The sequence below is a fragment of the Urtica dioica genome, chromosome 1, assembly GCF_054948205.1.
Source record: "Urtica dioica subsp. dioica isolate 48M chromosome 1, U.dioica_male_clone48M_v1_H2, whole genome shotgun sequence".
Taxonomy (NCBI): domain Eukaryota; kingdom Viridiplantae; phylum Streptophyta; class Magnoliopsida; order Rosales; family Urticaceae; genus Urtica; species Urtica dioica.
The window spans coordinates 2,301,659-2,573,037 of NC_142756.1; the positions used below are offsets into that span (position 1 = coordinate 2,301,659).

General features: G+C 35.6%; 38 protein-coding genes across 55 annotated transcripts; 26 read left to right on the forward strand and 12 right to left on the reverse strand.

Annotated features, from left to right (window-relative positions):
* The first annotated feature begins 5,329 nt into the window (after positions 1-5,329).
* On the forward strand, positions 5,330-7,871 carry LOC149406258 (protein LOW PHOTOSYNTHETIC EFFICIENCY 1, chloroplastic-like). Its single transcript, XM_089623215.1, has one exon. It carries the CDS (start codon positions 5,620-5,622, stop codon positions 7,630-7,632), a length of 2,013 nt encoding a protein of 670 aa, XP_089479341.1. The 5' UTR covers positions 5,330-5,619; the 3' UTR covers positions 7,633-7,871.
* A 2,572-nt stretch (positions 7,872-10,443) lies between these two features.
* LOC149406259 (putative membrane protein At3g27390) lies at positions 10,444-14,967 on the forward strand. The gene is made up of 11 exons (XM_089623319.1): positions 10,444-10,704; positions 10,822-10,999; positions 11,359-11,467; positions 11,562-11,757; positions 12,116-12,252; positions 12,355-12,643; positions 12,833-12,939; positions 13,042-13,168; positions 13,254-13,449; positions 13,902-14,142; positions 14,436-14,967. Exons 2-11 carry the CDS (start codon positions 10,906-10,908, stop codon positions 14,692-14,694), a joined length of 1,755 nt encoding a protein of 584 aa, XP_089479445.1. The 5' UTR covers positions 10,444-10,704; positions 10,822-10,905; the 3' UTR covers positions 14,695-14,967.
* Positions 14,968-15,308: 341 nt separating this feature from the next.
* Positions 15,309-15,963, forward strand: LOC149406260 (early nodulin-like protein 6). Its single transcript, XM_089610891.1, has 3 exons — positions 15,309-15,315; positions 15,436-15,576; positions 15,653-15,963. The coding sequence occupies exons 1-3, from the start codon at positions 15,309-15,311 to the stop codon at positions 15,961-15,963; spliced, it is 459 nt and encodes a 152-aa protein (XP_089467017.1).
* Positions 15,964-16,115: 152 nt separating this feature from the next.
* LOC149406261 (protein NOI4-like) lies at positions 16,116-17,163 on the reverse strand. The gene is made up of 3 exons (XM_089623714.1): positions 17,061-17,163; positions 16,478-16,684; positions 16,116-16,370 (listed from the first exon to the last, which is right to left on the reverse strand). Exons 1-3 carry the CDS (start codon positions 17,067-17,069, stop codon positions 16,347-16,349), a joined length of 240 nt encoding a protein of 79 aa, XP_089479840.1. The 5' UTR covers positions 17,070-17,163; the 3' UTR covers positions 16,116-16,346.
* An 820-nt stretch (positions 17,164-17,983) lies between these two features.
* On the forward strand, positions 17,984-20,178 carry LOC149406262 (succinate dehydrogenase [ubiquinone] iron-sulfur subunit 1, mitochondrial-like). Its single transcript, XM_089623605.1, has 2 exons — positions 17,984-18,693; positions 19,795-20,178. The coding sequence occupies exons 1-2, from the start codon at positions 18,032-18,034 to the stop codon at positions 19,967-19,969; spliced, it is 837 nt and encodes a 278-aa protein (XP_089479731.1). The 5' UTR covers positions 17,984-18,031; the 3' UTR covers positions 19,970-20,178.
* Positions 20,179-21,242: 1,064 nt separating this feature from the next.
* Positions 21,243-23,223, reverse strand: LOC149406263 (ATP12 protein-like protein). Its single transcript, XM_089623505.1, has 4 exons — positions 22,741-23,223; positions 22,206-22,386; positions 21,662-21,939; positions 21,243-21,546 (listed from the first exon to the last, which is right to left on the reverse strand). The coding sequence occupies exons 1-4, from the start codon at positions 23,155-23,157 to the stop codon at positions 21,439-21,441; spliced, it is 984 nt and encodes a 327-aa protein (XP_089479631.1). The 5' UTR covers positions 23,158-23,223; the 3' UTR covers positions 21,243-21,438.
* Positions 23,224-28,494: 5,271 nt separating this feature from the next.
* On the reverse strand, positions 28,495-32,099 carry LOC149406264 (aquaporin NIP2-3-like). The gene is made up of 5 exons (XM_089625809.1): positions 31,929-32,099; positions 31,487-31,711; positions 29,795-29,989; positions 29,568-29,629; positions 28,495-28,860 (listed from the first exon to the last, which is right to left on the reverse strand). The coding sequence occupies exons 1-5, from the start codon at positions 32,049-32,051 to the stop codon at positions 28,605-28,607; spliced, it is 861 nt and encodes a 286-aa protein (XP_089481935.1). The 5' UTR covers positions 32,052-32,099; the 3' UTR covers positions 28,495-28,604.
* A 13,611-nt stretch (positions 32,100-45,710) lies between these two features.
* Positions 45,711-47,576, forward strand: LOC149406265 (cystinosin homolog). The gene is made up of 8 exons (XM_089623990.1): positions 45,711-46,004; positions 46,075-46,207; positions 46,293-46,382; positions 46,479-46,603; positions 46,698-46,740; positions 46,846-46,963; positions 47,065-47,114; positions 47,246-47,576. The coding sequence occupies exons 1-8, from the start codon at positions 45,886-45,888 to the stop codon at positions 47,381-47,383; spliced, it is 816 nt and encodes a 271-aa protein (XP_089480116.1). The 5' UTR covers positions 45,711-45,885; the 3' UTR covers positions 47,384-47,576.
* Positions 47,577-47,861: 285 nt separating this feature from the next.
* LOC149406266 (cystinosin homolog) lies at positions 47,862-50,030 on the forward strand. Of its 2 annotated transcripts, none has more exons than XM_089623819.1 (8): positions 47,862-48,260; positions 48,358-48,490; positions 48,586-48,675; positions 48,774-48,898; positions 48,997-49,048; positions 49,153-49,270; positions 49,358-49,407; positions 49,558-50,030. In XM_089623819.1, exons 1-8 carry the CDS (start codon positions 48,142-48,144, stop codon positions 49,690-49,692), a joined length of 822 nt encoding a protein of 273 aa, XP_089479945.1. In that variant the 5' UTR covers positions 47,862-48,141; the 3' UTR covers positions 49,693-50,030. The 2 variants fall into 2 exon arrangements, with proteins under 2 accessions (XP_089479945.1, XP_089480016.1); XM_089623890.1 differs by having other exon boundaries at positions 47,872-48,260; positions 49,006-49,048.
* Positions 50,031-50,509: 479 nt separating this feature from the next.
* On the forward strand, positions 50,510-51,418 carry LOC149406267 (uncharacterized). The gene has a single exon (XM_089627397.1). It carries the CDS (start codon positions 50,676-50,678, stop codon positions 51,189-51,191), a length of 516 nt encoding a protein of 171 aa, XP_089483523.1. The 5' UTR covers positions 50,510-50,675; the 3' UTR covers positions 51,192-51,418.
* Positions 51,419-52,231: 813 nt separating this feature from the next.
* On the forward strand, positions 52,232-54,237 carry LOC149406268 (flavonoid-6-hydroxylase-like). Its single transcript, XM_089624084.1, has 2 exons — positions 52,232-53,287; positions 53,543-54,237. The coding sequence occupies exons 1-2, from the start codon at positions 52,343-52,345 to the stop codon at positions 54,167-54,169; spliced, it is 1,572 nt and encodes a 523-aa protein (XP_089480210.1). The 5' UTR covers positions 52,232-52,342; the 3' UTR covers positions 54,170-54,237.
* Positions 54,238-55,090: 853 nt separating this feature from the next.
* Positions 55,091-55,450, forward strand: LOC149406269 (uncharacterized). The gene has a single exon (XM_089611005.1). It carries the CDS (start codon positions 55,091-55,093, stop codon positions 55,448-55,450), a length of 360 nt encoding a protein of 119 aa, XP_089467131.1.
* A 5,872-nt stretch (positions 55,451-61,322) lies between these two features.
* LOC149406270 (uncharacterized) lies at positions 61,323-62,119 on the forward strand. Its single transcript, XM_089626706.1, has one exon. It carries the CDS (start codon positions 61,380-61,382, stop codon positions 61,968-61,970), a length of 591 nt encoding a protein of 196 aa, XP_089482832.1. The 5' UTR covers positions 61,323-61,379; the 3' UTR covers positions 61,971-62,119.
* A 2,106-nt stretch (positions 62,120-64,225) lies between these two features.
* On the reverse strand, positions 64,226-66,958 carry LOC149406271 (uncharacterized). 2 transcript variants are annotated; one of them, XM_089624240.1, is made up of 8 exons: positions 66,606-66,958; positions 66,094-66,498; positions 65,652-66,014; positions 65,495-65,553; positions 65,345-65,425; positions 65,060-65,135; positions 64,793-64,969; positions 64,226-64,699 (listed from the first exon to the last, which is right to left on the reverse strand). In XM_089624240.1, the coding sequence occupies exons 1-8, from the start codon at positions 66,705-66,707 to the stop codon at positions 64,448-64,450; spliced, it is 1,515 nt and encodes a 504-aa protein (XP_089480366.1). In that variant the 5' UTR covers positions 66,708-66,958; the 3' UTR covers positions 64,226-64,447. The 2 variants fall into 2 exon arrangements, with proteins under 2 accessions (XP_089480366.1, XP_089480310.1); XM_089624184.1 differs by having other exon boundaries at positions 64,230-64,699; positions 65,060-65,162; positions 66,606-66,955.
* A 3,316-nt stretch (positions 66,959-70,274) lies between these two features.
* LOC149406272 (peptidyl serine alpha-galactosyltransferase) lies at positions 70,275-75,209 on the reverse strand. The gene is made up of 8 exons (XM_089626245.1): positions 74,640-75,209; positions 74,227-74,397; positions 73,774-74,017; positions 73,484-73,684; positions 72,715-73,175; positions 71,794-71,958; positions 71,466-71,709; positions 70,275-71,114 (listed from the first exon to the last, which is right to left on the reverse strand). The coding sequence occupies exons 1-8, from the start codon at positions 74,957-74,959 to the stop codon at positions 70,473-70,475; spliced, it is 2,448 nt and encodes an 815-aa protein (XP_089482371.1). The 5' UTR covers positions 74,960-75,209; the 3' UTR covers positions 70,275-70,472.
* A 2,718-nt stretch (positions 75,210-77,927) lies between these two features.
* On the forward strand, positions 77,928-80,076 carry LOC149406273 (uncharacterized). Its single transcript, XM_089626307.1, has 9 exons — positions 77,928-78,098; positions 78,400-78,431; positions 78,537-78,618; positions 78,694-78,903; positions 78,999-79,118; positions 79,193-79,250; positions 79,359-79,432; positions 79,720-79,808; positions 79,912-80,076. The coding sequence occupies exons 1-9, from the start codon at positions 78,018-78,020 to the stop codon at positions 79,979-79,981; spliced, it is 816 nt and encodes a 271-aa protein (XP_089482433.1). The 5' UTR covers positions 77,928-78,017; the 3' UTR covers positions 79,982-80,076.
* Positions 80,077-85,271: 5,195 nt separating this feature from the next.
* On the reverse strand, positions 85,272-86,472 carry LOC149406274 (transcription repressor MYB4-like). Its single transcript, XM_089625355.1, has 3 exons — positions 86,249-86,472; positions 86,037-86,166; positions 85,272-85,909 (listed from the first exon to the last, which is right to left on the reverse strand). The coding sequence occupies exons 1-3, from the start codon at positions 86,379-86,381 to the stop codon at positions 85,342-85,344; spliced, it is 831 nt and encodes a 276-aa protein (XP_089481481.1). The 5' UTR covers positions 86,382-86,472; the 3' UTR covers positions 85,272-85,341.
* Positions 86,473-94,419: 7,947 nt separating this feature from the next.
* LOC149406275 (uncharacterized) lies at positions 94,420-96,871 on the forward strand. 2 transcript variants are annotated; one of them, XM_089625842.1, is made up of 7 exons: positions 94,421-94,740; positions 95,212-95,285; positions 95,392-95,475; positions 95,584-95,717; positions 95,818-95,867; positions 95,956-96,030; positions 96,120-96,871. In XM_089625842.1, the coding sequence occupies exons 1-7, from the start codon at positions 94,526-94,528 to the stop codon at positions 96,649-96,651; spliced, it is 1,164 nt and encodes a 387-aa protein (XP_089481968.1). In that variant the 5' UTR covers positions 94,421-94,525; the 3' UTR covers positions 96,652-96,871. The 2 variants fall into 2 exon arrangements, with proteins under 2 accessions (XP_089481976.1, XP_089481968.1); XM_089625850.1 differs by lacking the exon at positions 95,392-95,475 and having other exon boundaries at positions 94,420-94,740.
* Positions 96,872-97,839: 968 nt separating this feature from the next.
* LOC149406276 (uncharacterized) lies at positions 97,840-100,567 on the forward strand. The gene is made up of 5 exons (XM_089611025.1): positions 97,840-97,945; positions 98,025-98,158; positions 98,260-98,309; positions 98,463-98,537; positions 100,021-100,567. Exons 1-5 carry the CDS (start codon positions 97,840-97,842, stop codon positions 100,565-100,567), a joined length of 912 nt encoding a protein of 303 aa, XP_089467151.1.
* Positions 100,568-102,493: 1,926 nt separating this feature from the next.
* Positions 102,494-109,685, reverse strand: LOC149406277 (phosphatidylinositol deacylase). Of its 2 annotated transcripts, none has more exons than XM_089626404.1 (19): positions 109,524-109,685; positions 108,642-109,006; positions 108,285-108,533; positions 107,907-108,097; positions 107,646-107,814; positions 107,210-107,347; positions 106,970-107,132; positions 106,483-106,628; positions 106,150-106,326; positions 105,934-106,044; positions 105,714-105,833; positions 105,465-105,615; positions 105,163-105,326; positions 104,952-105,038; positions 104,393-104,721; positions 104,222-104,303; positions 103,912-104,051; positions 103,492-103,747; positions 102,494-103,158 (listed from the first exon to the last, which is right to left on the reverse strand). In XM_089626404.1, exons 2-19 carry the CDS (start codon positions 108,930-108,932, stop codon positions 102,841-102,843), a joined length of 3,282 nt encoding a protein of 1,093 aa, XP_089482530.1. In that variant the 5' UTR covers positions 108,933-109,006; positions 109,524-109,685; the 3' UTR covers positions 102,494-102,840. The 2 variants fall into 2 exon arrangements, with proteins under 2 accessions (XP_089482530.1, XP_089482493.1); XM_089626367.1 differs by having other exon boundaries at positions 103,492-103,771.
* A 2,295-nt stretch (positions 109,686-111,980) lies between these two features.
* On the reverse strand, positions 111,981-115,186 carry LOC149406278 (alpha/beta-Hydrolases superfamily protein). 2 transcript variants are annotated; one of them, XR_016301357.1, is made up of 3 exons: positions 113,853-115,186; positions 112,302-112,893; positions 111,981-112,189 (listed from the first exon to the last, which is right to left on the reverse strand). XR_016301357.1 is itself a non-coding variant. In XM_089626466.1 (2 exons), exons 1-2 carry the CDS (start codon positions 114,731-114,733, stop codon positions 112,356-112,358), a joined length of 1,419 nt encoding a protein of 472 aa, XP_089482592.1. In that variant the 5' UTR covers positions 114,734-115,184; the 3' UTR covers positions 111,981-112,355. The 2 variants fall into 2 exon arrangements, 1 of the variants encoding a protein (XP_089482592.1); XM_089626466.1 differs by having other exon boundaries at positions 111,981-112,893; positions 113,853-115,184.
* Positions 115,187-116,568: 1,382 nt separating this feature from the next.
* Positions 116,569-122,372, reverse strand: LOC149406279 (serine/threonine protein phosphatase 2A 57 kDa regulatory subunit B' theta isoform-like). 3 transcript variants are annotated; one of them, XM_089626702.1, is made up of 5 exons: positions 122,093-122,372; positions 120,734-121,530; positions 119,592-120,209; positions 117,795-118,195; positions 116,569-117,042 (listed from the first exon to the last, which is right to left on the reverse strand). In XM_089626702.1, exons 2-4 carry the CDS (start codon positions 121,334-121,336, stop codon positions 117,827-117,829), a joined length of 1,590 nt encoding a protein of 529 aa, XP_089482828.1. In that variant the 5' UTR covers positions 121,337-121,530; positions 122,093-122,372; the 3' UTR covers positions 116,569-117,042; positions 117,795-117,826. The 3 variants fall into 3 exon arrangements, with proteins under 3 accessions (XP_089482828.1, XP_089482684.1, XP_089482753.1); XM_089626558.1 differs by having other exon boundaries at positions 116,569-117,087; positions 122,093-122,370; XM_089626627.1 differs by lacking the exon at positions 116,569-117,042 and adding an exon at positions 117,213-117,663.
* Positions 122,373-123,928: 1,556 nt separating this feature from the next.
* AUG6 (HAUS augmin-like complex subunit) lies at positions 123,929-129,544 on the reverse strand. Of its 2 annotated transcripts, XM_089626874.1 has the most exons (14): positions 129,162-129,544; positions 129,029-129,085; positions 128,848-128,942; positions 128,415-128,565; positions 127,862-127,987; positions 127,596-127,752; positions 127,074-127,134; positions 126,697-126,994; positions 126,160-126,285; positions 125,710-125,868; positions 125,559-125,615; positions 125,369-125,474; positions 124,794-125,267; positions 123,929-124,458 (listed from the first exon to the last, which is right to left on the reverse strand). In XM_089626874.1, exons 1-14 carry the CDS (start codon positions 129,375-129,377, stop codon positions 124,418-124,420), a joined length of 2,124 nt encoding a protein of 707 aa, XP_089483000.1. In that variant the 5' UTR covers positions 129,378-129,544; the 3' UTR covers positions 123,929-124,417. The 2 variants fall into 2 exon arrangements, with proteins under 2 accessions (XP_089483000.1, XP_089482929.1); XM_089626803.1 differs by having other exon boundaries at positions 125,369-125,615.
* Positions 129,545-133,083: 3,539 nt separating this feature from the next.
* PUX1 (plant UBX domain-containing protein 1) lies at positions 133,084-135,663 on the forward strand. Its single transcript, XM_089626984.1, has 7 exons — positions 133,084-133,255; positions 133,702-133,807; positions 133,977-134,039; positions 134,191-134,258; positions 134,343-134,472; positions 134,550-134,654; positions 135,200-135,663. The coding sequence occupies exons 1-7, from the start codon at positions 133,172-133,174 to the stop codon at positions 135,394-135,396; spliced, it is 753 nt and encodes a 250-aa protein (XP_089483110.1). The 5' UTR covers positions 133,084-133,171; the 3' UTR covers positions 135,397-135,663.
* A 9,561-nt stretch (positions 135,664-145,224) lies between these two features.
* On the forward strand, positions 145,225-149,895 carry LOC149406282 (glucose-6-phosphate 1-dehydrogenase 6, cytoplasmic-like). 2 transcript variants are annotated; one of them, XM_089627164.1, is made up of 16 exons: positions 145,225-145,433; positions 145,859-146,050; positions 146,165-146,250; positions 146,377-146,443; positions 146,536-146,722; positions 146,992-147,149; positions 147,225-147,293; positions 147,402-147,460; positions 147,696-147,732; positions 147,905-147,976; positions 148,074-148,221; positions 148,316-148,411; positions 148,644-148,714; positions 148,894-149,009; positions 149,314-149,359; positions 149,507-149,895. In XM_089627164.1, exons 2-16 carry the CDS (start codon positions 145,877-145,879, stop codon positions 149,672-149,674), a joined length of 1,554 nt encoding a protein of 517 aa, XP_089483290.1. In that variant the 5' UTR covers positions 145,225-145,433; positions 145,859-145,876; the 3' UTR covers positions 149,675-149,895. The 2 variants fall into 2 exon arrangements, with proteins under 2 accessions (XP_089483290.1, XP_089483218.1); XM_089627092.1 differs by having other exon boundaries at positions 145,226-145,433; positions 145,849-146,050.
* Positions 149,896-150,905: 1,010 nt separating this feature from the next.
* Positions 150,906-154,256, forward strand: NBP35 (nucleotide binding protein 35). The gene is made up of 5 exons (XM_089627269.1): positions 150,906-151,042; positions 151,346-151,403; positions 151,490-151,591; positions 152,613-152,842; positions 153,295-154,256. Exons 2-5 carry the CDS (start codon positions 151,367-151,369, stop codon positions 153,994-153,996), a joined length of 1,071 nt encoding a protein of 356 aa, XP_089483395.1. The 5' UTR covers positions 150,906-151,042; positions 151,346-151,366; the 3' UTR covers positions 153,997-154,256.
* Positions 154,257-154,873: 617 nt separating this feature from the next.
* On the forward strand, positions 154,874-158,393 carry LOC149406284 (trihelix transcription factor GT-4-like). The gene is made up of 5 exons (XM_089627384.1): positions 154,874-155,508; positions 156,014-156,052; positions 156,169-156,297; positions 157,039-157,266; positions 157,999-158,393. Exons 1-5 carry the CDS (start codon positions 154,932-154,934, stop codon positions 158,217-158,219), a joined length of 1,194 nt encoding a protein of 397 aa, XP_089483510.1. The 5' UTR covers positions 154,874-154,931; the 3' UTR covers positions 158,220-158,393.
* A 1,468-nt stretch (positions 158,394-159,861) lies between these two features.
* Positions 159,862-162,951, forward strand: LOC149406285 (prohibitin-3, mitochondrial). Its single transcript, XM_089627481.1, has 3 exons — positions 159,862-160,254; positions 160,701-161,254; positions 162,636-162,951. Exons 1-2 carry the CDS (start codon positions 159,962-159,964, stop codon positions 161,245-161,247), a joined length of 840 nt encoding a protein of 279 aa, XP_089483607.1. The 5' UTR covers positions 159,862-159,961; the 3' UTR covers positions 161,248-161,254; positions 162,636-162,951.
* Positions 162,952-174,357: 11,406 nt separating this feature from the next.
* On the forward strand, positions 174,358-175,266 carry LOC149406286 (uncharacterized). The gene is made up of 2 exons (XM_089611304.1): positions 174,358-174,610; positions 174,707-175,266. The coding sequence occupies exons 1-2, from the start codon at positions 174,358-174,360 to the stop codon at positions 175,264-175,266; spliced, it is 813 nt and encodes a 270-aa protein (XP_089467430.1).
* Positions 175,267-179,009: 3,743 nt separating this feature from the next.
* LOC149406287 (protein ANTAGONIST OF LIKE HETEROCHROMATIN PROTEIN 1-like) lies at positions 179,010-180,156 on the forward strand. The gene is given in 2 exon segments (XM_089611351.1): positions 179,010-180,119; positions 180,121-180,156. Coding segments are annotated over 2 exon segments (1,146 nt in total).
* Positions 180,157-186,609: 6,453 nt separating this feature from the next.
* LOC149406288 (uncharacterized) lies at positions 186,610-188,180 on the reverse strand. The gene is made up of 4 exons (XM_089611443.1): positions 188,093-188,180; positions 187,895-187,992; positions 187,606-187,827; positions 186,610-187,026 (listed from the first exon to the last, which is right to left on the reverse strand). The coding sequence occupies exons 1-4, from the start codon at positions 188,178-188,180 to the stop codon at positions 186,610-186,612; spliced, it is 825 nt and encodes a 274-aa protein (XP_089467569.1).
* Positions 188,181-191,060: 2,880 nt separating this feature from the next.
* On the forward strand, positions 191,061-193,591 carry LOC149406289 (DNA repair protein UVH3-like). 7 transcript variants are annotated; one of them, XM_089607192.1, is made up of 6 exons: positions 191,061-191,537; positions 191,611-191,857; positions 192,238-192,417; positions 192,534-192,639; positions 192,765-192,828; positions 192,911-193,591. In XM_089607192.1, the coding sequence occupies exons 1-3, from the start codon at positions 191,450-191,452 to the stop codon at positions 192,248-192,250; spliced, it is 348 nt and encodes a 115-aa protein (XP_089463318.1). In that variant the 5' UTR covers positions 191,061-191,449; the 3' UTR covers positions 192,251-192,417; positions 192,534-192,639; positions 192,765-192,828; positions 192,911-193,591. The 7 variants fall into 7 exon arrangements, with proteins under 7 accessions (XP_089463318.1, XP_089463303.1, XP_089463271.1 ...); XM_089607177.1 differs by having other exon boundaries at positions 192,917-193,591; XM_089607145.1 differs by having other exon boundaries at positions 192,773-192,828.
* Positions 193,592-201,912: 8,321 nt separating this feature from the next.
* Positions 201,913-205,727, forward strand: LOC149406290 (Ankyrin repeat family protein). 3 transcript variants are annotated; one of them, XM_089627624.1, is made up of 6 exons: positions 201,913-202,044; positions 202,152-202,224; positions 202,360-202,426; positions 202,556-203,281; positions 203,867-204,483; positions 204,926-205,727. In XM_089627624.1, the coding sequence occupies exons 4-6, from the start codon at positions 202,565-202,567 to the stop codon at positions 205,425-205,427; spliced, it is 1,836 nt and encodes a 611-aa protein (XP_089483750.1). In that variant the 5' UTR covers positions 201,913-202,044; positions 202,152-202,224; positions 202,360-202,426; positions 202,556-202,564; the 3' UTR covers positions 205,428-205,727. The 3 variants fall into 3 exon arrangements, with proteins under 3 accessions (XP_089483750.1, XP_089483795.1, XP_089483719.1); XM_089627669.1 differs by lacking the exon at positions 201,913-202,044 and having other exon boundaries at positions 202,078-202,224; positions 202,360-202,446; XM_089627593.1 differs by lacking the exon at positions 201,913-202,044 and having other exon boundaries at positions 202,078-202,224.
* A 16,693-nt stretch (positions 205,728-222,420) lies between these two features.
* Positions 222,421-226,206, forward strand: LOC149406291 (lysine histidine transporter 1-like). Its single transcript, XM_089625364.1, has 8 exons — positions 222,421-222,613; positions 223,012-223,169; positions 223,630-224,013; positions 224,629-225,022; positions 225,344-225,449; positions 225,544-225,635; positions 225,721-225,789; positions 225,882-226,206. The coding sequence occupies exons 1-8, from the start codon at positions 222,563-222,565 to the stop codon at positions 225,978-225,980; spliced, it is 1,353 nt and encodes a 450-aa protein (XP_089481490.1). The 5' UTR covers positions 222,421-222,562; the 3' UTR covers positions 225,981-226,206.
* A 2,642-nt stretch (positions 226,207-228,848) lies between these two features.
* Positions 228,849-234,090, forward strand: LOC149406292 (lysine histidine transporter 1-like). Its single transcript, XM_089627725.1, has 8 exons — positions 228,849-229,054; positions 230,825-230,982; positions 231,755-232,138; positions 232,443-232,836; positions 233,160-233,265; positions 233,360-233,451; positions 233,560-233,628; positions 233,718-234,090. Exons 1-8 carry the CDS (start codon positions 229,004-229,006, stop codon positions 233,814-233,816), a joined length of 1,353 nt encoding a protein of 450 aa, XP_089483851.1. The 5' UTR covers positions 228,849-229,003; the 3' UTR covers positions 233,817-234,090.
* Positions 234,091-243,671: 9,581 nt separating this feature from the next.
* LOC149406293 (lysine histidine transporter 1-like) lies at positions 243,672-250,981 on the forward strand. The gene is made up of 8 exons (XM_089627786.1): positions 243,672-243,863; positions 247,223-247,380; positions 248,248-248,631; positions 249,418-249,802; positions 250,059-250,164; positions 250,255-250,346; positions 250,446-250,514; positions 250,611-250,981. The coding sequence occupies exons 1-8, from the start codon at positions 243,810-243,812 to the stop codon at positions 250,707-250,709; spliced, it is 1,347 nt and encodes a 448-aa protein (XP_089483912.1). The 5' UTR covers positions 243,672-243,809; the 3' UTR covers positions 250,710-250,981.
* Positions 250,982-252,219: 1,238 nt separating this feature from the next.
* On the forward strand, positions 252,220-260,220 carry LOC149406294 (lysine histidine transporter 1-like). Its single transcript, XM_089611579.1, has 8 exons — positions 252,220-252,284; positions 256,803-256,960; positions 257,513-257,896; positions 258,658-259,054; positions 259,568-259,673; positions 259,765-259,856; positions 259,966-260,034; positions 260,122-260,220. Exons 1-8 carry the CDS (start codon positions 252,249-252,251, stop codon positions 260,218-260,220), a joined length of 1,341 nt encoding a protein of 446 aa, XP_089467705.1. The 5' UTR covers positions 252,220-252,248.
* A 1,979-nt stretch (positions 260,221-262,199) lies between these two features.
* Positions 262,200-263,130, reverse strand: LOC149406295 (DNA-binding storekeeper). The gene has a single exon (XM_089625737.1). It carries the CDS (start codon positions 263,026-263,028, stop codon positions 262,276-262,278), a length of 753 nt encoding a protein of 250 aa, XP_089481863.1. The 5' UTR covers positions 263,029-263,130; the 3' UTR covers positions 262,200-262,275.
* Between the last annotated feature and the right edge of the window lie 8,249 nt (positions 263,131-271,379).

Genomic DNA, 271,379 nt, shown 5'->3' on the forward strand with positions numbered 1-271,379 from the left:
ATATATATATATATATATATATATGAATGAAGTGTTGAGCTGAGCCAACATGAGCGTGTGTGGGTGGACAAAAATGTTGGAAATGCATGGCTATGAACCATTTAATTATTTTGTCGCCGCATATCGCATATGCTTTGATATGCAATCCTAGTATGGGCCAAACACCACTGCTTCTAATAATTCACATAATATATGTCTCTTTGCGTGCTTTCCAAATCACATATATGAATGTGTGTGTGTATATATGTGTGTGTGTGTGTGTGTGTGTGAGAGAAATATCATGATTCATAAATAGAGGGATACTTAATAATGTACTGCAATAACATGCAGCTTTTTTTTTCTTTCTTTTATTTGTTTTGTTTTTTCCAATCAATGAATTGCAATTATATTGGCAGGTTATTTTTTTTACCTGTGATGATATAAATTATTGATTCTTATTTTTTATTGACCAGTAAAATAAATAAAATCTCAAAGTAATTGGGACGCGCGTATTTTATATTTATGGTAAAATACCAAGTTCATTTTAAAAACTCGTCTCCAAATATATTTCAAGTTATTTCAATGATAATATTGAGTAGAATTTTGGATATAAGCGCTGATCAATTATCAATAGATACTTGAGTTAATGTCCTTCATTTTTCTTAAACTAAATAAAAATCTTATTTTTCTATTCACTAAATCTATAGAAATAAAAAATGTAACTCATTTTCAGGGACCCTTATTTTAACTACTATTTTTAATAAATAGAATTGTGAAGTTCTCAACAAGTGAAGCTTATTTCGCATGCATATAGTATATTTTAATTAACATTGGTTAATTAAAAATAAACTACGTACGTTGGTAATTAAATATTAATAATATAAAAAATTGGATTTTTTATATACAAATTGTCATTCCATTAATTACTGATAAACTACAAAATCAACAACATTTACAAGAGGGACATTCATAAGACCAACAAACGGCCGATTGAAAATTAAAAGCCTCGCGAACGAGTGTGTGGACTGATTTTTTCCCGTTGCGGAGAGTAAAATAGCAAGGATCATCGTCTAATTCAACTAGCAACATTCGAATGTCTATTATGATGATGATGTTGTTGGACCGTCTACGAATTGCCAAAAACTCGACAATAAAAAAGCTTACATGTTATGTTGGACACCAAATTTGGGTACGTACATCTCACCAAAAATGGTTATGGATCCAAATCCTATCCCGATTCATCTGCGCAATCGAAGCATCTACGTTAAGCTAGCTATCGGTGACTATTCTCTTTTAAGAAGAATCATCAAATAGACTTTTATTAAGTTAGCCCTAAACATTATGGGTAAAAAATGGTTTTGGGATAATTTTACACCTATATTTACAAAGCTATCCTAAAAATAAAGTATATCACATATACTTAACACTAAATCTAAAAAATTTGTCTAAATTAGGTAGTGCAAAATTTTCTGAATTCTTAACTCACAGAAAAAAGAAAGGGAAAAAAAAGGCTATTGTGACATAAGAAACCATCACTAACAAATAAGTAATATATGTATATCGTACAATATTTTGAGAAAGAAAATCAAGATATATCTAATCGAGAGTTTAAATACTATGTGGATCAAGTATAATAATAATGACCGACGGAGATATAATTCAAGTACACGTGAAGGCATATAGGATGTTTTTTGAAATTCTATAAGCAGAAGTATTATAGAAGAAAAGGGTAATAATGCAAACACAAGATTGATTCTCTCACATATCCCACAAGATTTGCTTCTTGTTGGTACTTGGCTTTGCTCAAACTATAAGATATAGCCACAGATATTATGCGTCAATATCTAAATAATTGCATATATATGGTCCAGCTTCTTGTCTCGAAATCTGTTTCCCATCATTATTATTACCTTAATTTTGTGACTATACTAGTTCTAACAACGCGCGTTGCGCGAGTTAGAAAAATTATGATTGTTTTTAAACAAAATGTGGAAAAAAAAATAAGGAAAATAAAATAAGGTGAAGATTTTTAATCGTATTAAATTAAATTTAGCAAAATCGTTGTCAATGGTTTTTTTTTAAAATAATAAAAGGTAGGGAAAAAAACTCTTTCATGATTCAAAGTTTTTCAAAATACTACATATTTTTTTACCTGTCAGATTTCTTAAAAGTATTATGAGAAAAAAAAAATTTAGTTAAATAACAGGTGAAGTTAAATTTTGATAAAATAAATAAAAAAGATATAGAGAAATAGCAATTTAAAAAGTTTCTTATATGTATATTAATATAAAATCTACGTATAATATTAATACGACATAGTTTTTCAAATAATATATATATATATATATATATATATATATATATATATAAACATATACATAATGTATGTTATTAATATAGTATAATATAGTATTAGTAATTATGATTATAATATACAAAAAAAATTATACAAAATATATAGGATAAGTGTCAAAAGGGAAAAAAAATCAAAAGCCAAGGGTCGGAAAAATTAAAATAAAATAAATAAAGGACAAAAAAAAAAAATCCAAAAAAAGATATAGAGAAATAGCAATTTAAAAAGTTTCTTATATGTATATTAATATAAAATCTACGTATAATATTAATACGACATAGTTTTTCAAATAATATATATATATATATATATATATATAAACATATACATAATGTATGTTATTAATATAGTATAATATAGTATTAGTAATTATGATTATAATATACAAAAAAAAATTATACAAAATATATAGGATAAGTGTCAAAAGGAAAAAAAATCAAAAGCCAAGGGTTGGAAAAATTAAAATAAAATAAATAAAGGACAAAAAAAAAAAAAAATCCAAAGGCCAAGGGGCGAAAAGAAAAAAAAAAAAAATCCAAAAGCCAAGGAAAAAAAAAAAAAAAAAAAAACCGCCACGTGTCACCACCAGGCGCGCCACGTGGCGGCTCCAGGATGCAAAGTTGCTCCTTATTAACTATGTTATGGATTAGCAGATTACTATTACAGATATAGTATAGGAAAAAAAACTCTGCGTATAAAGTATGATCTATGAAATTGTTGTGTACCTAATGATGATTGTAATCAGCAACTTGCTTTTGAATTATCACCGTTGTGACCATTGGAGATATTGGACCATCATTGACCATATATTGCAAACTAATATCAGAATTTTCATACTACAAAGTTATATTTAGATTAAAACTCAACAAGCTTAAATTTAATAATACCAAACTTCAGTAATTTGGCGTATTGTATAGTAGAAATTTAAAAAAAAATGGAATATTTAGTCAACATTCAGTACAATATTACAAAAAATTAAAATTTAAGATTGAACATGGATTAATATTGTTTTCTAGGGGAATTATAATAATGTTTATTAGACCTCTAAACATGAATGTCGACTCTGCTATTCCAAACTACTTATCGATCTATCCAAAAAAAAAAAATATTTTTTCTAGTAACCAAGTATTTAGAAAATGATGCATTTTTTATGTTTATGTTGGATCTTTTTCATTGGTGCGACAGTAAGCAGTAGATCTATATTAATATACTCATCATATAGTCAATAAGCTATGAATCTTTGACATAATAATAAAATTTGGTGAATCATTTTTTAGGATTTCAAGAAATTAATAATTTTTTTTCAAATTTCAATGATCGCATTTGGGTTTCTGAAAATCAACGCCATTCTTCTGTTACTTAAATCTGGTGAGGCACGCGTGCAGTATCAAAACCTGCATCGCTATTTATTTAATACATACATTATCGATCCATGTGATGTATACATATATCATATTCAAATTATATATGCTTTGAAAATTGCATGCATAGAATAAATATGCACATAAGTTTGGAGTCTTGGACGTGATTTGCACGCCGATCTGAACGGTTATTATTTTTTTTTTCTTTTTACACAAATCCTCTGAACATCCTTTATGTGCTTTTGAATCTATTCTAATCCTTAATTTAGCTCACGCCGTACGGTTTGAACTTTGTAATTGAAAATTGGAATAGTTTTTTTTTAATGTTACACACTCGAAGGAGAAGAAAAGAACCTCAAACACAATTTATTGACTATTTTGTGATGATTCCATTACAAACTTTGAGTTTACCCTTATAAAGATGAACAACACGATTAACTGGTAACGATGGAGGAAAATTAACATCGCTCGAAGTTACCACAGTTGCCAGTGTGTCATGGAGCTACAAACCCCCACCGACGTATAGTCAAGTTCTATAATGTTTCATTGAATTATCTCACATTCTCTTTCCGGTATCTCTTTCCGGTATCTCGAGGCTCGTTTTTTAAAAAAGTCATTAATGAAACGCACCTATGGTACGAGCTCTATTCGAGCCTTCCGATTTTTTTTTTATTCTATCAATTTTTTATACCGGCTAGCCGTGGGATTTTTTATTTTTATTTTTGAATTCTCAATGTAATTAGTTAAAAATTAGAAGAAGAGAATTATTTTTATGTTTATAAATTTATAGGAGATGAGTTCGAGTTACAGCGAAAGCAATTCGCTAAAAAAAAAAAATAAGACTAAACGTAAATCGAGTGTTTGGTTTAGAATAAATTACATAATTGCTTCATGAATTACTGCACTTTTATTTAGATCTTTCATCAAACTCTTTAATTGTTTTATTTTTCAACAATCATCATTCCGTCTAATTTATCTTCGGGCTGTTCATATTTTTCGCACGTGAAGCTCACACGTAGCATCTTTGGTGATGATATGCTCTAACTCTCTTATCGCAAGAGTATTGTATAAAGTGTTATTCATTAGGATTGCCAACACTTGTTTGGCTAGTGAATCTTCATTCATACAATACTCGATCAATGTTCTCGATAACGCTACTCTGCGTAAGTCGCACGGTCAAGTGTTCAATCTCTAACAAAGACAATAGTTTATATAGAGATTAAAAATTGGTAGTGTAGGTAATTTTTTTGTGAGAACATGACCTTAGGCTTAAATGTTTGATCCAAATAAGATATTGAAATTATACGAGCTATCTTATTTTTAGAAAGAAATGAAAATATCTTAATTTTACAGTTTTTCTTTATTTCTTATAGTTTTATTTAAATTTTTTATTTCAGTTTTATTTTAATTTTTATTAGGTGTTTATAGTTTCATATAAATAGTGAAAAAAAAAATCATCTGGAATAAAAAAAAACATGAGATATTTATAGGATATTCGAAAACGTATATTCATGGAATTACCATCTTCTAATAGGATATTGTTAGAAATTCTCCAGGCCAACTAACTGGTTGGCCCATTAGAATAAGAGCCACTATTTTCAATAATTTAATTTTCACGAATTTATCCCACACCTCTCGTTGCGAAATTTCCTTTGAATGGCTGTGAAATATCCACAGCATCGCAAGTCATATCTGCCACCAAGCGGAACCCAAAACCCAACTCCCCAATGAACAAAATGTTTCCAAGCTCAGGTATGCGAAATCAATCTCTTCCATTCTAACGGATAAGATCAAAGTTACACTCTTTTTCCGTTTCTTCGAGTGTTCAATTACCATGGGAGAGAAAAGGTATCAAATACAGAGAAGCTGTTATATGTTAATGTTGTAGATTCTCTAGAGAGAGAGAGAGAGAGAGAGAGAGTAAAGATGCAAGCTTTAAAGAGTGACTTGTGGATTGAACCCCAATTAGGCTCTGAAACGAGCTCTTGTCTTCACGGTAGAAATTCTATGTTCTTACGGCTTGCCAGTAGTAATTCAAGAGCTGTATGGTACGGAAATCTCGTTGGTGGTGCAAAATTTGATCTTGGATTCGGGTTTTCATCCGGGTTCTCTAGGCTCAAAGTCGCTCACTTTTGGAATCGGAGAAGCTCTCTCGGCGCATCGGCTTCAACGGCTTTGGCCTCGGAGAGACAAGCGACCGGGAACGAAGCTCAACTAGAAGGGTCCGAGAGAGAAGAAGAAGAAGAGCTCGAAGAGAGGCCGGGGAAGAACGACGGTTGGGTCAACGTCCGCGAGCTAGCTTCGAGCTTAAGGCACGCCGTGACCGCCGACCAAGTGGACGAGATTCTCGGCGGGAAGGGCGATTTGCCTCTCAGAGTGTACTCTACCGTGATCCGTGGTTTGGGAAAAGAAAAGTTGCTCGGCCCCGCTTTTGCTCTCTTCGAGTGGATCAAGAGAAGGAAAGAAGACGGCCTCGGCCCGAACCTGTTCATCTACAACAGTCTCTTGGGAGCGATCAAGCAATCCGGCGAGTTCGGGCTCGCGGAGAGAGTCTTGGACGAGATGTCCCGAGACGGGATCGCTCCGAACATCGTGACTTACAACACGAAGATGGCGATTCTCTTGGGCCGAGGAATGTCCGACGAGGCTCTCGAGGTTCTCGGGGAGATACGGGAAAAGGGTCTAGTCCCTTCACCGGCGTCCTATTCCACGGCCATGTTGGCTTACCGGAGAACGGAAGACCCGAACGGAGCCCTAAAATTCTTGGCCGACGTCAGAGACAAGTACCGAAACGGAGAGATGAGCGAAGACCGCCGAGATCTGGAGACCGAGCTCGCCAAGCTCGAGGGTTTCGCCGTACGAATCTGCTACCAAGCGATGCGAAACTGGCTCGCGAGCGAGGATAACTTGAGCACCAAGGTACTGAAGCTCCTGACTTCCATGGACACCGCGGGGGTTCCCCCGGGTCGTAGCGAACACGAGAAGCTAATATGGGCTTGCACGCAGGAAGACCACGCCGTCGTGGCAAAAGAGCTCTACGACCGCATCAGAGAGCGAGGGTCCGCGATAAGCCTCTCCGCGTGCAACCACGCGATGTGGGTGATGGGTCGAGCCAAGAGATGGTGGACCGCGCTCGAAATCTACGAAGACTTGTTGGAAAAGGGACCGAAGCCGAACCAAATGTCCGACGAGATCATCGTTGCCCACTTCAACGTCCTTCTCGGGTCGGCCCGGAAGAGAGGGATATGGAAATGGGCGGTCCGGCTTCTGAACAAGATGGAAGAGAAAGGGCTCAAACCCGGGAGCCGAGAATGGGACGCGGCCCTCGTGGCGTGCTCTAAAGCCTCCGAGCCCGCCGTGGCCGTCGAGATCTTCGAGAGGATGATCGAGCGAGGGCAAAAGCCGACCCGGCTCTCGTACACCTCTCTGCTCAGCGCTCTCGAGAAGGGAAAGCTCTACGACGAGGCTCGGACGGTCTACGAGCACATGGTCAAAGTGGGGCTAGGACCGGACTTGTACGCGTCGACCATCATGGCCTCGGCTTTCGCGGCCCAAGGGAAGCCCGTTTTGGTGGACGCGATCCTCCGCGACATGGCCCGCGGCGGGGTCGAGCCCGGGGTGGTGACGTGGAACGCCGTGGTGGCGGGGTTCGCGAAAAGCGGGGCCGCCTCGGCCGCGTTCGAGTGGTTTCGGAAGATGGAGTGCGAGGACGGGGTCGAGCCGAACGGGGTGACTTACGGGACGCTCGTCGAGGCATTGGCTAAGGACTCGAAGCCGAGGATGGCTTACGAGATCTACGTGCGGGCCCACAAGGAAGGGCTCGAGCCCGGCCCGAGGGCTTACGATGCCTTAGTCGAGTCTGCGAGGGCCAATAAAGCCTCGCTCGACCTCACTCTCCTGGGGCCTCGCCCGCCGGATAATAAAAATCGGAAGACTTAGCGCTGAGTTTCACGGATTCGGTATCTTTGTATATTATAGCTTTTTGTTCATAGGAGAGAGCTTTTTTTTTTTTTTTTAGGTTTGCCACTTCTAGTACTGAAGGTGCTACTTATTCATACTCAAAGAGACACTCTTTTGAGTTCAAAGTTTAAACTCAAGTGCTATATTTTTAAGGATGTTCTTGTGCCTTTAAAAATTTGTCTTTCTGAGAATAGCAATTTCAAACTTGTAAGTTACATTTAGTTTTTTTTTTTTTTTTTTTTTTTTTTTTTTTTTAAACTTGTAAATTGCCTTCATTTTTCAAAGTTGAAATATAGCCTTGTAACTCCAAATCATGAGCAAATTTTTAACGATATCAGAACGGTGGTATTGAAGAAGGGATTTTGGCCAACCTTAATCCTGTAGTTTCAGTTAAGGTTAAGCGGTGTACATATTTTTAGGATATAATATGGTACCATATATTAGCTTAGTGGTCTCCAAATCATAATAATCTATTACTATAAAATAAGAGCAGTGGTATACGGATTATTAGAATATGACAGCTCAGAATACATAGAGCAAAAGATAAACAAACAAAAAAAGACAGAGAGAGAAATATATATATATATAAGATAGATATGCGTAATCATGCGTAATCTTATTGCAAAATTAAGTAGACAAACCAGTTGTCACTATGATTAATTAATTTGGTGTACTTTCTTAAAACTCGTGAATAAGTGAATTTCTTCTAATATATTAAAATTATTTATGTTTTTATCAAGAAGTCACGATGCATTATTAGGATCATGAGAGAAACTACTTCATTTTAGTTTCCTTTTGGCGAACTTGGCAATATTGCTGCAAATAATGACGGGCCTAGAAATTGATATTGAGCTCAGGGAATTCTTGAAACATCTTTTAGACAACAAAAAAAAAAAAAATTAAATTTTTGTCTTTCATCAATAAAGCCTATATAAGTCCAATTCTATAATCCTTATAAAAAATAATTAATAATAAACTGAAGTCCAATTCTATAAAATTAGATTGACGCGCAACGAGCAGATATTTATGAGATTTGTCACCAACTAATCCACTTCAAACCTTCAAGCATTCAAACATGGGAATTTCAATGGTATAGCAAAATCGTCATCTGCAAGGAGAGTATTTGTTGGAGGATCTCAAATCTCAAACATCATAATAATTATGGGACCTAGTCCCATCAGTATGCAAGTGGATGAATTATGACTCACTCTCGAATTCAACATTTTTTTTTTGGGAGTTGGGTGAATTGTGTTATTTAAATTTAATAAATATTTAGGGATATAAATCACAAAAACATAAACATTTGTATTTTAGCTAACATTTTGTAATTTTTTTTGTTAATAGCAATAAATATTTCGTAAATAGTAAAAATATGATATAACCAACGTTATTTACACATATTTACTAAAAATTTAATCTTCATAAATAGATCTACGTGGCTATTGTCATAATAATTATTATTCATAATATTACTTTATTAAAAAAAAAGTGATATGACATTGTCACTTTAACAATAAAGCAATTATGGTTGCATTGAAATTGCTCTAATTATTCTAAAGATTTAGATTTTGAAGTTTGAGTAGCGGGATTTTAAAGCATCGAGTGGACTTTGAAATAAAAAGAGAGAATATAGTCGAATCTTTCAATTTTGGGCTGTTTTGAAATATTGGAGTTCGAGTAGTACAATGTTTAGGACTCTTCTAATAATGTGACTCAAAGTAGTTGTAAATTGTGATAGTCCTAATGATAAAAAAAATAAATTGCTGAAACAAAGTTGAAACAAAGACAGCTTGAAACGTAATAGCGATGTTACGTCATGACACACGACTCATGAGATTAGTAGAGACCATTTCTCTGTTTTGCCTTTTTAAGGTTTGCCTCTATATTCGATTTCCATTCATCACACCACTTAAAATTAATATATCATATCAAACATCTTTTCATGATTAGAAGTAGATTAACCTTTAATTGCTATATTTTGTTTTCCAAAATTACCTCTATATATACTATATAAAGGAGAAAATGACGACAAAACTATCTAAAAAATTTATCTTGATATACTTAAATATTCAATTTTTGTTTCGACGAGTAAAATACCCAATGTTGAAGTTTGGTATCACCGTTACTACATTCGGTGTTATGAATGGACGGAAATCCACGTGTCAACATCGTGTGCATGTTTGCTATTTGAAATGAGCGTTTAATATAAAAAAAAAAAACAATTGTGTCATATAATTTAAAAAAAAAAAAAATAATTGTTTGCTATTTTAAAGAGATTTTAAATCTCAATTTAAACCCTAAATTCATAAATCAAATCGCGAAGTCGAGTCTTCGTCTGATATTTGAACCCCAATTCGAGTCTTCACACAACAAATTCATTTCTTCAACTAAGACTTCATCTTTATTTGAGCAACGGTGATACCAAATTTTAACACTGAGTATTTTACCGGTCGAAAAAAAAAAAAAAAATTTAAGTGTATGAAGAGATTTGCCGGTATTTTCTCTATATACGATATATATCATTTCACTGAAAAAAACGCCGAGCCGGCCGTGGGTGATTTCAAGCAAGATTCACAAAGTATATGCGTAATTTGTTTTCAATGAATATATATATATATATATATATATATATATATATATATATATATTTTTTTTTTTTTCTTTTCACGGAATCAATTATTTTCCTTTTTCCCGTAAACCAGCGGTTAGATTCTTTCAAAATGTCAGAATGAAAGTACACGTGGCACGTGGTTATTGACTACCTGTAAGTGGACAAAAATCGAAATCCCTTACTTTCTTTTTCCTTCCACTGACCTCACAAACAATTGAAAATAAAGAAAAAAAGAACAGTTGAGCGAAGAAGGAAGAAGGAGAACCCACGTTTGCTTTGCTTTTAGTTAAAGCAAAAACAAAGAAATACAGAGCCTTGATTGTGAGGCCTCAAGTCTCAATCATGCCTATTTGTTCCGATAATAACTGTCCTCATTCGCAACAACCGTTTCGTTAATTTTCACGAACAACCCATCTGATGTTTTTTTTTTCTTCTCAAAGGTAAGAACTTGGCAATTTCTAGCTTCTGGGTCTTCGATGTAAGGGAAAATTTCGAAGCTTTGGGGTGTAATTTTTTTTTTCCCTTTATAGAATTTTAATTTGTGTTTTTTTTTTCAGGCGAAAAAGTGTTGGAAGGAAGTGAGTGGGAAATGGGTTTTGAAGTGATGTTTTGGAGATTAGATATTTGAGTTCAAAGCGATAATGGAACCTCCGAAAGGATTTTTGGCTACCCTGTGGAACTTCATTTGCTTTTTGCCTTACTTCATTGGCCTTTTGATTCTAGGCAGCCTTAAAGGTCTTTTTTTTTTTTTTTTTTTTTTTTTTTTTTGCTGCATTGATCTATCTTAAATAACTCATGCATGTATAATATTCTACATTTAGTTCATATCTTGAATTAGAATTCACAGTTTTTGGGTGAAGAAACTTAAGATTCTATAATATCCCAGTTTGGACATAAATGCAGTTTTTAACACTTATGAACGTATTGGGGATATTTCCAATATTTTATTCATTTATAGGTATAAATTATAATTGGCACTCAAAATACTTGGAAGTTGGAAGGTTATTTGTGAACCATGGCTTTGTCACAAAAAGAGCTAAACCTTGATTTTAGATTAAAAAAAATTTAGGGGGGAATTGTTATGACTGTTTCAGGTATAATATTATGCCCGGTGATATGTTTAATCATGGCGACCGGGAATTCGGCTATCATTCTTGCTCTTTGGCTCCCACACTGTGGAATTACCTTTTACAGCGTACTGAGGTATTTTTCATTTTAGCCTCACCATTAATATTGAAAGAAGGAACGAAAGAGGAGACTTGTCATAAAAGAAAATTTGTGTTTCGTTAACGTGCAGAGCTAAAAGCTTGGGCCCGGTACTGAAGATCGTTCTGTGCATATCTGTTTTGCCAATTCTCGTGATCTTGTGGCCCGTGGTCGGAATCCTCGGAAGCATCGTTGGCGGAGCGGCTTATGGCTATCTCTCACCCGTACTCGCAACTTTCAAGGCGGTCGAAGAAGGGCGATCGGAGAAATTGTATCATTGCTTTTACGTAAGCTTATTTTTGTTCGATTTCGACTGGCTTGATAGGGTTATCCTGGAAAAAATAGTAATACCTTTGTTTATACATAAACAGAACTAGAGTATAGAGTAGAGGAAGAAATTTGTTTTTTTTGTTATAGTAGGTCTCTCAAGAACCCAATTATCTTGTATTTTTTCGCATCTCGTCTCTGCTCCATTGTTATTAGGAGCTTCTGATCATAGATATTATGAGTCTAGAGCAGAAGAAGAAATTCCTTTTGTCGTCACTAATCTGTAAAATACCCTAATATCTTGTATTATCGCATTTATGATCTCTTCCCAAGAGCTTTTGATCAAACTTTTTTGTTTCCCGATATGATATTATGCAGGATGGGACGGTAAGCACTTTCACACGATGCCTGACAGTGGTGAGGGATTTCAGTGACGTTTTTGTCCATTCGTACTTCTCGATCATGAAAGAATTGCGAACGCAGGGGATTCCGAATGGGAAATACTACGAGATCAGGTTTCACCATCTCTCTATCACTCTCTTTCTAATAGATCAATTTTATATTCTAATTAGTTGTTATTTTTCTCATCCTTTTATACTATGTGTGTGTGCTTGTAGATTGCTTTATCTTCCAGGGGCAATTATAATATCTGTGATCGGATTCTTGGTGGATTTTCCGATGATCTCGATCATAGCGTTGTTCAAAAGCGTTTACATGCTCTTCAAAGGGTGGCACCGAATGTTCCACGACCTCATCGGCCGCGAAGGACCGTTCTTGGAGACGATCTGTGTTCCTTTCGCAGGACTCGCTATCCTCCTCTGGCCTTTGGCTGTGGTCGGGGCCGTTCTCGCCTCCATCGTGGCCAGTATCTTCATCGGCGCTTTCGCCGGAGTGGTCGTTTATCAGGTCTATCCTCGTCACCATTTCTTTTCCCCGAATCGTATATTTTCTCTGACCTCTCTCATCATGGGCCGGTCCAATCATTTTTGGACTAGTTCAGTATCATGAGCTCCACGAGTAATTCATAGCTTATGTCGCTTGCCAATTCCCTTTATATTTTATATATGTATATAAATATGCGTGTTTGTGTCACAGGAGTCGTCGTTTTGGTCGGGTCTGTGCTATATCGTCGCGTCTCTTGCCATATACGACGAATACAGCAACGATATTCTCGACATGCCTGAAGGATCGTGTTTCCCGAGGTATATTAATTGAGGACCGTGCATGAAATTTTCAAATCCGGATCAGGTCTTATACGATTTCGTATCTAACGGGTTTGATTTTGTATACAAATCCGTCAAAAGGCCCAACTATCGAAAGAAGGATCAACTGCCTTGCTCCGGTACTTCATCGAAGCCCGACTCTGTACGAAACCCTCCCTCGCGAACGTCTTCGTTCAGTAACCCCATGGTTGATCTGAAGCCGCTTGAGGTGGCTATATATCTATTCGCTTTTATGTTTAATTTTCCGAAGGTTGTCTATTTTCTAATTTGTGTGTGTGGGTGTGTGGATATAGCTTCTCGATAGCTTGTTCATGGAGTGTCAAAGGAACGGAGAAATCTTAGTCTCCGAGGGACTAATAAGGGTTCAAGACATCGAAGACGCGAAATCGAGTAATGGAAGCAGAGTCATAGGTGTTGGTCTACCGGCTTATTGCCTTGTTCAGACGCTCTTGCGCTCGGCCAAAGCCGATTCGGCCGGCATATTGTTAAGTAAGTCGAAATTACGCTCTTCGACATCGACACTAATGAAGTCTTTGCGATGGGATAGGACTTTAGGCAATGGAATAATCGATGAGCTGTTGGGTCATTGAGAGTTATTTGTCTATAGGTGGGAAACAATTATCTAGAGATGAATTAATTATGTTTTGCTCAAGTTTTAAACTCACGATGGCCGACTCGAATCACACGATGCCAATTGAAATTTTTTCATCGATTTAGGGGATTTTGAAAAACGAAACAAAATAACCAATGTTGGCACTCCGATAATCTTTTGAAAAAGCAAAATTTCGCTGATTGATCAACGTCACTTTGCGATTTTTAATACCCTAGTTTTATGCAATCGTTTATCTTGTATTCCGTGTCGTATATTCAATAGAATATTTTAAGGTTCTTATCATTTTGTTAGGTTGTTTGTCAGATTTATTATTAGTTCCTTTTTTCAGGTGACAACAAGGAGATAACTAGCACGAACCGGCCGAAAGATGTTTTCTTTGACTGGTTTCTAAACCCGTTGTTGATCATCAAGGATCAGATAAAAGCCGATAATCTCTCCGAACAAGAAGAGAGTTACTTGGGGAAACTAGTCCTTTTGAACGGCGATCCCTCGAGGCTCAAAGCCACCAATCTCGGTCCGCCACCGGATACTGAGCGTCGGCGCGCCGAATTAGACGCCTTAGCTAGAAGGTGACCAATTTGATACAAAAAAAATAAAAATAATGACTTTTATTTTATTCCGCTGAATTATTTTTTTTCTTGTCCAATGGGAAACCCAAAAAATATAATTTAATAAATATATGGGAGACCAATGTTTAGCGGGAATTTTTTTATCAATTACCCTAACTGTCAATTTCAATTAAAATTAACCGAAAATTTCTTTTGAAATTGTCTAATGAAAAAAAGAAAATATCGATATTATTGGTGCGTTTTACAATCCAATTTTTTTTTTTTTTTTTTTTTTTTTTTTTTTTGTGTGACAGGTTGCAGGGGATCACGAAATCGATATCGAGGTACCCGACTTATCGGAGGCGATTCGAGAGCCTGGTTAAATCGATATCGAATGAGCTGGGCAGTCATAAGCGGCAGCCGATACAGAGATCGAAGAGCGCGTTTGCGAGGATGTTCAGCCAAAAGTCTTTCAATGGCAGCAACAACAAGACCAGCAGCCACGGCCGTGATCGTGATCGTGAACAGGACTCTCAACTGGTCTCGAGAGACGTCGATATCGAAGGAGTTTAAAAAAAAAAAAAAAAAAAAAAAGTGAAAAGACTTGCTTGATTGATTAATTGCTTCTGATTTATTTTTTCTTGACCCGTATCCAAATTTTGTAACTAGTCACCAAGCTTGTCGTTAACATATTTTGATACATTAGTACTTTTGGGCAAATGTATTCCCTTGCATCAATGTACAAATCCTTGTAACCCTCATTTGAATTCATACCTTCAAAGCAAAAGTTAAAAATGTATGTGAACAGTTTTAGGCTTATATAGTTTTAGCAATCTTTTGTTTTAATTTTCTTTTCACCTATATGCACTTAATTATTTGTTATATGACACAGTGAAACAAAACTCGATTTTGTGTAGCGGGATTTGATAAAATCGTCGTGGTGACCCATAATTCACTTTAAGCTTGTAGTACTATATTCAACGTATAGTAAGAACACACAACGTGCACAATATGCCCGTTATTTACGAAACTGCCCTCGGTCGTCGAACTTGACCAAAATATCAAGACGTTTTTAAAGTAACTACCCACTAACACCTCCACATAACCCACACAAAAGTAGTTTATAAACTAACCACTACGCTTTCACAACTATACGTATATAATAATAACACACGTTATAAACTCACATGCACGGTAATTAATACTTGAGACTTGAGAGAAGAAAGAGTGGGGTTGATCAAGAGATCGAGACAATGATGAATAATAGATCACAAACCGTTCTCTTCTTCTTTGCCTTAATATGTGTTTTATCAGCACTTGAAACCCCAACACAAGTCCATGCATTTGAGTACCAAGTGGGAGGACCAAAAGGCTGGTCGGTCCCACAGAAAAACGACACCGAACTCTACAGCGTTTGGGCTTCCAAAAACCGCTTCCTAATTGGCGACACACTTCGTAACTATACTTTCATTTTTTATTTTCTTACATTACTTGGGTGTCACGTAAACAGTTCATCCTACTTTTTTTACAGGGTTTGAGTACAGCAGAGACTCGGTGTTGGAAGTGAGCGAAGAGGATTACGAGAAGTGCAATTCAAGCCACCCAAAGCTGTTCTCGAACACAGGCGACACTGTGGTCAAGCTTGACCGCCACGTCACTTTCTACTTCATCAGCGGCGTCTCCGGTCACTGCCAGCGTGGACAACACGTCACCGTCAAGGTCGTTAACGTTTCTCCCCCATCCAAAGCCTCCAAATCACCCGCCCCAACCGTTTCCCCGTTTTCTGTCGTTTCTGCTTTTTACATGTCGTTTATTTTCTCAGTTGTCGTTTTTGAAATCTAGATTGTTTTAGACGTTGTTGCTTTTTTTTTTTTTTTTTTTTTAGGAGCGCTATTAATATTATTTGTTGCTCCAAAGCTTTATGATGTTATGTTTGCTAGAGAATAGTTAATATAGATATGTCTGATACATAGATGAAATTTTCATGCGCTTGACATCCTATGTAATATCCATACAATAAACTTACATAAACAGATTAAAAAAAATGGAACATGATCGAGAAGGCCGTTAAAAATTTATGAGCAATAGTTGAACTGTTCACAGTGGGGAAAGATAAAAAAAAAAAAAAGAAAACCACAAAACAAAATAAGCATACAATATTAAAGCCGTCAATGGCTTAATTGATTGTACCCACGTTCTCTGACAATCACTTTCATGGAAGCAATTCAGAAACAGCAAAACCATTTCTTCTGCATCACAAAAAATAATAATATTTATATATTAAAAAACATTAATATAAAAAAAGTAGTAAATTAAGAAGGATGCTATATGTAATATATGGTATATAATTAATTACCATTGAAGGGTACTCGTAGTTGATCTCTTCTGGCTTTTTAGGTGAATTGTTGTCATACTGCTTTTTCTGTGAGGCACTACTATTATTATGAGTAACATTTGATTTTTTGTCATCTCTAGCTTTTGTAAATATTACTGTAAATCCCTCGGCCGATGCCGGATTGTTCACGTCCCACTCTCCGAATTTTGGCAATGGCACACCTTTTTCCTGCTAAAAAAAATGTTTTATTTTTTATTTTTTTGTATAATTTTTACACAAACCCTTCATGATCACTTTTATCATCTTATGCTGTCATATAATCTGGATCACTATTAAATAGCTAGGACATCGTTAACTGAGCATTCATGTATATAACTGAGTTCTTATATGGGGATAAAAAGAATCAATAGTAATGCAACCTATAATATATAAATGGTGATGGTGAGGATTAAGAACCTAAAAACCAATATTTGGAAGACGAAGGTAATGTACATATGAATATTGACATAAAATATACATGTGTGTACATAAATGATAAAATGGAATGAAAGATGTGCTGAGAGAAATTATATAAACGTTGAAAGAGGAAGAGGTTGATTCTTACCGATGCCATTAGAAAACTTCGCAGGGCTTCTTAGTAGGAAAAAATGGAGATAAGAGAGAGAGAGAGAGAGAGAGAGAGAGAGAGAGAGAGAGAGAGAGAGAGAGAGAGAGAATGGGAATGAGCGAGTTTTAAGGCACGTCCATTGAGAATAATGGTGGCTATAAACAATTGGTGATGTGCATTGAACCTGTATTTTCATTAGGTAGTCTAGAGCTAATTGAATTACTAAATTAATATATAAAAATCATTTGCTATCATTTCATTGGAAGATGAATGTTCCCTAGCATTTTTTTTTTTTTTTTTTTGAAGGATGTTCCCTAGCATTTCAATCATGCACGATTACGCTATGTCTTGAACTACCACGCCAACGTGTGAAAACGACAATTATTAAACAAAACGACAACAATATAATGAGCCTTGAAATCAGAGAAAAATGGAATTAATTGCCTCTTTCACGTTTTCTCCTACTAAAGGCCCACCTGTATTAGCCCATTAGCGCGCTAATGAACAACATTTTCCTTACCTTATAGCGGCAAATATTTTGGATAATGTTTTGTATTTTTTTTTGTTTAAATGTGAGAATATCTTCAAGTCAAAACGACGTGAACATGGGAATAGTAACTTCTGGAACTGTTGTTTTCAAAGCCCAAAATTCTGGCCCACAAAAAGCCACTTCTCCCTTCAAGAACTCTAGGCTGTATGGCCGCCACGCGCAACAAATCGAAGATTTAAGAAACTAATCGACGTATCAACATTTTTTCCCGAATTAAAACCCACAGCAACGGCTCACAATACGCCACGTCACCGAATACCAACCCACCGGACAAAAAAAGCCCACCTTTATTCAGATTTACCAGACTGTCCTTCATCCTCATCCTTAAAACCCGTACCCTATATAAACCTATTTTCGTCTTTCTCTGACCAAATAATTTACTTTCTCCTCTCTCTCTTTCCCTCACGTCTCATCGGCTATGGCGACCGGGATTCTCAGACGATTGGCATCTAGGGTTTCGTCGACGACCGCGAATCCGGCGAGGCTAATTCCCGTCCGATTCGCCGCCGCGGAGTCCTCGACGGAGCAGAAACCTAGCCAGAAGCTGAAGACCTTCTCGATCTACCGATGGAGCCCCGAGAGTCCGTCGAAGCCGGAGCTCAAGGAGTACGAGATCGATCTCAAGGAGTGCGGTCCGATGGTCCTCGACGCGCTGATCAAGATCAAGAACGAGATGGACCCGACCCTGACGTTCCGGCGATCGTGCCGGGAAGGAATCTGCGGTTCCTGCGCGATGAACATCGACGGCTGTAATGGCCTGGCTTGCCTGACGAAGATTCCGGACGAATCTTCGGCGGCGACGATGATCACGCCTCTGCCGCATATGTACGTGATCAAGGACCTCGTGGTGGACATGACGAACTTCTACAATCAGTACAAGAGCATCGAGCCGTGGCTGAAGAGGAAGACTCCGGCGGAGGAGGAGCAAGGGAAGGAGATTCTGCAGAGCAAGAAGGACAGAGCGAAGCTTGATGGGATGTACGAGTGCATACTCTGCGCCTGCTGCAGCACATCCTGCCCTAGCTACTGGTGGAACCCTGAGTCCTATCTCGGTCCCGCGGCTCTGCTTCACGCTAATCGGTAATCTATTTTTGAATTCAGAGACTTTGCTCTCAATTGCTTTTCTTTTGCGTATGTTACTTGTGCTCTAGGTAGTAAATGGATCGGGATTTTAAAAAAAAAAAAAAAAAAAACTTAGTTTGTGTTCTAAAGATGTGTTTTTTTTAAGGAGAAGAGAATTTAGAGAAGTTCCATCTTTATTGGAATTGTACGGTAGTGGAACGTGTTGTTTCGAGATAAGATCTGATTTCTAGCCTTGTGTTTTGGGTATTGCCTTGGTATTCTCTGGTTGTGTTTCCATGATTGATGAGCTGGTGTTTTTTTTTTTTGTGTGTGTGTGTGTGGTTTAAGAATGTATGTGCTTGCATTGGTTCTATAGTTTGTCTTACCTCATAATTCAGGTGTGCTTGAAGTTGGATGGTACACTGTCTTTATATTCTGTGATTTAGAACAGGAAGCAGCCATGAATATACAAGATTAGAACAGTCTTTCTAAGCTTATTATATGGTAGCAGCGGTGCAGAAGAAAACTGACCATTCTTTTTAGTACGGAACTATTGCATTTGCGAGGGAACAGTGAAATAAGGTTCTTATATGTGTGATACATGAGGAATAGGTTCATCAAGGCATTTTGTGCCAATTGTACAATGTATAGAAGTTGTAGAAGTAGTTAGGGTTTATTGTTTTTTCCTCTTTGCTTTTCTTTGACTTGGTCCTCTAGTTGTGGTTAAAGACAATCTTTTCCAAGACGAATTTTGATACAATGTATACACGTTGTAGAAGTTAGGGTTTATTGTTTTTTCCTCTTTGCTTTTGTTTGACTTGGGCCTCTAGTTGTGATTGAAGGCAATCTTTTCAAAGACCAATTTTGATACTTTCGTACGGGATTTGGTAAAATAAAACCTATACATTGTGCCTCAATAAATGTGTGAAATATTGTTTCATTTCTGGGTTATGGACCAGAAATTATTATCATGATCCCCTTAAAAGCTTTTGAGACTACGCTTCTCAACTTGGCATCACATGCTCGAAATAGTAATCTCGTCTTTTTTAGCATGATGTTTCTGTGTTGATGGATAACTGAATGCTTATTAATACATTTGTGGCTTAATTTCCATTGCAGGTGGATTATGGACAGCCGTGACGAATATACAAAGGAACGATTGGAATCCATTAACGACGAGTACAAGCTCTACCGTTGCCATACCATATTGAATTGTGCTAAAGCTTGCCCTAAGGGATTGAACCCTGGAATGCAGATTCAAAACATCAAGAAGCTGGAGTCAAAAGCAGCTTAAAAGCCATTATATTTCGAGTTGCAATGTCTGATAAATTCTATATTTATCGGTTTATTAGCCGGGATTATTTTTTTCGGGGGGAAGATTCTGTGTCTGAGCTATATAATAATTCCCAGCAGTGATTGTTAATCTATCTTTTTTTTCTCCACAACTGTAATGAATCTTGATATCATTGTTGCTAAATAAGTTTCACTTTCAGTACAAACCAACATAGGTCTTTCATTGCCCTTACAATGTGTGTGTGGTATATATATATATATATATATATATATATATATATATACAGCACAAAGTTATCTACATTTGTGATATTATATCTCTGTTCATGAAATCCTCGCCTGCCTAGAAAAAATATGATCATCAGAAACATCGCGTCATTCATTGAAAAAAAGAATTAGATACTGTCATGGATTAGCTATGATTGTTCATTATAATCATTCATAAGTAGTCGCATGATTAAAGAGTGATCTTTAGATAAATACGCCCATGACAAAAGTTAGATTTGTTATAGAAAAGTTCGATCATATTTCATCTCCAACCTCAGAACTACTATCCAAAGCCTATAAATCTCCTCAGTAATCATGAACAAATATAACTTGATAGCCAAAGATTAAAAAAAAAGCATGAACTTTGCATTGGCTATGGCAATGGCTATTTCAACTTTGCTGGCTCTCACTTCTGTTGTTCCTCATAATGTTCAAGCGAGCAGTCGCGTCAGGATTTCCTTTGAACCGTTTCGTTATGTCACCATAGCAGGTTTTTAACGACGGGAAAAAAGTAATCAATTCTATCTTAGTCATAAAAAAGTGACAACATTGCTAAATAAGTTCCATGTACTTTCTTTTTATACAGGGTGCAACAACTACTGCGATTTTAGCTGTTGTAACTGCGACATTGAGAAACAACCACCGCTTTGCGTTCAATGCTGCGAAGAACCTTGACTCAGTTCGAGTTTTCTCGGTTATCTTTACTCTCAGGCTCACTGAACATATCATCTTTTTACAATTAAAATATATATATATATATATATATATATATATATATATATATATATACACATCGCTTTTTTTTTTGGAGTTAGCAGCTAAGCGTTTTCTTTCCATGGCTTTCGAGTAAAACCCATTGGAATTCGATAGTCTTTGCTCGCCCTTAAACCCTAGTCTATGTCATCTTATTTTCTTTCCAGGGAAAGCAGTGCTTCTATCAAATATACTTTATTAATTAGAATTTTGATACAGTAGTAAAAATGGAAATAGTCAAAAGGAAACAAACATTGCCCAGTGAGACTCTCTCTTGATTACTGGCACAAAAACAATACATCTCAGCCAACGAATTCGATCATCGGTTCGCTTATTGGATCAGATCAACATCCATGCAAAACTTTGCATCTTCACTGATCTTCATCTAAATACTAGCTCTTGGAGCGTTTAATTTAAAATGAGAAAAAGAACACTACAAACGCTGATATTCTAAATCTTTCGAGACAGAGCAAGGAATACAACAGCAGAAGATATTTGTACTTTGAGATCAGCAATATCCACATCATGACCACCTTCAACAAGACCCCAACGCTCCACCTGAAATATGTTTACAAAAATTAGAAAAAACAATGTTTACACAAAGAACAATCCATTGTTGAGTAAGGATTAGATACACGGAAAAAAACAAAAAAACAAAAGAAACAAAAAAAACCTGTAAATCCTCTTCAAGTCTAATCAAGTCGATTGCCTCCTGTATCTGCAATTTCCCTCGAAACAGTGCGATCGCAATTAAGAGAGAATGGGCAGACGCAGTAATAGCATCGATCGCTGCTAATTCATTGTTATCTGTTTTCTTAAGAAGTTCTTCGACGGCTTTCGTGAGACCTTCCTCTTGCTTTCCACCGAAATAACTCGAGTGCACGACAGTTTTATACCCGAATTCCGACTCAACCCATCTCAGTAAAGGATCGATCTTCTCCACTTGCTTCTCTACAAATTAAGACAGACATACCAGTTATATAACTACATCAAGATGCTATCTGCGCACAGGCCATGCTTGAAACCCGAATTTCATGATGGAAAAAAAAAGTATAAAAAAGCGAGGGATGATCAAAATAATGAAATCCTTGGTATTTATAAACTTCCATTTTCGGCAGAAAATCTTTTTTTTTTTTTCACTCAGATTATCAGGATCCAGACACAATTAAGCTTCATTCTTAACACACAAATCCACAAATAGATAAACAATTATATACCATGGAGGGGAAGACCGGTCAACTGCTCGTCCTCTTTGGGAGTGCGACAAAAGACGAGATCTTGATGGAACTTGCTGATCAAGTTATCTATGATTTTTTGCCTAGTGAGAGGGACTCTCTCCAGACTAGTACAAGCTAACTTCATGAGTGGCATTGTGAAGGGTCTTATCCCATCTGTTAGCTAAGCCAGAAAGAAGCAAAAAAAAAAAAAAAAAAGAACATCACAAAACCATCACTCAACATTTGAAAATCGAGTGCATAACGAATTGAAATTTATATTCCATGAAAAAATTGTATGAAAGATGAAAATTCGCAGACTGGGAGATTCTGGTTATCTCAAGAATACTATAACTTTGATATTCCCTTCACCATTTTCATTTTTCACAGTAAATTCGGGTTACAAACATAATCTTAATAAATCTAATCACATACAGATTCTCAGTCTCAGAAAATCTGTAGAGAGATTCAATTCTGAATGCTAATGAATCACTGACTAAATTAAAGCAACAGCCAAAAAGAGAAGTGATGGTCAGACCTGATATTCCCACTCGGCGGCGATGGCTTTGGCGAGAAGCAGATTCGGAAGCTTGAGAGGTCTCTTCGTCGGAGTCTTCAGCGTCCGATAATCAAGCATAACGCACCATCCATTCCCGTCCTCGGACGCTCTCGTCGTTACCTTTTTGTAGAACCTCTTTCCGACGATCGAGCCAGACATGAACGACGTCGGCATCGTCACCGACGCGCCCCGAGCCTTGACCATAATGGATTCGTCGTTTTTCTCCTCCGATTTTCCGTCCGACGAGAACGAAAAGGACGACGAAGAATCGTCGGAAGGCTGAGTCTCCGCCGCGGCGGAGGCGGAGCTGAATCTCCGAGGCCACGGGGAGAGAGATTTAAGGAGACCGAGGTTTTTTGTTAGGGTTAGGGTTTTGTTTGCAATCGAGTTTGCCATTTCTTTTTTTCTTTCGATCGGAGTGATCGGAGTTCTCTCGGTGTCTGAGAGAGGAGTTTCACTGTTATTTTTGTTAGGGCTTTTCGGCGAGCGAAGCCAATTATTTGGGCTCAACAAGACATAAGCCCAAAACAAGCTTTCCCAATCGCATACCTATGTAAAACTTTTGGGGAAAATGACAAAATTATCAAAATGGGCATAAAATTTCTTAGATATCTCAAAGTTTGAGATCATTTCTGGAAAATATGTAACGAGCTAAATCAGGACAAAATACCTTTTAGATTATACTTAATACCTCACGAATTCATTGTTCGCGAATATGAAAAGTAACGAGCTTTTTAGGCCAAAACGACAGCTTGAAGTAAGGATACGATAAAAAAAAAAATACACAAGAGAACGAGGGGTTCCTTCTAATTATAAGAATGAGAAGGGACTTATCATAAGAATTTCTTTTGAAAATTAAGAAATATTTCCAGAAATCCAATCTTCGTTTTCCCTGTTTGAAATTGAATTTTGTTGTCCGAGTTTTGGGTATTCGTCCGACGAATCAACAACACTTGGAGGAACTTTGATTGGGCATTCGTGCGCCGAATCAACGATTGAAGTTGTCACTTATTTCTCTAGATTCTGCTGCATCAGTTGGTATCAGAGTCAAAAACGATCGCGAATCATGCAGATTTTCGTTGGATTTGTTGATGGCGACTCGATGTCACAGGTGTTTGAGGTTGATTGTGAAGAAGAAGAAGAGTTCTTTTTTGAGCCGCTGGGTGATGCAATTTACGATGAAAGTGATGGAGATGAGGAAGTAATTCCCGAGCCATTGAATAATCCAATATTCTATGGGAGAGACGTAGAACAAGAAAAAAAAGGCATGAAGATAGCTCTCGCTCCAACGAACAATCCAGCCGATTGCGAGCTCTTGAAGACTTCATTAATGTGTCATTTTTGTTTAAGGTAGAATTTCGATCTCCGGAGTTCGTCAAGAAAATCCTCCTCCTTTCACACCACCTGAAGATGCATCGAATTCGGGGACGAATTCTATCAAGCCCGAGGAGACTAATGCAGCTCAAAAGAGTCTGGAAAGTTGAGATCGCAGAAACGGACAAAAGAGGAGTGTTTTCTGAGTGAAAACATCATAGTAAACAAGACCCACATAGTGGGGTCTCAGGATTTAAGCCTAATTCGGACGTTTAGGTTTTCAAAATGACGTTGTGTGTTTTGTCCGTTTTGTTTCATTATTAGTTTTTTTTTTAATTTCGTTTATTAATGTTTGTTAAGAGTCTTTATTAATGTTAAACTATCCAGTTTTAGGGATGTGAATGGTCACAAGATGCATCTATAAATCTGGGTGACTTGTTTTGTAAAAAAAAAGGAGATTATGAATGAAAAAAAAAATTAAAACCTTTGTGTTTTTATCCCCAAATTTGTATGTTCTTGTGATGACCCAATTTGATGCCCGAAACCTAGTATTCGTGAGCGAATCAATAGGTGGAGGAAGGTTCTTCGATTGGGTATTCGTGCGTCGAATCAACAATTGTAATCCATTTATCTCATACACAAAATTCCGCTACATCATTTGCCCTGCATCACACGGTATCCACATAGAATTGGACATGAATATCATCATAAAATATTACGAGGGACGACCCCTAGCAGCATCCAAAGACGTGAGTTGTTGAGGTGAACTTCTAGCTAGTCGATTTTTTCTTCATAAAACAAAAGCGGTCGGTGTGGTCAGTCGTTTTCAAGAATATTAAAGTTTTTACGATTTGCAAAGAATTTCATGTCAAAGCCCAAATGAGGCCTATAAGAAAGCCCGATCCCGAGCCCATAAAGGCAAAGAGTCCGTCCTGAACGGGTCCATGAAGAAAGGCGAAAATAATGGAGAAAAAGAGCACACGTGCTCTCTGTCGAGCTGTGCCGCGCCGCGCCAACGCGAAAATAGGTGCGCACGAGGCCTCTCGCACGCGCTTCATTTGTCTCTGCCAAATCCGAATTTTTTGGACTCTTTTAAGCCATTCAACCACTATAAATACCCATCTACTCATAGGGAAAAAAGTACACAATTCATTCTAAACACTATCACTCGATTTTAAAGTCGTGAAACGCTGTCGAGGACCCTCCGCACTTTCTTTCACGATAATCAAGCTTGATTCTCTCAAATATTTCAAAGAATAATGTCTCTCACATCACTCATAGCGATCAGACTAATGTTGTGCGTCAGAGCACGTGCCAAAGACATCACATCTGCCTCTTTCTAGCTTATTCTCTTCTTCTTCTTCTTCTTCTTATTCTCATATCTCCGCAATGAACGAAGCACGTTCTTGGACTAGAAGAACGACACTCGAGACTTTCGAGTTCCGCACACCCGATTCGAACGCGATCACTTGGTCTGACCTTGTGTCGACCCGCTCAAAATCTTCAACGTTGTTAAATTTTCAGCGACAACAGTCGGCATCCAAATATTTTATGGTAATGAGTGCTTCAAGTTACTGGTGATGTCAATTTTCCGTTTTGCACTCCAATGGAAGTTGTGCTATCGTATGCATTTGGGTATTTGATTGTAGTCTTACTCCTCGAAAACTAAGTCTTTGATTTCTTTATCAGCGCTTTTGATCTCTTAAGGGCTCATACTTATTAGGAATTTTTTTCGTTTCCCTAGGCATATTTGTACTTCCAAGATCGTTTCACTCTTCATTTATTTAGTATATGTTATGTCGTTATTTTCACATGGTATAAATAACACCCGGATAGCAAAAATTGACATATCAAGCTCATACACAAAGCGTCAAGCGCCAAGCGCCAAGTGCCAAGCGACAAGCGCCAAACGCCAAACGATAAGCAAAAAGCGCCAAGCGCCAAGCGACAAGCGCCAAGCGCCAAGCAACAAGCGCCAAAATCCTATAAATACCCCATCTCTCTCTTTCTCAAGGTAAGTCCTTCAAAACTCAGAAAAGTCATTCTCGACTCATAAATTCTCTCTGAACTTGAAAAGTTCTCTCTTAACTTGAAAAACTACGCCTCTCTCTCACTAAAGAAACATTTCCTCTCTCTACCCTCTAGAGACGAGATGAGACCCCCCACCTCTGCTAATGTTGAGCGTCGGAGCGCGCGTCGGGGGAAAACCCTCCGCGCCCCCTAGTTCATGTTTATTGATTATCAGGTTGAAGAACACGAAGAACGTGAAGAACACGAAGGCCAACTATTGACGAAGTGACGAGGAGCCGAAAACCACTTTCCGGCGAGGCAAGGACGACGAGAATAGAAGAACTTCACCACACCTAACCTACGTGCGATCATAGGGTCCGACCCTAGATCGAACTACGGACGGTTCTGAATGCTAATCCAAAAAACGCGATTAACATTTTGGCGCTAGAATGAGGGGTTCCCGAGAACAACCACGGGCTCTCCACCAGCAGACTCTTTTCCTCCGCGGAAAATATTTCAATACGACGAAGATTGACCCCGGATAGCTAAGGTGGGATCGGCCTCGAGTGGCATAATGACTCCGACCCGATATGGCTTGGACTAGTCCTAAGAAGGGCGAAGCCCCGACCTCAAGGGGTACGAGCGAGCCTAGCCCAAAAAGGCACCGACCTTGGCCGTAAGTGGTTGAGTCATCATGCTACTCGGAGTTCATTTCACTTAAACTCCCGGTGGTTTGAAAAAGATTCGATCCTAAGAGAGACCCTAACAAAATCTACATTGAGGAGTGCAGTGCCCCGTACCGCTAGTGGCTCGAGTCGGTCTCGAGCAAAGCCCGCCTTACGAGGCATGGTCTCCCAAAACCATGATCTTTCGAGATCGAGCACAGCCACGAAAGAAACTTACTCAGCCATAAGAAGTTTGGGTTGTTGCACTACTCAACATAGGTTTTTCTTGGGTCCCTCAGCCTTACGAGGCCACGTCCCACGGGACTCAATCCTACGGGATCAGCCTTACGAGGTCACGTCTTACGAGACGCAGCCCCACGGGGTCAACCTTACGAGGCCACGTCCCACGGGACTCAATCCTACAGGATCAAGCCTTACGAGGCCACGTCCCACGGGACTCAATCCTATAGGATCAAGCCTTACGAGGCCACGTCCCATGGGACGCAATCCTACGGGATCAACCCCACGGGGTTAGCCTTACGAGGCCACGTCCCACGGGACTTAATCCTACGGGATCAACCCCACTGGGTTAGCTTTACGAGGCCACGTCCCACAGGACGCAATCCTACGGGATCAACCCAATGGGGTTAGCCTTACGAGGTCACGTCCCACGGGACTTAAATTTTGTAAAGTCGCGCCCCACGAGGCGTACCGCTACAAGATACGTATCTAAATCACAAATGGAAAACAAAACGGTCTAAAGACATCAACGACGAAGCTCTCGGGGAATTCAAATTAAATTTCTCCCTCGACAAGTCGCCCAAGAAACTGGGGGGTTAATGTTATGTCGTTATTTTCACATGGTATAAATAACACCCGGATAGCAAAAATTGACATATCAAGCTCATACACAAAGCGTCAAGCGCCAAGCGCCAAGTGCCAAGCGACAAGCGCCAAGCGCCAAACGACGAGCGCCAAACGATAAGCAACAAGAGCCAAGCGCCAAGCGCCAAGCGCCAAGCGCCAAGCAACAAGCGCCAAAATCCTATAAATACCCCATCTCTCTCTTTCTCAAGGTAAGTCCTTCAAAACTCAGAAAAGTCATTCTCGACTCATAAATTCTCTCTGAACTTGAAAAGTTCTCTCTTAACTTGAAAAACTACGTCTCTCTCTCACTAAAGAAACATTTCCTCTCTCTACCCTCTAGAGACGAGATGAGACCCCCCACCTCTGCTAATGTTGAGCGTCGGAGCGCGCGTCGGGGGAAAACCCTCCGCGCCCCCTAGTTCATGTTTATTGATTATCAGGTTGAAGAACACGAAGGCCAACTATTGACGAAGTGACGAGGAGCCGAAAACCACTTTCCGGCGAGGCAAGGACGACGAGAATAGAAGAACTTCACCACACCTAACCTACGTGCGGTCATAGGGTCCGACTCTAGATCGAACTACGAACGGTTCTGAATGCTTATCCAAAAAACGCGATTAACAGTATATAAATCTCTTGTGTGTAGTCTTGACACTAGGGTGTCTCGCGAAATTACTTTTACAATTTCCTTGCTTGGCCTTCGAGATTTTGCTTTTCTTTCGATTCCTAGAGTTTCTTTAATTGTTAGTCGCTTCATATGTTCTTGCATGGATTATATGCATTGCTGTTGAGTTTCGATATACTTTGGCCAACTCAATCTTGATAAATAAGAAGAAAAACAAAAGTATATATATACTAATTAATTAAAAGTTTACTTATTTCACGGCTCATGATAATACAAGCTCATTTATTTTACGTTATATAAAGCGCCTAATCAAACTCCAACAACATTACATCAATAAAAACTTTAACTGATAATTAATATGATTAGACATTAGAGGTGGCCGGGTCTTTAGGATCAATGCGGTCAACGTCGTTGCTGAGCATGCGGCGAAATTTAACCGAAAGAGACTCAGAGATTATGGGCTTGCGTTCACTTAGCTGAATGACTTTATAAAGCCAAGACCCTAACAATGTCCCTGTGACCGGTCCCAGAAAATACACCCAAAGCCCTTTGTATCGTGCGCTGGCCAGTGCCGGTCCAAGCGTTCTCGCCGGGTTCATCGATCCACCGGATACCGGTCTACATGGAAAGTTTAAACCCTTTATTGAATTGTTAAAAACAATTTACTTTTCCCTATGTTTTATTTGGTTCTTAGAAAAGAAAATGTTTTGTTTAATATAAGATATACAGGAAGAGTATAGATAAATATTATTTATAAAGAGCAATATTTTTATAATTGTGATCGCTTTAAATCATTTAAAAAAAAAAAGGTTTTCAAACTTTGAGCAATTATTTAGTATTATTTTCTTTGTAAAATTAAATAGAGCCCAAAACAGTTTACAAATACAAACACTAAGAAAAATGATTGTTTACGATATGTAAAACACTATCTATGCGATAAAAAAAAATAAAAAAAATACACACGTTATTGTTGTGATTAATTTAAAAAAAAAAAAAAAATTGCACAAAATATACCGGGTCCAAACATTGAGCACAAGCCTATTACTTGGCGATCTAATATAATTATATTGATACAAGGCCCGTTCAAATTAAAAAAGAAAAAAAAATTATAATTATATTGATACATGATTGTTGTTTACAAGCTGGTATATATACCTTGCTCTTGCTAGCTGTTTAGTTTTAATTTAGGATCATTTAAATATATTTACTCTAGTAATACTTGTGACACTAATTGAGTGCTCTAATTTTCTTTTTTATATATATATATATATATATATATATATATATATATATATATATATATATATATATATATATATATTCACCCGGCTACGATAGATGTTATGCAGACTGACGAACCAACAGCTAAACCTGCCAGCTCTCCGACCTGATAAAATATCAAAATAGTTTCAACGCAATGTATATATATATATATATATATATATATATATATATATATATATATATATATATATATTAATATATATATATATATGTAAAAGATAATTATAATAGTAATTTATACGATATTGTAAATATGGAAAATACTAACAGCTTTGGAATCAGTGGCAACAGCAGAGGTGACAAACATCATGGTAAAAGTGACGACAATCTCCATAACCAAAGCTTGGCTATCTGTCCCTGAAGGTGTTGTGGTTCCGATTTGGGTAATTGGGTCCAACAGTTCTCTCAGTGTGAACGCAGCTGAAATAGCTCCTGTGAGTTGGGCTATGATGTAAAATGGGACCTAAACAGAAAAGGACAACAGTGAGTTTATATAGAAAATTATTATAGATTTTTCAAACTTTTTTTTTTTTTTTTTTTTTTTTTTTTTTTTTTTTTTTACGTTAAACAATTAATCAGTTAGTTTTCAGTGTGACAGCTAGGGTTCTAATTAATCAGACCAATGATAATCACATAAGTGATTATTATTGCTAGCCATACCCATATAGGTATATGCATGCATGTACTTGCACAGTTGCACTGAAGATATTAACATACACATAGAAAGAAAAAAGAGAATTACGCACGGTATTAGATAGAAATTCAAATTAAAATATCTAGCTAGTACGAAGTTTCTACAGCCTTATTCTAGATATAATAGCTTCATTTATACTAGATTTTGTCGTTTTTAATAGGAAAATTCCACTCCTTTACTATAAAGTCCAATTTTTTAATTATATATTTGTATTATGTGAAATAAATAGCAGTCAGCTGATTAAACTTTCCATATTTTCTATAAAGCGCACAAACATGCACTATGACCCCAACAAATATGTTGAAAATAAATTATTATTATAATATTATAATGAGGAGCTTCTACCATGTGGCATAACAATTTGTATTATTCAGTTTTGGTTACAAAATAGATGATCACGAAATTTAACAACAAGAGGTTAGCTACACCTACACTAGACTATTTCTTCCTTTCAGGTTAAGATCATCTCCAACCCCAAAATTCGAAAATATAGTTTTTTTTCTTCTTACACTCCAAAATACAATTTTTATTACAGCAAACAGTCAATACTCAATTTTCAACACCAAAAAAATATTTTTCATAACTCTATTATTTTAATAATTTAAATATCTATCTATTTATTACATTACGACTTATATTTATTTAGTTTGTATACTTTGCATCCAATAATACTATATTTAAAAAATAAAATAAATACACATTATATATATATATATTACATTTAATTATTTGGTTCAAAATTTTAAAAATAACATCATACAAGAATACTATTTTTTTTAATCTATATGTGTATACCATGTTATTTATTTTCTAGATTGTTTGCAATTAAAATTAATATTTGTAATGACTTTTTTAGTGTAACTATTTTTTTTATCACATATTGAGATTAATTATCTATATCAAATTAGAATAAACTAAAATAATTTCATATGTAATTTTGTAATAAATAAAAACAATTACAAACAAAATATAATTATAAAAAGTACTGTGGTTGATTTATAATTGAATAAACTAATTTTTTTAAGTGGAATAAATATTTAAACTCCATATTTGAAGTTTCACTATTCCCCTACTCCATGAAGTTGGATTGGGGGCAAATTCAACTTCATTTTGTCACATCACACTCCACTATGGAGTGAGTTCAAGTTCAAGATGTTCTAATATTATTAGATAAAATTTATTTGCATATTTGTACGTAATATTCCATGGAATTTTAAAGAGACATGGAAATTAGGTCAAATAATATATATAGTATTAGTATAGTACCTGTTTCCATGGAAACCCAAGAAAGGAGGCGAAACCAAGGGTGACAGCGGGGTTCATGTGGGCCCCGGAGATGTGGCCGACGGAATAGATCATGACCGTCACGATCAGACCGCCGGCCAGCGACGCTCCCAGCTGCGATATACGCCGTTGATCGCTTTCGCTGATCGCAGCCGCGGCACAAGTCACAAACACCAGCAAAAATGTCGCCATAGTCTCCGCCAGAACCTGCATTCATAATGTATATATAATTATTTATAAATAAAATTAGAGATTTTTCCCAGGGTGTAATATGAAAATCATATAAGTTTGAGAAAAAATAATAAAAATAAAAAATGAAAATTTTAAAAGTATATACGCCTCTCTCTCTCTCAGTGACTCTCTCCATATATATATATATATATATATATATATGTATGTATGTATGTGTGTGTGTGATTATTACCTTTCTAAAAAGACCAGGTTGGTAATAGTCATTGTAGAGTGCCAAAACACGGGACTGAATTCGGGGTTTTGGATTCAGAACCTCTACAAAGTCGTTCATGTTGCTACCTTCAATTCTTTCCATTATAGAAAAGATTGTTGATTAAGAGAGAGCTAGAGTGAAGTTTTTTTTTTTTTTTTTTTTTTTGCTTACATATCTTTTGTATGAGGATATATTTGGAACGTATTCATTGGCTTAAATAGAGACTTATAACTGGACTGTTAACTATAGATTGTCAACTTTTGAGACTAAGGAATATAATTTCCATGCCATTTTGTCGCGTGGTCTGAATGATTCAAAAGCATAATTAGGATAACAAATAATTAATAAATTAAACGGAGACTTTGAGACTATTTACTCTTTTTTTTGTGTCCAGTCTGCGCATGAAGAAACCAAACCAAGGCCAAGGGCGGTAATCAATATATATATATATATATATATATATATATATATAACAAAATGATGGTGACTAGGGGTGACTCAGATGATTAAATAGCTAAACGTGACATCCTCTTCAGCTTGTTTAATCTTTAATACAGTTGAGTTTATACCTTCAGTTGGACATAAGGTTTTTTTAAGTAACTTGCTGGTTGATGATCATGGTTCAATTCAATCATTGTTTTTAATCCATCTATTTAATGATATATATATATATATATATATATATATATATATATTATATTTCTGTGTCAATTCAAATGTGATGACACTGTTTTAAGAATAAACACATATGACATCATTATACAAATGAAATGAGTTTGACTTTTTAGGCCTCAACCTTAAATGATTATCAAATGACATCGCAAAAATTTCATTCCATATATTTATGATAGGAAATCTGTTTTTTAGTAACTTATCGGTTGGTTAGTTTATAACAAAAAGAAAACTTGTCGGTTTGGTGATTGTTACGAATCAATTATTTTATCCCACTTCTAAATATGTAAATAGTTTTCGTCTCAAAGGAATTGTGATGGCATACATTAGTTTTTTTTTTTTTTTAATAAATAAAGGAATTGTGATGCCATTGTTGAGTGTTGATTTACAAAAAATAATTTTTCAACAATTGTTCCATAAAAATATTTTATTTATGAGAGAAGTACATATGTCCGACTTGGTAAAAATTATAATCTAAACAATGTTCTTAAAATACTTAATCATCCGATAGATAACTTTTTTTAGAGTTGTTAATAATAGGTAAGACTTCCAACCACTTCATTATCTTTGTGAATGTGCATCCCATTTTTAATATGTTAGCTTTCATTTAAAAAAAAAAAAAAGAAAAAAAAAAAGGAGGTTTCCTAGTTCGTGACTTGATTAGACTCATGGTCTTACATTTTTTTTTACTGGTAATTGTCTACTTCGTCCTTGAACGGACAATTCGAATAGTGGCCAAATTTTGGCTGGTCTTTAAAATTGTCAAAAATAGGACTAAATTAAGGCAAATTTTCATTTTCCTATTTTTTTCAAAAATTTACCAAACTAGGATCGGTCAAACAAAAGTCAAATGAGAGATACACAAAAATCTACCTATTATACTATCATACTAATTACCAACCTATAATCTTCCCCAATAAAATCTCTTATTTTTTCTCTATCTTTCTATTTTCCCGCTCATCCCATCGAAAAAACGAATTTTTTTTTATTAGTCCTAGTTTGGAAAATTTTTGAAAAAAATAGGAAAATGGAAATGTCCCTTAATTTAGTCCTAATTAAGAAAATGTCCCTTAATTACGAGCTTTTCCGATATTCTTATTATTCGGTAGATTTTACTCTTTACCAATGAGCCACGAGTTTTTCTTAACATCGTCGCTCATACATTATACAAAAGTAGCCCTGTAACTTACTAGTGTACTCTCATTTGTATATGTTGGTAAGATAATTTCTGGATGTACTAAAAAAACAAAAACAAAAAACAAAAATTTAACCCGACAAGATGTATTTAGAAATGACAATAGGTACGGATAAGGTCGTATATATGTATTCCGTCATTGGTAGCCGCATCACATTTTACTCGTTATCTGTACTCGGTTTTAAAATGGGGTGGGTAACAAGTATATCCGCCATGTAAAAGGGTAAAAAAATACTGCACACGTTACTCATTTACCCGCTTAACAAAATCAGGTATCGAGTCAAATAAACATGTTTAACAAACAACCAACAATGTCTTACTATCATCCAAACACAAAAATACCAAAGTGGTACTACAATTAAATAAAAATTGAAATTCAAACTATACAAATTACAAACAATGTATGTAATCATGCTTTGATTTATGGTAATAGCTAAGAACCAGACTTTTAAAACAAACATGATGCTTCTAATTAGAAGCAGAAATTGACTTTTTAAAATAGAGTTAAAAATTAAAATTTTCAATTATAGAAGTGACATGTCGCTTCTAAATTTTTTGAACCACTTTAATTGAGTCAATTTTTCCCTATTTAACTTCTAGAGGCGATACATTGTTTTTAAAAATGTTAGATTCTAATAAACTCTATTCTTTGCTTCTTCATTCAAATTCGAACAAACAAGAAAAACGAGAACAAAAGAGAAATTACTTTAACATTGTCGTAGTTGGTAATGACGAGCTTAACGGTGAATATGAATTTAAAGTTAATTTTTTTTGTTGTGTTAGAAAACAGTGAACATGAGTGTTTAGTGTTGTGAAAATCTTCGAAGTTGTAGACGTCTAGATTTGAATCACGCATGAGATGCGCTTTCCTTATAGTATCTCTTACACCTCGAAAATGTCTTAAAATTAAAAACAAAAATACTACAGGATACGATTAGTCTGAATTCGGACTGCACAAAGATGCAGTGAAATCCGAACGCAGGCAAGAAAGATTTTTTTGGAAAAAGTGTTTCAGAGAGGGAGAGAGATAGGTTTAAAAACCAAGTGATGATTTCCAAAAATCCAGCGTGGTTTTTCTAGGAATTCATATCTTTTTGTGAATGATAACGACGAACAGTCGTACTTGTTCGTTTGAACGACAATTATAGTAAAAAACGACAAAACCGTTGGCCAAACGACTGCTCGTTTCCAAAACAACACAATTGCTCGTTCAAACAGACACTAAAAAATAACCACCATGCCAGAGGACGCGACCATTGACCATAAAGCAACCGCCACGGCAAGAATCTCCGCGAGAGAGCCCGCGAACCGTGCCATTTCACCACGATGCCTACGTGATGTCGTGCTGAAGTGCCTAAGTGTGCTTACAAAGAGCCACTAAAGCTTCTATGCTCAAGCCCGATAGAGACGCCGATGTCGCGCTCGCGCGAGATAGTGATAAGTGGCACACTCAACGATTGTCAAATAACAAATGTTTTTCCAACACTTAGCTTTTATCATAAGTATAATATATTTATTTGTTAAAGTTGGTGAGGTTATTTTTGAAAAAAAAAATACCATACCATTTACATACTTAAATAAATGGTGATTTTTTTTCAATTAAAATGGATGAATAGCCCATAATCGTGATCGTTTGTCAAGAAGAGAGAACTTGTAGCCAAACAGAGTTTGAGAGAGAGAGAGAGAGAGATAGAAAGAGTTGTCTGTGACTAACTTTCTTTGACTGAATGATTGAACTGTTAGTTACACGATATATATATATATAAACTCTAACTAACTATAATTGCTCTTATCATAACCGTTGATGTACAACAGACTTTCATCCAACGACTGTGGTGATATAAGTCTAATACACCCCCTCAAATTAAACATGGGTGACCATGTTAAGTTTGGAAAGACAAGAAAGTAAACTGGGGTATTGTTAGAGGCTTAGCGAACAAGTAAGCGACTTGTTCATGGTTGACATGTACATCTAACTTCGAATTCCTTTTTGGCCACTATCTCGAGAATAAAATGAGCATCCATTTCTATATGCTTCGTTCGAGCATGGAAAATAGGATTGGACGCCAATGAAGCTGCAGCCCGGGACGGAACCAATCTAGGTCCAGAAGGGCTAAAGCCCCCCCATCCCCCACCCCTTTCAATTTTGTTTTTTACACTTTTGTCTCGTTTTTTTTTTAAATTACATTTTTTTACCCTAAAAATTCACAAACTAGCCCCCCTGAAACTTTTTATTCCAAATTAGCCCCCCTTAAAATTCGCTTCTAGCTTTGTCCCTAGCTGCACCCATATTATCGCACCATATGACTTGTACCATCTATGAGACGGACAATAGCCAAGAAAGACACAGAAAGAGGATTTGAACCTGAGTTATGTTGATTATAATGTCCGTGTAAAGGAAAACAGGCCGAGCCAAAGACATTTAGAAAAGTGTATTCAGGAGATTTGTGAAAGAGTAACTCAAAGGGTGATTTATAGTTGATAGTGGGTGAAGGCACTCTGTTTATTATGTATACAAATGTGAAAAAATAGTCTTGATCACCAGTACTAGTAAGGCCGTTGTGCTTGAGAAAGTAAGGTTATACCCAATTCGATGATGTGTAAGTGTTTTCTTGCGGCTTTACCATGCTATTGATGTGTGTGTGGGCAGAGATGTCTAAAAATGATAACTAGTTTGTGAACGATGGACACAAATGGTCTGTATTGACCACCCCAATCTGTTTGGATTTTTTTTTATTTTTGTATTGAACAGTATCTCAATGTAAATGAAAAAACGTGTGCAAGAAGTAACAGTTTGATATTTGGTTTTGAGAGGCAAAATCCAGGTAAAGCGAGTAAAATCATCAACAAAGTGAATGTTGTATTAAGTAGCATACAAGTGGAGGTGTTTGAAATCATCAAGAGATCCTCATCTGGCGAGCTGGGCGAGCTAAGGAGTCGAGCTGCGAGCTAAGTCGAGCTGGGCTGAGCGAGCTTCGAGCTAAGCGGAGTAAACTGCGAGCTGCGAGCTAAGTCGAGCTGCGAACTGCGAGCTGGGTTGGTGCTTACGTGACTCAAGTAGCTCGGATTCTGAAGACCGTTAGAGCGAGAGTTTGTTTGAAGAACACGTCAGCGTAGCAGGGGTCTTTAAATACGGGCTTGTTGTGATCTTTGTACATAGAACACATTCACAAACTATCTGAGTATACATCTGAGAGAAAAGACTGAGAGAAAACATCGAGTGAGAGAGAACTGGGTTGAGATCAGTTTTGGAGGTTTCAGTTTGTATTCCGGTTTGTATTGTTCATCATCGTTGATAGTGGAACTACCCCAAGGCTGGACGTAGGTCATTTAAGACCGAACCAGGATAAAATCCGGTGTGCTCCTACTTTATCTTTTACGTTCTTGTACATTGTGTTTGTATTGATCTGTTTCTTGCATCACAAGGCACTTCAGTCTCGAAGGCTTGTGTGTTTAACAGGGTCGAAAACATAACAATTGGTATCAGAGCCTACACAATCTCTGCAAGAACTTCAAGATGGGTCTCACGAAGGTTGAGATCGAAAGATTCGATGGCAAAGGCGACTTCAGCCTGTGGCGCATACGTATGAGGGCAATTCTCGTTCAAATGAAGATCGCAAAGGCACTGGAGGGAGAAAAGGGATTCCCGGAGACAATGTCAGCGACTGAGAAGAAGAATGAGACTCTCGAATTAGCGTATAGCACCCTAATTCTTCACCTCGGAGATAAGGTTATGAGGGAAGTCTCGAAGGAAAAAACTGCGGCTGGGATTTGGTCGAAATTGGAATCCCTCTATATGACCAAATCGCTATCCAATCGAATTCACCTCAAAGGCAGACTGTTTGGTTTCAAAATCGCAGAAGACAAACCAATCAGCGACAGTCTCGATGAATTCAATCGGATCGTCATCGATCTGGAAAACATTGATGTGAAGATCGACGACGAAGATCAGGCAGTTATGATCTTGAATGCGCTCCCAAAGAATTACTCAAATTTCGTTGAAGCAATGAAATACGCCAGGGAATCGCTAACCCTAGAAGAGGTTCAAGCTGCGCTGAAATCGAAAGAATTAGACTCAAAGTCTGAGAAGAAACCTGTTGACGAAGGGCTCAACATCAGAGGCAAACCAAGGAAGAATTCGAAGTCGAACTCGAAGAATCAATCCAAGAACAAATCATCAGAGGGAAAGGATCAAAAGAATGGCGAAGAAAAGGAATTTCCGTACAAGTGTTATCATTGCCACAAAGAAGGACATATGAAGAAAGACTGTCCTGATAAAGACAAAACCTTCAGCAAGCCAAAGAAGCAAGCTAATGCCACAGTTGCTGAGAATGGCTATGATTCTGCTGAAGCCCTCAACATTTCTCATCAAGATTCGTCATAATCTTGGGTCCTTGATAGCGGTTGTACCTATCACATGTCGCCAAACAAGAGCTGGTTTGAAGACCTCAAGATTGAGCATGGAGGATCAGTTCTACTTGGCAACAACAAGGCATGCAAGGTGATTGGTACAGGTAACATACGTATCAAAATGTTCGACGGTATTGAAAGAGTTCTTGATAATGTGAGATTTATCCCTGAATTAAAAAGGAATCTAATTTCCCTTGGTACTTTAGATGAACAAGGTTACAATTTTCATTCTGAAAATGGAAGCTTGTTTGTATCTAAGGATTCTGTTAAGGTTATGAAAGGCACTAGGATAAATGGCCTTTATTTTCTGGTTGGATCTACTGTGGTTGGTTCTGTAAATGCTGTTGACAGGGAAAACAATTCAAGATTGTGGCATCTAAGGCTTGGCCATGTCAGTGAAAAAGGCATGAATGTCATGGAGAAACAGGGATGTTTTGGCCAAGGCAAGCTGGGAAAGTTGGAGTTATGTGAGGACTGCATATATGGAAAAGCCTCAAGAGCCAGTTTCAACAAGGCTGTGCACAGAACTGAAGCAATTTTGGACTATATACACTCAGACCTCTGGGGACCAGCAAAGGTAACATCACATGGTGGTAACAGGTATTACATGTCTCTCATTGATGACTATTCTAGGCGTGTATGGGTTTATCTGTTGAAACACAAGAGTGATGCTTTTGAAACCTTTAAAGATTGGAAAATCATGGTTGAAAACCAAACTGGTAAACAAATCAAGAGGCTGAGAACAGACAATGGTCTTGAATATTGTGCTGATGTTTTCAATGAGTTTTGTAGAAAAACAGGTATTCAAAGACATCACACAGTTGTGCACACACCTCAGCAAAATGGTTTAGCTGAGAGGTTCAACAGGACAATAATGGAAAGAGTAAGGTGTATGCTTAATCATGCTAGGTTGCCTCACTCTTTCTGGGCTGAAGCTGTCAAAACAGCATGCTATCTCATTAACAGATGTCCTTCCACAGCCATAGACCTAAAGACTCCAATGCATATGTGGTCTGATCACAAAACTGATTACTCAAAACTCAAGGTTTTTGGTTGTACAGCTTATGTTCCTATCAAGCAGGGAAAGCTAGAGCCAAGAGCCCTCAAATGCATCTTCATTGGATATCCAGATGGTGTCAAGGGCTATAAACTCTGGTGTTTAGAACCAGGTCACAAAAGATGCATGATTAGCAGGGATGTCACTTTCAATGAAAGTGATTTCCAAAACAGGAAACCAGATGACAAAATCTGGCCTCTATCTGAAAATGAGGCCCCTGAAACCACACAAGTCCAGGTGGAGCTTGGTGAAACTTCAACAGGACAAGCACCACAAGAGGATACTGAACCAGGTAGAGTGGTTGAAGACACTGAGGAACCTGCAGATGCTTGCTCCCCACGTCAAGGAGTAGAGGCCCAGACACAGGGTTCTGAAAACATTTCTGACTACAACCTTGTCAGAGATAGAAACAGGAGAGTTCCTAAACCTACTCAACGTTTTGGATATGATCTCACTGCCTATGCCTTTATGACAGGATCAACTCTCTTGGAAGAAGAACCAAGGACCTACACAGAAGCGTGCAAGTCAAGTCACTGCAAACAGTGGAAATCTGCTATGCTTGAAGAAATTGACTATCTGAAGGAAAACAAGACATGGTCTATCGTTGACAAGCCTGAAGGACACAAGATCATTGGATCCAGGTGGATATTCAAGCTAAAGGATGGAATTCCATGAGTTGAAGAGCCAAGGTTCAAAGCCAGACTTGTGGCAAAAGGGTACTCTCAGACTGAGGGGATAAATTACAATGAAATCTATTCTCCTGTGGTCAAACACAGATCTATCAGGACCATACTAGCTCTGTGTGCACATTTTGATTGGGAATTAGATCAAATGGACGTCAAGACAGCTTTCTTGTATGGAGACCTGGAAGAACAGATTTTTATGCAGCAACCTGGGGGTTTTGAGGTCGGCTCAAAAGGTGAAAAGGTGTGCCTGCTGCACAAGTCCCTATATGGTCTGAAACAGTCACCAAGGCAATGGTATTTAAAATTTGATGAGTTCATGATCAGTCATGGCTATCAAAGAAGTGAGTATGACTGGTGTGTTTATTTCAAGGATCTGAAAAATTCTGATTTCATTTATCTGCTCCTCTATGTAGATGACATGTTACTTGTGTGCAAGGAAAAATCTGATTTGAACAGGTTAAAGGCACAACTCAATCAGAGGTTCAAGATGAAGGACTTGGGATCAGCTAAGAAGATCCTTGGCATTGAGATAATTAGAGACAGAAGGAACAAGAAATTGTGCCTCTATCAGCAAAGCTATCTTGGAAAAGTCTTAGACAGATATGAGATGTCTTTATCAAAGACTATGACAACACCTATACCTCAACACTACAAGCTGTCAAGTGCTCAAAGTCATCAGTCACAAGAAGAAATCTTGGACATGGCCAGGATTCCATATGCAAGTGCAGTAGGTAGTCTCATGTTTGCCATGATATGTTCTAGACCTGATCTTACCTATGCTATTAGTCTTGTGAGCAGGTTTATGTCTAATCCGGGCAAGGAACACTGGAATGCTGTCAAATGGGTTCTGAGATACCTGAAGGGTACTCTTAAACATGGAGTTATGTATGGTTGTTGTGATACTAACAAAGTGCAGGTGGAAGGATTTGTTGACTCTGATTATGCAGGAAGCATTGACACAAGGAAGTCATTAACTGGATATGTGTTCACAGTGTGTGGTGGAGCTGTAAGTTGGAAATCAACTCTTCAGTCAGTTGTGGCTCTATCCACTACTGAAGCTGAATACATGGCAATCACTGAAGCTGTAAAGGAAGCCTTATGGATGAAGGGAATCTTATCAGAACTAGGTTTCAAGCAGCATCAAGTGATCATTCACAGTGACAGTCAAAGTGCTCTTCACTTGGCTAAACATCAAGTGTTTCATGAGCGGTCAAAACACATTGATGTGAAGCTGCATTTTGTCAGAGACATTGTGAGCAAGGGAGAAGTGAAGATCGAGAAGGTGTCTACTGAAGACAACCCAGCTGACATGATGACAAAGCCATTACCAAGCAACAAATTCAGTCATTGCTTGAGGCTGGTCAACATTGGAAGCTGTGGTTTTGAGAAGTAGATCAAGACGGGGTTTTTTCCACTAAATGATGAGAGATGATGTTCAATCAGGTGGAGAATTGTTGTATTAAGTAGCATACAAGTTGAGGTGTTTGAAATCATCAAGAGATCCTCATCTGGTGAGCTGGGCGAGCTAAGGAGTCGAGCTGCGAGCTAAGTCGAGCTGGGCTGAGCGAGCTTCGAGCTAAGCGGAGTGAACTGCGAGCTGCGAGCTAAGTCGAGCTGCGAACTGCGAGCTGGGTTGGTGCTTGCGTGACTCAAGTAGCTCGGATTCTGAAGACCGTTAGAGCGAGAGTTTGTTTGAAGAACACGTCAGCGTAGCAGGGGTCTTTAAATACGGGCTTGTTGTGATCTTTGTACATAGAACACATTCACAAACTATCTGAGTATACATCTGAGAGAAAAGACTGAGAGAAAACATCGAGTGAGAGAGAACTGAGTTGAGATCAGTTTTGGAGGTTTCAGTTTGTATTTCGGTTTGTATTGTTCATCATCGTTGATAGTGGAACTACCCCAAGGCTGGACGTAGGTCATTTAAGACCGAACCAGGATAAAATCCGGTGTGCTCCTACTTTATCTTTTACGTTCTTATACATTGTGTTTGTATTGATCTGTTTCTTGCATCACAAGGCACTTCAGTCTCGAAGGCTTGTGTGTTTAACAGGGTCGAAAACGTAACAGTGAATATAATACTTGTAATCATCAAGATAGACTTCAGGGGAGGGGCCCCAAAGATTATAACGAATTAATTCAAAAGGAGTTGTTGTGTGCAATTAAACTGAATTGAAGTTGAACTGATGTAATATCTCAATTGTTACAATCATTACAAAAGGAAAGTTTTGACACAGAATTTTGATATATTTCCTTCATTGATTTTAAATTTTGAATTGCCAATATATAAAATAGGGAGAGATGTACCATTGCCAACAACGAGCTTGTTTTTTCCTTTGTAGTCAGAGTTGATGTTGATGATGTTGTGCTCTGAGATCACGTGAGTGTTGCTCCACTGTCAAGATAGTCTTGAGCTTGACATATATCATCTTCATTTGTTGCAGTTGTATAAGTCTGAGCACCTTGTTTTTGAGATGATTTATGAGAGGTGTTTTGACTCTGGAGTTGTGCCTTGGAAGCTGAGATCAAAACGGGGGAAACATTTGATTGCGAAGTGACCAACTCTATCACAGAGTTGACACACCAACCTTGAGTTGTTGCTGTTGTACCACCTGATCTTCCTCCACGGTCGTGACCGCATCGTCCTCCATTGTTGTTGTTCCTTCCACCACCACCAAGATAGATTAGGTAAGTGAATTGATCGTGTATGTTGTATTGATGTTGTTGAGAGCTTCAATTCGCATTTCTTGAGATCGTAAAGCGAATTGAACTTCAGGCAAATTGAGTTCATTAGGTCTACTAGTCATGTTGACTACAGCTGACTCGAACTCGGATCCAAGGCCACCAAAGATGTATAAGATGAGATCATCATCCTAGATCACCGATCTAGAGTAAATTAGATTGTCTGTTATGCCTTTCATCTTTAGTATGTACTCATCGATTCTCAGATTACTTTTCTTCGTCGTTTGAAGCAAGAGATGTAGTTGAAGAACTCTCGCCTTCGACGTGGTTTGAAAGATATGGCCAAGTGTGGACTACACATCAGCAAATCGGAGGCAACGATTGACATGCCCACATACTCTCTGAAATTGAGGCTAAATGTAAAGAAAAAAAAAGAAATTGATCATGACGGAGCCAAAGAACATACTCAGGATTCGGTGCAACGCCATCAGATCCAGCGAATAGATGAAATTGAGCCGGAACTAGTTCAGTTCCGAAGAGAAAACCTTTGAGTCTATGTGCGCTAGCTGTAGAGAGAACTTGAGAGAGCTCCATAACTGGAAATTGTGATGATTGAGGCAGAGAGTCAGCGGATTGACGTGTGGAACGTAATTCTAATAAGTCGCTATGTTCGGAGCTTGTGAATAACCAGCTTGAATTGACGGAGACGCCACTAGAACTCGATGAAAAGAAACAGGGCTCTGATACCATGTCAAGAAGAGAGAATTTGGAGCTAAACAGAGTGTGGACGAAAGAGAGATCGAGAGAGAACAAGAAAGAAATAGTTGATTGTTACTAACTTTTTTTGACCGAATGATTGAACGGTTAGTTATACGGTATATAAATAAACTCTAACTGTAGCTGCTCTTATCAAAACCGTTGATGTACAAAAGACTTTCGTCCCAAGAGTGTGGTGCTATAAGTCTAATATTGTTTAAAGTAAATCAAACAAAATATTCAACTCCATTCTATATCCTTCCGACCTGATTCTATTAATGCAAACATGTCCTAAGTTGATACTTCCTTTTTTCTTTCTTTCTTGTTTTGGCTTACTTTGCTTTGAAATAATCATTACATATTTTTTTTATCCAAAATGAACGTAGACTCAAACCAGCCTTTAATCATGTAATAAGATGAAATTAAAGCAGGAAATACACGTGGCACAATAAAAAAAAACGCGTAGTTAAATTAGTAAGGCAACTCCAACCCATTTTTTGTATTTGATGTTAATTCAATACAACTTTTGTGTTGATTTAGCACCAAATTTTTTTCCAACTCCAACCATAACACCAAATTTCACACTAAAAATACTATTCACCATTATTATATTATTAAAATAAAACAATCTCTTTATTAATAAATATTTCAATAAATAATTATAATGGTGATATTTTTTAATTAAGTGATTAAAATAATTTAGTACTTACCAATATTTAACAAAAATTAAGATAAAAAAAAAAATAACATTACTAAAAATATTACATTTAAATAATTCAACATAAAAACATACATTTAAAAGATAGATTACATCGTACTGATTATCAGAATTAGTATATTCATTCCACAAGTGCTCAATTAATGCATTTCGAAGTTCAACATGAGCGTCTTTGTTCTTGATTTGTCGGTGTCGACCTAAGAATTGTTGAAATCGAGCATCTTCATCGCCTGCCATCTCGACTTCAGCATTTGGAACTTCGGCTCGTTCTTCAATGGTTGGATTAACATCGCGTTCATCTTCTATTATCATATTATGTAAAATAATACAAGAAGTCATGGTATCATGTAACACATTCTTACTCCAAAAGCGGGATGGTCCGGCCACAATTGCAAATCTTGACTTCAATACTCCAAATGCACGCTCCACATCCTTTCTACATGCTTCTTGCTTCATTGCAAATAACTTTTTTTTTACCACGTGGATCGTGAATAGTTTGAACAAGGGTCGACCATTTTGGGTATATGCCATCAGCTAGATAATAACCCATGTTATATTCTTTTCCATTAATGACATAATTGGCCGGTGGAGCCAGGGCCGGCTAGACACGTTTGGAGGCCTAAAGCGAATTTCAAAATATATGATAATTTTAACCCAAAAAAATTGAAGCATGTACAATTTGAATTTTATATATGATGATAATGATAATGATTTTATTAAATAATAATATAAGTCTAAAACAATTTTTTTGTTTATGATAATAATAATGATTCTATTAAACAATAATAGAAACAGTTAGCAACTTTTTTTCCCTATACAATAAAGAATCAATTTTTTTTTATGAAGAATTGATGTTCAGATGTGGACTTGTGCATGATAGCTTCTTTTTACTAGTTGAGTATGTAAATTTGGCAGCGTGCTAATTATTATTGTATTATTATCATTATTATATTACTATTAATTGTGTAAAAACAAATTAAAGTGAGTAAAAAAAATGGGCCTTTTTTGATCAGTGGGCCTAAAGCCTTGCTTTAGGTCCCTAAAGCAAGAACCGGGCCTGGGTGGAGCAGTACCCTCAGCAATATTAGCAAAAAGATGAGATGCCTCTAGCACATTAATATCATTATTAGATCATGGTAGACCGAAGTATGCATGTCATATCCAAAGATCATAATCAGCTACAGCTTTTAGAATAATCGCAGGAGATCCACTACGTCCAGCATATTGACCTCCCCAAGATGTTGGACAGTTTTTCCACTTCCAATGCATACAATCTAAACTATCCAACATACCTGAAAATCCTCGACGCTCATTAATGTGGGGAAGTCTTGCAACGTCAATTTATGAGTTTTGGTGTTTTATAAATAATTATAGGGTTAATATATACATATAGATATAATTAATGTTTAATGTGTTATTAAAAGGATTTGTTTAAAAAAAAAAAAAAAAGTTTTACCGTGTGATATAGTGCCACTGCAAATAAATATAGCGTGGCACTGTATCGCACACTATATTTGGTGATATAATTACAGTATGGTTGGAGCATATCACACGGCATATATAGTGGGATGCCGTGTCATAGGAGAAGCCTTCGGTTGGAGCATATCACACGGTATATGGTTGGAACAGATTTTGGTTCGACGGCCCACCTTCGGTTGTGTCAACGTAATCAAAGGGATTTTATTTCCAGGTTTTAGTGGTGATAAAGGAATCTGAAGAGAAATTTTGATTCCTCGTCGAGATTTCTATCGGAAACAATGGCGTCGTGGAATTCAACTCCTCTGGAGATCACTTACGAAGTTTTCGGATGGATCGCTTTCTTCTCCTGGTCAATCAGTTTCTATCCACAAGTCATTTTGAATTTCCGCCGCAAAAGGTACTCAAACTATCTCTCTATCTCTCTCTATTTCTCTCTTGCTCTCTCTCACACTGGATTCGAATCGCAGTGTCGTTGGTCTGAACTTCGATTTCGTGGTCCTGAATTTGACAAAGCACTCGTCTTATCTGATATACAACGCGACTCTCTACTTTAGCTCCGATGTCCGAAAACAGTATTTGGAGAAGTACGGCCTCGAACAGGTTGATGAATCGTACACCTATAATAAAGTCAGATTTTTTTTTTTTTCTTAGAATTTTCGAAATTCACTATGTTGTTGTTGCGCAGATGATACCAGTGGCAGCAAATGATGTAGCGTTTTCGATTCATGCTGTGCTATTCACAGCAATAACACTGTTCCAAATTGCAATCTATGAGGTAAGATTATCTGTTCTGTGATTTTATTTCAATTTGAAACAGAGATGAATGAATGTTCGAATGCTAAACTTTGAGTATTGGATTCAAATAATGCAGAGAGGGACTCAGACGGTATCAAAGATTAGTATCGCGATTGTCTCGGCAGTGTGGTTGATCGCCGGAGTTTGTATCTTTATTGCTTTGCCGAATCACTCGTGGCTTTGGTTGATCTCAGTGTTCAAGTGAGCTTAAAATCATGACTGAAATTTTCAAATGCTTGTTTGTGCCTTTTCTGTTTTCTCTTTTGGGGGTAATAAATTTGTCGTAACATTGCAGCTCAATCCAAGTCTCCATGACAATCGTCAAGTATATTCCTCAGGTTACGGATTCTTATTTTACTTAAGTTGATTTGATAGCTGTGATTATCGATCTCGATGTGCTATTTTTCTCAAAATGCGGTTTCCTTTTCGTTGTTGAAATTCAGGCATTCATGAACTTCAACCGAAAGAGCACTGATGGGTTTAGTATAGGCAATATATTGCTTGATTTTTCGGGAGGGGTTGCAAATTATGCTCAGATGGCTGTTCAGTCTATAGATCAAAGTATGCCTTTCTTTCAATTGCTAAATCCTTTCATTTCTCACACGGATGCAAAAAAAATAAAAATAAAAATTATGTTCTGAAAATTTTCATCTCTTCTGCAGATTCTTGGGTGAACTTCTATGGAAATATAGGAAAGACTCTTCTATCATTGGTAAGAAATGTTATTCACTTGATTTTCGGAAAGCATTTCTCATTTATTTTCCCGCCTTGTCATATTAGATAATTAGTAGTATTGTGTTAATTATTTTCCTTTTCGCTATTGATTATAATGTTCTTACGCAGATTACTATTTTCTTCGACCTGCTTTTCATGTGCCAACATTATGTGTTGTACCCTTCTTGGAGAACGCTGATTTCTGGAAAGAAAACCGAGCCACTCATGGATTCGTCTCACCAAAAAGAGTCCGAAAACAATGTGTGAGGCTCTTCGTCGTCACAAAACAACTTCTATTACCAGCAACATTGTCTATAGTATGTTAGGAATTTGTATAATAGCTATTTCTTTCGGAGCTATTGAAAATTCAATACAGTTTATAGTCTTGGATCAATATGTTTTTCGTTCGTAGAAAGCTTGATTGGTTCTATTCATCATAAAAGCAAAGCTTCAAATTGAATGGATTTTTTGTTGTTGTTGTTGTTGTTGTTGTTGTTGTGTGTATGTGTGTGTGTGTTTTTGTAAATTTCTCGTTCTTTTCAGAATAGCTTATTGATGTAAAATAAACATAGATATTCAGCTTATTGATGTAAAATAAACATAGATTGCGATTTTATATTCTTGATTTTTTACTCAGCAATATAAAAAACTTTATCTACAAATGATTATTTTCCTTTTCTTTCCTAGAAATTTATATTTGGTTACTTGCTTGGAAACAATCATACATATTTATTTTTATCCAAAACGAACGTAGACACGAACCCGACTTTAGTTCACAATCTTGTAATCGTATAAAAAACAAGAAAAACGATTGGTTCATAATCTTTCTAAAAGGTGGCCAAAGACGGAAATACACGTGGCCCAATCAGCAACGTGTATTCAAATTAGTGGGCCCAAAGAAATACATAATGGTGCGTTTGGACTTTTGACGGCGTTATCAAAGGGACTCCGTTACCACTTATTCAGTGGTGATAAAGAAACCAGAACGGAATCTTTACTCTCCGTCGAGATCTCCATCGGAATCAATGGCGTCGTGGAATTCAGCTCCACTGGAGATCACGTACGAAGTCTTCGGATGGATCGCTTTCTTCTCCTGGTCAATCAGTTTCTATCCACAAGTCATTTTGAATTTCCGTCGCAAAAGGTACTCAAACTCTCTCTCTCTCTCTCTCTCTCTCTCTCTCTCTCTATATATATATATGTAATCTCTCGCTCTCTCTCACAGACGATTCGAATTGCAGTGTCGTCGGTCTGAACTTCGATTTCGTGTTCCTGAATTTGACGAAGCACTCGTCTTATCTGATATACAACGCGACTCTCTACTTTAGTTCCGATGTCCGAAAACAGTATTTGGAGAAGTACGGCCTCGAACAGGTAAATGAATCGTACACCTATAAATTCCTTCGAAATTTTCAATTTTTTCTTCAAGAATTTTCGTGTTCCTGAAACAGTATCTTGTTGTTGCGCAGATGATACCAGTGGCAGCAAACGATGTAGCCTTTTCAATTCATGCTGTGCTATTGACAGCAATAGCACTGTTCCAAATTACAATATATGAAGTAAGATTATCTGTTCTTTGATTCTACTCTAATCAGAAGCTGTGAGATTAGAGAATGTTCGAATGATCAGCTTTGAGTCTTGGGTTCAAATAATGCAGAGAGGGACTCAGACGGTATCAAAGATTAGTGTCGTAATTGTCTCGGCAGTGTGGTTGATCGGTGGAGTCTGTTTCTTTGTTGCTGTGCCAAATCACTCGTGGCTTTGGTTGATCTCAGTGTTCAAGTGAGAGACTTACTGCTTTGAAATCATTACTGTGAAAACTTCAAATGCTTGTTTCTACATTTTCTCTTTTCTATTTTGTGGGTTATTAAATTTTCATGACACCGCAGCTCAATCCAAGTGTCCATGACAGTCATCAAGTATATTCCTCAGGTTACAAATGCTTATTTATTTGAGTTTATTTGATGGCTTTGATTATTGATCTCAATGTGCTATGTTCTCAAATTGCGGTTTTATTTTCGTATGTTGAAATACAGGCAGTCATGAACTTCAACCGAAAGAGCACTGATGGGTTCAGTATAGGCCATGTTTTGCTCGATTTTGGGGGAGGCGTCTCGAGTTACGCTCAGATGATTGTTCAGTCTATAGATCAAAGTATGTCTTTTCTTTTTAAAACAAATCCTTTCATTTCTCACCGATACAAAAATTTGTTGGCTCTGAATATATTTACCTCTTTTGCAGAGTCTTTGGTGAACTTATATGGAAACATTGGGAAGACTCTTCTGTCGTTGGTAAGGGTTATTCACTTGATTTTGAAAACAATATTCTCGTATATATTCCTGCCCTTGTCATATAAAAGAATTATAATGGGTGTGTTTTATATCTTGATTAGTTTCATTTTGGAGCGCTTCTTATTCATTAATTATAATGTGCTTGCGCAGATAACTATTTTCTTCGATGTGCTTTTCATGTTTCAACATTATGTGCTGTACCCTTCTTGGAGAACGCTGATTCCTGGCAAGAAAACCGAGCCACTCATAGACTCTTCTCACCGAACAGAGTCCGGAAATGTGTGAGGCTTTTCCTTGTCCCAATACAACTTGTATTACATGTTAATATGTTAGGAATTAGGATACTAGAAATTTCTTTTGAAAGCATTGAAAGTTAAATAAGGTTTAGAGTCTTAGAATCGTATGTTGCTCTTTTGTAACTACTCATGAGAAAACTTGATTGATTCTATTCTTCAAGCAAGCTTCACATTGAAGTGGGAAAAAAAAGTTGCTGTATTTGTATTGTTTTTTCTATTTCAGAATAGCCTTTTTCTATAAACACATGATAATGAAAAAGAATTGTATACTACAAGTACAATTTATTTTGTAATAATATATATTGATATAATATTGTATCTCTAGACTAATCATTTGAGAAGAAAAAAAAAAGTATATCACTGTCTGAACCTTTATTTGCTCTAACCAGTGATCAAAATACCTCTGCAATTTGGCCAAAAATCGTTGCAATTCGCCGCCGACCTCGACCCGGTGTAATTGGTCATTTTTGCTTCCTCCTGGCGAAGTCGGAAAACTGAAATTCAATTCAATTATTATTATTATGATTATAATCTCAAATAAATAATTTTTTTTTTGACAAAAACTAATTTTAAAACTTTCGACTAAAATTTCTAAATTTCTAAATTGATGTTATAAAATTTCTAGTCTACAGCCCTCTCGACTGTCGGTAATTACGTAAAATGAAACTATACAGGCCAATCATCACCAACAAGCATTCTAGTCTGTGCCATAAACCAACTAAGAGTGAACCGTTATCTTTCTTGATGATCACGAAACCTGCTCTCCCATAGACGCGTATGGTATACCACACACTTATAATGTATCTTATACGTTGACCATTTCCATACCCTCTGGCCAGTTGACTTCTAAAATATAAGCTTGATCAGCACGTTTCTTGCTCTCCAAGGTATAATTCTTCCTATAAAACAACGCTTTCGAAAACCACATTAATCAAACATCTTCTCTCAGCCCTTAATTGAGATTTGACCAAAATGAAGAGAGAAGGTTATCAACACGGAATGGTCCGAACCCACCAGATCTTACCGAACCCCCTTAATCCGAGGCCCGAGACCCGACAAGTGTACAAATTCGACTCGCCCGCCACGGCCGGGTCGTTCACCCGCGTCCCCACCAAGCCCACCAACCACTCCAAGTTCACCGGAAAGTGTGGTCAGGTCCGTTGCAACGCCTGTCACTTGAGCCCGGCCCACAAGGCCAAGCCCAAGACCAAAGGCCACCAAAAGGCCGTGTCCACCGACGTGACCTCCAACCACCGGTTGCTGACGTGGCGGGTCGTGGATCCCCGACCCGGGGTTGTCCTATCCGGGCATTCGGCTTCGGGGATCTTGGATCAACTAGCTTTTGATCATCATGAACTTTATGATGACGATGATGAATATGATGAAGAATATCCAACGGTTGATATTGCTAGAAATGATGAAGATGGAGAAGAACAACAAATAAGCTCCGTTGATGTGGAAGAATATGAAAGTTGGTGTCTGGTGTGAGCTAATTTATCTGTTTTGTTCCTTTTTTTGGCTAATTGCTAAAAAGAGGAAAATCTATGTTTGGTTTTATGTCAATTTCTTTATAAAAAATAACATTAAAGAATCATGTTCTTTGATAAATTGTACATTTTTCTTCTGAGTCCTGTCATTTTTTTTTGTGAATAAATATTGGAGACACACTGTGTGTATTTGATAATATCAACACGAATGGTAGTGACGGTGTTTGTTGTGGAAGTCTAATTAGAGCATTGAATACCTTTTTCTTAAAGTACCCAAATTTAATTTTTTTTTCTCGTATCTTTATTTTGAAAATTCACAAATTAATCCCCTCCGAAAAAAAAAATTCACTTTAGTCTCTCTTAAGTTTAGACTCTAGCTCCTTCCTTGCCAATAACGGTGGTGATTCCGAGGTCACGCTAACTTGCACTAGTTGGCTGAGAAGACGAGCTGAATAGGAGTTGAGCTATGAAGACGATATATATAATAATGTTTCTAAAATGTGCTCAGATTTCTTTTTCATCCCTCCCTTTTTTGGCATAAAATAATATATTTCTGTTAGCGAATGATTAAATCCTCGCTGTCAAAAGTCAAATGTTTCATGCACTATTTTATTCTAAGTTCATACGGGCCATACTATTTATGACTCATATATATATACTATTAGTCACTCACATCACACATGTATCCCAGGCATATCGGAGGTCAAATTCAAGAGCCATGGAATATCTTCAACATTTGATTTTCTTAGCCCTAAAATACTAGCTCACAGTATGTTACCGTTACTATTGCTATTTGTTGAGTATCTCAATATGATAGACATGATGGTTTAAAACTGAGCCTCTATATGATCATTTCTCTCAAGACAAACCATACCATGTATACGTCATACTATACATCAGCAAGACGATCATAGTTTACCATATACTTATAAAGCTAGCCAAACATGCATGTTTCTAATATGTCCTCAATTTTCTTTTCTCTTCCTCCCATTTATGGCATATAAAACAATATATTCCTCAAATGATTTAAGTCCGAGCTGTCAAAAGTCAACTGTTTCATTCACTATTTTTATTCTAAGTTCATACCAGCAATTTCACCAATACTATATAGATACATATATACGAGTCACACACATCTCAAATTCAAAAGCCATGATGGAGTATCTTCAACATTTTCTTAGCCCTAAAATACTCGCTCTCGCTGTATTACCGTTACTATTGCTGTTTCTGTACCGCCACGTCCTGTCGAAACCGAAACCCGAAAAGACGACGGCGCCGGAAGCCGCCGGAGCTCTGCCGATCATCGGCCACCTCCACCACCTGGCGGGCCCACAACCGGCCCATAAGACGCTGGGCCTGATGGCCGAGAAACACGGCCCGATCTTCGGCATCCGAATCGGAGTCCACCGAGCCCTGATCGTGAGCAGCTCCGAGATCGCCAGAGAGTGCTTCACCGTGAACGACAAAGCCTTCGCCGACCGGCCGAGATTCGTGGCCTCGGAGACGATGACCTACGACTTCGCGTTCTTCGGCTTCGGTCCGTACGGTCCGTACTGGCGCCAGATCAGGAAGCTCGCCACGCTGGAGCTTCTCTCCAACCACCGCCTCGAGACCCTCCGCGGCGTCCGGGAGTCGGAGGTCGGAGCCGCCGTGTCGGAGCTGTACGGAGGTAAGAAGAGCGAGGGAGCTGGGACGACGGAGATGAAGAAGTGGTTCGGCGATCTGTCTCTGAACGTGGTGTTTCGGATGGTGTTCGGGGAGCGATATCTGGAGGTCACTGGCGGCGGAGACGACGGCGGAGATCGGTGCCGGAAGGCGTTGAGGGACTTCTTCGACTTCATGGGGAGCTTCACGCTGTCCGACGCGGTGCCGTGGCTGAGGTGGCTGGATTTGGGTGGACAAGAGAAGGCCATGAAAGCGACGATGCGAGAGCTCGATGGGTTGGCTCAGAGATGTCTCGACCACCACAAGGAGAACAGGAAGAGAAAAGAAGTGGAAAATCGTGATTTCATGGATGTTCTGCTTTCGATTCTTGATGGTGCGGAGATCGGAGATTCCAGATACGATGCTGATACAATCATCAAAGCCACATCCCTGGTACGTACGTCTATATATTTAATTTCTACATCGTCATATACATATATCATGTGAAAAAATTAACTTTTATATGTTAAACGTTGAGAAATCAGACACTCTATCAAAATAAGTATCTTACAGAGTTATCCTTTAACTTTGGCTATCTTACTTTTTTAAGTATTTAAACTCAGTAGTTGTCTAACTTCTAACCTTTCATATAATTTTAGTTACAAAAGATTGATCTTGTGTTTGTATACAAAACTTTTGTACATACAGAATATGATCTTGGCTGCGAGTGACACGACAATGATCACAATGACATGGGCTCTAGCTCTACTCCTCAACAACCGCGAAACCCTAAAAAAAGTCCAACAAGAGCTAGACGAGAAAGTCGGAAGAGAAAGACAAGTAAGAGAATCGGACATAAAAAACCTAATCTACCTCCAAGCCGCGGTCAAAGAAACCCTCCGACTATACCCGGCGGGCCCGCTCTCGGTCCCACACGAGTCCACCGAGGACTGCTCGATCGCGGGCCACCACGTCCCGGCTCGCACCCGCCTCTTCGTGAACCTCTCGAGGCTCCAGCGGGACCCGAGGGTCTGGGCCGGGCCCCACGAGTTCAGGCCCGAGCGGTTCCTCCGCGGAGGAGAAGGAGAGGGGTTCGACGTGAGGGGACAGAGCTTCGAGCTCATCCCGTTCGGGAGCGGGAGAAGAATGTGTCCCGGCGTGTCGTTCGCGCTTCAGGTGACTCATCTCTCTCTCGCGGCCGTGCTTCACGGCTTCGAAATCTCGACACCTCGGGACGAGGCCGTTGATATGAGCGAGTCGGCCGGGTTGACTAACCTCAAAGCCTCTCCTCTTGATGTTCTTCTCACTCCACGCCTTCCCGCCGAGGCCTATTGATACATATATACGTATGTTATTTGTGATCGTTATGTAATCGCTTAACAAAGTTGAATTAATGTATTTGATGCATGGTTGCCATGTCACAAGAAACAATGTTTTTTTGCTAGTTTGACTAATTCACTAGCTAATATTAGATTATTTTTATTATTGGCTAATTCGGGCGAAAATCTCGATCGTCTAAAATTGCAATATCCAAGTCGGAATGGACCATTTTAACTAGTTTAAAAAATCTTAAATCGGATCAGATTTTTTAAGAAAATAAACTAAACGGACCAAATTGTTTTCGATAGATCTAGTTCGGTTTGGACCATTTTAAACTGTTTAGAGTATATTTTTAATTATTTTGTAAAATTTTAACTATAGTAGGAAAAAATTGTATATTAATATAAAAGTAAAACTGATCTAGTGATCTAAAAGTAAATTAGTATAAAAGTAAATTAAAAAAATTAGTGATCTTGTCTACAGTTTTTCGCTTATTTTGCAAAAAGCCTTGGTATTTATATATATTTATCGACCATATGTTCAATAGATGTTTATAGTATTTAAACATAAAGTAGAAACCAAGTTTAGATTTCTCAAACTCAAATTCAAGACATAATTAGAGTTAAAAGTGATTAAGGGGCCTCAATTGAAAAACAATTCTCAGAGGGGCTTATTTAGAAATCTTACAAAATAAATCCAAACTTTTATGGGGGCTTGAGCCCCACTTGGCCCAATAGGGCTCTGGTATGGTTGCACAATATCCGTTCTTTTTGACTTTTTTTTCATATCCTCTCTGGCAAGTTCCTCCAAAAATATATAACCTTGATCAACACGTACCTTGCTTCCCAGGTGATATTCTTTCTATAAGACCACTCATCCCAAAGCCAGATCTAATCAATTAAACAATCTTCTTCGCTCCAAGCCCTTTTGGCCAAAATGAAGAGAGAAGGTCGTCAACACGGAACGGTCAAAACCCACGCGCTCCTACCGAACCCGCTTCACCCGAGGCCCGAGACCCGACACGTGTACAAGCTCGACGCGCCAGCCACGTCCGGTTCGTTCACGCGCGTCCCAACCAAGCCTACCAACCACTCCAAGTTCACCGGAAAGTGTGGTCAAGCGCGGTGCAACGCGTGTCACCTGAACCCGGCCCACAAGGCCAAGCCCAAGACCAAAGGCCACCAAAAGACCATCGACGTGGCCAACAACCACCAGCTGACGTGGCAGTCGGCTTCGGGGATCTTGGATCAGCTAGCCTTTGATGATTATGAATATTATAATAGTGGTTATTGGTGAACATGGTGAAGAATATTATCCAACGGTTGATAATGCTATGCTCAGTGCTAACAATGATAATGATTGAGAAGAGCAATGAATCAGCTCCGTTTATGTGGAACAATATGAAAATTTTGTTCTGTTTTTTTTTTTTTTTTTTTTTTTGTGGCGAATTTTGCTAAAACAAGGAAAATTTGTGTTCGATTTTAAGAATCACGTTTCTCTGGTAATTAGTCCAATTTTGTCTTTTTCATTTGTTTGTGAATATTGGAGACGCATTGGGTGCATTTAAACGTGGCTTACCGGTAGCGGGACGGGACGGAATCCCCGCTACCGGTAATGAAGGTAACGGGACGGGAGGTCCCGTTAAGACTAACGGACGGGAGTCCCGTCCCGTTACTGTAGCTAACGGGATCCGCGGATCCCGTTAGCGACCGTTGCTTTTATTTTTTTTTTTTATTTTTTTTTTTTAAATCTCGGCCGTTGGATCAAAGATCCAACGGCCGAACAAAAAGAGCCGTTCGAATATGAACGTTGGATTTTAGCCGTTGGAGGCGAAAATGAGGTTTTTTTATTTATTTTTTTTTTCCCACTTATTTCTAAAATCTATAAATACCCCCCCATTTCATTCATTTTCTTCACACCTTTCACTCAAACTCTCTCAAACTCTCTCAAATTCTCTCAAATTCTCTCAATCTCTCTCTCTAATTCTCTCAAACTCTCTCAATTTTACTCTCTAAAGCTTTCATTTTCTCATGGCATCATCATCCCACAACCGAGGAGGTCGAAGGGGAAGAACTTCCCGAGGTGAACGAATGCACCGTTTTGAAGAAAATTGGTTGCATTTGTCTCAAAACGCCCCCGACCCAAACACCCAATACTCTTTCGATCCAAATTATGTTGCTCCTACTTTCCACAATACGGAATTCACCGAAATTCCAAACACACAAATGCCATATTATCCTCAAATGGATCCCGAGCAAGCATATCAAGCACAAATACCGCCATCCGAAGCCGCTTTTCAAGAGTTTCAAGTGTTCGAGGAACATTATCATCAATCCCAAAATCCAAATGAAGAAGAAGACGACGACGAAACCCAAGATCCAAATGAACAACATGATGACGAGGAGGAGGAGGATGAAGAAGAAGACGTCCCACCGCCACCACCTCAGCCTCGAACTCAAGTTCCACGACCTCGACAACGTGAGCAACAAGAGGAGACCCGACAAAGACGACGTGCCCGAGAAGAACAACAACAACAACAACAACCACCTCAACAACAACAACCACCGCAACAACAACAACAACCTCAACAAGCACAAGCATCACGACGTCGAGCGAGGTATGTTGTCTGGACGTTCTTTGAAGAGGTGGTTGCCAACGGTGAAAAAGCCGGAAAATGTCACGTTTGTGGCAAAATCTTTAGCGCTCATAACACTAGAGTTGGGACGTCGCTATTGTGGAGTCATCACAGACACTGCCAGGGGGGGACACAATCTGGAGCCTCTACAACCCAAGTAAGTAACATCGATCCTTTAAGATTTAGACGTGATTTAGTTGAATATTTTGTATCAACCGATCAATCTTTTAGTCATATCGAATCTCAAGGCTTTGTTAGATTCATTAGTTCTTTTATTCCAAACGTACAACTAATGTCTAGGAAAGCCTTGAGATCCGATATCCTAAAATGGTTTTTAGGAGAAAAGGAACAAATGAAAGACTCAATATCCTCTGGTAGATATAGCGTAGCCTTAACATCGGATATATGGACCGGTTAATCTAAGATGGACTTTATGAGCGTTGTAGTCCATAACATAGACGACGATTGGAACCTGAACAAACGTATCATAGCGTTTAGGAGGATAGAAGGTTCGCACACTGGTGAGAACATCTTAGATATCATAGTTAGTGTTTTAGCTGAGTGGGGTTTGAACAATAGGGTTATATCTGTGACCTTAGATAATGCCACTAGCAACAACGCCATGATTAGGGAGTTGACCCAAAAACTTAACGCAGACGAAACCCTTATACATCAACGTTGTGCTACCCACATCATCAACCTCATAGTTCAAGCCGGAGCCGCTAGTTACGACCCTTCGATAAACAAGATTAGGAATTACATAAGTTGGATAAATAGTTCAACCTCTAGAGTAGATGAGCTTAAGAGACGGCTTAGACTAAACGGCCTTCAAGAACGCACATTTCACCTAGATAACAAAATTAGGTGGAATTCAACATTTCTTATGCTGACCAACTTCTTATCCGAGCGTTACGTCGATGTTATTGTTTCTTACATTAACAGCGTACATGGCGAAAACGCTATATCTGATTTGGATATTAGGATGGCTGAATCATTTGTTTCTTTTCTCGACATTTTTTATAAAGAAACTTGTTATCTTTCTGCTGTTTACACTCCCACTTCTTTTCTCGGTCTTCATACTATGACCGCAATAGCTGTGCATCTTGATAAAAATAAAAACGAAACTATTTTTCAAGATTCTATTCAAGCAATGACAGCAAAGTTTTTAAAATATTGGGGGGCTGGAAAGGTTCCATTACTATACGGTTTTGGAGCCATTCTAGACGTCCGATGTAAAATTGGAGGTTTAAAATTTTTTTTGAAATACATAAGAAACCATTTTGTGGACCAAGATTACGTTGCACTTGATCTTCCGAGGATCGTGCAAGCTTTTTTTGATCTTTTCAAGGTTTACGAGGCGAAACTTCTACCGCAATACCGAGCGCAACCTTCTCAATCACAGACGCAATATCCGAGAAGACACCAATACACGAATGTCTTCGTCAACGCGCCCGCGTACAGCCCGTCTCCTCAACAACAAGAAGCTGGGACAAGTCAGACGAGGTCAAGCGCAACCGACGCACGGTCCCATCCGGAGATCCAAGAGTACGATAGGAACGATTGGGTCAGGTCGGACGACGAAGCCATCGACCTCTTGGTTTGGTGGAGGCAGAATGCGAGGAGGTTTCCGATCTTGTCATCTATGGCACAAGACATCCTCACCATCCCAGTTTCAACTGTGTCCTCTGAGGCGGCTTTTAGCAGCGCGGGCCGGATCATCGACGATAGAAGATGCAGCCTGAAACCGGAGATGGTCGAAGCATTGACGTGCGGAAAAGATTGGATTCAACATCGAAATCGAGCACAAGAAACATTCATGTGCTTCGATATTCTAGACGATTTTGAAGTTGATTTTGCAAACGTAAACATAAATGGTTAAAGTATCGTGTATAACAAAGGGATATCCCGGCCCTTGTCCGGGATACATTTTCAAACATTTAACGAGGAAAGGGGTGCTCTTTTTCCTCGCCGTCGCACCTTTTTAGGGGTCGGTGAGGTTTTTTAGGAGGCCCATTTTTAATTTCACATTCTTCTTTATTGTTTTTTTTACCCATTTTTAATTATTTAACAACATTCATATTTTTCATTTCTACCCACTTATTCCAAATCTTTTCACTTTAATCCTTTCATTTTATTTATTAAATTCTTTTTTTTTAATTTTTTTTTTTTTTATACTGCCTAACGGGATCCGCGGATCCCGTTAGACATTTACCGCCTCCGTCCCGTTATATAACGGGACGGGACTCCCGTTCGGCGAATTAACGGGAGTCCGGGCGGGGGCGGGACGGGAGGCGCGGGAACTCCCGGTAAGCCAGGTTTAGGTGCATTAAATAATATCAAACGAGGTGGTGGTGATGGCATTAAATAATTACTATTTTTCCATATAAAGACAGAAGATATGTTATAAAATATTAAAGATTCGTGATAGCGTGGATGATATGATTCGGCTGTTTCTATCGTACAAAATGCGTTTAAAATGTGTTTTGAGTTATTGAGTTTTTTTAGGATTCATTCTATAGTACAACTACAAATTGTTGTAAAACGCATAAACTTAAGATTTCAGGATTTTTTATTTATTTTTTAGAGTTGTGTTTTTGTGTACTACTTTATGTGTCACAGTGTACCTCAATAATCGATCTAATTACGAAAATAATTAAGCAACATCAATCAAAATACCAAATTGTATGGGATTTGGACCAGCATTATAATCTATCTATGTCGTAATAGCAAAACAAAAGAGTACATGTTACACATTTTGATCGTCTAATCCATTCAATCATGCTCGTCAGCAGGGGCGGAGCTACATGGGGACCAGCGGGTGCACGGGTCCCCACTGACTCGGTACAAAAAAAAAATTAATAGGCTTAATTATAATTATTAAAAAAATTAAATAATGCATATTAATAAATATAATAGGTACACTAATAATGTCACAAAGTTGTTGCAGCTCAAATGATCAAGGCTTAAGAGAAATGTTGACAGTGTTTATTTTTTTAAATACAAACAGCAGCGTTTTTAAGAGAAAAGTCCAAAAAAAATATTCATGAGCAAGTCTTCTTTCATCTTCAATGTAAAAAAAAACTCCAAATAGTAACCATACACTTTTTTTTTCTAGTTTCTCATTTTAACTCTTCTCCTTTCTTGTTTATCATTAATAAGGTAAATGTTTAATATATGATTCATATGTGCATTGCTCATTTTGTATTTTTATTATTAGAGTTCTCTAATCTTTTAATGCATACTATGTGTTTGATGAAAGTCCCAAATGAATTTTTTTTTTCTCTAATCATTTGGTGTTGATTTTTTTGATGAGTATAGATATGGAGAGATATTTCAAAAGAAAAGTAGACTCAACAACGACATTAATAGAAGAACACGCTAAAAGTGCAAAGAAGAGAAGTGGAGATTTGGAGGTCAACATAGAAGAGCTCGCTACCGATCCGAGATTAAGGATTCCGATTTTGAATTATCATCCTAATGTCTAAGACTAAGATGACGTGCGTAGAAGGTATATGCTAAAAGGTCCTTGCCAACCATACAATCATGATTTTCCAAAACTATATTGTTGATATGCGCTCAAGTGTAGAGTTTTCATATTTGAACGGGATTAGTCATCTTGCAAAAAAAATGGTTGAAATGGGAAGAGATAAGGTGTATCATTTAGTCTACCGACTATTGACATTGGCATTGATTTTGCCGGTTGCGATGACTGGCGTTGAAAGAGTGTTTTCTGGAATGCATCTCGTGAAGACCAAGTTACGCAATTGTATTGGAGATCAGTGGTTGAACGACAGTTTAATTATTTATGTTGAGAAATAAATTTTTTATTGTATTGATAATGAAGTCATTATAGATCGTTTTGATAAATTAAAAACCCGTCGTGGAAATATGTAATATTTTTATCGAATTGGATATTTTTATTATATATTATGTATCTTTAATTTTGTTTAATTTTTTTTTGGTCCCCCCTGAATTCAATTCCTAGCTCCGCCACTGCTCGTCAGTAAAGGCCATTCATCAAATTAAATAGTAATTAGATGATCAAATGAATTTTAATTTTTTTTTCCTTAAATAGCATAGCGATGTCTCAACGAATATTGTTTGAAACCGAAATATGGCGTAGCGTACCATGTATTTATAACAAAATTGAACCGCATACGTTAATTTATAATATTTATAGATATCAAATAGACAATTTTTTTTTTCTTCATATAATAATGCACACCGAAAGCGCCAAAAGCATTAGTTAGTAACTTAGTATTATTTTTTTTAATTAACTTAAAAATAGGATATTCCCAATATAATTCGGTTCTGAGGAAAGTACCCTGTCCTATTAATCAACGATATTATAATTTACAAAACTTCCCTTTTATCTAAAATGATCTGTATATCCATGTTACTTACTCTCTTGGTCCACAAGTAAATATCATATCACCCAAAATACAATAACACCTTGCTTACCAAGTCTCTTCCTTTATTAGCCCATTTCTCTCTCTCCATATATACATACAAAACGCAAAGAAAAGTAGAAAACCCATATTGTATAATCTGTTTTATTTTCTTTCTTTTCTTTCTATCTTTGCAAGAACAATGAAGAGAGAAGGTCGTCAACACGGGATGGTCCGAACGTACCGGGTTTTGCCGACCCCGCTGAGCCCGAGTCCCGAAACCCGTTTGGCGACCCGTTTCGACTCTCCGACCGCGACGGCCGGCCCGTTCGCCCGAGTCTCGAACCGGCCCAACAACCACTCCAAGTTCACGGGCAAGTGCGGCGGCGGCCACGTCAGCGCCGCGTGCAAGGCGAGGGACAAGGGCAAGGGGACCCACAAGATGAGGTCGTACGACGTCGTCTCCAACTACAGGATGGTGACGTGGCGGGTCGTAGACGCTCGACCCGGTCTCAGCTTTTCCGGGTCGTCCGCCACCGTGATATTGGACCAGCTCTGCAACGGCTATCGCGATTATCACGACGACGAGGATGATGATGATGATGATGACGTGGAAGAAATAGAAGAAGAAAGAGTTGATCCGACGGTGGATGATGGTGTTGAGGAGATCAACGGTGGTGATCATGGGTTTGATGACGTGGCTGGTGGAGAAGAGATGAGCTTTTGTGATGTGGGGTTTGTGTTGGAACAAGTGGAAGGAGACGATGGATGGTGTTTGGTGGCAGAAATGTAATTTTTTTATTTTTTTTATTTTATCGATCTTTTTTTTTCTTTCTCTCTGATTGCTTTGTGCATTTGCTTGGATGGGTGGTGAATGGTGATGATCCTGTAATTATTTTAATTTTACATCATTGATAAATAAACAAATAAATTTTCTTGTGTTAGTGTTCTCGTTGGACATGTTTCGTTTTATTATAAATAAATAGGTTTTCTTTTATTAATATGGTGACAGCCACTATTACTTTTATTTTGAGACTGAATCTGTATAAAATTTATCCACCATAAATACATGCATTATTTGACGTGTAGGGAACTTCGAAGTGAAATTACCCAAGTCGTTGGGCTAACTAATATTTTGAGAGAAAAATCCGATTTTTGAGCAAATATCGTACGTCTCAAATAGTGTGATTCATGCATTTAATCCATTCAAGAAATAGTCCTTTTTTTTCTTCTTTGAACATGTTATTACTTATCCAAGAAGTAATAGACCTAAATTAAAAATAAAATCGGTGTATATTGGTCAATGGCTAATATGTGACATACTAGCATGTGCTATGATTATTCAATAGCTATTACTTATATACAAAAAATAAAAGTACATTTTTAACCAAGATGTATATAATCCCCAACTGCAAGCTTTAAACCAAAACAAATCTAGTTGTAATGTAGGATATGCTATAGTTATTCAATAGCTGATAGGTATTTATACATCAAAATATTTACCTAGGTGCTTTGTAAATATATGTTGTTATTTAAATAGCTGGATAGCTATGTATTTCATATAATATAAATTTTAAACAATTTATGATGAAAGAGCGAAAATAAAGGTAAACCTGATTCAAGATAAAATGCACGTCGTTCATCGACTACAAATACACGTCGTTCAACGAATCACCAATTGCCACGTGAAGATAAGCCACAGACGATGTTCCAGCTCAGCTATATCTCTATCCTCTCTCATATTTCCTTTATCTATTTCTTATAGTTTGGCATAAACCTAGACGTTTGAAATTTTATGTGTAGTTTCATTCTCGTCTTATTGGAATTTGAAGACAAATCGGAGCGTAGTTGTTAGATAAAAATAGCGGATAAAATAACAACTCTAAGCGATTATTCAAATAACACAATCACGCGCACAAAACTTCCTGCGCAAGCAATCGAAGAACACAGCGCAAAACTAGAAGAAAAAACAGGAGAGGAAGAAGGTAACGAGACACAGGCAATTATCCTGGTTCGGATCAATGTGATCCTACTCCAGCTCGGGCGTGAGAGGCCCTAAAAGCGATCCACTATGAAAAACCACCAAATCCGGTGAGAGCACAACCAAAACCGGTTACAAGATCAAGCTCAAAACAATTTCCGAGCGACTTTCTCTCTCTATCACTCAATGTTCTCTCAAAGCTCTCTTGTTCTTTCTCTCAGATCACGGATTACAATTCATAACGCAATGTAACAGTTACAATGACTCAAAGGTCCTTAAATACAAACTAACAGACGCTCACTCGATCTCTTACTTCGCTGCTACGCTATCCACCGTGTAGACGCTTGTAAAAGCTGACGTGGACCAATGAGAAGACATCCTTAGTTCACAGTAGTGTTCCATTCTATAATAGTATTAAAATTTTGGCCGAACAAAACAGAAAACTCCATTTTGGTAAAGATGTAAAAATGCCTAGAAAGCTCAATTATTTCCAGGGACGAATTTCATAAGAGAGATAAAAGAGACATTAATGCAAAGATGCCTCGAAAGGAAACCAGATTAGGACGCTCGATCCATATGGTAATTTCTAGGCAACACAATGGGAAATACCACATTACAGACTTTGAAAAGAGTCACAATCATCAAGTTGTTACAATGTTCTAACCGGAAGAGGCTGATCACGGCTTCAGAGTGCGAAGAGTTTGGTTATGACACATTGAAAAGAGAATGGAAACCAACAAGATTTATAAGAAAACACGAAGAATCGGAAAGGAATATTTTCGAAGCGAGCACTTCCAAAGACGCTCCATTTTTTTATGCTCTGCAAGAGAATTATGATTCATTTATCATAATTAAGTGTTTGGGATGACTTGAAGAGCAAGCGAGTCCTTTTCCATTTTTTTTTTTCGGGTTGATTCATCACAAGGGTATGAGAAGAGCATGAGACTGCCTTTGATTCAATGGACGACACTGTCTCTTACAAACTGTATGAAAGCACTCCATTTTTTTTTCTTCTCCAAACTGTTTGTATGAAAATACTTAATTATGGAAACATGAAGCTCGTTCCAAACCAGTTTGATAGCCATTCACATTCCTTTTTCTTCAATTCTTTTCATTGTGGTGTGTTTTCTTTTGTCTATCTGAGGAACGGAAAAAGAGGATTCAACATTCAGCAGGACAAAAAAAGCATATCAACAAAATTATTTCAATGAATACTAGTTACATTCGAGGAAAGCTCTAATAATAAAAATTTGAATCGGTCGCTAGAAGAAATTGCTCTTCTCTATCTCTCAATTGATTCCACACTGAATGTTCGGAGACGTGTTCTCGTGAGTTATGGTCGTGGTTCGCTTGGGCCGTGAAATGAGTGGAGAACAAGCTGGGCCGCGACTACTCTTTCCCTGCAAGTTCTTTGACTTTGACCCATCGTTGTTGCTCTTCGCCAACGCTCTATTCGGAGTTCGAGAGCTTTTGATCTCGACTTTTCTCGGAGTTGCCTTGCTGTTACACGGCTTCGGCGAATTCGGGCGAGTCAAAGGAGCCTGAAAGTGTCGAAACCGAAACAAATCAGAGGCCGAGATTGAGACTGATTTTCATTGCCGTGTGTGATAAGTTCATGAAATCCACATACTAACCTTGTTGGTCTCGTCTTCTTGAGCTTTTCTTTGCCTATAAAAGTTGGGTAAAGGCCTAGCTTTGAAGCAGAAGTTCGGCTTTGATTTCCCGGTTTCAGTTTCTGGTCTGTCCTTGACTTTGGCCTTAGCCTGCTCTTCGTGCACTTCTTCATTGGCATTGAACTTCTCTTCAAGCTTCTAAAGAACAAAAAAAAAAAAGTAAATATTAGACTGATGTGAAAACCATGTTCCTAAGAAAAGACTTGAAAAAATAGAGATTCTCATTACCCCTTTTCTTTTTGTAGCTCTCTCCTCGGTCCGGAAGCTAAACGGAGTAGATGAGAACGGTGAGCGAGTTTTGTTTCTGCAAGCACTCAAAAACTTTGAACAACTGGACAAACAAAACAAGAAAAAAGGAAACAAAAGAAACAAACAAAAATTAGATGTCAGATGTTAACCCTCCTACCCAAAATCATTTTGTTGATTAGTCTCTCAGTCAAACTTTCCCAATACATTTCACATGTGGTTTCAAAACTAACACAAGTATTAGTAGAGAGAGTGAGAAACAATTACTCTGTCGCAAGTGCTCGCCATTTCGGTCCTGTTCGTTTCGTCGCAGAGACTGAGGGATTTATTGGTGTCGTTATATCTCCTCTGTGTCCATGGATATAAAACTTTTTGTTAGTTTTGGTTATATTTAGATATCCTGTGAATTTTTTTTACCTTCTATTTGCAGAACATGGGGTCTCTAGAGCCTGTTGTCTAGTACTTGTTTTTGAAGCCTGCAAATTTTATTTTCATAAATCACTCTTAGCAAACTTGACAAATCCTAAAAAAAAATTAATAATAATTAATGCAATTTTGGAAAGATAAATTTTACCATATTTGGAGTCTTTAGAGGAGTGGGACAGTCTTTACTTGGCTTGGAAGAAGACGAGAAATTCGAGCCGAACCTCGAATTGTCGATCTTCCTAATGACAGTCGATTTTAGTCTGCTGATCTCTTTGATGGGCGAGAAGTTCACTCCCGTGTAGAGCGATCTCGGTGTCGGTCTCTTTTTACCGTCCGATTCTAGTGAAGGTTTTTTGTTGCTCATCGGAGTCGCCTTCGGAGCTGGAGATTTCGTCGAAAGCTTCTTCGACAAAGCTCCGGACTTTTTAGTCACCTTCGAAGAAGAAGCCAAAGAAGAAGAAGAAGAAAGTGTTTTCTTTTTCTTGGTCATAGTCACTTGAGCTTGATCTCTCTGCAACCAAAGACATGAAAACGTCAATGACCTCAAACAATGAAAAAGAAATGAACCCAAAGACTATCAATCTAATCACCTTCGAATTAGAATGTTCCACTTTCACTGCCTCGCTAAACTCGGTCTCTTTCTCGATCGAATCCAAAACCGAGGCCGATTCTTCGGTTTGAAGTACCACATCAGGATTTGAATCAACGACAGGTTCAGAGTCTAAAACCGCCAGAATTTCTTGCTCCTGGGCTTTGGATTGTTGTTCAAGCAACGCGGCGGCCTCGGCTTCGGCTTTCTTTTTGGCAGCGAGGTTCTTGTAATGGGCTTCGAAGAAAGCCTTCTTCTGGGCCACCGAGCCCGGCTTCGAGTATCGCTCGGCCTCTTCGACGTAGCGGTTCTGAGAGAAGCTCGACCATTTTTCCCAATCCAGTGACTCGGTCATGAACCTCCCAAAAGACACCGATTGCCCAAGTGCCGGCATTGGATTCTCTAACTGAAAGACATGAACGGAAAATGAATTTTTTTAAAAAATTGTCGTCTTTCTTGACTTAGCTATGGCCTGTGAAGAAAAGAATAAATAAATAAAATAAATTAAATGACCTCGTTTGAATTATTGTTGGGAAGACCTGAAGTGTAAGAAAACGGTTGGTTTTGATGTTCTTGATGATGATTAACTTGCATAAGACAAGTTGGTTCTCCCATTTTTTTTCTTTTATTTTGGGTTGTGTTTGAAAATAATCTCCGAAGTTCCAAACTTTGCACCTCTCTCTCTCTCTCTCTCTGACCCTTTTCTTTCTGGCTCAGCTCTCAAGCTATTTGAATTTGAAATGAGGAAAAATAAAAAGGGTAGTGCCAATGTTGTGGAAAAGAAGAAAGTGACGATAATAATCAGCTTTTGCTACAAGAGATTTTTTTTTTTTTTTTAAGTGGGGTCTACGTTCTACTCTTAGGCTCTCTAGCATGGTTTTTGGGAAGAGACATCTTTTTATTTCCCTCTTCTGGCTTTACTGTGGGCCCCACATCTTGAATGCCTCTCCAACGGCCATATTTCTAGGGGTTTGATAATTAATTTGAATATAACCTTAAAAAGACTCCGACTTTGAATAATGGGCTTATTAAATTGCAATTACAAGCAAACTCCTCAATGTGATGGTAGTAATTGGAGGAGTGGGAAGTATTTGTGTTTGAATAATTAGATCAGCTTTTTGTACTAAAAGATCTTCAAATCAAATAAAGGGGCAAGTTAAAGGGATTGTGCTGTAGTTTGTGAGATTGTGAGAGTGTGAGAGAGAGAGAGAGAGAGAGAGAGAGAGAGAGAGTGTAAAGTTTTGGCCTTTTTAGCGTAATTCAAAAAAAAGGAAGTAGAATAGCGGTTGGTTGATGTATGTATGTAGACTAGAGAAAGACGTAATCAGCTGAACAACTAGTTGCAAATACAAACCTCAACAAGGGCAAAAATGTAAAGATTCGTGTACTACTACTTCTCTAGAGGCTTTGGTAAAATGGTAATTCCAAAATCTGGTCTAACAAATTTAAGACTAGCAACTTTACCACCCTCTTGTTATAGAAACATTTAGCATTACTTATCCAAGTTAGTAGAGTATAGGTTTTGAGCATATTTACTTTAATGCTCCCTATAAGGAATGGTCGGAGAGCTTTTGAGGAGGCCCTCGGACCTTTTTAAAAAAAAGAGTATATTGGAAATGGACCAAAGTTTGAAATGCCGTTTTCGACGCCGTTTCGAGCTTCTTGATTTATGAATAATCGTCATGCCGACGGAAAATCAAACGGAAAAAATGTGGAAAATGGCAACTGATATGTCGTTTTTAAATGCCGTTTTTCATGGAAAATCGAACGGAAATAATGTTACACAATATAATAAAATATATAATACATACATATATACATCTTTTAATTTTTAAATTTGTAATTTACATGATATTTAAATTATAAGCTATAATAATATCTAATATATAGACTTATATGTAATAGTATTTATGTTTCTTTTTCAAGTATCACTCATTCGACGGTCGTAGGCGAACACACACATAATCAAATTTTTCAAAATCTTTTTTAAACTCTATCATGGAAGAACATATTGAATTTCATTGGAAGTCATCAAAATTAATCGAATTTATTGGGATTTAAGGGCAACAACAGCTCATTGGACACTAACAATTCCAAAGGGAGTTGTTGTTGCCTTTAAAGCCGATTAATTCCGTTAACTTCAGATAAATTTTGATGAAATTCATTATGTTCTTCAATGATATAGTTGAATTAAATAAATAAAAAAATTGATTCCGCGCGTGTTTGTCTATGATCGTCGGATGAGTGAGAACTGAGCGTTAGAGATACAGAGTAAAGAGAGAAGTGATAGAATGAGAAAATGTGTTTGAAATAAGATTATTTGTCCGGAGGGACATTTTTTTCTTCTAAAAATGTGACAAAAGTTTATACTTAAAAGTGTGTAAATCAAAAGTCTATTTACAATTGTACTACTTAATATGTATATATATGTCCTTCCCTTCTCATTTTTTTTTTTTTGTCAATTTGGTTTGTTAGACAAGAGAGATTATGAAATACTATGAACTTTTTTTAGAAGTAGTACTATTGGCCAAGATTACATGTTAGCCGTGCAAGCGCATGAAAATTATATGATTTAGGATAAATCCTAAAAAAGTATGCATTTCTGCAGCCCATAGGACTTGAACCCAGGACCTCTCAGACAAGGTATATATATGTGATTAACACTAGACCAAACTAACTACTACAAAATACTATGATTAATTTAGTCACAATAAAAGGTTTAGTTCTATAACTAAAATTTCATACAATAAAGCAATTTCTCTTGCTCTCTTTCACTTTTCATTTTCCTTTTCTTCTGGTCTTAAATTAATGGGAAAACTAGCAACGTAACCATTTTGAAACATGGTTTTTGGAATCTAGCCCACGTTTGATAAATTTTGCAATCTTGCCATTTACTGAAATGTACGGCTATAAAATACCTAATTTACCCTTATGCTTATACTTAAGTGAACAAAACAGTAGCCCAGGTTTGACCGAATTAATGTGTATACATCAATTTAATTTCAAATATTTGAATTCATAATAGGATATTTGGTAATGTAATTAAAAGGGAAATGAAATATTAATTGATTGAATAAGTCAACTACATTTATTGGTATTGGGTAATGTATAAAAAAAGGAAAGTAAATATAAATTGAAGGAAAGTAAATCAGGATAATGAATACACGTCATGACTCATGACCAGTTCAAATTTCAGAAATAAATTAGGAATACTTAGTGTAATTGATTATTTCAGTGTTGTTAATTTCTGTAAATTTATATTGCTTGCTAATACAAATCATCTTGTATTCTTAGTGTTATTAACAATGGTTAATTTCTGTAAATGTCGATTGAAGTGCTTATTATATCAGTCACACAGGAAATTTAATCATTTCCATTAGATGTGGCTATAAAATAGGAAAGTCAACTTCTCCGGTTAAATAACGTTAATTAATATAAATAAACGCATAATAAGATAATTACCGAATATATAATAATCGGCAACAAATAAACGCACAAAACATGGGCTACAGTTTTGGTAAACCAAATTCAATCTAAGATTAATATAGTCACTACCATCTTACGTAAATATGACACATCATCAGTTTTGGTTATAGTTGAAATTTTGACGAAACGTTGGTTAGATTACAATTGCAACGTTTGAAGTGGTTTAGATCGATTAATTTTTCTAAATTAATTAGTGAATAATTCCTAGTCCTTTGCTTCTTCATATTTTTTTTTCTTTCCTCCTTTTATTGTGATTTGAGGAAGGAATTGGGCAGTAAAAGACAAAAAAAAAAAAAAAAAAAAAAAAAAAAAAAAAAAAAAAAAACGGTCAAGATTGGTGATCTCTCTTGTCTAACAAACCAAATTGACAAAAATATTAGTTGGAATTTGAGCGTTAAGATGATCAAATCCAAATGAGACCAAAGCGTATAAAAAAGATGTTTGGTTGGTGCTATGACATCGAGATCAAACCGTTGCCCAATTAAATTATAAAAGACAAGTTTTACTCCATAATTTAGGAGGAAGTCAAGCAGGCACATGTTTTGTTCTTTAAAAATAGTCATGCTTTTTAACAAGATCCATTATCAATATACCAATATATGGCAGTTTATTTTTATTTTTTTTATAGAACCACCAAAATATTGAAGTACAACATGTTTCATCAAAACATATCAGGGTCTCAAAACTGGAACGAAATGCAAAATTTACTATAATAAGTAAATAAATAAAACTCGCCCTCAAATGATGACAATATATTACAAAATCCCTTTAAAAAAAATGACAAGTATTATTGATGGGAGCCTTAAACTTCCGAAGACTACAACAATGACTTTTTGTGTATAAACTTTGTTTTTCCTTTCTTTTTTGTTACAGCTAAAAAGTCCTTCCTAATCCTCAGTAAGGATTTCTTCTCTTACTCCTCTGGTGTTTATTACTACCTCTCAGTCCTTTCCCTCTCCGACCCGTGTACAGCAACAAAAGCACCGCCACGAAACCCACCCCCGAAATCCCCCACAGAACGATGACCCAAAACCTCAACGACCCCACCAAACCGTCTTTGTCTATCTCCGCCGGTTCCGAGGATCCCTGAGTTCCAATCCTCTCAGGCTCTTCGTCTTTCTTCTTCGCGAGAACATCAACATCGCCGAACTTCCTCGAATAACTCACTTCTTTGGGCTTGGCATCTGAGACCGAGATCGAGTCCAAGGCGGGCTTGGAATTAGGGTCGGGGCATTTTCTTTTCGTGTGGTGAAGTCTCAGTGCCTCGTTGATCGTCCTTATACACTCGACGCTGAGCAAGTCTCGCCGGTATATCTGCTCGTCGGTCTGGTCGAGAGACGAGGCCTCGGGCGGGTCCGGAAACTTGGACCAACACACGTTGATCATGTCGGATTCCCTCCAATTGGCCTTGTCGAAGCTCCAGTTTCCGACGTGGAATTCAAGGCCGTAGTGGAAGACTCTGTAGTCGACGCCGGGCTCGGGGACGTACCCCGGGTAAAGCATGATCTTATCGGTTCTGACGTGTCGTAGCTTCAGCTGCGAGATCAAGTACAATTGAGAAAAAAAAAACATAAATAAAAATTGAATCGTGCTACAAGTCGATGATAATAGAACAAAGAAAAAGTGACGAAACTTAAGGCGTGAATATACCCACTCAGACCTGCGAATATCAAATTTTATCGCAAGCCCATTCGGGTCACCTAAAACTCTTAACACATCGAATTCCATTTTCTCGGCAATTTCCTATGTCGAGCATGTATTTTTTTTAAATTTCTTAAAAATATTTATATCTAAACGAAAAAAAATTTCACTTATCGCTCGCGTATTTGACTCTAGGACGTTAAAAGGTGGCGCTTTTAAAAAATTACGAATGTAAAACTAGTTTACCTCAGCAGCAGCGAAGGAGTAACCGTACATCTCGCTGATCCACCCGGACGCGTAAATGTCTCCGGTGATGTTCGTGGCGTAATGTTCTTTGTCGGCACGAACCTCCTCGCTTTTGTGGAGCCAAAGCATCGCAAATCTCCGAAGGTCGTCTATGTGCATTATTATGACTCCCCCGACCTTGTCGCAAGCCTCGGGGTGGCTCGTATGGAGTTTCGCAAGCTCGTTGTCGCACCCGATGAGGTATCTGCGCGTCGGTCCCACACAAATCATAGTGATTCTAGAGAGCTAAAAAAAAATTTAGGGTTTTTTTTTTTTTTTTTTGTCTTACTCGTAAGGAGTTGAAACTGGGCGTCCACGTTCCGCGTTGAATTCCCATGGCGTGATCGGACCTCTCATTACCATATCGGCGTCGAGGATTACGATGAACTCTGCATCGATTTGAACATGATTTAGCCAGTGAAGCACCGCGGCTGGCTTATTAATGGCTGGATACCTGACGTGAAAAAAAAAATATATATATAAACACCTTGAAATCTGACAGTGATTAATCATAACTGCAAAACAGCTCAGGGCATTTCTAACGGAAATAGTTCCTGAACGATTACACGAGTTGCATTCTGGTCCCTAAACTGCTTTTTTTAGCACAATGGTACTCGAACTATTGGGGACTATGAAGAGCTCACTTGCATTGAGAGTTCATTTTGTAAGTTAATTCTTATTTTTGACTTCATTGGGTTTGGTGGCCTATTGTAAATTTGCAGTATCTGATGCTTACATGTATATGTTAGGAATGTAGATGAGACATAAAAGTTCATCGTTTAAGTAGATTTTGAAGATCATCGTTTTGTTTTTGTTTAAGGCTTAGCCTTCTGGAAAGTCCGGATCTCTCGAATAACCATTTCTATTAAATTACCAATGAATTGTGAAGGTCCTTGTCAGTAATTAAACAAGTCAACAAGTAATGAGATATGTTTGAAGCAGGGATTAAAAAATCGGGAAAAGCCAAAAAAAAGTTCATCAGAAAATCGTTTTTTCCGGTGGTTATCAGTAGTCAAAAGGCATTAATTCCGTCCTCTTCTCGAAAATCACCATAAATACTAGAAAAAATCGGCGAAATTTATTTTATTTTTTTTAAATACTAATAAAATTTCAGCCAAAAACATGGCGAAATTTCAGAAACTACGGAGAAAAAACAAAAATCAGCATTAGTTAACATTTTAATCAGTGGTTTGAGAGTAAAGTAAATTACCAATCGCCTGTCAAGGGATGTCGGCTCATGGAAGGAACATTATGAGTCGGAGCAAGATCGTGACCTTTGTATTTCTGCAAATCTCCGTCGGTGCAGCTGAGAAGCCGTGTGATTTCCCCGGGCTGGCCACTCTGGTGGAAGCTATGAACGAGCCCCACGGTCTGCCAATCGAAGTAAGTCGAGCATTCCGTGGAGAACACGGTGTGGATTTTCGGGCGCGGTGGCGGCGATTTCGGCTTTCGATCCTCTAGGAACAATAAGCTCTCGGGAGTCGGGTATTTGGGCTTGGTCATTTCCGAGAATGTTTTGCTCTTCAGAAAGCTCATGTATTTCGTCCACTCTGGCTTCGGACAACCATTCGCGGCGTGTTGTGCCAAGAGACCTTCGTTCATTGTGTTGATGCACTCTATATTTATGAGCAGAGTTCTTCTTTTGTTAGTGTCCGGTTCCATTAGCTTTACCTGCAACAACAACAAAAAAAAAAAAAAAAAAAAAAGGTGAACCTAACTTCAAGACATAGAAGTGGAGACGGAGACAGAAATCGAACTTGAGGGGTGAAAATGTCAAAACAAAAATAGAGGGGCCAAATAATAAATTTTAGAAAATAAATTAGGGACAGCACTCGACCAGTCTCGGTAGAGATCGGACACGGGTTAGTGCTTAAAATCCTAAACAAAAGCTGAAAGCTATATATGTCACGACTAAATTATGTCCCAAATTTTTCAATGAATTTAGGTCAAAGATTTGAAAGGGCGAAGAAAAACGATACCTCTCTAGGATAAGGAGGTTCGGGGAATAGTTTCCCACACTGATAAACTATGTGGTCTTCGTGGTGATCAAGCTTACTAAACGACCAATTTCCCACTTCGAATTTCAAGCCGTAGTGAAGAAGGATTGGCTCAATGCCTACTCGCGGTTCATATCCCGGGTAGATCATCAGATTATCGTTGATCTTGTGTCGAAGCCCCGCCTGAAAAAAAAAACATACTTTCATAAGTAAGAAAATTAACTATTATCAGAACATACCGAAACAATATGAGAAAGACAGTCTAAGCTTACTTCTGCGGCACCGAAAGAGTATCCGTACATTTCACTGATCCACCCCGACCCGTAAATATCGCCGGTGATATTGGTCGACCAGTGAGCTTTGTCTTCCCTAACTTCTTCTGTTTTCGATAGCCACAATGGAGCGAGTTTTCGGAGATCTTCTATGTGCATCGCTAAAAGCCCTCCGACTTTATCGCAAAGCTCGGGATGGTGAGTGTGCAGATCCGCAAGGATATTGTCACATCCAACCAAATACCTAAAATGGAAAACAGAAAAAGAAAAAAAAATTAACACAATTAAATCTATTAATCATTGATGCTTGTCTTAGTCGATATCTGGAATTAGAAAGCTGTGGTCTTTGAAGATATTATCTTGGTTTATATTACAACTTAACCCAATTTTGATTCAATTCTTTTCTTAGGATATAAAATTAAGGATTAAAGAAAAAAAAATATAATTAAATACCCATAATACGCAGCGACGGGTCTTCCTATCTCGGCTCCGATTTCCCACGGCTTGATGGGCCCACGAATGATCATATCGGCGTCGAGAATCACAACCCAATCCACATTCTGAGCTTCTTCACTGTACTTCAGCCAGTGAACTACCCCGGCAGGTTTATTAATTGCAGGGTACCTAATTAACCAAAAAAATTAATTAATTAAAAAAATCCCAAGATATAAGCTAAATTCTCATTCGATTCAACAATCTAGGCTTGGAAATTGAAAACCAAGACGACATTAAAAATGCATGAACGTGGAAGATAAGCAACTGAGTGTGCGTGTGTGTGTGTATTTGGAGTTTGGACTGCATTAATTAACTATCTAAAAGACTAAAATTAAAACCTTTAAATATACATATATGATAATTGGGATTACCAGTCACCGGTTTTGGGGTGTCTGCTCATGGAAGGGACTTCAAAAGTTGGAGCCAAGGACATGCCTTTGTACTTTTTCTTCTGATCGTCCGTACAGCTGAGCAAGCGAGTGATCGGACCGGGCTGACCCGATTTCTTGAAGCTGTGGACCAACCCGACCGTTTGCCAGTCGAAGTAGTCGTTGCACTCCACCGAGAACAGCGTGTGAATTCTGTACGGAACTTCCTTTCCTTTCTTCTTCGTTTTCGCGCCCAAACCGCCATTAAAGCTCAGAGCAAGACTGACCATGCATATCGCGGCGAAAAGCCCGAATTTGGCCATGGCGGATCGAATCTGGGTTGGAACTCAATTGGGTCTTCGTCTCATAGATCTAAAGTTTCAAGCTTTGACGAAACGAGTTGAGTTTTTTTTTGGGGGGTTTTAATAAGTCAAACGCTTGATGTTTCTCTTCTTCTTTTTGTGTTCTTGTTCGTTCTTATTGTTATAATATAAATTATGTTACAGGCCATGTGGGTTTAATCCTTAAAATAACAATGAAAGAATAATCAATCATGAAAACTACAGAGCAAAATAAGATTCTCTCTCTCTCTCTCTCTCCCCTTTGCTGTTGACGATTCAAAGGGCATTTTTAGAATATGACGTGGAGCTAAAAAATCATTTCATAGTTGGAAATAATGAATATGGCAAGTAGACTTTTATTTTCATTTCCTGTAAATAAATATATTTCGGATCTATTGCAAAATAATTGTTTGTACAATAACGACTATGTATGTATGATGTTTCATAAGAGCTGACTATAGGCTCGAAATGTACTCTTTTTTATCTTTTCAATATTAAATGGCATTTCGTGTAAGACATCTTGTTACATTTTTTGGGGACCTCTTCGGGAACACGATTGATCTAGGATTTCGGGACGAAAGCAAGACTATCATATTAGTTACACAATTTAATTCTATGTAATAACTAGATTTGTCTTACATAGTGACATGAGAGTTGCACTGTTTGATTAAGATATAGCATAAACTCACTTATCAAAAGATAAAAAAATAAAAAAATAAAAAACGGGGACGAAATAAAACGATTCAAATGACATGAAATTAAAACAACACCGCACCGCATAACGGAATCAAAACTCTTGCAAGTAACTTCGGGTTAAGAAAAAAATACAACCGTTTGAAAACTCATTTATGTGAACGGGGATAAAGCTATTATTCTAAACTAAATCGTCTCTCAATTAGACAAATCTATTTTAAAGAGAAAGCGTAAATGTTTGGAATTGGAAGTGTTGATGATATGTGAAGATTGTGATGAGTTGTGTATGCGAAAATGCATGCCATTTTTTTTTCTTTTTGCTTTCGACAATGTTTTTCGTACCTGTTTGAATAATTAGTTTACTTCTGGATATGCTTTTTCTGTTATGCTCTTCTTCTTCGGACATATTTGGCATGGCGTTCGAACTTTGTTCATGGATGTTTTTGAAGGTAATGACTTAGATTTGAATGCCCAAGTAAAATTTGGAGTAATTCAAAAACTCGGAGACCCAACTACAAAAAGACAAGTAGTCTGATGTATTATTATATAGACTACTAAAAAAGCTTGATTTGAATCTTTGACTCTTGTCTTGCATGTTCCTGCTTAAACGATATCATGTAAGGAAAAGTTCATAAACTCGTGGAGATATAGAATATGATATATAAATTATCATGCTTACATATCCACCATTGGAATCCCTAACAATTATTTCAATAATTACATATCCAGTTATGGACAAATACGCACATGTTTCATGTTTATTTGAGTAATAACAATGAGATTTCGTAATATTATGCTAAGAATAGTTAGACTTTCCAAAAAGACGCCACATCTTTTTTAAAAAGATTTTCCTCGACAAGATTGATAATAGATAAAATCATGGAATTTTTATTTTGTCTAAATGCCACGTAATTTTCAAGAATTAGTCACTTTCCAATTAGTGGTTTTAACAGTTATTTAACCACTTCATTAGTTTTTGACTAATCTTTATTCAACTTTTTGTTTTGTTTTAGGGTAAACTAGCAACGTAGCCATTTTGAAACATGATTTTATGAATCTAGCCAACGTTTGGTAAATTTTGCAATCTAGTCATTTACTGAAATTTACGGATATAAAATACCTAATTTACCCTTTTTCTTATACTTACTTTATCAAAACACTAGTCCACGTTTGACCGATTTGAATTGTATACAGCCAATTAATTTTAGATTTTTTCACAATTTAATTGAATATTTAGCTAATTTAATCGGAGATTCGGTGATGTAATTAAAAGAGAAAATTTAACGCAATAAATGCACAAAAAATTTACCATAATTAACAGAAATTAACAAATCAGCGGAGATTAACAAAAATTTGCAAACATTTACACTGTATTTGCTTACACGGCTATAATTTCAGCAATTTAATTTCAGCTTTTTGAATTCATAATATGAGATTCGGTGATGTAATTAAAAGGGAAATGAAATATTTATTTGATTGAATAAGTCAAACAAGATAATGAATACACGTAATTATGATAAAATCTCGTTCAAAATTAGAAAATAAATTTGAAAACAAAAATACCGTATTAAATGCGTATTAAAGGAAAGGAAATAAATCGGTTCTACCTGCACATATGTAAATTTACCATAATTAACAGAAATTAACAAAGCAACGAAGATTAACAAAAATTTATGAACATTTACACTGTATTTGCTTACACGGCTATAATGTTCATTAAAGAAAAAAACGCTCAATAACCAACTTTGCCAAGTACAAATTTTTTTTTTAAATTCGAAATATAAAACCGAATATAACAAATTCGGCTACAAAATCAAGTTTCAAAACGTGGGCTAGTATTTTTGAAACCAAACCGAGGCTAATATAGTAAATACCATATTACATAAATATGACACGTCATCAAATTTGGCTAGATTCGAAAATTAAACAAAACGTTGGTTAGATTACAATTGCAACGTTTGATGTGGCTTAGATCGACTAATTTTTCTTTGTTTTATGCTTAAAGTTTTATTTAAAATAAGGACAAAGAGATATTTGTGGAAGATTTAAAAATTTGAAATGTTTAGGGAATTAGCAGTGTAACTCCAACCCAATTCTACAGGGAACCTTTCCTTCGTTGGGCCCTAGAGAATAAAAGGCCCAAAAATAAATTACCACGCCCAAGCCCAGTAAAGCCAATCTCTCAGCAAATCAGCCAAGCAAGAGTTTATTAAAATAAAGTCTATGCCGTTGACGTGGAGTCTTCTAATTGGTTGTCTTCTCGTGGAGGTTCTTCTCCAACATTACACTCGATTCTAGGAAAGAACCAAAAAAAAAAAAAAAAAAATCCAGTCCATGGTCGAAGAAGATGAAGATTCGAAGACGAGCAGAGTCCAAATTGGTCGCTTCTCTCTTCATTTCCTTATTCATTTCACTTTCCTCAACTCAGGTTCTTCCATTATTCATTCAAAATTTCCATATATTTATTTATGGATCAAAACTCGTTCTGTGATCTACTATCTGAGAATGTAAAATAGAGCTAGAATGACCTATTCCAATAAAGTTTGACGATAATTTGAAAAAACTTTGACTCGTCGAGGTTCACACGTTCATAATTCATTGTCTATTTGGTCAGTGATAGTATTAATTTTGAATATCGAATAACCCAGCATCTTAATCAGAATTGATCATGATTGGTATTCACATTTCCTCGTTTCTCGATTTCATACTCTTTTATTACTCTTCCATAGGGTGGTGATACGTCTGAGCTTGGCACTTCAAGGTACTAAGGTTTAAAATCTTGAATTTTAGTATAGAATGATATGTTCTACAGCATTTTTTTCTCTCCTAAACTCAAATGTTCACTTTGTATGTATGAAATTTTCAGTACTCTTGATGGAAAAGAGGTCAATATCGAGATACACTGTTCGAGAGAACGGAGTCGAGCAGCGAAGAAGATAATCGACGAGGTACCATTTTTGTTTTCATCACTGGGAAAAAAAAAAGCTGACTACTAATCATCAAAGTATGTCACTGTGTCGCAGTATTTGATGCCCTTTGTGGAGAAAGAACGGCATCGAATCCCTAGAAATTGCAGGCTTCACGAAGACAACAACATTTTCAGGGACAACGAGGAACACAAAATCCACTCCGATATGAACGAATGGAAATGTGGGTACTGCAAAAAGAGCTTCTACGAAGAGAAGTTCCTCGATAAGCATTTCGACAATAGGCATCGCAATTTGCTGAATGTGGTCAGTTCTAACTCTATGTCTTGTTGGGAGTTATAAAATAGTAAAGGAATCGTTATCTTATTTCGCTCATCCTTTTGAACTGTTTTGAATTCCAGAGTCATGGAAAATGCTTGGCAGATATATGTGGTGCTCTTCACTGTGATATTGCCATGGAACTGCCTCAGAAGACAAAGTGCAATCCTGCCGCGGCTTCGAGGAATAAAAACTTGTGTGAGGTTGAGGATTTCCGATCACCGTTATTCATGGGATTTGATTATGTATTTAACTATAATATTTTTTTTTCATGCAGGGACTAGCCGATAGTTGTTTTCCCGTCAGTGAAGGACCTTCAGCTAGTCGTCTTCATGGTACGAAGTTTCTGTCTCTTTTCCATTAGTTTTTCCGCACGAATAATTAAAAGAATATATAGATTAAATGGTGGGTTTTTTTTTGGGTGGGATATTGATTTGACACAGAGTTCTTTTTGCGACAATTCTGTGATGCCCATACGTGCACGGGAAATCGGAAACCTTTCCCTCGAGGTCGAAAGGTAAATATTAGAGCTCAAATCACACTCAAATTATTCATTTTGGTTTTTTTTTAGTGGAAGGACCTTGATGGGTTATAGTTATCGATCCATTTGAAATTTTGGGCTTTTGAAAAGTAAGCCAAATTTTCACATATGTTAAACAACTAGCCATATCTGAAGGAGTGTGAGTGTGTGTCAACTCATACGGCTTGTGCATCAGAAGATGAGAAGTATTGGTTACGTAGCCATTTTGTGGTATTTCTCTTATTATTATGATGATATTTTCTTCTCCGGATTTTCATGTGCAGAGGCGGAGTAGTACAGCTTACATTGTGATCTCTGTTCTGACCCTTTTGGTTCTGCTATTTTTCTATTCCTTTCTGTACATGTACCAGAGGTATCAATTCTTTGCTTTAAACATGTATCATGTGTTTTCTTCTAACAAAAGATGTTCTATATTTTCCATATTGATCGGGATTTTTACGAGGGTTTTGTTGCAGGGGTCTGAAAAAGGGAACATCGAATCTGAGGCGTCTCTCACAAAATAGCGGGAAGAAAAAGCCCTCTTAAAAGTCGAATATTGTTTTCTTTGCTCCATTTTTCTTTTTCTTGTAAGTTGTAACATAGTTCATTTTATTTAAGAAAGGGAAATTCCAGTTTTGTTACCTTCCATTTCAATTCATTGTGAAGTAGTTTGGGAAATGTCACAAGTGGTCAAAAACACATCTTCAGGCTGTTTCTTCACCAAAAGAGATCTGGAAATAGGAATCTTTAACTAGTCATCTCCTACAAAACTAGAGACTAACCATATTCAATTTTCAATTAATGTATTTTATGCAACTTTTACATAACATTGTCCTAAAACACTACGGCAGAAAAAAAATTACAAAAAGAATAATAATAATTATAAATATAATGTGAAAAGTCCAGATTAGTACTACTTCTAAGTTTGTAACTTACCACCAACATAGTTTCTTACGGTTAGGCAGACATTATTCTGAAGTACGAATCAAACTAAATATACCATGGATTAGAAATCGTATTAAATTTTTTGAAATGACCATATGCTTTTAATTTTTAAAGTTGAGAGTTCTTGAGACTTCTAAAAAATGTATAAATTAAAGTTGATAAAGAGGAAAGCAACTCAAAAAGCTCCAAGTACAAAATAAATATATTAGTAGACGTTGTTACTTTAAATTTGGCTGTTTTTGTTTAGATAAATCACATGTGCTCTGCGTTGTTGGACGCACTTTTTTTTTTTAGGGAAAAACCGAGAATTCCATTAGAAAAGAGCGATTACAATCACTAATGCAGACTTTGAAAGTCCCAAAACAGAGATGCTCATGATCTCGGACTGAACCGAACCCATCGAAATGAACATATGAAAGCGATCATGGAGTTTAAACGTGGCTTGGAATCCAACAATGGAAAACCAACAAAGCACACAACTAATCGAGCACAATATCAGCTCTTTGACAAAAACCTCTATGGTTGATAGGCAAACCCGAACAACCAAGAGCACAAGACCTCGAAAGAGAGTCTCAAACCTGCATAAACGCTTGTCTAACAGGAATTCCATAACAGAAGGCTGAACGATGGCTAATCCAACTTCAGAAACTAGATAGCTATTGCAAAAAGCAAAGAAAACATGGAAATTACAACCAAAACAACCACAAAAGACACCACCCAAAGAACAATCGTGACCAAGACCCAAACAACCCGTCACTCGGCAAGCTTCAATGACTCGAACCCACGGCGTGGAGCACCTCCAGGAAGCGACGACGAAGGAGGGACGGACCGCCTTGCTGGCGGCGGCGGTGGCGAGGCCGAGCCTGGTGGTGACGCGGTGGTGCCGACCGGAGCTCTCGAGGGCCGGGGCGGGGCTCTTGGCGGTGGCCAGCCTCTGGAGCGTGGTGAGAGTGGTTGGGACCGTCTTCGAGCTCGGAGGGCGACGGATCTGAGCTCTGCGGTCGACGGATCTGAACCGGCGGTGGCGAGCGACCTCTGCGACGAAGAAACGGAGAAACGGCATCCACGAGAAGGGGATCTCGTGGAGAATCGCCCTCCCCTCCGGACCGGAGCCGCGACAGCGACGGCGTCCGAACCCAGAGGGGCGGCGGCGACGGTCACCCCAGCTAGATCTAGATCTAGATCTAAGTTGCTCTAGAGAGAAAGAGGGTTTTTAGAGAGAGAAAGAGGGTTTTGTTTGTTGTTGGACGCACTTTGTCGGGACATATGTTTGTTTTTTCGTCAGTATTTATTTTCTGACAGCTTTTTGCTTCCGCGTACCTTTTCATTTGATCGTCCAATGAGAACATTCCATGTGTTATTGGTAACCCTAGCGAAGGACATTTTCCTTATTTGTCTCTTATAAAAGGGAACGTTCTCTCTTGTTGTAAGATTACACATTACAGAATCAAGAGCTTTTATCCGCCGTCCAAAAGAGAGCTTGTGTATGTTTGTGTATACTCGGTGTTAAACATTCTTTGTGTGAGTGTGCTCTACTGAGTTTGTTGTGGTGTTTGTTGTTCTTGTAAAACAAACCTTGCGTGATAAAAGGTTGTTGAAACAATAGGATAGTAAGATGAAAGTGAGGGGAACTCAAACTTAGGGGAAACCTAAGTTAGAATTTACGATAGTAGTTTTGAAGTAAGGAATAGTTTTGAAGTAAGTCATTCATGGGGTTCGAGCTATGTACTTATTCTACTGATAACTGAAGATTCTTTTTTCACCGGAATTTAAGTCCCTCTAGAAATGGGCGATTTGATCGAACTGAGTTACCAACTCTTCGTGTTCCTTTTTACGGTCTTTATCCTTGTCTAAATACTTAAAATTGTAAAGGTGTTATAAGAAGTGTCTGAAACATCTAACGAAATAATTAAAAACAGTAGATTTGGTTTTTCAGATTTTATTATTATTTTCCCTGTCCTTACATAACATATTCTCTTGTGGATTATTATATATGCTTATTGATTCGTTTACATTTCATTGAATCGTAACAGAATTACATGTCATAAGAAATTCAGCTTTCACCTTATTGATGTGACAAGGATAAAAATTTCCCATATAAGTTCGAAAATGACGCTATCCAATCATATATGTAGTGATTAGGAAATACGTAATGTTGATAAACAAAACAATTAATATATACATAAGAATTAAATCCTTGCAAAAATATATCCTTTGGAGTATAATAAGAGTTTATAATAATGTTTTGTCAAACAGATAAGCAAAGAGGGTTACTTAGTAATACTATGGGTAGGTTTTCTCTATCAGAAAAGGACCTCTAATAATAATTTATATATTATTATTCTTTATTCGTTTCTTAAACGGAAGCAGCCATGGGTTGATTATATATGATGACAAAGACTGCACTCTTGGACGATGGATTCAATTTGTTGAAACCTCTTAATGATACTGAGATTAGTCATTAAATAGTTTTCAAGACATTGACTTTAGTCGCCTTATGAACTATAGTCATAAACTAATGAAGTTTCCCGCTTTTATATTATGAAGACTACTCTTACAAAAAAAAAAAAAAAAAAAAAAAAAGGAAGAAGAAGCCATAATGAGACTAGGAAAGCTTATTTCATCAATGAAAATTAGAATCACATTCAACATAAAAATGGTAAACATGTAATTTGAGGTGTTATTTTCAATTGGTTAAATATAGATCAACCATCGATCACGACTGTTTGACATGCTTCATAAACCGATATTCATGTACGGAATCATTCAATATTACAGCTAAATTCATCAAATCCAAAAGGACAATCTCACTTGGAAAAAATACTCAATCGATATAAGAGTTACCTGATCTTCAGAGATAGGGACATTCACATTCGATCGTACCTAATTCTTGCATATATATGAGGCTCCTAAAGAGTCAAGCTCGTTGTTCAAAACTTGGTGTCTCTATTGCTTCTTATACAATTCCAAGCATTCTAAAACTCTTTGAGTGAGAGAGTATTTGTTTTGACTTTTGATCGCTTAAGCATTCTCAATTGTTGGCTTGTGCTTAAATTTCACTAGGTTATTTTATTTATTTGCCAAATACCCACCTTGATTTTTCTTAACATCACAGTAATTAACAACTGAATAAAGACTAAATGGCATTGAAAATATGAGGTCTTTTTAACAAATTATTATTGTTGAACTATAATATGAGGTCGTGTCTCTATTGCAAGTAAGACTAATAGGAGTAAATGTTAATTTTCAAAAAAAAGTCATGATCCTTAAAAAAGAATTAGATTGATTAACCCTCATTTTTATTATATTGAGTGAAGTTTATTTACCTTCAAATTTCATCCACATTTATATTATAAATTGATGTTGAGAATAAAAATAACAAATCGCTTAAATTCGGATAAATGTAATGTAGATAACTCTAGTATAGCTGGCAATCAAAAAGAAAAACACTATATGAGAAAGTACGGGTATATTATCAGCTAAAATAAGTCAATATAATATCAAAAGGACAAATAAATAAAAACATCATACATTTGCAGCGAGAATATATAAAATCAACTTGTGAATTATGATAAACTAATTAGTCCCATTATTTAATGAATCAACAAACGTGTTACGTGTATACATACTTTTCAAAAAAATTATAATATGGTCTCATATTTCTTGTAGATAAGTACTCTTGTAATTGTTTATTCCTTTGAATATATGGTAGTCAAGTTGTAATTATCAAACATTTCCCGAAGTAGTTTCCTTACTTCAAGTTTCATTTCACTATAATTTAATAATCTTTATCTAAAAGATGATAGGATTATGCACAATAAAATAATTAATAATGTCAAACTCGAGTGCAGAATTAAAACTACAAGATACGTGGTGAATAAGAGAAAGCCACGCCCTAACGGCTAGCGATGAATATGATACGGAAGAACCAAATTTTAAGTTTCTTAAGACACATAAAGGTCAAATAATGTGTGTAAATGTTAATTACTTAGATTCTGTATATAGTGAAATTGATTTTTGTCGGAATGTGATGGTATTAGTGGGTTTCCATGTGTTGGGTATATTGCTTTGTAATGTTTTCGTATAAATACATGCACATAGTGAGCTTTATATTGAAATTTCTCCAACATCTATAATATATATAATGAAAACAAAAATATTGGTCTGATGTGAGAATAAAATCCTTTGGAAAGTTGTAGTGCTTAGCACGATCATGTACTTCCATAACTTTTGTGGGGGAAAAAAAAGCATATTTGCAATTGCATGTTTCATCTTTTCGTATTTATAATACGTATTCACGCGTAATATATTATTTTATGATTGCTGGTAGAATATTAACCTTGATGATAAATCTATAAGAATAAATAATAATCCGGCCGCTTTTGACGTACAACTTTTAATATAAACAAAATGTTGTCGTGTAATGATTGGATTGGCAAACAACTTATTTTTAGCAGACAGTCGTGACCCATTTGTTTAATTGTTTTGTATACATCAGTTAGTAACAATTACAAGAGAGAGTCTTTGTTAATAAGGAACTAATTTACAAATAAATTTAAGCTTAAGACGTATTTATATATTTTATGAAACGTGACACACGAAAAAGACAACAAGCTTATAGTTTCACACAAAAGAACAAGGAAATATACGTAATAAAATTGACTCATCAACAAAAGTACCGTCATTAACTGATAGACAGTCTTGATTACTTATGATCAACCAAGTCTTTTTATCTTAGTATGAAAGTTGACACGAAAGTTATATATATATATATATATATATATATATATATATGCATATATATAAAAGTATATATATATATATATATAATATTAAACTTTTTTCACCGCTCGTTTGAGCGTGAAATAAAATTTACGTAGAGAAACGAAGATACACATATTTGCATGCACACTATTATATATCAAAGTAATTGCCTTTTACGTAAAAAATAAAAAAAAAAATCAGAAAAACTGAGAGTTATTTCCAAAGAAGAAAAGGTCTTGCTGGTGATCCAAATCATGGCAATTGAATCCAAATTCCCAAGCGAGAAGACCAGCAGAGCTATGATCCTCTAAAGCAGCAGTACCATTATTATGATCACCCGTAATCCCACCATAATCGAATTCTCCGATCGAATTAGGGTTATTATTATTGCTCGATTCTTCCACCGAAAACGAAGAATTACTTGTGATTTCTTGGTTGATCATCCACGTGTAATCCAAATTAACAGCATCATCATTATTCGTAACCGAGTGATTAGTAGTACTATCACTAATCACCTTGTTGCTCTCATCCTCATATTTATTAATGATAGCCTCGGATTTGTTGTCGTTTTCGATATCTTCTTGATTTTCTTCTTCTTCTTCTTCAATGGGATTCTTCTCGCGATGATCATTATTATTATCAATAGGCTTGTGTGTCACGGGGTCGAGGCCGAGGAGCTTCAATCTTTTCTTGATTCTTGTGTTCCAATGATTCTTTATCTCGTTGTCTGTTCTTCCCGGAAAATGTGAAGCTATCTTAGACCATCTTGACCACAAACACGCCAAAAATCAAATAAAGTTAAATAAACGAGTTATTATAAAAGTGTGAAATAATATGTTCAAGCAAAAAATATGTATTTTAACGTTATTTAAAGTTGTAAAAACATGTTTACCTGTTACCTAGACATGCATGTAATTGAATGATTTGACTCTCTTCAACTTCTGTGAAACTTCCTCTCTTGAGATCAGGCCTTAGGTAATTAATCCATCTTAATCTGCAGCTTTTACCACATCTCAACAAGCCTGCACATACACATTGATAATATATATTATTAAATAAAAATTATTTTAAAAAAAATTAAGTGAAATAATCCAATTTTGGTACCTGAAAGCTTAGGAACCATTCTCCAACAATGAATACCATTGTTTAGGATAAAACTCATGAGCTTGTGATCTTCCTCAATTGTCCAAGGACCTCTCTTAAGACCAACCTTTTCACAACAAGGTTGTCTTCCCATTTTATTTTTCTTGGGTTATTCACAAACAAACTAGCTTAATTATGTGGCCAAAAACCAAAAGTGATTGAGAGTTATCTAAAACCCCTTTGGAATAAATTGGAAAAGCTAATCCCTAATACTAAAAAAAAGTCTCTCCTTATAAACTAAGCAAAAGATTCTTTGCCAGTTAATTTTTGGCTTAAAAAATGCTGTGTGTAGCTATAGAGGGGAGATTAATGATTGAATTTATATGAAAGCATTTTTTGGAGTTCCATTTGTTCAAATCCAAATAATGAATAAATATATAGAACACATAAAGCATGTACAAAGCCTTAATGGGTATAATTGTCATATCAAAGTTGTTAAGACGACGAATAGAATGATAAGAAAATCATTGTTTGTTGAGACTTTAGAGTAATCACATGAAAAAACAAATACAAATACAAAAATAAAGCGAGAGTCGCATTAGTTTCGTTGACAATATTACTTTGGTTTTGTAACACTCTTCTAATTGGTTTTCTCTATTAATCTTTTCTCTCTCTCTCTCTCTCTCTCTCTGTGTGTGTGTGTGTGTGTGTGTGTGTGTGTGTGTGAGAGAGAGAGAGAGAGAGAGAGAGAGAGAGAGAGAAAGAGAGAGAGAGATAAAGAGTCTTCTTTTATTTTTCTCTTTAAATATTTTATTATGTAAAGCCAAAAAAAAAAAAAATACAAACATGAATGAATGATTAATTTGGCTACGATTCTATTTTGGGCCATTATTATGGCTGGCAAACTTTTGTAGTTGGAGGCAACTATTTCAGCTTTTTATGAATTATTTGTTTTTTCATGAAAAAAAAAGCTATAAGAAGATGCCTTGAAAATTTTACTATAATTAAGAGTTCATATTAAATCCTAATGTGGTTTATTCATGTGATAATCCACTTGTGATTATTAAAGTAAATATTAACTGGTGATCAAAGCCCGCAGCTCGAATGCTAATTGACTTCATCATTAAGATGACCATTTTCATATTGATCAAACAACAAATACGCGTCATATAAGTAAATATACGTTTCGCATCAAATATGTATTGGTTAATTTTTTTTTTCTAGGGAAATAATATGTATTGATTAATTGTCGTAGTACTACATGATTGAGATGGTTAAATAATAAAACTAAAAAAAATTATAGCAGTTGAAGCCTTACAAAGACTTTGTTGGTACTCAATCAATCACTTACAAAAGTAAATAGACCCACCTTATTTACAAAGAGACTAAATCATTACTTTCCGACTATTATTATAAAATTTAGTATGGGGCGTTATTCATAAATTTCGTTGCATTTAGAAATTAGTATAGCTATAGCATGTCCCTAGATAAGCAACATTGTGAATTAAAAATTATATTATATTAACATTAACCAGGGAATAAAAGTTTCAGTTCGAAGTACATTCATATACATTGGTTCGGGAAAAATGCTAGTATCGTTTTAGTCAATGCAATGAACAATCATAAATTTGGGTTCATGAATTAGAATATTCTCTAACTAATAATATATTTTGGGGGTACGGTTATCACAAAACACAAACATTTGGGCCAGTCTCTACAGGTGAAAGAAAAACATTAACCTGAATTTTGTAATTAATTTAACTAGGAATACACAACCTTAATATAAGGACTCTTTACTTTTTTTTATTAAAATGATGATGATGGTTTTACATATCCTAGCAAATAATTCGTTATTACACATAATAAAAATATGTCATAACATAGTTTCAAACACGTTTTCTTGATCTTGAGTTTTTTTTTTTTTTTTTGGTAGAGGTTAAAGGAAGTTAATCGTTTTCTTGTTTAGTAAAGTATCTATTGTTAGAAATATAAATAATATTTATAATGCGATAATTAAAAAAAATTGCACGAAAAATTAATTAAATAAAAAAACTAAAATCATTATTTTATAATTTTTATTTCAGAAAAACCAAGAAAAGGAAATCAACAAAATAACAGAGAAATAAACTTTAAACCAAAATGAAAAAGAAACAGAGGACGTTGAGGACCGTTCAATGATTTTTTAAAAACTTTTATCGCTCTCCCATGAGTGTTGGAGTTGATGAACGATAAGCCTCTCAAGATACAATAACGTTGACGCGCGTATGGTGGACTTAGGGTTCCCTAAGTTCTTACCCCTCTACAAAATTGGATCACCCTCATTAAATAGCTGATAACAACCATGCAAACGTTCAAATACGTTTTCATTCAAGTGCCAAAAAAACGCTGCATAATTTTGCATGGTTACACCATTCTATAAAATAATTCCCAACATAACAAAAGAGTTAAAGATAAAGATTACCCCGAGCTCAGCTCGGCTGGGCACGACTGGACGGCGACGGCGCGCGTGTGGTGGACTTGGACTTTTCCTAAGCCCTTGCCTCTCAACAAAATTGGGAACCCAAACACTTTTGCAAAAGTTAGCTACATAATCTCACTCATTTGTTCATTCTCATTCCATTTAAGACTCTTGCATTTTACTTCATTCACACAACAATGTGTTTACATACAAATAATGTGTTTCTTTAAGTATATTTTGACCATCAATTTCTCATTCATTATAGCTCCGATTTTGGAAAACTTATAGTCGATATGATACTCCTTTCTGCAAAGAATAATAATAAGCTAGCTAAACAATTCGGTTGAATGGACCCACTCAAACTTTTGCAAAAAATCAGCAGCTCATATGATAATAAATACTCTTTATTATCATATGATAATAAATACTCTTTATTATCTTTAATCTCCACCTTATTCTAGCACCTTTTTTTAAAATATAATTTAGCAAAATAGCCAAATCAAACCTTTAAAATTGCTAAATAGCCAAGGTTTTGTAAATACTAAGTAAATAGCCAGATATCATTTAAGACACTTCTAAATTTACCAAAACGCCCAGACATTTCCCACCCATAAGTCACACGGTTAACTTTAAAAAAAATAATAATAAAAGAGGTAACGTGATTCCGAGAATCGAGGAAGTAATAACTGCAAATTTAATACCGATCAACTCACAATCGATATTCACTCTGCGATTAAGAAAAAAAAAATTCTCCCAAAACATTTTTCAAAACTAGCTCCTCTCTCCGACGAACTGCAACTATTTTGGCGACAACCGACGAACTGCAACTATTTTTCAAAACAAGCTCCTCTCTCCGACTGTAACAGGTATGCATGTGTGATTTTTTTTTTCGATTGGAACTCTTATTTACTAATGTTCAACCTCGATTTACATATTAAAATATGGAAAAAATGTTTTTTTAATCGATTATGAAAATAGATGGTATTGCTTATTCCTCTCCCTATGTGTAATGAATCCGTGGATTATTGTTCATTAATCCTAAAATTTACACAAAACCCTATTCATCACAATGAAATTTGGGGGATCCGACTATTGTGATTTAAATACAAAATGCATGTGTCATTCAGTGATTTAAATGTTTATTGTAAATCATTTTGAATGTTTAAATGTTGTTGGAACGGGTTTGATGTATAAATCTTGATGTGTTATATCTAGATCTTGATGCGTAGTGAAATGAAATCATGTTTCAGTGTGTTAGTGTATGGGTAATACCATTGTGAATGCGTTTGAAGATTTTGGGTGTTTGGATATTAGAAGAAAATAGGAGTCGACATATTCTGCAGTAAATATCGGACACTCTAAGGTTTTTTGACCAAATCTTTATTTACACATATTTACTGTAGAATATGTCAATCTTTCAAAGTTGCCGGAATACAATAAAAGTTGTGACGAAGATATTTCCCTGTATTTACTGCTGAATATGTCAAGTTATGAATTTGTTATATCTAATGAAATTAGAATATTAACGTGTATTTACTGCAAACAGGGTTAATATGACTCAACCATGACGGCGAGAACAAAACTAACTGCTGTAAGAAATAAGACGCTCACAATAACGCCGTCTACCAAAAACAGTTTGTAAATCATGTTGATTACATTATGTATTTACACCACCTGACAATGGATTATGGTTTTCCAGCCATTGACGTTCAAAAAGCTTAACTGCAGCATAACAGTGATAGTAAATATACGCAAATACAATATTAATTTTATGAAAACCTGTGCGAAAATAGCCTAAAATTAAAAAAAAAAAAAAAAAAAAAAAAGAAAAAAAAAAGCATATAGACCTGATTCATTCATGTGCGTTGGAAAAAAAAAATTAATATTAAACAAGACAAGATAAATTAAGCAGTAAATATAAGAAAATAATATATAATAGGAAACAAATAAATTGCAACTGTCACGTCCAAATTAGTTCCTACATAAAGGGAATCATTAATAGACTAAATCATGTTCACACTTATATCAGGAAATAAATTTCAAAAGTTATATAATCCAAAATTTGAAATATAAAATTCAAAATTCAAACGCAACAAGGGCAATTTTCGGATATGAAAAAACATATTATTGGGCCACGTCATCCGAGTGGCTATTTACTTAGTATTTACAAAACATTGGCTATATAGCGAATCATAACGTTTGATTTGGCTATTTTGCTAATTTACCCTTTTTTAAATTATAAAATTCGACCAGTTAAAAAATAATAAAAGAAAAAAATTAAAAAGATTGCCAAAATGTTCACAATTAGCGTCAGGCAACATTTAGACATCTATATCTATTGTACATAAAGGAGCTATGTATTTGCATAAGCAAGTTTTGGTTAATTGAAATTCGAAGATAGACAAAAATAATTCTTAATTTTAACTGATAAACAATAATTTATAAATAAAAAAATTTAATTTTATCGCTAGGCCATATCTTGTTCATCGGGATCTATGCGTTGATATATATAAACCAAAGTCTGTTATTTTTGGCTGGTAAGCATAATTGATTTGAGTCAAATTAAAGAAACTATTATACATAGAATAGATAGTGGTCCAATTAAATTTTTAAGATTGAGCATGACAATGACTAGTTGACATTTGATAATACATAGGATTCATTATTTATTGTTTAACATCAAGAACTAGAAGTATTAAATATCGAAAACGAATTACAAACGAAAAAGAAAATAAATGGCTCCGCTATAATTAAGTTGTTGCATTATATGATAATATAATATATTTCAATATATAAACGGACAAAAGATTTCACATTTTATATCGATCCGTTTTCTTTCTCTATTTAACATCAATATTTTTTTTTCGAGATCTTGATGCAGTACGATTTAGTTCATGAACTATATACTATATGTCTCACCAAATTTTGTTACAATGCATGCTTATATACTATAATATTAATACCTCTTAACAAAATGAGCATCGTTGAGTTTTTGAAATGTTGTCTCTTATTGACATTCTTAGCTGTAGGATGATGAGAATATCGAGCACCAAAAAATTCATTTTTTATTTAGTTTTTCCAAAGCTTAACTATATATTCGTGACATAACAAATCATTAGATTAGAAGGAGTCCAAAAATATATTCCATGTCTGCGTACTATATGGCTCGTCGCAATCCGTGACATCAGAGTTCGGTATAACAAGGAATTATTGGCTGATGAAAAACCCGCCCCACAAAACTGCTAAACGTGACAACTAAATATAATACGTGACACAACGTTACAAATTCATCCCTAGTCTTGTGAACTTTGATATGAAGATCCTTGGTGATACAACAGAAATGACTCTTGGATTATTACGAAATATATATATATATATATATATATATATATATATATATATATATATATATATATGTATCACTGGACAAGACACATAGTTTAACTATCCTTTTGAATATTGATAGACAAATAAAATAAAATAAAATAAAAAGCTTAGACCTTAATAATATATTTAGAAGAGAATATTGGAATCATCACTAAACGCTCGTTGCAAGGCTCCAAAACCAGTTTTGCTTGCTTTTATTGAGAGAATTTCAATTTTTGTATACGACAAAGAAGTGGAGGCACGACTGTCAAGCTTTTATAAAGGACTAGAATGACTTATCATTACCATATAATGTACAAGCAGGGTTTAATTTTTAATGAAGTATGGTATAAATCCAATTGATGCAAAAACAAAATATCCTAGTTTTTTTTTTTTTTTTTTTTTTTTAAGTTGTGTTGGTAACTATTTCATAATTCATATTTGATCATGATAAGTTTTTTTTTTCTTTTCTAACGGTTATAAAAGTAGATTTATTACTTTTACAACTATCAAAGCAACTTGAGGCATGGAAATCACTAATACAAATAATAACATGCATGATGATATTAGCGCAACCGTCTTCCAACATTCGAAAAAATCCGAGATCAAAACAGTCACGAAAGATCGATTTATTATTATTTGATGGGTCTCGAATTCACATTGACGATAACAAAAATTAAAGACAAAAAAGAAAGCTTGAACGAGAAAGCGCAGAACAGAAGAACGTTGTATTGATTGAACTTGGTGTATTACAAATTTACAATATAATTGTGTAAACTGAGACTGAAAAGTAATGTGCTTCTACTATTCTATTACACGGTATTTATAGACATTTGGTATTGAATTTAAACTTATAGATCCTAAAGATGAGGAATGTCGTGTTCAATAATCGTTATTCCTAGTCTCTCTTCGAATCCCACTTTTTCGGACGAGTTGACCATTTTTCGGGTTTGACTGAGCTTGCGTTTGACTCCTTTGCTTCATTCTCTTTATCCTTCGGTACGGGCCTATCATTTTTAAATAATCAACCATCATCAGGCTCGCCGACCTTTATCTTTCTCGGGCCTAAAAGGCCGAGGCCCGTGGAAAAAAAAAGCCCCTACAATAGTCCAGTTTGTACAACGATCTTTGAAAATTGTCGTGCAAAGTAACAAAATTTTAGGTTTGCTAAATTATTTCAAAAAATTGTTGTACAAAGTACATTTGCACAAAGTTTTTGTGTCATTCATGGAAATTATTGGCATTTTTGGTAATTGTCGTGGCATAGCTATATCCCCTCGCAGTGGAGAAAGGTTTGTGATCGTTGTGGAAAAGTTAAGGAGGATTACAAAATAAAAATAATTTAGAAGATATTATTTTTTGATGTGATGAAGTTTGTTTGCACGACGATAATGATTACTCTCATGTAAACAGATGCATAAAAACATACTAAATAGGCCTCGTTGAGGCGAGGCTAACGTTCAACTCGGCTAAAGCCCATATTAGGCCTATATTGTCTCCATAATACCCACCACTATCACACTCACCCTTGTTCTACCACGCTCGCGCCACTATCCGTGCCTGCGCTCCAACATGTCCACCACGCCCGCTTCACTTCAACTCCCCTCGCATTTCTCAGAGTTCATCTAATCTGAGTAAATATTCAAAATTGAGATGGGTTTATAGTTTTGTTGGGATTGAGACTGTATTCGAATCTGATATTTAAATTGATATTTTGATAAGATTTTCTTGACGCTCTACTTTTTAAACTTCACTATATTTTTTGGGAAATTACCGCAACTAATTTTTTTTTTTACACAATTGACCTATTTTTAGAAAAAAAAAAAACCAAAAAATTTATCATATTAAAACTCCCTAGTTACGAGTTTATCACTAAATCATTGGAATTAGTGACAAATTTGTTACTAAAGAGTTTTTATAGAAATAGGTAAATGTCCTCCAAATTACTCCTAAATTCGTCTTATTTTTTTAGTTTTTAATTCAATCTGGTTTTGAAATAATTTTTAAAGTTAAAAGGTCAATTCCCACTGTTTATTCTTTTTCATTTCTGGGCGGAAGAATGACAAAGAGCCATAGTTGTAAAAACGACATATTTGTTAACTACATGATGAACGATAACGCGCTCTTGGTAAAAACGACATATTTAAATCTATAAAACGACATGTCATTTAGGGTTAAAACGACATGATAAAACTTTGGAAAAACGACATATTTAAATCTATGAAACGACATGTCGTTTCTTTCTAGGGCTTTCATGTAGTGACAGACAGCACAGCACAGCACAGCAATGCCGGATTATAGCCGTTAGAAACAGCCCAATCAAAACTAAAAATCCGACCGTTTGAACACAAAAATCGTCTCACATACTCTTTTTCCTCTTTCTATCTCCTCCCTAGACCCTTTTTTTTCTTTTTTCTTTCCCTCTGTCCATACGAAAAAAAAATTAGCTTCTTCGCTTCCCTTTGAACAAAAATATGGCGAGCGAAGAAAACAAAGAGAGTCAAAGGGATTCCATTCAAAACTCTTTTCTCAGCCCCAGATTCAAATCTGTGGCAGCCATGGCCGGGTGGGACGAAGAATCGCTTCTCTCCGCGAGTCTGATCGTCGACGACACGCCAGATCACGAACTGACCCACAAGAAACGCGTAGTGTTGCAGCTCAAAACCCCACCAAGCTCCGATTCAAGAAAGTAATTTTACTTTCTCCATATTATTATTATTATTATTGTTAGAGAATCAATTTGAATAATAGTATAAATATTCCTATTACAAACGATCGTAATAATAAGAATGGGAAACTGTTCTGATTTATTTATTTATTTTTTTGGGTAAAGAATCAATTTGAATATTAATGTGAAATATTCTTAATTAAAACGATTGTAATAATTAGACTGGGAAACTGCGATTCTGTTGGTGAATCGATGAATTACAATGGGTCGTTTATGATTTTTTTTTCAACTGTGTTTTCTTGTTTCCTTTCTTTGGTCTCCTTTTCACAACCGCGTACTAATTATTTTTTTTCCATATGTATCTAGTGCAGACATATTGTCTCAATATAAGTTTCCACCCGTTTTGTCAATTTATTTTGTATTTGCTGGTCTTTAAAATATATGGATTTATTGGAAAAAATAATGGATTTATGTTTTTTATTCAAATTTCAGAAGAAGAAGGATTCAAAGGAGTCCGGTCCCGATCGTTGCTCTTGACCTCAGCGATGTCGGGGCTACAGAGAACGGTGGGTCGATCAACTGAATTTGTCTCAACTTTAGTTTAAGTTGCAAATCGGAGAAAGATTGTCACTTTATTTTTGTGAATAATTTTTTTTGGCAATTAATTCGCAGCGACTGACAAATATGAGAAAAGAGAGGAGAATGAGATAGGGAACGTTGCTCTTGACCTCAGCGACGTCAGGGATACAGAGAACGGTGAGTTGATCAACTGAATTTGTCACAACTTTAATTTAAGTTGCGAATCGGAGAAAGATTGTTGCTTTATTTTTGTTAATATTTTTTTTTTTGGAAATTAATTTGCAGAGACTGAGAAAGATGAGAAAAGGGAAGAGAAGGAGATAGAAGAAGATAAATTGAGTGAAAAAAATGTTTCGGTTTCGTGTTCAAGTGAAAGCCTTCTGTGTATGGATAAGCTGAGGGAAGAGCTTTCTTGCGCCGTAAGAACCTTCTATTTGGTTATGGAGTTATCACTTACTTGTGCTATATGACACAAACAAATACTGTTTACAGAGATTAATTATCTTGTGATTTTATCAGATATGCTTGGATATATGCTATGAACCAAGCACTACTCCTTGTGGGCATAGGTAAGCTCTCACACACAATTTGGCCTAGTTTAATATACTTCTATTGTTTGTTAATATTGATTTCGATGAAATTACTTTGCTTGCGTAGCTTCTGTCTGAAATGCCTACGATTCGCGGCTAGTAAATGTGGGAAAAAATGCCCAAAGTGCCGACAAGTTATAAGGTACAATATTTTCGGAACACAATTTACCTTATTCCCGAGTTTAAAAAAAAAAACGAAAGCGGGTATTGAATCTCTTATCCTACACGCAGCAATGGTAGATCGTGCACGATAAACACCGTCCTTTGGAACACGATCCAGCTCCTTTTCCCACAAGAAGTCGAAGCAAAGAAGAAATCCGCGGAAGTGGATTCAAAAGGCCGCGTAAAGATCCGAGAAGAACAATCTGCCTTTTACGTGAGCTCGAGAAGAGACGAGGCGACGAGTCCTCGAGACTCGGAAACAACGACAACAATAACAACCATGCCGAGGCACGAGTACGCGATGGCGATGATGGACCAACGACGCATCAGAAGGAACGTGAGAGCTTCTTCTAGGGCCGCTCCTCCGGCCCAAGACGAGGACGCTGCAATGGCTATGAGGCTGCAAAGAGAAGAGTTTATGGGAGTTGTTCGGAGCTCAAATGCGAATAGGCTTGATAACCAATCTAATGCTAGTAATGGTGGTAATAGTACTAGTAGTCGAAGTAGTAGAAGAAATAGTAGTTCGTTTTCGTCGGCTAGAGAAAATTTGAGGGCAATGGCGTCTAGAGCTAATAACCGTGTCCGAGGCTGGAACTTTTAGTTCAATGTTTGGATTTCCGTCTTCTTTTCCTACGGGAAATACGCTCAAATCTTTTGAGTGATAGGTGTAGCTCCATCAATTCATTGATTATTATAGTCTTCTATGAGCAAAATAGTTTAATTGTATGTGCTTTTTGTTCTCATTCCAAATTTGTCTAGATAAAGTCTGGTATGACTTTCATACATTTTCGTAGCAGCTGAAGAAATAAATGGCTCGCCTTTTGCTTTATTTTGTTGCTTATTTTCATCAGGTTTAAACACGCACGCTTATTATTTCCCTCTTCGAAAATGGAAATGATCATTAGCCTTGTATGTAATGTCATTTGCTTTTTCTTACACGCACGCTTATTATTTCCCTCTTCGAAAATGGAAATGATCATTAGCCTTGCTTATTATTTCCCTCTTCGAAAATGGAAATGATCATTAGCCTCGTATGTAATGTCATTTGCTTTTTCTTCGGAGTTTGAAGGCTGCCTCGGAACAATCTTCTCCGCCAAGTTCTCTTCAAAGCTCATCGCAGCTTTACTAGCTTCTTTGGAGCTTTACTTTCCCGTCTGTTTTTCGGTATTTTGCAAGTTGTGTAGCTTTTGATCCGTATGCTAAGCTATGTGTAGTGAAAATAAGCATTTTCTTTGTTTTTCGGTTTCTTGATGTGATCTTAACTCAATAGACCAACAAACAAAAATGGAGGATAAAGAACACCCTATTAAGCATTGCTTGTTCTATGTCTAAACCAAATTATTGATCCAAAGATAAGCATCGAAAATATATCAATGATTGCTTTGAACAGCATGTCCCAAATAAGCGAAATCAACTCGTTCCTATTAAAAACGATCGTAATAATAAGAATGGGAAACTGCTTTGATTTACTTATTTATATTTTGGGTACAGAATCAATTTGAATAATAACGTGACATGAAATATTCCTAATAAAAACTATCGTAATAATTAGACCCGGAACTTCCGATTCTGTTGGTGAATTGATGAATTACAAAGGTCGTTTATGACTATTTTCAACTGTGTTTTCTTGTTTCCCTTTCTTTGGTTTCCTTTTCATAACCGGGTACTTAATTTTTATATAAATATGTATCTAGTGCAAGACATATTGTCTTAATATAAGTGTCCACTCTTTTCGTCACTTTAATTTGTATGTGCGGGTCTAAAATATATGGATTCAATGGAAACCATAATGGATTTGAGTCTCTTGTATCCAATTTTCAGAAGAAGAAGGATTCAAAGGAGTTCGGTCCCGATCGTTGCACTTGATCTCAGCAACGTTGGGGCTACGAAGAACGGTGAGTTAATCAACTGGTTTTGATTGTAACTTTATTTTGTTAATAATATATTTTTGTTTTTTTGGCTATTAATTCGCAGCGACTGAGAAAGATGAGAAAAGGGAAGAGAAGGAAATAGAAGAAGATAAATTGAGTGAAAAGAATGTTTCTGTTTCGTGTTCAAGTGAAAGCCTTCTGTGTATGGATAAGCTGAGGGAAGAGCTTTCTTGCGCCGTAAGAACCTTATATTTGTTAATAGAGTTATTTCTTACTTGCTCTATGACATAAAACCAGATAAATTTTTATTACAAATTACATTCTTGTGATTTTATCAGATCTGCTTTAATATATGCTACAAACCAAGCACCACTCCTTGTGGGCATAGGTAAGCTCTCGCATTCAATCTGGCCTAATTCAATGTACTTTTACGAGTTTGATTGGAAGGTTTTTTTTTTTTTTTAAGTCGGGATTCTTTGCCAAAAAAAATACTTTTTCTTTTGCTTAATATAGATTTCGATGAATTTATTTTCTTGTGTAGTGCCTGTCTGAAATGCCTGCGATTTGCAGCTAGTAAATGTGGTAACAAATGCCCAATGTGCCAACAAGTTATAAGGTACATTATTTTCGGAACACAAAATTACCATATTCCAGAGTTTATTAGCAGATGTACATTACAAACAAGTACGTGTTTGTAATGGTTTGTTTTTCTTAGGTTTTTAGTTTTCTTTGCACTTGTAAAGTAACTCATCGATTGACTATGCATTGTGGGATAGTTCTGTAAAGTTTTTTTAGTGTTTAAACATAATCAATAATAACGCCCCACTTTCCCGGGGCGTGGCAGCTGAAAAAAAAAAAAAATCGGGTATTAAATCTCTTATGGGTAATTAAGCTAAATAGCCTCCTGAAAATAGGAAATTTATTTTTAGCCCACGTTTTGTTAATAAGTGGTAAATAGCCAGGAGGATTTATTTACAGCTAATATAGGACGAGACTACCCTTATATTTTCCCGCCCATTAACCTCACGAAATTTATTATCATTAAACGCAATATCTTCGGATAATAACTGCCGTGTAATTATAACCACAGATCACGTAATCTTCTCTCTCATAGAAACAGAAATTTCAAACACGAAATCTCACTCCTTCTCCTTCTTCTCTTCTGCGCGCGGCCACCAGCACCAGCCCGAGCTTCTCTTCCTCGCGCGCGCCATCCCGCTGAGACCGAGCGCCGCCGTCTTCTTCTCCTTCTTCTCTTCTGCGCGCGGCCACCAGCACCAGCCCGAGTCCGATCTTCTCTTCCTCGCGCGCGCCATCCAGCTGAGACCGAGCGCCGCCGTCTTCTTCTCCTCCTTCTCTTCTGCGCGCGGCCACCAGCACCAGCCCGAGGCCGAGCTTTTCTTCCTCGCGCGCACCATCCCGCCGACGAAGAGACACCGGAGAATAGGTGGAAGTGCGCTGGAGAGTTCAATTCCAGCAGTATCTTTGAATGTGGGTTGTGGCTTCATGAAAGTGTTTGACCGTGTCGTTGATTTTGAGTTTAGGCCGAGTGGTAAATAAGAAGCTTATTTACAGTATATATACTGTAAATACGAAGCTTATTTACAATATATTCATTGTAAATACGAAGTTTATTAACGAAATATTCATTGTAAATACGAAACTTATTTACAGTATATTCGTGTAAACTAATAATACGAAGTTCAACAAATATCAACTATTAATATTTTCAATAAATATAATTATTATGAACAAATTTCCAAGGAATAATTTGTAACAAAATTAGAAACTAATAACCTAAAAATATGCGCTCATAATAACTACCTGCACGATTTCAAAATTAAAATTTTGAATTTTAATTTCAAAATTCTCGTCCTAATTGAATATTGTTTAATTAAAACTTGCCGAAAATTAAACTTGCCGGAATTGTTTTCAAATTTCAAACAAAAAAACTGCCTAATACGAAACTGATTTACAGTATATTCATTGTAAATACGAAACTTATTTACAGTGTATTCGTGTAAACTAATAATACGAAGTTCAACAAATATCAACTATTAATAAGAAATCGGGTATTAAATCTCTTATCCAACACGCAGCAACGGAGGATTGTACACGATCAACACCGTCCTTTGGAACACGATCCAGCTCCTCTTCCCACAAGAAGTCGAAGAAAATAAGAAATCCGTGGAAAAAGACCACATAATCATCCAAGAAGAAGAATCGGCCTTTTACGGTAGCTTGAGAAGAGACAAGGACTCTGAAACAACGACGTGGCAGGATTACCAAAATGCGACGATGGACCAACGCATCAGAAGGAACGTGAGAGCTTCTTCTAGGGCCGCTCTTGACGAGGACGCTGCAATGGCTCTGAGGCTGCAAAGAGAAGAGTTCATAGAAGCTTTTCGGAGCTCAAATGCGGATACTAGTGCTAGTAGTCGAAGTAACGTGGGAGATTCTTCTAGGGACGCTCCAATGCCTCCGGGGCTGCAAAGTAATTTTATGGGAGTTGTTCCGAGCTCAAATGTGAATAGCTCAAATGCGGATTTGTTATTTTCTTCGACTTCTTGTGGGAAGAGGAGCTGGATCGTGTTCCAAAGGACGGTGTTGATCGTGTACAATCCTCCGTTGCTGCGTGTTGGATAAGAGATTTAATACCCGATTTCTTATTAATAGTTGATATTTGTTGAACTTCGTATTATTAGTTTACACGAATATACTGTAAATAAGTTTCGTATTTACAATGAATATACTGTAAATCAGTTTCGTATTAGGCAGTTTTTTTGTTTGAAATTTGAAAACAATTCCGGCAAGTTTAATTTTCGGCAAGTTTTAATTAAACAATATTCAATTAGGACGAGAATTTTGAAAATCAAAATTCAAAATTTTAATTTTGAAATCGTGCAGGTAGTTATTATGAGCGCATATTTTTAGGTTATTAGTTTCTAATTTTGTTACAAATTATTCCCTGGAAATTTGTTCATAATAATTATATTTATTGAAAATATTAATAGTTGATATTTGTTGAACTTCGTATTATTAGTTTACACGAATATACTGTAAATAAGTTTCGTATTTACAATGAATATTTCGTTAATAAACTTCGTATTTACAATGAATATATTGTAAATAAGCTTCGTATTTACAGTATAGATACTGTAAATAAGCTTCTTATTTACCACTCGGCCTAAACTCAAAATCAACGACACGGCCAAACACTTTCATGAAGCCACAACCCACATTCAAAGATACTGCTGGAATTGAACTCTCCAGCGCACTTCCACCTATTCTCCGGTGTCTCTTCGTCGGCGGGATGGTGCGCGCGAGGAAGAAAAGCTCGGCCTCGGGCTGGTGCTGGTGGCCGCGCGCAGAAGAGAAGGAGGAGAAGAAGACGGCGGCGCTCGGTCTCAGCTGGATGGCGCGCGCGAGGAAGAGAAGATCGGACTCGGGCTGGTGCTGGTGGCCGCGCGCAGAAGAGAAGAAGGAGAAGAAGACGGCGGCGCTCGGTCTCAGCGGGATGGCGCGCGCGAGGAAGAGAAGCTCGGGCTGGTGCTGGTGGCCGCGCGCAGAAGAGAAGAAGGAGAAGGAGTGGGATTTCGTGTTTGAAATTTATGTTTCTATGAGAGAGAAGATTACGTGATCTGTGGTTATAATTACACGGCAGTTATTATCCGAAGATATTGCGTTTAATGATATTAAATTTCGTGAGGTTAATGGGCGGGAAAATATAAGGGTAGTCTCGTCCTATATTAGCTGTAAATAAATCCTCCTGGTTATTTACCACTTATTAACAAAACGTGGGCTAAAAATAAATTTCCTATTTTCAGGAGGCTATTTAGCTTAATTACCCTTTTTTTTATTATTTCTTTTTTTTTTTACGGGAAGTTCGCTTAAATCTTTTGAGTGATAGGTTAGATTCTTCAGACTATGTACCCTTAATTCATTGATTATTATAGTCTTTTTATGAGCAAAATAGTTTAGATTTATATGCTTTTTTCTTCTCATTACAAAATAGTAGGAATAGTATGACTTTCATACATTTTTTTAGCAGCTGCATACTTGGCATTCTCTTGGAAGAAATAAATGGCTCGCTTTTTGTTTTATTTTGTTGCTTATTGATCAGGTTTAGTCTGACTAATTTTGATTTTGAGATTTGATTCCAAAAAAAATAAAATAAATAAAATTGTTAGTATCCATCAACCTATTTAAGCCATTCTCAATCGTGTTGTTATTGCATGTAATCTTCCCAGAGCGCGCTTTTATGTTCATTGATCAATCATGTTGGTAATTTCAGTAAGTGATGAATCACAAACAACTTGAGAGAAAAAAGATATGAAGTTTTGAGGTCTTGTAATTTCTGATTGAATTTTGTTAGTGGAACACTCCAAGCAGAAAGTAACACGTTTTTTGTCCGAACCTGAATAAAATCGTAAAATTCATCTTCTCATCTTTTTCATTTTGTCGATTAAACTGTCACATATATATTGTTTTACTAGCATATTCCGGATTCCGCAGACATCCGACTTCGAATCGTTCCCATACAGAATAAAAGAACACCCTTTTAAGCATTGCTTGTTTATATCTAAACCAAATTATTAATCCAAAGATGAGGATCGAAGAATGAAAGAAAAGTTGTCTAAATTTATCAATGATTTGCTTTGAGCAGCATGTCCCCAATAATTGACTCGCTTCCTACAGTCAAAACCCTAACCAAAAAGTAACACAAAAAAATCGCTACATGAAGACCAAAAATAGCTCATCAATTAAACATACAAAAAAAAAAAAAAAAAAAAAAAAAAAAAAAAAAATGCCCCTTCACTCGATGATGCTCTGGCATACCACAACATGGTTGAATTAGAACACTTCAGGCATCAATGAATTCTAGTATTTATGTGTGTTGTTGAAGACGAGGACTATGCTCAGTGTCTATGTGAATGCTTTCGGCTTCCAAGAGTGTCTGTTTTTCTTTGTAAGAGTCTCAGAGCAAAGGACATGAATCCTATGGCGGCCATGGCGTAGAAAACTCTGTACGGAGCCAAGGCAAGGCCCGAGAGATAGGAACAATATCCGGCTATGAGGTAAACAAAGTGGAGCCTAACTTCCCATCTCCCAACACCAGGGAAAGATAACACAAGGGCGTTATAGTCGGGTTTTGAATTGCAGATCCCATGAAGAATCACTCCTGTGCAAATAACTGAATCCAAAAGCCAAGGGAGACTCTCGCCCATACCAATTCTCTGCAATCATCAAGAAAACAAAATTATATAATGATGAGAATGAAATTAATAGCAAAAATATACCGCTGTTATTTGAGGATAGTATAGGATAATTTTAGAGGACCTAAAGGAGAGAATAAACAGATGTGTTGCCCAATTACTTTCTGATTTAGTTCCTCTTTTATTTACTTATTTCTATCGAAATTGGTGGGGGGTGCGATTTAGTTTGTATTCGGCATAGTTGAGGATATTTCTTCATGTTTTCTGCTCTTGATTGCAATATATGGATCGAGGAGAATCAAACGTTTCAGTTGTTACATAAGAGAAAACAAGTGTGGCACCGAGTATATATACCTGCAACCAAGCTGCAAAAGATGGGACAAACATGAGAGCTGCAACAAAGTGTAAAACCAACAAGCCTTGGCGGTGATGGAATAGCTCCAACTGTGATTCTCCAAAACTTTTTGAAGAGTTCGGGCTGTTTAAGGAGCTCTCTTTTACAGCAAACCTCTGATCAAATTTTCCGTCCAAATCGTAGTTGAGTTTCTCAGACCCATCGCCACCGTCTGCTTCTTTATTGAAATCAAGTAAATCATTTTCCCGAGCGTGGCTGCGAAAGGAAGTCGTCAAAAAACTGTTGAAAAAGCATGAAGCAACTCTTAGGACCATCGTTATTTATATTTATAAAAAAAATAAAAAATAAAAAAATAAAAAACTCTGAACAGATGAAAAATTATTCCAACAAATGAGAAAAAAGTCAAGATTACAACATACCTACAAAGTGCGTTATGACAGCACAAAGCGTGTGAGAAAATCAAAACAAAAAGACCCAAGGCTGGATGAACCAAACAAGCCAAGGTGGTAGCAGAAAGTGCTGTAACAACAGGCGGGTTGACTCTTAATACTCTCACCACCTATTAAATCAAGGAAGCAAATAAAAAAGAAAAAGAAGAGCAAGTTAATGCATTAAATCGTTTCATTGCACACGTAAGATGAATTGTTATACACGAGTGAAAAAGAAGCAAGTATAATTGGGTACTTTGCTTTATGAATTTCACATGTTTTTGAAGGGGAAATGCTTCACCTTTAATGTGGATAGGCCAGAAGTGAAACTGAAAAACCAATGAAGAAATCCAAAGCATAGATTTCCCTCCGACGATTCCCACCTATGTAATGCATTAAATGAAAAGCCGTTTCAGTTGGACCATCACTCAAATATTTAGCTGCAATGCAGAACTATTACGAGCGTACTAACCTTGTTTTGATGAAAATATGCACATAAGCAGCAGCGTACAAGACCAGTTGGGAGATCAATACTAAAACTATTACAAGCCCATTTGCAAGTAAATAACAGACCACGGAAACAAAAGTGAACCCGACAATTAATGGAAGTGGCTGCGTCATTAAATAAGAAAGGAGCAACGATAGCAAAAGTGGTGCAATGCCCAGGTAGAAAAATGGCAAAGGGACTCTTAAATTTGATTCCACCGCTGTCAGCATCGAAGGTATGGGAAGATCAAGATCCCATGTACGTGCTTGACGCATCAGAGCAAAAAAAATGACGACAACGGTGAAACCAACTATCTGCATATAGATAAATCCCGTGTTATGATAAATGTAAAGCGTTTTCAATAACTAATAGAGAAGAAAGACTGAGCTCAACGGTTTTCATTTGTTTTAAACATAGATCATACACTAAAATTAGATAAAATTGGTTTCAACTCTTTCATGAAAAATAAATATGAGATTAAAGGTGGTTATAGAAATGTGGGAAAAATCAGTTGACGAAACTGAAAGAGGAGAATAAGACTCACTTGCGGATTATATACAAGCAAAAACCTGCTTGCTACTCGGGTAAAAGAAACGTCTATGGAAGCTTTATACGAACAATGTGGATCCACCTGCAAAGGGGACAGAAGGACAAGCCAAATTATTGATAACTTATCAACATTAACATAACTTTTATAACTTATAAAAGGATGTGAATAAAAAGCTGTACAACTATTGCCATGAGTAAACCATTACCAGCAACAAAACATTCGTCTTCTCAGAATTGGGTGCTGAACTCCATAGTGATGGTGAGGAATCAACAACGATAGTCTCGCGGAGTAAATTTGGGTACACGTGAAGACCTGACGTGTCATCCCACGCGAATGCTATTGGTGGGAAACATCGGAGTTTACAAAGCCCTATCACACCACCAAGAAATTGCTTGCTTAAAAAAAATATATATATATATAATAAATAAATAAACTAAAAATTGGACGGGACTCAGAGACACAAGACATTGGACAGAATGGTAAGATGAGAGGTTCTTAGAGCGTTACTCTCAGCATCTCTTTCATCTTCGTCTTGGAGTACAGAATTTTTTATTCCACACCCATCGGTTTTCAAAGACAGCGTAACAGGAAGAAGACCTAAGCTGATGCTGAACGATAAATTCAAAGCAAGAGGATGGCCCTCCTTCAAGAGCATTTCCTGTGTGCCGTTCAAGTCGTGAAAGAAAGATATTAATAAGTCATTCGAACGAATGTGTAGAGATATTTAATGATATCAGTTCCGACGGGATGTATAACCTTCTGGGAGTATGTTGATTGAAGCATCAACCAAGAAGAGATATCCCTTCCTGCTTCCTCTGGATTGAAAAATTGTCCAACGGCCATGGAAGCTGCCGGTGGAGGCCTACCTGAAATGGTCTGAGCACAGGATTGTTACCACACATCGATTCATCACGTGACTAATTTGTGATACAAAAGTTTGATACTTTAAGAAGGAAACTTTCCGTGAGTCACATACCGGGCGTGGTGCGACAGAGATGGTTAAGAATCTGAAACCACGCATATCCTCGGGTCTCAACATAACGATTCCAGAAGGAGGAGGTTGTTCAGTCTGACTGCCAGGTTCAATCTGAAATGGTGGAGGAAAAAATAAAGTCTTGAACCTATCTAATGTAAAAAAAAAAAATAGCATTCTTATAAAGGCTGTCATGGACATGGACAGAGCATTTTGTACCTGCTTTGGTGCAGGTCCTGATGGAATGTTTACCATCCTTGATGTGACCTCAAGTACTCTCCTACGACTCGGAAATTCTGAAGCTGAAATTCTCTTTTCAGGCCACAGATGAAGTCTGACTCCAGTACATGGTGCAAGGTTTGTCACGAAGATGAAGTGGTTTTTTCCATTTGAGCCCTACAATAAAAGGGCACTGTAAGACTTTGACCCATTATATCCAACATTTAAGATTAAAGCAAACTTAGTAACTTAACTCATGTATTTTTTCATTTTTGGCACATTTTCATTTGACCCGTAACAAACTTTAAAAAATCACAAAAGGATGACACTAACCAATTTCTGAATGTCGAGCCATCGTCTTCTACCATCCATGGCTAAAATTGGAACAGTGGTCATCTGAATGTACAGATCTTTCTCGAGGCCATTTTCTCCCCAGTGAGCACTGTTTGGGCAAGCATTTGAAGCAAGCGCAATAGAGCCTGCAACCAAGATATCCAGTTAATATTTTCCCAGCCTAAAGGCACTGAATATCGAGAACGACATCCCAACCATGCTATTATATTTTTTTAAGGACAAAAAAAATGGAACTGTAGAATATGGGATTGTTTTCGGACTGAAAGCCCCAATATAGGGTAAAGCATAACTGATTTGGTTGTGGTTTTTTTCCAAATCAGAGAGTTGGATGAACATCTTTGTTAGCAAGTGATGACGAGCAAGTATTCTTGATGTTAGAACTCTTACTAGACAATAGAATGATTACATATAGGGATGTTATGTTCCATTACAACCAAACACGAAACTGAGCAATCTTATGCCATACCATTTGAGTCTTTTGCATAAGGAGATAAGTGTGATCTCCCCCAATTGAAACTGGGTGGTATAGGACTACGCAGCATTCTAGAGAATATTGAAACTCTTCTTCGAGTGTCAGCAAAGGGCTGGTTTGTTCTTGAGTCTATTAAGCTAAGAAGAGTATGCGAGACCTATATAAGAAAATAAAGACCCGGAATCATCAATATAAACCACCACATCTTGGTTCTAAAAGAAAAATTTTACTTACTTGCACAACAAGTTGATTACACCATAAAATCGCCTGATGCTCCATTGACAACCAGACATTTTTCATGCCTGTGCTACTGATCATTAGACCATGAGTGGGAGGAACAATTCCATCAAGAGATTCCAGCTTTGACCGTACCTGAAGATAACAAGATAGGTTATGCACAACTCAAAACAAATGCCAGTCAAATTCATAAATTACTTATGTGATAGGGTTTTTTTCCATTCTTAATTATAAACACGCCCAGAAGAAAGGATAGAAAATTGTAGCTAGTCGTCAACAGTAAACCACTCATTGTGCGATATCCTAGTAAACTTATAATTTTTCTTTCCTTTCAGGTCCTTGCAGAGTTATCAGTCTTCCCATATATGCTAAGCATAATACTAGTAATCCCTATCCACCAAGCAAAAGGAGAAAAAAATTATTTAAGAATTACCTGATAATCATTGTAGCCACCAGTAATAGATATAACAGCCACATGAGAGAGCCGAGGGTTAGATGTAAGTCCCAATCGGGTTGTTTGGACCTCATATCCCTTTCTCCATTCATTATTTACATGGGCAAAGTAGTATCCCAATGAAGGCTGCAATGCCAGAGGAGGTGATCTGAATATAATATAGGTTAATCCCATCAATTTCTAGTAGCCCGGTCAAATTTCAAAAAATGTAACCCCCGCCATAACCACCACAAAACTCACTGATGGGGACTTGACAGTGTGAGAACAGTTTCAACGGCTGATCTTCTCAGACGAGGATGAATAATCGCAGCTCTGGCAACAAACCCACCCATCGAATGACCAACTAGTATCACACTCTTCGGCAAAGAACCAGAAGCAGCGACGCCTTCTTTTTCTCTCGCATCATAAGATTCTTTATACTGGTCTAGTATCTGACCGGTGTAGATATGTCAGAGTCAATGTCAAAATAAAGGTTGTGCAATAAATCACTGGAAGCTTAATGACATTTACTGTTTCTATCATTTGAGTTCGTTAACTGACATGAAAAGAAAAACAAAAACAAAAATCGCCTAACACAAACGAATAATGCAAAAAGGGTAAAGTGGTAAAGATACATACCCTGTGAATGGCGTACACGACGTATTCCGTATGTTCTTCGAGTATACCACCATCCATAGCAGAGTGTTCTCCTTCAAGATCCACTGCAAACCAATCCAACTTGCTGCTATATTGGTTGGGTAACTCAAAACCAGCCAAATCTTCACCAAGCCCTCCTTCTTCAGGAGTTAGAGAAGCTTCTTGGTAAAAGCTGTGCTCGATCGGACCGCCTTGATACGCTCTGTCTGATTCAGCAGCGATTGACCGCACCTATAAACATCCATATATAATAAACATTCAATTTTCAAAAAAAATGAAGGGACAAAAAAAACGTATATAGAACGGTGCCGAGACCTATACAAGAAAGGAAGGCCTTGCCTGTTTGAAGCTACCGCCATTTCCAGGAATAAAGAGGACCGGAACACCACTGAGCTTCTTAAGATGATCCTCGAAATCTATCTTCTTCCAGCCCTCGTGGTACAGATACAGCCCGTATTTCACAGTCGACGTGCCTTTGGGTGAGGATATGGGTATATACATTGGATACATATAGGTCATAACACACCCATTCGATATTGGCCTTAACAGACCATACAAAGCTGCTAGGCCCACACAAACAGCTAGTAACACCACAACCGCGATTCGAGATTTAGATCTTACACCTCTCATTTTTCAGAAACAATCTGATCTTCTATCGATTTTGGAATCGCCGCTCAGTCGTCTTCATTCACGAAAATCTCGCACTGGATAAAATAGAAACGAATAAAACACTGTAATTGGAGTAAACCTATTTGACCCGAAAAGAAAATTTCGAGTTACTATCAACACTGAAAAGCTATGAAAAGAAGCTGACAACTACCAAAAGATAAATCCTTTCAACATACTTTTCCGGGAGCCAAAAAAAAAGGAAAAAATGAAGCTTTGATGTTTTTCACTGATCTTTTTACTTTGCTTCCATATCAAACTCCAAAATAAAATAAAATAAATTACCAATTCGGAACTAAATTAAAAATAGAAGCTCAGTGGCCATTGAGCTTAGCTAAAGCTCGAAAGTGAACAATGTAAGAAAATAAAGAAGAGAAAAGGTCTCCCAGAAAGAAAGAAAATCAATCGCATAAAAGAAAAATCAGGTGACTTTTAAGGCTGACAGTGACAGCAAGTATATACACACACACATCACATACATAATTACACATACAGATCTGAATCGAATGAATAAAACTGAGATTCTTCGACAACGAAGAAAGAAAAGAAGCTTACTGGATAGGATTTCGAACATGAAACGAAACATTCGCCGAGTTTTTCGATCAAAGCGCGCCGAGATTATAAAAGGCAGAGAAGTGAATCATCACTGACTCATTATTTTGGAATCTGAGACGACCCGGGAATGAATTGGTTTTGTTATGGGGTCGGGTCGGGAATTCGGAATAAATAATTAATAATAATTAATGAAAGAGTTACACCAACGAGGGACTTTAGTCAATGATTGATGATTAATTCGGTGAAAGATACTTGACGTGGCGACATATTATTCGGTCACTTTTGAGGTGTTTGTTTAAGAGAGTATATAATATATGTAAAATATTATTTATGAGGATGTCTAAAAAACACAACGTTTTTCTGCCTTAAATGGCATTCAATTTTATGGGAGAGATTTCATAAAAAGAATGATAATAGATAGGAAAATGTTTTGTATCAGAATATTGAGTTTTTATTACCTGAACGCTAATGTCGTTGTTGGGGAATCGTAGGTATAGATTGTAATACTAATTCGATATAGAACAATATCTGTAAAGTTTTTATAAATGTTTCTTTTATGATTGGCTCTTTTGTTTGAAAATCTGAATTTTCGTCATGTAGTATAATAGTTTAGTTAACACACATAAGGAATTTCATTGATACTAAGAGCTAACATTCCAACCAATGACCTCCCCAGGAGTGTCGAAGGCGTGCTTCACTAATTGTAAGAACATCTTTAATGGTAAGCAAATACTATATTTATTTAACTTGCCACATAAACAATTTAAGCTACAACTAATTTAAGCAAATTTGCTCTTTATTGATAAGATAGTTCACTCTCCTAGCTTAATTCTATCTCACATGTCAATAATTAATATTTTATTATTATTTTCTATTCAATCCGGTTATTAAAAAAAATGGGCCCATTTAATTTGCTAAGCTATGTATTTTAGTTAAACAAAGTAGCTTAGTTAATCTAATAGGTAAAGTGCCAAATAATGGTAAGCAACTAGCTTACAACTTTTGCTAATTGCTAGCAAGTCTTCACAATTGTTAAGCCACAAACCATTAAAGATGCTCTAAGACCGATTGGTCGAGCAGCAAAGTCGAAGTGCTTTAGTGATCCGAATTTATATATTAACAAAAGTATGTATGTATTGTATATTGAAGTTAAATTTATTTTACTCTCTTAATAATAAATTAAATACATCCAATTAAATATAATCAAACTTATTTCTAAGATAAGAGAGTTTTTCTAGAGCTAGACTACAATTTAGCATCCGAAACTACAAAATGAATAAACAATTTTACTTCTAAAACTCGTGATAAACCATGGTGAATAGTCAGAATTTCGACTTCTTTGATTGTGAATTAGCCGGAAAAGCTCCGAGCCAAAGCAATTATAAAAAGGGTCAAGCGGCTATATAGCCAAATAGAACTTAAGCTTTTACAAAATAGTCATAGTTTGTCAACTACAAGCAAACTAGTTTACGTAAGATTAATCTAGGCTGGATTAAATTTAATCCCAACGAACTATAAAGACAGAATGTAAACTTTATGAGGGCTGAATTAAAATTAATCGAGACAGGATTAAAAGTCGTAGTATTCTCAATTGGCTATTTTGCAAAAGTCATAGTTTGAATTGGCTACTTCATATCATTTTTCCTTATAAAAAATGTAATTAATAAAAGTGGAAATTAATAATTTTCATTACATTGATTATACAACATTTTTAGAAAATAAATAATACACCATTAAAAAAACATAAATATGAATATGTACCATATATATGAAAATTACATATTAGTAATTGAATTAATTTTTATATAACTCAATTATTAATTATCGGCTTAATTTGATGTGATATCTTTAAAAAAAATTAATTATTGGCTTAATTGAAGTGCTATTGAATAAATTAATTTGGATTATAAACAAAACTTCAAACAGTTAAAAATATATTGATTAAACTTGGATTAATTAAAATACGCATTTTTAATTAAAAATTATGAATTAATTATATTATAATAATACTTAAACATTTGTTGTAATTTTAACATCAAATGAAAACATGGTTCATTTGGTGTCAAGTTTACACCAAATATGAAATTTTAGAGTTTTGGTATTTTAACATTAAAAAATTCTAATGCTATTTATAGAGTTCGATGATGTGCGATATCGGTCAGCCATAAACCACCAATTAGTGGGTCTAATCCTCCACGAAAAGTAAGAAATTCTGCATTTTTTAACCAATTCAAAGTGAAAAACGCATTGCTCCCTCAGCAAAACTGAGATAAAGTTGAGGCCATAAACAGGTTACTGATACAAATAACATAAAGAAATATAATTAACGTTTATATCTATATATAATATATATATATATATATATATATATATTATTTTTAAAGGCGGGTAGGAAAAAGACAACAGGTAGAAATGTTTCAAAACATATTCTATTAGGAGAACTGAACACTAATGATAAAGCTGTAAATTACGTTTGGATGGAAAATAATTTAAGTATATTAAGTAATGAATATTTTGTCCATTTGTTTCCCTTTTACCATGAACTGTCCATTGTAACAAACTGTAATACACCAGGGAAGAAAAAAATTTGAGGCTTTCAACATCACAATGAATTCACTTACCACGAAGGTAATCAAAGAAACCACCTCACAGGCTCAGCCTAATTTCTACACACACACAAAAAAAAAAAAGTTCTCATTTCTCTCTATCTTACAAAATTTAAAGTAAAATAAAAAAATAAAAAAAACAGAAAATATAATGAGGCAGATGATAACTAACTTCGAATCCCAATTCCCGATGAAGCAGAGCTTTTTGCGGTTTCTCAGACCCAAGTCAATACGAGAATTCGTGGCCTCTGAGCGAGATATATTTCTTGACCCAGATCGAGATATCCTCGGCGCAGGCCTGAGCTTGAGGGGTCTTGAGAAGAATATCCAGAGTCGCAAACTCGTGGACCGCGTCTTTGTACTCGAGCACCGGAGAGTCGACGTTGACTTTCCGGAGCTCCTCGGCGTAGGCGATCGCCCGGTCCCTCATCCAATCGTGCTCCGCCACGATGGTCAGCGTGGGAGGCATGAGCTTCAGTGGCGGGCCCCGGTTGGGTACGAGGGGATTGGCCGCTGGATGGTCGAGGCTGAACCCGTCCTCGGGGAGGAAAAGCTTCCACGCGAGTGTGCACATGGGTTTGTCGTAGAAATACGAGTTTGCGAGTTTGATCTCCGAGTGAGTCGGGACGTTTCCTATGAAGAACGGGTACATCAAGACTTGGGCTACGACTTTCACGGGCTCCAAGCGCCGGCCCGCCTCCACGGCCTTTCGGGCCACGTAGTCCGCGATGTTCGCTCCGCAGCTCACGCCGAGAAGAACACACCTGTTTTGTCCATTACGATTATCCAAGAGAAAGAAACATCAGATCGTCGCTTTTTTATTTTCTACGGAATGGACTAAATTGTTGTCAAATCAAAAGTTTTCAGGATCATTTTGCTTCAAAAACTACATAGAAATAGACAATTTAGAGGGATATATCTACTCTATTTTATTTTATTTTTGAAACTTTTTGTGACTCGAACCCTTCTCCCTTTGTCAGAATATATATATCTGCTCTATGACTTGATGTTCTGTCTATTTATACCGAAGAACATCATCGAGAGTCCTGTGTGATCCAAAGAGAACTGGTCCATTCAGTTTGGTCCAATTTCGGAATGCATTTTAGGAAATAATCATAGTCTAATGCTGCGATGTATAGCAAGGACTCGTAACGGTTCTCACTCGTTCAAATGCCCAATTCTAACATATACGATTTTCCGAAAAAGAAAGCATGTGCGAGAATTCATCAGGATCAGCTCTGATAAATAAATAAATAAATCACGAATAAATGCAGAGGATCTATCAGCGGTAAATCTCAAAAAAAAAAAAAAGTACTCTTTCATCATGAAGAAAATCATCAAGAGCTGTGTTTGATTCAAAGAGAGTTGGTCCAATTCAACTAACATTTTAGGGAAGAAAAAAAAAAATCATCTTCTCAGCTAACCATAAGGAAATGTTGAGATGTGTAACGTTTCATAACTGCCTATCCGTCCGTGCAAAAAACGGAGTAAATAGTTCCTTCTTCTTCAGTTTTAAAAGGTTCAAACTAAACATATGATTTCGAATTCAATACAAAGACAACAATTTTAGATCTTTTATAAAGACACATAAAACAGACAAACAATCTATACCTCAACAGACCATTATCATTTTCATGAACTCTTCTGTATTCACCAAAATCTAATATTTTTGTCAATGCTAGATAAAAGGGGAAAAAAAGAACGATCATAAAAGAACACAAACCTGGAGGGATCACCGTGAGCAGCGAGCCACGGCTCGACCATGGACGCCCCGAATGTATCAACAATATTTCGATGGCCGTCGGTCTTCTTGAACTCTGTTCCTCCTTCGCCGCCGCGGCTGCTCCGAGAATTCCCCATGGACTTGCTACACTCAGCCAGATTAGCCTGCTTTCCGAGCCAGTTCAGCACTTTCAGGCCGTCCTCGAACGCCGCCGGCCACCGATTCTCCGGCGCCAGCCTGTACCCCACTGCCACGACCACCACATCACACAGCTTCGCGATCCGCCGGCAAAACTGATCATTGGCCGCCGAGTCACAGCTTCCACTAACCCAACCCCCGCCGTGAAACTGAAGCATCACCGGAAGCCTCCGGCGATTCTCCGACGACGGAGAATAGCCTCTGTAAACTCCTCCTCCGACTCCGCCGCCATTGGAGATCAAGTTCAAACCCTCGACAATGTCGTTACTGCATCCGTAACTGTTCCTCCGAGACTCTCGCCGCCGCGAATCCTCCGCCGCCGCCGGAGATCCGATGTTCCCGTAGCTGCTCCTCCGCGACTGAAGAGGATCGATCGGAGGGGAATTTGAGGAAGCCCTAACCCTAGGCGGTTTCCGAGAGCCTGGCTCGTTCTCCGGCGGAGTTAGCGCGGATTCGGGAAGAAAGATTCGGATCGAGAGGGATGTGAAGGGATCGATGTGAATATCTTTTGTCGCGACTCCGTCAGTGAAGACGGGATTCGCGGCGGCGACGGTCTCCTCCGGCCGAGACGTGACTCCGAATGGGCTCGAATCTTCGGGTATGGTCTGGATCCGATTCTGGAGGCGGTGCTTCAAGAGGAACTTGAAGAAGACGCTGTAGAGCTTCACAGCTACGCTTGGCATTTCTCTTTCACCGACACACAAAACAAACACTATTCTCAATCGACCTGGACTGGATTGGATTCAGATTAAATCCATAGCCAAACAGACCTCGAATTCCCGTGGATCACATCGACCGCAAGGACTTTGAGCGATTCAACAAACTCCGACGAAGAAAGGAACGATGACCGAAATCCTCAAGACTCATAAGAAGGTCTGAAGGAGAATTGTGTTTTGTTTTGTATACGTTGCTTCTCTTTTCTGTTTCTTTTCTCTCTTTTTTTCCTTTTTTCTTTTTTATCAATTCTACCAAAAACAAATCTCTTATTGGATGGAAATGGTAAATTATGAGAGGGAATTTCGTTTTCGGCTTAGTAATTATTTTTCTAATTGGTCTCTATTTTCTTAAAAAATGCTAGTTTAGACCTTGAATGTGAAAATCATGACGAATATCTACATAACGAACACGACGATTTAAACGTTAGGAGTAACTTGCAAAATAAATACAAAAAAACCGAATAATGTAAAATAAAAATTAGGTGTAAGTGTAACATAAAAAGTTAAATACTATTGAAGCCCGACAAGCGTAGGTAGGAACAATAACAAATATATTATGAATTTATTGAGTTATATTTCGGGTTGCGTTTTGCAAGATCGTGTCTGTCATGGGTGACCTGGATTTCTACGTGACAGACAAGCCGGAGAGCGGTGATCCTCTGCAACGCACTTTCTTTGAGCACGCCAGTTTGGGTTTTAGTGGCGACATGGACTCATTCGCAGGCGATCATCATACTCTGTTAGTGGGCCAGGCTTTACAATGTTTTTTTTTTTTTTTTTTTTTTCATTTTTGCATTACAATAAAAAAATAAAATAAAAATAAAAAATTGTCTTGTTCTTGTATGATTGTATCCATGACTAGGTTTTCTTTTTGTTCTTCCATTATTTGCATGAGTAGATGGTATTGTTATTAAAATTAAGAGCAATTAGTTCAAATGGTCCCGTTCAAAGTCATTTTTTTTAATATATATTATATATAAACGCGTTAAGTTCCTAATTAATTGTTTCCAGTTTGTCGTGAAATGTATGAAACATTCTTAGTGTGCGTGCGCATCAAGACTTATTGTAGTTGCAAAGTAGGCTTAGGAAGTGATTTGGTTATAATCGTCATCAATGGAGATCACAAAAAGTGGATAACATATAATTATCATCAATATACATATTTCCTCGATTAAACTTTTTCAACAACTTCTCTTTCTAAGTGAAGTTGTTTATTTTTTTTTATGTCTATTGGTCACAACTAAGAAACAACCGTGATAAATACTAAATACCAAACCCAAATAATAAAAAATGATATAATAAAATATAAATAGATAAGTTTAAAAAAAGTGATTTCACATGCTCAAGTCATGAATAAAAACATCACACCTTGTCCATGAATTCATCAAATGAAGGGACTATTTATGTCCATGGATTCATGAGCACTGAAATGCTAGCTTGAGATTTCTCCACAGCCCATCACATTCTATGTCATGCACCAAACTTTATTTCACAAAAACACACTATATTTTTAACCACAAGAAAAAAAACAAAAAACAAAAAACAAAAACAAAACATACACACACACTTTTTAGTAATGCAGACAAAAATGTAGCAATGCTACAACCAATGTGACAAAATAGCACTTTAATGACATTTGGAAGAGATCAAAATAATAATCTAAAGGCTCCCAGAATCTTCATCCATACAAATAAACAAGTAAAAAAAATCCCTTTGATCTGCCTTGGTACAAGATAATGACTCAAGAGCTCAACAGAAAAAGGAAAAACATCATTTGAAAGGTAATTAATTCATAGTAAGTGTTAAGTAACACCGATTACTATATAAATAAATTAGAAACCAATTTTTATGCCAAATTCTAATGTCGCCCACTTTTTATAGTGAGAAGATGATTCACAAGAAGAAACAAAGTTGATGATACATACACAGGAAGAAAAAAAAAAGGTAATAAATTTAAAATAAAAAATAAATAAAAAGATTGATCACCAATCAAACAAAATCAACAAGTGCAAGCTTTTCTTTTTCCCTTCTTTCTTCATGTCAAAAGTAAAGTATTTTTCCAGTTACCCTTTTTCGAAGAAAAGAAAAGAAAAAGAAAGAGAACACGGCCAGAAAACGAGCCCCGACTATACTAACCGGATCTCCGAACCGAACTTTTGCTACAACGAACACCCCTTTTTTCTGTTCTCTAATCCAACCAATCAAATATTTACAGTCTAGTACGTGATCGAAACGGGGCCCGGAAAGCGGCGTTTTTCAATCCATATCTTGACCACCTGACATAATCGAAAAACTCTCCAGCGTTAGGCTACATTTGGAACCTGAAAAATATAAAAAAGGAGAATATAAGTAAATTAAAATCCCCCACTATTTTTCCGAATAAAATGATTCGATAGAGGATGTATAACCAAAACATGAGTTTCGTTTTCCCCAAACAGATGAGGTGGAAAATCAAAATCCAAAGAGTTCGCATGTGTGCAAAACTTGGAAACGGTATTTCAAATTTCATATACAAGAATACGAATAATGCCAATAAGACTTTTCCTTTCCTTTTATTTGTCTCAAATTTTCTCGACCGCCGAACACAACAAAAGAATTTTAATTTTCACTCAACTTTTCCTCACCATTTTATGTTTCCTAAATAAACATCTTATTACAAAGGAAAGGCTAAGCAAAAAATTACGAGAACGAGTAGATGATAACTCATTTACTACCATATATATTAAAAAAAAAAAAAAAAAGGGTTTATCGCTACTCAAATAAAATTTAGGTTCCAAACAAAGGCTAAGCAAATGTACAGAGAATGAGTAGACAAAAACTATGGATTTTTTAAAAATCTCGTCAGAGCTCATCGCGGATCATGCCAATACGCCTTTCCTCACAATTTTCATGTTCCCCTAAAAATAAACCAATTCTCTTTATTAATAAAAAAAAAACCCCGACTCCTCTAACGTTACGAACGACAAGAAACTATAGCTCAATAATAATCAATCTAAAGAAAATGGGTCATTGCTAAATGATTCCATACCAGTTGTGATAATCGAAACATCTGCGAGCTTTCTAGCCAGAAGGCAAACGGGCGGGGATCTTGGGTGCGGAGACGAGGACGGGCTCGTTGCTCGAAGAGTTCTTCTTCGCGGCGGCAATCTCCTCCAGCCGCCGCCACGTGGCGTCGCGCCTCGCTTCCGCGTCTTTTTCCCGAGCTTCGTCTTCCTGGAACTTGGCCAAGCACTCCTCGAATAGCTCCGGATCGGCATCGGAGAATATCTTCCTCACGTTCTGAGTCAGGCTCTGCACAGCTTGGTTCCAGTGGCTCTTCGTGTTCCTCTCGAGCGATGGGAAGATTATCGGCAGAATCACTTTCCGGTTCTGTCTTATCAGGTTCTCTATGTGATCGTTGTTCCACAAGAACAGAGCTCTCTCCGCCACCTATAAAATCAAAATCAGAGAATAACTCTGTTAGGAACTTAAATATAAGAGAACTATAATAGTGGGTTAAAAAATACAATACAAAAATAAAAGATAAACGTGCATTTGAGAGACCCGTAACTCTCGTTAAAGGAATTTCTTCTTCTTTCTCTCCTCTACACAAATATAATTTTCATTTCTCGCCCATTCTAATTCTATCTATTTCTTTTTTAAAAGATAATGCTATCAATTTATACCACACCTTAACTAACAACTATTTATTAAGGATCTTATAGAAGAATATAGCAAAAGTTGATATGTTGCGTCAAATGGAAACGGGTTTCGAGCGAGAAAATAAAATATGTATACTAGCACACGATACAAGACTAAGTTGTTTGAAACTACCAAGGATCAAGTACATATACATGAAGCAGAACAAGAAAGTAGGACCAAACTGGGAGATATAAGCGCTGAGTAAATACATACATACATAAATACGTAGAGCTTACGAAAGCACTCTCTAAGAAACTAAATAAGAATTCGCCCTTCTAATCTTTTTTGTCAAGAAAAAATGAAATATTTACAAAGGTCAACTTAAGGTAAGGAGAGTGTAAATACAGACGTATCTATAGAAATCTTATAGAGTAGATTAGTGGGGAAATAACAAGTTATTCGAGTCTTTAAACATAACTCAACTTAACCAAGTGTAAGATATTATGTTATGGATCGAAATAAATCAGATTGCGTTAACGGATTTCGGTACAAAGATGTCAAAGCTATCGCGAAAAGAAAACAAAAAGAGAAAATTTTAAAGACTTTGGTAATCAGAATTCTGAATTTGGATATTTCGGGGAAGTGCTCCTGATGATTCGAGAGGCACTTGGCTCTTCTAATCTAAATGTTCAGTGCATTTCCTCTTATAACCTTCTCTATTTATAGACTAGTACAACTTCTACTTATTCGAAATTCACGGCCTCAACTTTCTTCAAATTATTACAATCACTCACCCCCACCCACAAAATCTTAACAAAACCCAAGAGCATTACAATGGGAAATTTGTAAAAGTAATAATAAAAAAAGAACAAAACTCAACAAAACTAATTATTAGAACTGTTAAAATGTGAGTCATTGGAGTCCTTAATAAAATCTGACTTAACCAAGAGTAAGATATTGCGTACACAAAGGCGTGCTTTCAAGGATGAAGCCATTGAAAATTTAGTTATTTTTTTAGTTTTATTTTGTTAATTGGGGGAAACAGAAACACTAACAATTGTTTGCTAGGTGGCTTAAAGGGGGCTTGAACCCAGGACCCTCTTAGAAATAATCATTACTCAACTAAACTTAACTTAACCGAGAGAAAGACATCATGATATGAATCTTCTTAAAGCAAAAAAAAAAAAAAAAAAAAGGGGCTCACCTGAAAGTGCGAGCTGCTCAGGCACCGAGCGATCTGGCGGAACAAAGGAACCATGCAGCGCTGGAACTCGGCGGGCTGGGTGGCCTCGAGAACCTCCTCGAGCTCGCCCAAGAACATGACCTCCTTCGAGCTGTTCGTTACGGGCCAGTACTTGAGCAAGCCCCGAATAATAGTGTCGGCGAGCTTGCAGTCCTTCTCGACGAACTGGGTTATGCAATACGACAGCTGTTGGTGGTACGTCGGAATGCACTTCGGCTTGTGGAGCGGTATCAGCGCCCGCACCAAGAACAGCTTGTGCTCCTCCTTCAACGGCAGAGCGAACCCGTTTATGATGCTCCCGAGAATCTCCAAGAGCTCGGCGATCCCGTTGTGCTTCTCGGTCTCGAAGATGAACCGGTAGAAGATGTGGTTTATCGCCTTCCTGATGAACGGCCTGTGGACCATGAACTTCCCGTAGATCCGGTGCAGCACGGTCTTCAGGTAGTCCCGCTCCCTCGGGTCCTCGGAGTCGAAGAGGTCCAAGAGCTTGAGGACGAACGAGTGGTCCACGTATCGCTTCGCCAGCTTGGCGTCGGTCTCCGGCGAGGCCACGAACCGGAGGAAGAGCTCGTAGACGACCTAGAGGTAAAACACGGGCCAATGGTTAACTGCGGTGAATTTTAACCGCGGTAGAACGGTTAACGTTAACTTTTAACCGTTTTTTTATTTTTTATTTTTTCGCGGTTAACCGTCCTAACTTATTGAGGTTATCATACGGGCCAAAATATTGAGATTAATACAAATTTACAAGTAACTGAGCCACTAAAAGTTAGTAAATTACTATATAGCCAACATTTCGTTAATTATAGGTAAATAGCCATTCAGGTAATGTGTCATCATGTGGACAATCCGAACACTCCATAATATACCCCTTTGTGTCTTACTACGTAAATTAGGCCAAGTTAATTAAAAAAAAGCATAGTTATTTACTTACAATTAACATAAAGTTGGCTATAAAGCAATTTTATTATGTTCATAGCGAACCCTTTTTTTTTAAACCGTGCAGTTAACTAAATTTGCCACGCCTAGATTTACCCGTAAATCATGATTATTTTTAACCATGTGTTGAAAATTTAACTGGTTAATTGTCCCACAATAATTACCTGGAGGTGCGACCAGGCCGGGTCCATCGAGGGCTCCTCGTCCTCAACGTCGAAGGCCTCGAGGGTCTTGTTCTCCCGAGGCGGGGACGTGAGCGTCCGAAAAAGATTGGCCGAGACCATCCTCACGATCTCCTGCAAGACCGGCTCGGGAAACTTCCCGTTCGCGGACGCCACGTAGTCCACGAGCTCCACCAGAGTCTGCCGCTTCACGTCCTTCTCTCTCAGATTCTTCGTCGGGTCCGAGAAGTCGAACACAACGCAGCACATGTTGAGCTTCTTCACGAACAGTCCCGGCTTCTCCGAGTTCGGGACGTCCCTGAAGCTCGGGAGAGCCTCGTACGGGAGATTATTACTCTTGTTGTTGTTGTTGTTGTTGTTGTTAATGTTGTTCCCGTTGGGCTTCGCGGGATTCTTGTTGTTGATTCCATGGTTGATGGCCAGAGAAGCCAAGCTCGGAGGCGCGGGACCCGAGCTTCCGTGCCGGTTCGCCGAGCTGTTGTGGGCATTAGAAGAAGACGAGGTCGAAGTAGAGCCTCCTTCGCGATTCTCGGCCGATGATTTCGAGGGCTTCCTTGGGAGCTTGTTGAGTATCTGTTTGATCATAACTTAAAAACCCCCTCCGAAACAACAACAGCAACAAAAGATTCGCTCTCTCTCTCTCTCACTCTCTCTCGCCGATCCGAACTAAGATTCTTCTTCTTTTTTTCGGTCGCTTCACTTCTTATTACTACTCTTCGGACTTCAAAAGAAGCCAATGCCAATGCCAATGTCCCAACCCAATCCAAATGGGAAAACACCTGGCATAGAGGGAATCAAAAACCACTTCATGAGAACAAAGAGATATACATACAAATATAAAAAAAAATCCCTTTTTCTTTTCAAGAACTGAAATCCCTCGCTTGCTTTTCCTTTTCTTTTCTTTCAATCTACAGAAGTACCAAGAAACCTAGTTGAACTACAGCATCGGAAATTTCAGATGAAATTAACTTTATTTTGAAGCTTTGACTTGAGTTTTTAGAAGGAAAGAGAAAAACTAATTAAGCGAAGAGAAGAACAGAATCAATTTATATCAAGCCTGAGAGTCTCTTTCGCTACACTTGCATAGAACAAACGAATCGGACCGATCAGAGGATAGCATAAGATCTGGCCACGATCTAGAAAATCCGGATAGCATTATAAATAAATAAATAAAAGTGACATGCAAAATATAGGTAGCCAAAAAAACAACATTTCTCGTAGACAGAGCGATTGACTGACAAAATAATAAAGAAGAAAAAAAAAAACCGTGTAATTACAGAAGCATAGTTTTCTCAATAATTTACACAAACAGAATCAAAGGTTGTCGATAGAAACACTTACCAAATTAACAAAAGCCTCTCAAGAGAGAGATAGATAGAGATTGAAAATCGAAGTGAATGAAGAAGAAGAAGAAGAAAGAAAGAAAGAAAGAAAGAAAGAAAGAAAAGGTGGGTGTTGAAGAACAGCAATAGCTGTTGTTGTTGATGATTGTGTTGGTATTTTTTAAGTTATTTTTTTATTTATTTATTTTATTTTCATTTTTTTTCAGTAATTCAAAAAAATTCATAGTTTCCCTTTTCCATCGTTATTATCATATTTATTTCCGCTTCTTTGCTGTTATGTGTTAACGTTTATTTTTTTCCTTTAATAATTTCAACCACCAAAAAAACTGTTTCCAAAAATTATGTGACCCGCTTGATGACCATAATACCCTTAAGTGTTTCACTTTCTGGTCTTCGTTATACGAGGGTAAACGTGTAAACTTAAGCATTAGAATCTACGCGCTCATTGGACGATCGTGGGGCTTGCTCGATCCACGAGGAAGTTGTTCCCATTCCGTGTGATTTTTGGGCTGGAAAAGTACGAACTTCAAAATCGTTTTTTTTTTCATTTATTTCAAAAACAAAAGAGAAAATAGTTTTTTAAAGTCACGCGCTTTTAAGAGCGTGTTTTTCACAAGCTTAGATAATTTAGGACATTTTCAACATATATTAATATTATTATTATTATTATTTATTGAATTGGTCTGATTGTCTGAGTTCATGTCATATAATAGTTGCCTTTTGACAAGGTTAAATTAATGCCTTTAGAAAGCAGTTGACAAAGAATAGGTATAATTTCCAAAATGAATCATGAGACGATGGGCAGATATAACATTTTTTTGTATAAATTTAGCAAGGAAAATTCTCTCATTAGGAAACAGAAATCATAGAAGCAAAAAAAGGTATACAAAAATCAACATTTGTCAAATTCTCAAAATCTATTAAATGTAAAGCCACATGGATTACATGGATAAAGCAAAAGATGATATAGCACATCCATATATTTTGGCCTAGCACAAGTTGCCAAAAGATCTTCACTTTCTTTGAGGCGGGATTAATCTAGTTGTTAAAAAGATTGATGGGAGTGTTAAATATTAAATAATGTACGAAGACCAAAAAAACAAGAATAAATCAGTCTTTAAAAAAAATTAGTTCAATCAATCATCAATGAATAATCAAAATCAAAATTTACTTGCAAAAATTGTGGGTGGGTTAATGATGATTATTCCTTAGTGGAATATCCTTTTTTAGTCCATACACATAATATATTTAGTTTTCTAATTGCGAAAATAAAGAATAACTCATATTGAGTATTGACACGTACCTTTTCTTTTCTTTTTCGTTTTTTTTTCTTTTTTTGTTTTGTCTTTTTCTATAATGAACAGTGTTGTCGTTCATTGCCAATATTCAAGAATAGACCATTCAAAAAAAATGTTAATACAATAAAAAACTGTGCGTGCGACGAAGATATATTTCTTTTTTTCTTTTTCTATTTCTTTTTCTTTTTTGAAAAGACGAAGATATATTTCTTAAAGTTAAGTGTTATTCAGCGACAGGAAAATTACCAATGTTTACATTTCACATCAAATAAAATAAAACTTATAATACAAGTCAAGATAATTACTGATACGAGGAAAATATTTTCAAATCATCACAATGTATTTGCCATCATTAGGTTAGCGGATTTGGAAAATCAATGAGTGATTTGCAGTCAAATGATGAATGGCTAATCCGCAGAGAAGCCAAAGTCAATCGTTAGTGGCCAGAAGTAAGAAGCTTTATTGTAACAGATAGAATGTACAATTTCAATGCAAAAAAGATGTGTATATAAAAAGCAAGGACTTGATCGACGAAATCAAGTGGAAGGAAGGATTAATAATACATTTATATATGCCAATCAAACAATACCAGCAACGAAAAAGGATGTTTCGGATACATATAATAAATACACAAATTATCAATTATGCATACAATAATCAGCCAACAAGAAGAAGAAATGGATCCTATAAATGCTCTACTTTGAGACCACCCATCAGGCTACAGAAATTACAATCCCCAACTCTTTATACGACGAAGACAACATTTTCAAAACAGGGAAAGAAAACAAAAACAGCGTTGAGGGCAAACTAAACAAAGGAATTTTGTAACCTGTCGGGTTTTCGAGCTCTGGGTTGTGGCTTCTTATGCTTTGATGGTTCTAATCCGCCGGTTATGGTGGTTCTTCTATCAGCCACGCACACGGAGCAAAAAATGTACAGTGTTTCAGGGGGAAACCAAATACTCACTGCAACAAAACCAGAAGAAGCTCGTTCGCTTTTCTTTTTTTCTTTTTTTTTTTATGACCTCAGTGATCCATCAAGGCAGAATCAGTTTCTGAAAATGGAGCTGCAAAAAAAATTGATCATATCAGAACTTACATTTGACATCCATATACAAATGTATCTTCTTTTTTCGGATAAAGAGAGATATATACTTTCAGTAGTGACGAACAAACAGATTAACCGGTAACCGGAGAAACCTAATTAATTGTTAACCAGCTGGTTCAGATGACGGTTAAACCATTTTTTAAGAGCCTTCAACGGCTCTTTCTCTTTTTCTTTTTTTAACACCCAGTGATTCCAGATAATCTTAGTTACCCGGTTAAAAATAGTAAAAATACAAGCTTCAGATGGAAATATGGTGTTATGCTAATATTTTAAACATTGAACAAGTTTACTCACCAAGTAAGTCCTCGTATGAATCTGCCAACAGTGATGAGTCCATTAGCAAAGGAGGTGAAAAGACCTGATCATGAGCTTCCTCATAGAACGGTCTTTGTTGTCTGTTAGAAGGAGAAACGTTTGAACCGGAAACAGAGTGAAATCCGTTCACCCGGTCAAAATCGCGAAGCGGATCAAGACCGTTCAACATCTCGGAAAACTCGTCATACTTGCTTTCACTGTGACTATTCGAGGCACGGCTGTCAAGCGAGGACGACTCTGAGTTCGACGCAAACAACCTTTTACTTCTAGTCGAAGGCCCTTTCGGTTCAGGGTCAGGGCGGGAAAAGCCGGAGCCGGAAAGGGGTAAAAAGAAGTGCTCTGAGCTTTCTTCTACTCGACTCTCCTGTGATAATTCCGAATTTGAAGATTGTGTCGACAGAGCCGCTTCTCTGACAGATCTCTTTAAGTTATGAACATATAGAATATCATTATCTGCAAAGTTGAGAAGAAACTGTTTAGCAATCTGTAATCATAAAGCCTTTCCTACACGAGAAAAGGGAAAAAAGTAAGAAGCTGAGAATGGCGATGAAAACCTTGATGCAGATTATCTACGCGGTTGTTTGTCAAAGGCTGGTCCAGAGATTTCCTTTCAGCCACGTTTTCCACCTGGTTGATTTGAGGAACCGAAGTGTAACGCTTCTGCATATTTCCACCCTTACCAGAAGAATTTGGCGTTAATGTAAATAACTGTGGAAGCCTTAAAGCAGGAGGACTAGCCGAAACCTTGTCAACACCAGAAAGTTTTGAACTCGCGTCACCAATCTCATCCGTGCCACTTTCCTGTGATAAATTCAGATTTGTTTTGATAGAGAATAGAACATTCAAGATAATATTGAGGCAACCAGACACTGATGCAAATAGGTGGGAAAATTACCGATGCCCTCCCACCATGTGCTTGATTAGGTGAGGTTGAACGACCGGGACGTTTAACCATTGGAGGCACATTCAAAGTCATGATATTAACTTTCTCTGTACATTCCGATATAGACTTTTGAATCGTTGGAGCAACGTCCTTTAGTTGGTTAATAAGAACCTAAGTTGAGTATACAACGAAAAAATGTTAATTAAGCCATTTATGAAACTAAAATTTAAGTTAGGGAAAAAAAGAGCTTTTAATTTCCCATTTCTGCTTCTAATATGTCCATTCACATAACTATAATTGACAGTACACAATAAAAAGGGTATACCGTATACCATATGCTAAGAGAATCAACCTGAGTGGAGTATTGAAATTTTAATTCTGCCACCTATTATACACAGAAAAGAGAGCTCTGTTTTTTTTTTTTTTTTTTTTTTTTTTATGAACAGCTAAGAAAAGGAATACCTGAAAGCTAGCCAAGTGTTGCTGATGTTCACCAAGAGTTGCAGCTAAAGATTCCGCATGGCCACTTGAACCGCCATCAGTGGAACTTCGTAAAATTTCCGGACCTTCCCCATCATTAGCTTTTGCCTAAAAAATTATCATACCGTTAACAGTGGCAGAGGCACGAGAAAATTTCCATCAGTTTATAATTTAAAATTCAACCATTTTGTAATCAACCTACCGAAAGAACATAGCGAAACATTAATTATTAGTTACAGAAAGGGAAATTTGAAGATATGAGCTAATACTTCTTGGTGGTGAAGAGAGTACTCTATTTGTCACAGTACGTAGAAATATAAAAGTTAAATGCAAAAAAAAGAAAAGAATAAAACTCTTACCTTTTTTTAAAAGAAACAAAGAAAAGAATAAAACTCTATTTTGACTAGGTCCTCTAAGCAAAGGTGCAAAACTACCACGAGCGCTAGAAGATACTACTAACGGTTAAAACTTGTAGCTAAAGAAGGTTGACATAACGTGCAACTGAAACTAAATTTGTACCAATTGAAGTGACTGCTTGTGAATTCGCTGTAAGGCGTGTGTCCAACGCCTGATAATTTCAGCTACATCAACAGTCGGGTGAACTCGTCCGCTTCTCTCATCAGCTTGAGAAAGCGTTTCATCACTTGTTTGTGAAAGGGATGAGTCGAAACTGCACTTCCCATTATTCATACTAATATACGATCCATCACTTTGGCTGTCATCCACATCGCCAGACGGGATATTCAAGACATCTGCATAAGGAACCTGAGAACTCTGATCCATCGCCGCAAGTAAAGAAGATCCAGATATGCGGTACCTAAAAACAAAGCTTTCCTGATGAAAAGTTGTTTTCTAACATGTACTTAAAGTGATTACAAAAGCGAGCGAGAGAGTACCTATGCTCCCGGTGAGCTATCAAGTCTTCGATAGGACCAGAAGCAAGAACTTCATGCTGACCTGCATGTGATTGTAATATTTATTGCCATTACTCCACAAACCTTGAAAAAACGCGCTTATATTCAATATTTGCTTGAAAACTAATGCCTACTTTTTTAATATTTGATCATATTCAATATTATTTTTGGCTAGACGGTACCGCCAACACAAACCTAGAAGCTACTAGCTAGCGCTACATCGATCGTTAACATTCCACTCCTGCTTAGCTCATCCAAAATTCACAGGAAGGATAATTCAAAGAAGTTTTCCTAATCTAGGAACACTAGACTAAACCATGACCAAACATTATCCAATAGAAATATCGAAGGCATGTAATCACGTGACGCCAGGGGATCAAGTAGATACCAGATAATTGTCACTTTTGATATTGCCCCAGAGAGTAAGAACAATAATTGTCGCTTAAAAGAAAGAAGAAGGAAAAACAAGAAAACTAGGAAAGGAAGAAACAAATCAAGACTTACTTTTGCGGGACAGTATAGAGTCCCATAATCGTGTAGCCTTCGATACCAAATGAGAATTCTGACTTGAACTAGAGACAAGATCATCCCAATGTTCTCCTTCCAACTTAACTTTGTTCCTCTGATCATGTAATTTTTCAAGCTCTTGCTGCAAGTATGCCTACGATCAAAGATTCCAAAGAAAAATAATAATCAACTCCCTAAGAAGCACAAACTACATCTTCAGTTTTTACCTTAAAACGAAAATTATAATATAAAAAAGAACCTACCTCTTCAGCACAAAGACTGCGAAACTCTGAAGTCATTTCGTGAGCTAAATTTGACCACATAGCCTGCCGTTGTACTGCTGTTTCAGCGTTCTTCAGGAACTTTCTCCTCTCTAGCGCTATTCTAGCCTATTTCAAGTTTTTTTTTTTTAAAGTGAAGCAGGTTACATCATTTTGAACTGAAACAGGAGATGGTAATAAAAGAATATCCAGTTCACGGACTAAAATGTTCAAATATCAACACCACCCACACGTAAATGTAGTTAGACTGTAACCATCTTCATCAGACAATATCTATGTCACTGATTCCCTCAAATGAAACTTAAGTTCAAACATAGAAATGCTCAAGAAGGAACCTTGAAAAACAAGAAGCTAAAAAAGTAACAGGCTGCGCTGGGACTTTGTTTGAAACCACATTCTAGTCACAAATACCGAGTGGTAAGCACCTCCAAAGTTCCTCTCAGACAGCAAAACCAAGACAAGTACGGAAAAATTTAAACATAACGGCAAGCAAATATCAACACAGAGGGGAAAAAAGTAAAGCCATCTACACTACCTTTGTCACGGGAAGCAATGTAGCAGCATGAGAAAAGGCTACATCGGTCAATGATGCTGGAAGTGGATTAGAAGCTATGTCCGCTGGAAAAGTCCGTCTATGGACCTCTCGCAAAGCATGCAAAGAAAGTTGCCACAATAGTTCTACAAATCTGCGAATCACAAATTAGACTTATGAACTTTATAGACCCATATACAGTTCAGCATTTTAATTCCTAATTCACGCTCTCCCAGATAGGACCCCATTTATCACTAGTTCTTCCTACAGCATTTCCAGATAACTCAACTATCGCCATTGTCAATCAACTTAAGCTAGTAATATATAAACGATTTGCAAATTTTCCTAATTTCTCTGCAACCAAAAGTAGTTCTACATTACGATGAAATAAAAACAGCTTAAAAATCAAAGAGAATTAGGGAAAACACCAACTAACCTCGGTCCACAGCACGTAGCAAGTGAAGAAACCCTGGAATTGCTCCGCGGAAGCGCACCTTGCGATTCAAGCTCGCTGATGATCCCTTGCACGACCTATTCCAACGAATTCCAACCACAATTTAAACCAGACACCACTACCAATTTCACACACACTCACGCACCAAAATTCACAGAAATACCTTGCGAAAATCGCGCGACTGAGCGGAATCGAAGATTGGCCAAACCTTATCGAAATCCTGAAACAGAAGAAAGATCAAAGCTCGTTGACGAATCGGATCACGAAATTAAAAACAAATAAAAAAGCGAACGAACTTTGGCAGATTGATTTGGGCCTCTGAGTGATGAGAGAATGAAGTAGAGAAGCTGTTCGCCAAGTTTGGGGTTCGAGTGACGGAAGTGGCCGACCCGTGGGACTCCATTGGAGGCTCCGAGCCCGATTACGATCGGATCGAGCCCTAAGAGCAAACAGTTAGTGTACATTGCACTCTCTAGCTCCATCTCTCTCTCCTTCTCTCTGTCCATCGTCATCACAAACCCTAAAGCCTCTCTCTCTCTCTCTCGCTGGAAAAAAACTGGTTCAGATATTCCTGTAAGACTCTCTCTCTCTACTTTGCTTTGCCTTTGCTTCTGTCAGAGAGTCTGATTCCATTTCCGGTTGTTTGTTCGTTGCAATTTCAATTTTTATTTTATCATTTTATTATTATTATTTGGCTTTTTCTATCGACGTGCAATATTTTTTAAATACAGGTCCCTGAATTTCTTAAAGTTTTCGAAACGCGGACGGAATTTGAATGTGCGGGGTTTATTTTGTAAATATTTTAAATTATAAAGAACTCTTTGCATGTGGGCCGGGTTTGGGTCGCTCCTCTTTTTATATATTTATCCGCCATCATTTATTTTCTTTCTTTCTTTATATAAATTGAAATTTTGAAAAGAATATAAAATAGTTTGGATGTGTTTTTTTTTTTAGTCGTTTTAAAAAAAGTTATGTTTAATTTCATATAGGAAATATATACTTTTTAAGTAGATTTAAACATAAAAAATGATATTGATATATAATGCTTGAAATTGCAATGACCAAATAGTATTGCTTAGCTTAGGTCTCAATACAAACTCGACCAAATAAACCTCTTTTTGCTTTGTACGTGATACGAAAAGGGAATATGGCGTGCCGTGTCATCATGGAAGGTTTGTTGTTTTATTTACTTTAATGGAAAATAAGTTTGGTGAGTGAATGAGTGAGTGGCACATGATTGTGTCTCTCAGTTTGTGTAGCCAGTTTGACAATAATTTCTTATAATTGTATATCATAAGTATTCATAACATAAGAAGTCCAACGTGTGAAATATACTTATCATATACTATAAATATTTATATTTTATTGCTTTAAGTAGTTTTCTTCGCTTGAAATTGTTTTCGTTAGTTTATAGAATTCTTTTGATCAGTTTTTTTTCTTTTTCTTTTTTAAGTTAACTCGAGATTTTCATTATATAACAAGTGGAATATCCTAAATTCCTCAAGTTGTAAAAGATACAACACTTGAATCGAATGATAGCCGGACGTGTAATAACTTCCAAACAACGTAAGATGATAATACACTCTTTAATTTAGAGCAACTATATGATTCGTTCAAAAAATCTTTGAAAATTAATGGATAAATCCAAGCACTTGAAGACCACTCATTTCGAGAAAAGACGTTTGAGTACCAATACGACTAGAACTCCAACACAAACGGAATAATGGCTATTCCATCTTCAAAACAAAATACCACAACTAAAATGTGTAAATAAAATACTTTAAAGTTAAAGTACCGAAATATCATTATAAACGATAAATCGACATCCATATAGTACCGGACGACATCGGCTGCTCCGTCGTCGAAAAAGCTGAGGATGAACAAGATCTTTTCGAGAAACAGAATTTGACGCCACCCATCGCACTATCGATGATGACACTGATGCAATCTGGCGCTCCACCAAGGAAGACAACCTTGCCGGGTACGAAAAGTAGCGGTGAACCACCGACTCTGACAGCACCGCTCGTGACAACCCGATCGGTCCCAACACCCGCCCCCATAAGGATGTTTTCCCCTGGAGTCGCACCACCAACACTGCATCATGCCCCCGATGAGGAAGACATTCTGCCTCCTTCAAAGACGGCAAAGAGCGGTGTGTCTCCACTACTGTTTGTCACATCTCCAGCAACGCTCATCGCATCACCTGTTGCACCTCCCTCGTAAAGAAACTCGCGCGAGCGGCGGAGCCGCTGCTAGAGCTTGCCCCTGGGGAGAGAAAGATTGAGCGGCGACTGTGGGATTTTTTTTAAAACTCTAGTTCAAAGAGAAAATGGTACGTAGAGAGACTAGAATAAAGGCTACCCAAAATGAGATTCAAAACATTGACCCAATTCTTTGATCCGTTTGAAACCCGAAATAGGAGAAAAAGTGAAAATTTAAAGAAAATGAAATTGAAAAAATGGTAGGAAGAATGCACGAGATAATCAAAATTCTTTGTTACGTTTAGAAAAAAGTGAAATTCAAATTTCTATCTTCACAATTCAAATTTCTATCTTCACAATTCAAATAAACCCAAAATTAAAAAAATAACGGATTCTAATTTTTTCCCTACATTTTTTAGATTCCTTTTAGATTCCAAATGAAATCTTTAAGGTCGGGTCTAGAGGGATTATTATTATGAGAATATTACTCGTCTCTTTCATATTATGGGAATATCCTATTTTATTCCTATTATTACACATTTTTCTTTGTTATTCACAGATTTATTATACTTGTTTTTTTTTTTAGTTTACAGCTTCATTAACAACATTCTTAATTATTACTGTTCATTTAAAAATCATGGAAAAAAATCATTTGAAAAGTTTAAAAAATATGTCCGTAGAATGTTTAAAAATTGAGGTATTGAAGCAATATACATTTGATAAGAAAAAGTATATTTAGATATTGAAGCTGGGGAATTTGCCTTTAATTTTAAAATAATTATTATTTTTATACATAAATCCAAATTAGTATAAATATTAAACTTCTTCCAAGATTTCACGGAATCTAAGCAGTTAGTGAAATCACAACTTAAATCGAAAGATCACAAGAAGTAGAAAAAATAGTATAATTATTTATCAGCGCGCTAACGCGTCAGCGCACTCACATGTGTAGAGTCCACATGTCAAGTGAGATCTACATATTGTGAGAGTATCGACGCTGATATTTATCATGTTTGATAGGAAAAGAACTATACTTATTATATTGATAAATTGTCTCATTTGCCATCAATTTCATAACATTTTTTCATTTTCCACCAAAAGACTAATTTGGCCCAAAATGTCACCATCTATATCAACAATGTTGACATCTATTTTTACCATTCACTGTTAGATGTCAACATTACTGACATAGATGGTGGCATTTTGAGCAAAATTAGTTTTTTGGTGAAAAATGGGAAAAAAAATTATGAAATTTGTGACAAATGAGTCAATTTCTCTATTATATTTGACTAAATTCACATTGTAATAAAGTAAAATTAATATTTTTTGTTCAATCTCTTCGTGGGCGACTTCATCCATATCCATTATTTGGTGTTTCAGTTCCATCAATTCTCCAAGGCTATTCTATTCTTTGTAGAACTAAATTGTTGACAAGCAATAACTTTACAACATTCACCTTGTAAATAACCAAACTTGCTGAGCACAATGAAAATTTTAGGCGTGTTCTCTCTAACTACAAACAAATATGCTTAAAGAGATAAAAATAATTTTTTTTATGAGGTGGCTTGTGACAAGAGAAAATCGTTGTTGAGTTCAAATATGTGCTTGTGAAAGCACATTTTTTTTTTTATTCCTCTGTTGTGTTTTTAGTGGACTGTGGGTTGATTAAACTCATATTTATTCGGTTATTTTTAGTCATAATTATTGAGCACTTGGCTTTCGAACCCACGATCTCAAATTGGTGGGGGTGAAGATGCTCAATAATGAAGTTATTTAAAAAAATTCAGTTTATTATGTATGTCAAAAATTAAAAATATATGTAATAAAAAATATAAAAAATAAAAACGTTTCAAGCCTTGGACTAATCTCACAAGAAATGAATTTTTACGAATCTCACAGAAATGGGAATTTCCCTTTATCTTTGAGTTACTTGTTATCTTAATAAATGGCTGGCACGTGCGAACACAAGACCTCAGAAACAAGAAAGGAATAGCGGTCGACGGTAAATAAATAGACGAATCCCTCACAACAAAAAGGAAATATCAGTTTGAGAGACGAACAGTCTCAAATCAACCCGAATTCGCTCATCTCTGCTCCGAACTGTAATGTTTATTGACGGTTCTTTGCCTCTACATCTAAAGAGAAGAAGGTTCACCAACGTTGATCCAATGGAGGCTCAAGAAGCTCAGGTCTGTATTCTTTTACTTGTTTCCCTTTTCTTTTAATCTTTTTTGGTTTCAGAATTCTCGAATCTTTATCGATTCCTTGATATCATTCTGGGCGATTGGGTCGATCTAGGTTTTCGGTACAATCCGTTTTGACTTTGTTAGTTCTGTGGGTATTCCTGTTACCTTATGAAGTGTATTGAATGATCTGGAGAAACTCGGGGTTGAAATTTTGAAAGAAAGATTTTTGGATAGAACGTCTCTTATAATTTGGGCGAATTTAAAAAAAAAAAAAATCTTAAAACCCAGACCAAGCCAGCTTTGACTTGATGAAACTGTTGTAATTCTACGTTGTTCATCTTCTTGTTGAACATGACTTTATAAAGTATCTGAAGATCTTTGTACATGACTCGTGTGAGTAATTTGTCTTTCAATGCGATGTTATTTACCGTGTGCTTGAAAAAAAACAGGCCAAGCTTGACGCTGCAAAGGAAAAATTCGGACGAGAGATCAGAGTTTTCGAAACATCACCGGTTTCGCCAGAGGTTTCCTCCCTGGTCGAAGAGTCGAAACCAGGTACGAAGCTGTTTGACTTTGAATTCAAATCGTGATCTGAACTAATGCTGTAGACATATCTCTATATATATATATTATATATATATATATATATATATGAAATCGAACTTTAGGACTATCGGCATAGTTTCTTGTTTGTAAGTGTTCAATTTTTGTCCTTCTTTTACAGAGGAGTCGGATGAATTCTACGAGTTCAGTGCGGAGGATTATTTTCGAATCACGAAGAAAGAGGGTAATTTATTTCAATCCCAATTGACCATTAAGATTTGACCTTTTTCAATCCCAATTCACTTTCAAATTATCAAGATTTGACCTTTTTTTCATTCATTTTCAAATTATCAAGATTTGACCTTTTTCCGAATATATATTGGTTATGTGAACAGATAAATACTTGAAGACCCGAAAACTCAGAGAAGCCGAAGAGGCAGCTCGGAGGTCAAAGTTCACAAAGGTACTTTTCTTGGTCAACTGCTTAATTTCTTTCTTTTTTTTATCCTTTTATTTTGAGATGCTCAGTAATGTCATTGTATTTCAGGCCGTGATGAGGATTAGATTTCCCGATAACCACACTTTAGAGGCCACATTTCACCCATCGGAGAAAATCCAGAGCTTGATCGATCTTCTCTCCAAAGTGATTGTGAGCCCGGAATTGCCGTTCTATATTTGTAAGTGTATATTACACAACAAACGAGAAAGCCCGTTTCGAGTTTTTTTGCTCACAGTTTTGGGGGTATTGTCACAGATACTACTCCTCCGAAAAAGCTGATCAAAGACGCGTCTCAAGATTTTTACAGCGCCGGATTTATTCCCGGTGCAATTGCGTACTTTGCATATGATATCCCAAGAGGTAATTTCGTTTTATGGTTTGTTATGATGAAGACCACTGAAATCACATTTGAAATAAAATAGAGCTTTGTTTGTGAATAGCACAGCCTCTCCACTAAGCTATCCTCCAAAAGATTATTAAACAAGTTAAATTTTGATATACCCTTTCTGAATTGATTATGGATCTTAAACACTTATAGCTCGACTTGAAGGTGGGAATTCACCAATTGAAATGAAAGTTGGTAATTTACCTTTTCTAACTCAATTAGTAATCTCGACTCTTAGCTCTGCTTGAAGTTAGGAATTTAGTGATGGAAAAGACCCCTAACTCGATTAGGAGTCTCTCAACACTTAGCTCAACTTGAAGGTGGGAATTCATCAACGGGAAATGAAATTAATAATTTACCCTTTTTAACTCGACTAGGAGTCTCAGCCCTTTGCTCGGCAATTACAACTTTGCCCTTTATGGCTCAATTTGGAATCTTTTAACACTTTGGTCTGCTCTAACGTGATATATTCTCGGCCGTTTTTCTCAATTTTTTGTTGTTGTCGCGTGTGTGTTCTCAGGCAACGGCGATGCTGTATCGGGTCCGTTCCTTCAAGACGAGATCATGGCTTTGAAAGGCTTGGAATTTGTCACGAAGCCTGAACGTCCGCCACAACCCAAGCCCGAAGTCGCGGCGGTGCCGCCCAAACCGGTGGTCGAAGATCGCAAGCCAACAGCAGATAAGAAAGCTGTAAAGCCTAAGTGGCTGAAGATGTGATCTTTACGGTCTTAAACGTTTGTGCTTCGCTGCACCGATGAGTGCACGAATGATTCGTCGTGTAGAATATATAGATTAGACTGAAGGAAAACTTGTGTGCTTTTGTTGGGGACTTGATAATATTTCTAAGTTGTGAAATTGGAAGATCAATTATGGATTGTCACTTTTGCTCTCTGTCCATGTCATTGAATCAGTTTGTTACTTGCAGATTGCAATAAGCTACAAGGTGTCTAAGTCTTGTAAATGTAGTTCTTTTATTTTGGACAACGATGAAAAATGGCCTGACTGTTTCATTGCATGTAAATATCGATGGCCCGTAAGAATGTCAACGGGAAATTTTATTTTATCGATTAGAAAATCTTGGGAAGTTATCAAATTTTGTCAGTTCGGCAAATATCGTAATTTAATCAAATAAAAAAGGTTGAATTTGAGGGGTGGAAGTATTTACCGACTGGGATTCGTTGTAGCGTTTAGTGAAATGTAAGTTTACGTCTATACCAAATTCAATGCCTGAGCTAGTTGAAAGGATTAGTCCAAATTGGTTCTTAAGTTGGCAAATTAATAAAATAATATTGTCAACAAAAATTCCACCAACAATACTTATGTGAAAGGATAATCTATGATTTACAATACAATACTTGAGTTGAGATGTAGATTTTTACAAAAATAAATATAAGACATCTGGAGTTAAAATGATTATTTTTAGTTATTTAAAATGAGATTCCCAATGACTTGGTTTGAATACCAGGACTTGTGTATCAAGTGTTTTATGAATGTCTTGTTCCAAAATATATATATTTTTTTGCATGAATATTTGATGTTGTAGTACTGAAAAATAAAAGAAAAAATATTTAAAAAAATCTCGTACATAACTAACGTTGATAGTTTTTTTGTTTTTTCTTTTCTTTTCAGAAGTCGTTAATGTTGAAAAAGCAAATCCAATTATGAGTATTTTGACTGCTAGTCATGAAAATCAAACAATCACTTGCTTGACTCTCTGATAAACAATCCTTTAGATTGCCAACGTCATTGTTTCTGTATGATTGGCGATTCCACATTGGAAAAAGTCGAAGGTCTCACGTGTCTAATGATGTATACTAATATGAAGTTTTGGCAAACTGAGAAAGATCGACAAGGTTGGAAAATTTTAATTAAATTATTTCTGCATCCTCATTCTCATCATAGATCATATCATACTATCCTTTTTACGTATTTATTTCTTCACTTTCATAAAATATTCACATAATTTCGATCTAATCATACACAAAAAAACTTATTTTTTATTTAATTATTTTTTAGGAATATATTATTTATTTTGTTTAGATTTAGTAATTTATTTTCATTTTTCAATTACCATGGTGAACACGGAAATAAAAAATAAAATAAAAACTTAGAGGTTTAACTAGAGTCCATGAATTAATAAATTCATTTTTTCCCCTCTTTAGTCCTATATATTTTCTCTTCGAAGTAATTTTGTTTAACTACGGTAGTTTTATTTATATATTTAAATTGATATAAAGTGCTATAACGTTGTTTTTCATCTTGACAAATGACACTCATCCTCAAAACCGATAGTAAAGACCTAAAAATAATAGCGGATTGGGTCCACGAGATCAAGCCTTAGACCCAAAGACGAAAACCACAAGTCAGGATCACGACCTAGAAGTAACGACCCACTGAAAATAGCTCACAATAACATTGGGCCACTCTCACGAATATCGGACCCATTACCTCCCATTTCTTCCAGTCACCTCGGTCCGAGACATCATGGCAAGACATTGATTACGATCTCGCTAAATACCTACGATCAAGCGACTAACGAGGACCCTCGAACCGCGATCTCACCCAAAATGACCACAATCGAGGACTACCATAGGAACCTTTGACCTAGACCAAATCTTCAACCAGGACCAAGTCTACGGCCAAGGAAGGTTCCACGAAAAAGAAGGGTTTGCAACCAAATTCCAATAAAACTAGAGAAATTGCCCCATTTGTCACAAATTTTATAATTTTTTCTAGGGCGGCGCAAAAAAACCGTAAAAACCGTAAACCGGACCGGACCGGAGATTTTTAAACCGTCGGTCCGGTTTAAAACGGTTTTTTTTTTCCCCGGTCCGGTCCGGTCCGGTTTACTCAATGTAAACGGTCCGGTCCGGTTTTTTTTTAAAAAAAACCGTTAAACCGGACCGGACCGGTTTATTTATAAAAAAAATTAAAAAAATTAAAAAAAAATTAATTGATGTCCAATTAGCCAAATTAGGCATTTGTGCATGTATTTAACTCCCAAATATGATTATATGTTTGTGTTTTGGTGGAAAATTAATAGTTTTTTTTAAAAAAAATTATGTTAAACGGTTCAAAACGGTCCAACGGTCCAAAACGGTCCGGTCCGGTCCGGTCTAAACGGTTCAAAACGGTCTAAACGGTTTAAAACGGTCCGGTCCGGTCTGGATGATTTAAAACGGTCCGGTCCGGTCCGGTTTTTACAGTTTTTTGGTCCGGTCCGGTTTGGATTTTTTTGAACCGTTTTGAACGGTCCGGTCCGGTTTTTTGGCCGGTTTTGGACCGGACCGGACCGTGCACAGGCCTAATTTTTTCCCACTTTCCACAAAAATATTAATTTTTCCCAAAATGCCACCGAGATGTTAACATTGTTGACATCTATGTCAACAATGTTGACATCTCATAGTGAAGTGCAAAAATATATGTCAACATTGTTGACATAGATGGTGGCATTTTGGGAAAAATTTGTCATTTGGTGAAGTGCAAAAATATATGTCAACATTGTTGACATAGATGGTGGCATTTTGGGAAAAATTAGTCTTTTGGTGGAAAATGGGAAAAAATTATAAAATTGGTGGCAAATGGGGCAATTTCTCATAAAACTAAGTGAGATTTTGTGGCAGGAGAGGTCCTTGGCCACGTTTGTATTGAGTCAGCGGCACGGAAGGTCCTCGGCCACACTCATCTCGAGTCAGCGGCACGAAAAGTCCCCGGCCATACTATCTCAGCCCCATGGGAGATCCTCGACGACATGGGCTCAAGTCTTCATCCCCCATGGGTCGGCGGCACAAAAGGTCCTTAATCATAGTAGTTCGATTCCTCAGCCACGATTGTCTCGAGTCCTTGGCCACTATAGTCTGAGTCCGCACCAAGGAGTCCTTGGCCAAGCCATTCACGCCACCCCAGGTTAGTTTCAAGGAGGTCCACGACCACATTGGTCCAAATCCGCGCCCACCATATCCTAGGTCGCCCAAATCGACAACTACCTTAGCTCGAATCTAAGGTAGAGCAGTCATCGACCAAGTCATTTGAGCAGTCAGCATCAAAGAGTTATGTGGCCACGTTGGATGAGTTCACGACTACCATGGTCCAAGTTAGGGGCGAGGGGGTCCTCGACTAAGGCTACCTTAGCTCGAGTTAGTGACAAGAGCCATGTCATGGGGCGTCCACACGTATGTTGAGTCTACGACACAAGTTGAGCCTGCGACAAGGGAGGTCCTCACCAAGATAAGTCCATGATGAAGAGATCCTCGACCACTTTTCCTCAAGTCCTCATCCACCATGACAAGTCCAGGGTGAAGAGATCCTCGACCACTCTACCTTGAGTCTTTGGCCATTCCACCAAGACAAGTCCACGACAAAGAGGTCCTCGGCCACTCCACGGCCATATATCCCTATCACTCGTCCCATTCATACAATTTAAGCTAAAACTCCTATAAATACCTAACTTTGGAGTGAAGTAAGTTTATCTTAACTTGAAAAAAAGCTATGTTTCTCTCTTCTCATTTTTTCTCTCTAAAATCTTGAACCAAGACTTAGAACCCCCACCTCACAAAAGCAATCAAGCTAAGTTTGAGTGCTAGAGAGCGTGTCGCTAAAGGTGACATTTTGATTTGTTAAAATTAACAAGTCGATTAATTTATAATTTAACCATTCGTTTTTGGTCAAAATTAACCAATTGTTAATTTTAACCGGTTATTTCATGGTTAATCAACTATCAAGAAAATATAATATTGAAACTAACGGTTAATTAGTTAACCGTTCTAAAAACACGATAAACCAGCAATTAAATCTTTAACCGTTTTGAGCGGTTAATAGTGGTTATTGTTCAAAATTGTTAAAGGTTTAACTGTTAATTTGTCCACCTTTGCGCGTCAAATAAAATCCCTCCGCATTCATGTAGTTCATTTTTTCGTTTTCTCAGGTGAAGACTAGCGGAGATCAACTTCTAACGAGGCAAGAAAAATGAGTTTGAAGATTCTACTATCATCCAACTCACGTGCAATCATAGATCTAGTCCTAAATCGAGTCACATGCGATTTTAAGTGAAAATTCGAAAATGGCGCTAACACAAACTATTTGGATTATCAAATTATAAAGTTTTAATTAGGTTAAATATAGGATGTGTGTTTTCTATTTATTTGATTAATAAATTAGATTAAACTATTATTCTGGGGTTGTGATTAGCTATTACAATATAGATGTGGGGATTAAAATAGAAATGTTTGTATTAATTTTCTATAGATCTTTGCTAAATAAAATGTGAACATTACAAAAACAACGATAGATATAAATGCTGAATTGGTTGTGATGATAAACACGTTGCCGTGCTTTTATTTACTGCAAGTGAATTGGTTAAACTCAAAACTATTGCCTATGTGAGATTGTTCCTTATTTTTACTCTAGTAACCAGTTAAGGTTTATTTTTCTCTGTTGATATTAGTGGTTCTTAATTTATTATTATTTAATTCTTTTCACAATTTAATTAAATTAACTAAACATTTAAAATAATATTTATACTGGAAAAACTCTTTAAGTCATACCAGTCGTGTCGACCTACGCACATGCAATATTAAGGCTAAGATTTCGAATTTATCTGAGTGCAAGGAAATATCCATACAATATAAATGCAAATCCCCTTGCACTGAAATATATTTAATGTCGAGTTCCAACTTTCTTGTAATTTAAAGAAATCATAATCAATCTTGTTTGGATTAGGTAAGATAATGCCATTTACGATTTACCCAAAATTGTAGGTGGAAAAAAATGTGTTCAACTACCTTTTAATTAATGAAGTGTTCTTTAAAAAAAAAATAAAAATTAATGAAGTGTAAGGTGGTGATGGATTTTATCATCAAACTATTTGGTGGGTTTCAATACATTATAGTTTGATGTTAAAATCCATCACCACCAAACACTTCATTAATTTATATATATATATATATATATATATATATATATATATATATATATATAATCTATTGATAAATCAACTTTTTTTTTCTATTTTCGTAAAAGATTTATAATGTATTGAAACAAAAACTATATGGTGGGTTTTTTTGTTTTTTTTTTTTTTTTTTTTTCTCTTGCACATGCAAGTAATAAAATCAAATATCACACATTTATAATTCTATAACAAACTAAAAGCAATCAAGAACAAATAAAAAAGATTGTGCGAAAAGATAGAGAACTAATAATCAAATTGAGCTGGTTATGGGTTTTTAAATATGACTTTTTATCGTCTCTATCTCCATAAAATATTTGGAATGGCGCTGTAATGATTTTTCTTCTTCTAATTATTCTCTTTCACATGTAAGTAATAAAAAATGATATCTCGCATATATATTTATATATATTAGATACTAAAAATGATTATCTTGCACATATAAATAATTAAAATTACATATCGTGTGCGCACATATATTATATTATAGTGATGTAAAGCATTTCCCTATATTATATATATAAAAGAAACTAGGGGATATCAAGAACAAAATAAAAACAGATAGAGAGCTATTAATTAAAGCAAGGTGGGGATGGATTGTTTAACCATTAAAATATTCTTTGTATTTTCTCTTTCTATATCTTCCTATAAGATCGACTGTATTCAAACAAGAACTCTAAAAACAAAAATATTCTTATTTTGCACATGCAAACATGTAAGTTATAAAATTAAATATCATTTATTTATGTAATTCTATAAGAAACTAGGAGATTCATAAAAATAAAAAACGTATAGAGAATTATTTATCAGCCCGTCCTAAAACCCAAAACGTATTTTGTTAGGTTCAATGGTTAAAGCGTCATCATTAAAAAAAAAAAAAAATTTAAAAAAAGTTAAAGCGTCATCAGTGACTCGGACGTGTGTGATTATTAATGTCATAACTTCCATACACAAATATTAATGTCGTAACTAAATGAGGCTAAATTACAAACTTTTCGTTAAGAAACGGTCGATCGGTGCACTTAAGTGGCAATTTTGGTCTGTGTTGATTTATATGATAATCATAATCCTTACACTACCGGTTATATGAAATTTATTATATAGGAGACTAGGACACACACTAATTGCGAATTGATATATTTTTATGCACTTTTTTTCGGCAACAAAAAGAAGAAGAAGATATTTATACATTGATAATTGCCACGTTGCACGACTGTTCTCGATTTAGTTTATTTATTCTTTATTATTTTTAAGAAAATCGCTCGCACGTCTTTACTTCGTATTCTTGCGGACAAGTCCCTGAGCTTTATGTTTTATAATTCTAGTCCCTTTTTTAATTTTTTTTTTTATAAAGGTAAATGGGCCTCATAAAACCTCTCCGTATATTCATTTTTGGGAAGAGTAGGTGAGGAAAGAGCACCCCTTTCTTGTGTTAAAAAAATGATTCCGCACAAGGGATAGAACATCACTCTCATTCCAAAAACCATAATCACTATCTGTCATGCCCATTTACAAAGACTGAGAGAACACCATTTGCATTTCTAGGAATCCATTTAAAGGAGGCCGAATTAATTTTTTTAGTTCTACTTAAGATGTTCTCAAACATAGGAAAAAGCTGCCAAACAGGACAAATATTTGACTTCGCCAAGCATTCCATGACATTTATGTTATCTCTTTCAACCACGGTGTTATGGTCGTTCTTGAATTTGGCAATCTGCGTACCCACCAACACCGCTTGCATCTCAGCATTTGATCGCCGATTTTGCCGTGATCTTACTTCGCCAAATCCACCCAAGCCACGCCTCTCTCGTCGCGCGCGATGATGCCGACAACCACGATTATGTCTTTAAACCAAGGATTTAAATACCGTTACCGTTACCGTTCCGAGGTTCAGAATTTACTGGTAACCGCTAGTACCGTAAAGGAATACCGGGAAAAGCATGAAAAAAAAAGAAACCGGTATCGTTGAACTTACCGTTACCGTTGAGGAATACCGTCAAATACCGTATTTAACAAGATGAATCCAGAAAAAACAAATACAAAAAACATACATAGTACGTAGGATAAAATTCATAAAATTAAAAATAGTGTACAATATTTCAATACATTACCAAATTACTAACGCAAAGTTCAATAGTACAAACCAAAATGATAAAGTTCAATAGTACGAACCAAAATGATAAAGTTCAACACAATCCACTAAATACCATAATTCAAATTCAACATAAAAGAAATAATTTGAACTAAATCATAAAAAACTAACGATAAATTTCGTGAAGAACACTAAATATCATCAGATTTTAAGAATTGTCGGTATTTGACCACTTACCGGTAAGTTTTCGTCGGTATGCGTAAAAATTGCATAAAGACTGTCGGAAAGTGGACGGTTTCCCCAGAATCCAAGAAAAAAACGAAAAGTGAACGGTTTTGTACATACCGGTACCGGGACTTTGAAAAAAACGGTTTTCGGACTGGTTTCCGTCCGATTTCCCCGGAATTTCAAACCATGAGGCATCGACATTCACTTTCAGTATTCCTGGATCATGCCTACACCATCTCGGAGCCTCATGGTTCTCGGAGAGAATGGTCATGCTCGCTTCCATGACCGGTTCTTGTCTTGCCTCATGGTTCTCGGAGAGAATGGTCGTGCTCGCAATTCCATTGACACTGATCTCAAACCTAATCCTCCATATCAGTTCCAATATTTTACACGCTTTTATCAAGAACTCAACCTTCACTTCACGGTGGTTCGCATTTCTTTTCCTTTTTTTTTTTAATTTTGTTACCATGCAATTGTGCAAGTGTCTGGCCTATTAATAGAGTAAATAATTATTGAAAACTGGTTAACAACCCACATAAATTATCGTGTCTAACACTCTACACCTACGAAACAAAATTTATGAAACTAATTTACATAAACAGTACTTTGTAATGAAAATCACACTAATGAAAATTCAATATATTTTTAAAATCAACGTTTGTAATAATTAAAATTATGTTTAGACAGTGTCAAGATGTCTCACACAATTTATAGTCAATGTATGCGACAACCTGAACTGATATAATAGACGGATAAATAATAAATAGATAATGTGTAAATATAAATGAAAAAAAAATAATGGTAGTCCAGTTCAGTGCAACGTCACATACTCTAGAGGACAGTGTATCCAGTGGAAAATAAATTCACTATAACAAAAGGTAGTCAATAGTACAACAACAAACTTATATGAATAATCTATGTCTCAATACCCTTTTTCCTTTTACTACCTCTGAATTTCAATTCAGTCTCCCCTTAAATCTGAGATCCCCTCTGTTTCACTCTCAAACATTCTCTCATTGTTTGGTATTCTTCGATGTCAACGCTCGTGAAACTTCAATCACAAAATCACAAAACCCAACCACTCTAACACTCCAATGTCTGGAAGCGTGTTTAGAGAATTACACCACACATCACATAATTAGTTTATACTCTTTGTGTTACAACTTAACACAATGAGTTCCATTGAATAGCTTACATGTTTATTTTTCATGAATGTAATTAAATAGATGAGATTTATAAATTGTCATTTGACCCTTTCTAGTCATTGTTTCCTTCAACTCTTTTGTTGATCTGTGAATAAGCACAAGCATTCTTAGTGAGATGAACAACCATCACACAATGCTTGATTCAATGAGCAAGCTCAATAAATATTGGGCTCATTTAATTTATTCACACTCTCATCAACATGGCATTAAGTGACATTTATATTATATTGCATTTCAGCAATCTTGTACATGAATTTATATCTATGAGGCACATGATCTCTTTATAACTAAGTCATCTCACTGACTTTCCCAATCTAAGATTCCTATTGAAGTAGCTTGATTATCATTCACAAGTGACTATGTCTCATTTCCAGGATTTAGGTAACCATGCATGTATTCATACACAGTGATTCTAAGAGTATAAGAGATAAATGACTTTGGCATAAGATATCCAAGAGGAACTATAAGGTCCTTTAGCCTCTATGTCTCATAACTAGACATCACAAATTTTTTTAACAATCAGTACTAAGATCGAATTAATGCCCTTTTCATCTTTTAGATCGTGAATGAGTAATTATACATAATTATAAAAAAAAAACTTGTTATGCAAACTAGATTTGACTCTTATTTTGTTGCTAATTACTTTAGGACAAGACTTACTTATCCATTTTTATGACAATGAATGTATGTTTTTAGTTAATTAATTTACTCAGAGATTACTTTGAGTTGCTTTGAGAAAGACTTAGTTGTCACTCATTTAGTGAATCCATCTTTTTAACGCATAAATGCCAACACTTTGTAATACCTGATAGATAATTGATAAAAAAAAATTGTTTAATTTTTTTTTAATCAGAATTGTTTCATTTCTTGCTATTCTTTTTCCTAAAGAAGAAAAAAAAACAAAAGGGAAAAATTAGGGTGAAGGAATTATTTGAGAAAAAAGGACTGGAAAGAAATGTCAGACAAACGTTGGAAATTGGGGCAGAATTAAGTACACAACGCGACAGTCATGCATGAATAAACAAAAAAAAAATTATTTGAGAATTGAGATACGAATGCAAATAAATTTCTTGATAAATATCTAAAACGATCTTCTTCATCATCACCAACCACCAAACCCACGATATTCATTGTCAAACTTGGCTTTTAATATTCAACTATCGTTCTTCTACTCTCTCTCCCTATCACTCACCTGTAATATATATAGACAACAAACACACACCTATCTACCATCTCTCTATTTCTCTCGAATTTGCACATCGAGATTCTGATCTTCTGTAATCAGGTGAGAAATCTTCTAATCTCTCTCTCTGCAGACCTGGATTTTCATTTCTGAATTTCTGCTTGGATGAACTTTTTGCGATTCCGATCTCATTTCAGCTTCTTTTTTTTAATTTTTTTTATATAGTTTGTTTTGCGGCGTAATCTCCGTGATCGTTTTGATAAGGATTCGATTTCTATTGTTGTTGTTTAATTTGCGGGAAAAAAATCGAAGAAGAAGTTGAAAGCAATCAAGTTATTGCTTTCACTGTCTTCCTGTGGTATTCAACTTAATTATAGCTTACGCTTTTCTGATGTGTTACTCGATTTGAGCTTTATTCTGGTCTGAGCAGTCGGTTCATTATCTACGATTTGAAAATCGAAACATCGTTTGCAATTTTTTGTTGTTGGTTAGTGGTTGTGTGCTGATTTGCTTACAGATAATCTCAGGTTGCTAGAGATTCTAAAATGGAATCAGGATTATGGCATGTCGAGAAACGAGACAGCCTGAGAAACGATTCGTTCTCTAAAGAGGTAGAGAATGTGCCTGAGAATGGTAGCCTCTCTATTATCGTGCTCGGAGCTTCTGGCGATCTCGCCAAGAAGAAGACGTTTCCGGCGCTATTCAATCTTTTCAGACAGGTACTTTTTTTTTTTTTTTTTTTTTTTTTTTTCGTGTTCTTCAATCATTTTGATTGACTTGAGAGTCCAGTTTCATGTTTGGCTTGACTCTGTAGAGTTTGATTTGTTCTTTAGGGATTCCTTCAACCAGATGTAGTTCGCATTTTTGGCTATGCAAGGACTAAGATCTCAGATGATGATCTGAGAGAACGTATTCGCGGGTGAGTTGTTCATCGCATGGCGCTTATAATTGAATTTTGTTGAGGAGAAGTAAAAAAAAAAAAAAAAAAAAAAAACTGATTGGCAAGTGTTGGAGCTTACAAATCGAGATTTAAAATGTATTGCAGGTATCTGATTTCTCAGAAAGGCGCTACGCCCAAGGACTCGGAAGATGTGACCAACTTTCTGCAATTGGTTAGTATAATTCTTGCCCGTACATTGTCGTAGCATGTAGTTTGAGTCACGTTGTATTGATAACCATCCACCATAAATTTGCATCAACGCAGATCAAATATGTGAGTGGTTCTTATGATTCCGGAGAGGGGTTTCAGCTGTTAGACAAAGAAATCTCAGAGCACGAAGCCTTAAAAAATAGCGCTGAAGCATCATCTAGAAGGCTGTTCTATTTTGCACTTCCTCCTTCAGTATATCCATCTGTCAGCAAAATGATCAAGCAACACTGCACGAACACAAGTAAATTTGTTGATTTTGTATTTTATTTTATATTATTTGGATCATCCATTATAGGAGTTCTTATTTTAGTAAACTATTATAGGAGTTTATTTCAGAATTTGACCTGCTTGCGAATAATCCTAGTTATAGAGCTGAAATGGGTCGAGAAACGTAGTCCTGGTTATATAGTGAATTTAACTTTAAACAGTTCCTTTTTTTTTCCAATTGATTCCAATAGGAAGAGTACCTTATGCATAGATAAAATAGCTGAATTCTTTTCTCACCTACAGCTGATCTTGGTGGATGGACTCGGATCGTTGTTGAGAAGCCTTTCGGAAAGGATTTGCAGAGCGCTGAGGAACTCAGCTCTCAGATTGGAGAGTTGTTTGACGAATCACAGATATATCGTATAGATCACTATCTGGGGAAGGAGTTGGTTCAAAATCTGGTATGAGGCCTGAAAAATTATCAGCTGGAAAATAATTTTCAAATATTCTTATTTCCTCCTTAAAAAAATGTGCAGTTGGTACTTCGTTTCGCAAATCGTATGTTCATGCCCCTCTGGAACCGTGACAACATCGACAATGTTCAGGTGTGAATCCCTCTTTTGGTCATTTTATTCAGAAGCTTCATTTTTTCCGTTTCTATTATCGGCTAAGGTAATATTATAGAAAATAACAGGCCATGATTTATTTTTCAGATCGTTTTCCGGGAGGATTTTGGAACTGATGGCCGGGGTGGATATTTTGATCAATACGGGTATGATTAAGGAACAGTGATGCCCTCTATGGATCACGTACTAAGCGCAGTCTTTCTTTTGCAATCACACTTTGTTACCTCATTTTGTTTGATTATTTTGAATATGGGTATCAAACATCCTATATACTTTAAAACAAGTGTCCTAATATGTAAAATGACAGATTTTCAGATGAAATCTGATTACTGTGCTTGCAATAACCAATTGCTTTTTTTTTTTTTTTTTGTGTGTGGACAGAATCATCCGTGATATTATTCAGAATCATCTAGTGCAGGTATAAATCTGCCCCCTCTACATCATGATTATAATCTCTTACCTTCACATGGGCTCTGAAGTTTTATTATATATGGGTCTTCCATTTATTTACTCTGCCTAGATGTATCTATCGTCGTTTGTGATTCGTCGTAACCACAGTTTTCGTCGCATTTTTTCCCTACAAACACTAGGTTCTTTGCCTGGTTGCCATGGAAAAGCCTGTTTCTCTAAAACCTGAGCACATTCGAGATGAGAAAGTGAAGGTGTGCATGTAGCCTTACAAAGTCTATTTTTTTTTTTTTTTTCCCCCCAAGTGCAAATAAATACTGTATCAATTTCTTATGTGCGAAAAACCATCAGGTTCTTGAATCGGTTGTTCCAATCAATGACGACGAAGTTGTTCTTGGCCAATATGATGGGTACAGAGATGATCCAACGGTCCCGGATAACTCAAATACACCTACTTTTGCGACAATGGTTCTGCGAATCCATAATGAAAGATGGGAAGGTATGTTTGCCAAATAAAATAATTTCAAGGCCTGCTAAAAAAATTATCTGATTCTAGACTAAGTAATGTTTTTTTTTTTTTTTTTTTTGGCTAGGCGTTCCTTTTATACTCAAGGCAGGGAAAGCATTGAGTTCAAGAAAAGCAGAGATCCGAGTTCAGTTTAAGGATGTTCCCGGTGATATATTCAAATGTATACCATCAGACATTTTCTCGCCATTACATTTTCTTGCTTCAACTTTATTTATTTAATTTTTCTTACTTGGTCTAACTGAACCCTTTTCCAAGAAATCCTTCTTTTGGCGGTAATAGTGTAACGAGCTATATGTTGTTACCTCGTACTAATATATCCCTATATTTATCTATTTGGCTGTCTTAACATTTGTAAAAAAAGGCGTAACAGAATGAATATTTTTTTGGTTTAGGTAAAAAGCAAGGGAGAAATGAGTTTGTGATCCGTCTACAACCTTCAGAAGCCATGTACATGAAGCTTACGGTACGAATATTGTCTCGATAACAAAAGAATGCCTATTTTTCTGAAGTTTATTAGTGTAAATGGCCTATGAACTATTATGCAAGGGACATTTTCGTCCCTAAACTAGTTTTACAAACAAAAATAGTTCTCAAACTGTGGCAAAAAGCCTTTTTCGAAACTTTATTTTCCCTCTTGTACAGGTGAAGAAGCCAGGGCTAGAAATGTCTACGGTTCAGAGCGAATTGGACTTGTCATACATGCAGCGATATCAAGATATTAAGATCCCGGAAGCATATGAACGTCTAATCCTCGACACGTACGGTCTTATATACATATACGTATATATACATGCATACATATAGCGATTTAACCATTTGAAACTAAAAAGGTTTTGCAAAAGAGTCAAAGTTTTCGTAACTGTTAGAGAACTAGCCGAACTTAAGTTGAAAAAACTCACTAAGTGGCTAGTTTATTATAAAATGTGAAACCGTGACTTTTTTTTTTTTTTTTTGTCGCTAAAATGTGTTTCCAACTCGGCTGTTTTACTATATTTCTCTTAATAAACAACTTTTTAAAGAACTTAAATCTCACTACACTGCATTTTTTTTTGGCTTCGACAGAATCAGAGGCGATCAGCAACATTTCGTTCGAAGAGACGAGCTGAAGGTAAATTCGAATTGTTCCCAACTCATAGGTTTTTTTTTTTTTTTTTGTTTAATTATGGGTACAAATACCGTAAATATCTGGTATTTGACTTTTATTATAATTATATATATATATATATATATATATATATATATATATATATATTAGGCTGCGTGGGAGATCTTCACGCCTCTTCTGCACAGAATCGAAGCCGGAGAGCTGAATCCGCTTCCGTACAAGCCGGGAAGCCGAGGCCCCGAGGCGGCCGACACGCTGCTCGAGAAAGTCGGTTACGCCCAAACTCACGGCTATATTTGGATCCCTCCCACATTGTAGAGTTCTACATTGTTGTAACCCGGGCGAGCGAGACCGAAATTTACCTTTTTGTTTTTGCAAGCCTTTTTTTCATGTTGTGAGTTTTATTTTACCCTCTCGGTTTTCCAATAAGCATGTATTGTAATTTTTGTTTTTTGTTTTTTTTCCTTTTGTTCAATAAGCATGTAGTTTGGCGTGTATAAGTGTAAGATGTTTATGGTAATCGGTTCTTTTTTATTATATTTTTTTTATGCGGTTTATTCATACTTCATAGTTGAAAATTTATGCTCTGGCGGTTGATTTGTTTCTGATAGAAGAAAGGAAAGCTTGAAGAGTGAATTGACATTTCTCTCATTTACACGTGACTGATTTAATACTATTTTGTCAGTTTAAAAAAAATTATTGTTTATATATGAAATATGACAAGAAAACAACTTAAATTTTTATTTATAAATATAAATAATTTGTTTATAACAAAAATTGGCTCTAAAAAAGCTAAACTTGTTTTACTTTGATGTATTTTCAAATATCGTGCAAGAAGTCATGGTTGAACCAACTCCTTCTTCCTCTCTCCTGAAGATCAGCCGGCGCCGCCGCACCGGAGCTTCGTGGTGGAACTCTCCATGTCCGGAGAACATCTTCCTCCACGCTTGGACTCGTACGGAGGCTCCAATAGCTTAGACTCCATTAAAGAAAAACTTTCCCTTTCAAGATGTTGATTTGTATTGTATATTTTCTCATTTTCGTGCTTGATATTTGTTTTCAGAGAGAGACAACTTTTTTGTTTATTTCGTTTTTATTTGTTATTTTTTAATTTTTTAAACAATGTTTACTATATTACCCTTTTTTTGTCCAAAACGTGATAGTCACATGGTCAAATGCCGGCTATTTTAACGCTAAATGTAAGAGGAGGGTTTAAAGCAAAACGGTGACTGTCACGAGGGAGCAACGCTGCAATATTGTTTTGTTCAAGGACTAACTTGATATTGATGACAAAGTTGAGGGACAAAAAATGTCATTTTTTCCAATGAATAAAGCTTGCTAAACCTATGGAGGCAATTGAAGAAGAGAAAAAAAAAACTAACTAACTAGTCATTTTTTCCAATGAATAAAGCTTGCTAAACCTATGGAGGCAATTGAAGAAGAGAAAAAAAAACTAACTAACTAGGAAGGCAAATTAAAGATTAATAAATATATTGTTAAAAAAATAAACAACAATAACAAAAGTTTTGGGGTCAATTTGAAATTTTCGAGATCTAAAGAGAGAGAGAGAGAGAACATATAAAACCCCTCATTTCTTTTCCTCTTTCTTATTCGCCTACTTAATTCCCTCTCGCTTAGTTTGCTCTGCTCCGAGTCCTAGTCTCCGCGAAGAGTCCTCAAGTTCAGGTACGTCACTTTCTTTCTATATCTAATTAACTTCGCGTTTCTACTTTCCATTCCATTAGTTCTGAAGATTTTATGTTTTCTTTTTTGTCTACTTCTCTGCTTCAATTTTTTAGAGGTTTTCGTTGAGGGCTTTTATTTTCAATTTTTTTTTAATACAGAATCAATCCCGTGTTATAAGGTTGCTTGTTTGTGCAGTTTTCTTGAATGTTCTATTTTGTTTTTTTTTTCGTTTCACTTTTTGCTCCAAAGCTTATAAACCCTAAAAACCTCAGTCCAATACATATGTGTTTCTTCTTGAAATAGGAATTCCGAAATTAAGCTTCCATGGAGAACGGTGATATCCCTGAAGACGCCAACGAACGTAAGAAGACTCGAATTAGTCTTTTTCTTTTGAGTTATCTCTAATTGATTTACCTTTTTGGATTGAATTCATTTCGGCTTCGACAGATTGCCCTGGTCCACAGTCCGAGTCTGCCGGGAAATCCGATGCTTGTGATGGCTGTCCTAACAAGCAAGAATGCGCTACTGCTCCAAAAGGCCCAGATCCCGGTATTTTTTTGGATTTCTTTTGTCTTATACATATGTGTGGTTATGATAAATCATTTTTGGTCTAAGAATCTAAGTGTTTATAGTGAATCATAGTTCAACTAATTTTTGTAGCGTGCGACGTTATGCTGTTTTAATTTGCTTGTGTACTCCGAGTGTGAATCCTCTTCCCTCAAATTAATACTGTAAACTAATTCTACTGTGTTTTGAGACGCTAGAAAAATGATATTTTGGTTTTTTTTGTTTGTTTTAGACGTCAATTTCATTTGAGATTGCATTGTTATAAAAACAAACATAAGGTTTTTGATGTGTATGTTTTCCTTTCTTTCAATGAAGTTTTTGTTTCTTTAAAAAAAAAAAAAAAAAGATATATAGGTTTAGCTATATTGTTCGCAATAAACTGTGGGTTTTCTTAAGCTGTATATCACGAGTCTTGCTCTTCACTGACAAGAAATGATCGTATAGTTATATCAACGCTGTATTTCATTTGACATGACATATTACTGTAATCTAAACGATCATATAATTATATATATATCTATATCTATATATATATGCCAATGTTTTAGTTTTGTTTTTCCAAAACGTTTTTCTTCAACTCTTTTGTTCAATACTTTTTTTTTTGTATATAGCTTTTCATATATTAACGCCAAAAAATCGTGGGTTCTCCTCCTTGACCTGTTATATCTCGATTATTGCCCGACATCTTTGATTCTTGTAATAATCATCAAGTATTGATATATGAGTGTTCTAATGAAACTTTTTGACATTATAAACTAGTTTTTTAATTTATAAATATGTTTTTAGTTGTTTAGACTTTAGATGGTGGATTAACCTAAAAACATAAGAAGGTTTAATATATGTTATGAAAATGACTAAATGCTATGAAGTCAATAGTTTGATGATCATCATGCTCGTAACCGCTTAAAGAAACTATATATCTTGATTCTTGTAATAATAATAATAATAATAATAATAATTATAATAATGATATTCGACTATCGATATACGCTTGTGGTTGCAGATGTGGCCGCGATCGCGGAACGAATGTCGACGGTGAAGCATAAGATTCTGGTCTTATCGGGAAAAGGCGGGGTCGGAAAGAGCACGTTTTCGGCCCAACTATCGTTCGCCCTGGCCGGTATGGGCTTCCAGGTGGGCCTCCTCGACATCGACATATGCGGGCCCAGCGTCCCGAAGATGCTCGGGCTCGAAGGCCAAGAGATCCACCAGAGCAACCTTGGGTGGTCCCCGGTATGTACCTCGAGGCCTAGCGCAATCTAGTTTGTACTTTGCTTCGTCTTCAATAAAGCTTTCTTTCTTTCTCTTTTTTTTTTAATTTATAAATACATTTCTTAAAAAAAAAGGGGGTATACCTCGAGGCCTAGCACAATCTTCCTTCGATTTAGATGAAGCTTTTTGCCTTTCTCATTTTATTAGTATTTACGTTTCTTAAAAAAAAAAGGTATACCTCGAGGCCTAGCGCAATCTAGTTTGTACTTTGTTTCAGCTTAGATGAAGCTTTCTTTCTCTCTCTTTTTATTAATATTTATGTTTCTTTAAAAAAAAAAGAAAAAAGAAAGAAGGTATACCTTGAGGCCTAGTGTAATCTAGTTTGTACTTTGCTTCGTCTTAGATGAATCTTTCTTTCTTTCTTTCCTCTTTTTATTAATATTTACATTTTCCTTTTTTTTGAAAAAAAAAAGGTATACCTCGAGGCCAACCTCGGCGTGATGTCCATCGGGTTCATGCTCCCGAACCCGGACGACGCCGTGGTCTGGCGCGGGCCCCGCAAGAACGCCCTCATCAAGCAGTTCCTGAAGGACGTGAACTGGGGCGAGCTCGATTTCTTGATCGTGGACGCCCCGCCGGGGACCTCGGACGAGCACATCTCGATCGTCCAGTACCTCGACCCGGCCGCGATCGACGGCGCGATCGTGGTCACGACCCCGCAGCAAGTCTCGCTGATCGACGTCCGAAAAGAAGTCAACTTCTGCAAGAAAGTCGGGGTCAAGATCCTCGGCGTGGTCGAGAACATGAGCGGGCTCTCTCAGCCCATCATCGAGGCCAAGATCCTGAAGGTGAGCGGCTCCGGCGACGAGAGAGACGTGACCGAGTGGTTCAGGGAGACTCTCAGGCAGAAAGCGCCGGAGCTCGTGGACTGCGTGTCTTACACGGAGGTTTTCGACAGCAGCGACGGCGGCGCCGTGAGGATGTGCCGGGAAATGGGGGTTCCGTTTCTCGGGAAAGTTCCGGTGGACCCGAAGCTCGGTAAGGCGGCCGATGAAGGACGGTCGTGCTTCTCCGGCGAGGATTCCGGCGTGAGCGCTCCGGCGTTGAAGAGGATCGTTGAGAAGTTGTTGGAGAGCCAAGGGTTGTCTCAGACTGCACTTGACAATTCAGTTTAGGCTCTCCATTTTGTGGGCATACCAGTATAGTGTACTAATATTGTTGTTGTTGTTGTTTTTTTTTTTGTTTTTTTGTTTTTTTTTTTGTGAACTGAGTTTATTAGAGTTACTTGATATTTTACGTGTAATCACACTTCTTTCAGACCATGTGCACTAAATTTTGCCGTCAAATTGTCTTATATCATGTAGTAGATCTTTGAAGAAATTCAATAAAACCATGTTGGGCTATTTTCGTGGGTTTAGCAATTTTTTTTCTCTTGTTTTTTGAAACCGAGTTTATTAGAGTTGTTATGAGTTATGACTATCAATAGTTGCCAAACCAATGTGTAAAAGACACTTCTTTCAGAATCTCCACACTAAAATTTTGCAGCCTTGGATTCATGGGACTTTCACCTATATATATCTTTCTATCATATCTTAGATGTTTTGGAAGATCAGAGGATAAAAGAATAGAATTATGTTTGCCTTGGACCATATTATCCTTCTGTCTTTTTTTTTTTTCTTCTTTCTAATATGCTCGTAGAATTCGTTTTTCCTATCGACTTTTTAACTTGATGTTGACCCACGAACATTCTTGTAGAAATTCTTTACTACGCCTAGCTAATCAATATATAATCTTGTTTGTTATATGAAGAATTAATGGCAAAGAAAAGAAAACCGTACGCCCTATTATTCAAGAGTAGACAATTTTATTAGCAATATATCGCCAAATCAGAATCACCGTACAAATGCCACCTAATCATTCACTCACTCCTCGCTTACGGTAAGTCAAAGCTATTCCTTAATAACAAAGTCAAAGCCGTTTCCAATCCAACGGCTCAGATCAGCTCCTTCATTACTCAAAATATCATCATCACCCGAACCCGAACCCAACCAAACTCTCTCTCCTCGCAATCTCAGACAATAATACGAAATTCTCTCTCTCTCTCTCTCTCATGTACCTCTCAGAGAAACCGTCGTCCCGGCAGCAAGTGGACTTCGCCGGAGCGGAGGAAGAGGAATCGGAGCGCGAGATGATGATGGAAGTGGTCTCCGTGTCCAACGGAATCCTCGCCGCTGCTCCGCCGCCGCCGCCGCCTCCGTCGCAGAATCAGATGGTCCTGATCGGCGGCGAGACGAGCAGCGGCGGCGAGGATCACGAGGTGAAGGCGCCGAAGAAGCGCGCGGAGACTTGGGTCCAGGAAGAGACGCGGAGCCTGATCGGGTTCCGGCGAGAGGTGGACGGGTTCTTCAACACCTCGAAGTCGAACAAGCATCTGTGGGACCAGATCTCGGCGAAGATGAGGGAGAAAGGCTTCGACAGGTCTCCCACCATGTGTACGGACAAGTGGAGGAACTTGCTCAAGGAGTTCAAGAAGGCCAGGCAGCAAGCGAAAGTCGGAGGCAGGTCGGCGAAGATGTCGTACTACGAGGACCTCGACGAGCTTCTCCGGGAGAGGAACAAGCACCAGACAGCCTCTTCCGTTCTTCCCAATTCCAAAGTCGACTCGTTCATCCACTTCTCAGACAAAGGTCTCTCTCTTTCACTCTCTCACTCTTTCTTTCTTTCTTTACTCACTTGGATTGGATGAGTCGAACATTAATCTTGGTTTTGCTTGCTGTCAATCAACGAGTTTTTGCCTAATTTTGAGGTTAGACTCGGAATATACTTATTCAGTACTCTCATGGATGGTACAAGTACAACTAGTGTGGTCTCGATTTTGGTCGTATTTGTAGAATTATAGCTATTTTGTATTTGACCTATTGACGACTTGGATTGAGTTTGGGGATTCCAAATTCACACTATCTTTTTTTTTAACTTTGAAGTTTTTGAATAGAAGAGTTTGTGCTTTCTTTGAATAGATGACACTTCGAAATGTTGGAGCCTTTCATAGCTTTTAGTGCTAGTTTTGAATTTTGTTTGCTTGTCATCGTCAAGACTCACCAAGTACTCTCAGTGAGTCGTGACTTATAATAAGAGCTGTTTTGGGCTTAGATGTGTAAAAGTTTATTTTTTTTTTTTTTTTTTTTTTAACAGGGCTCGAGGATGGGAATATCCCGTTTGGACCAATCGACGGTAAACAAAATTTATGCCCGAATCGAAGCTTCTCGTATTCGATTTTTACAGATCGATATTTACTCAGATTTTTTTATTTATATATTCATTACTTGTATATGCATTTTTCTTCGCAGCCAACGATCGGTCGGCGGTGAATTTGGAAAGACGGCTCGATGACGGCGATCCGCTGGCAATCACTGCAGCCGAAGCAGTCGTTGCCAGCGGAGTACCGCCTTGGAATTGGAGAGACGCCCCCGGTAACGGTAAAGACTCAAATACCCTTATGTTGCACTCGAATTTACGTTACTTGGGTCCACATTGAGGAATACTAGAGAGATAAAGAACTTATTTGAATCGAATTTTTTTTCCTTCTTTTTCTGTTGGTACAAGATTGAATTGCATTGAAGCTATATTCATAATAGAAAAGGTTTGGTGTTACTTCAGTTATACATCTGATTATGGTATGTATAGATTGGCTCGACCAACGGTTTAAATACTCAATGTTTTACTTCTCCTAGTTAAGTAACATTTGGGCAATTCATATCTGTACGTTTATTAAAAAATAAAATTATTACCCCTTTTTGGTTTATCTGTTATGATGTCAAGGGCGGAAATATATGTAATAACTACGAGTTCGTTAATTTGTGATTTTTGAATAATTAGTAATAGTTAAGTGTGTTGGTAGATATTTTGAAGTAAATTTTTATTTTTTTTAACAAAAAAAAGAAGAAAATATTTGAAAGGGAAGTCCAAGAAAAGCACAAATTAGGGTGAGATCGGTCAAAGAAAAAGAACTGAAATCCGAAACTACAACTGACAGCCAAAGAAAGAGCATTAGTGAAGTGAATGAAAAATAGTAAAAAAGATATGTTAAGGAAAAAAATTATATTCTATTCTGTGTTTCATTAATACGAAATCAAAGTTCTTATCATTATCATCGCTGCGTATTTTTTATTCGGATCTGTAAACCGGGTCGTAAAATAGTCGAATCTTTTGATGATTAGGAGGAGAGAGTCAATCTCCGTACATCGGGAAAATAATAACGGTAAAACTGGGTGAGTACATCAGAAGGATAGGCATCGACGGAAGCGCCGACGCGATAAAAGAAGCGATCAAATCGGCGTTCAGAATCAGAACGAAGCGCGCTTTTTGGTTGGAGGACGAAGATCAGATCGTGCGCAGTCTCGATAGGGACATGCCACTCGGTAACTACACTCTTCACCTCGATGAAGGTTCGCTTTTTTTTTTTCTTCTTCTCTTTCTTTCATCTTATAATTAGTGTCTGAATTTCGACCATCATTCGAAGTTTGGTCCTTTTAATAATAAGTCGTTTTAAATCCAGTCCTTAAAAACTTAAATATTTAGTACTCTCATGAAGTATAGTCTCTCATTATAAATAAAAATGACAATTTTGTATTTAACCTAAAAAATATTATTATGAATAATTCATGAAAGCAGAGTGAGATATACATTTTAACATTAGGGAGATAATATAATTTTTCCTTCTCTCTCTCTTTTTTTTTACAGTAATTTTCCTTTTGTAGGTGTAGAATTTTGACAAAAATAGTGAGATGCGTTTTCCAAAACCATAGATATCAAATCGTACTCAAAGAGAGACTCGAGAGAGTCAGTACAAATGTCCTCACAATTTTGGATTCTTATCTATTCAAAATTTGACTGAAAGGACTGTAAAACGAAAAAAAAAAGAAAAAAAAAAGTAAGAACATTTTTTATTATTAAAAACAACAAAAATTCAGGTAACTAGTCAGCTTAGAAGTTTGGAATTGCTATATAGCCAACGTTTAATAAACATTTGATAAATAGCCACAAAGATGACGTGATATTCCTGATTTAAGCATGTAAATACGTGGATGTAGTTATATACCAAACGTTGGCTAAATAGATATATCAAAGTGTGAATATGATTGTATATCTAATGGACCCTAAAAACAATGACATGGCAGGAATAACGATAAAGCTTTGCTTCTACGACGAGTCGGGGCGAGCGGTAGTACGGACGGACGAGATAACGCTGTACACGGAGGAAGATTTCCGTGACTTTCTGAGCCGACGAGGCTTGACCGGACTCAGAGAGTTGAATGCTTACAGGCGTATCGACACTCTCGACGACCTTCAATCCGGGGCTATGTACCAAGGCGTTAGGCTTCTCGGCGACCAATTATAAGCTTTCAATGGTATGGATGATCAAGTTATACTAATAGCTATATATGTTGTTGTAGACTTGACTAAAAATATATAATTTTTTTTTTTAGAGGAGTGGAAGTTGTTTCAGATTGTAAATATTCTTCATTTTAAATCAAACTAACCCTTTTTCGATAAAAGCTTGCCCTATTCTTTTGTTTCTCACTTGGTTTCATGTGGCAATTTGTTCGAATTCCAAACTTAAAAAGAAAGGAACAGTAATCATCGATGAATTATGTGCATCCTTGTGAATTGCATAGTCTCTAACGAACAGGAACATAAAAATTCAATGCACAATTGGTCTACATTGAATGACTCGCTCTTGGTCTCCATTGGTTCCATGACTCTCCATCGCTAGTAGTTTTGGGTCTCCCTAGTTTTTATCTGATCTCTTCCGTGGGTTTATTGAAATAGCCAAAATGAATCCAAAAGAACAATAATCATCGATGACGAAACACTAACCACGATACTCCTCTCTATATCGATCTTGATTTTTTTAAGACTTTCTCAAAGCGCCTACTAAAACTTGAAAATTCTAGGGCAGTGTAGCGAAATAGCCAAAATGAAACTATAAAATTTGTTTTTAGTCTATGTTTCACAATTTTGAGAGAAATAGCCAACAGACTTATGTGGCAATAATTAAGGTCTTATTTACCCTTATTTATTAACAAATTCGTCACTTTCTCTTTCCTACTTTTTTCTTACACTTTTTTTTACATAAAAACTTCAAAAAACCATATCTATCTCATATGAACTCGAAATTGAATGATTCAAAATCCTACGGATTCGTGACGCCGGGATCTTCAAAAATAGATCCATTATGTTTGATGAAAAATCATGTTTAATACCATAGATGTAGAAAAATCACGTTACTACCTTAAATATGGAAATAACTAGAAATTTTTGAAATTATCAAAAAAATAATGGAAACGTAACTATGATGCATTAAACATAATTTTTCATCAAACACAATGGGTCTATTTTTGAAGATCTCGACGCCACGAATTTGTAGGATCTGAAATCACTCAATTTCGAGTTCGTATGAGAAAGATACGAATTTTTGAAGTTTTGATGCAAAAAAAATTATTTAAAAAAAATAGGAGAGAGAAAGTGACGAATTTGTTAATAAATAAGGGCAAATCAGACTTTAATTATTGCCACATAAGCCATTTGGCTATATCACTAAAAATTGTTAAACATAGGCTAGATCCAAAATCACATGTTTAAAGTGGCCTAGTTACTTACAAATCTCAAAATTCTATGAGATAATTTTGTTTTAAAATTAATCGCAAGAATAACATGTTTAAAATTCTTATCGCGAAAATAGTGTTTTCAAATAAACAATTATTTTTCTTGATGTTTATATTTTAAAAAAAAATTATTTACTATTTTTTAATTTATTAATTTTGTTGTTGTTGTTGTTGTTTATAACATCATTTATAAGGAAAATAATAACTAAAGTATACCGATCGAAAAAACACTTTTAAAAGTACAATTTCTGAAATATTTCTAAATTTATATTTGGACTTGAGGATTGGGCTCCCAATCAGTTTTTGAAGCCCAAGCCTGACTAGCGTTATTGGAGAAGAAAGAAAAGAATGTCCATTTCACAACTTTAGGGTTTAATAACCAAACAGACTAACAAAGCCATAAACCCTGCTCGAATTCTGTTCATTTCATTTCATTTCATTTCTCCTCTCGATCTCGAATTCCTTGAACGCAGAAATGGGAAGCAGCCAAGCCGCCGTGTCGTTCCTGACGAACGTGGCGCGCGCCGCCCTGGGTCTCGGCGTCGGAGCTACGGTGGTCAACTCGGCGCTGTACACCGTCGACGGAGGTCAAAGGGCGGTTCTCTTCGACAGATTCCGGGGAGTCATCGACGAGACCGTCGGAGAAGGGACTCACTTCCTCATCCCGTGGCTCCAGAAGCCCTTCCTCTTCGACATCCGTACAAGGCCTCACACCTTCTCCTCCGTCTCCGGCACCAAGGATCTCCAGATGGTCAACCTCACTCTCAGGTCTCTTCTCTCTCTATTTCCCGATCTAACCTAAAAAACGCTCTTTTGAGTGTTTGTGTATCTTGGTGGATATTATCGGATTTAATTGGGGATTTGTCTTTCTTTGCTAGAGCGGTGTTCTAATAGCTCTTGAATTCAATTATTTAACAATATTTATCACAACAATCCTTCTCTGCACCATTGGAAATAGAATACCAAAAAAAAAAAAACCATTTCCACTGTCAATTTTGTTTCAACTGTGTATATAATACCGTAAATTTCCTTGAAGAAACTTCTTCTCTATCGTATTTGGCCTAATCCTAACCCAATTCAAGACCTTACACGCCCATATACTGCAACCTGTCTTTTGGAGCTCAGTATTTAACAATACACGATTTATTCGATTTTTTTTTTCTGTCTTGGTATCGGCGACCCGTTTATCTAAAGAATCTTCGTATGTATGTCAGGGTTTTGTCCCGTCCCGAGGTGTCTCGGCTCCCGGACATATTCAAGACCCTGGGTCTCGAATACGACGAGAAGGTCCTCCCCTCGATCGGGAACGAGGTCCTGAAAGCCGTGGTGGCCCAGTTCAACGCCGACCAGCTTCTCACGGAGCGGCCCCACGTGTCGGCCCTCGTGAGGGACGGGCTGATCCGGCGGGCCCGCGACTTCAACATCGTGCTCGACGACGTGGCGATCACCCATTTGTCGTACGGGACGGAGTTCTCGCGGGCCGTGGAGCAGAAGCAGGTGGCCCAGCAGGAGGCGGAGCGGTCCAAGTTCGTGGTGGCGAAGGCGGAGCAGGAGAGGAGGGCCGCCATCATCCGAGCCCAGGGAGAGAGCGAGTCCGCAAAGCTCATCTCCGACGCCACCGCTTCGGCCGGAATGGGACTCATCGAGCTCAGGAGGATCGAGGCCTCAAGGGAGGTCGCGGCCACGCTCGCCAAGTCACCCAACGTCGCTTACTTGCCCGGAGGGAAGAACTTGCTCTTGGCTCTTAACCCCTCTCGTTGATTCTCTGGTGAGTTTAACTCGTAATCGTTTTTATTTTTTATTTTTTATGGTTGATCGGTTAAACCTTTTACTATTTTGAACGGTTAACGGTTACAGATTTAACCGGTTAATTGTGTTTTCTAGAAGGATTTTTTTTACAAAATAGCTATTTGAAACTTATTGATTAGCAAAATAGTCAAAATTTCAACTTTTCAGCAAAGTAGCAAAATTTACGTTTTCAATTTTTTTTTTTTTACAGCCAAGATCAATTTTTTTTTTTTACGATTATTATAAGCAATTTATCACTTGCAAAAAAGTTACTCTTGGGGCCAAAAAAAATTTGAAACTATATTACTGCAGATTTTGGTTATTTCATTAAATTAAGACAACCCTTAGCTATTTTGCAAATTCATAACTTTAAATTGGGAACGGGGTTAGCCAATTAACTGTTAGTTTCAATACTATCGCAGGTAACCATGAAATAATTGGTTAAAATTAACCGTTTGGTTAATTTTGACCGAAAACGAATGGTTAAAATGTAAATTAATTGACCGTTATTTTTAACCGGTCAAAAGGCCCACCTTTAGCTTACCACTTGGATTTGTGTGAATGAAAATTGAGTTTGTATTTGTATTGGTTGGGTGTTTATGTATTTGTATTAGTTACAACAGGATGAAGATGAGCTAACTATATAGACACAAATGGAATAACAACACAGGAAAAGGGGTGTTATTCATTTCATTGTCCAAATAAGTGTTGACAAACTTTTACGGTTCATTTACTTGTCACATACTTCCTTCGGTCATATGTAAAACAGACCTGGTCCTCCGTTCTTTACCACTTTATTATGCTCTTTGATTTCGGTTACTTCTCCAGTGATTAGGATGTTGCTAAATGAATGATCTTGTCTGATCAAAGTGGCTATGTCTGATTCGTGCCTTGAGAAGGAAATAAAAGAAACATCTGTCTGTGCCTTTATTTGTTAATCTAGTTAGCTGATTAAGTATTTTCACGAATGAAATTTTATTTTTCTACTTGAATAGTTACTGTGCATGAATTGTCATTTGGTGGTACTTGGTTTTTCTGTAAGCGAAGCAGTTATGAAGTTAAGTTAGTTATAGCTTAGATATGGATGCTGTAAAGAGGGTTATGTCTATTTGAACTGTAATCGGAAGGGTAAGCTTGGTGTTATCGTGGTGGAAAACTAAATTTTCTGGCTGGAAAATTAGCTTTGTTCCGAAACAAATTCAGGAAGTCTTTGTTACCGTAAAGTTAATTTTTTTTTAATGGAAATCGTCGTGCCATTTTGTCTCAAAGAATCTTATCTTTACAAGCTTCATTTCATTGTTGATGTTAATTTCAGAAATACGAGAACAATTCTAATCCTTGATTTGGTTTTTCATTTGCAGAGGTCACTTTACATTGATCGCAATAATGGGATAGTGGATTTGGACATGAAATTGGCTCATTGTTAGATTTTTACCTTTGTTATGGTTATATGATATCTGAAACTTGTCTGAGTAAAAAAAAATGTCAGCGGAGTTAATGGAGGACTTCTTCATGTTGTTTTGGTTAAACTTTGAAGAAGAAGGTATTTTTGTACTAGTTATAATATTCCATGTTAGAATGCATGTTCATTGTCCAAAATTCACATATATCATTGTATTCTATCGCTAATAAGCGTTGACAAACTTCCACAGTTCATTTACTTGTCTCATACTCAAACCACTATTGTTTTTTCTGTTTGTTTTGAAAGCACGCTATCTTGAAGCTTTTTTTTTATATTAATATTGATGGAAAACCCCCATTATTGACGACTCGGATATCAAGTTTTGTATGATCACATTTTTTAAAGACATCTTTCTTATTAATGGGGATTGAACCAACGACCTTCAAGATGGTGTGACCAACTAGGTTATTTTAGAAACTAACGTATAATTACATTGTTTGATATATGAAAATCACGCATATTCAGGCAAAAACAAACATTAAAGTTGCCTAAGAGCATATGGTGTTTATGCATTTTCTTTTATAATTTTGTAATTGCCATACACGTGTAAATTTACTTAAAGACGGAACAAAATTTAACTAATCTCGAGTACTAGATCGGTGTTTGAGCAGGGAATTTAAATAAAAAAATTCGGTATATATTTTTGAATTTCGTTTGGCAAAACATCGTTTGGAACCAAGAACTTATTATCGTATATATAACACTCGCCCTTAGGCTGGAGCATATATGTCAATCATGCCAACTTGTTACAAATTTATTCAATCCGTATCCCGTTAAGTGCTTTTGTGAACGTCTCCCAATTGATCTTCTATCTTTATATATGCAATGGGAATTAAGCCATGTTCAATCTTCTCGCGAACAAAATGACAATCGATCTCAATATAATTAGTCTGCTCATTAAAGACGAGATTGGACGCAATATAACCGGCTGCTTGGTTATCACACCAAAACTTTGCTGTCATTAAGATTTCGAAGCATATCTCTATTAAGAGATGATGTATCCCATTAACTCGCATGTTGCATGTGCAATGGCTCTATACTCTGACTCCGCGCTAGATCTTGATACCACATGTTGCTTCTTATTTTTCCATGAGACAAAGTTTCTTTCTACGAAACACAATACTCGGTAGTCGATCTACTATCAATTTCGTATTTTTCCAGTCTGCATTGCATGTTGCTTCATTGTTCATTTATTCTTTGTTTATTCGCTTTAAATTGTATTTAACTCAATTCTTATACGACAAATTCCTAATATCCATGTAAATATAAATAGAATGATATGGTAGATATAACCTATAGTTTTGTGATTGTTGAGGAACCGAATCCGACGTTAGCAATTTGGTACCGTATGTGAGAAACTCCCAAAGCAAAAGCAATGTTTAGAATCTTAGTAATCAAGTTGAAAATATGCAGACTCGCTAGCATGAAAATAAATAGTGATAATCATCACAAGTAGAGTCAGAATCACACGCATTGCTAATTTGCTATTGCAGACTCACTAAAGGCTTAGACTCGCTAGCATGAAAATAAACACTAATGATCATCACTTTACACTAAAAGATCTCCATGCAGTCTACAACCATTAGTAAACAAACCCAAAATACATAGGTCCCTTCAACATGTGTCCCTCTAAACGTAATAGACATGACATGGGAAGAGCTCAGCGACCAAGTGTGTTGAGTATATCTAATAGTGGACAAATTGGCATATTACCAAATCATATATAATAGAATCCCCTCAACTAACGGTGGATAGTAACTTCTTATCCCTTCTCTGAATATGGAATAGTTTTTCCTTGGAATTCATGTAACAGGTAATGTAGAAAAGCATAGTGGACGTAACAAAAACCCAACAAAGTAGCAACATGGAAAGCAGAGGGAAATACCTATAATACCCTTCATATACCAGAGCCCACCCAAGGGGACAAAAAAGAAACGCAGCCTTGGTGAACACCCACACAGCCTCGCGGTGCATTTCAGTGCCCACAATTTGTGGCGTTGCCCTGAAACAAAATAACAAAAACAAAACCTCTGTTTAAGCATCAAGTCATTCTTTTTTTTTTATTTTTAATTTTAATTCAATTTCCTATACCTCTCCAAATCCGGTTCCACGACCTCCTTAAAAGCAGTGTCCAAGGATTGGGTCTCCAATATCCTCTTCAACAAAGCAGGCCTCATCCTTGCGAGTCGCGCACCATATAAACCCATGAGCGGCGCGCATAAGAATCCAAAAAAGAGAAGATCCCCTCTCCGACCTTTAACAATCCTATCCATATAACGCATATGGCACTACGGCGAAACAAAATGCGTGGAACAACATCAAGCAGAAAGATACGTTAACCAAAAACTCATTCCCTATCACGCGCTTCATCACTCGTCTTTCCAACTCCGTTTTTACTGCGGTGACACCAAAATTATCATGTAATTACAAATAAGTTTTATGTCAAAACAAGGAAACATCGGCAACAAGACCAGTTCATGGACCCCTGAAACACATTACAAATTCAATCGATTAATCTGGTCATAAACTTACCAGGGATTCCGAAGATTGAAATCATTGTTTCACTTTGACGACCGATGAAGAAACAGCGTTGATTTTCGCACAGCCACGAACTTGACGACCAAACGCCCATGCATTGCGGTGTTCTTCAGCGGATCGATTGATTTGGATTTTATTTCGATATATTGATTTTAGAATTAATGATACTTTTTATTTCGATATATTGATTTTAGAATTAATGATATTTTTGGTCCCTCAACTATGTCGCCTTTAACAGGTTGCTCCTTGAACAAAAAAAACTGTTTTTTCACTCCTTCGTGATAGTATCAAATTCATCTTTAGTCATTCTGTTACTTTTTTCGTTAAAAATAGACGGAATTTGACCACGTGCCCATCACGTGTTGACTGAAATAAAGGTATCAGTCAAAATTATAAAATAATAAATTAATAAAGTGATTGAAATAAGAAAATAGATCAAAGCAGAAGAAAACGAAACATAAACAAAAGGGAACAATCAACAGAGACTCAAAAGCAAGTGTGTGATGTTATAAATATATTAATATATCTGAGCATCGAAATTCCTTTTACGAGCTCATGACCCGAAGCCAATCCGAGAAATCGTGTCTCAGAGCGATTCCACCACCACCGAGCGACGATCTCGTCTCTATCAAGATCGACGGCGACAATCCGGCCTTGACGCTTCTGATGATCTCCGGCGAAGAAGGAGACGGAGATACGAAGGCCGTCGCTCTAAAGCCGGTCCTGGTTAGGGCTTTGAGCTATACGAATGGGAATGGGATTCACAAGCAGAGGCGACGACGAATTGCGAGCGAGGACTCGCTGTCTTTGATGGGCTCGTCGGAAGAGGAGGATGGGTCCGGACCTTCTGTGCTTTATTTGGCGGCTGAGGCAAGAAAGAGGACGATGAAGAAGCTTTAATACTCGAAGTCGTGATGGGCACGTGGTGGGCACGTGGTCAAATTCCGTCTATTTTAACGAAAAAAGTAACAGAAGGAGTAAAGATGAATTTGATACTACACGAAGGAGTGAAAAAGCAGTTTTTTTTTGTTCAGAGAGCAACCTGTTAAAGGCGACATAGTTGAGGGACCAAAAATGTCATTAATTCATGATTTTATCAACTTGCTAAGCTACGGACATTGGACCCTTAAGCCCAGGTAGGAACCTGGGCCTTATCATTTTTTCTAAAAACAAAAGGCCCAATATCGTGGAATTTACATTGAGAGAAATTTCAAACGCAAAGTTAATTGCTAACATATTAAAGATCATGGTCATTTTAAATCTTGTAGAGATTTGTGACTAAGTAGCCATTTTATGAGAGGATAAATTATAATTATAGTCTATTTACCAATTTTTTATTTTTAAGAAATTAGCCCATTTTATTATGGGTCCCAAAACTACCCATGTTTTATTCTTCTTGCTCTTTAATCGTGTTGGCGTTTCGAGCTAGGTCTGGGCTGGTTGAGAAATCTCAGCAACATCTTTATTTTTCTGGCCAAGTTTCGGTGGAGCAGATCGGAGATCCAAAGGCTCACCTTGCTGGAGAAGCACCTCAATAGGTCCATCGACGCGCGAAAAGTCAGAGATTGAAAAGGCATTGTCAAGGAATCCGAAGCCACATAGAGCGTCAACGCCGATTCATCTCCTCCAAGATTCCTCATCTTGTTAACTGTGGTGATGTTGAGATTCGATCGAAAAAAATGGTGGTGAAGGAGGCTCCTAGTCCGATGGAGACATCCGGAAGACGACAATATGAGCTCTGTTTGGCGTTACTCTGCTTTTAGATTTTACTAACAAACTGTTGTTTTCAAAAACAAATATGTATTCGGTATTTTGTTGTAAAACTATTATAACTGTTAGTAGAAGCGTAATTAGCGTTTGGTAAAATATGTATTCATATTTGTAATTAATAATTATTTATATAAAATATAATTAATAATAATAATAATAAGATATTCTTATGTATATCAAAAATATATTAAAGTAGGTGTCTATAGATTGTAAAAAGCAGTGTGCAAGGATTGGGTCTCCAATATCCTCTTCAACAAAGCAGGCCTCATCCTTGCGAGTTGCGCAGCGTATAAACCCATGAGCGGTAAGAATCCAAAAAAGAGAAGATCCCCTCTCCGACCTTTAACAGTCCTATCGATATTATCGGCGTCAGGTTGTGCCTCAACCAATAACGCATATGGCACTACGACGAAACAAAATGCGTGGAACAACATCAAGCAGAAATATACGTTAACCAAAAACTCATTCCCTATCACGCGCTTCATCACTCGTCTTTCCAACTCCGTTTTTACTGCGGTGACACCAAAATTATCATGTAATTACGAATAAGTTTTATGTCAAAACAAGGAAACATCGGCAACAAGACCAGTTCATGGACCCCTAAAACACATTACAAATTCAATCGATTAATCTGGTCATAAACTTACCAGGGATTCCGAAAATTGAAATCATTGTTTCACTTTGACAACCAATGAAGAAACAGCGCTGATTTTCGCACAGCCACGAACTTGACGACCAAACGTCGATTGATTGCGGTGTTCTTCAGCAGATCGATTTGAATTTTATTATTTCGACATATATATAAAAAAATAAAAAAAATTATTTGGATTTTATCAAGGGATTATTCCTATTCTATGACTTGTACCGTGATTTTGGACCATAATCTACTAAACCTAAATAAATCCTAAACTATGACTTAATGAAATAAGTAATTACATATTTATCCTTCATATTTAGTTTATTTTTATTAGTTAATTAATAAAAAAAAAACTATTTAGTTTATATTATGAAAACAAACATCATTACAAAAACCCGGAGAGCAGCCCTGGGAATCTCCGACGCTGAAGCTCCTGGGAACGACGGTCATGGCCGCCGGAGAGTAGCCCATGGCCATCCCGGTGGCGGCGACCTCGAAGTGTCCGCCGGAACAGCCCGCCATGGATTCCGCGTAGAATTTCTGTGGTTTTTAAAGTTAAAAAACAAAGAAAAAACGATTCTCGGGATTCTGGATAATTTTGAAAAATTTCTGAAAATTTCTGGGTTTTCGTTGAAGATTTATTGACGTTGATGTCAATAAAAATGCATATTTATTGACATCAATGTCAATAAATCTTCAAAGGAATTTTTCAGAATCGTTGAAGATAAATCTTCAACGAAAACCCGAAAACGTTGAAGATTTATTGACATTAATGTCAATAAAATTTTTTATTGACATTAATGTCAATAAATCTTCAACGTTTCTGGGTTTTCGTTGAAGATTTGATTCTGGATAATTTTGAAAAGTTTCTGAAAGTTTTTGGGTTTTCGTTGAAGATTTATTGACATTAATGTCAATAAAAATGCATATTTATTGACATCAATGTCAATAAATCTTCAACGAAAACCCAGAAATTTTCAGAAACTTTTCAAAATTTTCCAGAATCCCGAGAATTGTTTTTTTTTTTTTTTTTTTTTTTAACTTCAAAAACCACAGAAATTCAACGACTTAAACACTTTGAATAGGATCAAATTTTTTTCATGAAAATCTAACCCTAAACTAAAAAGACAAATTGAAAAAACAAAGATGAACCCAAACAAAGATGACGAACTGAAAAACGAAAAGAGAGAGTGGAAGAGAGCTGAACCCAAAACGAAAAGAAAGTCAAATAATTAAATAAGAAAGAAAATCAAATATTATTAAAAGTAAGGGTATTTTTTTATTTAGTGAAAATAGGTAGTCATAGTTTAGGATTTATTTGGGTTTAGTAGATTTTGGTCCAAAATCTTGGTACAAGTCATATAATAGGAATAATCCATTTTATCAACTTGCTAAGTTACTTACATTGGACCCTTAAGCCCAGTAGGAACCTGGGCCTTATAATTTTTCTAAAACAAAAGGCCCAATATCGTGGAATTTACATTAGGAGAAATTTCAAACCCAAAATTAATTGCTAACGTATTAAATATCATGGTCATTTTAAATCAAAGTAGAGATTTGTTACTAAGTAGCCATTTTATGAGGGAGAAATCATAATAATAGTCTAGTTATCAATTTTTTATTTTTAAGAATTTATCCCATTTTATTATGGGTTCCAAAACTACCCATGTTTTCTTCTTCTTGCTCTTTAATCGTGTTGGTGTTTTGAGCTAGGTTTGGGCTGGTTGAGAAATATCAGCAACATCTCTATTTTTCCGACCAAGTTTCAGTGGAGCAGATCGGAGATCCAAAAGCTCACCTTGCTAGAGAAGCACCTCAATAGGTGCATCGACGTGCGAAAAGTCGGAGATTGGAAAAGCATTGCTAAGGAATCCGAAGCCGCATAGACCGTCAACGCCGAGTCATCTCCTCCAAGATTCCACATCTTCTTAACTGTGGTGACGTTGAGATTCGATCGAAAAAAATGGTGGTGAAGAAGGCTCCCAGTCCGATGGAGATATCCGGAAGACGACAACATGAGCTCTGTTTGACATTACTCTGCTTTTAGATTTTGCTATTAGAAAAAACTGTTGTTTTAAAAAACAAATATGTGTTCGGTAATTTGTTCTAAAACTATTATAACTGTTAGTAGAAGCATAATTAGTGTTTGGTAAAATATGTATTCATATTTGTAATTAATAATTATTTATATAAAATATAATTAATAATAATAGTAATAATAATAATAAGATATTCTTATGTATATCAAAAATATATTAAAGTAGGTGTCTATAGATTGTAAAAAATAAATTATAAATTTTTGTGACATCAAAAAAAAAATTTGATAGAAGAATATAAAGATAATCAAAATGAAAAGTTAAAGTGAGAGTATACAAGAGTTAGGAAAGAGAAAATACAAGGCAAAAGCAAAATTATGTACAAAAAACTTCAAAATATAGCTTTTAGATTTGTAATTAAAACATTAAAAACCTTGGTGTTGTGAATATGTTTCTTCCGGTAGTCTTTCTAAGAATTGGACAATTTCGCAATAGTTGCACCCGCTTGAAAAGTCCCCGGAACATCTATTTTTACCGTAATTATTTTAAATCATGGATTGGATATTTTTTACTTAGTTTTTCTAGGTGCACTGATTAAGAAAATAGAGAATATTCAATTTAGAAGCGGAATGTATTTTCTTAGAATAATTTATTCATGAAAACATAAAGTGAAAAGCATTGAATCACATAAGTTGACCGTGGGAGTTTTTTTATTTAACTGTTTGATGGTCTCTCCAATCAAATTGGAGCAGAAAGCCCAGGCCCACTTAATCACTTGCTATCGGGATTGACTCGTTGGAATGTGAAGTTTTGGGAAAATTACATAATTAATTTAAAAAGTACATCACTTTTCATTTCTTAGTCATGTTTTCAAAGCATTTTGATAATAACTTTTTCTTTTTATTCTGGATAATCATACCCTCATATTTCATAAATCAAGTCAACCATTTATGAAACCTGATTAACAGTTATTGAAATTTAATTAACAATTATTGAAATCTAGATAACTATTATTGAAATCTGATTGAAAGTTATTGAAATCTGGTTACATTATTGTGATTTAATAAGGAATACATCCGACAACAACTTCTTTCATTCCTAACACTATATTGCAAGAGATTTCCAAAAAGAACAATTTTTTTTTTTTTTGCAAATTCAAAGAATATACTGCGAGACAAAATAAAATTTATTATCATCCAAAGTATCACTGCAGCCTATAGGTAATTTATTTTAAACACGCATTCAAAAAGATCAAGCCATTTTTCACGCTCACAAATCTCCTATCTGAACCTTTATTCCTTCGGAAATTTCTTACCAATAAAATTTTCACATTTTTTTTTCGAGTTTCTATATGTGTTACCCTCTAGATCAAATCAAACCATCATATGATGATGATGATGATGATGATGATGATGATGATGATGATGATGATGATGATGATATGACGACGTTTGCTATACGACTACATATACATATAATGTCAAACGACGTAAAAGCAAAATAACTGAAATAAGGCTCTAATAGATATGATGATGATGATAGTACCATCGTTGAAGAGAATCTCAAGACTTCAATGCTTACCTAGAGAATTTCAAAAAAGAGAAGCATGAATCAACGAATAATTTGAAATGAATAATTTTGCGTCTAGTTGTCAAAGACCCGAACCTTTTCCAGCCATGACCCTTATTTTTAATTTGAGAGAATTACAAGATTAATGTTTCTTTCCAAAATTTGTGTGGCTCTAAAGAACTAAGCTTAGTTAATCCTACAATTCTTTCTACACTCAATCCTACAATCGTTGAAGAATTTTTTTTTCTTAGTATCTTCTTGCCTTGTTTTCCTCTACACTCAATCCCACAATTCTCTCTCTCTCTCTCTCTCTCTCTCTCTCTCTCTCTCTCTCTCTCTCTCTCTCTCTCTCTCTCTCTCTCTCTCTCTCTCGGTGGCACCGTTTGAAGTCGTTAACGAGCCTAGCGTTGTGACTGAGTTCGGTGATGAGGTTAGACATGGAAGGGAGGCCGTTCGAGTTCGTCTACGATAATATTTATTTTATGGGTTTAGGAAACTCACTCTTCATGTTCCTATAATATCTAGGACTTATGATAATAATATTAAAAAATGCAATTAACTTTATCTGCGGAGCTATATAATGTACTTTTTTTTAGAAGGGCTATATTATATACTTGATGACTCTTTTTAAACTTTCAGTTAAGGAGGAAACAAAGGGTAGGATATACATGTGACCATTGAAGAAAATTGTCCAATAATAAAAAAAAAAAAAGAAGAAGCAAAAGGGTGATTGAAAGTTTATATCATGGTTGAAGATATACCAAATAACTACCGGTTCTACATTGACACTACCGATGGATATTCATATTACTACCCCTCGGATTGGAGGGTAATTCTCTTTTCTTCTCCTTCCTTTTTGGTAAATAGAGGTCATTTATATAGGAAATGGAAATATCTATAACTTCTATGAGTCAATTTTTTATTCTATAAAAAAATATAAATAAAAGATATTAAAAAATTTACACATTATCTAATTATTTTTTTACAACATTATCACAAAGTGATGATTATAGATGTGAAAGATTATTTTTATAGTAAAAAAAAGTAAAAAAAAAAAGAGCTCGTATAAACATATAGAAGTGAGGCATATTGCAATTTTAGACCCCCTATATAAATTCATTTCTTAAGTCTCTCAAATTGATTTGTTTATGTTATAAAATGACGTGGTGTAGTAGCAATATTATAGTGCAACGTGGAAGATTGGGAAGGATAAGGGAGGGAGCAATATTATATATATATCCTGTTCATCAAGTTAACGCATGCATGGTCTTAACAACGCCATTACTATTATTATTATACTGTACGCATGCCAGCAAACTATTGTATTGATCCATTTCACATTTCATACTTGAAAAATACATATCAAAATTTTCAATTCTAATTAACCGAGACAACCAGAATCTTTCTCATTAACATCAACTAAAAAAAGAAAATCTCTCCCTCACTCACTCAGCCACCCTCGCGGTCGCGGTCGCGGGACGTGAGCCGTAGAATGCTTCGACAAACCGGTACGGACCTAGAGATAACGATTTCAGTATGATAAGAACAATAAGGAAAATCTTATAACCAGTAGAAGTAGCTAAGAAATCCAAAAGTCTCTTCTCATCTCTCTCGCGGCCACTCCGTTCGATGTCAAAGTTGATCATTAAGCCAATAAAGGCCAAAATGTCTAACGCCAAAACAATAGCATTCATCCGCGTGGGAGACGGTGGCTTAATGATGACAGCTGCGATCTCGATACCTGTTAGGAACAAAGCAAACCAAGCCAATGCAAAAGTGAACTGTCCTGATTTGACAAAAGGTGAGACGCAGACCTCCACTGATAGCAACACACAGTGCAAAATCACGAGTGCTACCCGGCCATATTTCGAAATCCTAGCAATCAATCTATCCACAAACGTAACCCTAGGGTCCATCTGTAATTAAAACAACAAAACGGATACAGTATTGTAAGTTCGAAATCCTAGTAATCAATCTATCCACAAACTTAACCCTAGCGTCCATCTGTACTTAAAACAACAAAACGGATACAGTATTGTAAAAGAAATGTAATTTTCGCTTCTTTTTTCGGGTTTTTGTTTCTAGTTTTGAATTCCTTGTACTGGTTCTCGGCTATGCCGTTTTGAATTAATAAAGTCCCGATGTTTCTTTAAAAAAAAAAATTGTAAAAGAAATGTTTCCCATTCGTCTTCAAAATACAGGAAAAAAACTAGAACAAAAAAAGAGTAACGAATAAAACATAAAAGCTTCGATGGAATAGAGACGAAGAACAAAAATACAAATAAAAGAATCATTCATGTAATTATACCGTGTCTGATGAGATCTTTAGAGCTACTCCAATGGCACGTTATAACACTATATATAACGTCCATATTGCTCCAATCGCACGCCATATGCCACGGTATAATCGCAGTGTGATACAGTGTCACACTAAATTTGCCGTGACACTGTATCACACGGCAGCTTTTTTTTTTTTATTTTTAAATATTTTATTAACCCATTTAAACACCAACTTTATATATATATATATATATATATATATATATATATATATATATATATATATATATATATATATAACGCTACAAATATTTATAAAACACCAAAACTCATAAATTGACTACAAAAAACACATTAAAATAAAATTCAAGTAAAACATATAAAATTTAAACATAGATTACAAAGTTTAAATTAAACACACAAAATAAAATGAAAACTAAAAACAATAACATAATTTTAAAAGACATAGTAAAAACAAAGTCATATCTCAAATTACTGAAAATAACAATTTCATGCTAAATACCGAAGGCTCTCATCGTGGATCTATTCCTGGTCATATCGTTATCAACCGTGATCGGGAACAAGCCGCTCGCAATCTCTTCAACGACTATTTTGCAGAGAATCCTCGATTCCTAGAGACAATGTTCCGACGAAGATTTCGAATGAGCCGAGCTTTATTTCTTCAAATTCATGATGCTGTGCAAAGGCATGACAATTACTTTGTTCAACGAAGAGATGGACTCGGTAAACTCGGGTTATCTAGTTTGCAAAAACTAACAGCCGCTTTTCGAATGTTGGCGTATGGATCACCGGCAGACTCCATCGATGAGTATATCAAAATAGGCGAGTCCACAACTTTGGAATGCTTGAATAGATTTTGCCAAGCTATTGTCGAGGTGTTTGGAGGCCATTATCTTCGAGCACCTAATGCTAATGACGTTGCAAGACTTCTCCACATTAACGAACGTCGAAGATTTCCAGGTATGTTGGGTAGTTTAAATTGTATGCATTGGAAGTGGAAAAACTGCCCAACAGATTGGGGAGGTCAATATGCTAGACGTAGTGGATCTCCTACGATTATTCTAGAAGCTGTAGCTGATTATGATATTTGGATATGGCATGCATACTTCGGTCTACCAGGATCTAATAATGATATTAATGTGCTAGAGGCATCTCATCTTTTTGCTAATCTTGCTGAGGGTACTGCTCCACCGGCCAATTATGTCATTAATGGAAAAGAATATAACATGGGTTATTACCTAGCTGATGGCATATACCCAAAATGGTCGACCCTTGTTCAAACTATTCACGATCCTCGTGGTCCAAAAAAAAAGTTATTTGCAATGAAGCAAGAAGCATGTAGAAATGATGTGGAGCGTGCATTCGGAGTGTTGAAGTCAAGATTTGCAATTGTGGCCGGACCATCCCGCTTTTGGAGTAAGAAAGTGTTACATGATATCATGACATCTTGTATTATTTTACATAATATGATAATAGAAGATGAACGCGATGTTAATCCAACCATTGAAGAACTAGCTAAAGTTCCAAATGTTGAAGTTGAGATGGCAGGCGATGAAGATGCTCGATTTCAACAATTCTTAGCTCGACACCGACAAATCAAGGACAAAGACGCTCATATTGAACTTCGAAATGCATTAATTGAGCACTTGTGGAATGAATATACTAATTATGATAATTAGTACGATGTAATCTATCTTTCAAATGTATGTTTTTATGTTGAATTATTTAAATATAATATTTTTAGTAATGGTATTTTTATTTATCTTTTTTTTTTATTTATCTTAATTTTTGTTAAATATTGGTAAGTACTAATTTTAATCACTTAATTAAAAAGTATCACCATTATAATTATTTATTGAAATATTTATTAATAAAGAGATTGTTTTATTTTAATAATATAATAATGATGAATAGTATTTTTAGTGTGAAATTTGGTGTTGTGGTTGGAGTTGGAAAAAAATTTGGTGCTAAATCAACACAAAATTTGTGTTGAATTAACACCAAATATAGGAATTGGGTTGGAGTTGCCCTTAATTTGGGGTTTTGTTTGTCTAGGGAAGAGTGAGAGGACAAAAAAAAAGTAACGAATAAAACATAAAAATTCGATATAACAGGCATATGCATAGACGATCAAATACAAATGAATCAAAGAAGAAAAATCGAAACCGTCCCAAAAAAAAATATGCAAAAAAAAAGAAGGCATTCATGTAATTATACCGGGTCTGATGAGATCTTGGATTTAGGGTTTTTGTTTGTAAGAGAGAGAGAAACGGTGAGGGGCTGCAGGAAATAGTGGGAGTGGGAGTGGGAGTGAGAGTGAGTGAGTGGGAGTGGCTCATAGCCTTATCCATTAACATAGATAGAAGAAACAAAGCCTCTTCCATCTTTAATCCTATGGCCGCCACGCGGCGCATCCAGGATGCGACACATGGCGGCCCTTTTTATATCTTTTTTTTTCTTTCGGGTTTTAACTTTTTCTTTTCTTTGCCTTTGTTTTCCGGGTTTTAACCCCCCTCCTTCTTTTTTTTTTTTTTTTTCAAAATTTAACTTTTTATATATATTTTTTTTTCTTTTCTTTTCCCCGGCCTTTATATTTTTTTTTTCTCGGCTTTTAATTTTTTTCCCCTCTCATCAATATATTTTGTATCTTTTTTTATTTATATTTTTTTTTCTATCTCTTTCATCAATATATTTTGTATAATTTTTTTATGTATATTATAATCATAATTGCTAATATTATATTTAATCGATAACATACATTATCCTTTATTTTTTTTCCACCGCCTTTAATTTTTTTTCCCTCTCTCATCAATATATTTCTTATATCTTTTTTATTTATCCATAACATAGTAATAAGAGGCAATGTCTCTTCAACTTTCATTCTAGTTCCGTCACGTGGCGCTGCCAGGTGACTTTAAATTTTTTTTTTGTCCAATTTCTCATCAATATTTTTTGTATATATTTTTTATTTATATTTTTTTCGCCCTCTTTCATCAATATCTTTTGTATAATTTTTTTATGTACATTATCATCATAATTACTAATACTATATTATACTATATCAATAACATACATTATCTTTTATTTTATTTTCACGACCTTTAATTTTTTTCCCTCTCTCATCAATATATTTTGTATATCTTTTTTATTTATTTTTTTTCTCCCTCTTTCATTAATATATTTTGTATAATTTTTTTATGTATATTATAATCATAATTAGTAATACTATATTATACTATACCAATTACATACGTTATTTTGAGTATATGTTATTATATATCTATAACATAGTTAATAACGAGCAACTTCTCCCCCACATGCATCATATGGCCACCACATGGCCCCGCTAGATTACGACACGTGGCGGGTTTTTTTTTTGTGCTTCTTCTTTTTTTTTTTTTTTTTTTTTTTTTTTTTTTTCAGGTGTCATATTTTTCCCCCTCTTTCATAAATATATTTTGTATAATTTTTTTTATGTATGTTAATTTTTTTCCTCCCACTCTTATCAATATATTTTGTATAATTTTTTTTGTATATTATAATCATAATTACTAATACTATATTATAATATACTAATAACATCCGTTATTTTGAGTATATTTTTTAATATATATTATTATTATTATATATATTCTTTGAAAAACTATGTGGTATTAATATTACACGTAGATTTTATATTTTATTGTTTGATGTATAATTTCTTTTGCAATTTAACATAAAAATATTTATTATTAATATAATAATAACATTTTGATTTTATTATGAAAAACAAAAATCTCTCTCCCTCACTCACTCAGCCACCCTCGCGGTCGCGGCCGGGGGACGTGGGCCGTAGAATGCTTCGAGAAACCGGTACGGACCTAGAGATAACTATTTCAGTATGATAAGAACAATAAGGAATATCTTATAACCAGTAGAAGTAGCTAAGAAATCCAAAAGTCTTTTACCGTCTCTCTCGCGGCCGCTCCGTTCGATGTCAAAGTTGATGATTAAGCCAATAAAGGCCAAAAGGTCTAACACCAAAACAATAGCATTCATCCGCGTGGGAGACGGTGGCTTAATGATGACAGCTGCGATCTCGATACCTGTTAGGAACAAAGCAAACCAAGCCAATGCCAAAGTGAACTGTCCTGATTTGACAAAAGGTGAGACGCAGACCTCCACTGATAGCAACACACAGTGCAAAATCACGAGTGCTACCCGGCCATATTTCGAAATCCTAGCAATCAATCTATCCACAAACGTAACCCTAGGGTCCATCTGTAATTAAAACAACAAAACGGATACAATATTGTAAGTACAAAATCCTAGTAATCAATCTATCCACAAACTTAACCCTAGCGTCCATCTGTACTTAAAACAACAAAACGGATACAGTATTGTAAAAGAAATGTAATTTTCGCTTCTTTTTTCGGGTTTTTGTTTCCAGTTTTGAATTCCTTGTACTGGTTCTCGGCTATGCCGTTTTGAATTAATAAAGTCCCGATGTTTCTTTTAAAAAAAAAATTGTAAAAGAAATGTTTCCCATTCGTCTTCAAAATACAGGAAAAAAACTAGAACAAAAAAAGAGTAACGAATAAAACATAAAAGCTTCGATGGAATAGAGACGAAGAACAAAAATACAAATAAAAGAATCATTCATGTAATTATACCGTGTCTGATGAGATCTTTAGAGCTACTCCAATGACACGTTATAACACTATATATAACGTCCATATTGCTCCAATCGCACGCCATATGCCACGGTATAATTGCAGTGTGATACAGTGTCACACTAAATTTGCCGTGACACTGTATCACACGACATCTTTTTTTTTTTTTTTTTGAAAAAATATTTTATTAACCCATTTAAACACCAACTTTATATATATATATATATATATATATATATATATGTATATATATAACGCTACAAATATTTATAAAACACCAAAACTCATAAATTGACTACAAAAAACACATTAAAATAAAATTCAAGTAATACATATAAAATTTAAACATAGATTACAAAGTTTAAATTAAACACACAAAATAAAATGAAAACTAAAAACAATACCATAATTTTATAACAAGTAACAAGTAAAACATATGATATTGTTTTTAGTTTTCATTTTATTTTGTGTGTTTAATTTAAACTTTGTAATCTATGTTTAAATTTTATATGTTTTACTTGAATTTTATTTTAATGTGTTTTTTGTAGTCAATTTATGAGTTTTGGTGTTTTATAAATATTTGTAGCGTTATATATATATACAAAAAACACATTAAAATAAAATTCAAGTAAAACATATAAAATTTAAACATAGATTACAAAGTTTAAATTAAACACACAAAATAAAATGAAAACTAAAAACAATAACATAATTTTAAAAGACATAGTAAAAACAAAGTCATATCTCAAATTACTGAAAATAACAATTTCATGCTAAATACCGAAGGCTCTCATCGTGGATCTATTCCTGGTCATATCGTTATCAACCGTGATCGGGAACAAGCCGCTCGCAATCTCTTCAACGACTATTTTGCAGAGAATCCTCGATTCCTAGAGACAATGTTCCGACGAAGATTTCGAATGAGCCGAGCTTTATTTCTTCAAATTCATGATGCTGTGCAAAGGCATGACAATTACTTTGTTCAACGAAGAGATGGACTCGGTAAACTCGGGTTATCTAGTTTGCAAAAACTAACAGCCGCTTTTCGAATGTTGGCGTATGGATCACCGGCAGACTCCATCGATGAGTATATCAAAATAGGCGAGTCCACAACTTTGGAATGCTTGAATAGATTTTGCCAAGCTATTGTCGAGGTGTTTGGAGGCCATTATCTTCGAGCACCTAATGCTAATGACGTTGCAAGACTTCTCCACATTAACGAACGTCGAAGATTTCCAGGTATGTTGGGTAGTTTAAATTGTATGCATTGGAAGTGGAAAAACTGCCCAACAGATTGGGGAGGTCAATATGCTAGACGTAGTGGATCTCCTACGATTATTCTAGAAGCTGTAGCTGATTATGATATTTGGATATGGCATGCATACTTCGGTCTACCAGGATCTAATAATGATATTAATGTGCTAGAGGCATCTCATCTTTTTGCTAATCTTGCTGAGGGTACTGCTCCACCGGCCAATTATGTCATTAATGGAAAAGAATATAACATGGGTTATTACCTAGCTGATGGCATATACCCAAAATGGTCGACCCTTGTTCAAACTATTCACGATCCTCGTGGTCCAAAAAAAAAGTTATTTGCAATGAAGCAAGAAGCATGTAGAAATGATGTGGAGCGTGCATTCGGAGTGTTGAAGTCAAGATTTGCAATTGTGGCCGGACCATCCCGCTTTTGGAGTAAGAAAGTGTTACATGATATCATGACATCTTGTATTATTTTACATAATATGATAATAGAAGATGAACGCGATGTTAATCCAACCATTGAAGAACTAGCTAAAGTTCCAAATGTTGAAGTTGAGATGGCAGGCGATGAAGATGCTCGATTTCAACAATTCTTAGCTCGACACTGACAAATCAAGGACAGAGACGCTCATATTGAACTTCGAAATGCATTAATTAAGCACTTGTGGAATAAATATACTAATTCTGATAATTAGTACGATGTAATCTATCTTTCAAATGTATGTTTTTATGTTGAATTATTTAAATGTAATATTTTTAGTAATGTTATTTTTATTTATCTTTTTTTTATTCATCTTAATTTTTGTTAAATATTGGTAAGTACTAATTTTAATCACTTAATTAAAAAATATCACCATTATAATTATTTATTGAAATATTTATTAATAAAGAGATTGTTTTATTTTAATAATATAATAATGATGAATAATATTTTTAGTGTGAAATTTGGTGTTGTGGTTGTAGTTGGAAAAAATTTTGGTGCTAAATCAACACAAAAGTTGTGTTGAATTAACACCAAATATAGGAATTGGGTTGGAGTTTCCCTTAATTTGGGGTTTTGTTTGTCTAGGGAAGAGTGAGAGGACAAAAAAAAAAGTAACGAATAAAACATAAAAACTTCGATGTAACAGGCATATGCATAGACGAACAAATACAAATGAATCAAAGAAGAAAAATCGAAACCGTACCAAAAAAATATGCAAAAAAAAGAAGGCATTCATGTAATTATACCGTGTCTGATGAGATCTTGGATTTAGGGTTTTTGTTTGTAAGAGAGAGAAACGGTGAGGGGCTGCAGGAAATAGTGGGAGTGGGAGTGGGAGTGAGAGTGAGTGAATAGTAGTGGCTCATAGCCTTATCCATTAACATAGATAGAAGAAGCAAAGCCTCTTCCATCTTTAATCCTATGGCCGCCACACGGCGCATCCAGGATGCGACACATGGCGGCCCTTTTTATATCTTTTTTTTTTCTTCCGGGTTTTAACTTTTTTTTTCTTTGCCTTTGTTTTCCGGGTTTTAACCCCCCTCCTTCTATCTCTTTTTTTTTTTTTTTTTTTTTTTTTTTCAGAATTTAACTTTTTATATATATATATATATATTTTTCTTTTCTTTCCCCTGACCTTTATATTTTTTTTTCTCGGCTTTTAAATTTTTTTTCCCCTCTCATCAATATATTTTGTATCTTTTTTTATTTATATTTTTTTTCTATCTCTTTCATCAATATATTTTGTATAATTTTTTTATGTATATTATAATCATTATTGCTAATATTATATTTAATCGATAACATACATTATCCTTTATTTTTTCCGACCGCCTTTAATTTTTTTTCTCTCTCTCATCAATATATTTTTTATATCTTTTTTATTTATCCATAACATAGTAATAAGAGGCAATGTCTCTTCAACTTTCATTCTGGTTCCGTCGCGTGGCGCTGCCAGGTGGCGACTTAAATTTTTTTTTTGTCCCATTTCTCATCAATATATTTTGTATATTTTTTTATTTATATTTTTTTCGCCCTCTTTCATCAATATATTTTGTATAATTTTTTTATGTACATTATCATCATAATTACTAATACTATATTATACTATATCAATAACATACATTATCTTTTATTTTATTTTCACGACCTATAATTTTTTTTCCCTCTCTCATCAATATATTTTGTATATTTTTTTATTTATTTTTTTTCTCCCTCTTTCATTAATATATTTTGTATAATTTTTTTTTTATGTATATTATAATCATAATTACTAATACTATATTATAATATACCAATAACATACGTTATTTTGAGTATATTTTTTAATATATGTTATTATTATTATTATATATATATATATATATATATATATATATTCTTTGAAAAACTATGTGGTATTAATATTACACGTAGATTTTATATTTTATTGTTTGATGTATAATATCTTTTGCAATTTAACATAACAATATTTATTATTAATATAAATATAAGAATTTTTTTCTTTCTATTTCTTTATATATGTATATTTTTTATTTCTTTAATCAAAATTTAACTTCAACTTTTACTTACCTAAATTTTTTTTGTCCATAATCCTTCTAAGAAATCTGACAGATAGGAAAACATGCAGTATTTTAAAAACTTCTGAATCATAAAAGAGTTTTTTTCTACCTTTTTTTTTAATTTTTTAAACATCATTGACAACGATTTTCCTAGATTTAATTTAATAAAATTAAAAGTCCCGATGTTATTTTATTTTCTTTGTTTTTATTTCCCACATTTTTTAAGAAAACAATAATAATTTTGCTGACTCGCGCATCGCGCGTTTATTCAACTAGTATAGAAAGAAATTAGAGGTATGAGAAAGTGATATCAGAAAACAAGTGGGTCCCCACCGATCAAAGGGAGAAGGAGGATATGGGCCAGGTCCATTATTTCCATATGGTACGTGAGGCTCTTTGAAACCAACATTCCTTGACCCCTCAAATCGACAACATCTTCGGTCATTAAGAGTTTGGGTCGGCTAGGTATCTAGCTCAAATTGACCACCACTTTTAAAATTTTAGCCCAACTATCACAAAATTTAAGTAACTAGCCCTATTCACAACCAAACATTATAATATTCCAATACTACCCTTCGTTCAAATAATACACCGCCAAACACAATTTCGTTACCCTCATTCGAAACTCAAACCATTCCGCCAAACAGAATTTCTTTTCCCCTCATTCGCGGAGACTGAAACCTTCAATCCGATCGGTCGATTTCGAATCCGTCGATCTCTCCACTTCCGAGCCGACGAAGAAAAAATGGTGAGTAACTCAACCTTCAATCTCTGTCAATCTCAAATCCTTCAATCTCTCCACTTCCGGCGCCGATGAAGTAAATAGGTTAGTAAGTATTATTAACAATTCTTTGCGATCTCATAAAACACCTGAACTGAAACCCTAGACCTCATCCCCGTTCAATTTTGTGTTAGATTAACCATTAAATTGTAAGTAAATATTATTAACAATTCGAATATCCCTTAAAACACCATAACTGAACCCTAGACGTCATCTCCGAACGATTTTGGGTTAGATTATTCATAAAAATGATAAGTAAATATTATTAACAATTCGAATATCCCATACAGCACCATAACTGAAACCCTAGACGTCATTTTGGATCAATTTTGTGTTAGATTAACCATAAAAATAGTTAATCTGATTTACTATTTGATTTACGGTCTTATTTACCATTTGATTTACTGTCCTTTATTAACTATGATTTAATCAATGCTTAATATGATTTAGTATCTGGTTTCACTATGATTTACTTAATGGTTAATATAATTTAATGAATGGTGTTTTACACTCTCCGATCAATTTTGTGTTAGATTAACCATAAAAATGGTTAATATGATTTACTGTTAACTGAAAATGTTAAACCAATTACTGTCTGATTGAGCGATTTACTGTCTAATTTACCATTTGATTTACTGTCCTTTATTAACTATGATTAATCAATGCTTAATATGATTTAGTATCTGATTTTACTATGATTTACTTAATGGTTAATATAATTTACTGAATGATTTACTATCAATGGTGTTTTACATTTCCTGTAGGGATGGGAATACGTGTTGGATAAAAAATGGTGGGATCCAAGCAAGAAAATAGTCAACCATACGAAGTTGGAAGATACCAGTCATATCTTCCAAGCACTAAGCGATCAACAGCTAGAGATGTTCGGAGATAGTATATTTGGTCAATTATTGCTTGTTTGTCAAATACCCAATGACGATAACAAAAAGCACTCTACTTATCCGTCAAGGATAGTGCACCAGTTGATACTTCGACAATGCATCAACACCGACTACACCGTTAAGAAGGGTGATAACAAGGTGACTCCATAAACACCATCTGTGATTTAGTATCTGATTTTAGTATGATTTACTTAATGGTTAATATAATTTACTGAATGACTTACTATCTGTGAATGATTTACTTAATGGCAAGGTGACTCCATGTGAAGCTTGGTTCAAGATCAACAACCATGTTGTCAAATTTGGTTTGTCGGAATTCGCTCTTATGACAGGACTGAATTGTCGAGAATTCACTCCGGATGAGCTCGAAGAACACAACCGTTCAAGAGATTATACTCCGAAATCTATGTTTGCTAAGAAATTTTTCAAGAAGATGAAAAAAGTGTCTACCCTTGAAGTGGTAGCCGCATTTTTAGGAGCCAGGGACGCAACGGACAATGAGAAGGTAATGTTGGCTAAATTGGTGTTTTTGGAGACAATCTTGCTGCCAAAACAAGATAGGAGTAGCATCAACACTCGACACCTTGATATAGCCGACAACTCCGAAACATTTGACAACTATCCATGGGGGAGAGTGAGCTACGAGAAGCTTATAGAGTCGATCACAAATTGTGGTGATTCACTTCAAAAAATCACCACAGGATATGGTGTGCACGGATTCTCGCATGCTTTAGTTGCATGGGCGTATGAAATCCTTCCCGCTCTTGCAAAAAATCAATATGGAATCTGCCGTAATCCAAACGCAACTCCGCGTGTCCTTCGTTGGCAATTTTTGTATCAGGGCAGATTCAACTCCAAAGGGCTTGTAGAGAATGTATTTGAAAACAACGAGGTAAATAATATTTACCGTGACAGTTAATATCATTAACTATTATAAAATACATATATGACTAACTTGTTTTGTTTTTTAATCTGGTTGATTACATGTTGTTGTTAAAGAAATTGTTTTAAGCGAAATTGAAAAGAAGGCACAATACATGGCGCCGTTTATTTCTCAAGATGCTAATGTGGAGGATGTACCTTCTTCAAGCACACACAAGGACTCTCCAAACAATAGTGCAAGAACAAGGGTACCGCCAACCTTTCCACGAACGGAAAACAGTGACAATGTTGCATTTATGACAATGTTGAACAATGTATGTATTTTAATAGTTAATCAAATTTACCTCTAAGAAAATTTTAGTGAGTTAATCATATTTAGATGATCATGTTAATTTTGAAATCGTTGAACAAGGTTGCAAAATTGGAAAAGGGCCAATCAAAGTTGAAGAGGCAACTCAAGAAAGGCCAAAAGCAATTTGAGGTTCAAGTTGCTCAGATTAAAAAACAACTTGATGAAATTCTAAAAGTTGTGTCGTCAAGCAATAGCAAGGATGCAAGCGGCCAATCTTTGGGAGACCTCAACGCGGATCATGTATTCTCAGCTCATGTCGAAACTGTGCATACCGAAAACATAACGGTTCTCATAAATATTTACTGTATATAATAAAAACTGCGAAGGTTAATACAATTTACTGTGCAGGTTAATCTTATTTACTGAAAATGTTTGTTCAATTAACACAGGAAAATGTGGTCGATGGCAACACATGGACATTTCAAGAACCCATTCCAGAAGTTGTGGAGAAAGAGAGCACGTTTGGGGAAGCAACAACCAACTTGCCTTCGAACATTGTCGAGATCACCGTTGCTAAAGTCACAGAGTCCCAAAATGAAAAGGTGAATTGGAAATAATCTAATTTACTGTTCAGGTTAATATGATTAACTGTTGGAAATTTTTTGTTTAATTTATACAGGAAAATGAGAACGAAAGCAACGAAGGGATGATTTCCATTCCAATTGTGGTGGCTGTTGAAAAGGAGAGCACATGTGAGTCACCATCGATCAGTTGTGATAAAAACATGGCAGGGATCATTATTGACGAAGTGGCAGTGATCAAGACCGTAGAGGTAACCGTATTTATTAAGTTAATCTGATTTACTCTAAACAGGAAATTGATGGCGATACCAACAAAGGGACATGTGTGAATGCAATATCAGAGATTGAGAAGAAAAGCACCAATAATACGGAGATTGGATAAAAGAGGAAGAACGATGATGAACAAGTAAATATCAAATTAAGATCAGATTTGCAAACCTAGACATATTTATGCAATCAATTTGTTTTTGCAGCAAGAAAATGCAATGGAACCCGAGGACAAACATGAGCAGCCAAGAAGAGCAAGTAAACGAACTAAAGGGAAAGCAATAGCTACAAACTGTGAACAACAAGAACAGAATGCTGCAGGAATACTGGAGAAGAAGAGGGAGCGTAAACCAAGCAGCAAAACTACAACGCCATATACAATAGCTTTCGGATCCACGACAGAGAAACCAAAGAAAAAAGACAAAGACGAGGAGCATATAGTGGATGATGATACAGATTATCCGTCGTTTAACCTCCATTTATCCCAAGTATTTCAGGAAGTTGGAAAATGATCGAGTATACCGATCATTATACAAAACATTATAAAGTCTTTTACTTGTGTTTGCTTATCAAGATATCAAATCACTTGGACAGTTAATGCTATTAGCCATTGAGCTCTTTTGTTAAACCATTGTACATGGTTAATTGTACCAAGTTTCATGTAAGTAAATAATATTAACCCTGACAGTTAATTGTATTAACCATTTCCAAAAATTAACAAACCATTGTACAACTGAATGAATCCATAAAGCTCTACAATATAATATGGAAAATATCAAATGATTAAGAAATGCCATATCAACAAGTTCAGAAATCAACTTAATTGGACATCAATCTAGAAAATTTGTGTGCTAAAATTTAGTCCATTAGACACGTTCGCTTGTTGTGGCCATTTCGGCCACATTTTCCGCAGTGTAGCTTTTTCAAATTCTCCGAAGCTGATTTGTATCTTGCCTTCTTCGGCCTCCCAGCCTTTGCCCTAATATTCGGAGCTTTAATTGAGTCTTTAAGCTCTTGGGGGACATTCCATCGCGACCTATCTTCGATTGGGTACAAGCTTCCGGCATAAGTCGCTACAAAATATTCTCTGGTGTAATAAGGCGATACAAAAGACAGAGGATTCAATTTTTTCTTCCACATAGCAGCTATAGCATGAGAACAAGGGAACTCGTCCAATTGCCAATAGTAACACGTGCATGTTCTATTAGCTAAATTTACAGTTTCGTTTACTCCATTATCAACCACTTCGAGATCATGCATGTTTATGGGTATGACCTGCAAGTAATAAATATAATAATTAACAAACAAAGGAAAGTAATTAATATCAGCTTGTATAGAAAATGACAGATATTCTGTTAGTAAATATTATTTCCGTAGTAGTAAATAATATTTACTATAAATACTTGTGACTGATCTTACAAAAGCAAAGGTACTGCAAAGGTACGCTAGTAGTAAACTCACCAACATACAGCGAGCATTGTCCTCATTTGTCAACAAAATCTCAAAAGCTCTAGGAGTATGAGATGTCGTCATAGAATTCCCAAAATCAGTGCGCTCATAAAACAATTTTTGGAGTATATTTCTAAGCTCAATAATCAATTCTGAAACAGGCCAACCCCTTGCTTCTTTCAATCTAGAATTCATCGATTCTGAGATATTGGTTGTCATCAAATCATAGTGCCGTCCAGGGAAGAGCGAACGAGACCATTTCTTTGGATCCGCATCCTCTAAATATTTCTTGATGCGAGGATCTATTTTGTTCAAGAGACTCAAATATTTCTCATACTCGGACACCGTATACGCCTTTGCACACATTATGAAAAAGGGTTCAATTGCACCATGATGAAAATTAACCTTTAAGTTGCTCAATAGGTGTTGCATACATGCTGTGATTTTTGCTTCAGGAAATACACTAGAAACAGCCTTCGCGATCGATTTATGCCTATCTGAAATGACGACCATGGACTCACGCACGCCTATGGCCTCTTTCAACTTGAGAAAGAACCACTCCCACGACAAGTCATTTTCTGAATCAACTATGGCATATCCTATCGGGAAGATATGGTTATTCCCATCCTTTACCGAAGCAATAAGCAAATTGTCGCCATATCGTTTTTAGATGGGTTCCGTCAACCGAGATTACAGGTCGACAATATTTCCAACCCGAGATTGATGCTCCAAATGCTATGAAAAAATACATGAATTCTCCAATCGAATTGACATGATAATCTGTAAATGTACCTAATAAACCAACAGTAAATCTATTAGTTAATCTGATTAACTATTGTGTATTTACTGTTACAACCACGAGATACATATTGATATAGATGAAGAATGGTACCTGGATTCTTGGACTTCATCATATCTCCAATGTAAGGAAGCAAAGAATAAGCCTCCTTCGGGCATCCTCTAATCTCCTTAAGGGCCATATGACGGGATTTTCATGCCTTGTAATAGGAAATATCGACTTGTAAGTCCGCCCTTGCTGTTGAAATGATGTCTTTTGGAGTAATGTGATCAGCACATACTTTCTCTAAATTACTTTTTAAGCAATGGCTAATCAGAGATGATGATGCTTGTCGGTGATCATTAGACACTATATTCAATCGATGGTCAACCGTGTGCACGTTCGGATATTTACGTACGGTCCAAAAGCCCATATCTTTAGACGAGACAGCGTTCATCATCCACTTGCAAGAACTAACAGAGCAAATCAGATTGTAGCGAGACGTAGATGACCTAGCAACTTTAAACTCAAAGTTGTTTGAAATAGCCAATAATTGCATGACTTTGATCATGTGTTCTTTCTTCATGAAAATTGAACCCTCGCCAAAGACTAATGATGATGTAAATTTATCAAAATTTACATCATCAACGATAGTCAGAGCTTTGGAAAAGCCAGCTACAATAAAGAAAACGTTAATCAGTGAAAATTCATAAACTATGCAAATATTTACTATAATGGTTCGATAGTAAATAATATTTACAAATCGCCGTTCGATAGTAAATAATATTTACCATTTGAAAAAACAAACATACCTGTCTCAGATTTGGCCAATTCCATGATTCAAATATAGACACACAGAATATATATTCCAACGAAGTCGATTCTGAACAATATAAGAACAATATATGAAAATCTACAAATCGATGATCCTAAAAATATATTCCAACGAAGCCAAATCGATGATCCTGGTTGTATAATCATGGAATCAATTAAAAAAAGCTAATTCAAACCTGTAGAAGAAATAGGAAACGCAAATCCAAGGAAGAAACTAGAAATCGCTGCCGTGAGATGCAAATCGCCTATTCTCTTCTCGTGCCGTGCTCTGGAAGAAAAAATCGCCGTGAAATTGATCGGAGGAATGAAATGAGGAAGAGAGTCAGTTAAAACAGTTTAAATGAAGGGTAATTTTGGCAGAATGAAAAATATGGGCTATTTCCCTAAATAAATAGATAGTTGAGCTATAATTTAAAAGCCACCTCTATAAGAAAGCTAATTGTTTACAAATCTCTTAAATCATTCTCCAAGTTCTTTTTTTTAATACTTTCTCAAAGCACCTATTAAAACTTGAAAATTGTATGGGATAAATTTTTTTTATATCAATCGCAAGGAATAACATGTTTAAAATTTTATCACGAAGTATTTTTCAGATAAACAATTATTTAATTTTTTGGACTTTATTTAATTCTTTTTAATGTTTATAATTTCATTTATAAGGAAAACAACTCATATATACCGATCGACAAAAAAACTATTTTAAAATTTCACTTTTAAAAGTATTATTTTTGAAATTTTCTAAATTTGTATTTGGATCTGAGGATTGGGCTCCCAATCGGGTTTTGAAGGCCAAACCCGATTAGGATTATTGGAGATTAAAGAAAAGAATGTGTCCATTTCACAACTTTAGGGTTTAATAATCAAAGGGAAATGACCACAAGTAATAGTAACTTCAATATTTTTGACCAATATATGTCAAAGTATAGTTTTGGACACTTTTAATAGTATGCCTAATATACAATGTCTATTTTACCCTTAAATTTATTTTCTTTACATTTTATTTCTTTTTCTTATTTTCTCTCTATTTTTTCTTTCTTTTTTATGTTTTTTTTTTTCATTTTCTCTCTTTGTTCTCTTTCTCTCTCTTCTTCGCCCCCTTCCACCGCATCCACACAATTTCTCCGATTCGATTCCCGCCATCGATTTCTTCTCTTTAGACGTCAAATCCGATTTCTCCGGCGAGATCGGCGGTGGCGTCACGTCCAAAAATCACAGTTACAAATATTGTTGACATACATGTCTACAATTACAAAAATTTGTAGACATATATGTTTACATTATCGAAATTGTAGACATATGTCTACAATTACATAAATTATAAACATACATAATTTTTAGACATACATGTTTATATTATCGAAAGAGAAATTTCCTCTTTTGCCATCAATTTCATAACATTTTTCCACTTTCCACCAAAAGACTAATTTGGTCCAATATGCCACCATCTATGTCAACAATTGACATCTAATAGTGAAGGGCAAAAATAGATGACGGCGACGGTCCTTGCGTTTACCGGTGGGAGATGATGAACCGCGCCGTCCACGCCACCGTGCGTGGCGGTAATTTGACGGTTTTGAAGGAGCTTCTGTCTAACACCGCCGCCGGCAGAGGTCAAGTTCAGGTACTATTTTTAACAATTATTGCATCAACTTCAAGTATTACCTATTTGTTATCCATAGGGACCATAACTTTTTTTTTTTTTTTTTTTTTTTTTTTTCCAGAAAAGTTCAAATATTAATCTAATCAATTGTTTTAAAGCGAAATAGTTATCATTCTATTACAAAGTTGTGTAGTATCTGGATTTTTGGGAACAAATTATTACTCAACCTAATGATTGTATAGTATCGTGATTGTGTAAACAAATTAAATTGTTGTTTTAATAAAATTTAACCCTTAAAACAATTTAGAATTTACTTTATTGATAATTTTAATAATCATCATTCAAACAAAATGCTATTCGTTAAAAAAAAAAATTATTTCATTTTTATTTCGTATCCTTATGGTCAAAATAGAATTTAATTGGTTTATTTTATTTTATAGAACTAACTTGTTCAAATTTGTGAATACTTCAAATTGTTTAGCTAATGGTTCCATTATCAAATCAATGTATTTAATTTTTATTTTGGGGAAAAGGATCAAATGTTAAAAAATCAATTCCTAATTGCCACAACCCACAAGCATGTAATAATTGAGTGATTATTTGCGCCAATAAAATAAAACCGTGTTTGTGTGTGTGCACTTCAATATATAGAGATATGGAGCAATGAATAACGTTGTTGAAGTGTAGATAGTGAGTACAGACGTTCGACGTGATAATGGCGTCGACGGACCGGCAGGGAAACACGGCCCTCCACGTGGCGGCGTTCCGGGGACAGCTGGCGGCGTCGGAGGCGATGATATCCGCGTCCCCTCAGCTGATCTACCTGAGGAACACCGCGGGCGAGACGTTCCTCCACCGCGCCGTCTCCGGGTTCCAGAGCCTCCAGTTCCGGCCCCTCGACCGCCACGTGGCGCTCCCGCGCCGCCTGGTCGGAGTCCTCAAGGAAAGACTCCGTACGGCGTCGTATTCCACTACAAATACCCATTTGGCGGCAATAATAAAACCGAAACTTGAAAGCGTCGAAAGTCAGCGCAACAATGGGAGTTCACGGCCTCTGGGAGCTTCTCTCCCCCGTCGGCCGCCGCGTCTCCGTCGACACCCTCGCCGGGAAAAGGCTCGCCATCTGTAATAACCTAACCCTAGCCCCAATTTCTCGGGATTTTCGGTCTCTAATCTTCGATTCGGGAAATGCGCGCAGACGCGAGCATATGGATGGTCCAGTTCATGAAGGCGATGAGAGACGAGAAGGGAGATATGGTTCGAAACGCTCACATATTAGGGTTTTTCCGTCGGATCTGCAAGCTGTTGTTCCTCCGGACCAAGCCTGTCTTCGTCTTCGACGGCGCTACGCCTGAGCTCAAGCGCCGTACCGTCGCCTCTCGCCGCCGCCACCGCGACGCCGCCCAGGCCAAGGTCCGAAAGACCGCCGAGAAGTGCTCAACCATGTGAGTGAGTTCTTATATTTATTGTATTGTTTGTGGGCTTTGTTTATGACGAGTGACTCTGTTGTAGAGGTAAAATGCAATTCGGAAAAAATTCAATTACAAAATTTACAGCTTTATATGTGATTGGCAAGCGATTTTAGATGTACTAGTCGTTGATCACTCCTCCACTAAGCTAAGGGTTTATTTACATCTTATTTAGGGGATATTTAGCAAGTTTGGGGCTTAGTTGATTGATAATGCGGACAGAAAAAGTTTCAATTTTTTTCGTTTTCGTTTGAAGAGTGATATTTTTTTTTCGTGAACTATAAGATTGTATGTTATGCATATTTCCGTTTTCTGGAAACTTTGGTCTTATGTAATGTATTAAATTCTAATTACAGCTTAAGGCAATGAGATTACAAGAGATAGCAGATAATATCAAGAACCAGAGGCAGGAGCAAAGGAGTGGTGCCAAAGGGTAAGAAAAAGGCCTCACCCAATCCTTCGAGCTCGGCAGGGAATATTTCTGGAGAAAATGCTGTGAGCTCTGATTATCGCAATCGAGAAAAACTAGATGAAATGTGAGTGAGCCACGATTAGCATCGCATCACATCACAAACACCTTTCTTTCCCACTTGAAGCGTGCGAAATTTCTACCTCTTTTTAACCAAACTTTTTGTTATTAATTTCTCATTAGGTTAGCGGTGTCAATAATGGTAGAAGAAGAAGATGGAAGTTTAGCCAACACCTTAGCAGCGAATGAGGAGGACGACGATGAAGATGGAAATGAAGAAATGGTATTGGTAAGGTTGTTTTTCCTACCAGTAAGACTCTAGAGTCAATGCTATTTTTTTTTGCAATAAATTAAAATGGTTTATTGTATTACCTTTATTTTATTCCACTGTTTCATTAAATTGCCGGATATGAGCGGTGAAGTTGATCCTACTGTCCTTGCTGCTTTAACCCCTTCGCTGCGACTCGATCTTCTTCAGGTTTGGTTTCATGTAAATTCTGTTTTTCTTTTTAACTTTGCATACTAAAAGTTACGTAACCGGGGACGATATCGGAAACCAGAAACAGAAGCTAAAAAGGGATGCTAAGGGTAAGAAGATCCAGTCAGATAACGTGGAAAGGAACATAGAAATGGGAGAGACGGGGCCGAGCAGTTCCAATCAGCAAAGGCTAGATGAAATGTAAGGTGCTTATAAACCAAGACTTGGGATTTCGAGCAAAAAATTTGGTGCGATCTGTTAATAGATATATGAGAAATTGCCTCATTTGCCACAAATTTCATAACATTTTCCCACTTTCCATCAAAAGATTAATTTTTCCCAAAATGCCACCGAGATGTCAACATTGTTGACATCTATGTCAACAATGTTGACATATCATAGTGAAGGGCAAAAATAGATGTCAACATTGTTGACATAGATGGTGGCATTTTGGGAAAAATTAGTCTTTTGGTGGAAAGTGGGAAAATGTTATGAAATTGGTGGCAAATGGGGCAATTTCTCTAGATATATTTGAGACTTATATGGGTTGGCAACCTCACTTACGGAAGAAGAAAGAACGGCTTTCAGTAATAATGCATCAACATCTTCTGCTCCAAAGCCCGTTGAAGAGGATGAGAATATGGATGCAAATGACGAAGAAGATGAAGAGATGATAGTGGTAATTTTAATCCTATATATTCTTATTCACTGGACACGATCATTTTTTTTCTCTTAAGAAACAGGGTCATGTTTATGAATTTAATATGGTGCTTGAAATTCAAGGCTTGGGATTATAAAGTATGATCCCTGGGAATGTCAAGATAACAGGTTGAAAAGTGGTATTTCCAGGGATAATAATAAAAACACAAACCAAAAGGGTTATAATGAGCTGGGTCAGTCCCCGAGAAGAGTTGATAGGGGAAAGTACTTGAATTCTTCCGAAGAAGCCGATAACCGTAGGGCTTTGAAGTAGTTTACTGAATTATAATAGTTATTTATCAATCAAAATGTTAATATAAGAATCAATGGAGGACTTCTTCATGTTGAGTATATCTAATAGTGGACAAATTGGCATATATTACCAAATCATATATAATAGAATCCCTCAACTAACGGTGGATAGCAACTTATCCCTCCTCTGAATATGGGCTAGTTTTTCCTTGGAATTCATGTAACAGGTAATGTAGAAAAGCATTGTGGACGTAACAAAAACCCAACAAAGTAGCAGCGTGGAAAGCAGAGGGAAATACCTATGATACCCTTCGTATACCAGAGCCCACCCAAGGGGACAAAAAAGAAACGCAGCCTTGGTGAACACCCACACAGCCTCGCGGTGCATTTCAGTGCCCACAATTTGTGGCGTTGCCCTGAAACAAAAACAAAAACGAAACCTCTGTTTAAGCATCAAGTCATTCTTTTTAATTTAGTTTCCTATTACCTCTCCAAATCCGGTTCCACGACCTCCTTAAAAGCAGTGTCCAAGGATTGGGTCTCCAATATCCTCTTCAACAAAGCATGCCTCATCCTTGCGAGTTGCGCAACGTAAAAACCCATGAGCGGTAAGAATCCAAAAAAGAGAAGATCCCCTCTCCGACCTTTAACAGTCCTATCGATATTATCGGCGTCAGGTTGTGCCTTAACCAATAACGCATATGGCACTACGGCGAAACAAAATGCGTGGAACAACATCAAGCAGAAAGATACGTTAACCAAAAACTCATTCCCTATCACGCGCTTCATCACTCGTCTTTCCAACTCCGTTTTCACTGCGGTGACACCAAAATTATCATGTAATTACAAATAAGTTTATGTCGAAACAATGAAGAAAATTACCAGGGATTCCGAAAATTGAAATCATTGTTTCACTTTGACAACCGATGAAGAAACAGCGTTGATTTTCGCACGGCTACGAACTTGACGACCAAACGCCCATGCATGGCGGTGTTCTTCAGCGGATCGATTGATTTGGATTTTATTTCCATATATATATAAAAAAAATTAAAAAAAAAATTGATTTGGATTTTATCAACTTGCTAAGCTACTGACATTGGGCCCATGTAGGAACCTGGGCCTTATCATTTTTCTAAAAAGAAAAGGCCCAATATCGTGGAATTTACATTAAGAGAAATTTCAAACCCAAAATTAATTGCTAACGTATTAAAGATCATGGTCATTTTTTTTTTTTTGGAAGTCAGCTTTGCTGCAGTGGGGATTGAACCCACGACCTCCATTACCACTAGACTATCCTAGGTACCACAAGATCATGGTCATTTTAAATCTTGTAGATATTTGTTACTAAGTAGCCATTTTATGAGGGAGAAATTATAATAATAGTCTATTTATCAATTTTTTTATTTTTAAGAATTTATCCCATTTTATTATGGGTTCCAAAACTACCCATGTTTTCTTCTTCTTGCTCTTTAATCGTGTTGGTGTTTTGAGCTAGGTCTGGGCTGGTTGAGAAATCTCAGCAGCATCTCTATTTCTCCGGCCAAGTTTCGGTGGAGCAGATCGGAGATCCAAAGGCTCACCTTGCTGGAGAAGCACCTCAATAGGTGCATCGGCGCGCGAAAAGTCGGAGATTGAAAAAGCATTGTCAAGGAATCCGAAGCCGCATCGACCATCAATGCCGATTCATCTCCTCCAAGATTCCTCATCTTCTTAGCTGTGGTGATGTTGAGATTCGATCGAAAAAAATGGTGGTGAAGGAGGCTCCCAGTCCGATGGAGATATCCGGAAGACGACAATATGAGCTCTGTTTAACGTCATTTAACGTCACTCTGCTTTTAGATTTTACTATTAGAAAAAACTGTTGTTTTCAAAAACAAATATGTGTTCGGTAATTTGTTGTAAAATTATTATAACTGTTAGCAGAAGCAGAATTAGTGTTTGGTAAAATATGTATTCACATTTGTAATTCATAAATATTTATATAAAATATAATTATTAATAATAATAAGATATTCTTAGGTATATCAAAAATATATTAAAGTGGGTGTGTATAGATTGTAGAAGATAAATTATAAATTTTTGTGACATCAAAAAAATTATTTGACAGAAGAATATAAAGATAATCAGAATGAAAAGTTATAGTGAGAGTATATACAAGAGTTAGGAAAGAGAAAATACAAGGTAAAAGCAAAATTGCATACAAAAAACTTCAAAATATAACTTTTAGACTTGAAATTGGCTCAATTGTTAGATTTTTACCTTTGTTATGCTTATATGTTATCTTAAACTTGTCTGAGTAAAAAAAATGTCAGCGGAGTTAATGGAGGACTTCTTCATGTTGTTTTGGTTAAACTTTGAAGAAGAAGGTATTTTTGTACTCTCGTTGTAAATATTCCATGTCAAAGAATGCATGTTCATTGTCCAAAATTCACATATATCATTGTATTCTATCACTAATAAGCGTTGACAAACTTCCACAGTTCATTTACTTGTCTCATACTCAAACCACTATTGATTTTTTGTTTGTTTTGAAAGCACACTATCTTGAAGCTTTTTTTTCATTTTTTTTTCCTATTCAATTTGATGTAATGATAAAGTTTTGAGTTTTGACATTTTTAAAGGAGCCAATTTAGTTCATTGCAGTATCGTTTTTACCTTGGCAGGGGTACGACACTATCACATGGGCTACTACAAACGATTCGATATCTTTTGGGAATAGAAAATGGCTAGATAGCAAATGATAATAAACTAGAGGTTGTTTTAACAAAAAAAAAATTAGATAAATATCCAATTAAAACGTTTGTAATTGTTATATAATCAACGTTTCATGAATTTTAGCTAAATAAACATAAAAATAACGTGGTCTAATAAATGAAAATGATTATTTATCTATGATTTACGTCTGTAAATATATGTGAGTGATTATTTATCTAAGATTTATGAAACGTTGATTATTTAACAATTGAAATGTTGGCTATTTAATTATGTCAAATAAATGTGATTATTTATCTAATGGACTCTCGTTTTAACCTTTGAAGGAACATTTTGCTTTTTTTTTTTTTTTTTTTTTTAAATACCGTTTTGACTTTCACTGTATTACATCATCATTAGTTACACGTTGTTTCTGAAAGGTGCGACAAAGTAACAAACAAAGAAAAGTGAGCAGAAATATCTACACTTTCATCTAAGAATGAAGATTGTTATTCATGAATATTAGAGCATCCATCACAAATTGTTTTCATGAATAGTGGATGTGCCCAATATGTGCAGCTGAAGTCAAAATAATGTCGTTCTTTATGTCAACGACGATATCAGAGCAATGCAATCCAATTGTGTTGGGAAATCTCTTTGCCTTTTTAGTAGGATTTTTACCAATTTACTGGGATTCTTGATCTCAATTAATTCTTTTCCATGTGTCTTACAATTATTTTCCCGTGACTCATCAGCTCTTTAGGTTGAAATGAATTGAAGGAAGAAAACAACAATGGCCATAATCATTTAGCATGTATCCGCATCCAGGTTTTTATTTTTATTATTATTATTAAATCTAGTTTTTTGTGTGTTACGTGTGTAAAAGATTTGATGGGTATACACAAGAATCTAATAATTATGTCCTTATGCTAGCACATAAGGCATATATATATATATATATATATATATATATATATATATATATATATATATATATATCCTGTTCATCAAGTTAACGCATGCATGGTCTTCTCTGCGAGAACAATGGCATTACTATTATTATTAAACTGTACGCATGCCAACACATTATTATATTGATCCATTTCACATTTTATACTTGAAAAATACATATCAAAATTTTCAATTCTAATCAACCGAGACAAAAAGAATCTTTCTCATTAACATTGTTACATTTGGACACCAAGAAAAAAGAGTAGACTTTGATGGCCATTATTTTACAGATGAAAACTAGTTCACAACAACCATTTTCATAAACCAAAAGCAAAACTATGTGATATAGAAAGAGTCTCCTTTATTAAATATTGTGCGGTTGAATTGCATTTGGTGGTAGTAGTACAATTTATTTAGTCGGCTCTAAGATTTAGTTTTGCAATAAAACCATTAGGTGGATGTCACATTCCTTTGCTTCCCAATACCTAAAATACTTAAAACACTGTGGACCAACTCTATCACTACTCTTAGATATTGTATATTCCCCAATATCACTTTATCACCCCTTAATTATATTTTTTTTTTATCTTCACCTTTTTGTTTACAGTTATATGACTCATTTATGTTCTAAAAAAATAAACTCTACAATTTATTTGGTACTTGTTTTTAGCTCATCTGTTTTTCTTATTGCCTTACTGACTCATCAACATTCATTCTTATCATATATGATAGTCATCCTTGCCTTCTATATATTAGATCATATCTAATATTTAATTAAAATAATGAATATAAAACTTTTATCTCAACAAAAACTACATTTAAGATGCGTTTGTATGGTATAGATTAGGCAGTAATATGTGCACGGTGCCAGAGATGTAAAATGGGGGAGCTAATGTACAAAAAAATAATTCAGGAAATTTTTTAAAGTATATTAAAAATAAAATAAATTTAAAAAATTGACAAAAAGTGCAAAAAAAAAAAAAAAAATCGAGGGGGGCTATAGGCCTATCTTGCCTCCGTCCATGGCAGTCATATTTCGTAGAGAATAAATTAAAACTTTGTTTGGCAAATTATTGTTCACATAGTTACTATATATATTACTAACCAGGCAAGGAGTGTCACATTATAAGTTATATGCAAAGAAAGTATGAATGTGAATGATATTTATGACAAGGATTTCAGTGACAAGAGTAGTTTCAACAGAATGATATAAAGCAATATGGAGCAGATATATTGCATTGACAAAAGGCTCAATTCATCATCACCATCTTTTAGTGTCATTAATAGAGAAATTTCATTAATTGGACTTAATAAGTCATTAAATATCAAGATTAGACCCTAATGTTTAAAAATATCTGAATATGGACTTTTGACCCAAAATCGGACAAAAATACCCTTGATTCAAAAAACCCATATTTTTCTCTCATTTTCAAATGATTTTCATCACAATTCTTTTTCATGTTCGAATTGGTTGCGCTAGGATTAGAATTTGGGTATGTGTTCAGTTTCGATTTTGAAGGTTTCACATTGTATTTCTCGTACGGCATCGTATCGCATCGTACGACATCGTACGACATCGTACAGCATCGTACGACATCGTACAACATCATATGTGTTCAGTTTCGATTTTGAGGGTTTCACATTGTATCTCATCGTACGGCATCGTATCGCATCGTACAGCATCGTACGACATCGTACAGCATCGTACGACATCGTACAGCATCGTACGATAAAATTCATACACATTATAATGTACGATATCGTACGATATTGTACGATGCTGTACGATGTCGTACGATGCGATACGATGCCGTACGATGAAATACAATGTGAAACCTTCAAAATCGAAACTGAACACATACAATATCGTACGATGTCGTACGATGCGATACGATGCTGTACGATGAAATTCAACGTGAAATCCTCAAAATCGAAACTGAACACATACCCAAATTCCTTAAAAAAAAAAAAAAATCTGGGCGTTGCCCCGAACCCCACGAGCTCAGCGGTGAGCTCGACCACCGAAAATTCTAATCCTAGCGCAACCAATTTGAACATGAAAAAGAATTGTGATGAAAATCATTTGAAAATGAGAGAAAAATATGGGTTTTTTGAATCAAGGGTATTTTTGTCCGATTTTGGGTCAAAAGTCCATATTTAGATATTTTTAAACATTAAGGTCTAATCTTGATATTTAATGGCTTATTAAGCCCAATTAATGAAATTTCTCCATTAATATTACGAAACGCTATTGGGTTCGGTGGTCCAAAAATTAACTTCTTCTACGTCGCTAATATGCACATGACATGTTTTTGTTGAGCACTAGTCTCAGATGATATATAGATACTATAATAGGACTACGCTATATATTCACGCACATACACTACACATACACATTTTGTGGAAGCACAAAAGAAAGAAAAAGGGCAAAGGCAAAAGGAAATTGAAGTGTGACATGACATATGTATTATTGATGTTTAAAGCTTAGCGTTCGTCTCCAACAATTTTTTTTCCCCCAATGAGTTATCCAAAAAGTTAAAGCTGGTCTCACATGGGGTTTGGTTTTCTTTTGCTTTTCTCTACATCTTGAAGAGTCTTTGTTGACAAACATAATCACTCAATTAGCAAAACATATATTACAGCTCAGAGCTCACCACCTAGCTATATCTTAAAGATATGATCTTTGCTAAGATATGTGCATTTTATATATAGCCTACTCTTTGATTATTGATATCTATAAATATATACTACTAGTCTAATCAACAACCTAATTCATTTAAGTACATACATAGGCGCTCTTGATTGATTTATGATCTCTAATAATCTCAGCTTATGATGATGAAAGCCTTTTTGGCCACATGAAGTTTAGGGCTTACAAAACAAAACCTTGAGATTTTTATTTTGCTAATTTTTTTTATTAAGTATATTAAAGTGATCCGTTTAAGGACCATTGTAAAAAAAGAAAAGAGACACACGTTTTTAAAAATTAAATAAAAATTCAATTTGTTTTCCTTCTAAAATTCTAATGCAATGTATTTTTTATCCAGGGTTAATTAAAAATATACCACGTATGAAAAAGTAAGTATTGTCAAAATAATCATCGCGTTGAAGGCTTTGTATTAATAATAAATTTATTAAAGTATGGTCAATATCTAGTTGAGAATATACTACATATAAAAATTACGTGTTCAGAACGGCTTTAGAACCAATTAACCACTATAAAAAGTAAATGAGTAAACGGCTTTCAGATACACAATAGAATACACAACATTGATTCTCCATCATCTTCCCTAATACCAGTGCCGGTCTGAGACTTAAGCTACTTAGGCAATGGTCTAAAATCCAAGCTGTTTTGTGGAAAAAGGGTCTATAATAGTTTGGGCCGACCCTGTTTGGTATAGTATCTTCGAAAATGTTATTTGTTTTTTTTTTTGCTTGATTCGTCTATATTTAGAGACAATTATACTTATGTATTCGACATGATAGATATCTATGATACTCGATATTTTCTGTTCATTGTGAAATTGTTGTTGCAACATTTTTAGTTGTCAAAATTAGCATTACCAATAGGGTCATGTACAAAGTTTTCATCTTTACATGTTGTTGCAACTTTGAAACCTCCTCAGGAAAAACTTCCTGGGTGAGACTATTAGGCTCAGGCGTAAATTCACATCAACATTAATGTCAACGATTAAACAACGTTTAATTCAATGACTACAATATTAGAACTTAAATGAAAACGCCACGTAATTGGGTATGTAATAAGATGAGTTTTGAATACAAAGTGTAAACTACCGACTACTCAGAATTAAAAAAAAAAAAAAAAAAAAAAAACCCACCGACTATTTCATGTACCATCCTGAAATTCAACTCCACAAGTTTATTTCATTTATATAAATTATTTATTTACTTTTCATTATAGAGTTGGTGTTTAACTATTAAATGCGTTTTGTTTTTTTTCGTTTCTTTTTCCTTTCACTGCATGCACTTATAATCACAATTTACATTTACAGTCCTTTAGAATGAGAGCCAAGACTTGCATAAATGATGGTTGGTTTAGTGCTTAAAACCAACCACGTGGATCAATGCAGAGCTTCAAGTATTACTTATGAAACAGGCACGCGTGTGACAAAAGAAGAGTATTTTAACCATCCAAAGAATAAAATTATATATTATTTTAAGTGTCCGAGCCAATAGAAAAATTAACAGATTATAAACTATAACATAATGGGAATTATATACAACTATAAACCTATGGCTAAGGACGAACAATTAGATCTTGAATATCATTAGTCCAACTCAATATATAAAAAAATATATTGATTGCACATGATTTAGCTTTTGAAGTATCTATTACATCATTGCCACAAGTTAGAGCAGTAAATTAAATTAATCACTGTTTCTTAGCTTGAATTGAACAAGTTATCACCATGATTGTACCTTAGGAATCTTTATCTACATGAATGAAACTTTCACCCACCACTATATAAGATAGAAAGCAACCAATAATGTCATTAATTTCCCTTTTCTGCAAAAATATACATTACTATTCAGACAGACGATTAATTTATTAATTTATTATATTCTTCACTTCTGCTTCTTCAACTTTCTTTCCCCTGAAAGGTTTCTTTCTTTTTCTTTCTTTGCTCTGTTCTGTTTGTATGAGCAATTATGGCTGAAAACTGTGTCACTTTCCCGATCTTCAGTGATTTCTTGTGTTTCTCTGTCAGATTCGGAGCTCTAATGGAGTCTGATTCTCCGAAGACGGTTTCCTAAGTCTCAGCGCTCTCTCTATTTTGGCAGGTACTTCAAAATCAAACTCAGTAATGATATGTTCTTGTCTTACTTTGCACAATCGCTCAATCATCTCATGCTGAACAGTTCATCATCATTTCTGCTTTCTGATCTTCAGCGATTTTTCTTTTCTTTTTCTGGCAGATTGTCATTCTCATGGCTGACTTTTGTTAGGTTTCCTGATTCTCAGCGAATCACTCTATTTTGGCAGGTAGTTCAAAATCAGACTCGGTAATCATATACTCTTGTCTTACTCTGCTCACACACTTCTTCGATTGTCGTATTTCTATTGTCTTCTTCTTCATCTTCAATTTTGTGCGTTTCTGTGTTTTTCACGAAGTCCGTTGCAATGGCTGCTTCGAGTCCGACGAAGTACTTTCCGTTGCGATGGGAGAGCACCGGAGATCAGTGGTGGTACGCGTCGCCGATCGATTGGGCGGCGGCGAACGGCCACTACGATCTGGTCCGAGAGCTCCTCCGGATCGACGGAAACCACCTCATAAAGCTCACCTCTCTCCGCCGAATCCGCCGTCTCGAGACAGTCTGGGACGACCACCAGAGCTTCCACGGCGCCGCGAAATGCCGATCCTCCGTCGCCAGGAGGCTCTTCCTCCACTGCGAGTCCGCCGCCGGAAAGGCCAACAGAAACTCTCTGATCCGCGCCGGCTACGGCGGCTGGCTCATCTACACCGCCGCCTCCGCCGGAGACCTAGGGTTCGTCCGCGAGCTTCTCGATCGGAATCCTCTGCTTGTGTTCGGCGAGGGCGAGTACGGCGTCACCGACATCCTTTACGCGGCGGCGCGCGGCAAGAACCGCGATGTTTTCCGGCTCCTTCTCGACTCCGCCACCGCGCCGGAACTTCTGAAGTCTTCCTCAGCGGACGACGGCGACGGCCCTTGCGTTTACCGGTGGGAGATGATGAACCGCGCCGTCCACGCCGCCGCGCGTGGCGGTAATTTGACGGTTTTGAAGGAGCTTCTGTCTAATTGCTCTGACGTCTTGGCTTACAGAGACGCCCATTCCTCTACCATCCTCCACACCGCCGCCGGCAGAGGTCAAGTTCAGGTACTATTTTTAACAATTACTGCATCAACTTCAAGTATTACCTATTTGTTATCCATAAGGACCATAGCGAACTTGTTATCAATCTATTACAATATTTTGTAGTATCTGGATTTTTGGGAACAAATTATTACTCAACCTAATGATTGTATAGTATCGTGATTTTGTAACCAAATTAAATTGTTGTTTTTAATAGAATTTAACCCTTAAAACAATGTAGAATTTACTTTATTGATAATTTTAAAAATCATCATTCAAACAAAATGCTATTCGAAAAAAAATAATTAAATTACTTCATTTTTATTTCGTATCCTTATGGTCAAAATAGAATTTATATGATTTATTTGATCAAATTTGTGAATACTTCAAATTGTTTAGCTAATGGTTCCATTATCAAAGCAATTTATTTAATTTTTATTTTGGGGAAAAGGATCAAATGTTAAAAAATCAATTCCTAAAAAAGTATTCCAAATTGCCACAAGCATGTAATAATTGAGTGATTATTTGCGCCAAAAAAATAAAACCATGTGTGTGTGTACTTCAATATATAGAGATATGTAGCAATGAATAAACGTTGTTGAAGTGTAGATAGTGAAGTACCTGATAGAGACGTTCGACGTGATAACGGCGTCGACGGACCGGCAGGGAAACACGGCCCTCCACGTGGCGGCGTTCCGGGGACAGCTGGCGGCATCGGAGGCGATGATATCCGCGTCCCCTCAGCTGATCTACCTGAGGAACGCCGCGGGCGAGACGTTCCTCCACCGCGCCGTCTCCGGGTTCCAGAGCCTCCAGTTCCGGCCCCTCGACCGCCACGTGGCGCTCCTGCGCCGCCTGGTCGGAGTCCGCGCGGTGGTCAACGCCCGGAACTCCGACGGCCTCACGGCCCTCCACGCGGCGGTGCTCGGCAACGTCCACTCCGACCTCGTCCACATCCTCATGAGCGCCGACGGGATCGACCTCAACGCCCCCGACTCCGACGGCCTCACCGCCCTCGACCACCTCCGTCTCCGGCCCCGCTCCGCCTCCTCCGACGTCCTCATCCGCCGCCTCATCTCCGCCGGAGCCATCTTCTCCGGCGAGACCCTCGTCTCGCGCCTCAAGATGATGCAGGGAAGCGGAGGATCCAGCCCCGGCTCGTCCTTCCGAATCTCCGACGCAGAGATCTTCCTCCACGCCGGGATCGTAAACAACGACAACAACAGGTCAGGACCGGCTCAACATATTATCTTCTGCCTTAGATAAGAATGAAAAAAAAAAATTAAGACTTTTTAAAGAAATTAGCTGATGTTTTATAAATTTTAAATAAATAGTCAACGTTTTATAAGTTTTTGATAAATAACCAAACATTTTGATAGGACATTTTAGTTAATTTATGTTTATAAATATTTGATCATGACTATTTATCAAAGTTTTTGATAAATAACCAAACATTTTGATAGGATATTTTAGTTAATTTATGTTTATAAATATTTGATCATGACTATTTATCAAAAACTTACTCAAGGTTGAAAAAAGATGAGGTCTTTTTTTACTTAAAATTTGGGACCATTCAAAAAAAATATTTGGGCCTTTCTTTTTCACTAAAAATCAGAGGTCTTAGTACGTTGCTTAAGTGGTCTAATGGTTTGGTCGGCCCTGCAACAGGTCTACCGTGAGCCCGCCCTCGCTGGATCTCAGCCCGCGATTCTCCGGCGAGCAGCGGCGGAGAAGCTCGTTTGCGAAGCCGGTGAACGCGCTGAAGCAAGTGATCATCATGAGCTGGCCGAAGAAGAAGAAGCACGAGAAGTCGTCGATGGAGAGCTTGTCGGAGATTCTCGACCCACCGACTCCGACTCCGCTCAGGAAGCGATTCTCGTCGAAGCCCTCTTCGCCGGTCCCCGGGAACAAGAGGAGCCTCGCCGTCCGGAGCAACCAGTCCAGCCCGTTGAACAAGAAGACGAAGAAGAAGAAGAGGAACAGCTCGTTCTCCGCGTCGTCGTCGTCGCCGCCGCGGGGCTCGTCGGAGATCGGAAAGCAGGCCGGAGATGTCGCCGGAGCGTCTTGTTCCGCTAATAATAACAGTAAGAGAGTGAAGAGTCAGTACTATCTGTGCTTTGGCAACGCCGGTGTGTCTCCGGTCAAGCGAACCGTTTCTTTGGTGGCTTAATATGAGCTTTATTAATATTATTAGAGTGATCTCTTTCTCTCGTCTCGTCTTTTTTTTATCTTTGCTCTTTAGGAATGGAATATGTTCTCAACTCAAGTACTCTTGCCATTTTGTTGGATATATATGTTGTGTGGAACAGACTCTTTTTATTATTGAATTATGAAAAAAAGGAAAGAAAAAAAAAGAGCAAAAGCTGTGAATATTAGTATGCTCTCTACTGATCGTATTACGTATTGTTTATCGAAGATGATATAATAAATTTCGTCTATTTCTTCATATAAGATGTTCTTTATGATCGTATGCACTTTGTTCGATTTTGGAATAGTTTTGTCGTTTTTAGCATCGACTGTTGGAATGGGAGGTCAATAGATTGTCGTTTTTTGCTATTTGTTATTTGTTGATGACGAAATGAGAAAGATAACAGCTTTTCCATCTCCTAGTTTTAGAATGATTTTCGAATGCTTGTTGACAAATTTTAGATATACTAAAATAATTCTTGTATAGTCATCATATAGCACCTATTTGTTAAGAGTCGACCGTGCATACACAAATGAAACAGACGAGTGAAAAAAGAACTTTAGACTATCTACATCAGTGAACAATATTTTTTATCTGCACTTCATCTTTAATTATTGTTACATCAGTGAAACAGACGAGTACTGATTATATTTACATCTGTGAAACAGACGAGTAATGATTGGTAGAATTGGTGTTTCTATCAATCAGATTAAGAATAATTGTTGTGAAACATCAAACTTAGCCATATCAATAGTGGGGAAAGTGTAATATATCATTGGAAGATGAACTCTTGATTCATTTTTAGAGAATGAAAGACTAAATATGTTTATGAGATGAGATTTATCAGAAAGGGGTACTTATAACGTGATTTTCAATACTATCTAGTTTTATAGAGATGTTTTAGAATAAGAATAATGATAAAAATAAGGAAATTATTTTGTGGATAAGATAAGATAAGGAAATCCAATCCAATGGTGATAGTTGAGATAAGGAAATCTAATCCAAAGAACGAGATTCATTTGTCCAATTCATAATTATGTACTATTTGATTTGTACAGTAGCCGTCAGAAAATAATTCATGAATAAGATAAACAAATCCAATCCAAGGGTGATAGTTGAGATAAAGAAATCTAATCCAAAGAACGAGATTTTTTTGTCCACTCCATACTTATTCTATAAATATTGGAGGTTCTGGAAGTGATTTTCCGAGCTATTAGACTTTCATATAAGTCTAAACAGTTTGTTTTTATTTATTGTGCCTTTAAGTTTTTATTTATGTCTTGATCTTTTTTTTTTTTTTTTTTTTTTTGTTGTTGTTGTTGTTGTTGTTGTTTTTGTTGTTGTCTATGTAGTATTGTGACTTAAGTTTTTTAATTATGTAATTTTTAAATTTTTTGATGTTTTTTTTTAATTGTCTATGTAAAATATTGTGATTCCATTGTAGTCATTTTAATTTTTTTTTTCAAGTATGAGTTGTTTTTTAATTAATAATTTTTAGAATACACTAATTTACAAATAAATACATAATACATATAAAGTGTTAAATTGTAGTTATAAATTAAATTTTGGGCTAATGATATAATTTTTAAAAAATTTGGGCAAATATAGAGATGGAAAGTGTATCTCCATATTTAGAGATACACTATTCAATTCATCTTATGAAGAATAGAGATGTGTTTGAAGATGCATTGTAACTTCATCTCTATCTCTATCTTCAATTTAGAGATGCGTTGTGGTTGCTCTTAGGAAGGCTAAAAAATGGTGTTCTTGCTGTAAAGTACAACTTATAATTATTAGACAAAAAAAAAATAAGAATCAAATATAAGAGAGAAAATGTAATGATGGTAGACTGTATAGATGAAGAAAATATAGACAGACTATCAGAGTTATATTGAAAGATGGATATCAATTTTTTTTTTTTTTTTTCTCATCTGTAACATACATTTCTTCATCGGAGAGTAGGTCCTTTTCAAAGGCAAATTTACATGAGTAAATAATAAATGGGATTGTAAAAGTGATGTCATAGATACAAATTGACAATAGATTGGGTAAATGTCCTACTCCTATAGCATCCACATTAATAACAGCTCTTTCGTTTTTGGAGGGCTAAATGGAACAATAAAAACTTAGAGCACACGCAAACTAAGAACTAGAAGAAACATTGTTGTATATTTGATACCAAGTCAACCCTACGTCGATTCACTATATCGGTAGTTTTACACCAGATTCATTATAGAGTGAATCAAAGAACATGTTTCTTGAGTTGCAAGCAACAAACAAAACAAGAGAGTAATGAGAGAGAGAAGAAAGAACACAATTTTGTTTATCCTGGTTCGGCAAATTAAGGTCTACTTCAAGTGCTCTCCGATCAAGTTCTGGTCTCTTCCACTATCAATTGATCAAGACGATCTTCGAATAACCAATAATAATTCATATATCAATTGATTCAATTCTATCCACCAATATAAACTTTTGTTGACTTTTTACTAATTAAAAATCTGAATAACCGATAATACCCTTATCAAATCTACCCCAAGTTTACTCCTATACAAGTAATTGTGAAAAAGAAAATAAACTACATTTCTGCCAATTGTCATGAGATTGATTTAGTTATATCCATTCTTCAATTTAAAAACGCTCTGTTTAAGCCTAGTTATGTAGTATGTGCTGGTATTTTTATTGATTGTAGAATTCAAATATGAATACATCAACATTACTATTTCTTTTTTTCACAAGGGATTTGACAAAGTATCCAACTAAAGAAATGTTGTAGAAATAGTAAGAGCTTAGATGAAATATGCAAGAAAAATTAATTTAGATGACAAGTTTTTTTTTATTTGAATTATTGTCACTAAGGAAAATTTTGTCATTTGTGTTGCGTTTCGCACCGCCTAATTTATAGAAAATCGACCGATCAATGAAAAACTGCACAGAATTATTTTGAAAATTGGAAATTAATATGCTATTTTCCATAGAATTCGACATGTTGATAAAAAAATCAATGGCGAAATCCGACAAAAAACAACGACTCTACTAAAAACGAAAAATTGACAAAAAGGCAAAAAAATGACGACGAAACAAAAAAATATTCCTTCTCATGGCTGCAAGTGTCCCGGCAGCGATTTAAAACCTTGCAAACGACACCAAAAAATAATAATGTAGTTTCAAAGTTGAAAGTAATGATATAAACTAATAAATTATGTCTTAAACTTCAGAGGTTTAACGATTAAATATCTAGTCAATAGTCTAGTTACATGGCAATTGTAGAAGTATAAGTTTCTGAAATGTTATCTAAAGTATGCCATATGTAACTGAAGAATGTATAATATTTACAAACTCGATTAATGGCAATTGTAATTAATTATAGTTTTTAGGATGAATTCATAAAACGATAAAGGGAAAATAACACATTTATACCCTGTGTTTTAGTGAAATGTCGAGTTTAACCATCGATTTTTAAAAATATCGAGTTCATACCCTCTGTATAACTAAAATGACGAAATTATACCTTCTGTTTAACTATAATGACGAAATTATACCCTAAAATAGACAACAGTGTCACGAATATTCTTTTTATTGACTTTTCATTGACGTTGACTATAATATTTATATATAAACACCAATTATCTTTATTCATTCGCGCCATATATGTAATTTATTTAAAAACTAAAAAATAAACAACAGTCTCTTAATCGTGAAGAACACAGAAATAGGCAAAGGGGTAAACATCGATAGTTGATAGTCATCAAAATCGCATATTCGAACAGAGAATCCAGGATTTAGAGTTACAATTCGAACACGGAATGAAATCATTTCTTAGGAGGTATGAGTTTTATTATTTAATTTCAATTTAAGGCTATTTTTATTTCAAAATTGAGAATTTGAAAGTTAGGGCACTGATTTAGATTTGATTTGGTTTTTCTTATATAAGAGTTAATATCAATGAAATGGAGATTTGTGACGCTGTTATTCATTTCAGGGTATAATTTCGTCATTTTAGTTAATCAGAGGGTATAATTTCGTCATTTTAGTTAAACAGAGGGTATGAACTCGACATTTTTGAAAACCGAAGGTTAAACTCGACATTTAACTAAAACACAGGTATAAATGTGTTATTTTCCCAACGATAAATGAAAATTTTGATAAGTATTTTATTTCCGATCATTTCATAATCATTTCCCATCATGTATTCGGATCTAACGATATTATTTGGGCTTGTCATAGTGAATATCTTACGTCGAAGTCAACCCTACATCGATTCACTATATCGGCAGTGTTGAACCAAATCACTTAAAATTTGCAATCAATAACACGTTTCTTGAGTTGCAAGCAACAAAAAAAAAAAAACAAGAGAGGAATGAGAGAGAAGAAAGAACACCGTTTTTATCATGGTTTGGCATACTTTCAGTCTTATCCGACAAAGTTCCGGTCTCTTTGGCTATCAGACGATCTTCGAATAACCAAATATGAATTTATATATCAAATCGTACAAGTCAAGGTAGGCCGGGGAAATAAATTTATGTCTCATCCAAGTAGTATCAGAAGTGGATTTTGTTTAATCATGGGGCCAAGGAACAAAAATGGGCTTGAGGCCCATTACATGCAAATGTGGAGGAAATTGTTTGTAATAGTGGTTTTTATTTTTTAAATTATTTTTGCAAAGTAGTGTGAAAAAAGTTTTTTTTTTTTGTTTTTTTTGTTTTTTTTTATGGCGAGAATAACTTTTTTTTTTTTCCAAGTCGTACTCCCTTGTTAGACCGGTTAGTATATATATACAATGTGAAATAACAAGACATCTTAAAATCGCTTTTTGTGCTCGAATTTTTAAATTTATACAAAATTAAATTGGTTTTGGATTGAGTCGCGTACAGTTGCAATTTTCTGCGGACGTGTGGCATCCAAAAGTCCTATATATTTTTTATTTTAGTACAATTTTCTCAGGAGTAATTTAGTACATAATTAGATCATAATGTACCGGCTAACACCACAAAAGAATGCGGAGAAATGAAGAAGAGAAGATCTTGAATTCTCTTTGGGAGTCATGGAATGATCATCTTGTCTGTGTTCACTTGTGCATCCTATCACAATTAAAATACTTCTTTTATCGACAAAGTACAAAAAAAATGTTGTAAAAATATTAAGAGCATACATGTAAAATGCAAAGCAAAATTTATATGACAAAATGTTACAGTCTAAATAGTTTAGAGAGATTGTCTTAACTACCATCATTTGATAAGTTTTTTTTTCTAATTTTCAAACAACAATTAATTTGACAAAAAATATAACTAAACCATTTATACAAATACAACTTTATCATCAATAATTTATGTCAATTATTGACGTACATAGATGTCGATTGTTGACATCTATGTAAAAAAAACAGAGAATCCAAAACTTACAAATGTCAACAATAGATATCAATTGTTGATATCACGTTGATGGTAAATTTGTATTTGTATAAATGGTTTACTAGTATTTTTGGTCAAATTAAGTTTTTTTGTAAAAAAAATAGAAAAAACTTATCAAATGATGATAATCAAGGTAATTTATCAATCTCAATAGTTTATGGGCACCTTAAGTTTATAAATACAATTCAAAGTTGAAAGTAATGTAATAAATAAATAAAAAAATGTGCGAAATTTCAGAGAATGAAAGACTATTCCGTACTCCGTAGTCTTGTAACATATCCGTGTGGAAGAAAATACAAGTCGCTGAAATCTTTATTAATTGAATTCGACCCTCAATTTGTTCGATTTGTTTTTGCTAAAGTATTATCTTAGTTATGCCAAATCGGACCGAAGACCGTAGAATATTATTTTTATTTTCAAACTCTGTTGATGGCGATGTTAAGGTTGTAAAAAATTCAGTAGGTTCGTGTGTGACAAATTCCTCAACAATCCAATATGAAATTATATTGTAGCTGCTTAATGTTTCTGATGTAGACATATAGACGAACTTAGAAAGTCCACTACAAACTCGTCTAATAATATTATATACATATTTATATAAAGGTAATATTGTTTCTCCATTCAAAGTTATTTGCTGGTATCGTTCATACTTCGTACTTCGTACGGCATGTTATTTAAGATTTAAAGTTCTTTTTATTTATTTTATTTTATTTTATTTTAAGATCCTCTCTGTAGGTGTCATGTCCTTGGTCAACACAAGCTTCATATTTTTATTTGGGATTTATCAATATTCTTTAACAGATTTGATATTTTTTTTTTCCCAGCCATAGAATCCCCTCAAATATCAGGTGCTGGATATGATTTGATTTGCAAATCAGGATGAATATTTTTTTTTAATGTGGAGGATTTGATTTATTAAGAAATTACTTCTGTTATCTTTTTTTTTTCTTTTTCAAATTCAATTATGCAAATATCTCAATAACTGTTTTTATTTCATAAATATATTTTGACAATATTTTCATTGATGCTTTTGATTTTTTTTTTTTTTTTTACTGTTAATGGATTCATTTAGTTGTTTATTATTATTATTATTTTTAGTTTAATTTAGAATAATAGAAAAATATTCAGAGAATTAAAACATATGAGATATTTATGAAATGTTATCAAATAAGAGATAATTTTGAAATTATCATATTTAAATGAGATAATTGTATAACTCTTCTTTGATTTTATTCAAAAATTTGGAGTCACGAAATTACTTAAATACATAATAAAAGTGTTCATTATACATACCGATGCATGAAATTGTAAAGCTTGAATATTTGAACTTTGTTTTTTTCTTTTCAAAATAGCGCGGTTCTACATCACTAGAGGATTCATCGTAGCAAGTTATGAGTTTTGAGAGTCACACGCTTGTGAGAACTTAATATTTTTTTTAATTCGTCGATTGCATCATACATATATATATATATACATATATATATATATACATATATATATATACATATACATATATATATATATATATATATATATATATATATATGAAATAGAGGATAAACTTCTTTGATAAAAAAGAGATGATAAACTTTCTCCTATATTGCTACCAAAAAAAAAAAAAACTTGGAAATCGATTGCGAGAACTTGTTGAGATAAAAGAATATTTAGTAAACTAAATCTAAAAAGAAGTTTTTGTGGAAGCGAGGTATCTCACACACCAAAGTAAGTATCTTGTGCCCTAGTTCCTTTTATAGTAGGGTTCTTGAGTGTAAGAAGGTGTATATTGTTCTTAAAGAATAGTAATCAGTTAAAATCTAAGCATTGCTCTAATTGTAAAAGCGATTTTTGAGATCTTATCACTCTCCGATTCGATCTTTACTATATATAACAATCATGACTACTTGGATAATCTCCCGATCGATAATATCAGAGCTATGATATACTTTTCTGTGTGATAAACACTAGATCCTCTAGAGGTGAATGATTGGGACTACCAATTTTGTGTGTTATGTCAATTTGGTGTATTATTGTATGTTCTCATTTTTGCATCTTGTTATCGTTATTTTTATTGAAAACAAGCATAACGAATTTTCTTTTGAAATTATTAGTTGAGTAAAATTCACGCTGCCTATATTAAAATAAATAATAAAATGAAATAAAATAATTAAAGTACTTGTTAATGGACTCTAACGCAACAAAATTACTTTAAAATAATAAAAATATGTGCAGTGTTTCTATTTTTCTGTTCCATTTGTAAATTGTCGTACGTTATATGGGAATTTCAAAACAGATGATGTCACAGAATTTGAAATAACCATCGTCCATGTTTCATATAGATTAAGAAGTCTTATATATAGTTATATACATACGTATGTGGAAAATGAAAGTATAATTTAATATGGTCAATCCAAGGAATGGGTCACTATTTGAATATTTTATGGAGCTAATTAATTGACTTTATAGATCCAAGTACAAACCAACAAAGAGCCTTATTTTCAATATTGATTTTTGTGTGTGTTAATATATACACTTTTTACTGCAATTTTTTTAGTTCAATGTATTTATTTATTTATTTAGTATTAATCAATTATTGAAGCTTGCAAATATATTTTAAATTTCACAAGTCATAGAAATTTTATTAAAATTATTAATACATAGTTTTAAGAAAATAATTCAAATAATATCTATAATTTTTAAGACTTTAATTTATTAAATTAGTTTAAATGTTAAGACGTCACTCCCAAAATCCCAATATAGTTTATGAATTTTGAAAAATGACGACTACCTTGTAGCTACCTCATATATTATAAGTTTTATGGTCAGACTCAAATAACGCGTACACATAAATATTCGCTTCTACACTAAACTTCGACTGATTTTCTAGGATAGAATTGAGTATATTTTATACATAAATATAAATATATAATATATATACATACACATATATTATCTGCAAGCGGTTTCGATTATGTTAGTTTACGATTGTGGTTTATAATATAAATATCTTCACAAGAAGACTCTGTAATTTCAAGGAATTTTCATCACAAATGTTGACTATAAGAGTTTTCAAGGAATTTTCATCACAAGTGTGTAACTTGTTGGCTTTATCCATAATCCATGAAATAAAGATACCTACCTAGGGGCAGTGATTATTTTTAATAGAATTTGTACGAAGCTTTTTAATAATGTACAGTAAAACACTCATCAATATACGCTAATAACATCATAATATACAAACTTAAGTCGTAATGAATTTATAGGCCAAAATTCTCTCGTCTAGCTTTTCTATGTATTTGACACAAGATAAGATATAAAGCACATTAAAATTCGAGCACTCGCTGAGTGCTTTCGATAAACTCACAATGGTTGATGGTGAGATCCTAACAAGTGCGATATGATGGGCATGACAAAAATAATTTGAGATCCTAACAAGTGCGAATTGATGGACATGAAATATATGATTTTTAAGCCTGAATAGATAAAAATATCTAAATAGAAAAACTCAAATTGCGATACTTGAAAGATGGGTAACCCGTCTCTAATCCAATACAAAACAAAACAATACGGTAGCAAAATACTACATGTAACAACCGAATCATAAAATTAAATAAAAAATTCCAACCAAAAAAAAAAAACATACATTAATTAATGTAATTATATTTGTCGTGCCTATAACAAAAACATCGAATTCCAACCACTCAACAAGACCCACAACGTGTATTGATTCTGATAAAAAAAAATCAAAGAAAAAAGCCAATCCCGGGCCATTATCTCTAGATATGAGCTTCATAAGGCCAACATCGCAAGGTCTATCGATGTCGAGAGTCTCCCATTGCCGGCAAAAGAAGTCTAGCGTCCATGCTACAAAACATCCAACGTGATTAAGGAAAAACCGGCGAGATGCGAAACTAGTAATGAGGACTCATGGAGACAATGATATGATTTTTTTTTTCTTTGCTTCCTATCCGTTTTTACGATGCTATACTAGCATTACCATAAATTAATACCACATATGGTTAAACAAATTAATATGCAGATTAAATCATATCAAGCATTTTTGTAGCATGTATTAGTAAAATAATTATTGTAAACATATATTGAATAAATATTGCAACATGTAATGGTTGCTTTCTCTAAATAAAATTTGAAATTCAAACATTTCAAATGTCTTAATTGGCGTTATTATATATATGGGTTGAGCCAAATCTTAACTTAAACAAGGTCACGTGTCTAACATGAAGAAGGGTGAAAGTTAAAAATAAACTTAAATAGGGCAAGTCATTATATTCAAAACGCAAAATAAGATTTCAATTCTTTTAACATAGTTCGTAACTATAAAAGAGTAAGAACAAATTTTGTAATTTTTCTACAATAATAAATTAATTAGAAGCTATTTCTTTTAGCAAATAAAAACTAAGAGAGCAATTAATAGTTTTATCGTAGAGCAAATTGAAAAGACTAAAATACAAAAGTAAAATAAAAAAATAAAAAATCGAGCTCCTATTTATTAATGGAAGTTTTTTTTTTTGGCTCAAAATATATTAATGGAAGTTTATATTAATGCAATGTCATTCATTACAAGCTATTAAGAGAGTGGTCCACGTTTCAATTGAGAGATCATATTCTATTTAATAACGTCACAATGGGGCAGAGTAGTATGACTAATATACAATATAATATACACTCCTTTTTGGTATTTAGTGTTGACTTGTAAAAATCATTTACACATATCACAATCGTCCAAGTCATCGTGCGATGCTCCTAAGAATCTTCCTCAACTTGTGTGTTCATTATTTGCCAATTAGACATGTTCGAAATGGACAGAATTATAATTTATGCTACACAGTATTAGATATCATTATATTCTCACACTGGTGGGTCGTTGGGTCAAAAGTTCACCCATAGATGTTCTACAATTTCGGTGCAAAGAATGCATATCATTAATACAAGTGTAGACGTTTTTTTTTTTTTTTTTTTTTTTTTAATTACGTGGTATGAAATATAATTAGAATAGACTTTTGATGCCTTGTTACATAAATGTGAAAAAGTATGTTTTTTTTTTTGGGTTTAGGGGGTTAAGTGGGCTCAATGTAACAGTTTTAGTATTTTACCATGATTAATTGTAAAATTAGCGATAAAGTGGGACAATTTAGTCAGCCAATTCCGCTGAATTTGGCTGTGAAATCAAATTTGTACAGCCAAGAAGATAAGTACAATTACTGACAATGAGATTTTTTACTATTGATTATGAGTCGTAGACTCGTAGTAGTAGTTGAAAAGTGCAAAATCTTTTCGATAAGCAAATGGTTGAGCATTTTGACAATTACACATGGATATGGACGATGGTTTCATTACTATTATTAATATTAAAAAAAATCTTTCCTTTCTATTTGTTATTCTGAAATCCTGAACCGTACACATTTGGACGCTTTTGATTACTTGTACTTGTACGACGACATTAAATAAAATATACTATTCTCAAGACGGTAAGAATGCTCCTGCACTAATGGCTTATCTATAACATAGATAATAAAGAGGAGAGCATTTTCAACTTTCATCCACACGCCGCCACGTGGCGTCGTCAAGCGGCGACACGTGGCGGCTTTTTTTATTTTTTTTTTTTCCCTGTGCCTTTTCGGTTTTTATTTTTATTTTTTTTATTTTTTACTTTGCCTTTCGTTGGGTTTTTTTTTTTTCAATCTATTTTGTAAATCCTTTTTTAATGTTTTTTTCTCCCTCTATCTCATCAATATATTTTGTATAATTTTTTTAATGTATTTTATAATCATAATTACTAATGTTATATTATACTTCATTGGTTTTTTTCTCCCTCTTTGATATTTATTTCCTTTCACCTTATATGTGTCTCCATATTTCATTGGTTTTTTTTTTTTTTTTTTCAATCTATTTTGTAAAAAAAAATTTATGCATATTGGTTTTTTCCTCTCTCTCTCATCGATATATTTTGTATAATTTTTTTTTATGTATTTTATAATCATAATTACTGATGCTATATTATACTATGGCCCCGTTTAACATAACTTTGTTTTTAAAAAAGTGCTTTTAGATTATTTTTTTTTTAAATGACAAAGTGTTTGGTAAACTGTTTATAAAACGGTTGTTGCTGGTAACATAAACTGATTTAGCGTTTGGTAAAAGAAATATATTATAGTAAAAAAACTAAAATAGACATGTTCTTAATAATTAAATAATAATTATTCATATACTTATTTATATACATATATATAAATAATATTTTGTACGAGGATATTACAGTAATTTATATACCAAACTTAAAAACATTTTTTCTAAAAGCTAAGAATCCTAGCTTTTCCCTCTCATGTACAAAATCTAAAAACGTTTTTGAAATTTTTTGTAAAAACAGTTTTGCCAAACACCGGATAAACAGTTTAGTTTTTTCTAAAAACAAAAACAAATCTTTTTAATCTCAACCAAACGCAGCCTATATCAATAACATACATTATTTTGAGTGTATGTTAGTTTTATATTTTCTTTATTAGTTTCTCTTTGATATTTATTTTCCTTCACCTTATATGTGTCTCCATATTTCATTGGTTCGTTTTTTTTTCCAATCTATTTTGTAATATATATATATATATATATATATATATATATATATATATATTGTTTTTTTCCCTCCCCCTCTCATCAATATATTTTGTGTAATTTATTTTATGTATTTTATAATCATAATTACTAATGCTATATTATACTGTGGCCCCGTTTGACATAACTTTGTTTTTAAAAAAAATGCTTTTATAAAAATAAAAATAAAAATTCAAAAAATGACAAAGTGTTTGGTAAACTATGCTGCTAACAAAAACTGATTTAGCGTTTGATAAAATAAATATATTATAGTAAAAAAACTAAAATAGACATGTTCTTAATAATTAAATAATGATTACTGATATGCTTATTTATATACATATATATAAAAATAATATTTTGTACGATGATATTACAGTAATTTATATAGCAAACTTAAAAACACTTTTTCTAAACGTTAAGAATCCTAGCTTTTCTATCTCATGTACAAAATCTAAAAACGTTTTTGAAATTTTTTGTAAAAACAGTTTTGCCAATCACCGGATAAACATTTTTGTCTTTTCTAAAAACAAAAACAAGGCTTTTTAATCCCAAACAAACGTAGCCTATATCAATAACATACATTCTTTTGAGTGTATGTTAGTTTTTGTTGTCGGTCCATTCCGAGTCGACAGCGCCCGCAGGCGCCCGCGGCCGAGGGGCCAAAGACCGGTCTCATGAGCTCGGCCTTGGCCTCATGAGCTCGACCTCGGCCTCAGCTCGACCTCGGCCTCATGAGTTCGGCCTCAGCCTCAGCTCGACCTCGGCCTCGGCCTCAGCTCGACCTCGGTCTCATGAGCTCGACCTCGGCCTCAGCTCGACCTCGGCCTCATGAGCTCGACTTCGGCCTCATGAGCTCGACCTCGGCCTCAGCTCGACCTCGGCCTCATGAGCTCGACCTCGGCCTCATGAGCTCAACTTCGGTCTCATGAGCTCGGCCTCGGCCTCATGAGCTCGGCCTCGGCCTCAGCTCGACCTCGGCATCATGAGCCCGGCCTCGGCCTCAGCTCGACCTCGGCCTCATGAGCTCGACCTCGGCCTCATGAGCTCGACTTCGGCCTCATGAGCTCGACCTCGGCCTCAGCTCGACCTCGGCCTCACGAGCTCGACCTCGGCCTCACGAGCTCGACCTCGGCCTTAGCTCGACCTCGGCCTCATGAGCTCGACCTCGGCCTCAGCTCGATCTCGGCCTCATGAGCTCGACTTCGGCCTCATGAGCTCGGCCTCGGCCTCATGAGCTCGGCCTCAGCTCGACCTCGGCCTCATGAGCCCGGCCTCGGCCTCAGCTCGACCTCGGCCTCATGAGCTCGACCTCGGCCTCGGCTCGACCTCGGCCTCATGAGCTCGACTTCGGCCTCATGAGCTCGACCTCGGCCTCAGCTCGACCTCGGCCTCACGAGCTCGACCTCGGCTCAGCTCGACCTCGCCCTCATGAGCTCGACCTCGGCCTCAGCTCGACCTCGGCCTCATGAGTTCGGCATCGGCCTCATGAGCTCGACCTCGGCCTCATGAGCTCGCCCTCGACCTTAGCTCGACCTCGGACTCACGAGCTCGACCTCAACCTCATGAGCTCGGCCTCGGCCTCAGCTCGACCTCGGCCTCATGAGCTCGACCTCGGCCTTAGCTCGACCTCGGCCTCACGAGCTCGACATCGGCCTCCCGAGCTCGACCTCGGCCTCACGAGCTCGACCTCGGCCATCCTATGCTATCCTCGGCCAAGCCTATGTTATCCTCGGCCACCCTATGCTATCCTCGGCCGAGCCTAGGCTATCCTCGGCCAATGGCCGAGCCTATGTTATCGTCGGCCAAGGGGCCGACCAATGACCCCTTGGTCGCCTATAAATACAAGAAGCCCACCGTCTTCAAAAGGTAACCCATTTTTGAGTCCCGAAACACTGTAGAACTCATACTTCTCTCGTTTCACTCATCTTTGGCATCTCACCCTCTAAATCCTCTATACTCCACCTCAATCCCACTAATGTTGAGCGTCGGAGAGGTAAACAGAGGCACCCCCTCTGTTTTCCCTTCTTAGCTCACGGTTCTCTCATCTTTTCCAGGTGGGCCGGCGAGCTCAAACACCACTGACAGCTAAGGGATGACTCGGGACACCGAGTCCGACACGCTCGAGTCGAGGCGAGACCACTTGGTCAGGCCTCGGGTCTAACCGTCTGCGACTCCTAAATCGTTGTCCGAAAAACAGCGACAACAGTTTTATATTTTCTTTATTAGTTTCTCTTTGATATTTATTTTCATTCACCTTATATGTGTCTCCATATTTCATTGGAAAGCGAACGCAAGTCTTATTTACCCATGAAAGTCTAATCAATGTACAAAATAAATTTTTTGCATTTTATTATTCGTTTATTATTTTTAAGGATTTTTTCTTAATTGCCGGTTTCTTTGGTGTCCATTGTTTACAAATCTTGACAACACAAATTAACCTCTACAAATTTTACTTGTTATTATCATTATAATATGCTAAAATCATTCGCGCGTAGCACGATGCTAAAAAACTAGTAATTATAAGTACAGAAAACTCAATTTTCTTTGGATACTATTTGTGTGTTTCGAATTTCAATATTGATTAACCATAAGTATATTACTTGAAAGAAATTGGCAGACTAATCCGAAAGATCAGTCTATCAATGTGAGTCTGTTTGGCACACCATCTAAACTGCTCATCTCATCCAAACTATTTCATTGTAAATTGAACACTAACCATTTGAAATGCCGTAAGGAAGTTACAAAAATAAAGCGATTCAAACGAAAAACTGATAAATTAACGTTCGACTATCACCATCTAAACAATATATGATGTAATTGATGTAAAAATTAAATCTCATGTTATTGATAAAAAAAAAATACTCGTTATAATCCGCTTGATATTTACAAATTGTTACTATTTTTGTCCAAATTATAATTGTTACTAGTTGAGCCCATTTCCCCACCGGAAATGAGACACGGTAAAAAAAATAAAGTTAATTATAAAAAGGTTAGGTCATTTTAGAACTCATAAGTCAAATTTCATTTATAATCAATGTTTGCATAATTTAGTTGTATACATCAGTGGCATTTGGGATCATTAAGAACTACTATTTTTATTTGTAATAAATAATTTCTTGAAGTGATATTTTATAAGAACTATGAATTATAACTTACAAAATTATAACGGAAGAATCATATCCATGATTGTTTTGATACGTATGTTCAAAGTTCATTGCATCATTAAAATATGCGTTAAGTTATTATTATTATTATTATTATTATTCTATTTTTAGTAAATTGGAATTTGAAAAGTGTTTGCTCTTGTTGATCCTATTCAATTTGAAATTTGTTAGACGCTTATCTCTTCTTGCAGTTGCAATGTACTATTGTATAAGCAAAATTTGGTTTTTTTTTTTTTTTTTTTTTTTTTTTTTTTTTTTTTTTTTTTTTTTTTTTTTTTTTCGGTTCTCAAATACAAGTAAAAAAAATTCTAATTATTTGGCAATTCTACATTCTGATTAGGGATGACAACGGGTACGGGTAAAGCCGGGTACACCTATTCCGTTACCCGTACCCGTTATAATTTTTTACCCGTTACCCGGACCCGTTTACCCGGATTTTGAAACGGGCCGGGTAACGGGGATACCCGCCGGGTAAGCGGGTTAAAAATATTGGACCCGTTACCCATTTACCCGGTTTAAAAAAAGGGTAGCGGGTCGGATAGACCCGCTTACCCGTTTATAAAATAAAAATCCATCAACAATATAAAATTTAAAAATAATAAAATTTAGGTGAAAAGTATCAAAATGCTACTACAATATAAAGAACATTAAAATTCAAAATAAATAAATAAATAAAAATACAAAAGAAGTCTTCATTGCAAATTGATCATTTTCATTGTAAATTTGGTCATCTTCATTGCAACATATTAAAATTTGTTATCTTTTTAAATATTTAAAAGTTAACGAGTCGGGTCCCGGGTAACCGGGTACGGGATGACTATTCCGTTACCCGTACCCGGACCCGTTAAAACTCTAACGGGTATTACTCGTTTACCCGTTTACCCAAAAAGAACGGGTATTACCCGACCCGAATAAATCGGGTAACGGGCCGAAACGCGGGTAACGGGTCAAATTGTCATTCCTAATTCTGATAGAGTTATGGTTTATTAATGATATCAAATCTTCAATATTGTAATGTCTATCTCATTCATTTTTCTCGTATATTCATATCTTTTTTTATTTTTTATTTTTAATAATTTCAGAGATGTGAATGATACCATATTAAGTGAGATTATTGCGTTTCAATATCGTATCATAAGGAATTATCAAATCCGTGCACATACGTGTTACATTGTACAATCGCGCTTATACAATACGTAGTCTTTCAGATTAAATTACCCACATTAATTTACTCTGGATAGTTGTAGATTTGTCATCTTAAGTATCTTAAATTTCGCTTGCATATTAAATCATTTACATCTTCGTTTAGGAAGAAAAAAAACCCTTATAATAAGTAGGTTTCTAAATAAAAAATAAAAAATAAGTAGGTCCTTCCTTTTAGTGAAGGCTTTTTTGCCTTGTAAATTGGATTTACTGACTAATGCACCATTCACGAATATTTTTATTTATTATTTTTATTTTTTATAATACATTGTATTCATAAAAATCCCATGGTATACGCAAAATACATCACTGTAATATTTACTATTTGCGTATTTATTTAATAATGAATTAATTATTACACCCATAACCCCCTAAACAATTTCTTAAAATAAAAAAAGCCCCCCAAAACAAATAAGGAAAATGATATCCATAATATACAACAATAAGCAGAGCGATATTGTACGTAACAGCCTATAATCGTTTTTAGTACAAGTTAAACAACCAAAAAAAAAAAGGAAAAAAAACACAGCTGTATATATGAACCGGCCTATATATATAAATATGTACATTTGCGCTATAAATACTACTCAACAACGCTAAGGGCCTTTCAAAATCTTTCATTTTGTATTTTTTTTTTTCTTCTGAGTTCTCTGGGGTCTTATTGTGACGTCATTGTTTATATATCCCTGAAACTCTTCTGAGATATATTACATATATATCCAGAGATTAAGCCATGGTTTCACAAACTATAGACGGTCAGCCTCAGAGCAATTTTGAACACATGGTTAGTCTCTCTCTCTCTCTCTCTCTCTCTCTCTCGTTTTAAACTTGATTTGCTATTCTTTTGAGTAATGTATCCATTATATACTATTAGTTTATTTTCGTTAGTAATAACATGTTATAAATTTGAAACGAACTGGAAACATAAACGTCTCAAAAGTTATAAGCATATATATATATATATATATATATATATATATATATATATATATGTCTTTAATAAGATGGTTAATTGTGTCTTGCTTTCAAATAACTTTGATGTTTCAGAAAGATTTAGGAGGGGTTTGTTTTCTTTTTCTTATATATCTCTCAAAATTGACTATTCGTGTAACAAATATAACATTTGACTAATTAGTGGTTGATGTATTAATATATCCATTTTAAATGTCACTTGGGTTTTAGGATGAAGAAGAATTGGCAAGACAAAAGGCGATAAACGATTGGCTTCCGATTACATCCTCGAGAAACGCAAAATGGTGGTACTCCGCGTTTCACAATGTTACTGCCATGGTCGGCGCCGGAGTTCTCAGTCTCCCTTACGCTATGGCACAACTCGGATGGTTTGTTCTAATTTTCTTTTGCATTTTTTTATTTATGCTCTCTTATTTTGCAAAGTTTTTTTTTTTTTAAAGCTATTTTGTTCTTTTTTAAACTTGTAAATAAATTGATTTGCAATTTAATTTATTTATTTATTTTGAAAAACATATATGATTTCAAAATCATTCATTTATCAGTGTAAATAGGCGTGCACTATGTATGATGTATTAAATTACACGTTACTTAGAATCCTAATTAATATTTTTGTTTCTAAAAAATGTGACACGAAATATATTGATTTTATTTTTGAATATCAACTATATATTTGGACTTTCCAAATGAAATAAAACAATAATTTGAGAAGCGTGAAAATTTGTGAGCAAAACAAAGAGAAAAATGCTGTTTTGGAAATTTTAATAGCAAACAGATGTCATAGCACACTAGTAAACAGGCCCTCACATCATAATTGTTTATTTTTTTCAGGGGACCCGGGGTGGTGGTTCTGGTGATATCGTGGGTGATAACGTTTTACACGTTGTGGCAAATGGTTGAGATGCACGAGATGGTTCCCGGGAAGAGGTTCGATAGGTACCATGAGCTCGGTCAGTATGCTTTTGGAGAGAAGCTTGGTCTCTACATTGTGGTCCCACAACAACTTGTGGTTGAGGTCGGAAGCAACATCGTGTACATGGTCACCGGTGGAAAATCCCTAAAGAAGTTCCACGAGGAGGTATGCCCGGACTGTAAGAAGATAAAATTGAGCTACTTTATCATGATCTTCGCCTCCGCCCATTTTGTCCTCTCTCACCTTCCCAATTTCAACTCCATCTCCGGTATCTCTTTGGCCGCCGCGGTCATGTCCCTCAGGTCAGAAAAAGTCATAATAATTATTCTATAAATAATTGAAGTCCATTTAAACTATATATGAGTATAGTTCTCTTAGTTTTGGGACTAATTTGATGATATGATTCAGTAAGTTTAATGATGTAATTTTTTTGTAGCTTTTTGGGCATATTTATTTATAGGCGTATTCATTTGTTTATCTATCTCATAATAAGTTGACTAGTCGGGTTCACATTACTTGTTATCACATATTTTTTTAAGGGTTCCGTTAAGAATATAGCCAACTTAAATGTTTGCTTTTGCAAAATAGTTAACGTTTTGTAAATCTAAGGTAAATAACCATTGCATTTTATTTGCGATTATTTACAAGAATATATTTACAAAAATACCCAAAAAAATTTGAACTTATTTATGAGTATTTTTGTAAAAATACACTTGTATATAAAATGCAGTGGCTATTTACCCAAGATTTACGAACGTTATCTATTTTGCCAAACTCAAACGTTTAAATTGGCTATTTTTCTAATTTTCTTTTTTTTTAATATATTTTTATTTGGTGTTTTTCATTCTAAATATATTCAGAATTATCTATGTCGTTAAATTATCTATGTATTTATCGTAAATTTTATTTAATTTCAGTTATTCGACGATTGCGTGGGGGGCGGCAGCGGACAAAGGCGTCCAACCGAACGTTGATTATAGCTACAAGGCGACCACGACGACCGGCAAAATGTTCAACTTCTTTAGCGCCCTTGGTGATGTGGCATTCGCGTACGCGGGCCACAACGTTGTTCTCGAGATCCAAGCCACAATACCGTCCACGCCCGAGAAGCCCTCAAAGGGACCCATGTGGAAGGGTTGCATCGTGGCCTATATCATTGTGGCAATGTGCTACTTCCCTGTCGCACTCGTCGGCTACTACATCTTTGGAAACGCCGTTGAAGACAACGTCCTCATGACCCTAAGCAAGCCCACTTGGCTCATTGCCATGGCCAACATGTTCGTCGTCATCCACGTCATCGGTAGCTACCAGGTATGCATTTCTTTCCAACATAGGTCTTGCTTTATAACGTTCGTTAGTTAGTTTTTTGTTGTAGCAAAGTAGCCAAAGTTTTAGGTATATATTGAAATAGTAATTTAAGTGTGTTAATTGCATGTTTCAATTTGAATTCGGTAATCTTGAGTTTGATGCTCTAATAAAAGAGAAACGTCGACTATTTTACAAAATCTTAAGATTTACATTGCTAGATTGTTAGAGGGGTGTTCTAATATTATTGGATTTGTTTTTGAAACAAAAATGTTATCGATCGAGACCTAATTTGACTTTGGTTTCGTTTTCTTCTTTTGTGACTAGATCTACGCGATGCCGGTGTTTGACATGCTCGAAACCGTTCTTGTGAAGAAGCTCAACTTTAAGCCGAGCCCGGCTCTTCGCTTCATCACTCGCAACATTTACGTTGGTGAGTACTCCTAATACTAATACATACGATTTTGTCAATGTTTTTGTTTTCTTTATTAATTAACTTTATTTTTTAATTCTCTCCTTCTCCGCAGCGTTCACGATGTTTGTCGCAATCACTTTCCCTTTCTTCGGTGGTCTCCTCGGATTCTTCGGTGGATTTGCTTTTGCCCCTACAACCTATTTTGTAAGCCACTAACTCTGGCTATTTTTTATTTTTATTTTTTAGTTTTGTTAATTCATAAAATTTTGCTTCTCTTGAAATCTCTCAGCTTCCATGCGTGATGTGGCTCGCCATTTACAAACCGAAGAAATTCAGCTTCTCTTGGTGGTCTAACTGGGTATGCTTCGCCTTTTCATGTCTTTGTTTCTTCTTCTTCTTCTTCTTCTTAGTTGTTTCTCATACCCAATTTTGGTCAACTGGTCAACGCAGGTGTGTATCATACTAGGCTTGATCTTGATGATTGTGTCGCCAATCGGAGGACTTAGAACTATCATAATCCAAGCCAAGACCTACAAGTTTTACTCATGAGCTATGTGCTGCTTCATAGGCTTGACACCAAATTCTAATAATGTAGTTCAAGTAGATACGTTATCATTTATTAATTTAATTGGTAATGGTTCATTAATGTTGTGCCAAACAGGTTGATAGAGTTGTGACCCTATTGTTTATCTTGATATGTTGAGAACGTTTCGAACACGACCAAGTAAAAATATAAGAATGTAAAAGTATCGTTTAGTCAATACTTGCTTTAAAAGGAGCTAAAATTTGTTGAAATTTTTTTGTTAAATTATGCTAGTTTTTTTTTGGAATTTTGATATTAGACGAAAATTTAACGGCTAATCTTTATTTTCTATAAACTTTTCGTTACACAACAATAGTTGGTGTTAATTTTTTTCCCCAGAACTTCAATGATTTTTATAACAAAACAAAATAAATGTTGTTTACGTCTCTATATCCACCGAGTCGGCTAATATCACACATGCAAATGTGTGTTTTTATTTATATTTAGGCTATTTATTATTAATGTCGTCGAATCTTTTGCCGGATTTTTCACATGTCGGGAACGTAGGTTTCATATTTTGCGTGAGAAAGGGTAGTCAAGTTGTTGAAAAGAACTATATAATAAAATTTCAATCACCATCCCAATCTTACTGGCTAGTCAGCTTAAGAAAATATATATATATATATATATATATATATATATATATATATATATATATATATATATATATATATATATAGAATACCCAATCGCGCTTATACAATACGTAGCCAGAAATCTAAGTTAAGGGGGCTAATTTGCAAGAAAAAATTCAGGGAGACTGATTTGTAAATTTTGAGGGTAAAATTTTTTTGAGGCTAATATACACACACACATCATTCTAGAATACCCAATCGCGCTTACACACATCATTGTAGAATACCCAATCGCGCTTATACAATACGTAGTATTTCAGATTAAAATACCCACATTAATTTACTCTGGATTGTTGTAGATTTGTCAATTTTAATTATCTTAAATTTTTCCCTAAAAAAAATTATCTTAAATTTCGCTTGCATATTAAATAATTTACATCTTCGTTTAGGAAAGAAAACTTTATACTAGTAGATTTCTAAATAAAAAATATAAGTAGGTCCTTCCTTTTAGTGAAGACTTTTTTGGCTCGTAAATTGTGATTCACTGACTAATGTGCCATCCACGAATATTTTTTTTTTATAATATACTGTATTCATAAAACTCCCATAGAATACGCAAAATACATCACTGTGATATTTTACTAGGGAAAATGACACATATATACTTTGTATTTTAGTAAAATGTCGAGTTTAACTTTTGGTTTTAAAAAATGTCGAGATCATATTCTCTGTTTAACTAAAATGATAAAATTATACCCTAAAATAGACAACAGTGTCACAAATCTTCTTTTTATTGACTTTTAATTGATGTTCACTATAATATTTATATGTAAACACCAATTATCTTTATTCATTCGCGTCATATATGTAATTTCTTTAAAAACTAACAAATAAACAACAGTCTATTAATCATGAAAAACGCAAAAAGAGGCAAAAGGGTAAAAAATCGACAGTTGATAGCCATCAAAATTACATATTTGAACAGAGAATCCATGATTCAGAGTAGGGCTAAAACTGGATCGGTTCGGTTTAGTTTCTTACATTTTTTATATCCGAATCCGAATATTCGATTTTTAAAAATTCAGTCCAATATCCGGTCCAGTTTAGTCTAAAACCGAAATTTGGTTATCCGAATATTTTGTTATCCGGTTTCTTAAATCCAATATCCGTTTTTCAAAATTCGGTTATCCGATTCTTTAAATTTCGGATCCAGTTTTATATCCGGTTTAAACAAACTGGCTATTCAGTTTTTAAAATACATATCTAGTTCTAAAATTATTACAATGATTTAAATACGAGTACAAAACGAGTCATATAAAGCTCTAAAATAATAATTCATAGTCTAAAAAATAAAAAATAAAAGTTAGGCAAAAAATGTTGCTTTTTTTAGGTGGTTGTGAAAGACCTATGTTTAATTATTTTTAATTTAATTTTTTAAATAAAAAATTCAGTTATATAACCGATATCCAAATTTGTCTAAAATCAAATCCAATATCCGGTCCAGTTTTTGAAATTGGATCGGTTATCCGAATCCGAATTTCGGTTATCTGACGTGGCTCCAGATTTCTGTTTCGCTTCGGTTTGGATATCGGTTTTATCCGATTTTCGGTTCGGTTTTGTATAGCCCTAATTCAGAGTTGCAATTCGAACACAGAATGAAGTCATCTCTTGAGAGATATGAATTTTATTATTTAATTTCAATTTAAGACTATTTTTTTTCAAAATTGGAAATTTGAAAATTATGATAGTGTTTTGTATTTGATTATGTTTTTCTTATATAAGAGTTAATATCAATGAAAAGGAGATTTGTGACACTATTATCCATTTCATGGTATAATTTCGTCATTTTAGTTAAACATAAAGTATGATCTTGACATTTTTGAAAACTAAAAGTTAAAGTCGATATTTCATGGTATAAATGGTGTTATTTTCCCTATTTACTATTTGCGTATTTATTTAATAATGAAATAATTATGACACCCATAACCACCTAAACAATTTCTTAAAATAAAAAAGGGTTGTTTTTCGCTGTATTCCTCGAAATTTCTGCAGGATGTGTCTATCTGAATGAAAATAACCATAATATACAACAATAAGTAGAGAGGTATTGTACGTAACAGCCTATAATCGTTTTTAGTACAAGTCAAACAAAAAAAAAAAAAAAAAGGGAAAAAAGCACAGCTGTAAATATGAACCGGCCGATATATATATATATATATATATATATATATATATATATATATATATATATATTTGCGCTATAAATACTACTCAACAACGCTAAGGGCCTTTCAAAATCTTTCATTCAGAATCTTTTTCTTCTGACTTCTCTGGGTTCTGGTTCGAGACTTGTTTATATATCCCTGAACCTCTTCTGAGATATATTACATATACATATATCCAGAGATTAAGCCATGGTTTCACAAACTATAGACGGTCAGCCTCAGAGCAATTATGAACACATGGTTAGTCTCTCTCTCTCTCTCTCTCTCTCTCTCTCTCTCTCCTTTTGAACTTGATTATTCTTTTGAGTAATATATCCATTATATACTATTCGTTTGTTTTCGTTAGTAATAACATGTTAGAAATTTGAAACGAACTGGAAATATAAACGTCTCAAAAGTTATAAGCCTATATATATATATATATGTCTTTAATAAGATGGTTAATTGTGTCTTGCTTTCAAATAACTTTGATGTTTCATAAAGATTTAGGAGGGTTTTCTTTTCTTTTTCTTATATATCTCTTAAATTATTTGTAACTCTCTGCAGTTTTATGTTTTTGTCAATTCTCACCTTATAGCCTTTCATTAATGAGTTTTTTTTTCTCCTCTGTATATTGATACTGGAAATTGACACACCCAAAAGAAAGAAACAAAAATAGTTTTTGCATTCGGATTTACCAACGATTAAGACAATAGCTTTCATTAAGAAAAAAAACAAGATCACTATATTAAATTTGAATTGTTTCTGAAATTAAACTAGTTGAGATAAAATCCCCCTTTTCCATTTCATAGGTCTGAAAAGGATAATTAAATGACACTATATTAAATATTGGACATTAATATGTAGACCACCTTAAAGGGCTTATATTCTGGCTATTACTTGTGAACTCTATCGTCTCCATTCTGCGCCATATATTTCTTTTTCCAAGTTGGACTTTTTTTGTAATTGGCTTAGCCATCACCGTTGACCATGACTTTATAAAATCTTACGTCGTCTAATTAAGTAGCTCTCGTAGATATTTTCTTACAGAAAATTATGAATTTAAGGGTCCTCCACTCCACATTTAATAAATATTGCAAATTTTATAATGTTAATATACTTTCATCTAACTATACTTTTTTATACATATAAAATTTCATTTAAATGTTAGGGAAATGTGTATAGCGGGTATTAAACCATTTTTACAATATTATTTTTTCTTCTTATGTTTTTACGTGCCGTTGTTTTACTTGTTGCCATGTTCACAACGGCACTCAATATTTTTTATTCTCTTAACTTAGCTGGCAATTATCTTATTAATTTGTAATTTCATATCTTTTTTAATACTAATAAAGCTTGGATAAGCATGAAGTAACGTTGTTCGAGAACTATATATATAATACTATATAAACATGTATATATCTTGAATCAGTTATTTTCCATAAAAGATACCACTTGCTATAAATAAAAAAAATACATATCACGTGATTTTATATTTGCAAATTGAAAAAAAAAATTGTTGAGTGTAATTAATGCAATTTTTAATATATTTCAGAGTTGTGTTAAATGTAAGTATTCTTGTTTGGCTCTTTCCCATTAATAAATACTATTTTAGGTAATTTACAATGGTAATAGAAATGAATTATTTAAACTTAAAACCCGGACTAAAAAAATATTCGTGTAGAATAGTCCCAAAAGGTGATTGATGACTTGAAGTTATTATTATTATTATTTTTTTTTAATATTCGGTCCAAGTTGTTTAAGTGCGAAGAACAAGCAATGGACGGTACAATAAATATTGACAGCTATAAGTTAGTTGACTATTTCTTAAGCATATACTTATAGGACGTTCTCCGAAGTTTTAATTTAATTTTCTTTTTGCTAAAAACGTTCCTCAATTGTATTTTTCTGTACCACGTTGTGATTTATTCATTTTTTTTTACTAAAAAATGACTATCCAGGTAACAAATATAGCATATGACTAATTAGTGGTTGATGTATTAATGTATTTATTTTAAATGTTGGTTTTAGGATAAAGAAAAATTGGCAAGACAAAAAGCGATAGACGATTGGCTTCCGATTACATCCTCGAGAAACGCAAAATGGTGGTACTCCGCGTTTCACAATGTTACTGCCATGGTCGGCGCCGGAGTTCTCAGTCTCCCTTACGCTATGGCACAACTCGGATGGTTCGTTCTAATTTTCTTTTGCATTTTTTTATTTATGCTTTCTTATTTTGCAAAGTTTTTTTTTTAATTTTTTTAAAATGTTTGATAAGCTATTTTGTTCGTTTTTAAACGAGTAAATAAATTGATTTGCAATTTTTTTTTTGTTTTGAAAAACATATATGATTTCAAAATCATTCATTTATCAGAGTAAATATTGATTTAGATGGCGCGCTATTTATGATGTATAAAATAAATTAGACGTTACTTAGATCCTAATATTTTTTGTTTAAAAAAAATGTGATATACGCATAATAAGTAACTATATTTTATTTACATCACAAAATGTATTGATTTTATTTTTGAATATCAAATATATATTTGAACTCTTCGCGTATGATTTTTTCCAAATGAAATAAACAATAATTTGAGAAGCGTGAAATTTTTTGAGCAAAACAAAGAGAAGCGTGAAAAATGCTAGCTGTTTTGGAAATTTTAATAGCAAAAAGATGTCATAGCACAGTAGCAAACAGGCCGTCACATCATATCATTGTTCATTCCTAGCCAATATTATGTTGTTTTTTCTTAGATATCTTAGTCAAATGAAACATATATTTTCAGTTATTTACTAATTTTAAGAAAAATCTATTCTCATGTCATGACATACAAAACACATATTTTTTAAAATTTCTATATGAAAGTAACACACCCAAATGTCAACTTGCATAATACTATATTATGAAATTCTTAATTAGTTTTTTTGCTGATCAACGTTTTTGTTTTTTGTTTTTTTTAGGGGACCGGGGGTGGCGGTTTTGGTGATATCGTGGGTGATAACGTTGTACACGTTGTGGCAAATGGTTGAGATGCACGAGATGGTTCCCGGGAAGAGGTTCGATAGGTACCACGAGCTCGGTCAATATGCTTTTGGAGAGAAACTTGGTCTCTACATTGTGGTCCCACAACAACTTGTGGTTGAGGTCGGAGTCAACATCGTGTACATGGTCACTGGTGGAAAATCCCTAAAGAAGTTCCACGAGGAGGTGTGCCCGGAGTGTAAGAAGATAAAATTGAGCTACTTTATCATGATCTTCGCCTCCGCCCACTTTGTCCTCTCTCACCTTCCCAATTTCAACTCCATCTCTGGTGTCTCCTTGGCCGCCGCTGTCATGTCCCTCAGGTAAGAAAAAAATCATGATAATTATTCTATAAATAATTGAAGTCCATTTTTACTAAATATGAGTATGGTTCTCTTAGTTTTAGGACTAATTTGATGATATGATTAAGTTAAATGATGTAATATTTTGTACCTTTTTAGTCATCTATTTATAAGCGCATTATGAAGGTCATTTGTTTATCTCATAATAAGTTAATTATTCTATAAATATGTTTTTATTTGGTGCTTTTTCATTCTAAATATATTTAGAAGTATCTATGTCCTTAAATTATCTATGTATTTATCATAAATTTTTATTTAATTTCAGCTATTCGACGATTGCGTGGGGGGCGGCAGCGGACAAGGGCGTCCAACCGAACGTTGATTACAGCTACAAGGCGACCACGACGACCGGCAAAGTGTTCAACTTCTTTAGTGCCCTTGGTGACGTGGCATTCGCGTACGCGGGCCACAACGTAGTCCTCGAGATCCAAGCCACAATCCCGTCCACGCCCGAGAAGCCCTCAAAGGGACCCATGTGGAAGGGTTGCATCGTGGCCTATATCGTCGTGGCAATGTGCTACTTCCCCGTCGCACTCGTCGGCTACTACATCTTTGGAAACTCCGTTGACGACAACATCCTCATGACCCTAAGCAAGCCCACTTGGCTCATTGCAATGGCCAACATGTTCGTCGTCATCCACGTCATCGGTAGCTACCAGGTATGCATTTCTTTCTAACATAGGTCTTGCTTGATAACGTTTGTTAGTTAATTTAATTTGTTGTAGAAAGTAGCCAAAGTTTTAAGCTGTATATTGAAATAGTAATTTAAGCGTGTTAATTGCATGTTTCAATTTGAATTCTGTAATCTTAAGTTTGATGCTCTAATAAAAGAGAAATGTTGACTATTTTACAAAATCTTAAAATTCACATTGCTAGATTGTTAGAGGGGTGTTCTAATATTATTGGATTTGTTTTTTAAACAAAAATGTTATCGATCGAGACCTAATTTGACTTTGGTTTCGTTTTCTTCTTTTGTGACTAGATCTATGCGATGCCGGTGTTCGACATGCTTGAAACCGTTCTTGTGAAGAAGCTCAACTTTAAGCCGACCACGGCTCTTCGCTTCGTCACTCGCAACATTTACGTTGGTGTGTACTCCTAATACTAATACATACGATTTTGTCAATATTTTTGTTTTCTTTATTAATTAACTTTATTTTTTAATTTTCTCCTTCTCCGCAGCGTTCACAATGTTTGTCGCAATCACTTTCCCTTTCTTCGGTGGTCTCCTCGGATTCTTCGGTGGATTTGCTTTTGCCCCTACAACCTATTTTGTAAGCCACTAACTTCTGGCTATTTTATATTTTTATATTTTAGTTTTGTTAATAAATTGATTTCAGATCTCTTATTCACCAAATGTTGCTTCTCTTGAAATCTCTCAGCTTCCATGCGTGATGTGGCTCGCCATCTACAAACCGAGGAAATTCAGCTTCTCTTGGTGGTCTAACTGGGTATGCTTCGCCTTTTCATGTCTTTGTTTCTTCTTCTTCTTCTTCTTAGTTGTTTCTCATACCAAATTTTGGTCAACTGGTCAACGCAGGTGTGTATCATACTAGGCTTGATCTTGATGATTGTGTCACCAATCGGAGGACTTAGAACTATCATAATCCAAGCCAAGACCTACAAGTTTTACTCATGAGCTATGTGCTGCTTCATAGGCTTGACATCAAATTCAAATAAAGTAGTTCAAGTAGATATAGAAGATTATATATGGTGTTACATATATTTCTCCCCCCATGGAAAAGAACCTTAGTCACAACAAGGCCTTTTGTTCTTTCTTTATTCCTTCCTTCTCTCTGTTGTTCTTTATGTGTGTGCTTGTACTTAAATGTGTTCTGTTTCCTTAAATGCTACTTTCAATCTGGATTAAGAGGCTGGTTCCAATTCGTTCTAAGCATTTTGTTTATTTTTAATGTGTTTGGTAATTTGAATTGTTTTTTTTTTCAGCCACTTGTGTTTTTGTAAAGTGGTCTCAATAAAACCACTAGAGAATCACAAATTGATTATGTGATGAGAGTGGGAGAGAGAGAGAGAGAGAGAGAGAGAGAGAGAGAGAGAGAGAGAGAGAGAGAGAGAGCACGCTAATTTTGAGAGTATGTGCTATTCGTTTCTTACTTCAATTATGAGAGCTATATGTTTCTACTTGTGGCCCTTGGTAGTTCGCGAGAAAAAATGACCACAAATTAACTATATTCCTTTTTTTTACCATGAACGAACTGTTTTAATGTAAAATAAGATCGTGCAAGTTGCATGCTTAAGTAGGCAAGTGCAGATGTTCTCGTGTCTTTTTAGAAAGAAGAAAAAAATAAATTAAGTACGTAGGCAAGAGGATACAAATGCCAAATTTAAAATTTTATTGACGATTGCCAAAAAAAAAAAAAAAAAAAAAAAGAAGAAGCATAATGGCCAATCTTCTAAGACCCTATGCACTCATGCTTATTTTCCATCTCTATTTTGCATCATTACATCAATGAACAATGCGTTTTTATCTGCACTCATCTCTAGTTTACATCTTCTTCAAAAAATATATATCTCAAGTATATCCTTTCACACTATAATTATTTTAAGGAAAATGACACATATATACCTTATGTTTAAGTGAAATGTCGAATTTAACATTTAATTTTAAAAAATATAGAATTTGTATAATTTGTTTAATTAAAATGACGAAATTATACTATAAATAGATAATTGTGCCACAAATATTCTTTATATTGACTTTTCATTAATGTTGACTATGATATTTATCATTTTACCCTTATTCATTCGCATTTTATAGTCCTATATGTAATTTGTTGTAAAAAAATTAATAAATAAAAACAACGATCACTAAAATCTGAAATATCGTATAGAACATAGACAAATGAAAAGATAAAAATCGGCATTAAAAAATCATCAAAATTACTGATTCGAGCGTGAAATCCAGGAATCAAAGTCGCAGTTTTAGAGATATGAAATTTATTAGTCTATTTTGATTTAATTTGATTTCAAAATTGGGGATTGAGGTTGTTTTTTATTTTTATTTTTAAATAAATTACATATGAGACTATACAGCACGAATGGATAAAGATAATATGAGGCTTACATATAAAAATCAAGTCAACATTAATGAAAAGTGAATAAAATGATGATTTGTAGCACAGTTATCTATTTTGATGGTATAATTTCGTCATTTTAATTAAATAGAAGGTACAAACTCGGCATTTTTTAAAATCAAAGGTTAAACTCGACATTTCACTAAAACACAAGGTATATATGTGTCATTTTTCCATTATTTTATAATTTAGTTTTAACCCATTATTATTTTATATATTACAAATTTGCCCAACAAAGTTAATTTTGTTCATATTAGTCCAAATATATATTTGATATATTATTAATAATATATCCGAAAGCACAAGAATGATAATTTATTCATGCATTACACAAAATATGATAATTTATTGATTGAAACAAAGTACATAAATTAAAGTATTACATTTCATAATAACAATAAATAAAAACACACCACAACATATTAATTGATTATACAAATAAATAAATTTAGACGTAAGAATTTGAATATTTCTCCCACAAATTGATTATTTGTGCATTATTTGTCATTGTGTATATAATGATTTGTAGATTACTCGAGCTAAAATCCTATTTATGGAGACTCTTAAGTATTGGAGGATCTAGAAGTGATTTTTCGAACTATTAGATTTTCATATAACTCTAAGTAGTTTAATTTTATTAATTGTACCTTTAATTTTTTAGTTATATGTCTTGATATTTTTTATTTTTGTTGTCTATGTAGTATTGTGACTTAAGTTGTTTAATTACGTAATTTGTAATTGTCTATGTAAAATATTGTGATTTCTATTGTAGTAGTTTTAATTAAAAAAAAAATTGGGCTAATTTATAATTTTTTAGAAACTTTAGGTATTAAAAAAATAGTTATAGAGATTGAATAGTGCATCTTCAAATATAAATATCCATTATTCCCATCCGCTTTATTTTTGAATAAAACATCTTCATATGAAGATGGAGTGTAGGGGTATCTTCATCTTTATCCCTAAGGTAGATATTGAATGTAGATGCTCTAAGACCAACTGCAATGCATCTTCAAAATGGAGATGGAGATAGAGATGGTGATGCACTCCATCTTCAAACTCATCTTCATTCTCTATATTGGAATATGATTTGAATAGTGTCTTCATATTTGAAGATGCACTATTTCATCTCTATATTTTTTTTAATACTTAAAATTTCTAAAAATTATAAAATTAGCCCAAAATTTAGTTTATAACTATGATTTAATACTTTATATGTAATATGTATTGATTTATAAATTAGTGCATTCTAAAAAACATCAATTCAAATACAATTCATTCTTGAAAAAATAAATTAAAACTACTACAATAGAAATCACAATAATTCACATAACTATAAAAATATCAAGACATTTAAAAATTACATAATAAAACAACTTAAGTCACAATACTACATAGACAACAAAAATAAAATTTCAAGACATAAAATAAAAAAATCAATGGTAAAATAAATAAAAGCAAACTACTTAGACTTAAAGATACAATAATATATATGTATTTGTACTAATATGAACAAAATTAATTATGTTGGACAAATTTCTAATATATAAAAATAATAATGGGTTAAAACTAAATTATAAATAATTATAGTGGGAGAGGATATACTTAGATATTCTTTGATGAAGATGTAAAATGATAACTTGAGTTTCCAAGCTCAATGTACCTTCAGATTTGAAAACCAAACTATGTTTTGGACCTATTGGGAAAACGTAGCATTTGACCCATTGAATTGTCTAAAATGTCATCACCAATTAAAATACTCTTCCCTTATCTTATTTCTCACTAATACAGCCGCTCTTTTTTTAACGTTAAAAAACGCATATTTCCTCTTCCCGCGGTAACACTCATTTCTCACGTCGAACTTCCTCTTCTCGCTGGCCTTCCTCACGGACGCATGGCTTGGTTGGCGTTGCTGCCATCACTCCATCGCCGGCATCTTTCCTTCACTCATCGCGACCCGTGACAAATAATAATGGTGAGTTTTAGGGTTTCTTAGATTTTTATGGTTTCAATATAGTTTCTGGGTTTTGTCTCCAAATTTCGAAGCTATAGTTAGGGTTTCTTCATATCTCAAAATTAGCTGATTGAGTTTATATTTTTGAAGTTTTTGGTTTAGGGATTTGAACTTTTCCATATGTTTTCGGAGATTTAGAATAAATGTTGTTTTGCTATGAAATTTTTCGAATATGGATATCATTTCAAACTTGATAAGATTTGAGTTTTTGGAAAATATGTGAAAAGATTTCGAAGATTTGAGGATATATCTTCCATTTAGAACTTTTACAGGAATCTTTTTTACTCTTTACAGATTAAATTTTTTGGAGTTTTGTACCTATGTCTGATAGTTTATTTCAATTTTTTCTCTCTGCTCGATGTCGAATTTTGGAATTTTGTTCCTCTGTTTGATGTTATATTTCGAGGTTTTTGTCTTTGTTTTTTTTTTATAATTTTGAACTTTATTTGCATAAGCCGAAATACGAGTTGCTGGTTCTTTCTTCTTCGAATTATGGTGGTCATCTTAGCTTTAGAGGTAACATCTACTTGACGAAAACGAAGACAATGTTTAAGGATATCGGAGTTCTCGGTAGGCTCAAAGACACACCATTTGGTTAGATTGATTCCATACCGGACTTTGATTTCACGGGTGTTCTTATTGACCAACTTTTGCAAAGACGCATCCACCAACGCAACAAAGATGCTATTTAGTTTGGTGTAGGGAGCACTGCTATCCGATTCGGCTTGCATTAATAATGGGGCTGAAGTTTGGAAAACTTCTGTTGGTCGTCGATTTCAAAAAGCATCTCACAAGCAACCGTTTGTTGGAAAAATATTTTTCTGATGACAACGATGGAGAAAAAAAGTTAAGCACCTCAGAAGCAACCAACGGTTAGCGACTTAGAGAAAGCTTTTTTGTTGATTGCGACGACAAAGAAGATTGCTACAAGCTAGGCCTTTATTTCATTGTCGAATGTGTGAAACGCGGGAAGGATAACTGACAATGATTTGGTCATATTTATTGAGTATAGTTGATGGCCTTTAGTATTTTATGACATTTCCTAAGGGCCACATTAGTGGGGTGGCTACTCTCGAGGGATTGCTAGTGGCCAACCCAAAACACATTCGTCGCTTATACGAGAAGCGAGGTGAGAACCATAAAAAGGTGAAAGATGCAAAGTATATGGTCTGCAGGTTCATCCATGCGCTTCAATTTTGGGTGTACGAGTCCATACAATTTTGAGCAACGAGAGATTTCCGAGAATGCTCAAATGGATGAGCATGAAATGGGGCAAGAAAGAAAGGATTCATATAGATGATAAACCGAACGCATGTATGTTTTTGCACTCTGTTTTCATTTTGAAGTTATTATGTACATTTTTTATTCATTTCAAAGTTTGTAAATATGTTTTACTGATTCATTTCGAAGTTTGGTTTTGTAGGTGGTGACAAACCCGACTCATCTTGAGCTTTCCGATAGTGAGAAGAAGTATCTATTGGTCCTCGAGAGACAACTCATAGACTTTTCTAGATTATCCGGATTACACTTTTGTTGTACCTCTCAAGCAGTCGTCCTACGTGAACCAAGAAGTTGTTGTTTCGGTTGGTCAACCTCTTGGAGATGAGAAGTTTGCAGTGATAGAACAACGTTTGAATGACGTTGAGCATAACGTTATAAAAATGTGTAGGCCCGAGGAACCAAATCACGAGATGACAGAAAGTCATGGATTAAAAAATCGATTATTTGGTTCATGTAATCCCGGGAGGAGCTACACAAGGGGAAAGTATCCACCGCGAAGGTCTCCATCTCCACAACGGTCTTCGCAGGGTAATTTGTCTTCAATGTATTTTTTGAAGTTTTTGCTCTAATCTTTATACAAGAACCGAACCTCTCAATTCCAATGTCCTTGAGATATTTAGCGATGTTCGGATCTTTACACCTGAGCTTCTCAAATTGAGCACGGAAAATAGATTTTCTCCAAGCATAACATGCTGCCCACATCTCTGCGTCGTAATGATCGGTTTTGAATAAGTGAGCAACATTCATACTTAGATGTTGGTAGTAGATCCCGTGATAGCACTCTGGATAAACAATATGTATAGAGTGAAAAATATTTGTGTGCCTAAAACAAAGAATTTGAAACCTGATATCATATATGCATGCATCAACCTAACATCTTCGAAATAGTGTACATGAGAATGAAAAAATAAACTAAAATCTATGAAATATACTTCGAATATGAAAATAAACCTTAAATCTACGAAATAGTGTACCTGTCAGATATAAAACAAAGATCCGGCGGCGAACCGGTGGTCCCTCTCACTTTCTGAAGGAAATATGTCTAAGTGAGGTTATTTTTGTTGTCCACAACAATGAATGCAAGTGGAAACAGCTGCTCGTTTGCATCCAATGTAATTTCTTATAATATCCGTCCCCCATACTTTGTCTTCAAGAGACTACCATCGATACATATCACAGGTCGGCATGATGCAATCCCCGTATACAAGCTCCAAGGGATCATAAACAATACCGAAATTGACTTGCAGAGTCAAGAACAAGGTAAGTAACCGAACTTGGATTTTTTTTCTTCTAGTGCATAGAAGTAGGCAAGTAACTGAGCATATGACTCGTCAAGTGTACTCCATACGTACCCAACTGTCTTCTCATTGCATCTCCAAGCCTTCTCGTAACTCAAATTTATCTCATAATCATTCCTTAAATCTTCTTGTATGTTCCTTGGTGAATACGATATCGCTTGAAGGCCGTACTTATGCTTAATAAGGTGACCTACTACCCATGGTGCATCTTGAAGTTGACCACTAACAAGGGCATCAACCGAACAACTATGTGCAGAAACATATACACTCACTTCGAACATATCATTGTTTGACAGTTTCTTGCCCCTCAATTTCCAAGTATAGTCATCAGCTTTGCACTTGACTACCCAACAACTCTTGCTTGTTTCGAAGACCCTATACTGAAAGCCCTTCCTCATGGAAAACTTGTTGCAATATTTTTATAACTAGCACGCAAGCGGACGTATCGAGCAAGTAATAGTGTTACGTAAGTAACGGATATCGATCCCACAGAGACTAGTTACTATAGCTACGTTAAACAACCTAAGCAAATTGATTTCACAGTATTAAAGTGGGAGGTGAAAGAATTAACTATAATTAAAATAACAAAGACAGCAACGGAAACTTAACACGAAACCTTGAATAAGAGAAAAATGGGGGTCACGACTTCACCGGAAAATTAAGACTCGGGGGTTTTGGGTTCCAACAACTTGACCTACTCTACTCACGCCAATCTCATTCTCTCTATGATATTACTAGCCTCTCTCGAGTGATCTAGCAACCTACGCAATTGACGGATTATATATCCTCCCGGCCTCTAATCCTATTAAAACAATCACGAGCAATAAACACGAGAATTCAAACGATCACATTAAGCTTAAGCCGTCTAGCAACCTAAGAACAAAACGAAGCATGGATTATGAGCATGAGTTTTCGCCCTCTCTCGAGTGACAGAAAACTCCTAAAAACAATCATAAAGATGGCCAATCCAAAGAACGCATTAAGAACACATCCACACAAGCATGAATAATTAAGTAAATTCAAAGCATAATTTCACCCCAACGAAACCCCCTAACCCAATTCAATCCGGCTACATCGCAACCCCGCTAAAAATCTAGCCTCTAACAGAATCCATAGTTAACAACATAATGATCAACACCATAATCAACATAATCATAAATAAGAAAAACACTATGAGATTCATGACGGGGAGAATGAAACTATCAATTAATCGAGAAATAAAAGTAATGGAGAGTAAGGGAAAGAAAGAAAAACTAGTAAAAACGGGAGTTCACGGTTCCTTGTTCATCGGATCGTCGACTCAACTTCGCTCCCAAACAAAAGCTCTCAAAGAAAAAGTGCAGCCAAAAGTAGAAAAAACTAAAACAAAACTAGAATGAGTTAATTAGGTTACAAGAGTTGTTTTTAGCCCTCAATGTGTGTTTTTCGGAGTCATCTGAGCCTTCCAGTTCGATCCAAGGGTCAAAAATCTTCAGAAAATGCTAATTTCCTATTCCAGTAATCCGGAGGCGCGCGGTAGTCGACGCGCGGTGCGCGGACCCAGCTCCAGGTTATGCGCGCTCCGCGCATAAGACTCTGTGCGATTTCATGATTTGTGTCTCCGTATGTGCGGCGCGCGACTAGAGGCACGCGGCGCGCGGTCTCGTATTCTGTCCTCTCGCGGCGCGCGTAATCGCCAAGTTTCTTGCCCATCTCACTTTTTACTCTATTTTGACCATTTTGACTCCGAATCCCGTCATCTTTCCACGAAATTGATTGTAGACGCTCTAATGCTCCTCTGAACCTGAAATTACTAAAAAATCTACTAAAAACCATTAAAATACTTGAGGACTCGTCGGTTTTTGGTTCGGAAAATAGGAGTTTTACGCGTGATTAACGCACCTATCAAAACATGCTAACTTTAGTTTTCAAATCAAGCTTGTTATCGAAAACTTTTCCAACATATATGTCCGAAGAGCTACCGGTGGATGAAGGCGTACTTTCACTCTCCTTAAAATCAAGAGATGAAACACGTGGATCCCATGATTTCGACTTTTTCTGAGGCGTATCTGATAGTGGAAATGACATGAGAATATCGTTATCGTTCACGACCGGATTATCCTCAAAATCAAAGCCTGTTGCATCAACATCTTCATACTCATCATCATCATCCTAATCACCATTTGAAACATCTTCCTCGTCATCACCATTAGCATCATCCTCTTCATCACCTGGAGGCTCAAAATCATTCACCTCGAAGCTAGTACTGTAGCATGTGGCATGGGGGTTAGGGGTTTCTGAAACAAAGGTCATATGAGAACCATGATCCACTGCCCTACTTGGACTTGGAGCTGCATCAACGATGTTTCTTTTCAAAGGGGTTACGCACGACGAAATCCTCAGCTTCGACGGACCATAATTTTCTAACATAAATGCGGTCACACTAGTGTCCAATGCCAAGAGGAAGCATCGGTCTTCCAGCCCACACAAACGCATCTTCAAGTTTCAAATCATATAACGAATCATCGGCACAAAAAGCTTCGTACATAACGATTAATAGCTCCGCCCGAGTTATGTTTTTTTGATAGTGCACGAAGTTCAAATTGCGATTCATTCACATATTCCCATTTTATACCTTTGTTCACCCAAGTACCGTAAAATAAATAGCTATTAATGCTTGAACCTATTAAGAAGGTTAAAAATAAAAGTTGGATAAAAAAACTAAAATTATAGTGAGACTTATACTAAAATATTCGAAGTTACAGATCGTGACTGCGAAGATTTGTTGGGAAAAAAATCTTACGAATACAAGATCTTTTTTCCCAATAAAATATATATTTTCTTATAAAATTATAACGTAAGTGATCGAAACTTACCCATTTTTCTTCTCTTAAGTGCCCAATGGAAGAAGATGGCGACGATGGGCGGGCGTGATGTGACGATGGGTGATGAGTGAGGAGCGAGGAAAAGATGTATGCGAGGGAAAGATGGCACCGACGTTAACCAAGCCGTGCGTCCATGAGGAAGGCCGGCGGAAAGAGGAAGTTCGACATGAGAGAGGAGAGTGGGCGCGGGACGAGGAAGTTCTGCGTTTTTTTATTTTTTATTTTATTTTTTCAGCATTTAAAAGAGAGTGACTGTATTAGAGATGAATAAGAGAAGGGAAGAGAATTTTTATTGGTGGGGGACTTTTAGACAATTCAATGGGTCAAATGCTTAGTTTTCCGAATAATTCTAAAACATGGTTTGATTTTCAAATCTGAAGCTACATTGAGCTTGGAAACTCAAGTTTCCCACGTAAAATAGAGATTGAGTGGAGATAATAAAAAACACTGTTCATTGATGTAAATATGTAAAATAGAGATGAAAAATGAAGATGGATTGGAGGTAGTCTAAAAAGCTTAAATTGGGCCACTGGAGCAAACAAGAGGACAACTCTTATATGAAAACAATAAGGTAATAAAATTACCCGAGGTTATCTTAGTTTAAAAATGTTTTCTCGATAAAAATTTCTCTTATTCTTATTATGAAAATATCTCTCATTTTATTTCGAGAATACCTTATTTTTACAGATTTTTCTTGACAATTTCATTTATATTTGTTTTTTGTTTTTTTTACAGTTTCATTTAAAATAACGGCAAAATCATGTTAAAATTTAAATAATAAAAAAATCAGCTGATTATCAAATTTATGAAATAAAACAATTAACTCAATTATGGTTAACTTATCACTCAAGCTGAGTTACTCAACTATGGTTAACTGATCATTTAAGCCAGCTAATTAAAATATCCTGTATGTATGTGTTATATATATATATATATATTCTAACACGCAGTCCTCCTTATTTTTTGTTTGGTCTTCTGAGTTCTTTGGTTTGCTCTGGTTGTGACTCGTATATATATACAATATATATATATATATAACTCTTCTGATATATATCACATATATACTAGAAGAGATAAAGCCATATGGATTCTAATAAGATTATCGACGGTCAGATTCGGAGTAAGTATTCCCACCTGGTTAGTCTCTCTCTCTCTCTCTCTCTCTCTCTCTCTCTCTCTCTCTCTCTCTCTCTCTCTCTTATTTTGATTTGTTATTTTTTGAGTAATATGTCCATTATATTATTAGTTTAGTTTCGTTAATAATAACATGTTAGAAATTTGAAAGAACTGGAAACATAAAACGTCTCAAAAGCATGGCATATAATATATATTGCAATTAAATGGCTTAAAACAGATGATTAGCGTGTCTTTCTTTCAATTAACTTGGAGTTAAGAATGATTTTTTAGTTATTAATTTTTTTTTATTTTAAAGCGATTCTGAAAGATTTGATAGGGCTTTGCTTTCTTTTTCTTGTGTATTTCCTATTTGCAAGTGTATGCATATTTTCTTTCTGTCCGTCCTCGCTTTCTAGCCTTTTGTTATTCAGGCGTTTATTTCTTCTGCAAATTAATACCGAAAATTAACACCCAAAAGAAATGGTTTTGGCATATACGGATATACCAGGATTAAAAAAAGTTTCTACTTCTGGGAGATATATTAAACTAAAATCAAGAATTCTTTCTGAAATCAAACAGGTTGAGATAAAGCAGCATTTCCATTTCATAGTTCTATGAAAAGGCTATTTAAATGACACTATATTATTAGCATACAAATAGATATGTTGACCTTAATATAATTTTTTTTTCAAGCAAAAAAAAGAAAAAGAAAATATCAACAGTATCTGTTTAATCAAAATACGTCATTTATCCTTTTAGTTTTCAAAAATATCAAAAATCTCTTATAAGTTTAATAACACATATCTCCCCTAAAAATATATTATATTACAAATACCCTCTTTTCGTTTATTTTTTACACACACACACACACACAAAAATATTTAAACTCCCCGAAACACCCTTAATAAAATAACTATTTATTTACTATTTTATAATAAATAAATAAATCATATCCTCTATTTATATAAAAAAAATCCTTTATTTTTTAAAAAGAAAGATTTTGATTTCATTTTTTTATATATAAAATAAAAAAAAGCGTTATTTCATTAGGGCATTTTTGGGACTTCAAGTTTTTTATAGTAGTATTTGCGATACAACATATTTTTAGGAGAGGTATGAAACATTTATATTAAGTTGAGAGAAAATGTATGATTTCGCGCATTTCGATTAAACACAAGAGATATTTTATATATATATATATATATATATATATATATATATATATATAAAAGGTCTTAATCCGGCTGCAACTTGTTAATAAACTTCTCGGAAAAAACTAGAGAGAGAAAGGAAGAAGAGTGATGGACTTGAATGTGTTTTGTATTGACTTGACACATGGGTGATTATTACAAACGATTTATGAATTGAAAGAATGAAATTGAAAAGTCCGTTCTTACTGATAGGAACATGGAATTCCGTTCCAAAATAGTACTTCAGTATTGTTTCGTTTCAATTTTTGCTTTTTCCTACTCCATTGAATTCCATTGCACTGGTTTACAACTAATAAAACCTTAATACTTGTCAATTCCTGTCCACATGTTCATTTTAATGTTTTTTAAGTGTTTTTAATGTTTTTTAAAACATCACAAATTTAATGTTTTATCATATATTTCTCCATGTCATTAATTGATAATTTTTTTAAAAAATAACTTTAATGTTGACAACTCTTAAAATTTGCCACTCTATTGTTATTGTAATTTTTTTTCCCTTTACCTTCACCGAAAATTTGATTATATAAAAAAAAAAAAAAAAAAAAAAAAAAAAAATTAGACAATGGTACCGAGGACACCATTAGACAAACAATTATAAAGTCTTATACTGCCGATAATACAATGGCTATCTTAGTTTTTCTCCACCTAAGCAAGTGAATGATTTGAGGAACCTATTCCAGTTCCTCTAATAGCCATCCCCGTTGACCTAGACTTTTCTAAATCAGCTCTTGTAGATATATTCAGACAGGAAATTAAGGACTTATTGGTCCTTTACATTAATAATTAATCCAAGTTGTTGTCATGATATTTATAATATTCATTTGGGATGACGGCCTTGAATAAGTTTATTTTTTATATTATTTTTTTAAGTGCAAGAAAAAAAAAAAATTTTACAGCTGCCCTCCCATCTCTTCCTTCCTGGAACTCCAGAGAACTCTTTTTTTAAAAAAAACATAAAATTGCTGTTTTGAGGGCCGATATGATGGAATTTTCTCGTTGACATTCTTCCACTAAAAAATCACTAAAAATTTGCGAAATTCCAACAGTGTTTCGATACTGCATCATCGTGTACACATATATATGAATTACGAGCGGCCTCCACCTTAATTAGGTGCAACGACAACCCCTTACTTTTGAAAATTATTATTTTACATTTTTAACCCCAAATTATATAATTTTTTCAAATATGCCACGTAATAATAATAATAATAATAATAATAATAATAATATACCGTATGCTGTCATACCTGAGTTCGATGCAAGGGCATTTGGCGCTTTTAGGACGTGAGATAATCAATGGTGCGATTAAGCATGAGCTCCACACACAATAGATAAGAACTAACGCACTATTTTTCTCAAGGAAGAAGTAAAATCCAGGCCATTCGCAAGGAGACATTCTTGCACTACTACAAAAACAACCTTTAGAAGCGACAAAAAAGTTACTTCTAAATGACCTTTAGAAGCGACTTTAAGTTCGCTTGTAAAGATCAAGCGCTTTTAAAGTCGCTTTAAAAATTAGAATTATGATTTTTTTTCAATGCAAAATCTTTGTCTTTCCGTGGAATAGGTTAGAAGCGACTAGTCGCTTCTAATTCACAAATGTCGCTTCTAATTCCAAGCGTTACTTCTAAAAGTCTTTTTTGTGGTAGTGTTGGGATAATCTTTTTTACGGGTTGAAGATGAAGAATTTCATCCCTAAAGCACATGGAATGTAGGTTCGTAGTGTGGAACATGACGTAGATTCGTCTTGTATTGATTTGCGTCAAAACGCCTTGTTATTAAAACCTGAATTATTTAATAATCAATATGCAATCGCAATCTTTCATTTTCGCATTCGTTTTATTTTTTGTTTTTCACCTCTATTCATGAAACTAAAATAACCATAATTAGGTTGTATAGCTAGTTTGGTCTAGTGGTAATCTCACACATACTTTGGCTGAGATGTCATAAGTTTAAGTCCCATGGACGGTAGAAATGCATGTTCTCTTAGGATTTATCCTAAAATTATGTAATTTTGGCCGATAATATCACATGCGCTTACACTGTTAATATATCATTTAATCTTCCTCAATAATGTCAATTTTCAAAACAAAAAAAAACCCCTAAATAGCATGAAAACTAATTAATCATTGGTGTAATGTATTTATTTGATATATTACTTGTGTTAAGGATGAAGAAAAATTGGCAAGACAAAAGGCGATCGAAGATTGGCTTCCAATCACGTCCTCAAGAAAAGCAAAGTGGTGGTACTCCGCTTTCCACAATGTCACAGCCATGGTTGGAGCCGGAGTCCTCGGTCTCCCTTACGCCATGTCACACCTTGGATGGTTCGTCCTGTTTTGTTTTGCTGTCATATTTTATATTAAAAAAACCGTAATGTTTTTCTTAATGTCGTCAAGCTAGTAGAATTCAAACCAATTTTTTAAATCGGGTGATAATTAATTTTTTTACAATTCAAAACGAATCACAATTATAAGTATTTAAATTTAGTTATGATTGTATCATTTACTTTTTATGATTTAATAAAAGCATACGTGAATCCTCATAGTAGAATGATGCTTTATTAATGCCATAAAATATTAATAAAAATTTCAGATATGTACGCCACCTATACTGTAAAAAATTACACCTTAATTACTAGCTTTAATATTTCACATCTTTTATGATTCTTTTACAACTTCAAAAATATATTTCAATTTTCCGTGCTATATTATATTAGAGGAAATAGCGACATAAGTACTTAATATTTTAAGAAACATACATTTAAATACTTCTTTTTTTTGCGAGAAAAACACTTAATATTGAGTTTCAATTGCACTGTTAAATAAACTCAGTTAAGTTTGACGGAAATACGCTTGGAAGCTTCAGATTAAATACGATTTAATATTTTTTTCTTAAAATTAATTAAATATTAATAATATCATTTTTATAACAAAAAAATAATTAAAAACGACTTTTCTCCCATCATCTATTAGGAAGACTTTATTTCACTTTTGTGACTACCACTCTCATTAAAAACATGCTTTTCATGACATACTTGTCAGCAAATGCAGTTTTTTACGACATGTGTTGTCATAAAGGTGAAATAAATCCTTATTAATTAATAGTGAAAAAGGTCTTCCAATTACTTGTACTTTTGGAATAATTCTTAATTTCGGTAATAATAATAATAATAATGAAAAAAAACTCTTCAGGGGACCGGGGGTGGCGGTTCTAGTGATATCGTGGGTGATAACGCTGTATACGTTGTGGCAAATGGTTGAGATGCACGAGATGGTTCCCGGGAGGAGGTTTGACAGATACCACGAGCTCGGTCAATATGTTTTTGGAGAGAAGCTTGGTCTCTACATTGTGGTCCCACAGCAGCTCATGGTGGAGGTCGGTGTCAACATCGTGTACATGGTCACCGGTGGAAAATCTCTAAAGAAGTTCCACAACTCGGTGTGCCCGAATTGTAAACAGATAAAGCTGACGTACTTCATTATGATCTTCGCCTCTGTCCACTTCGTCCTCTCTCACCTCCCTAACTTCCACTCCATCTCTGCCGTCTCCCTCGCCGCCGCCGTCATGTCCTTAAGGTCAGAAAATTTTAATACTATTATGGTTCTTTCATCACAATATTGGGAATGCTTATTAGGTAATTTTGCGGAAATAATTGAAAAATAAAACATTTTCCCATGCTTTGTTTGTGTTCAAGTGGTTGATTGTTTTTGGACTTATGTGACTGGAGTAAAGTTTTATGTTCTATCTATTTATTATGTGGTTATAGCTTAATTTAACTTGCTATAGATAACATGTTATTTTTTTTAATTGGCTTTATTATTGTATATTATTTCAAATCAATATTCATATCCATAACATAGTTAATACTTTGCTGAGGCCGACACGGCTAAATCAAATGAAGAGACGTGGCATTCATTTTATCTTTCTTATATTATTTTTTCTCTTGCCTCTCTATGTGAGGTTTTTTCTTTTTCTTTTTTCATCTCTCTCTCTCTCTCTCTCTCTCTCTCTCTCAAAACTAGTTTACTTACATTACAAGCATTCACTTCCTGAAATTAAACTAGAATATTAGGTAATATGTTTATGGGTCTATTAGGTATATAGACATATTTACAGTTTTGCATTGCTATATAGTCAATGTTTCGTAAATCTTAGGTAAATAGTCATATCCATGTATTTACACGTGTAAATTGACGTAAATACCCTACCATTTTTATTTCAATGAAAGGGCAAACCAAGAAGGACACGTCATCTGTATAGTTATTTACCTAAGATTTACGAAACGTTGGCTATATAGCAATCCCAAACATTTTAATTGGCTAGTTACCTAATTTTTTGTATTTTTATTTATGTAATTTCAGTTATTCGACGATTGCGTGGGGGGCGGCAGCGGACAAGGGCGTCCAACCGAATGTTGATTACACCTACAAGGCGACCGGCAAAGTATTCAACTTCTTTAGCGCCCTTGGTGACGTGGCATTCGCGTACGCGGGCCACAACGTTGTCCTCGAGATCCAAGCCACAATCCCGTCCACGTCCGAGAAGCCCTCAAAGGGACCCATGTGGAAGGGTTGCCTCGTGGCCTATATCATCGTGGCAATGTGCTACTTCCCCGTCGCACTAGTCTGCTACTACATCTTTGGAAACTCCGTTGAAGAGAACATCCTCATAACCCTAAGCAAGCCCACTTGGCTCATTGCAATGGCCAACATATTCGTTGTCATCCATGTCATCGGTAGCTACCAGGTCCGAATTTTAAGAGTCCCACGTCCACGAAAAGATAATGGGAAACTAACAAGATTTGTGAGATTACGAGTTACTAGTTTCATTGTCAATTGGTTTTGAGATAAAAGCCAGTAATACTTAAGATGATGGTATAACTCAAACAGCACATAATGCACGACAAGAAATGGAAATGTTATGAAACGAGTCCCAAGTATAGCACGTTTCGAGTCTCAATTTATGACCCGTTTGTTTATTTTTGTTTTCTTCCTATCATAAGGTCTATGCGATGCCAGTATTTGACATGCTCGAGACCGTTCTAGTGAAGAAGTTCAACCTCAAGCCGACCACGACTCTTCGCTTCATCACTCGAAACACTTACGTTGGTGAGTATTTCTTTACAAATAAATATGATTCAGCAGTGATCTTTTCCCTTTTAAGCTAACTTTTTTTTTTTAATTATTATTGTTCTGCAGCGTTCACCATGTTCGTCGGCATTACTTTTCCTTTCTTCAGCGGTCTTCTCGGTTTCTTTGGAGGATTCGCTTTTGCCCCAACATCTTACTTCGTAAGTCACTCACTTCTGGCTTTGGGTACTTCTTTATTTATCGAATATATCTTGATCATATCTCAAGTTCACAACATGTCGCTTCTCATGAAATCTCAGCTTCCATGCATAATGTGGCTCTCCATTTGCAAACCAAAAAGATTCAGCTGGTCTTGGTGGTCTAACTGGGTATGTTTCATTTTTCATTGTCTTTATTTCTTCTTCTTCTTCTTCTTCTTCTTCGTTGTATCTCATACTCAATTTCGGTCAAATGGTCAACGACAGGTATGTATCGTACTTGGCGTGATCTTGATGATTGTGTCACCAATCGGAGGACTCTGGACTATCGTACACCAAGCCAAGACATACAAGTTTTACTCTTGAGCTTTGTTCTGCTTCAACATACGGCCTGTCACAAAATATAAATAAATAGTCCAAGTATGTATAGCTGATTATTATTGTTGATCATTTGGTGTTACATATATTTCTCCCCCATGGATAAGAGCCCTAGTTATAACAAGGCCTTTCTATTCTTTCTTCCTTCTCTCTGTTTTTATCTCAGTGTGTTTGTAGCTGTACGTAAATGTGTTCTGTGTCATTTAAATATTGATTTCCATCTACATTAAGAGATTTGTTCCAATTCGTTCTACCCATTTCATTTTTTTTTAATGTGTTTGGTGGTCTGATTTTTCTTTATTAGCCACTGCTTGGCTTGTGTTCTCTTTTAAGTGTTGGCAGATTATTTTTATTTTTTTGGCGGATTATTTTCGTTTTATTATTTAGTTTTCAGAAGAATGATTCCCATAGAAAGAAAGGAGAATAATGAGCTAGCATGTTAAATTAATAAGGACCGAACTGATTAGATTACTTAAATCTTAACTCTTGAAGTGGTTTACGGTTTATGACTACACGTTGGTATTTGTGTTGTTATCTCAATATCCAATCGATACCGAGAAACAACATTATCTGTCAAGATAATCACTCGTTAGGGTCAGAATTATAACTTAATAGAAAAGTTAGTTAGAAACTTGAGTGGTCGCAATAAAAAAAATAAACTAGAGAGTCATAAATCGATTGTGTGATGAGAGATAGGGAGAGCGCCAAATAACGGCCAAATCTTCTTAAAACTATTAAACAAAGTTAGATAGTTATGGAATATTTGAAAATTTGAGTTATTTAAGACTTTAGAGGAACACTATCTTCGAATAAAGTATTTTGTGTATTTACCTAATAAAGTATAAACATATTTCCGCCTTGCGTCAATGTCACAAATTCGTCGGGTTTTTACATTTGTGTCACAAAGTTGTCAAAATTGCATTTGTGTCACGTATTTATATTCGTGTCACATGTGCAAATTTCAAATTACTCTCTCTCATCATTTAATCTTTTTATTAGTTATTCCATGTCTTCTGAATTTTTACAATACCTCATTAAAAATCACTTCATCTTCCTCTAAAACTTTCTAAAATTTTTGCGTGTGACTTATTTGCAATTGGATTGCTAATTTGTGACATAAGATGCAAATACCACCTTATATTTTAAGCCCAAAACATACTTTAGACCTCTTTTTTTTTATACTAATGTTTCATTCGAGGTAGGTTTATATATATATATATATATATATACCTCTCTAAAACTCTTCTCATATATACATATACATCCAGAGATAAAGCCATAGTTCTAATAAATAAATAAAAAAACAACTAAGTCAAGTATGGTTAACTTATAACTTAAGCAAACAAACTTAAACATCCATACATTCTAAAACGCAATTAATCCTCCACCTTATTTAATTCATATTTTGTTTGTCCTTATGAGTACTTTGGTCTGGTTTACTTATGTGAGTGTGTATATATCCCTCTCTGAAACTCTTCTCATTTATATTACATATACATCCAGAGATAAAGCCATAGTTCTAAGACAATGGACGGTCAGACTCAAAGCAATAATTCCAACCTGGTAAGTCTCTCTCTCTCTCTCTCTCTCTCTCTCTCTCTCTCTCTCTCTCTCTCTCTCTCTCTCTCTCTCTCTGGTTTTGATTTGCTATTCTTTTGAGATTATATGTCCATTATATTATTAGCGTGTGAGTGGACCAAAACTATATTAGCAAGAGCACCGTCTATAGTTTACATGGCGTTTACGTTTTTATTTATTGTTGGCCGAAATCAATTTTAACATCGAAACAAGTTGTAACAGCCTTTTTTTTATGAGCGCAGTTAAAGACTGTTTGTCTAGTAGTGCATATCCTAGAAATTCGAAAGAAGTGGAAACATATATAAAACGTCTCAAACTATATCGTATATTAAACATTAGCATACAGATGTGTTGACCCTAAAGGTCTTATTATGGATATAACTTGCTTACAAACTTCTCAGAAAGAACTAGAGAGAGATACTAGGTAGGGCGGCGCAAAAAAACCGGAAAAACCGTAAATTGGACCGGACCGGACCGGTGATTTTTAGACCGTCGGTCCGGTTTAAAACGTTTTTTTTTTTGCGGTCCGGTCCGGTCCGGTTTACTCAATGCAAGCGGTCCGGTCCGGTTTTAAAAAAAAAACCGTTAAACCGGACCGAACCGGTTTATTTATAAAAAAAAAGAAAAAAAAAAAAAAAAAAAAAAAAATTAATGTTCAATTAGCCAAATTAGGCATTTTTGCATGTATATAACTCTCATACATGACTATATGTTTGTGTTTTGGTGGGAAATTAATGGTTTTTTTTTAATTATGTAAAACGGTTCAAAACGGTCCGGTCTAAATGGTTCAAAACGGTCCGGTCCGGTCTAGACGATTTAAAACGGTCCGGTCCGATTTTTACAGTTTTTTGGTCTGGTCCGATTTGGGTTTTTTTGAACCGTTTTGAACGGTCCGGTCCGGTTTTTTGGCCGATTTTGGACCGGACCGGACCGTGCACAGGCCTAATACTAGGAAGTCCCACATCTACTAGATGTATTTTTTGTGTTCCTTATAAAAGCCGTGTTACTTTTCATATTACCAATTAGTTTTAATCTAAAACCATACTTTAACAAGAGAAAGAGAGAATAGAGATTGATTCAGAATGTTTTTACATTGATTTGAACATTATGAATATGAATGAATGATTATCACAATTTTTGGAATCAACATTCCAACGAAATTCCCATTTTGGAAGCGATTGAGTACAGAAAATTTCGTTCCGAAGCAGTACCATGCATATTTCAGGATCAATTTTTTTTTCTTTTTTTTTTTTTAAAGTACCATGACAGAAATTTCATTCCAATATTTCCTGAATTCGAACCATTCCAGGGACTGAATTAATTTCTGTTTGGTTCTAATTAGGCTTACATATAATCTTAATACTTCATCTATATTTCGTTTTTCTGATTTGACTTTCTTTATTAGAACAACTCCGATGCTAATAGTTCACTTACAACACACCAGAAGAATAATGTTTTACCATATATTTCTCCATTGCATTAATTGATAATTTTGTGACAAAATACTTTAATGTGCACAACTCGGATAATTTATTTTTAGTTTTCTCTACTTTCACTTTTAATTTTATTTATATAAAAAAAAATTGTTGAATAATTATGAAGTCTTATTTAGGTTGCCCAAATAATCTAATTGTTCTCCTCGTGATCAATGAATCATCAACGTTGACCAAGACTTTTCAAATCAGCTCTTGCAGATATATTCATGAGACAGGAAATTTCAGACTTAATGGTCCTCCACATTTAATAATTAATACAAGTTTTGATTAAGTTATTTATAGTTTGGTAATTTAGCAAAATAGCCAATTTAAACGTTGAAAATTGCTAAATAGCCAAAGTTTGGTAAATATTAGGTAAATAACCATTTTTATATATTTACAAACGTAAATATCAAGTAAAATAGCCACTGCCATATTAAGTCACGTCATCATTTATGACTATTTATCTAATATTTTACCAAACTTTGACTATTTAGCAATATCAAACGTTTAAATTGGTTATTTTTCTAATTTTTTGTTTATAATTTTATTTAGGATGACTGTCTTGAATTTATTAATAAATGAAAGTTTATTTTTCATTCTTTTTTTAACTTCCATTAATATTTAAGGAAGGTCTTGTTTAAACCTCTCAACATCAAAATTTAGTGGGAAAATATAATGAGAGAAACGAGTGTATGTATGTGTGTATATAGAATACATATATTGTGAACGTGGCTAAAGTGGTCCCACTTATTTCTCATTTCCTTTTATTTATGTAAGCAATATGTCTCACGCGTTGCTACGGAATAATTAATATATTTTAGCCTAGAGAAAAAAAATATATAGAGACATGTCCAGAAATATCTAGATTTGTTAAAAATGTATTTAAAGTTTTTTGGAGACATTTTTATCTTCATGATTAAAAAAAACGGTACGAATGAACACTATTTGCATTTATATATATAAAAAATAAAAAAAATAAAAAAAATAAAAAGTTTTCTAAAAAAAATACACAAAACACTGTTCATGTTGCTAGTGTTCATTTTTCTTCTACTTTATATATAATATAATGTCTTGTATAACGTGGTTGTGTGTGTTTTGTTACACCCTTGAAAAGCCAAAAACAAAGAGAGGGTGGTGAGAAACACTAGATAAGAGAAATATTGGGGGGAAATAACTTGGAAAGAAAAATTAAATAAATAAATGAGTAAGTTTTGAGTGCTGATAATTTTTATAATTTCGAATTGATTTTTTGTTAGTATAATCGCGTAGGCCATTGTTTGGTCTGAATCTGAGTAAACTTCACCGTCTCGTTCTTTTTTTTTCGACGATTATTTATCTAGATCTGGAGCCACGAAGTATATATATAATTCGAGCTCCTTGGTAGTTTGATAAATAAGGCGAATTCCGTCATTGAATGACCATGGCCTTTCATGTTTTCCATAGTCAGAAACCACATGGACGAAGTTTGTCAAAAGAAGGCTTTAACCTTGCTCTTTTTGGCCTTTGAAAGTCCCAACACTTGACATTACTTACCCCCAAACCCGCTTTAGACGAAGAGAAGACCGAATAGTGATGATTTCATTAGCCCCAGTCTCATGAAAGGAGTTTTTAATTGTCTCACAATCCCGCGTTCTGTTCGCAAGTGCAAACCTTCGTATCTCCATTCAACACATGAGAAGAAAAATCAAGAAAAGGGACATATTTAGGAATCCATTTATTATCATGGTAAATAGAGATTGACTTATCGTTGCTAACTCGCGAATGTATTTCCCTCATAAAAGAATTCATTTCTCCTAGAGCCCCTGTCAAGCACGAGCTACCAAAGAGTACGAAGATTTGTATATACTCCGAGTGATAGATTCAAGTGTGCAAGGTTCCTAAACACGAGACCTTCGAGGTTTCCGTGATAACAAAACCGATCCCAAAGTGCATCAATGCATTTGTTTTTTCTTTGTTTCATTGCCACCGGACACGGATCTAGGTGGAGGCTGTCGAAAATTGAAAAAGAATCTTATTACATATTATTTTTATTTTAGATATAAGTCGTTATTATTATATAGTTTACACTTCGCAACACCAACCGAAACTACACTAGATTGGCGGGAAGAGCTTTTTGCAAAAGCCCAACTTGATGGTTCAAATTCTCAATCCCTCAAATTTTTTTTTTTTTGGAGAAATTACAAAAATAACATTTTTTAAGTATAACATTACTAAAATAACGGTGATTTCAAAAAGTAGCTTTTTTCAAATGGTAAAAATTTTCCTTATAAATAACATTTTAAAAGTAAATAAAATAGATAGAGTAAATAGAATTTGTAAAATTATTAGCAATTTCCACAATTTTTAAAATTATAATAATATGTTAGGGTAACAATATAAGTCCCACATCGGAAGAATAGGCAAGGATTGCTCTGGATATAAGTGTGCCACCAACTCTATTAGTATGAAGTCTTTTGTGAAGGAGCTCAAAAACAAAACCGTGCAGGCTTGAGTCCGAAGCAAACAATATCATACTCATGTAGAGTTATGGTGATGTGGCAGCCCAACGAGGTGGAAGAACGGAGACCCTACAAATGATATCAGAGCCAAAGGTTCATGAGCACCGGGAGATTAGGTTGCGTTTGCGATATGGAGAGAAAAGTTCTCAATATGATGACCTCGCGAGCTTTTTATCGAAAGTCTTCCGGACAGTGTTGACGATTGACGGCGGTACAAGATGATTTCGGTGGAGGAGAGTCTACGTGTATGTGGTCCTTGACTTGAGAGTAGGATTGTTGGGTAACAATCTTAATATATACATATATATAGGACGTTCTCCTATTATATTTCTCTTTAGTACACCAAAATTTCAATTCTTGTTATTACAACCTGAATTTTATTTTAATCTTTCACTTCCACATTATGCTGAATTATATATATTTTATTTACCGCTATTCATGAAACTAAACAAACCTAATTAGAATGAAAGCTAATTAATCATTGGTGTTATGCTGATGTGTTTATTTTATATATTACTTGTGGTTAGGATGAAGAAAAATTGGCCAGACAAAAGGCGATCGAAGATTGGCTTCCAATCACATCCTCGAGAAAAGCAAAATGGTGGCACTCCGGTTTTCACAATGTCACCGCCATGATCGGCGCCGGAGTCCTCACTCTCCCTTCCGCCATGGCACAGCTTGGATGGTTCGTCCTGTTTTGTTTAATTGTCCCATTTTGAATTCTTTTTATTTTGTAACGTTTTCTTTAATGTCGTCAAGCCTGTGGAATTCAAACCTGTTTTCGAAACTGGGTGATAACTAAATTATTTAAAAATCAAAATGAATCACAAAAAGTATTTAAAATTCATTATAATGGTATCATTAAATATATATGATTTCAAAACATATATGTGAATTCGAAATTAATCATCACATATAGAATGATGTTAAATTTTTAATGTCATAAAATATTGATAAAAATTTTAATTATGTGCACTACCCATAATCTACAAAATTACAAGTTACTGGCTATAATATTTTACATCCCTTGTTTTTTTTTAATTTCAAAATATATTTAATTTTTACGTGCTTACACATATCATAAACAAAACGAATATTCTAAAATGACATAAAATTTAAGTTTAGAAGCTGCGAAAATTACATACCGGCCAGTACATTATAATCTAATTATAGAGGAAAATTTTAGTACTTTAGCCATTCGAAACTTTAATTTCAGTTTTTCAAAAAAAAAAATCAGGGGACCGGGAGTGGCGGTTTTAGTGATATCGTGGGTGGTAACGTTGTACACGCTATGGCAAATGGTTGAGATGCACGAGATGGTTCCCGGGAAGAGGTTCGATAGATACCACGAACTCGGTCAGTACGCTTTTGGAGAGAAGCTTGGTCTCTACATTGTGGTCCCGCAGCAACTCGTGGTTGAGGTCGGAGCCAACATTGCGTACATGGTCACCGGTGGAAAATCTCTTAAGAAGTTCCACGAGGAAGTGTGCCCGGAGTGTAAGAAGATAAAATCGAGCTACTTTATTATGATCTTCGCCTCTGTCCATTTTGTTCTCTCTCACCTCCCTAACTTCCACTCCATCTCTGGAGTCTCCCTCGCCGCCGCCGTTATGTCCCTCAGGTCAGAAAACTTTAAATATTATTGTCACTCTTTCATCACAATATTGTGAATGCCTCCAGTAAGTTGAGGAAATAATTGAAAAGTAAAACATTAATTTTACCATGCTTTGTTTGTGTTGAAGTGGTTGATGGTTTAGGACAAATTTGACAATACGAATGGAGTAAAGTTGTTCGTCCTAATTTTTTGTTTTTTATTATTATGTCTTAGTTTACTTTTGATTGTGTTAGATTTATTTTTTTGTATTTTATTCCAAATTTATTTACAAGCATCCAGGACTGAGCTAAGATTGGGGGAGTGGAAAATATGAAGAAAACAAATTATATAATTTTAGGCAAAAAAAAATATAAAATTTAAGTGTAAGATTTTAATTTTTAAAAAATTAATTTTTGAAAGTTCAGGGTCATTGGCCTCCTTGTTCCCTGCAAGCATATACGTATTTAAATTAACAAAAAATTAGGTAACTAGCTAACTTAAACGTTTCATATTATTATGTAGCCACTTTTTCGTAATTACTAAATAAATGGTCATAAACATGACGTGGCATTCCCGGTTTATCATATTATTGAAATAAAATGGTAGGGTATTAAAGTCAATTTAAGCATGTAAACCATTTACCTATTATTTTTACGGAATGTTGGCTATATAACAATATGAAATTGTAAATATGGCTATATAGTTAATGGACTCTTAAATTAAACTAGAGTATTATGTAACATACGGGTAACATTTTATTCATTTATTATATATTTAATTGATTTTAGTTACTCGACGATCGCGTGGATAGCGTCTGCAAACAAGGGTGTTGAGTCGAACGTTGACTACAGCTACAAACCGGCCACAACGACCGTTACAGTGTTCAACTTCTTCAACGCTCTTGGTGACATGGCATTTGCGTATGCGGGCCACAACATTGTCCTCGAGATCCAGGCCTCAATCCCGTCCACGCCAGAGAAGCCCTCAAAGGGGCCCATGTGGAAGGGTTGCATTGTGGCCTATATCGTCGTGGCAATGTGCTACTTCCCCGTTGCACTCGTCGGCTACTACGTCTTTGGAAATGCCATCGACGATGACGGCATCCTCATAAGCCTAAGAAAGCCCCACTGGCTCATCGCCATAGCCAACATGTTCGTCGTTATCCACGTCATCGGCAGCTACCAGGTCCAAATTTCACTATACTAGCAAGATTTATGGGATTATGAGTCATTATCTGATCCTTGTCATTTGACATAGAACCTCGTAATACACAACAATAAATGAAATTTTGCAATACCATATAACAAGATTTATGAAATTATGAGTCATTCGTTCCATTGTCAATTGATTTTGAGATAGAACCTCGTAATAGTTAATAGGGTCTTTTAGTTATATTGTCATTTGATTTATAGCGTTTTGTATAGCCAATTTTTTGTAAATTTTCAGTAAATAACCACATCAACTTATTTACGGCACTAAAAAAGACAAAAAAATATTTTGGGTTTTTTTGTCTTTTTGAGTGCCGTAAATAAGTTGAGGTGGCTATTTACAAAAAAGTTGGCTATCTAGCAATTCTTAGATTTTCGGTGGCTTATTTGGCTAATTTGGTGTCACGCAAACATCACATAATACACAACAAGAAATGAAATTTTATCAAACGAGTCCAAAGTGAAGCACGTTTATTTTTTCTTAGATCAGGTCTACGCTATGCCTGTATTTGACCTGCTCGAGGGTGTTCTAGTGAAGAAGTTCAACTTCAAGCCGAGCACGACTCTTCGCTTCATCACTCGAAACACTTACGTTGGTGAGTATTTCTTCTACTAATAAACGTGATTCAGCAATGTCGTTTTCCCTTTTAAGCTAACTCTTTTATTGTTATTATTATTGTTCTGAAGCGTTCACCATGTTCATCGGCATCACGTTCCCTTTCTTCGGCGGTCTCCTCGGATTCTTTGGGGGATTCGCTTTCGCCCCAACAACTTACTTCGTAAGTCACTCACACCTTGCTTTAATAATTTTATTATTTATTTAATTAAAAAAAAAGATCGCTTGAAAATTCTAATTCATAAAATGTTGCTTCTCGTGAAATCTCTCAGCTTCCATGCATAATGTGGCTCTCCATTTGCAAACCAAAAAGATTCGGCTTTTCTTGGTGGTCTAACTGGGTATGCTTCGTTTTTTCATGTCTTTCTTTCTTCATCTTCTTCTTCGTCGATTCTCAGACTCGATATCGGTCAACTGGTCAACTACAGGTCTGTATTGTGCTTGGCGTGATCTTGATGATTGTGTCACCAATGGGAGGACTCAAAGCTATCATAGACAAATCCAATACCTACAAGTTTTACCCATGAACTTTATGCTGTTTCAGTGGCTTGTCACAAAATATAAATAAATAGTCCGAGTTTGTATGGATGATTATTATTATCATCATATCGTTTGGTGTCACATATATTTATCCCCATGGATAAGAACCTTAGTCACAAGAACAAGGCCTTTCTATTCTTTCTTCCTTCTCTCTGTTTTTTCTCAGTGTTTTTTGTACGTAAAGGTGTTATATGTTTCTCAAAAAAAAAAAAGGTGTTATATGTTTCTTAAATACTTTTTCACACTTTGTTAAGAGTTTTGATCTTTGTTTTTTTGTTTTTTTTTTTTAGTATGGGCACTATCAACCAAGATTACATGATATATTAGCAGTGCAAAGCGCAGGTGACACTATCGGCCAACATTACATAATAGGTGGCACTATTGGTCAAGATTACATAATTTTTAGAATAAATCCTAAGGGTCATGCATTTCTGCATCCCATGGGGGCTTGAACCCATGACCTCTCCGTCGAGGTATGTGTGGAATTACCGCTAGACTAAGTTAGCTACCACAGTTTTAATCTTTGTTTTTTAGCCACTGTTTTGCTTGCGTTCTTACAATGCATTAGCAGAGTGAATTTTTTTCTTCTAAGAAGATATGATTTCAAACACACTGTAAGAAGCCATTTATCTAAGAAGCCATTTGATTGCCGAAAATTGAGTCTAGAATTATTCGAAATGTTATACGGTACAACATAAATATAAATGTGAAATTAACAATGGAAATTTTAAATATAAATGTGAAATTAACTATGGAAATTTTGGCCATGTGGGTAAGTGTGTGTAATACTAATGTCCAGCTTTCAAGCAAAAAGTAGCAAGCAAATTTAGAATTGACAAAAAAATGAAAAAGTCTTGGGTTCTTGTACATTCCCTAATTAATTAATTATATGGCCGTACTAAACAAACAATGCACGAGTACTAACTTAATATTCTCCTCCGTCTATCATATTCTATCATATTCAATGACAAATAATACATGCAAAAAAACAAATATTGGAAGCTGACTATAAATGAAGAAGAAGCATTACATAATATATTATATAGAGAAGAAAGAAGTACCGAGAATGGAGACCAAGTCTAAAATTTTCATACGAAATAAAAATTTAATATATATGGATATATATTAAACCTCTAGAGAAGAACTTCGTATTATTTTAATTTTGTATGATGCTGACTTGTGAAAATACAAGTGCATAGTGAAATTGAAGAAAAAATTATTGCAAATTGCAAGTGACAAAAATTAAAAGAAGTCTTGGGCTCTACTACACTGCCTAATTAATTCAATCTATGGATATGGAGCAATGCTATTTGGCACAACTCATTACTTTGAACTATACACTCATCAACACTTAAGACAAATTTGTCCACGTGTCAACACTCGTGCTGTAAAGCATTTATGTTTTGAACTTGTAGTAAACAAATAATACACGAGTTCGGATTCTAGTAGTAACTATAATATTATATATTCCCTTTCATTTTTTCCTATTTAATAACAAATACATAATTGAAACAAATTTATACGAAGAAGAAACATTACATAATATTATATTCTAATATGAGAAGTACACGAGACTGTAGATATGACAAAGTCTAATCTTTCCATATTAAAGTTAAATAATCAATATAAATATATAAATTAAAAAGCTCTAGAGAAAAGAGCCTACTTTGTATAGTTTTGTTTGTTGCGATAATACAACAAGAAACGGGCAGAAAAATTGAGAATCAAATATTTAGCCCCTTTTTATGAATTACCAGTTTTTTTTTTTTTTTTTTTGCAATTGAGCCCTCCTCTCTCGGAAGCTTACTACAATTCACGAAGAAGAAACAATTACATAATTTATAGAAGAAGAAGAAGAAGAAAGAAGTACACGAGAGAGTGAACACAAAGTCTAATTTTTTATCATAATAAATCATTTATAAATAATAATAAATAAATAAAAACACTAGAGAGTCTACTTTGTTTATTTCAAATTTTTTTTTGTTCTTTGTGATAATACAACAATCGTATAGGAAAATTGAGATTAATAACAATAATAATACCTAACTCTGTTTTTGCAATTTAGCCCTCCTCTCTTGGAAGAACAGGATCCACAAATTCCCGATCCAGAGAATACTGACCGAAATCGCCGCCGAGACAACAGCGATCCACGACAGCCACACCCAGCGCGGAATGACTCCGTCGGCGGCGCCGGAAGAGTAAAACGCCGCCATGCGATACAACAGGTACGGTCCGGCGAGGCCTCTCGCGACGGTGTAGAGGACGAAGAACGGCGGCGAGAGGAGACGGTAAATCCGATCGGCGAGAGGAACGTCAGCGCGGCGAGCTCCGGCGAGAGTCCAGGCGTTCTGGCAGAAGCTGGTGACCTCGGCGAGGACGAGGAGGGCGAGCACGGCGGCGCCGCCGTGCGCGACGGTGTGGCGGCAGGTGAGGAAGACGAAGAGAGTCGCGATGTGGTGAGCGATGAAGAGGAAATCGGCTGTGGGAGAGAAGAAGACGAAGTGAGCTAGGTCGGCGAGGAAATACGCGACGCTGTAGTCCAGAGCGACGTTTTGGAGCGGAGTGTTTGGGGACGAGAAATTTAGGGTTAGGGTTTGGGATTGGGATTGGGTTAGGGATTGGATTGCGAGGATTAGGGCGGGGGTTCCGTGGGCGAGGGAGATCAGGCACGAGGAAGCTTCCGGTCGAGTCTCCGGCGACCAGTTTCGGAAGACGGCGTAGCGGGCGAGGAGGTAGATTACGGCGTACATGCACAGGAACAGAGGAAGGTATTCGGGTTGGGTCTGGGTTTCCATTGTTGAGTTGAGAGAGAAAGGAAACCCGAAACAAAGAGAGAGAGAGCGAGAGAGAGAGAGAGGGTTTTGAAATGTTCAAGGAAAGTGATGAGTGAGAGAGAGATATGAAATTAATTGAATTGAGAAATGTACTTCGATTTATTTGTGATGGGCTTTGTGTGTGTGTGTGTGTGTTTTTTTTTTTTTTTTGGTTCAATTAAAATTAAATCAATCAACAACCACTTGGTGGGAGGGAAATTAATGGGCCTGTTTTCTTCGGTCAGCACCTATTAACCAACAACTATATCGTCATACTATGCATTATAAAACAGCATATTGTATTAGAATATTTTTCTTGTTTATCTTATCTAATCTGAAAGATTTATTATTATTATTAGAAATTTACAAAATGCACTTATTACGTTAGAGTTGTAATCTTAGAGTTGTAATCTAGCGTGTCAATCATGATTAAAATCTAACCATATTTTATGACGTGACTTCATTAATCAGATAGTGTTTTACATTATTTTTTATAATATTTTCATACGTTAATTTTGGTAAATATACGTTAATTTTAATGAATGACTTATGTATCAAAATAAACAAAACGTTGGTTAATTCTTTAAAATCAAATTTGAAATTAGCTAAATAGCTATAATACTATTATTTTTATGAGATTTGGATGAAAATATTAGTAGACTACACAATTTTTTTTATCAAAATAACTTGAAATAATAATCATGACAAAAATGTTAGTGAGCCTAATATATTACTCATTAATTTAATGTTTTTTTCATTTATTTCATTTTCCTTTCTTTTGTTAGTTTTCTTTCTTCATCACAATGAAGTCTTTCTCTTTCATCGTGTTCTTTAGCCGATCCGCGAAGTTGAAGGCTGAAATTTTGTTTCCTTCAGAATGTTGTGAAAGCCACTGCTCCCGACACCCTCAATGACTTTGCGACACTCAAAATCCTCTCTCGATTTTGTTTTTCTTATTCCCATGCTTACCTTTTTTTGGAGTTTCTATGACCTTTTTGTACGTCATTAAATCTTCAAATAAGTCCATATTATGTCAACAAATTTAGGTTTGGTTGAATATTTTTTATTATATATATGTTAACAAATCTAAACTTGCATGGAGATTCAAGTCAAAAACACAAAATTGGGATCTAAAACACCAACTTTAGCACTGGCGGGAAAGAGTGAAGGGCCGACGAGAGAAGACGTAGATCTGACCGGATAGAGAGAATTGGAAGGGGAGAGAGAGAGAGAGAGAGAACGCATATCTAGCCGGAGAGAGAGAGAGAGAGAGAGAGAGAGAGAGAGAGCAATGAGGAAAAAAAATTAAATGCAAGGGTAAAATTGTACACAAACTTTTCTCTCTACAAATTTTACTAATAATTTTCTCATGAATATACATTTGGTTGATTTTAGTATAATCTTCTTTTTTTTTTTTAGAAAATGCATTGAGCTTCCTTTAATAATAAAGTAAAACACCCTCATATACATGAGAATAACATCTTACAATGTATATCAAAGACTCAAGACGAAGTGAATCTAACACTGAGTACACATAATAGCACATGTTGTGCTTGCTTCCGATCAAAGGAAGATCAAACAACACATTTAAAATCGAGCACACATATAGCTCTTTCAATATACCCAAAATAGTTATTGGATAGATCCAATCAAACGGGGTCTAATGACCATAAAGAAGATAATTCTTTTGCCTGTATAGATCAAAATCTAATAGAAAGCCCAAATTGGGATGGAGGATGATAGCTAACCCGTCTCCCATCAAAATCAAACCAAAACAACAAGACCACCTAAAAAGAGTACTCAACAAACAAATCCAAAATACAACCAAATCAACGGAAACATCAAACAAACACAAAACTACAGAAAAATCCCATAAAAAACGAACCGACGTAATTCAAGACCTAATGAAAGTTGGTCCACACCCCGCCTCCATTATTCCCCGCTGAGGACAACGGCTCTTTCCTTGGAAGATACCCCGCCCTTTTAGACATTCGAAGCCCTGCACCATCGCCAACTAAACACGACTTTGACTTTGTCGGGATCTCAGAGCGCTGAAACATGCACCCATCAACAGACGATCCACAGCAGCAAACCAATCCAAACTCCTGATTTGGGGCGACGCTGGGAGAGGAATGCCGCTGGGAGAGGACTCGGATTTGGGACGAGTCGGAAAAAAAAAATTCGCCGGAGAAAATAGAGCATAAAGGAAAGGAAAGACAAGAGAGCTTAGAGAGACAAACTATTCGGATAAGGATTAGAACGTTTTCCTCCCTCCCGGGTCGGAGACCCTAAGTCCCTCCCCCCTTTTGGAGAGACAGAGAATAGAAGTGTGTTCCCAATAACTCAAAAGATTTCTTTTGTCTAAATCTCTGCTTTTGTTTGTTTTACTAAAGAAGTTTACACTATGTGTTCATGTATATTATATTGGTCTCTATAAGGCGTGTAAGTGCTCTAGAGAAATTTTCGGATGCTGACTCTTAACATTGGATTAAAACTAGACAAAATGGTTTTCCTTCTGCGTATGTTTTCTTAGTCAAGGGAGGAAGATAAGGTTTTCCTTTGGAAGAAAAACTAATACCAATGAGTCTTGGGATAAATGACAAGGAAATTGTCTTTAATGACATAAATGAGGTATATTATATGGTTACGTCTAAATGCTCAACATTTTTAAGAGGTTTATTTTATATTTTAAAAAATGATGGTGTAAATCTTATTTAAAAAGCCTTTATAAATGGTGTAAAAACTATTGATATTTTGTCGTCCTAAAAACACAAAATAATTCCATGAAAACAATTAGTTTTAATTAAGATAAACTATACGTATTGGAACACGTAAAACATGAAGTTGCAAAATGATCAACCCGGAAAAACGTTAGTAATATAGAGTCAATTTATATCGCTCGCTTTCCTACCCTTATATCATATGAAAAAATTTGGACCCGGTCATACGAGCGTTCAACAGTACAAGATTAGAGTTTGGGTTTAGTTCATGCGGTAAGGAAAAAAAAAAGTACAAAATGTAAAACAAGAAAATTGCAACTAACCAAAACTATAACCTTATATAAAATAATGATAAAATTTAAAAGGAATTTGAAATACAATGTCCAATCGAAGCATCCAACTACAACAAATGAATCCAAGGCTGGTTTAACATATTCGGAGACTTAAAGCGAATTTTAAAAAACGTAGCATATTTTAGGGGAAATGATGATAAAAAAAAAATACTTAATGTTAGACAAAACATTATTTATATATTCTTCTTTTTTTTAGAAAAAATACTCAAAATTTCAAATTTAGTTACACGTAAATACTTTACCGTTAAAATTTCTGTTTGAGGTTAACGGTCCGAGTAGTAACGGACCCACTATAACATAACATGTGATATTTTTGCAAAAAAAAAAAAAAAAAAAAAAACTTTGAGTATATAAGTAGTATTTTGATAAAACACTGAATATTATTGCCACCATTTCCCTTATATTTTAACAGGAAAAAAAAATTGAAGCACAAACCGTTTAAATTTCATATTTGATGATAATAATAATGATATGATCAAACAATAATATAGATTTGTAACAATTTTTTGTTCTCAAATATTTGGTTGTTGTACCTTGTAAACATTTTTTTGCTCATAATTTATTTTTTTTACTTAATACCCTTCAGAATTATTTATGTGCAGTAAATATATTACAGTGAAAATAATTAATAATTAAAATTGGGCTCCATTATGAGTTTTTCCTTTTGATTGTGTATTGCTAATTGCCTTTCATATTAGTGTGGTACATCAAGACAAATGACCAAGTCACCAAGATATTACTTTTTTAAATTGCCTTTTATATTACTTTTTTATTTATTTATTAGTGTGCACATCAATGTACGATAATTGTGTAAGCCAGTAAAAGTTTCTGGTATAAAGCCGTGACTTTATCTCCGGGCCTGAATGCATCATATTCAATAGTTGCAAATTGCAATACTACGAGTCTATGAATGTGCTATTAAAAATTGACCGTCTGTAAATTTAGAGTAAATAACCTATTTAATTACGAGCATTGAATGATTCACTCACACCCACACTCACACCCACACCTATGGGACCTCTTTATTCAAAATTGAAACTTCATTCATGATTACATTTAATGTAGATAATTAGGCTCCGTTTGGAACCCGGAAAATAGGAAAGAATGTGAAAATAATAGAGAAAATGAAAATTTAAGAGAAAATAATAGAAAAAATTAAAATTTTAATTGTGTTTGAAAGTCATAAAAAATATGAGAGAAAATTGACGGAAAAGTAATGATGAGACTAGGGACAGAGCTAATTCAAGTCCAGGGTGGGCTCTAGTCCCCTCCCCCTCAAATTTTTTTTATTTACATTTTTTGCCCATTTTTAAAAAAATTTACATTTTTTACCGTAAAATATTTACACTTTTGACCCATTTTTTTAAAAAAAAATTCATTTTTACCATGAATTTTTTTTAATTATAGCCCCCTAAATTTTTGTATTTACATTTTTTGCCCATTTTTAAAAAGTTTTACATTTTTACCCTAAAAAATTTACACTTTTGACCCATTTTTTAAAAAAAAAAATTCATTTTTACCATGATTTTTTTAATTGACCCCCCTAAATTTTTTTATTTACATTTTTTGCCCATTTTTAAAAAGTTTTACATTTTTACCCTAAAAAATTTACACTTTTGACCCATTTTTTTAAAAAAATTTCATTTTTACCATGATTTTTTTTAATTAGCCCCCCTTAAATTTTTTTATTTATATTTTTTGCCCATTTTTAAAAAGTTTTACATTTTTACCCTAGACAAATGTGATCCCCTCATAGACAAATGTGAAGAGATTCTCATTTTCCATTTGATTTTCGAAGGAAAATGAAATCCTCATTTTAGTTATACACTTTCCCCCGCATTTTCCATCATATTTTTTTTCTACCATATTTTCCTCAATCCAAACAACCTAAGTAAAATAGGAGGGATTTCCATTTTCCTTTCCCTCCTATTTTCTGGGTTCCAAACGGAGCCTTAGAGTTTATCGATTTTAAATGTACTATCTAAGAAAGGGAACATATACGAATTTGACAGGGTCCAAATATTCTGTTTTTTTAGATCCGTTTATAGATTAGACAAGTTACTAGGGTTTATTTATTCCATTGTTAATGTACCCATTGGCAACAAAAATGTCAGACCCGTTTACTCGTTTAATGTTTTGGGTATCGGGTCGGATAGACATTCGCATTAAAAATAAAAATAAAATAAAACTAAACAACCAACAATTAATCTTGATATCATTCAAACATAAATAAATATCAAAGTCATAACATAATTATAATCTGAAGTTTACAAATTACAAAACAATGCATGTATCATGCTTTGATTTTTTTTTTTTATGGAGCGGTTGGAAATTGAGTTTGACCATATGACTAGTTCATCATAATCATTGACGACGTTGCATCCTACTAGATAAAAATCGTTATAGCAAGAATACACGATGATATTCTAAACACAATAAATACCTGGGGTCGACGCATGTAGAAGTCGACCGTTAAGCCAAAGATGTGTCACCCGCATATCTCGGAGCTTGTTAATTACTTGTTTTACTTTACATGTGATCCTATGTAATGTTGAAATTGACATCTAATTATTTTTCTATCATGTGAGAAATTCGATCTCTCTAATTCTTTGTAATCCGAATTCTATATACACTCAACTATTTTGTTGTTATTTATTTTCCTGTATAGTTAAAATATTCTCTTTTATAATTTGTTAATGTTATGTCAATATTTTTCGTCTATGGGAAAACGACACCCAAACGTCAAGAGAAATAACAAAAAGCCCATCCACTCAAAGAAGATACATGCACAAAGTCCTCTCCGCGAGCCAAAATCAACCCCGCTCAAGGCAAGAGGGCTCAAATCAGCCCCGCTTAAAGCAAACGGCTCAAATCAACTCAACTCAAGGCAAACGGGCTCAAATCAACCCCGATCAACTCAAGCGAGCTCAATCCAGCCCCGCTCAAGGCAAGCGGGCTCCAATCAACCTCGCTCAAGGCAAGCGGACTTAGATCTACCCCGCTCAAAGCAAACGGGCTCAAATCAGGCCCGCACAAAGTCTCAAATCAGCCCCGCTCAAAGAAAACGGCTCAATCAGCTCCAATCAAGATAAACGGGCTTAAATCAGCCCCGATCAACTCAAGCGAGCTCAATTCAGCTCCGCTCAAGAGTATTTTAAGCCACCGGATCGGTTTTTACACAAAATAAGCCAAAAATACGTAGGTCACACACACAAACCCACCCCAAGGGCCAAAACACCTATAAATACCCATTCAACACATGGAGATAAGTTCTCTCCAACCCAGAGAAACTTTATCAAAACTCTCTATCTCTCTCTCACTTTTCCTTTTATATTCTTGTCTCCCACAAGAATACTTGAAACCAAAAAAATAAAGAGAAATAATTTACTTTTATTCTCTCTTGAATGGGAGAAGAAATATTTACTCTCTAAAAAAAATCTCATAAACTAAGGCTAAATATGCCAAAATATATTCTCTCTCTAAAAGTATCCAAGAGCTTGAGAAACCAATTCTCATGTTCTTCACTTAATAAGAGGAATATCTCATCACCATACCCATATTCTCTCCTTAGGACCCTATTGAGATACTGATTTAAGGGTCCTAGTCTTCACTACTCTCTTGAGATCGACGAAAACGTGACCCGAGGCCCTTCTAGAGGATAATAACTTTCGGTTTTGCCCCAAGCCTTTGCTATTCTCCTGAGACCACGAAAACGTGACCACACCATCACAAATCATAGGACCCTTTAGATAGTGACTTTAAGGTCCGCCCCAAGCCTTCACTACTCTCTCTCGACCGACGGAAACATGATCTGAGGACCTAAGATTGAGACACGTTACAAGCTCGCACACCGACACGTGTCTCGCGAATGTTAATAAAAGTCGCATTAACATTTTGGTGCTAGAAGGAAAGGATCTCGAGAACAACCACGAGCTCTCCACCGATAAATTCACCTCCTCCGCGAAAGACCACACAATTCACCAACAACAAATGGCTAGCCAATAGCCATCTCAGAGGCCAGGGCCCCTCCGACGAGAAGCGCCACATTCAACACTCGGGCCCAAGCCCGCCAAGCCCAAGAGAATGATGCCCCTCGAGAGGAGACTATCCCCACTCCCGTTCAAGGCGACTGAGACACACGAATGGAGCGAAACGAGACGAGTATCTATCGTCTCACCGACGTTGTCACGAGACTCGAATGACAAGGTTTGCTCATCGCCGATGTCTTCAGCGAGCAAGGCACACCGGAATACATCTCGTTGGGACCCGAGATTGAATACTCGGAGTAAGGTCCCGACGACAATTCCGAAGGAGAAGCACTCGAGCCCCTTCAAGAAGAAAGCGACAATGCCCCCGATCCGAGCATTTCGAACGTCATTGGCCACAAACACCTCGAAGGGGCACGAGGAGTTCGTGAACATCACCGACGTCGTGAGGCTCGTCGAACGATGATCGAGCCAAGGCCACTAACCATCCGGTCACCTCACAGAGCTCTCGCTCCTTCTACGATGCTTTAGAGTCTATCCCAAGCCTTCACTACTCTCTCGAGACCGATGAAAACGTGACCCGAGGACCTAAGATTGAGACACATTGCAAGCTCGTACACCGATATGTGTCTCGTGAATGTTAATCGAAAAAACACATTAACAATTAATATTTTATATAGTGATCAAATTGGCTTATTGACATAAATTTAAGGTTCATTATTATAAATCTTAATCAGACTTTGTTTTATCCAAGAATTCATGACTGTTTGACAAAATGATTCTTACCTAAGGATTTAAATTATAAATTGGAATCATAAAACTAAAATTATAATTATATTTATAATTTTACAATATGATTTTGTGTTATGATAGAAATTTATTGGTTACGTAAATATTTAAAAATGATGGCGTGTCATGTTTTTTCTTCCACTTAAATAGTCCCATATATGAATTTATAATTACGTAACACTTCGAATAGTTGAATATATGAATATAACATCTGGAAGAATTTGAACATATGTAATGAATATAATAATTTGAAAGTCGCGACCAAACTGCAAAAGACATCTATAAAATAAAGCCAATAAGTAGTGTTAATGGTATAGTGGGTGCATTTTCCATATTCCATTACAAATTACAATATAATAGTTCCAAATAGTTATATATTAAATTTCTTGGTCTTAGAACTTATATGATGCGAGTATCAAACTCCTCTATACCAACCATACATTTGCAGAATAAATATATTTGAGCCACTTAATTCGTTTTCGGAC

Bases quoted from the DNA above. Each gene is read 5' to 3' on its own strand.
- LOC149406271 (XM_089624184.1), bottom strand. From the start codon at position 66,707: ATGGGAGAACCAACTTGTCTTATGCAAGTTAATCATCATCAAGAACAT. The intron at 65,163-65,344 runs GTAATTGTTTCT...TTGTTTGTCCAG, and splicing joins TGGCGAGCACTTGCGACAGA to TTGTTCAAAGTTTTTGAGTG. The intron at 64,970-65,059 runs GTAATGAGAATC...TTTGTTCTTTAG, and splicing joins GAGCTACAAAAAGAAAAGGG to AAGCTTGAAGAGAAGTTCAA.
- NBP35 (XM_089627269.1), top strand. From the start codon at position 151,367: ATGGAGAACGGTGATATCCCTGAAGACGCCAACGAAC. The intron at 151,404-151,489 runs GTAAGAAGACTC...CGGCTTCGACAG, and splicing joins CCCTGAAGACGCCAACGAAC to ATTGCCCTGGTCCACAGTCC. The intron at 151,592-152,612 runs GTATTTTTTTGG...TTGTGGTTGCAG, and splicing joins TCCAAAAGGCCCAGATCCCG to ATGTGGCCGCGATCGCGGAA.
- LOC149406261 (XM_089623714.1), bottom strand. The intron at 16,371-16,477 runs GTAATTAATTAT...TTTGTGATGCAG, and splicing joins ACTACGAGTACCCTTCAATG to AAGAAATGGTTTTGCTGTTT.
- AUG6 (XM_089626803.1), bottom strand. From the start codon at position 129,377: ATGACGATGGACAGAGAGAAGGAGAGAGAGATGGAGCTAGAGAGTGCA. The intron at 127,988-128,414 runs GTAGTGTAGATG...AACTTGAAATAG, and splicing joins CATTGCTTCCCGTGACAAAG to GCTAGAATAGCGCTAGAGAG. The intron at 125,869-126,159 runs GTATTCCTTTTC...TACTCAACTTAG, and splicing joins AACACTTGGCTAGCTTTCAG to GTTCTTATTAACCAACTAAA.
- LOC149406293 (XM_089627786.1), top strand. From the start codon at position 243,810: ATGGATTCTAATAAGATTATCGACGGTCAGATTCGGAGTAAGTATTCC. The intron at 250,165-250,254 runs GTGAGTATTTCT...ATTGTTCTGCAG, and splicing joins CACTCGAAACACTTACGTTG to CGTTCACCATGTTCGTCGGC. The intron at 250,515-250,610 runs GTATGTTTCATT...GGTCAACGACAG, and splicing joins GGTCTTGGTGGTCTAACTGG to GTATGTATCGTACTTGGCGT.
- PUX1 (XM_089626984.1), top strand. From the start codon at position 133,172: ATGTTTATTGACGGTTCTTTGCCTCTACATCTAAAGAGAAGAAGGTTC. The intron at 133,808-133,976 runs GTACGAAGCTGT...CTTCTTTTACAG, and splicing joins GGTCGAAGAGTCGAAACCAG to AGGAGTCGGATGAATTCTAC. The intron at 134,655-135,199 runs GTAATTTCGTTT...GTGTGTTCTCAG, and splicing joins TGCATATGATATCCCAAGAG to GCAACGGCGATGCTGTATCG.
- LOC149406292 (XM_089627725.1), top strand. From the start codon at position 229,004: ATGGTTTCACAAACTATAGACGGTCAGCCTCAGAGCAATTATGAACAC. The intron at 229,055-230,824 runs GTTAGTCTCTCT...TGTTGGTTTTAG, and splicing joins AGAGCAATTATGAACACATG to GATAAAGAAAAATTGGCAAG. The intron at 233,452-233,559 runs GTAAGCCACTAA...GAAATCTCTCAG, and splicing joins TTGCCCCTACAACCTATTTT to CTTCCATGCGTGATGTGGCT.
- LOC149406263 (XM_089623505.1), bottom strand. From the start codon at position 23,157: ATGGCAAACTCGATTGCAAACAAAACCCTAACCCTAACAAAAAACCTC. The intron at 22,387-22,740 runs GTCTGACCATCA...TTTCTGGCTTAG, and splicing joins CCGCCGAGTGGGAATATCAG to CTAACAGATGGGATAAGACC. The intron at 21,547-21,661 runs GTTTTTTTTGTT...AACATATTTCAG, and splicing joins GACTTGAAGAGGATTTACAG to GTGGAGCGTTGGGGTCTTGT.
- LOC149406267 (XM_089627397.1), top strand. From the start codon at position 50,676: ATGAAGAGAGAAGGTTATCAACACGGAATGGTCCGAACCCACCAGATC.
- LOC149406275 (XM_089625842.1), top strand. From the start codon at position 94,526: ATGGCGAGCGAAGAAAACAAAGAGAGTCAAAGGGATTCCATTCAAAAC. The intron at 95,286-95,391 runs GTGGGTCGATCA...ATTAATTCGCAG, and splicing joins TGTCGGGGCTACAGAGAACG to CGACTGACAAATATGAGAAA. The intron at 95,476-95,583 runs GTGAGTTGATCA...ATTAATTTGCAG, and splicing joins CGTCAGGGATACAGAGAACG to AGACTGAGAAAGATGAGAAA.
- LOC149406258 (XM_089623215.1), top strand. From the start codon at position 5,620: ATGCAAGCTTTAAAGAGTGACTTGTGGATTGAACCCCAATTAGGCTCT.
- LOC149406268 (XM_089624084.1), top strand. From the start codon at position 52,343: ATGATGGAGTATCTTCAACATTTTCTTAGCCCTAAAATACTCGCTCTC. The intron at 53,288-53,542 runs GTACGTACGTCT...TTGTACATACAG, and splicing joins TCATCAAAGCCACATCCCTG to AATATGATCTTGGCTGCGAG.
- LOC149406286 (XM_089611304.1), top strand. From the start codon at position 174,358: ATGTTGGCGTATGGATCACCGGCAGACTCCATCGATGAGTATATCAAA. The intron at 174,611-174,706 runs GTCAATATGCTA...TCGGTCTACCAG, and splicing joins CTGCCCAACAGATTGGGGAG to GATCTAATAATGATATTAAT.
- LOC149406270 (XM_089626706.1), top strand. From the start codon at position 61,380: ATGAAGAGAGAAGGTCGTCAACACGGGATGGTCCGAACGTACCGGGTT.
- LOC149406274 (XM_089625355.1), bottom strand. From the start codon at position 86,381: ATGGGAAGACAACCTTGTTGTGAAAAGGTTGGTCTTAAGAGAGGTCCT. The intron at 86,167-86,248 runs GTACCAAAATTG...GTGTATGTGCAG, and splicing joins AATGGTTCCTAAGCTTTCAG to GCTTGTTGAGATGTGGTAAA. The intron at 85,910-86,036 runs GTAAACATGTTT...TTTGTGGTCAAG, and splicing joins CATGCATGTCTAGGTAACAG to ATGGTCTAAGATAGCTTCAC.
- LOC149406265 (XM_089623990.1), top strand. From the start codon at position 45,886: ATGGCGTCGTGGAATTCAACTCCTCTGGAGATCACTTACGAAGTTTTC. The intron at 46,208-46,292 runs GTTGATGAATCG...GTTGTTGCGCAG, and splicing joins AGAAGTACGGCCTCGAACAG to ATGATACCAGTGGCAGCAAA. The intron at 46,383-46,478 runs GTAAGATTATCT...CAAATAATGCAG, and splicing joins TCCAAATTGCAATCTATGAG to AGAGGGACTCAGACGGTATC.
- LOC149406269 (XM_089611005.1), top strand. From the start codon at position 55,091: ATGAAGAGAGAAGGTCGTCAACACGGAACGGTCAAAACCCACGCGCTC.
- LOC149406278 (XM_089626466.1), bottom strand. From the start codon at position 114,733: ATGCCAAGCGTAGCTGTGAAGCTCTACAGCGTCTTCTTCAAGTTCCTC. The intron at 112,894-113,852 runs GTTTGTGTTCTT...TGGACAAAACAG, and splicing joins GCTCACGGTGATCCCTCCAG to GTGTGTTCTTCTCGGCGTGA.
- LOC149406291 (XM_089625364.1), top strand. From the start codon at position 222,563: ATGGTTTCACAAACTATAGACGGTCAGCCTCAGAGCAATTTTGAACAC. The intron at 225,450-225,543 runs GTGAGTACTCCT...CCTTCTCCGCAG, and splicing joins CACTCGCAACATTTACGTTG to CGTTCACGATGTTTGTCGCA. The intron at 225,790-225,881 runs GTATGCTTCGCC...TGGTCAACGCAG, and splicing joins TCTCTTGGTGGTCTAACTGG to GTGTGTATCATACTAGGCTT.
- LOC149406259 (XM_089623319.1), top strand. From the start codon at position 10,906: ATGGAACCTCCGAAAGGATTTTTGGCTACCCTGTGGAACTTCATTTGC. The intron at 12,644-12,832 runs GTCTATCCTCGT...TTTGTGTCACAG, and splicing joins CCGGAGTGGTCGTTTATCAG to GAGTCGTCGTTTTGGTCGGG. The intron at 13,450-13,901 runs GTAAGTCGAAAT...TCCTTTTTTCAG, and splicing joins TTCGGCCGGCATATTGTTAA to GTGACAACAAGGAGATAACT.
- LOC149406264 (XM_089625809.1), bottom strand. From the start codon at position 32,051: ATGGAAAGAATTGAAGGTAGCAACATGAACGACTTTGTAGAGGTTCTG. The intron at 31,712-31,928 runs GTAATAATCACA...TTATGAATGCAG, and splicing joins AACCTGGTCTTTTTAGAAAG to GTTCTGGCGGAGACTATGGC. The intron at 28,861-29,567 runs GTGAATATATAT...CTTTCCATGTAG, and splicing joins ATAACATCTATCGTAGCCGG to ACCGGTATCCGGTGGATCGA.
- LOC149406289 (XM_089607168.1), top strand. From the start codon at position 191,128: ATGGCGTCGACGGACCGGCAGGGAAACACGGCCCTCCACGTGGCGGCG. The intron at 191,538-191,610 runs GTAATAACCTAA...AAATGCGCGCAG, and splicing joins CGGGAAAAGGCTCGCCATCT to ACGCGAGCATATGGATGGTC.
- LOC149406276 (XM_089611025.1), top strand. From the start codon at position 97,840: ATGGATTTGAGTCTCTTGTATCCAATTTTCAGAAGAAGAAGGATTCAA. The intron at 98,159-98,259 runs GTAAGAACCTTA...TGATTTTATCAG, and splicing joins GGGAAGAGCTTTCTTGCGCC to ATCTGCTTTAATATATGCTA. The intron at 98,310-98,462 runs GTAAGCTCTCGC...TTTCTTGTGTAG, and splicing joins ACCACTCCTTGTGGGCATAG to TGCCTGTCTGAAATGCCTGC.
- LOC149406272 (XM_089626245.1), bottom strand. From the start codon at position 74,959: ATGGCCAAATTCGGGCTTTTCGCCGCGATATGCATGGTCAGTCTTGCT. The intron at 73,685-73,773 runs GTAAGCTTAGAC...TTTTTTTTTCAG, and splicing joins ACTCTTTCGGTGCCGCAGAA to GCGGGGCTTCGACACAAGAT. The intron at 71,959-72,714 runs GTAATTTACTTT...TTTTCACGTCAG, and splicing joins CATCCCTTGACAGGCGATTG to GTATCCAGCCATTAATAAGC.
- LOC149406262 (XM_089623605.1), top strand. From the start codon at position 18,032: ATGGCGACCGGGATTCTCAGACGATTGGCATCTAGGGTTTCGTCGACG. The intron at 18,694-19,794 runs GTAATCTATTTT...TTTCCATTGCAG, and splicing joins GCTCTGCTTCACGCTAATCG to GTGGATTATGGACAGCCGTG.
- LOC149406279 (XM_089626702.1), bottom strand. From the start codon at position 121,336: ATGATCAAACAGATACTCAACAAGCTCCCAAGGAAGCCCTCGAAATCA. The intron at 120,210-120,733 runs GTAATTATTGTG...TTTTACCTCTAG, and splicing joins CGGCCTGGTCGCACCTCCAG to GTCGTCTACGAGCTCTTCCT. The intron at 118,196-119,591 runs GTGAGCCCCTTT...TTGATTTTATAG, and splicing joins TGAGCAGCTCGCACTTTCAG to GTGGCGGAGAGAGCTCTGTT.
- LOC149406290 (XM_089627624.1), top strand. From the start codon at position 202,565: ATGGCTGCTTCGAGTCCGACGAAGTACTTTCCGTTGCGATGGGAGAGC. The intron at 203,282-203,866 runs GTACTATTTTTA...GTTGAAGTGTAG, and splicing joins CCGGCAGAGGTCAAGTTCAG to ATAGTGAAGTACCTGATAGA. The intron at 204,484-204,925 runs GTCAGGACCGGC...GCCCTGCAACAG, and splicing joins GTAAACAACGACAACAACAG to GTCTACCGTGAGCCCGCCCT.
- LOC149406285 (XM_089627481.1), top strand. From the start codon at position 159,962: ATGGGAAGCAGCCAAGCCGCCGTGTCGTTCCTGACGAACGTGGCGCGC. The intron at 160,255-160,700 runs GTCTCTTCTCTC...TATGTATGTCAG, and splicing joins ATGGTCAACCTCACTCTCAG to GGTTTTGTCCCGTCCCGAGG.
- LOC149406284 (XM_089627384.1), top strand. From the start codon at position 154,932: ATGTACCTCTCAGAGAAACCGTCGTCCCGGCAGCAAGTGGACTTCGCC. The intron at 156,053-156,168 runs GTAAACAAAATT...TTTTCTTCGCAG, and splicing joins CCCGTTTGGACCAATCGACG to CCAACGATCGGTCGGCGGTG. The intron at 157,267-157,998 runs GTTCGCTTTTTT...ATGACATGGCAG, and splicing joins CACTCTTCACCTCGATGAAG to GAATAACGATAAAGCTTTGC.
- LOC149406260 (XM_089610891.1), top strand. The intron at 15,577-15,652 runs GTAACTATACTT...CTTTTTTTACAG, and splicing joins CCTAATTGGCGACACACTTC to GGTTTGAGTACAGCAGAGAC.
- LOC149406282 (XM_089627164.1), top strand. From the start codon at position 145,877: ATGGAATCAGGATTATGGCATGTCGAGAAACGAGACAGCCTGAGAAAC. The intron at 146,444-146,535 runs GTTAGTATAATT...GCATCAACGCAG, and splicing joins TGACCAACTTTCTGCAATTG to ATCAAATATGTGAGTGGTTC. The intron at 147,150-147,224 runs GTATGAGGCCTG...AAAAATGTGCAG, and splicing joins AGGAGTTGGTTCAAAATCTG to TTGGTACTTCGTTTCGCAAA.
- LOC149406277 (XM_089626367.1), bottom strand. From the start codon at position 108,932: ATGAGAGGTGTAAGATCTAAATCTCGAATCGCGGTTGTGGTGTTACTA. The intron at 105,616-105,713 runs GTTATACATCCC...AACGGCACACAG, and splicing joins AATCAACATACTCCCAGAAG to GAAATGCTCTTGAAGGAGGG. The intron at 105,327-105,464 runs GTAACGCTCTAA...GTGGTGTGATAG, and splicing joins AGATGAAAGAGATGCTGAGA to GGCTTTGTAAACTCCGATGT.
- LOC149406273 (XM_089626307.1), top strand. From the start codon at position 78,018: ATGAAGATTCGAAGACGAGCAGAGTCCAAATTGGTCGCTTCTCTCTTC. The intron at 78,432-78,536 runs GTACTAAGGTTT...TGAAATTTTCAG, and splicing joins TCTGAGCTTGGCACTTCAAG to TACTCTTGATGGAAAAGAGG. The intron at 79,809-79,911 runs GTATCAATTCTT...GTTTTGTTGCAG, and splicing joins TTTCTGTACATGTACCAGAG to GGGTCTGAAAAAGGGAACAT.
- LOC149406288 (XM_089611443.1), bottom strand. From the start codon at position 188,180: ATGGCCCTTAAGGAGATTAGAGGATGCCCGAAGGAGGCTTATTCTTTG. The intron at 187,828-187,894 runs GTAATCTCGGTT...GCTTCGGTAAAG, and splicing joins GTTGGAAATATTGTCGACCT to GATGGGAATAACCATATCTT. The intron at 187,027-187,605 runs GTTAATTTTCAT...TATTACTTGCAG, and splicing joins ACCTATTGAGCAACTTAAAG to GTCATACCCATAAACATGCA.
- LOC149406266 (XM_089623819.1), top strand. From the start codon at position 48,142: ATGGCGTCGTGGAATTCAGCTCCACTGGAGATCACGTACGAAGTCTTC. The intron at 49,271-49,357 runs GTATGTCTTTTC...CCTCTTTTGCAG, and splicing joins TGTTCAGTCTATAGATCAAA to AGTCTTTGGTGAACTTATAT. The intron at 49,408-49,557 runs GTAAGGGTTATT...GTGCTTGCGCAG, and splicing joins GGAAGACTCTTCTGTCGTTG to ATAACTATTTTCTTCGATGT.
- LOC149406294 (XM_089611579.1), top strand. From the start codon at position 252,249: ATGGACGGTCAGACTCAAAGCAATAATTCCAACCTG. The intron at 257,897-258,657 runs GTCAGAAAACTT...AATTGATTTTAG, and splicing joins GCCGCCGTTATGTCCCTCAG to TTACTCGACGATCGCGTGGA. The intron at 259,857-259,965 runs GTAAGTCACTCA...GAAATCTCTCAG, and splicing joins TCGCCCCAACAACTTACTTC to CTTCCATGCATAATGTGGCT.
- LOC149406295 (XM_089625737.1), bottom strand. From the start codon at position 263,028: ATGGAAACCCAGACCCAACCCGAATACCTTCCTCTGTTCCTGTGCATG.